This window comes from Myripristis murdjan, chromosome 19 (assembly GCF_902150065.1).
Source record: "Myripristis murdjan chromosome 19, fMyrMur1.1, whole genome shotgun sequence".
Taxonomy (NCBI): Eukaryota; Metazoa; Chordata; class Actinopteri; order Holocentriformes; family Holocentridae; genus Myripristis; species Myripristis murdjan.
In genome coordinates, this window is record NC_043998.1 from 11,817,586 (window position 1) to 12,050,902 (window position 233,317).

General features: G+C 41.7%; 12 protein-coding genes across 25 annotated transcripts; 6 read left to right on the forward strand and 6 right to left on the reverse strand.

Annotated features, from left to right (window-relative positions):
* Positions 1-337: 337 nt before the first annotated feature.
* On the reverse strand, positions 338-6,480 carry ccdc78 (coiled-coil domain containing 78). Its single transcript, XM_030078399.1, has 14 exons — positions 6,409-6,480; positions 5,496-5,627; positions 5,319-5,405; positions 4,677-5,033; positions 4,481-4,531; positions 4,276-4,364; positions 3,879-3,957; positions 2,644-2,769; positions 2,204-2,409; positions 1,272-1,446; positions 916-959; positions 755-836; positions 514-614; positions 338-428 (listed from the first exon to the last, which is right to left on the reverse strand). Exons 1-14 carry the CDS (start codon positions 6,478-6,480, stop codon positions 338-340), a joined length of 1,692 nt encoding a protein of 563 aa, XP_029934259.1.
* A 751-nt stretch (positions 6,481-7,231) lies between these two features.
* ift140 (intraflagellar transport 140 homolog (Chlamydomonas)) lies at positions 7,232-40,654 on the reverse strand. Of its 2 annotated transcripts, none has more exons than XM_030077764.1 (30): positions 40,403-40,654; positions 39,598-39,756; positions 39,075-39,296; positions 38,675-38,796; positions 38,314-38,444; positions 38,002-38,177; positions 37,603-37,694; positions 37,410-37,516; positions 36,843-36,985; positions 36,518-36,721; positions 36,276-36,348; positions 35,931-36,022; positions 35,691-35,818; positions 34,999-35,116; positions 34,371-34,492; positions 34,154-34,289; positions 33,745-33,876; positions 27,916-28,163; positions 13,110-13,281; positions 12,488-12,678; positions 12,269-12,364; positions 12,050-12,182; positions 11,730-11,873; positions 11,389-11,517; positions 10,915-11,097; positions 10,569-10,772; positions 10,120-10,332; positions 9,562-9,728; positions 9,174-9,315; positions 7,232-8,386 (listed from the first exon to the last, which is right to left on the reverse strand). In XM_030077764.1, exons 2-30 carry the CDS (start codon positions 39,742-39,744, stop codon positions 8,192-8,194), a joined length of 4,362 nt encoding a protein of 1,453 aa, XP_029933624.1. In that variant the 5' UTR covers positions 39,745-39,756; positions 40,403-40,654; the 3' UTR covers positions 7,232-8,191. The 2 variants fall into 2 exon arrangements, with proteins under 2 accessions (XP_029933624.1, XP_029933623.1); XM_030077763.1 differs by having other exon boundaries at positions 39,598-39,759.
* Positions 14,555-23,134, forward strand: tmem204 (transmembrane protein 204). The gene is made up of 3 exons (XM_030077766.1): positions 14,555-15,748; positions 16,865-17,020; positions 21,571-23,134. The coding sequence occupies exons 1-3, from the start codon at positions 15,481-15,483 to the stop codon at positions 21,813-21,815; spliced, it is 669 nt and encodes a 222-aa protein (XP_029933626.1). The 5' UTR covers positions 14,555-15,480; the 3' UTR covers positions 21,816-23,134.
* A 149-nt stretch (positions 40,655-40,803) lies between the features above and the next one.
* On the reverse strand, positions 40,804-50,375 carry telo2 (TEL2, telomere maintenance 2, homolog (S. cerevisiae)). The gene is made up of 20 exons (XM_030078221.1): positions 49,694-50,375; positions 49,311-49,588; positions 48,647-48,715; positions 48,194-48,341; positions 47,966-48,068; positions 47,820-47,888; positions 47,594-47,735; positions 46,896-47,032; positions 46,577-46,662; positions 45,778-45,891; positions 45,554-45,642; positions 45,356-45,447; positions 44,849-44,965; positions 44,679-44,750; positions 44,391-44,561; positions 44,181-44,272; positions 43,970-44,069; positions 43,800-43,864; positions 43,427-43,542; positions 40,804-41,912 (listed from the first exon to the last, which is right to left on the reverse strand). Exons 1-20 carry the CDS (start codon positions 50,032-50,034, stop codon positions 41,794-41,796), a joined length of 2,520 nt encoding a protein of 839 aa, XP_029934081.1. The 5' UTR covers positions 50,035-50,375; the 3' UTR covers positions 40,804-41,793.
* A 1,425-nt stretch (positions 50,376-51,800) lies between these two features.
* Positions 51,801-91,291, reverse strand: rab11fip3 (RAB11 family interacting protein 3 (class II)). Of its 2 annotated transcripts, XM_030078220.1 has the most exons (14): positions 88,349-91,291; positions 79,910-80,003; positions 73,020-73,096; positions 68,946-69,118; positions 62,798-63,001; positions 60,160-60,297; positions 59,083-59,118; positions 58,801-58,894; positions 58,163-58,407; positions 57,519-57,600; positions 57,240-57,377; positions 56,879-57,034; positions 56,574-56,714; positions 51,801-56,466 (listed from the first exon to the last, which is right to left on the reverse strand). In XM_030078220.1, the coding sequence occupies exons 1-14, from the start codon at positions 90,011-90,013 to the stop codon at positions 56,353-56,355; spliced, it is 3,357 nt and encodes a 1,118-aa protein (XP_029934080.1). In that variant the 5' UTR covers positions 90,014-91,291; the 3' UTR covers positions 51,801-56,352. The 2 variants fall into 2 exon arrangements, with proteins under 2 accessions (XP_029934080.1, XP_029934079.1); XM_030078219.1 differs by lacking the exon at positions 60,160-60,297.
* A 1,118-nt stretch (positions 91,292-92,409) lies between these two features.
* decr2 (2,4-dienoyl CoA reductase 2, peroxisomal) lies at positions 92,410-97,992 on the reverse strand. Of its 6 annotated transcripts, none has more exons than XR_003930045.1 (10): positions 97,933-97,992; positions 96,736-96,834; positions 96,465-96,533; positions 95,599-95,650; positions 95,358-95,493; positions 94,853-94,977; positions 94,318-94,411; positions 93,889-93,993; positions 93,008-93,286; positions 92,410-92,777 (listed from the first exon to the last, which is right to left on the reverse strand). XR_003930045.1 is itself a non-coding variant. In XM_030077107.1 (10 exons), the coding sequence occupies exons 1-10, from the start codon at positions 97,953-97,955 to the stop codon at positions 92,743-92,745; spliced, it is 927 nt and encodes a 308-aa protein (XP_029932967.1). In that variant the 5' UTR covers positions 97,956-97,992; the 3' UTR covers positions 92,410-92,742. The 6 variants fall into 6 exon arrangements, 5 of the variants coding, with proteins under 5 accessions (XP_029932967.1, XP_029932969.1, XP_029932970.1 ...); XM_030077107.1 differs by having other exon boundaries at positions 93,098-93,286; XM_030077109.1 differs by having other exon boundaries at positions 93,034-93,286.
* A 1,284-nt stretch (positions 97,993-99,276) lies between these two features.
* LOC115377745 (retinol dehydrogenase 13) lies at positions 99,277-102,432 on the reverse strand. 2 transcript variants are annotated; one of them, XM_030077727.1, is made up of 7 exons: positions 102,247-102,432; positions 101,717-101,835; positions 101,460-101,615; positions 101,217-101,321; positions 100,688-100,900; positions 100,457-100,558; positions 99,277-99,783 (listed from the first exon to the last, which is right to left on the reverse strand). In XM_030077727.1, the coding sequence occupies exons 1-7, from the start codon at positions 102,309-102,311 to the stop codon at positions 99,467-99,469; spliced, it is 1,077 nt and encodes a 358-aa protein (XP_029933587.1). In that variant the 5' UTR covers positions 102,312-102,432; the 3' UTR covers positions 99,277-99,466. The 2 variants fall into 2 exon arrangements, with proteins under 2 accessions (XP_029933587.1, XP_029933588.1); XM_030077728.1 differs by having other exon boundaries at positions 102,369-102,396.
* Positions 102,433-106,570: 4,138 nt separating this feature from the next.
* sbk1 (SH3 domain binding kinase 1) lies at positions 106,571-123,498 on the forward strand. Its single transcript, XM_030077726.1, has 4 exons — positions 106,571-107,605; positions 117,663-117,904; positions 118,894-119,096; positions 119,620-123,498. Exons 1-4 carry the CDS (start codon positions 107,568-107,570, stop codon positions 120,445-120,447), a joined length of 1,311 nt encoding a protein of 436 aa, XP_029933586.1. The 5' UTR covers positions 106,571-107,567; the 3' UTR covers positions 120,448-123,498.
* A 33,874-nt stretch (positions 123,499-157,372) lies between these two features.
* Positions 157,373-184,764, forward strand: LOC115377850 (uncharacterized). Of its 2 annotated transcripts, XM_030077903.1 has the most exons (13): positions 157,373-157,575; positions 158,451-159,338; positions 159,651-159,831; positions 160,016-160,155; positions 161,070-161,635; positions 162,119-162,392; positions 162,535-162,730; positions 163,567-163,751; positions 164,426-164,521; positions 166,811-166,975; positions 167,773-167,866; positions 170,875-170,984; positions 184,749-184,764. In XM_030077903.1, the coding sequence occupies exons 2-12, from the start codon at positions 158,501-158,503 to the stop codon at positions 170,936-170,938; spliced, it is 2,799 nt and encodes a 932-aa protein (XP_029933763.1). In that variant the 5' UTR covers positions 157,373-157,575; positions 158,451-158,500; the 3' UTR covers positions 170,939-170,984; positions 184,749-184,764. The 2 variants fall into 2 exon arrangements, with proteins under 2 accessions (XP_029933763.1, XP_029933762.1); XM_030077902.1 differs by lacking the exon at positions 184,749-184,764 and having other exon boundaries at positions 170,875-173,392.
* On the forward strand, positions 174,091-188,389 carry nlrc3 (NLR family, CARD domain containing 3). Of its 3 annotated transcripts, XM_030077900.1 has the most exons (20): positions 174,091-174,310; positions 176,070-176,234; positions 176,499-176,762; positions 176,927-178,673; positions 178,790-178,876; positions 179,143-179,226; positions 179,766-179,849; positions 179,971-180,054; positions 180,208-180,291; positions 180,697-180,780; positions 181,052-181,135; positions 182,074-182,157; positions 182,489-182,572; positions 183,171-183,254; positions 183,586-183,669; positions 183,870-183,953; positions 184,308-184,391; positions 184,595-184,678; positions 184,843-184,959; positions 188,379-188,389. In XM_030077900.1, the coding sequence occupies exons 2-19, from the start codon at positions 176,114-176,116 to the stop codon at positions 184,931-184,933; spliced, it is 3,402 nt and encodes a 1,133-aa protein (XP_029933760.1). In that variant the 5' UTR covers positions 174,091-174,310; positions 176,070-176,113; the 3' UTR covers positions 184,934-184,959; positions 188,379-188,389. The 3 variants fall into 3 exon arrangements, with proteins under 3 accessions (XP_029933760.1, XP_029933759.1, XP_029933761.1); XM_030077899.1 differs by lacking the exon at positions 188,379-188,389 and having other exon boundaries at positions 184,843-185,157; XM_030077901.1 differs by lacking the exons at positions 174,091-174,310; positions 188,379-188,389 and having other exon boundaries at positions 176,187-176,251; positions 184,843-185,157.
* Positions 188,390-193,631: 5,242 nt separating this feature from the next.
* LOC115377957 (glucagon receptor-like) lies at positions 193,632-204,116 on the forward strand. Of its 3 annotated transcripts, none has more exons than XM_030078041.1 (14): positions 193,632-193,724; positions 196,444-196,535; positions 196,783-196,885; positions 197,089-197,196; positions 197,437-197,558; positions 198,629-198,735; positions 199,507-199,663; positions 199,924-200,083; positions 200,198-200,258; positions 200,379-200,448; positions 200,605-200,696; positions 200,930-201,068; positions 201,231-201,272; positions 203,132-204,116. In XM_030078041.1, the coding sequence occupies exons 2-14, from the start codon at positions 196,476-196,478 to the stop codon at positions 203,201-203,203; spliced, it is 1,293 nt and encodes a 430-aa protein (XP_029933901.1). In that variant the 5' UTR covers positions 193,632-193,724; positions 196,444-196,475; the 3' UTR covers positions 203,204-204,116. The 3 variants fall into 3 exon arrangements, with proteins under 3 accessions (XP_029933901.1, XP_029933903.1, XP_029933902.1); XM_030078042.1 differs by lacking the exon at positions 193,632-193,724 and adding an exon at positions 195,081-195,101; XM_030078043.1 differs by lacking the exon at positions 201,231-201,272.
* Positions 204,117-204,574: 458 nt separating this feature from the next.
* On the forward strand, positions 204,575-233,074 carry wdr90 (WD repeat domain 90). Its single transcript, XM_030078655.1, has 43 exons — positions 204,575-204,891; positions 205,009-205,100; positions 205,517-205,693; positions 206,855-206,993; positions 207,151-207,321; positions 207,998-208,124; positions 208,764-208,831; positions 209,401-209,501; positions 209,690-209,944; positions 210,175-210,231; positions 210,345-210,413; positions 210,577-210,687; positions 210,941-211,086; positions 211,244-211,301; positions 211,641-211,759; positions 211,980-212,141; positions 212,282-212,412; positions 212,619-212,735; positions 214,081-214,316; positions 215,007-215,143; positions 215,752-215,882; positions 216,695-216,825; positions 217,043-217,204; positions 217,283-217,411; positions 217,864-217,997; positions 218,090-218,130; positions 218,233-218,367; positions 219,028-219,192; positions 220,372-220,451; positions 220,554-220,656; positions 221,478-221,599; positions 222,932-223,088; positions 223,641-223,831; positions 225,773-225,941; positions 226,222-226,345; positions 226,781-226,952; positions 228,016-228,138; positions 229,005-229,179; positions 230,685-230,815; positions 231,398-231,541; positions 232,044-232,163; positions 232,308-232,389; positions 232,570-233,074. The coding sequence occupies exons 1-43, from the start codon at positions 204,879-204,881 to the stop codon at positions 232,725-232,727; spliced, it is 5,565 nt and encodes a 1,854-aa protein (XP_029934515.1). The 5' UTR covers positions 204,575-204,878; the 3' UTR covers positions 232,728-233,074.
* The last annotated feature ends 243 nt before the right edge of the window (positions 233,075-233,317 follow it).

A 233,317-nucleotide genomic window follows, 5' to 3' on the forward strand; every position in this document is an offset into this window, starting at 1 on the left:
ATCTCTTGTTTCAGGAATTTTCCTGGGAATGAGTATAGATATGTTGAAAGAAAGCAGAATACGGCAGATCAGCTTCCTAGCATCAAGAGAACAACATTTAATACAAGAAAATTCTGGTATGAGGAAACAAGTGGGATTATCTCGCCCCACTGGCAGATTTTTCCACTTGTTTGAGGAAAAACAAGATTTTAATACTGAATATGAGGCTAAATGACTTATTCTGATGGATTTTTTTTTTTTGCAGCAATGTGAGTTTTTTGTAATAAAAGTAAAATTTACATCATATTATGAAACATGTTCAGATTTCCTGGCTGTATGTCTTAATTAAGTGATGGTGTTACAAGGGAACAGAGGCTTCAGCGCTTTGGGAGCGGCCCGGCTCCTCCAGCCCCTGCAGTCTGCGCAGACGTGTGATCTCCACTTTATACCTGCAGGGAAGTGTGTGACGCTCAGTTTAACACTCCTCTGAAAGTGAGGGCTGAACAGCCTAGAGGCACCAAGCAGTCTCCTGACCTGCTCAGGTGGTTGTCGACGTAGTCCTGCAGCTCAGACACCTGGGCCTCCGCCACTGCTGCCCTGCTGAGGAGCACGGCTCGCTCCTTCTCAGAGCCTTCCTGTTGGGGCAGCGGGTGACCAGTCAAATCACCTTCAGGCCACAAAATTCAGTTTTTCCTTCAAACAATTGACTCACATGAGGAGAGCTGACATGAGGAGTGTAAATGGATTAATTCAGCGTAGAAGTTTAAGTTTTTACCAGAGCAGAGGTTGTGATCTCCCTCAGCTGTTTCCTTATGTCCAGCCACGATTCCTCAGATATCTGCCCTGATTTTGCAGGCCTAATAAAGTGACAGAATTAATCATGATTCATAATCCCATATTCACAGTTTATGACTGCTAAAGTCACTTTATACTCACTCCTGATTGGTGCGAGTTTGAATGGGCATTTTGTGAAGAGCCACCTGAAAAACACAAATTCAGTCGTAACAGAAGCTATTTTTTGTTTAGTTCAAGGTAAACAGGCATGACTAGGATTTATATTTAATATCAGTGATTGCTGTTAAATGATATACAGTCCATTTCTGCACCAGTGATCCTTTTGTTGTGGCAGGGCATAAACTCTGAAGTCATTTTTCTCAGTTCCACACGCAGTTACTGCTCTTTGGTTATTATAGACACAAAGAAGAAGTCCCACAGACCAAACACAAGCAAGCGCCAGACGAAACAAAAAGAGATCAATCAACTTCAAAGCAGCCATTGCTCTTTTGTTCTACCTGCTCCCGGGCTGCTGTCAGCTCGCCCTCCAGCCTCGCCTTGTCCTGGCGAAGGCGCTGCAGCTCCCTGTCTGCCTCACCCCTCTGCTCAATGGGGTCCAGGCTGAAGTGGCCTTCTGGGAGTCCAGGATCCAGACCGCTGTCCGGTTTGGACAAGATCTGCTCCCTCTGAACCCTGACATGATCAGGTACACACAGAGCCTTCAAAGCATTAGGGGTTAATCGGTAATTTGCTCTTGATGACAGCACATTCATTCATTTCATTAAAATTAGACCAGTTGTGTGGCTCTTATGGCCTTTTAAAGTCTGGAATTTGGGCCTTTAACTACAGTGTCCCCTTCAGGTCAACTAGAGTATTTTTTTTAAGAAACAGTTCACCCAAAAAGAAGAAAATAACACCCTGCTTTACTCTAATGCAATCAAGTTTTTGTGTGATTTGTCAAGGTTTTCAGTTGGTCACAGTCTTCTCTTTCTCCCAGTGTGCCAGCACCATAGGGCTGGGTGAATATTCATTTGTGGAGCTCATTGTCAAAAATGTACATGAAAAAAACTCAACAGCAACAGCTCTTTCCAAAATCAGTGACACAGACAGCTGGCACCATCCACAGCCCTCGGGGGCGAAGAGTTTCACTGGGAAGTATTCGACCTGTAACTTCTAGAATACAGTTTGTTCTTCAGCAGGAAATAACATCTGAATGGATAAACTGCACTAGAATTAAGAATTAATTAATTGTTTGTATTTCAGTTGAACTCTCTTAATAAATTGTATGTAAATTGTAATAAATTGTAATAATTGTAATTAAATGGCATAAAATCACCAGTGGGAGTGACGGCGCATCTAGATGTTTGCCAGATTCTAGATTCAGCATTTTTTGGATTTGCTCATGCTCATGTCTAATCAGCAGCAGGAAGCTTCATGGCGAGTGTGCCACCTGTATGCAATGAGGAGGGCGTGATGAGTTCTGGTGGTTCTCTGGAGTCTCTTCTTGTAGGAGCGAGTGGCGGAGGCGAGCTGCTCCTCTCGGGCCCTGTAGGACGAGCGCACATCCTGGAGCATGCTGTCCACAAACGCCCTCATCCCCCCTGCCGCCAAAGGGCCCTTTTCCTTCCCACTTCGTCCACGTCCATCAATGCACTCCTACAAGGAAGAAATGCATATGGATGTGATAGTATGTGTGGGCGTGCAAATATGTGGTGTGCATACCAAAAAAAAAGATGAATATGACTGTCTTTTGGGGTATAGAGGCTTGTTTTTTTAAGACCAAAAACCAGCCATGTCTAGCTTTTTATGCATTTGTGTGTGTGTGTGTGTGTGTGTGTGTGTGTGTGTGTGTGTCTTTGGTTATGTATGTAGATGCTTCTGTAAACTCACAGCTAAGTCCTGTAAGTAGCACACCAGCCTTGCCCGGTATTCCTCACTCAGCTCTTTGACTTGCAGCTGCAGCTTGGAGTTTTCCTCCTCCAGCTCCTTCACTTGGCTCTGCGAGCACAGCAGGGCCTTCAAAGGAAACCGCACATGCACATTCAACCAGCTGATCCAGGAGGTCTGAACCGAAACAGGCCACATTTCCACCTGGGGATGCCACGATACCAGGATTTTGGTCATTGATACCAATACCAGTGTAATTCTACAGTTTGCAATATCAATACCGCAGCAAAAAAAAAGAAATCCCATTCAGCACGTCTTCAGTGAAAAACTTTTTCATAAACATTAGCATGTAAACAGAAACTTTATGTGCCTCTAGTGTTTAAACATGTAATCTGCATAAGAATAAAAAGTGCATCAGAATACAAGTGTGAAACTGACCTGAAACCTTCAAAAGAGAACAGCGCAGCTCCACAAAATGCTCATTGCAAATCAGAGGAGCTATATGACATGTTCTGCTGAAACAACACATGCAGTGGCATGAATTATCACTGCATGTGCTGTCATTTTGATTTGCAGTCCTGTAAGCACGACTGATGCTTCAGGTGTTTCCGGATGAGACTACATTAGAGTAAGAGCACCTAGAGTGAGGGATTAATGTGTTTGAAATTTGTTTTGTTGAGTTTTTAAAGCAGGTTTCCTAGTTTTAGTTTTTATTTTTTGAAACTGCTTAGTTTTAGCTTAGTTTTTATTAGTTCCAGTGTTAGGATAATCTTTTTTTGCAATATGGGGTGTTGGGTGAGACTCAAAAAGGTGTGTAATAAAATACCATTTAAAAAATGTATTTACTTAGAACAGACAAACAACCCAATAAACTGACAAAGATGACAACTAAAGACATTTTCCATATAATTTAGGTTTATTTTTGTTAGTTTTGTAAGCACAGTTAGTTATCTTTTTTGTAAAGCCTCATTTTTATTATTTATTTCAGCTAACAAAAATGTTTTGTCACACCTAGTTTTCATATTTCATTAGTTTTCCTTAATGATAATAACTTTGGTTGATACCCAGGGACACTAAAAACTCTACAATTGTTTTCAAATGTTTGATATTGACGATTCTTGTTAAATCTCTGTTTCATAGTTTCTGTAACCTGGCAGGTAAATATTGTTACATTCACATGCACAGTCAGTTGAGGAGTGTAAATCAGTAGCTGTGTAGAAGTGTGTGTTCATGCGTACCGCGCTCTGCTCAGAGAGCTTCTGCTGGCTCTGATGGATCGCTCTGTTGTTCTCCTGCTGCTCCTTCCCCATAGCCACCCTGCTGACCAAACACACACCCAGCCACAACAGAGCAACGAGCACAGCCCAACAACAACCACATCACAGGAAGAAGCAGAGAGACCACATCTCACACACACACACACACACACACACACACATACACACACACACATACACATACACACACAAAGCACAAATGAAGCCACAGCTGAACAGGAGAAAATCAGAGAGGAAACCACACAGCAGATGCGTGTGGGATGATCACTGGAGATGGCTTTGACTGACTGATCACGATGCCTCATCTTCATTATGCTTTTGGTTTACATGTAAACGTCAAACATTCATTTGCCCTCACACTCGCTCCTCCAGTCTCTTCTGCTGCTCCTCGTAGCTGTTCTTCATCTTCTCCAGCATGTCCCTGATCTCATCTTGGTTTCCAAGCAGCTGCACATGAATAAATTCATAAGGAGGCATACAGGGCCTGTTTAGCTCGAAGCCTCGGTTATCGATTCCAATAAAATGCACTTAAAACATAACATTCTCCCAAAGAGTGTACTCACACTTCTCTCCATAGTTTTCTGCTCTTTGTCCAACACTGCCAGATCCTCAGGCTTTTAAGACATTGACATGTTTGAGACTTATATTGCAAAAAATAAGAGGAATGACATCTCAACCTCAAACTATTGAAATTAACAAGACTTTGTATTCCACAATACTGTAGTATTACATTTTAGATATCATGCAAGCCCGCCTCACCTTGACTCTGCTGTGGGACATGCGGCTGATGAGGGCCCTCACTCGGTCCAGCTCCCCATGTAGGCCCTGCGTGGAGGCTGCCACACTCTGCTGCTGCTCGTCCAGCTGCCTGCGCAGGACGTCCTGGGCCTGGGCCAGGCTCAGCAGCTCAGCGCCCAGCTGCTCACTCTGGGCCACCTCTCTCTCGTGAGCCTCGGCCAGAGCCAGGTAGTTCCTCTTCAGGGTGACATGCTCCTCTGTCATGTCCACGCCAGTCTTCTCACCCACATGGAGACGAGCCACAGCTGACTCCAGCTCCCTGCGCAGTTTGTCCCGCTCCATCTCAAGCTCTGTTATCACACCATCTTGGTTCAGGATCTGAGCAGGACAGGGAGCAGCACAGGTAGCCAGGTGTAGGATAAATTGGTGTTTACCCATCTTTTTACTTGGACCCACGTTTGGTATGTTGATAGAGTGAACATTCCTAGCTACCTCATGCTAAGACAGATCAAACTGATTTGAGCTGTAGGAAGACACTGTCTTTTCATACAAAAGCAGAAAGTAATGCATTTGTGAAAACGTAATTGATGATGATGATGTTTGTGTTTTGATAATCATTTACTTCCTTGACTCCTCCATAATTGACACAAAGTAAATGCTCACCTTGTTTTTCAGCTCAAAGGTCTCCTCCTCAAACTGCTCTCTCATCTTGTTCGACTCAATTTTTACCTCCACCAGTTCCTTTGAAATCTAAAGGTTTAGACAGGAAAGAGAAATCTCTTTGGGTGGAAACTGAGCCAAGTATACACTTGAGTCAGAGTTTGACAAAATTGAATCTACCTTCAGTTTCTGCTCTTCACTCTGGACCAGTCTGGAGGACAGGTCAGTCTTGGATCTAGCCAGGTGGCCCAGTCTGCTCTCCAGGTAGCCCACTTTGGTGAAAAGGCGCTCATTTGTGTCACGCAGCTGCAGCTAAATTCAGGGGAACAGAAGCAGTTTCTGAACGGGGTGACACGTTCACCCAAATTACTAAATGTGTCTCCTTTGACAAGGGTTGTAACTTTGAGAGACAACAACCCTCTGCCTGTGTGCTTCAGTGATCATTTTCAGCGAAGCACCTAAAAGAACTGAAAGCTGTAATTCCAAGTGAAATTTTAACAGAAGAAACCCTGTCCGCCAATGTTTTTCCCCCTTTTTGAGAAAACTGTCAAACTCATATATTCTCATAGGTGGAAAGTGACTCAGTACATTTACTGAAGTGCTGTACTGTTGTATAGTTTTGAGGTGCTGGCACTTTACTGGAATATTTTCATTGTGTAAGACTATACTTTTACCACACTACATTGCAAAGGCAACTAATGTATTTTTAACTGCACTACATTTATCTGACAGCTGTGGTTACTTGTTACTTTGCAGAATAAGCTTTTCCAAGCAAAACATCAAATCAGATGCACTGCTAGAGTCTAAAAAGCCAACAGGATATATGCTGTTCCAGCTATGTGGAAATACTTCTTACAGGTTAATGCATCAGCAATTTAACACCGAGGAACCTACTACTTTTACTTTTCATAATTAAATAGCCTACATTTTACATACATTTACACAGGTAACACTTTGAATGTATGACTTTTACTTTTACTATTTTTTCTTTTATTTGGGTACTGTTACTTTTATTTGAGTGAAGGATTTATGGACTTTTTTTCACCATGTTTTTATCATCAGTTATTATAACAATAGTACAGAGTTCACTTACATTTTCCTCTGTCAAAGATCGAAGTTGTTCCTCAAGTTCAATAAGAGATGTTTTATGATCTTGTGACTCCATGTTAGTTCGATTTTTTTCCCCCAACATTGCTTTGCTACAACAGCTGTTTCTGAGTTTCAGGCTGCAGTGTATCCATCAACAGTGTTGCCATGGCTCCTTGATAACACTGATAACAACAACAACAAAAAAAAAAGCGTAATAGCCAACTCGTTCATACATACTTTCTACTCCAGCTGTAAGAACAAGAGATCTTGTGTCTTCTGAATGGCATCAACAATATCAGGGTGTTAAAATGTTTGCCCTGTATGGCACCCAGTTAACAGTGAGTAGGCCTATATGACGTCCTTATAGTGCTTTGTGATTGGCAACATTTTCCTACCTCAGTGGTATGTCTATAGTAGTCTGACACTTCCGTGTATGTGGTACTCAGCAGTGAAGTATTATTTGGGCTTTTTGAGGTATTTTGTCTGCTAAAGGTTGGAATCACTGCAGCGAGCCACATTAACATCTCATTGACAATAGCGCACTCTTGTGGTGGCAGTTGGAACAACACCTACCAACTTCTTTGATCATTAGGTCAGGTCATTCCAAGTTGTTGCACTAGATAACGTGTTATTATGCTACTTTATGAAGCCTACAGAACACGATGACAGCGTGGACGAGCCTATGTGGATATGGCTGCCAGTGCAAACTGTTAAAAAAAAAAAAATGTCTAGCAAATACAAGACTGGTGTCATCTAATAAAATCTCCTTAACTTGGTATTTCAGTTGGTCTTTCTGGTCATTTTAGTAGTTTTAATTACTCAAAGCATTGCAAGACAATGTCAACAATACCTTTATTTTGAAAGGCTCAGGCGAAAGTTGTATGTTTCATTCTTGCTGACATCCCACCAGACAACTTTTGGCACAATCTATGCCCTGTCATTTGAGTAACAATAACTCTACATTATTTGATAATGAAATAACTCAGTCATCATTTAACCTGTCAGGTAAGGTAATAGTTGTATCAGAGAGAGAGAGAGAGAGAGAGAGAGAGAGAGAGAGAGAGAGAGAGAGAGAGAGAGAGAGAGAGAGAGAGAGAGAGAGAGAGAGAGAGTTTCAGAGTGCTATAAGTACCACCGTCAGATGAAAATCATACTATAAAGGAAAATGTATAAACCCCTTTAAGTGACAAAAAAATGCAATACTTTTTACAAACCCTTCATTCGTATGAACTTTCAGAAAGTGTACAAAATCGGACTGCTAAAACATGAATTCACAATCTCTGACACTAAATACAAAATGTTTCACAGGTTATCAAAAACTGCAAAATATTTTATAGACATGAGTGTTTTGACACTTAAAGGAGATTCAATTTATCGCCACTTCAATAAAACTGCATAACAAATTGTTCAGAATTCAGTAATTTACTTCAGTAAAAAAGAAGAGTATAATAATCATGTAACCATAACTTGAGGATCTATATTACAACACGTTCAGAGCAAAAGTTCAAAAATAAATTTCAGCGCAAAAGAAGGCATTTGCCCACCTCTCATCCACCCGTTTGCATAAGGCAAGCATCCCAGTAGCATCAGTGATACGAATTCATTCAGAAAATGAAATGACACTGAATAGCTGCATGAAATAACTCAATATAGTGTTCCCTTTTCCCAGACGTTAAAATCGTAAGATCATTTGTTTGAACATTTTGAAACACAAGTCTAAGGTTTTGTAGAAATCCATCAAATACAGATCTGGTGTATATTTGAAAGGAGCCATCTTTTATTAAGGGTCAGTTGCCTTGGTGAGACCCCAGACTTAAGTCCTCCTCCACCTCGTCTTCCTCTCTCTCACTGTCTCTGCGGTCACCCTGGCCCATGTGCACGCCCAGCGCTTTCTGCAGTGCCTCCAGGCTCTCCTGACTGATGTAGTACCGTATGTTTTGGGAGGGCAAAAGCTTCTGGAGCGCCTCAAGCCTCCGATAGGCCTGGAGGAGAGAGATGAAAGACAGGGAATTAAGTCTGTTAATGTTGCAATCAGCTGTCATTATGATGAGACATGAATCAAAACTGTATCCATTATATCCAACTATATCCATTTCTCTACATTAAAAACTACGAGGCAAAAAGTAATCTGCCTCTATGCTTTCCTCCTTCCTCCATTCACTTTATGCACTCTACATATTCCCTCTTGGCACTGTCTTGTAGCACTGCCAAGTAGCACCCATGTCTTTGGACTAGAACCAGAGCTTTCTGGCACTTGATGTCGTTCTTCTTTCCTGAATTGATCCTTGCTTGTTGGTGTATAAAGATCTCACTGTTTTGGATAAAAGCGTCTGCCAAATGTGAATTGAAATTGTAATCGTAAAGATAATTTCACAACATCATCAGTAGCTGTGTGTTTATGGTTTTACTTTCTGGGGTAATGGGCTGCATTTGAGTTTCCTTGGCATTTTTCCTTCATTTTGATGTAGTAAGTGCAACACTGCTCTCTAGTGCACACACAGGCCGCAAGCAGCACATGCCCAAGTGTGTTGGCAGAGAATTATGCACACGAGGCCTTCACATGTTTGCAGACATGAGGACTTGACTTTGACTTTAAATCAGCCTTAAATAACACCTTGACTTTAAATCAGCCTTAAATAACACTTAACATGAGTCCCCTGAGCATTATGCACTACAAACAGCTTCATCTAATGAACAAACACACAGAGTCTGTCTCATAAATGCTCCAGAACACCTGATAAATAACAACAGAAAAAAACTGATAAGCACCACTTGGAAGCTGCCTTGCTGACAGTGGTGTTCCACCAGGAAACCATATGCATCTCCGATTCTGACAGCAGAGTCCAACTCTGGCTCCTCCAGCAGGGCTTCACATAACCGCACCGCCTCCCCTGGCTCCTCTGCATACAACCTGCAAACAAAGGACACAAAATACAAGATTACAGCTATCTGAACAGGACGTCCTCACAAAATAGACAAGGTACAGGTTGAGCCAAACTGACTACTGTATGACTGATCATTTTGTTTGGCATCAGAGAGGACAAAAGACAGTGACTTGTTAGATCCTGGTGAGACGATTAATTAAGATGTAGAACTTGCACATGAGCACAAAATGAAATGAGTGAGGAAGAAAGAAAGAGATTGAATATATTCTTACCTGCGTGCCTGGAGGAACCTCTTGATCAGAGTGGTTTTATGTTGCAAGTCAGCCAGTCTTACTTCCTGTTGTCCGGAGGAACGGTCCTTGGCTTTTGAAAGACACTTGTAGGCCTCAGTGAGAGCATTCAGAGCCTTTTCATAGTTCTGGTACTCATCAATCTCCACCTTAACAAAAGTAAATAAGAAAAAAAAACACTTAAATTCAGTATTTCAACTAAATGCGTTCAATCCCAGATCATCATTTTGCCAGTTTTCCACCAGATGGAGAATTATTATGAGAAGAAACTATATTTCCTCAACTGATTTTATTATTAGTTGATTTTTCCCATATAGAACAACTATAAAAGTTAAAAAACAAACAAACAAACAAACAAAAAAAAACCTGTATGGACTGTTTCCAATCTGCTGATTCATAGTCATACAAGTATCAGTAATGAACTTCATGACATGGACTCACTCCTTATGATTTCAACTGATTTGAATAAAAGAGAGGCAGACAGCAGGCAGAAGCGCCAGAGAATGAAATAATGTATTTCATAGGCATTTCATGCACTACCTGAGCACAGGCTTCATAGAAGCCACCAAGCAAGTCCAGTGCCCTGCCTTTGGTGTAGAAACCAATAATATTCTTCAGGATCTCTGGATTTTGTCGCCAGTCCAGAGACTGCAGGTAGTTGGCTGCCATGATGAAAAGCTCTTTCTGACGGCAAACACTGGCAAAGAATATTATCTTCTCAGTATCACCTGACTTCAGCAGTGCTCTCATGGCCTGTTGCAGAAAAGGACAGAAAAATTATTCTTTAGTGTATTAAATTGCTGTATCTTTTCCTTGCATGTGTGGGTGTTGGTGTATGTGAGTCAATGTTATTTATGTTGCTAACGGCACGTATACCTTATAAGACACATTAAAAACACTTTATCCCTTGTTGTAGCTCCAAACTAACTGTAATGTGTCCTGTGCATGCACATGTTTCATGTAGCATTTACTAAAGACCACTGTCCTACCTTGAGCTTGTTGCCCGCCTGTGTGTATTTCTTGGTGGCCAGGTGGTAATTGCCCTGACGCATGCAGCAGTCGGCAATCCTCTCCAGCAGATCCTTGCGGGCATCTTCAGACAAGTCTTTAGAGTCAGTAATGGCCATACTGTCTGCCAGCTCCTCTGTGATGGTCAAATTCTGTTCCAGACACAGCTGCAGGGCTTGGGAATACTGTGGAGGTACAAATACAACACACACACACATACACACACATACACACACAAAGGTATAGAAATCACACATGGACTCATACAGTCAATTGCATGAATGCACATAGACACAGATCATGGTAAGTGCTCACAAATACACATACCTTCTTGGCTGCTACTAATAGCTCCACAGCCTTCTCATATTGGGTATGTTTGATAAAGAAGTCAGAGCAGCGTGCCAGAAGGGAGGGGTCAGAGTTCTCATTTAGATCCTCAGCAATCAGCTGAAGTGCAGAGAATTGCTGGGTGGCAAAGGCCAACTCAAGAGCCTTGGAGACATGACCAGCCTGCAACACAGAAATGAAGAACGGACCTAGTTGTGACATTCTGGCTCATACTGTGGCACTTCATGTTAAAAAGTACAGACACACAAACACATGACAATTACATTATCTGCTCAAGAGGCCACTTAGTTTGTGTGCATTCTACAATTTCACCTAGCTTTTCAGCCTCATCTACATTGTCCTGTTCATACATGGGGATGTGGTGTCATACTGCCCCCTTGTGGTCTTATCTGGAATGCATGAATTCCTGACATGCTCTGAGCCATTCACAAAAATCAGGACGCTGTGGCAGACCTTATGATAGAGCACCACCGCTCGATCCATATGGGTTCCTTTCTCCTCGTAGTAACATGCAGCCTCCATCATGTCCTCCGGATTACTGAGCAGAGCCAGGTTCATCAGCTGATCATCCAGCCCATTCTCCTGCTCACACACAACCAGCATCAGTCCACAAGCCCACACAGAAAAAGCCTTAACCACGTCAGAGAACAGGAACTGAGCTTTCAGTGAAATCTCAATTAAATATATGTTCTTGAATAACATGATCCATACGAACCATTCTAGAATCGTTAATATGTTAAATATTGAAAGAAATGTCTGAATGGACAGAGGAATAGGAAGGAGATGTATTTTACCTTACAAAGTCGTATGGCATTGTTGTAGGCCTGAGCTCGGGTGTAGAAGTGGACTGCCTGTTTGATATTGTCATGACCCTCATACTGTCTGGCCAGGTGGTATGATGCTGCTCTGTCGCCTGTGTTGTTGGCTATCTCAGACGCCTGGTAAATAAAAATAATAATAATAATAATTAAAAACTGTATTCATTCATTTATTAATACACACCATATCAAATTAATTAGTGCAGTGCAAATGACAAGGCAGGATCCTCCAACTGCGGCAAATGCATGCAAGGTTATAAATGTTCCATTACACCTCCTAGTACACAGTGATTTACCTTCTGAATGTTTCCATTGTAGCAGTGGACTCGAACCAGGGAGAGGTAATCCTGGGCGTACTCATAGAAACGCAGAGCTGTCTCCATGTCTGATTGGCTCTCCAGGTACTGGGCCCACCACTTGTAGATGTTCCTGGGTTTATAAAAGACAGGATTTTACTTAAAGAGCATGCAAAATGACATGCAAAATGCGACTTTCAGCAGTATTCCGAGACTTACTTGTCTTTCATTTTGTTAACGTAGATTTCTAAAGATAATGCATCATCCTGCAGCATTCTGGGCACTTCAAACCTGTGGGTGTCCGAATTCTCATAGCTGAAACACACAGACCAACAATTACAATTTTGTCTCTGGGGCAATTTTGCCCATACGCTGAATAACAACCCCCCTCCCCTAATTGTTGTATCACTAACACAGTATCATGTTAGTGTGCCTTACTATGTTAGAGCCAGGCTCTTGTCACCCATGGCCTCCAGGTATCTGGCATAATTGTAGTAGGTGGTGCGCAGGTGGATGCGGTCATGGTTCTCAGCTGTCTCCAGCGCTTTCTGCCATTGGCCAGACGACTGGTAGAACTTGTTCAGGAGGTCGTAGCGCCGACAGCCCTTGTACAGCTTTTCGGCATCTTCCTGTTGGAAGGCAGGAAAAGATGATGAAAAAATAAATGCCTTCAGACAGGAATGATCCATGGCTTTTTGTGATCAAATGTGCAGAGCTAAAACAAGGTCTGTAGCCATTCTATGTGGCTTTGTGATAGACTCTGCACTTAAGGGTTGTGTAAAACGATATGAAGTCTTATGGGTGGATTCTAGGAACTAGGCTGAGAGAATGCAGCTTTTTGTTTTACTTTCTGTGTTGCAATCTGTTTTCCTGCTGCCTTGTCCTTTCTGGTTTTGAATGGATTTTTTTTTCTCTGAACAAAAATAATAATGGCAAGAATGGCTGAATGAAAGAACAGGCATTGGGTCACTGTAGTGGACCTTTAACAGAGAAGTCATGAGAGCTGCTATTAGGGTAACTGTATGTGAGGTATGTGAGTGACTAACTCTCACTGTCTTACCAGCATGCCAAGCTGAATGGCCAACATTGCCACCTGGGCTTCTGGTTCAGGCCCAGCCTCCTTCAGTGCCCGAGCTGCCCTGGCATTTCCCATATTCCCCAGGCAGACTTGTGCCACATCCAGTCGCCGGGTTTTCACACACATTCGTGCCATATTTTCCCATACTGCCTTACTAGAGAGAAGAGGAAAAAAAATGTTTGTTTGCCAGAGTAATATGTTTCGCTCACTGCATTGGTATTTTATTACTCATCGATGCAGACAATTGTAACGTAAATCCGGTAGAAACTTTCCTGTATTAAAAAAAAGAAGAAAAAGAAAATCATATAAAAAATAGTATTCTTCTATTCTGGTGTTTCTTTATTTTTGTTCTAAGATAGTATTTAAGATATTAAAGTCATGGCTGTCTGAAGCGTTTTGTTGTGCAGGAGAATAATTTAATCTCTGGAGGCACAATAAATTCTGTTCTGATCAAAATGTGATGAAATCTCTGCTGCGCACAGTCAGCGTGCTGCCTCTGTTTTTTTCTTATAGGCCAAGCTACTGAACCACTTGCTTAATGTTGCAGATAACCTTTGGGGGGTACTCAGGCTACAATGCCAAACCTCTCATTCCAACATCAAACACAATTACATAAAATTTCCACCAAAGCCCTCCCACGCACACACTAATTTAACCACAGCCACGCATGCTTCTCTCTGTCTGTGTTTCCTCTCTGTCCTCTTTCCTTTTCTCTTGCTGACGTAAATCAGCCCCTCAACCCCCTTTTCTTTTGCCACTATTTCAAATTTAAGATTCCACACCCATCTGTTCTCTATTTGTGTCCCCTCCCTCATCCTCCCTTCAGCTCCTTTAGCTGATACAGATGTGGGCTGTTTATTAAAGTTAGGCAACAGGAAATTCCCCAAATCTTTAGGGGCCCTAGTATAAGGGAGGGAAAGAAGACTATGTGGAGAAAAGAGAGCAAGAGGGAGAGACAGACAAAAAGAAATACTTCTGGTATTGTGCTCTGTAGTCACAGAACACCAACCCTGAAAAGTTCCCATTTCACTCTCTAAGATATTATTAAGTTTTCTCAAGCAAGGCTAAAACTGAACAAGAAGTAACAGGGATACCATTCGAAGATTGAAGAAAAAGTGTGGGAAAAAGGGGGTGATACTCTGCAATGCCGGGGAAAACACAGGCTACTGCACACAGAGCGGCAAGATCTAGAGAGACAGAAAAGGAAAGACAGGAGAAGGAATAGGTCTACATTTGCCCCCTCTTCCCATCATCTTTTCCTTTCAGGAAACACATCCTGTTGCTGGCCGACCACGGTGGCCAATGTGTTTGTTGCACATGAGAAAGAGAGGACCTTTTGCAAACGCCCCTTGGGCTCCAGAAAAAAAAAAAAAAAAAAAAAAAAGCAGTGACGTCTCAGAGGGGGTCTTGTGGATGTTTTCACACACATGCACTTACACAGAACACGAAGGAGGGAGCAGTCTGTTTAATGCTCGCTACAGCCACAAACAGATGTCTCGTACTATAAGGAACGGCAACTCTGGAACACTTTGACCTCAAGGAATGAGCCACACTGGAAGGAGCACTGCTGATTCCCAGAGAGAGACATACAGAGAGAGTGAAAAGCAGAGGCAGAGGGAGCAGGGTTAAAAGTCTAGTTGTTGCAGTGGGAGCGCTTCCAGATGACAGACAGTCTTGGTAAGCCTCAGCAAAGCCACCAATGAGCCGGCGCCTAGCAACACTATCCAGAGGATCTGCGCTTCTTTGCTTCTCTACTCCCCCACTAGTCCTGTGGAGCGGCTGAAAAAAAAAAGACAAGAAGAAAGAAACAAAAAAAATCTACCACCTACACAGAGATCCTCAAGCCAACTGCAGACACCGAATCCAGAGGAGTGCAACAAGTAGAGCACTGAAGGAAAAGAAAGTAGAAGGGAAGCAAAGAGCAAGAAAATCAACTAAAGAGTAAGGTCCGAGAGTCAAGCTGCAGCCAGCCAGAGCCAGTGGAATGGACCTAGGTGTCTGCCGGATTAACCCCCGCGTGCCCACAGTGCTGTCTGAGGAGGAGGGCTGAGGACCTGCTGCAACAACAACCCACTACTGAATGAGGATGAACGGAGATGTTCTTTAGCTGAGCCTCAACACAACAAGCTTGCCATTCCTTCTCCACGTTAGCCGGGTCTGCATTAGCCGGTGGCCAGAGGGGGAGGTGGTGGTGGTGGAGGAGGAGGAGGTGGACAGGAGCCAGGGGGCCCTGAGCACTGCTGGTGCTTCTGCCCAAGAGGAGAGGCCAGCGGGCGGGCAGGGCACTGAGGAGCAACAGGGGTTGGGAGAAGGAGACGAGGGAGGGGGAGACGTGGCGGGCGTCAGGCGTCGCATGGCCGTGCGGAGGCTGGTGGCGGCGGCGGTGGCGGTTGCCCTGCTGTCCCTGATCCTTAACAATGTGGCAGCCTTCACCCCCAGCTGGGTGCTGCAAGCCCTAGAGGATGGACGCAAGCGCACTGTGGGGCTCTGGAGGATGTGCCCCACTGGTGGGGGCCGTGATGAGTCTGTGAAGAGGGGGCAGGGAACACAGAAACAGTGCGAGAGCCTGGGATGGGGCTCTGAGTATGCAGGCTATCAGGAGTCCCGCAGCACTGTCAAATGTAAGTTGTTATGTGGGTTTTTATTCATGAGTAAATTGAACTCAATGGAAAATGTGATACTGCAATCTGGTCACTACAAATTGCAATGATTCAGATACTAATCAGGGATATTTCAAATTGCCTGGTCTTTTCTCATCAGATTAACTAGATTCATGTGATAATGCATTTGACTTAATTGTCAATAAAACTGTACAGGGTAGGGTTGCCCCAGTCGCTCACCTGGTAGGGCACATACCACATAAGTCCATACCACAGCAGCCTAGGTTCGATTTCAACCTGAACCCTTTGTCATACCCTTTTCTCCTCTGCCTTTCTTGCCTCCCTCTATGGTCACTACTGAAATAAAGCAAAAAATGCTTAGAAAAAAAAAAAAAAAACGGTATAGGGCTTGTTATTGTAGCACAAAATCTGTGGCAGCTTGATGCAAAAATACTGCTGACAGAGATGTTTTATTTTGAATGCCTCTAGCCTTATACTCTCTATTAGTTTAATTTATTGTTTGAACTACTTCGATAGGACATAGGAGGTCCCACTATTTCTTGGGGAGGCTGACAAGATGAATTATGTCAACCATAACAAAAGTCACTATAAATTAGAGCATTTTCATCAACAGACCTAATACATAGGTACCTGAAGTTCATAAAATGCATTAAAGTTAATCACAGTTTGTGTTTCAAATTATGTGTTGTTAGTCTAAACATTAGCCCCATGACAGCCTGGCAAGAGTGCATGAACTGTATTTGAAAGCCAAATGCCAGCGTAAAGTCAAATGTTGCTGATATTCAGGCTTAGTTTGACTAGAAACCTTATTTGGACAAGTTTGTAGACAGAGTGAGCTTCATCACTGACAACGAATCTGCATCGAAAAAGTGTTAAATTCCAGAACATCAGTGAATTTAGTGCTCTGTCTGAGACGGGCTATAGGTTGCAATCTACTGGCCAACTTTATTATTTAGCATTCCTGAGTGCAGACTGGTGTAACCCAGTGTGCAACAACCTTCTAACACATGAGGGCATACAATTTAGACTTGATCTATAGGTCATCATGCATCACCAATGCATGCATTCAAAAGGGCTGGAAATATCACACAACTCTTTTTTTTTTGGCCCCTCAAGTGCAGTTTGACATGATGCGGGCCTGCAACCTGATGGCAACCGTGGCCCTGACTGCCGGTCAGCTGATCTTCCTGTTAGGCCTGATGGAGCTGCCCTACATCAACCAAGACTCACAGTGGTGGGAGGAAGCCATCGCTGCACTCTTCCAGCTAGCCAGTGAGTACAACTGTTGCTGCAATAGATCTCTTTACTTGACATGCTATGAACCAGCAGAAAGAGGAGAGCATCTTACAGATAAAAAATGTATCTATGCATAGTATATCATCCATTCATCAGTGGAAATACTACAAACCACACACATCATATCACTCTGACATACAAAGACAGACATCCAGATGCTCAACAGCAAAGTTCACAGGGATTAAAAAAAAAAAAAAAAAAAAAAAAAAAAACATTCACAGGGGGAGATAAATAGGCTTACTATCAAACACCAGAGAGCTGCAGTATATAAATTGACTACACTCCTCAGCCTTGCTATAAAATGTCATCATCAAACATGATGAAAAACATAAAGGCAAAATGAGACAGTAAGTAGACAGTAGCTGAAATAGTGACTACCAGTGCCTTCCAAATCATTTTATTTAGACTTTTATTTAGACTTTATTTAGACTTATTTAGAATTAGGGCTCAGCACACAATTTTCAAGGAAAAGACATTTTAAGCAATACAACAACCAGGAACAGAAGTGGGAAAAGGAAGAAAAGGGGTGGTGACTTGCTAACCACCCCCCTCTTCTACTACTAGCACCCTTCCAGCCATCCCAATGGACTGCATTGTGATTGTCAGTGGGCATGGTCTGTCCCAGTGCCCCTACAGAGGAAGTGTGTGATGTTGTGTGGTGTGTTGGTTGGATTCAGAGAGTCGTGTAGAGATCTCAGCCACTGGGTATCATTGTGGCAGTGTGAAGGGGGTCTGCTCCTGGTCTAAATTTAGTCCCAGTCCCAAGCCTGTGGGCCGGAGCTGCAGCGAGCCAGGGAGCGACTGTCGGGCGCCAGGATATCCCTGCTCAGGACGAGGAAATGCCTGTGACTACCTGTTATGCAAACCCCCGAACTGGAGAAGGAAAAAGAGGGGAGGGGGGAGTGGACGGGAAAGACAGTTCGACAGGGACTGTGTTTGTGTGAGCGCTGGTAGGAGGGATTATGTGCTTGTGTGTGTTTGTGTCTGTGAGTGCGTGCGTTGCAACTGTGTGTTTATAGGGTGTTTCGGTAGAAAAACGTCCTGTGGTACACATGGCGGTAGGGTGGGAACCGCCTCTGTCTAGATAAGCTGGCCTAGCTTTTATGCTTGTGTTTACAAAATACACAGGAACAGGGGCAAATAAAGAGTCTCCTCTCGACATGAGATAAAACATTAGCGTCTTCGGCACGCATCGCAGCAGGGATAAGGGCTTTTATCTGAAGACCTTGGTGGGGGACTGGGGTCCACCCAAATAAACAGTGATTCACAATATAAAGAATTCATCCAGCTAAACCTCAGTTGACCTGCAACTTGTCTCACTGAAGCCTGATGTGCAAACACAATGGCCAAATAATTAGGCTGCATATCCCATTAGTCATTTACTGTATCTCCAATGTTGATGGTGGACATGATCAACTATTTTTGGAATGTGGCTAATTATGATCTCTGACACAAGTCCAAACATGTGGACACTGGTAACAATAGTGACAATCGTTAATGAGAACAGTGCACACCTATTTCCCTGAAATCTAAAAATAGTGATACTCTCTGGAAAAATGGCATCAATTTTACTCTCTCTGACCATATTTAGTCAACCAAACCGCTGAGTAATATGGCAACATGGTTCATGGGTGATGGGATGTACTCAATCAAAATAATTATGCCCAAAGGAATATTACTAAAAATAAACATCTAGTGAAACAGAGAGATATGTTTGACAATGGGCACTGAGAGGACATTAAATTTCAGTTGCAAACGGGAAACACATCTTCCCCGTGGCTCTAATTGTGGATAAGGTTTCTTTATAGGCCAGTGGTTTCAAAGTGGGGTCCAGGAACCCCAAGGGGATTCTGAAGGGCTCCCAGGGGGTCCTCAGCAAACTGAGGAATAGTTTGACTTCACTTGAATTTGCTATGATACAAATAACAAGCATGATGATTATTTTAACATTAGGCATGTTTTCTCACCAGCTTGTTTTAATCTCACCTCATAACATTTGTCACTGTTCGAGAGTGACCATAATCCAAAATATCTTTCATATCAGGATCCTTAGGGCAAAATTACTTCAAATGGGAGGCCACATGAAATTAATGAAAATGAGCATGGGAGTCTGGAACATGAAAAAGTTTGACAACACCTGGCCTATTTTCTCCTCATTTGTGAATCTGACATAAAAGACATAAAGAACTACAAATAATCCAAATATAAAGGCTGTGAGAATAGAGTGACAGTCAAGGAAATACTCCCTATCTAAGTAAAAGGGCCTCATTTCTCAAGAACAGATCATTCCATTCAGTAATCTATTCTTCATCCCTCCCTCAGTCCTCCCCCACTGAGTCACTGAATGGGCCTCGGCATTGAATGAATGGAGATATTTTTACCCATCACCGTCCTTCTCAGGAATGTTTTCGTTTTTAAATGTGCCAGAAACCTCGGCTATCGCATGCAGACTGTGGAATAACAATATCCAATTCCATTCATGATATCTCAGCACTATCGGCAGGTCCAGGTCGCAGGCTCGATACTCGCCATTTCGTCCCTAGAGACAGCTCTGGAATGTGTTTCCGAATGGAGAGAGTTACAGCGAGTCAAAGGTCAAGAGTGCAGATCACATGGCTCCGAGATGCACTTAATCATTTCTTTTGATTGGTGGTGCAGGAGAAATGTGATGGGCACAGTCAGCAGCACTTCCACAAACATACTGTGGCATTGCCCTGTCTCACACAAACAGGGCAATTGCACTTAGACAAAAGAACAATGCAGGGATATGTGGAATTATGTGCTTCTTTATGGAGGAAGGGAATAGCCAGTCAATCATTAAAGTTGAGGAATTCACACTGCCAGACTCCAGTTGGGTTTGTTAAATTTGGCCACGTTGGGTGAATATTGGTTGGGTGAAGCAGGCGGGTGCCCAAGAGGTTCTTGGTAATAAGAGCATGAGGTTTGAGGTTTAGTCAGGTCATTCAGGCAAGGTGACTGCTGTGCTTTGCTCTTTAAGAATGAACTGAGATACAGTTGACTGAATGGAAAGCAGAGCGGCTCAATGAATTTCCAGGACCTGGCCTTAAGATAAGACGTGTTTAGATTTTCTGCCTGACAGATCATGTCAAATGTCCAGCAAATATGTTAACCTCAAGCTTGGGGTGTGGATAGGAGGGAAGGAAGGAAGGATGGAAAGAGGAAAAAGGGGAAGGAAGCCTGAGAGATAAGACCGTGCCAAAAAAAAGGGTTCACACAGCCCACCCCGGCTGGAACCTGGACAAATTATTCATTTTCTTGGAAAAGGAGCCAGGCAGGTTAAACATGAACAGACTGACAGAGCAAACAGTTGCACGCTAATGCACACACACACTCACACACACAGCTTGACGCACAATGACACACACAGACACAATTATCCACATCCTCACTTAAAACAAAGATAGCCGCCTTTCAGTAGAAGGAGACAGAGAAATACACTCCCTCTTTGGTGCTGCTCTGTACGACTGCTTCAGGAAATTGAGTGATTCATATCCTAAAGGGCCAACATCCCCTTTTCCAGTGATTATTTTTGGTCGCTTTATTTAAACCATTGATGGGACAAAATTTCAGACGTGAATTATTGTTGAAGTACTAAGTGGCTCCAGAAAACACTTGAGTGCTGTGCATGAGGGATGGAACCACTAGGGAATACCTGAATGGCACTGATCTATGATTTATTATGGGCCTTTATACCCGCTTCTATTACTGAAGAATGAGGAGAGGCAAGGGCTCAGAAAAATAATAAAATATAAATAATAAAATAAAATAATTTTCCACAGCAGACATAAAGTCTTTACCAACGTAATGTAGGAAGACATCTAAAGAAACAGCATGAGGTACGAGGCATGGTGGCTTTGTGTTTTTGCATGCAAACATGATTTCCTCATTGCGTGAGTTCCAACTACTGAACTGCTGTAATCAAATAAATCAAGGGTTGAAACATTTCAAAGGCATTTCTAAGCTCATATTCTTTGATATCTTTACACTATTGAGAACTTTGATCCCGAGATCTCAGAAGCTCTCCCTAGGAGGAAACAGATTTCCAAATTCTAAGACCCCACACAGCGCTCCTGCTGAACTGTGAAATACCAGGGGTCAGGGATGTACTGTAGGTCTTCATGTGGGAAAGTGAGTTCTCAAAACTCGAAAGCCTTTTTGGCAGGACTATAATGTTACAGAGGCACACATTAGATGAATTCGTCATATACTCAGGTAGATTACCACTAGATTACCAAATGCAAAACGTGGTTCACTTTGGGTTTCACGTTAGTATTCCTCATTAAAACATGCACTGTGACCAACTAGAGAACACTGTGGTTGTACTGGGCAGTTCCCACATATGAATATATGAATTGTCTGTATGTGAAGCATAATGGTGAAACCAAAATCTATCCACTGATAAGTTTCAAAAAATAGATTTAATTGAAATCTTTCTTAAATTTGAGATGTTGTAAGGACAGAGTATTTTGTTGACCGAGGCCACTCCTGTGTGTGTTTCTGCCCAGGTTTCGTGCTGGTGATAGGACTTGTGACCTTCTACAGGATCGGGCCCTACACACATCTGTCTTACTCCTGCTACATGGACATAGCGGCTTGCCTCCTGGTCACACTGGCCGCAGCCATGCTCATCTGGAATATTTTACACCGCCGTGACGACTGCCTTGCACCCCGGGTCATCATCATCAGTCGCTCGCTTGCTTCGCCCTTCCACCCACGTCTAGACAATGACTACGTGGAATCGCCTTGCTGAACCACGTGACCTCTGACCTCATTAACCAATAAGGAGCGACAGAAATGAAAAGACAGTGTTGCCACTCTTCCTCATGTTTGATTTCAACTAGGTGCCTCCCATGTGACTCTCTGGAGAAGAGGACAGTAGTGCCTGTTGCTCCGTGACTGCTGGACTAACATGTTCAATCCTACTCCCATCAAGAAAAAACAAAAAAACATGGGAATAATATTGCTGCTTGGTGCACAGAATTTTGGATTTAACAAAGCAAAATGTATAAAGCAACTTATATACAACTTCTGGTCAACTACAAATATGACAGTTACATAAAACGCTAGGGTGCGATAAATTTACAGTTTCATTTTTTTATATGTTTAAGTGAGCTGAATGGTAACTAAATATGAAATTTGGAATGGGATTTCCCTTAGTGAAACATCCTGCTTATGAAAAGATCAAGCTGGAACTTGACATATTTTGCTATACATGCACTTATGTAATGACATATACTTTCTGCATGATATCATCCACAATATTAAAAGTAACGTGGATTACGACTGTAGAATTAGCATCAACTTGAAAATGAGTGAACCCAGTTTTAGAGTATTGAAACAAAATGGACTGCATTTTTTTTTTTTTTTTTTGGATTATAAATTGGAAACTATTAGAGCTATTGAAAATACAATACCACAATACCTCACCACTTTCTTCATACCGTCTTCAATCATAAAACATTTAGTACACCTTCATATTAGTGATAAATATTACAAGTAAGTAGATAAACTAACAAAGCAAAAGCAGACGAGTGACAAGACCTCAGTAAAATCTTGATTGAGCTTACCCAAATTAATAACACTGTTTAATTGGAAAAGCAGCCATTGAGAGACTTATCTTGAAGCTTAAAAATGCACACTTACAATTGTTGGCTGCTTACCAGTTTTGTGAAGGGAATCATGTGTTTATTAAAGAATTAACCATTTTTATAATAGATAAATCATTTTGTAATTAAATATTCATTTTAACATTGAAGCTCATTTCTTGTGATGCTTTTTATATGAAAATCTGCTCGCTTGTGGTACATATACTTAAATTAATATAATACTATGGTAAAAAGAATAGTGCTATTAGTAGTAGTAGTAATAGTAAGTTTTGTGTCCATATCATACTTTTGCAAGGATCTCTTGGCTGTTTGTGGATCTGTCACATTGCCAGACATAGAGGTGCACAAAAATAATAATATATCATGCAAACTCAATAAATCTGTTGATGGATATGCACATACATTAATTGCTGTTCTGTCTGTTGATGTTTCAAGATGTGGTTTGACAAATAAAAACATTCACAACGGGGGGAAAAAACTGTCAGCTGAAAAGGTACACTAATATTTATGTAGACAAAAATACAAAGGCATTAATCTGAGAGAGAGAGGGAGAGAGAGAGGGAGAGAGGGAGAGAGAGAGAGAAAGAGAGATCTGATAGTCTGTGAGAACTAGCACGTTGATAAAAGAGTGCAGGAAGGTTTTGGAAGTTTTCCTTGCTGGGTGGCATGAGGTTAAGTAAAGCCTTTAGATATTAACTAAAGGCAATATCTCTGTGATGCAACATAAGCAGAGTCTGAGGGGGAAAGAAAGAGAAAAAGAAAGAAAAAGAAAGGGGTAGACATTTGAATTCTGTTGTCTTTGGTTTTATGTGCTACAGCTATCAAATGCAAAGACGACACACATTATGACAATACTGAACTTTCCATTTTTTGACAAATGAAACATCCCTGAATTTACACTTAAAATATTTGGCCAATTTTCTTATGCTGAGAAACAAACTAACTAGTAGTATAAGCTTTAATAGCCATCACTGCAAGTAACCAACAGTTTGGATTGCAATGTTTTACAAAGCACAATTTAAATTGTAGTGCTTGCTACCTAATGTGAGCTGGTGGAGTTTCTTTCAGAGAATGGTGGAGCTGGCCCTGTGGGGAATGACTGCCTACAATGACTGCCCCTTCAATGTCGAAGTAAATTCTACTTCTTGTCTTTGCCTAAACTCATTCAGTGTAGAGAAGAATTTGATAGATTTTGTATTACACCTTTTGAAAAATATAATTACTGGAAGTGAAAAAAAAAAAAAAAACACAATTACACACAATATTTAGAAATGACAGTTACTAGGTTTAATGCACAACAGCAGATCCAGATTTCTTCAAGCCTTATTGTCAAGGGCAGTGTGTTGACCATTTGCTTCATGCCATGAAAAACGCAGAGGTCTGGCTGGATTAACACACACTTCTCCTTTGGGTACCATTGAAAAAAATCATTTATTTGTCCTTGTGGCCAAACTTAACAAAAACTGGTTACAATATGAACTGGTGAAGAAGAACGTGGTCAAAATATATTTTTTTTTTTTTACCCAAACCACTCATTTTCCATGTGTTCCTCCCCATTCAACCGCACCATACATCATATTGCCTTTGCCCTCTCATGTGACCTCAAATGTGGCAACAAACACTACATTAGGCACATAAATAATTCAAAACCAGTAATCATAATCGCCCAAAGCCATACCACAAAACCTAAATCTTACTTTAGTATGCTGATCAAAAACTGGCTACAAAAGGCAGCTTTTGAGTACACAGACATGCTGATTTAAAAATCCAAATAACATCAACATGCACAAGTTCAAATGACCTCCATTTCCAAGGGTTTCAGATGGAGGAGAATCTACTAAACAAATACATATTTAGGTTATAAGAGTGAATTAGGCTAACCTTTGATTTCATGAATAATAAAAAAAAAAAAAAGAGGACACAGGGTTTATTGGAATGGTTTCACGCTGTGTATTATTTCCCAGTAACAAATGTCATAAAAACTGACAGCATGGGGTCACATGAACCGCAGCCAATTCTGATGACCACCACATCATACATCAGTCTGAGTGTCACCGCTGGACACGTCCCTCAGTGTTTTTGTTCCAGCTGGAAATGGCAAGCTATGCTTTTAAATAGCTGTGCCATGGATAATAAAAAGACATTTGTAATTGAAAGCTTGCGTTCATATGCACCGATAACCCCGCAGCATGTCACCTGAAGTCAAGGACAACATGAATGAGAGGAAATAACACAGTGGTCTGGACTGAATAACGGCATTCCAACCTGTATCTGACATACTGCTTCAGGAGGGGGGCTTTCATGCGGTGAACATAGCCGCTTTAGACAGGTCACTGTGAACTGACACTTGAAACAGATCCTGCAGGAACAGGGCTGATTAAAGCTCAGCTGATACACACAGAATGAGCTCTAAGATGTCTCAAATTGAGTCAAGCTTTCTGACACTTCACACTGAAGTTCTCATGGGAAGGCAGCTGATCCAGGCAGTGAGAACCTTTGTCAGTTCAAAGATCTTTACCACAGAGACAAGTCACTGGTCCAACAGAGAACAGGAAATGCATCACCCTGTTGGTGGAGATATGCGGGAATCAAACACAATACCTATCTTTTGAGAAAAGAAGCTGTGGTAAAAATAACTATCAATGAGGAACTCAGTAAAGCTGTCATCGGACCTATTAAACTCTGGAATATCCGGCCAATAGGATATGCTATTCTCCTATTTGTTTGTTTTATGCTATTTTCTCATGTGCCTCATGTTTATATGTGCAAAAGTGGCACCAGTGTGAAGTTCAGAGTGCAAGTGCCCTGAATCACGTACTCTTCCAAAGAACTCTGTGCTAAAATCACATTAAGTTTCCCCAAGACACATTTTCTCAAAGGGCTCTCTCTTACACCCACACACACCACTACACACACACACACACACACACACACACACACACACACACACACACACACACACAGGAATAGACACGTACATCCTTTTATTGACCATGTTCTGTTTGCCAGAATGGAAAAGGGCACTCCTTTTGGGCCAAACAGCAGAGGGACTTTCTGAATGTGTATGTCACAGTGTGTTTAGAAAAGTACATCCCCTCGACACAGCACTCCTGCACAGTCATTCAAACACTCACACACACACACACGCGCACACACACACACACACACACACACACACACACACACACTGATGAGTTCCTCCTTTTAGCACACAGTAAAAGTCCTTAATCATGTCCTGTGTTTAAGCAAATAAAAATAAATGATTTTGCTTTGGAGGATGTGATTTGATCATAGTATCCTTGTTTGATAGAGCCATGGATGAACTTTGTAGTTACACTCAAATGTCATTAAATGCCCCTTATATTTGAAACTGACTGAACTGATTTCTCAAAGACAAATGCACTAATGCAGCATTTTGTTCCACTGAACTGCCAAGTGCCTGTTTTTTTTTTTTTTTTTTATAATGTTCTTATTGCTTACAGATGAAGAAAAACTTCAGGGAAACCTGTTTAGGCAGTGTCCTGTGGATCAGAGTCCTGCACCGGACTGGTAACCTGCAAAAAACTTGTGTGACAAGTAAACAGATATTTCTATAAATTCATGGGTATAGGCAAGAGTGAAAATGCACTAAAAGCGGGAGGGTCGCTGGTGAGAACAAAAAAAATTATAATCATAAAGACATTATTATGCGTTGCTAAGTGTGTGTGTGTAAGAGAGAGAGACAGAGGTATCTGCCTATCTTGCAGAGACACAGTCCTGGGTGTGAGTGAGAACCAATTGAGCTCATTTTAATTCTCGCTCTGGTTCACTGGGTGGATTGTTTCTGCCAAATACGTTTTTATATGACTTGTGGTTATGATTGGGATAATTATGGGTAACAGGGCGGGTTCGGTACTGAGCTTTGTGGGTGTGGGAGGGAGCAGGTTTGCAAAAATTGAACCCATGCAGGACTCTGTACTGGATCACTGTGCTGACTTGAACGCTGCATATCAAGTTTAAGGTCAGAGATACTGCGACCGTCTCCTCCGTGTGGACCTCAACAATCAGAGGTGCTGAGTGAAGTGAGGGGTGATCAAAAGAGAACAGCAACAATGCGCCATTCTCCATGTCAGTCAAAGGCAGTTTGTTACGGCTCTCCCACTGCAAACCCTTATAGCAAATCCAGAGGAGTCAAGGTCATAGTAACAATACCATCCCTATGGCTTTTCCTCAGCTTTTGAACTAGAACACCACCATGAGTGCAATCACTGACTTTAAATAGGGTTCTGGTGGAAAGGACTGGCGGGGAAGGTGATGACAGCAATCAAGTAAGAAGACGTGCCCGTTGCAGCCATGCCATCCTGCACGTCTCCCCTCTTTGCTCACACCACTGAGCAAGCGGTGACACAAACGGTTACGCATGTAAGGAAGATTACGGAAATCCCTCAATGGTGATGGACGGTGGTCACATATTCACATACTGACGCAGCTGAGCATTCTTTGTTGAATGGATACACACACCTCATGCTTTCACACACCAACCCAGACTTAAACGCATTCAAGCGCAGACAGAAAAGCACGTAGCAAAGTTCTCAATGGGTCTAAAAATATCCTTCAAATCCCACTCAAGATCAACCAAAGAAAAGCCCAGCCCAGGTGATTATTGTTTAAAATAAGGGTACTCATCTTAAAGACTGATGTTTTCTTATGCCAGGATAGGCATACATAGTGAATAAGGCTGTCTCTATGCCTCTGATGTATTTGGTTCATTTGGCTGTCAATCAGTTGTGCCTATCTTGCAAGTGTGACAAACGAAAAGAGTGAGGTGCACGCAAGCAGACATTTTATAAAACAGTCATCCAGTACCATAAGCACCACTGACCAGTCACAGCACCACAGCTCCACAAACCTCTACTGTGCACAGTCACACACGCACAGGGGTCGGCTGAGGCAATGTTGAGATTTATGTTTTTTTGTTTGTTTGTTTGTTTTTTTTAAATGAACCTGCTCAAGCCCCACCCTGCAGCAAAATGATAAAAAATACCACCCAATCAAACCTGACAGGTTATGCTGGGTTTCAGCAGGTACAGGTTCATTTTGGGAACACTTGCAAATAGAGCCTGTTTTTATTTGGTTTTAACATCCATTTTGAGTGATCCCATTACAAGTCGGCAGCACTAAATACAGGTGTGAACAGACCTGATGCTCCCCAATGACTCAGACATGCACCCAGCTCATGAGCAGAGCAGTCACACACAGCCTTACCTCTTGATGAGCTTGATGGACTTGAAGGCCTCATCCATGTCACCAATGGTCAAGTAGAAGCTGAAGTTGAGCATGGCATCCCGGGTGGCCTTTTCACAGTTCTCAAGTCCCACAAAGTCCCTGAGGGCTCGTCTGGACACCATATGGGGCAAATGAGGAACCGGGGCTGAGGATCGTCTTGATGCCTGTGTTTGAGGTGGAGAGGCTGAAGCTGGGGCTGAAACCTCCGCTGGATCTCTCTCACCAGGCTGAGGGGGCAGAGTGAGAAGAATGTAGTGTTAAAATAGGCAACCATATAGGTCATAGACAGTAATTAAATTAAGCATAAAGTGCAGAGGAAATACAATACAAGGGAAATGAGAAATGTGGAAAACCAGGGCTTGGAGGAATGGGCAAAGGGAGACAAAACCACACAACAAGGAAACATTTGTGAACATCTATTTGTCAGTACAGGGTGCACGACAACAGGGCACAATCTATCGACTTCATTCCACCTCTTGTGCTGCTGATCACAATGAACCAAACAGGGTTTTTTAGGGCCCGAGCGCTGGAACAGCGCGAAGCCCTATTGTATTTGTAAGGTTTCTTTCTTTAGGGCCCGAGCACTGGAACAGTGCGAAGCCCTATTGTTATTGTAATGTTTTTTTTTTAGGGCCCGAGCGCTGGAACAGCGCGAAGCCCTATTGTATTTGTAAGGTTTCTTTCTTCTTATTATTTATACGTCTCTTTGAGGCTTAATTTGACCCCCTAAACATGCTCAAAAACTCACCAAATTCGGCACGCAGGCCAGGTCTGGCGAAAAATTTGATAAAATGGACAAACAGACCCCCAAGGTGCAAAAATGGGCTCGGTAGCGCCACCTAGGGACACGGAGGCAGCCGCTGCGGCCCACAGGAATGTGATAGAAAGACCAAACCAATGCCGAAATGTAGAACTCATCAAGCCCGACAACTTTCGTGCTCTGGCCCCCCACCTAAAACCAACAGGAAGTCCGCAATTTGCGTTGGAATGTTCACGTTCTCGCCAAAATTCCGCTTTGCACAAAATCTATCTCCTCCCAGGGCGTAAATGGCAGCGGCTTGAAAATTGGATAGAAGACAGAGGACACAGTGCTCAACAAAAGTTGCTAAAAACTCCGTCATTACTCAATTCGTTTGGATTTTATAAGCCCTCAAAGTCGGAGTGGCCAAAACCACAACCTCATTTTTTCCTATGGACTCTGGTGTGAAGAGGCAGAAACTTGGCAGGCACCTGGCACTAATTAAGCCTCTGGAGTCTAAACTAAAAGTCTGCCTGCTTCCAAACCTGCGCAGATGGAAAGAGGACGAAAATTCCTACAAAAGTATGTCATTTTGGTGTTACTGTGACCAAGTTTCTGGCCGCTGCGCAGACTTGTTTAACACCTTGGGGCTTTGGTGTGCTCTGCTCTGCTCTCTGTCTGGACATGTGACACGCTCTAGCTGCCTGCAGGAATGCCAATACACACCCATGGGAAAGCCTCAGAGCGAGCAGAAAACACTCTCAAACTTACACTGCCGTCGCTCCGAAACAGCACAAGATGGTAAAAACTTGTAAATACGAGATTTGTAGATCGAGGTCTTGTGACACATTTAAAGTTAAAATGAAGGCTGTCGCTCAAACGGTGACCGAGCTGTGCCACCTCAAACAGGGGTGGGTTTTCTCCATTTCTCCATTGGATTGAATGAGGCTTTGTCTGTCTGCCTACATTGTGGTCACACCATGACTCAGCTGCCAGTTCTCATGTCACACGCACATAGCCCTTTACAATAACCAAAAGGTACCCAAAGTGCTTTACAACTAAGTCATAAAAACAGTTCATAAAAGCAATACATGAAAAACAATACATAATACATAGAAACAATACGTAAGAAAAACAGTATAAAAACAATCAAGGGGAAAGTGCTATAGTGCTGCAGGATAACTTGAGCCTGCCAGAAGTGCACAAAAAGGAGCAGAAAAGGAACAATGAGTGAATCTAAAAAAAAGCTATGCTACTTATAATTAAAATGCCAATTTAAAAAGATAGGTCTTCAGCTTTGATTTAAAAAGGCCGAGTTCAGTAGTGGTTTTAAAAAACATGCACAGTAAAAAAAAATTGTGTGATGTCTTTGGGCATCAAGGTGACTATCAGGATGATATTTAAGCGCTTGTTTTGTAATGTAGGTCTACTGTTGAAGGAACAGAGGTGACATGAATCCAAAAGTATGACAAGGTTCTGCAGGGTTACTTTGAGCAGATCTGCAGTGTTTAAATGATTTGTAATTCATTTTAAACAGTCTTTTTTCTGAGTGATTGCTGGTGGGGCTTTCAAGAACCTTCTTTTGTTTTCTTAAACTAACCCAGCTGTATAGGTGTGCTAATGAGCATTGTGGGGGTTGGTTGTGCTAATGTGTTTTGGTGAATTGCCAGTCAGGCATGCACACATGTGCAAATGAGCATACAGGCTGAAACTTGATCGGCCATCAGCTGGATTGTGGAGTACAATAAAACACATTTTTTTGTCACTACTGTATACCAGCATCATTCAATCCATCCTCCTGTACTGTTCACCCTGCTCATGCTGTCCAACACTAACATGAACAGCTGGTAAAAATCACACACACAGTAGCCAAGATCACCAGCCATCGCACACCTAACCCCACTGAGCTCCACCACAGAGCAGTAATACACCATGCAACAACCCCGATTCCTCTCCACCCACACTTCACACTGCGGCCATCTATCTATCTATCTATCTATCTATCTATCTATCTATCTATCTATCTATCTGATCAAGTGTACCTCAAAGGATGACTGAGCAGTGTAAGGTCAAACAGGTGTGGGTTTGATCGATTTTTCCATTGGATTGAATTTGGAGTTGAATTGAGATTTTAATAATGATAGAACAAGGTCTGACATTTAGGGATATTTTGTGGTGCGGTCTGCCAGTGGGTTACACTGATTTTACAATGGCATGGAACGCGGCGCAGCTAGACACATTTGACGATGGGAAGCACCCGTTTTATAAACAACGAATGAAACGCACACACAGCATAAAATGGTCCAAGTTATTTTGGTTATAGCTTACCAGAGCTGTCAACTTAAAAAAAAAAACAAAAAAAAAACCTTGGAGTGAGATTTCATGGAGCGCGCTGAATTATTTTTTATTATTATTCTTACGTGTCATTCGGCCTTAATTTGACCCCCTAAACATGCTCCAAAACTCACCAAATTCGGCATGCAGGCCAGGTCTGGCGAAAAATTTGATAAAATGGACAAACGGACCCCCTAAGTGCAGAAATGGACTCCGTAGCGCCACCTAGGCACACAAAGACAGCCGCTGTGGCCCACAGGAATGCGCTAGAAAGACCAAACCACGGCCGAAATGTAGGTCTCATCAAGCCCTACAATTCACGCGCTGACACCCCCCACCTAAAATCAACAGGAAGTCCGCAATTTGCGTTTGAACATCACGTTCTCGCCCAAAATTCCGCTTTGAACAAAATCTATCTCCTCCCAGGCCGTAAGTGTCAGCGGCTTGAAAATTTAACAGATGACAGAGGACACAGTGCTGAACAAAAGTTGCTAAAAACTCCGTCATTACTCGATTCGTTTGGATTTTATAAGCCCTCAAAGTCGGAGTGGCCAAAACCAACACTTCGGTTTTTTCCATGGACTTTGGTGGGAAGAGACTGACTTTTGGCACTAATTAAGCCCCTGGAGTCTAAAGTAAAAGTCTGACGGCTTTGAAAACTATGCAGATGGAAAGAGGACAAAAATTCCTACAAAAATATGTAGTTTTGATGTGGATTGGACCAAGTTTGTGGGAGCTGTGAAGAGTTTTCAAACATTTTTGACTCTGGTGTGCTCTGCTCTGCACTCTGCCTGGACATGTGACTCACTCTAGCTGCCTCAGGAATGCGCAATACACACCCATTGTAAGAGCTCAGAGGGAGCAGAAAACACTCTCAAACTAAAACTGCCATAACTCAAAAACGGTAAAAGATAGCAAAATCATGTAAATGGGAGATTTATAGATCTGAGTCTCGTGACTCGTTTAAACTTTGAAACAAGTCTGTAACTCAAACGGTGACCGAGCTGTGACACCTCAAACAGGGGTGGGTTTTCTGGATTTCTCCACTGGATTGAATGAGGATTTCTCTCTGCCTGCATTTTGGTGTGATCATGCAGCAGCTGCCAGTACTCAAGTCAGTCACACACTAGGACATGCTAAGGGCGCCATCTGCTGGTGTTGGTTTTGTTTTTGCTGGAATTACGTGTCTTTGACGCTTAATTTGACCCCCTAAACATGTTCAAAAACTCACCAAATTCGGCACGCACGTCCGGTCTGGTGAAAAATTCAATAAAATGGAAAAACGCACCCCCAAAGTGCAAAAATGGGCTCGCTAGCGCCACCTAGGCACACTAAATTGGGCGCTGCGGCCCACAGGAAAGTGATAGAAAGACCAAACCAGCGCCGAAACGTAGGTCTCATCAAGGCCGAGATTTCACGCACTTGCCCCCCCCCACCTAAAACCAACAGGAAGTCCGCAATTTGCCCTTCAAAGTAAGAGTCACGCCCGAAATTTCGTGTCGTTCAAAAATTATCTCCTCCGAGGCCGTAAATCGTGGCGGCTCAAAAAGCTAATACACGACAGAGGATACAGTGCTGAACAAAAGTTGTTCGGGATTTCGTCATTCCGGCCTTAGTTTTTAAATTAAAAGCCCTCAAAGTCGGCGTTGCTGCAACAAAAACGCCATTTTTTCCATGGAGTTTGGCGTGAAGAGGCGCACACTTGGCGCTAATGAGGCCCCTGGCGTCTACAGTAAACGTCGCACGGCTTTGAAAATTATGCCACACGAAAGAGGACGAAAATTCCTACAAAAATATGAAATTAATTTTTAAATTGGAACAAGTTTGTGGCCGCTGTGAAGACTTTTCCAACATTTTGGACCCTGGTGTCCTCTCCTCTGCACTCTGCCCGCTCATGTGACTCACTCTAGGCAACGGACAGTTCCGCAATACACACCCATTATAAACCGTCAGCGGGAGCAGAGAAAACAGTCAAACTAAAACTGCCATAATTCAAAAACGGTAAAAGATAGCAAAATCGTGTAAATACAAGAATTATAGAGCCGAGTCTTGTGTCTCGTTTAAACTTCGAATGGCGTCTGTAACTCAAAGGATGTCCGAGCAGCATTACCTCAAACGGGTGTGGGTTTTTATCGATTACTCCATTGGATTGAATGTGGATTTCTCTGTCTGCCTGCATTTTGGTGTGATCATGACACAGCTACCAGTACTCATGTATTAGCGCAGTACTCATGTCACTCACACACTAGGACATCCTAGGCTTTTCAAAATAAAAGCCCAAAACTCTTTCCAACTGAAAGCACAGAAAAATACCCTTACAAATGGGAAAAATGGATGAATTGTCTGCGCTTCAATGACACAAACATCGTGGCACACCGGCACCGGTGCGAGGGCCCCCCAACGCTGCTTGCAGCTTTAATTTTTTTTTTTTTTTGCTGTTGTTGTTTTGCTCAAATGCAGCACAATGCACAAAGTCTTGGAGACTAAGGACGTGACTGCAGGCGACACTTACTTCTGGTAGAAAGACACCACCCCTCCGAAATAATAGCTGGGGTGTGTTAATGAGAACCAAACACACAGAGAGACATGCACATGAAATATGACAGCTTTAGAGAGGACTACAAACAAGAATGATAATGGGAAAAAAACAGGAATAAATTTAAATGAATTCCCAAACCCCATGTAATGCAAAAAAACCCTAATGAACAAAAAAAGAAAGTATCCTCTGACTTTACCTTGCAACTGAAATAATAGAAGGGCACATCCAGAGCCAGGAGGGCCTGTAGGCCTGCAGGTTTGGGGTAGCAGTCTTGTAGGAGGAGTCCATGCTCTTGAGTGCAGAAGAGCGTCACCACTGAAATGTCCACCTAACAGGAAGAAGGAAGAACAAGGAATAAGTAATTTAACTGGAAATCACTTAAATCTTATTATAATCGCTCAACATCCACCAGCTGTTGAGATTAATACAGCTACTGTACTCTGATAATGCACTGATTATTATTATGGGTCAAGAACACATGTTGTTTACTGCATTAATTGCATTTTCTTTACCAAAGAGCCATACAGTTTCATGAACATGAACGTTTAGTGTTAGCGCCATGCTTTATTTATTTAATTTACTGAATGTTATGCAATGGTTTTTACCGTATCCGAGTGACTCGCTGATAAGGATTCAGAGCTGATCGGCTCTGTCTCACAAACAAAAAGACGAGGTTCGCTCTCATCCCAGAAGTGAGATATAGGGCAGCGACCGCTGAGCTCTGTCACCTGGAACTGTTGCCTGAAACACAGAACAATACATGTTTATAACAAAACTCCCAGCAGACAGAGCAGAAATGCAGACAAAGACATCTGAAGTTACCTTTCACTGTCTTCCCGCTGTGACAAACCACTGGACGGCCTGCCGGTGAAAAAGTCAAAGTGTGTCACAGTGTCCATCTCGAGGTCATAGAAGTACACTTTGTGATCAGGCCGTCCATTCACCTGAGAGGAAAAAGATATTGTCTCAAGAATGACGTCAAGGTTTGATTATACTGGCAATCAAGCTTTACCTTTCCTTTTCAGTAGAGTTCACAGTAGAGTTACATCAACAGATTGCATAGCAGACATATTGGGCCTATACTGGCCCTCCATTATGAATGGAGATTCTCTATTGATCACACCAACATGAAACCTGCAAAATCTGCAATGAATATTTATTTTATTTTATTTTAAGCTGCCATACACCTAAAAGAATTTCATTTTCTATGAATTTTTGGTGGTCTAAACGTTGTATTCACAGTGACAGGAATAATATTTTCGGAATACAGCGGATCCTTGTAATTTTGTGGGATGAAAATGGCCAAATTTAAAGGTGTTAAGATCAGCAGAAATCTGCTGCAATCAGCAACTTTAATACAAAAATAACGATGTTGGTCTTCAAAAAGGCAAATTGGTCACACCATACTTTTCAGAATGGGGACTGGGAGAGTTGTATGTTGTCCACTCACCTGAGAGATTAGGATGCTGACTTGGTTGCCACTGGCGTTACATTTAACGGATCTCAGGGCTCCCAAATTGGCAATCTGGTCTGCCAGGTTCTTCGCATTACAATGAGCTTTGGCATCTCTGTGAAGACACACAGTTACCCTGGCACTGTCGCACAAAAAAGTACCTTCAACAAAGACATGTCATCAAACACACTGTTTAGAAGCTTGGAAATTAGCTGACATTCTTTTCAATTTTTTTTTTTTTTTTTTTTTTTACTAAGGCCATATTCACAAACGGCATTTCTTCTCAGCTGCCACGGTTTCTTTCTGAGAGAAACTGCACTGCCAAGCATATTTTGAGCTGTAGAAGAAAAATGGCTGCTGAAGATGTTGACACATTGTAAGCATAAGGGAGCTTTATATCAGATATTCCAGTGTTCTTGTTGTGATGAAATAAATGGAAAAATAAAATAACAAGAAGAAGTTGACGTCATATGCTGTTTTTCTTGTACTGAAAAAAAAAATCACACAGGTGGCAGTGCTTTTTGGCTGTTCTTTTAAGAACAGCTGCTTTCTGAGTGTTTAATACCCACTTCCCATAGGATTCCATATAAAAATAGATTGTAGCAGCTGGGGGAAAAGAGGGGAAAAAAACACTGTGTGTGAGCACAGCCTTAAGGAAGCGGCAGCAACATCCTATATCAACAATATACCTTCTGGTGAGGTCAAAGACTTTGATGTGTGCTGTGTCCGTGCCGACAACCAGGTAGGCCTGACACACACTGAGCAGCACAGGGTTGCCTTCAGTCTTGGAGAACGTCAGTAATTGCTTCACTGTGCCCTGGAGAGCAGAGAGGGGAAAACATGTTTTGGTGACTCAGGTGATCTGTTCAACAGGCGTAGGAAGCGGTGAGTGAAAACTGGCTAGCAGGTTCTTGGATGGGAAAACAGACCTGTGGCGTTCGGACCTGGACCCTGTTTGGTTCCACAGTGTAGAGGTTCTCATCATGCACAGCTACCACATGGGAATCACATGGGAAAGATCCTAGGATATCAGCGAGAGGGAGAAGGAGATAAAAGATGTGCAGAAATGAAAAGGAAGATAAGAGTTATACAGCAGAGCAAGGAAAACATGGAGAGGAGAGGAGAGGAGAGGAGAGGAGAGGAGAGGAGAGGAGAGGAGAGGACAGGAGAGGACAGGAAAAGGAAGGATGGGGGGCTCAGTGCAGCTTCAGAGGTGTCATGTATGTGCATGTCACTGTTAAAACTGTTCAATGAGCTTTTAATAGATGAGTTACCTGTGTTGCGAAGAGCTGTTCCTGCAAGCTCATACACAGTGACCTGCTTGCCACTCCACACTGTCACTGAGTCCTATGAGGATGATAAGACACATCTCGTGAACATGGCACACATTTATATTATTACTTGTCTCTATGCGGGTAAGGCCTTGGATACAGACCTTTAATATTTTCAGCTAAAGGACAACTGTCTTGTATGAGTGATACAGAGTAACACCAATTCTAGATTTGCTCCAGGTTACCTTGGTAACACAGACTCCTTTGATGTGTATGTCAGATTGGAGAGTAAGGTGCATTCCTGTGTTGTACTGAGCGATGCTGAGCTGGGAGGGGGTGACCTGCACCGCCGCCACCTGCTGGCTGAAGTGGGCCGACATCACATGCTCACACAGGATCAGCACGGTGCTTGAACTGTTGGCTGCCAGCAGATTCAAGCTGGAGCCCCACTGGAAATATAAAGGTTCATTGAAGTTCCTCAGCAGACAACAATAATAAATAAATCAATATGTTATACTATGTAATGATTTGGTTAGTATTAGCTTTTGTAGATGCAGCTCCAAACAGTACCCTTAGCTGAATGACATTTCCCTCTATCTCAGTGGGCGTCTGTAATTTCCACTGGCCCTTGGTGTCATTTCTGTTGCTACCGGGCTGCACCACCATCCTCCACATGGCTATCCGCCCGTGGCTGGTGCCAGCTGCCAGGATTTCTGGGGAGAACACATTTGTCAGTCAAAGCTAAAAAGATCTCTTGAAGTTTGAAACAAGATTTCAAAAGCACACCAAGATCAGCACTTTGGTAATTATAGTCAGAGACCTAGATTCTACAGGGGGTTTTGAGAATATAGTAAAAGAACATCTTGGAACCTGCTAATCCACAAGAATGTGCTTTAAAAATTCATTTTCTAAGATTATGTTAACTTAATGAAATGGCAACTTAAAACTGGATATGAAAAAAGACAGCTCTAGTGAACTCATGGTGAATCTTACATGACAATTTAACGTCACAGAAAGAGAGGTTACATTTAATTTGCAAAAATGAAAGAAATGGTGATGATAGTGGCATAAATAGCAAACTACTGAATTCATAGTGATGTGTAATTTTGCAGCAACAGATAATTCCTTCTTACTTACCTTTTCCAGCACAGTATGAAACACAGTTGATGATCTCTCCTCTCTCAAACCCCAGAGTCTCGTCAAGAGACAAAACATAGTTGTCATCTCTTTCCAAGTCCCAAAGCCTACAGAGTGATGGTGACAGAATGTAAGCTCTAGTTCCAAATGTGTGTGTGCTGGTCTGCATGTGTACCTGTGTGTGTACACTGACCTGATGACCTGCTCCCCTGTCGCTGTGATGAGGAGGCCATTCTCTGTCCAGACAATATCTGTATTCTGCCCACTCTTGCTGCTCAACTTGACCTGTTATGAGAAAAAATTAAATTAAAATAAATTAGCAGAATCAAAACAAAACTGAGAACTAAAACATATATCAAACATTGTCAATAAAACACTCATTAGGTTGTGCCGCATCTTTGGTTTTGTAAGCAGTTCACTGGTCATCACCCCTGTCAGGCTCCTAATGTCTTTTTTAAAAAAGACTTTTTCTATAGGCTTGCTTTCTAAAGAGCCTTTATATTAGTACACGATTAGAAATAAAACATCCACACAAAAAACAGGGTATACAGTAAATTACTCCCGCACTGGATCTTTCAGGGTTTTGGTATACCTTCATGAGTTCCTGGGCTCCTCCCTCTGGTCCCAGCGTGTACTGCGACAGCATCAAGGTCTCTGTGATCACAGCAAGTGCCTCTCTCTTCTCATGGTAGAAGAGTTTCAGGATGGAGCCCTCCACACTGAGAAGTGCACTGGTCTTACCACGCTCATCCACACTGTAGACCTTACCTACAAAGACACAACATGGGATTAAAGATGCAATCAAAAAAACTTTGGCTGCCCCAAGATATCTGATAAGTCTGTCAATGAGCACCAATCACAGTTACATAGCAGATGTAATAATAAATCATACAAAAACTCTTACCATCTGTGGTGCTGACGTAGAACATAAGTCCCTCCTGGGGGCCCATCTTTAGAGGTGCTCCCTTCCAGCTGAACTTGTCTAGAGCACTCTCATCTCCACTCACTGATGCTCGGGCCAGCTTTGCCACATCACTGTAACAGTTAGTATGCACAGTCAGCGACAACATAGACTGGCATTTAAACACAGATGACACAGCATTATCTTAATGTTTGAAAAATAACTAAATGCAACTGAAAAAATACTATACAAGTTGTAAAATTGATGAGTAAATGCATGAACACTGTGAAATGAACACAATCTCATTGCCAAGGGTTTACACAGAAATATAGCTAACTTTGAGCATTGCATCATGGTTACTTACTCGCCAGGTGGGGCAGGCCTGAAGATGCAGCATGTTAAGGGTTTGTTGTATTCATGCTTCACTAGATGGTTTCCCTGGAGTCTCCCTCTGGCATCTAGCTTCCATACTGCTAGCACACCCATCTGCACCATTAAATAATCACAGTACATTCACACAGTCAAGCAGACAAGCAGGTCAAGCCAATGAAAAGTTTGTATGAGGAACAATTCTCAAATTTCAGATTTCCTGGATTAGCCTCACAGGAGCCCCAGGGCTTGTGTCCTGTCAGTTATACAGACATGGTCCAGGTATTATGAGACTGTATGCACATTCGTCATGCATATTAATGAGGCTCACCAACATATCCACAAGTTATGAATGTCTGGAGTTGCTGTGTATGCAGTTCGTGCTGCTCTCTCACCTGATCCCCGGTGACCAAGCGGCTGCCAGAGCTGCTCCACTCCAGCAGTGTGATGGAGGCGTTATGTGTGTTGGGTAGGACTGTCTGATCTCCAGAGGGATGTGTCAGCAGCAGCACCTCTCCATTCTCCCAGCCTAGCGCCAGCACTGGCTTGATGGGGTGCCAGCGCAGTACTGTGGGCTGGTTAGGACGGTTCACATGGCAGCTCTCCACAAACTCTCCCTACAAGACAACAGGAATGATTTCATTTAAAGCAAGCTCTGTTAGGCTAGTGGTCAGTAGTTTTCACACACAGTTGACTGCACAAGCAAGAACAGGTGAGTGTAACAGTATGCATGATAACACACTGATTATGACAACAAAAGGGCAGGATTACACATGGATGTCGGTTGGTATTGATTTTTCCATCATGTATCCATAGCGGCCAAGTTTACACAAGAACACTGCCAAACCAGTACACTTTCTTACTGCAACAATACACTTCCACAGAGTGTGAACAGTTGGTTCTTGAGGAGCTTTGTACCTGCTGCAGGTAGAGGTCCACGTTGCCTCCAGAGGTGGAGCTGCTTGATGCCACAGCCAGGACAGGCAGAGTGGAGTGCCATGCCACCTGAGAGGGCACCTCACTACACTCAGGGGCCTCAATGCGGTGGTCAAAATACACCGCCATATCCCTAGTGTTCTGCTGGAGAGTGACACCCAGGAAGGAACATGAGCTTGGCAGAAACTTACACATTTTTTTCTTTTCATTTTTCATGGCATTTATTGCTTTGACACTTAACGTTACCTTCCTACCACATATTATGAATGTATGTTTAGTGCCTAAGACATTTCAATCTCTGTAAAACGCAGCTTTGAATAATTTGTTGCTTTAAAAGAACTGCGCAAAACACTGCTGTATTTGTTGCGCAGGTTCATGTCCCTGCCCAGCTATTTATACCTGCTATTAGCTATGTGGCTAGCAATTTAGGCAAGTTAGCCAATTAACTCTAACATGCTAACTGAGAGGCTAACCTTGGCTATCTATCGCCATATGGCAACATTTCACATTTTATTATATAACTTATCGTTATTGTTTCACTTGTCTCACGGGTGCATACTGATAACGTTAGCTATTAGTTAGTTCTTGTTTCACTATGTTAGTTACCAGCAACTTTAATCGGCTAACTAGCCAACGCTCTCTAATCCACTGATGTTACGGAGGGCATTTTCCAACTGGCTAGCTAGCTACGCTAGCATTGACTGCTAGCCTGCTGCACTGGCATGGAGCGGAGACCAACCATTCTGCACACTGAATACAAAGTATGATCACATATCTGAAGACCCACCCAACAGACGCCGTCTTACAGCTGCTTAAACTTGTACCAGAAATCATCGATCATAAAATCCTGTGTTGTGTTGCGTTCCACTCCCGAGAGGAAAAAGCGTCTCTTCCAGTTGCCCCTGACAACAAACGGGAGGGCTGGCCTGGAGGCGGAGTCACGGAAAACACCGAACAGAAGCCGAGCACGTTCAACAGCAGACGAGCGCATCATGCTGTGATAACGGGGTGGGGAATCATCTACATCCATGCATGGAGAGCAGAGTCATTTCACCTGGTGTAGATTTTGGCGGGGATGAAAACCTGCAGGATCCTGGCCCTCTCCGCACATGATGTAATGTAAAAGAGACACAGCAGATACAAAGCCACATCGCTGACAGATTTAATCCACCTGAACAATGTTATATTTATCATGAAATGACTGACACATTTAATAGTTATGCTATCAAAATGGCATTTTATTTACATCTTTAAAAAGCTTCTAATAAGTGCACATTATAGTATCATAAGTATGCTGCAATAATTTCTGACCATATGATACAATGACTATGATGAAGACATTCCTTTTCTGTTCGATTAAGTGTTCACTGATGTGGTAGGGCTCCCTGTTGCTGTCCTAGTAAAGAATAACAACACATCCGCCTCTCCTCTGTATTATAGCCTATTTTAACCTAGTCTCAGCCCTGAAGCTCATCTCTCAATAGGGAAGAAAACACTCAGGGGAGTGAGGAGTAATGTGTGGCCTTAAACTAAGGAAAAGTACAAACACACAGCATGTATCTTCCAAAATATTCAACTGTTTGGGAACAGACATACAATAACACACCTATGCTCCTTTTACACCACTGTGAGGAAGGATGACTAGGATTTTTATTGTGTATGCATGTGACCATTCACAGGATGTCCTTTGTAAACAAACATCCCCAGTACAGAGAGATGTTCCCATACAGGAAAAAGGTTCAAAAGGACATCCTCATAACATACATATTATTTTTGGACAATAATGGCATAATCATCTTGTCTTTGAATACTCCACGCAGTATACTGTATGATGGGCATATACAGATATACTTGAATGTATATGTGTGAACATAATACACAATATGCACGTGTATGTGCATAGACATGTACACTTCTTTCCTTTGGTTCCAGGATATGTAGTAAGTCGGGCAGCACCTGCAGCAGGCACTTAGGCTGGAAGGACATCCTTCAGTGTCCAGGATCATCCACATCCGCCAGTCCCTCTGCCAGCAAGCATCCGGTGGGGTGGCACACATCATTTCCATCCCCTAAAAACTCCGGTCCCCAGGCTCGGCAAGGACTGGTGCAAATGGAGTGATGTGCATTAAAGCCCCATCGACTGAAGCTCTTTTTAATTTGTGATTATTGATGCTGTGATCATGACTTCAGGTCCAGGGCTTGTGGATCTAGTTGTTTCCTCAGGCTCTTATCCAACAGGACCAGACTCTGGACAGCCAGGCTCCTGCAATCTGCATCAGCGTCACTTTCAGCCACGTCTGATACAACAAAATACAACAGAGAATATTATTAGCAACCTTATGTAGTGGTAAACAATGCCTGTACAAGAGTATAAGCCACAATTAAAAAGTGAAAATAAATACAAAATGCTGAACAGACATATCCCTGCCTTTTTCTGTACACATTTTGCACTCCTAGCTGGAGAGCAGCACAGAAGTATGTGTTTGAGACTCAATGGACAAAATGCAGTAACATTCTATTTTTTAACATTCTGATTTTCTCTTATTTTTCACACATTCTTAACTATCAAAATCTGCTCTTACCGTGCTGTGCTGAATGATGAATCCCACCCGTTTGTAAACTGGTGGCATATTGGTGGTATTTAACAGCATAAGGTAATTTCCCCTAAACACTATAAAAGTGCAGCTGTTGTACTGGGTACAAAAAAATACCCCAATTGGCTGACTGGTGCTCAAATGAACTTAAAAAAAAAAAAAAAAAAAATGATTTTCCAGAGTGTCACTAGTCGTGTTACAGGAAAATGAAAAAGCCAAAATACACAAAAAAATAAAACAAAACTGCAATGCAGTATTATAATGCAGACCAAAAAAACCCATTAAAATTCATTTATGCAGATGCTGTTTTAATGCCTGCTGTATTCTATAGGCTTTATTGCTGTTATTTCAACAAACTCTCAAATGTCCGCATTAAAGTATTCTTATTTCAATAATCTAACCCTTATAATTACTCTAAAACAAAAAATAATCGAAATATTATTACACATTGATATTCATTTAACTCATTTTTATGTTCAGTTTTAAAATGTATTTGTCCATGTGCTGGACAAATGATTTGTGGACTGTAACAATGAGAATGCTTTTTTCTTATCTTGGTAAGAGTGCTTCTGACCACACCTAAAATTTTCTCTTTCGAAGAGAAAACCAAAAAAGAAGAAAACACTGGTGAATCCCAAAAATTAATGGGTACCAACAAAATAAGAACAAATCTTGGACACAAACAAAAATAACTTTTTTCATATATCACTTTCTACATCTGGCCCAGTCATTCAACTCCCATGCCATTGCAATGTGAATGTGTGATTTCAATCCTTAAGTGATGATGAGTCAGTCACGTCATGGTTAGTCTGTGCAGGACAGGACATCCTGGATCCTCATCGGTCTCCCATAAATGTTCAGTCCAGCTGTTTGTGTGTGTACGCATGTGGGTCACTGATGCAACATCCTTGATGGACTCACACTATGCACGTGAAGCCTCCGGCCTGAGCACACTTACAAGATACATATTTTGGAATAATCTTTAATTACCTATTTAAACTACGTTTATCACTTTAAACTCCTGCATAAGCACTTAATTCAACAGTATTGTAAGCAACTGGTGCAGTAATAGCTTAACTGAAACAAATACACAGCATAATTTTCAGCTCATAAAAAAATACAACCAGGGTTTTTCAATTACACTGAAAATCTGAATAACTAAAATGACTGAAAAAGCTTTGTGACGTCATCTTTTTTGAGCAGCACTGTTTAGTTACCTGCCAGCCACACTCTGGCTTCAAGCAGCTGATCACTGAGCTCCACCAGCAGGCTGTGACTGGGCATGCTCAGAAACACAGCACACACAGCGAACAGGACCCCTCGTCTCACCATCCTTAAACAGACAGATTTCAGGTTACATTTTAGACTGAGCTGAAACGGAAAATCAGCGAGTAAAGGCTCTATAGTCTGTTGCCGGGTTGACTAACATAAGAACATACTGTTACCTGTTTAATTTTACTGATAAAAAATATTTTATGTACAAACAACTGCAGCTATTTCTGTCTGCTTGCTAAGAACATTTCAGTACAGCATCTCTGAAGACCACAAAGACACATTTTAATGCAGTTTGTTGATATGTGCTCTACTTACTGATCAGTGTGGTAGCGCACCACCCAAACAAAGTCCAGCAGAGCACGACCCATCTGAGTGGCCACCTGTAAGAAAACACAGATCAGATTTATGCACAATGTAAGTGTCACAAAGTGACACTGAAGTGGATTTTTGAGGCCGCAGTAGCATTGATAAGTAGGTGGCGGTACCGGTGCGTTGACAGCTAGATGCATGAGGAGGCCCAAGGTGTGGATCAGCCTGCCCAGTACCAGATAATCACTGCCCAACAGGTCAAAGGTCGCCTGAGGCCTAGAAAGCAAAAAGCTAATTTCAGTGATGGAGCAATAGCGTTGCAAACTAAAACATAAAAACTATGTTGCATAAGTTTTAAATTGACACATCTGCATTAAAAGAACAAACCTGTCATAGTTCTTGAGCAAAGGGAAAAAGAAGTGCCCAGCAACAGGAGCATAACGGTTTGGGGTGACCTTGGCTGGAGGCTGTGTGGCGCCCTATAGCAACAACGGAAATGACTGAGGAGCCCCGCAACACACCTTCACAATAAAAACAGCAAACTAACTAATAATTAGACAAAAGCTCACTTGCGCTGCTAAAGACTACTCAAAGTACCTTCCTGAGGCGCTTGGTCTTGCTTTGAATCCGTCTCTCTACCACTTGTCGCCAGTGCACAGGGTTGTTGCCGGGGTATGGGGTCAAATCAGATGTGAGAGCAGAGCCTTTTGATGGATCGCCCTTGTCAGTGATTGGCTGGGAGAGCTCCTGGGCAGACAGCGCAAGGACCTGATAGACCAAAACAATAACAGGTTTCATCGTTACACTGCCTGTAGCAATTAATAATCAGCAAAACCGCTGTAGACTGCAAACAGCTGTTGTAAAAAAAATAGCTGCTGTTCTCACATCCAAGATATCCATCCGCTGACGAAGACTGTAGTTCAAGGAGTAAAACTCTGTGGTCAAATACTGGGTCACCTGTCAGAGAAAGCAAAGAGAATGTTTTAAAAATATGAACACTACAATAAAGCTGGCTGGTGATCAATAGGAGAAGGAAAACAGCTGGAGGATCTTACAGGGACACAGTCAGTAACAGTGAGGGCCACCATCGTAGCCTGTCTGAGAGCCAGGAAGCCAGCTATGCTGTATTTATCCTCCATGTGGAGAAGCACCTTAGTGAGCTGGACACTGATCTGAAAATGGTAAACATAGCATAGCAGCGTTACTGCAACATGAAACAGTATTGTGAAAAAAAGACAAGAAATTCCATAGTAAACATTAAAACTGCTGTTCTAGTGTTATCAAGGCACAAAACCACTTAAAGCCACATTGATTTCATGATATTGACAGGAACTGTTTCTACTGGGGAAACCAAACCAGTCAGGTCTGATTTTATTTTATTTTTTAAAGTGATAAGAGCTGGTGTTACAGATAAAATAACTTACCAGAGTGTCTTATAAAATGTAGTTTAATTCAATAAAGTATCATTTTACAATTGGTATAAAGTTAAAAGATTGGAATATAAAAAATAAAATGCACAGCCAAAGACTGACCGCAGAAATGGCTCTGAGTTGTTGTCATACCTCCTTGGTTGTAAAGACGTTCTTCCTCACCAAACCCTCAGCAGCTCTCAGACTGAGCTCCACACGCACCGCATCATCAGAGGAAATGAAGGCTGGATTGGTCGATAGATAATAAGTTTGATCAAATGGCCGAGTCTTTTAATAGAACTGCATCAGATGATCAAGGAAATCGATTAAATTAAATATGTAGAGCCCTACCTTCAAGACAGTCCCGGAGGTAGCGAGGTGGGGATGCTTTGCTCATCTTCTGATCGCCAGACATATCGTACGGAGCGAGCTCATCATCACTAGGCCAGGAAGACACTTGGAGTTAAAGCTACACCTATAGAGGTGTTTTACGTCATACACAAAACTAACCCCCCTGACACATTATATTCAAAAGGGATTAGCGCTGCTCATTTCGTGACAGAGCTCATCCTTACCTATCCAGGTCAGAGTCTGGGTCGGGTTTTGATGGCTGGGGTGTCGAGTTATTTTGGGATGATGTATCCCGAGAGGATGGAGTAACGTCTTTGGATTCTTCAGGGGAATTAATTCTGCAGGTGAGAAAAAAAAAGAAATATCATTAAGTAAAACCAGACAAAATCAGAGCATCAGTTAAAGAAGTACAACAGTTTCTTGGGGAGACTGGCCTGTCAGCTAACTTACCCATTAAGTGATGAGAACATCAAAATTAAAAATGAAATATGATCAACAAAATATAGCTTTTTTGCCAGGTTTGTTTTCGGAACTAAATCAAGTGAGTAACCAAGTATTCATTCGTTATGATTTTTAGCTGTACACAATCTCTTATCTGCCACCGTGTTCATGTCTTGTCAAAGCAGGAATCAAAGTCCTTGGTAGTGCAAACCAATATATTACTTTGTTATTATATTCTAAGTTGACATTACCAATCTCCAACACATAACAATCAGACTTTCCTGTATATTATTTAAGATCATTTACCGTTCTGCTTTAGAGATGCATCAAGTTGTTTTCTCACTTTTGGGATAATGCTAAAAGACATTTATCACTCAACATAGTGTAACATAGTGCTGAAATGTTGGTATCAGAACAGATGATCTACTGAGGATAAATGGGTGATTTTGGCGTCTATGTTCTCATCATTTAACAAGTTGACCAACAGGCTAAAAACTTCCTATTATCTTTAAAGTTGGGGCAGAAAAGAGCCAGGTATTGTGTGGGTTTTATCAAAGTGACACCAAATCAATGTTCACTGACTCATTTACAGATGCAGGCTCTGGCTGATCCTCAGTGAGGGGAGTCATCAGAGAGAGCAGCTCCTGTGTTTCTTCATCCTGCTGATACTATGAAATAGCAAAATACAATACTCAGATACAACCTTCATAATCTGGCATGTACATGCCTCGTAATTTTACATTTTCTTTGGAAATGTTTTGGCATTTCAAAAATGGCATCTCAATCCAATAATGAATTAAACAGAAACCACATAGGGAATGATCTCTCACTACACAACTGTCAGACACCAAAACAGTGGCTCATTCCACAGTAATGTATCTTCCAAACTGATTATGTGTACCTCAAATTTGAGCTTGATCCCGTTAATGTCCATGCGGGAGCTCAGACACTCTCCCACCACCATGCCCATATGCCTGATCCGCACCACATTGCTGTCGAGGTGGCTCTGCATGCCCCCCAACAAACACTGGAGCAGCTCTGAGAGAGAGGCACAATAGTGACTAATTATTTGTCACAATCAGACAAATAAGACACAGAGACACTTTGAACAAAGTTTCAGAGTTGAGGGGGTGAAGTGGGCAGAGCTACATGCCAGGCTGGAATTTAACAGCGAGAACAGGAGGAAAACAGCAAAATGGCTGGGTGCAGTGACTTGGTGTTGGTTTATATAATTAGCAGGACAAAAGTCTCCATAAAGCACAGGTTAGTTTCAGTATTATTAATAGGCTCTGAAATTGCTTAGTCCAGGTTAAAGATAAAAGATCCTGTATTTTTTATATGCTGAGTAATTTCCATAAACTTAGGGGCATTAAAATCCACTGAGTAAATTTTTTAAAAAATCACACGGTTGTCAACCTGAAATAGATTTTTGTCTTTTGGATATATGAAGCTTTCACGAGCTATGATACACCACATAAGATTTCTTGGCAAAAACATGGCTAGAGTGTGCTTTATCATGGTTGTTGACTCTTGATCATTTATACTGTGACTTCTGTGTTGATTTTGAGTGAGTCGAGGTAAAAGTGATAGGAATTGTACCTGGGCGCAGCTCCTGTAGCTCAGAATCATTGAGCAGTCCAACACACAGCAGTAACGCCTTGCTGACATATAGCTGCTGCTCTAAAGGTGTGTGTTTCACTGCACTGGGGTTGGCCCAAGCCTGGCACAGTGACCGCAAGACCTGAGAACAGACACAAATGCATGTGAAAACCAGTTGCTCATACTGGGATATCAGTAAAGTGGTAAACAAACACTGAGTGCTCACCTGGATGATCAGCAGTCTTCGCTCTCTGTCTGCTGCAAGATAGCCCATGAGGACTCTCAAAACTCGAGTCTGGTGACAAAATGTTACACAAATTAAAAAATGCTTCACCACATGATACACTGACAGGCTATGAGTCAAGTTCTCACCTCATACTTGTATTGCAGTAACAGCAGTTTGTGAGTCACAACAAACTGGGCCTTTTTATTCTTCAACACTAGATTTCCCATGATCCTGCCCAGAGCATCAGGCCTGAAAAACACAGAGGAGAGACGCTGGCATCACCCAGGCAACCTGACAGATGTGTTAAATGTGTTCCACTGCCCATACAGTCTGACAGGGGATGCTACGTATTCTTATCAATATCGACATCTTACCCGCTGACAACCTGCACCAATCCAGTGAGCACACTCTCCAACCATCGCTCCGGAACGTTCTCCAGCAGCTTCCAGCAAACCCTCTGCCACACCATGTCTGAGCATGTGCAGACAGAGAGCCGAGGAGCCATCACTGCCAGCACCAACCCTGTAAGGACAGACAACAGACGCAGGAGCAGGTGGAGAAGTCTGAGTGAACACTGACAATCAATAACATCAAGTAATATGTGTGTGCATGTTATTTACTGCTTTTGCTGCATTCAAAATTGCATTGTATTCTGTAAAAAAAATACAGTCAACAAGCTTGTCAGCCAAATTTGTGGCCATGCCTTAAATTTAGAGTTTCTGGCTTTTTGTTTGCATGTGTTGTTGGGATCAGTGGCAGTGTGGACATGGGTAATTGTAGTTAGGTCATATCTGAGGTACAGCTGCTCCAAATGTTATTCAACTCACCACTGTGCCCCTGGATACACACTTTTCCGAGTGTCTGTGCCACAAATGTCAAGGAGCAGTCTTTCCCATCTGTTGAAAAATACAAGTGACAAATTGCACAGGGTCAGAAAGGGCAATTTTGATAGTGTAACTGATGTATTAATCTAACAGGTTTATATTTCACCAGTAATCCACCCCCCAGTCCTGCTCAGGTTTTGCAGTTTTTCCATGGATATAACTGTTTTTATTTATATTTATTTTGGGGAGCTTTTATTTCGATGACTGTATTTTTTGTTGTGCGACCTCTGACATTTTGGTGATGCCACTTCCTGTGGATTTGCACGATTCTCCTCAGTCACGGTGGGCCGTGCTGATGAGAGGTAAGACTACAAGGCTGCTCCTGTCAATAGTGTCTTAAAATGTGCTAAAACCGCTAAGCTGAAGTTGCTGTAATGATAATATTGTATTTAACACAGCCTTTAAAAGAATAAATCCTGCCTGGCTGGCAAGACAGAGGTTGTCCTCATCTTATTCATCATCATCATCATCATCATCATCATCATCCACAAACACAACCCAGAGATAGTAGCAGAATAGAGTGTCAGGCCAGACCAGCTACAACAGCACAGCAACACATTTTGATATGAGGAATACACCACTTGAAACTCAGCAGCTGTTTGCACACCTCTGAGTGCTTGGCAGGTTCGCTCCAGCGCGGTGAGCATCTCTGCAGCCAGCAGCGGGTAGTACTGCTGAGGAAGAAAAAGAGGCTTGTTGTTGAGATGCAACTTGTTGGCAGTGAGGTCCGGCAGGGCCACCAAACGCCCCAACAGGGTCTCTCGGAGCTGGGGGGAATCGGAGGGACCTGCCCCCTGACAGTAGGACCACATTAGGTCAGCCAGACGCCCGCTCTGAAGGAATGTCTCAGTGACGCTGACCACATGGTCCAGACTTGTACTAGGTCTGCATTGGAGACACACAGACAGAGGGATAAGTGAACAGGCAGAAAGGCAGGGAGAACCACCTGCGGCTGATGTCTCATTTCTTTCTCTTCCATCACCACCTTACCTCAGTGATCCTACTCCCTCCATCAGCACCAGCAGAGCCTGCTCCGGAGGACCTCGGAGGAACAGGCCGTCCCATAACTGTGTGCGCTGGGCTGCTGTGAGGAGCCTCGGCCAGTCACTGTTGATGCTGCTGATGAGGAACTGCAGGGTGCGGGTATAGTGGGCTCTCCTGAACTCTGCCCCCTGAGCTGACCCGGCTGCAGCCCCTGCTCCTTCGTCCAGGAAGGAGTGCAGCGTTTGGAGAGCGCTGACGATGTCTGTGCCGTCCCTGGAGGCGGAGAGGGTCCGGACACACTGCGCCACCGCTACACGCACCTCAGTGTTTGTGCTGAGGGACTCCATGGCCGACACGGTACCGTTAACCACCACGGTGCCAGCTACATGCTTTTATCTCTTGTTTTTGAAATAATGCGGTTTCAAGAAAAAAAGCCCAGTCGACATTTAAGGTAACGAGCGCACACCTGTGTTATTGTGGCAGATTCTGAAACCTAGCTTAAGGTTTCTGTTAGCTCATGCGGCCAAACTAAACTAGCCTCTCGTACATTTCAGGCATTTACACTGTCAGTATGGATATAAGTTACGGTCGTTATAACTTTCTGTGTTTATTTTCCCAGTGAAAGTTGCAGGTTTGTGTGTCCGCTGAAAATAGTGCCAAACATCCCTCTTTGCGCTCGCATGTTCCTTTGTGCGTCCCATCAAAATATGACCGTGCTAAGCGAGGAAACATAAGAAGAGTTCCGGGGTAGTTTTTTTGTCCGGTAGGCTACATGGTGCATTCAAGAAGCCAACGTTTTATGAACACCGGGAAATCTTTTCGTTGTAATGTTCAGCTATTCTGTACACATGCAAAGTGAGCTGGATTGCATTTGGACAAAATCTTTATCACTCTGTCACTGTTGTCCTTGTAAACACCTCTAAACACATTAGATAGTCTAATAGGGCTTTGCTGAGGGTTGCTGTAGTACATGTTCACAGCCTGCAGGGGGGGCAGATGCTCTGGGGCTGGACAGGGTTGCGGAGGAAGACACAGGAACTCGTTTGGGTGCTGTACAAGTACAAATCACATACAAGACAGTTTTGTAACCAAAACATTAAAAAAGTATGATCTGCACTTTGTTGCATGCTCATCATGTAACACATCAGGGTGCAGCAATACTGTAGAGCAGTGGTTTTAAAAGTGAGGTCCCGGGACCACAAAGAGGCACTGAGGTGTTTCCACCCCACAGACACTTAACATCTTGAGTGCATACAAATTCAGTCTTAAACTCTTTAGTAGGGACACTTTAAGTCACATACAAAGTCATATCTAACAACAAAAATATTATGAGTTGGAGGGCTTATTAGAGGCGGTCAATGGGTCTAATGCACATCTATTTTGGTGTCTTTTACATGAAAAGGTTTGGGCAGCCCTGGTGTAGAAAACAATCCAATAACCAGTAACCACGTAGCAACATGTAGTTATTTTAGTAAATATGGTATTGGTTAAATTTGCATAAAATTTCAAGCCTCCAAAAATGTTTGCCTAATCAGTGGAGGTAGAAACTGCGCTGTGTAACATGTTGTTGCAAACCTAAATGAAGAATTAAAGTGGTTTGTGGAAGGAGAACCAGTTGAGGCACTAATTATACTACTCCAAAGTCTTCATAAATGTGCAAATTAGTTTGGATATACATTTTTGGAGTTTGGAATATATGTTACCATAAATAAGATTCAGTTTGGATTACACTTATCAAATAGAATTGATCAGATGCTAGATCAAAATGGGGAAAATGCAACTTGAGCCCTTTGGAGTTACTTACCAGATGAGCTGTTATTTCTCCTTGTGTTGACACCAGGAGATTGCTCTGGTAAAATCAAACACATGTTTATGTAAAAATAAGTGCAAGCCTGAAAAAAAAAAAAAAAAAAAAATTTGTTGAATATGGAGAAGAATTAGTTAAAGTAGCTGATTCTGAGGACATTACATTGTTTTGTTTTGTTTTTTTTCCCGTGGCTACCAAATGTTTTTCTCTCTGGATCCAAGACATATAAATATATGCATACATGTGGTGCAGAGGATAATATGAAAAATAAAGAAAAGAAAAAGAAAAAAGAGGAAACCAAACATGGTCATTTTATTCAATTTATTTCCCTAATCTTACTTCCACTGTTTTCCTTTAAATGTTTTCTCTTTTTACAATGACTTGAAATTATAATTCCCCAGTAACAATTAGGATTACATCTTTTGGGGATCTTCAAAAATAATATACAGCTGTAACCAATACTGTTATAATTTATACATTTATTTTTGAAAATAAGAATAAACTCAAGTTTTACAATTTCTGTTTTCTACAATATTCTCTTTTTATCTTCCCATGTCACAATAATGGCAAGCCATGCACTACTCCAGTAGTGATGTTTGTGCCTTGAGCAAACTTTCTTTGGACACTGGAAGTGACTGTGAGAGAAAGAAAAAAATCACAAATATGACAATTCATATTTACACAATTTAGATTTCATAATTATAATTTAACAAACTGACAGTCACATGGTCAGTGCTTTTCCCAGGGCTCATCAGGTTATTTTAGAGGCAAAGTTTGAGACACAGAGGCACAGTGTTCAGACTAGCGGGCCAGTTTTTCAGGGCAATCTGAAAGCTGAGTCCGGTGCTTTCTTTTTCATTACGTGAGGAAAGCTTTTGGGATTACTTGGTGGATAGAATTGTCAGTTAAAGGTCAAACATCTGTCTTTGGTTACTTTGAAAGCAGGGGTTAAAAAAAAATGAAGAAATTGGAACTGGTTAAAGTGCATTAGAGAATTCCACTGAATCAAGTTTAGCCCTGCTGAAAGGGAATGTTTTGACAGGTCTGTGGTCTCACTGACTGTCTAGTCATCCAGGTAGCAGTCCTGTTACTTCTCAAGCTATCTGTCAGAGCCAGACACACTGAAATATGACAGGGGAGAAATACGATATCTGTAGTATTGCCTACTCTGGCCATGTTTGAATGGTGTGTCATACTGTTTCCTCTTATAGTCACTGGGCTGTACTGCAGATAGTTCACCAATATGCATTACCTCCATTGGGAAAAACCTCCAATCACACTAAAAGGCAGAAAGTTATACTCAGCACGCCTGAATATGAGGTTTTAGTCATTATGAGGTCTCACAAGTTAACAGGTACAACTCCACTGATGTATATAGCATATGGATTTGTCAGTCAAAAAGATTTGTCAAACTACTGAATCAGTGATATACAGTAAAAATGAGTGGTTCCATGCAGTACCTGACTCCAGCTGGGAAGACAACAGTGGGAACTGCAGACTCTGCCATATCTAAAAATCACAATGCCCTTTTACAGGTCATGGTAACATCAGCGCTATGGAAGAGTGCAATGACCTCACTGGACAATCAGCCATTTTGAGCTTGTCAGACTCAAGCGTTTGCACACAACCAGAGACAATATAATAACTTTGCTATAAACATTTCTCTTAATTCCATAAATTCTCCCTCAAGAGCATGATGCTGTGAATTACAATCTCCCCTTGTGAATCCCCCAAAAAATAAAATACCAGAAACAATGTACAAACTTATTTTCAGCAGAAGTGAACAGAGCATTACTCAAAGGTGTGTTGCCGTCGTCGTGTCCAATAATTAATATCTGCATGTGATTGAAACGAGAGAAACCAACAGATACTGTACACGCTACATGCTAGAGAAGAATACAGGCAATTGTTTCTCAGCATAAGACAAGAAAAAGAACACTTTTCTTCCTTTTTTCTGACTATAAAAATACCTAGAATCTAGAAGGAGGGTAGAAAAAACTTTACATATACAAGTCATTTACATCCAAGGCCATTTTCCATGGAGTGGCAGGTGAAGAAGAGCAGTGAGCTAGACTTTGAGGTGAACAGGGTGAAAAATACCATTAGTTCTTAGCATACCAGTGCTGTGTTGGTGCAGATCGCCATGCTGTGTTCATCCTCCTTTCAAGAGGACAACTACCCCTCAACAAGAAAGATCGACTATAAATCCAACAGGATGTGTAGAATCTAAGTCAGACTTGTATGTCCAGTTTCTATGTGGGGGAGAAATGTCCAAAATGTCCCCAAAGAGAATTGAGAAATGGCCAGGCAGCAATGATGAGTCGAGTATCAGTCTAACATCAGTCCCTCTGTCCTTTTGCTGTTCTCCAGAAACAGCGAAAATGTAGATGTTGCTCCAACAGGGGGAGATCAGGTTTGTTTTATCTGCCCTCCACCAAAATCTGCTGTCCTTTCTGTACGCTATTGCTACCAAGCTTTACAGTCTCTTCAATATTGTGTCTGCCTTCATATCAGCTCTGGAATTTGTGGGAAAAAAGATGCAACTGGCCAGCTAAAACTCTCTAAAGTCAGCTAAAGAGCTCAGTTCAACTTCAGATGGCTGAGAAAAAAAAGTGGTGAAAATATATGTTGAAATTTAGTAAAATACTCTGTCATATGGCTGCAGCTTATGAGCATGTATCTCAGATGCTATATGGTATTCTTCTTAATGCAATGCTTTTTTTCTTATGTTTAAATATGAGTAGGATGTCTGCAGCTACAGCCCACACTGTGTATCCGTGTGCCTGTGGCAGCAGCTCCCGTGCTCAATCATTTTCATCTTCATATACGATTATCATTATTTTAGGATTTCATCCCTTCACAAGTAACCTTTTTTTTCCTTCTATTGACAAATACATTTTTGAAATCAAAACAAAACATAGTGCAAAGTACAACCATTTGTTACTTCATGTACAACTTATCAAATGTCAGCATTTTTCAGTCTCTGTAACATTTTCGCTGACAGTAATTCACTTGTGCAGCAAAAATGGTTGGTAACCTGGATCAGCTTGCTCCCTATCACTTTCACTCAGCAAGAGAACACCGGGATCAGGTGGGCTGTGCTTAAAAAAAACAAACACTACATTTCCCAAAACACTCAAGAGATTCCCTTTTAGGCTTAAGTCTTATGTTTGTAGTGTACAAGTGTAATAGTCAGTATCAAGACATTAATGCCAGAGGTGTTAAAACTACTAATCGCCAGAGGGAGTGATGGGAAATACAGTGTTTTTCCACTGTAAGTTTCCAGCCCACCTGAACTCTGGGACCCTGTTTCATTGTAAAAATAAATGGAGATGCAGCAAATTATAAACCACCCAGTTCCTTCTGTCTGGACCCCGAGGCATACAAGAATTAAAAGAACAATGCACCCAAAATACAAAAGACAAAAAAAAAAGGATATTTCCACAAGTGCGCCTAGACATCCAAATAGTTTGTGCGTTTTGGTGAGGTTTCCAGTCCGTTGTGGTCTCCCCTGCCTCTCAGTGCCACGGTACTAGCAAACCGTATCTATCAACCCCCAAAAACTACAAACTGGGGGCAGATAAATAGGTGTTTGTCAGTGTCCTTCAGCAGGAAATACTTCCCAATGCAACTCTTCACCCTTGAGGGCTGTGGATTATGTCGAGTCACTGTGTTAATGTTTCAAAAGAGATGTTTCATTCACATGTACATTACTGACGGTTTGAAATCAAAAAATGAATATCCATCCAGCTCTACGGGGTGAAGGGAGACAGAATGGAAACCTCGTCAAGTCACACAGAAACTAGATAATTCCCACTATGGATAAGTGGGAAGACATCTTTTTTTTTGGTTTGGGTGCACTGTTCCTTTAAGGTGTCATTCTTGCTACTCCTCCTTGAGGCACCAAGCTTTTTCAAAACCTTGAAGCAACACAGAGCATAAAGGGAATGTTAAACGCTTCACACATTTGGACAAACACACACACACACACACACACACACACACCACACAAACCCTCCGGGCATTTCTTATCCTTGACCCTTGGAAATGTCCCTCACTTGGGTTGACTGGAAAGAGAAGTCCAATTATTTTTTAAGGACAGGACACGCTGTAAATATGAGCAGCACAGCAAGCTTTAAACACCTTTAAGAGAGCCACAGACAAATTCAACAGAGCAGTGGCTACTACTTCTTCAACCGGTGCTTCATACGGCTTAAACACGTCATGTGGTTAAAACACGATTCAGCCCGATTCAAGAGAACACACCCGACACAAAATCCCTCCCAGCAACAGCTCACTGAATGAACTGAGGCATGGCTGATATGTATAATCAATTAATACTTAGATCACCTTTGCTTTAAGGCTTTCAGGTATCATTGTCTGAATTTCATCTCTCAAACACTGACACTGTTTTTGGAAAGGGGATTTCTTCTCCTCATGATATTGACCTCATGTACACATTTACACATTCATACACTTAACAGGGGAATCTCAGGTCCCTCTAGCCAAATACATGGAAGTCACCAGAACCCAAGCGTATTCAGGAGGGCACATACATACATACACACACACACACACACACACACATGCACACACACTAATTAGCTCAGATTCAAGGGACATCTACCTAAAAATAGCTTATTTTTCATTGACAGCCATAGACTTATTAATCTGCAATTCTTCTTTCAGGGGAGTTGGATGACTACTTTCTTTTCCCCCCTCACCAAAATGTTGCAAAAAATAGTTTTTTCCCATCTTAGTAGTTTATGTTTTGTTTTAGCCAAGTCTCCAGAATTTTTTTAACAGCTCCTTCAGTCCCTCTGAGTGGCCCATCTGGCTGCCTTGGTCAGGATGGCGTCTATTTGACCTCTAGGATAGAGGGGTTGGACTCCATGATGGCCACGATGATTTTGTCAATGTAGTCCTGGAGTCTGTAGTTGATTTCCTCCTGTTTGTGGATAGCCTCCATCAACTGGAAACAGACAAACAGATGTAAGTGGGGATAACAGTAAAATCTCAGAATAACACATCAATGAGCCTAAACTAAAGGTGGACTGATAATGGCGTCTCTCAGCTGACCTCTCCGCGGGACACAGAGTTGATCTCAGCTGCCAGGGAGTCAGAGAAGGAGGCAGACATCAGATTCTTGGCTCCCTGGATGCTCAGGTTGATGATCTGGCCATTCAACTCATCATTCTGCTCCTTCAGGCTGCGGTTGTCCTAGACAGGCAAAATCAGATCTCATATGTCAAATACACTTCAGGCCTGCATTGTCTTTTCTCACACGTGATCCAAGAACAGTCTATCTGTCCAAAGCAATATCATTTGAGTGATGGTTTACGACAATGCCACAAATAAAACGAGACTCAGGATGGATGTGCTACCTGTTTGAGTCGTTTGATCTCCTGCTCCAGCTCAGCTTCACGGGTGCGTGTCTGGTACTCCTGCAGCCCTGCACTGGGAGAGCGCCCCCTCTTGGCCTCAGCCTCCAGCTTGTACAGCTGTAGATGCTCCAGTTGCTTACGCAGGTCTTCGATAAGCTGTGGTATTAACAGCATAAGTCCGTTAAATTACAACCTCATAAAACAATGAGCAAAAAGCAGCCAGCACATTTCGGAGATAAATACTTGATTCTTCTGATTAGCAAGACCATTTTTTTTAAGCTTTAGCAGTGGCCAGTGCACTGTTTTGTAACACTTTCTACACAGAGTGCATGTAATTTTTTTACACAGAGACCAGTCCCACCTCTTGTGTGCACTCCTTGTCTTTCTGGCTGAGGTGGCGCTCATGGCTCAACTTGTCAGACATCTTCCTGCGGGATTCCAACTCCTCGTTCAGTCTGTCCGTCATGTTCTCTGTATCATCCTGCAGCTTCCTCCTCTCCTGGAAGATAGAAATCAAACGAGGAGTATGAAGAAGTGTGTTAGACAGTTGAGGGATGGAACTGAGGAGAAAGGAGAGACATTAAGCATGATAACAGGTACAGAAGGAAGGAGCAAAGCAATTACATTGTGTTGACCTTACCTCTTCCAGCCTCTCGATGTTGGCTCGTAGACAGGGAACACAAGACCTCAGCTCACTATTCTCTTCATCAAGCTGCTGCAGTCTGAGAAACAGACAAACACACATCCATCACAGTCAAAAACATTAAACATCTGCAACCAAAAACCTGACACACCTGCACTGTGTGTATCGATAATAAGCTATGCTAATATACTCTGCAGAAAACAGCTGGTGGCTGGTCAGTACCAGAGGGTGGCAGTATAGAGCTACAATGACTCTGACAAACAGGATGTCAATCACACTTCTGCATAATTACTAATCCACCCCTTCTTTCACTCTGCATATGTAGGTAATTCCTGTCATCATTATCCATTTTAAGATATCAGAAGATGCCAAGTGTCAAAATGGCTGGTTCATACAATTAAGAATCCCTTATTTCCTGGTTTACAGAAAAAAAAATCTGCGCACTGCAAAATAGAAGACCAGGACAAATATGTCATTAAATTAAATTTTATATCATACAATTAGAGATCATTTTCCCTGGTTTATGGGGATTCCTACTGAAGAAATCAGCTAAGCATGGAACTAATATGATCATTCATACTGGCATCAAAAAATCTCCAAAGATTCCCCATCCCTCCCCATCTGATCATTGGTCTCCTGACCTGGCCTGCAGGTTTTCCAGCTCCAGCCCTCTCTCCCTCTCCAGCTTGCTGAGCGCTTCCTTGTGGCGGCGGACCTCCTGCTGTAGGTGCTCATCAGCTCGGAGCTCCTGCTCCTTCAGCTGTTCCTCCAGGGCGTTGGCTCGGTGTACCAGTTGCAGGTTCTCCTGGCGCAGCCGTGCATGCTGCTCCCCTGATGCCTCTGACTCCTTCTCCAGCTCTGCTACTCGGCGCTCAAGGAGGAGCACCTGCACAAGAGTGAGTGTTAAGTTAAAGGAAATTAAATTCAAATGTAGATTAAGGGCCACCTATGCTGATATGTTAAGAACAGTGCTATTGTTTCTGCGAAACAGTGTTATGAAACTGATTTACATAGATTATACAGTTATGCTGTTGAAGTGCCCTTGGGCAAGGCACTAAATGGTCTGATGGAACTTCCTGAGGAGGAGCTGAGTGACAAACAGCAGAAAACTGTGGCGCCATGCAGCCCTCAAATGTGAATGTGTGTAACTGAGGGAAAAGTAAAGCAGGGTGTTGCTGGAAAGAATGAGTCTGCTTAGTCAACTTTCCCTGGATAAATAAAGAAGCAAAGGTTTACGAAAAAGCTCGTATGAAGTGGGCGACTGTTTGTGTGCTCTGACCTTGTCAGTGATGTCGTTGTCAGCAAGCTCCAGAATGTCCCGGGTTAAGTCGCTCATGGTGTCCAGAGTCATTGAGCTGTTCTGCAGAAGATGTCTGCAACAGGAGAGGAGAGGGAAAACTCAAAGACCCTGGAAGAGCTGTCTCATGTTTGGTAAACCAGATGTCAAAATTTCCCATTGCTAACATGCCAACTAAAACTGAAGTTTCAGTGAACATCAAAAATACCAATACCAAAAATATGAAACATTACCTACAGAAATGAGAGAAAGTTGCTGACTTACCTCGCTACTTTCTTGCTGGACAGCCTCTTGCCTGCGCTGCATGGGGACAGAACAACAGGAAAGTGGTCAGGAAGAGAGAAGGGATAGAGGAAAGAGACATTATCTCCTGGTGTTCCTCCTATCCACCCCCTCACCCCTCTCTCTACGAGGAGAAGAGCCTCATCAAGCAAAAGAGAGAGGGGTGAGATGAAGTGGGCCTTAACTATTAACTCACCAGATCTGTCTACCATAGCTACGACATATTCACACACCACAGCAATCTAACACAAAACACAGCAGCCCAAATTTATCAACTGTGCAATAACGAATGCTGATCAAGTATCATTTTGCTTTTCAGACTATACTCTACAACATGGTCAAAGTGACCTGGCCAGTAATCCAAGATCAGCAATTCAGACAATTTTGATAAATGCAGGCTCATCTAATATGCATTGTTTCGTTACCAGCAGTCATTCTCTGGTGACTGAAATGAAACATGAATGAAATGACATGACCAATAAAGCAGCAAAATAAACATTACTCACCTGTGATTACAAAAAGGTTATTTTTTTATGTCAAAGCAACTATTCTATTATGTTCCTTAGGGGATTCTTTTAAAGTACAAATAATAAGTATACAATGTCCTTTAGCTCATTTCACAACTGTGTAAAAAAATGTGTTATGTATGCAGAATTTGTGTGGATATTAACAGTGGGAACTCTGAAAAAATCTGTTAGTAGCTGCAGCAGGGAACAGCAGTCTATGAAGTCACTTCAGTGAAGGCCACTGAATTGTAGCGATGGCACATACACTTCAGCCAGGCTGAGTTTGAATTTTCCCACCAACAAACCAAATGCTAACACACTGCAACTCACACAAAAACGTGCAGAGAGGAGTGGAGATGGAGAGCAATTGGGATGAGTGTCCACACATACACCACAATGCTTGCAGTCCCTTACATAAAACACACACCCACACCATGTTGCTATCAATCCAGCACAACATGCAGGCATTATGGGAATGTGTGTGATATCCAACACAGCAGTGCATACACACACACACAATTACAACTGGAGGGGGTGGGGAATTATGTGTTACCTAGTCATCTCTAGGAAATTGAGGCGAGTGGAGAGGTCCTCGAGACGACTTATTTGTTTGTGACACTGGCTACAGAAAAAGTCCAGCGCCTCCTCCCTGAGGAAGCTCTGAAAGCAGTCAGGGAGAGGAGCAGGTGCACTGGAAAGAGGAGAGGAAAGACGGGGAGCAGGAATGAGAGAAGGAGTGGTGAGTGACGGGCAAGAAGGGGGTGCACTGAGGCGGGGCAGGACACCTTCGGGGGTGCAGGGATACCAGTGAAATTCACAGCAAACGTTTGAAAGAGTAAAGTGTGAGGGCTGTATTGGAAAGGAGGAGTGAGACAAATTATGCAGTGTGGCTGTGATTTGTTTTCAGGAAGTTTGAGGAAAACTGCCAACAAAACAGTCTGAGTCTATCTACAAGTGTGCAGTGACCTGTGCTGGCGAGCCATTTTTGCCTGCTCTAAACGCTCCTGCTTATTCAAGCTTTGCCGCAAGCTCAGAGGACCTGCAGAGTGGCTAACACTTAACAGACGACATAAAAACAACATAAGCTCTCAAGGCAGTGAAAAAGGAAGGTGGTTTATTTCAGGGGTAGGAGTCTGCAGCAGCAGCAGCAGAAGCAGCAGCAGCAGCAGCCGTCTTCTCTGCCCTCTCCTCACATCACCTTTATCGACTGATTGTTCATTCAGAGAGCAAGTCGCGTCTGCATTATGCAACAAATTGGCACAGGATCCTGTTTATGTAGGCAGAAAGGCCATGGCGCATGGCTGAGTTTGACTCTGTCACTTGATGGTCAATCTGCAATCAAGAATCACTGCAGCATGACCCCTCTTCTCTCCTTGAACAGAATGAGGAATGACATTGTATGTATGTATGTGTGTGTAGAACATAAGCAAAGCAAAACAGCATGTTCTGTATCTGTGCAGTGTGAGAGCTGTAATGCAAGATTTATATGTGGGAGTTGTGTGTAGGAGGCAGTGATACACGCTCCAATAATAAGCATGATTGGTTCAAAACAATGACGTGTTCGTTCTGTGTAGGTGATGTTTGTGGGATGCAGAGGGGTTTTTTCTGTGCATGAATTTTTCATAACAACCAAGCATATACCCTGTACATGTGCTGTAATATTTCACATATTAGCTTTTCTGTTACTGTCTTTTTTAAAAATCAGAATCAAAAATACTTTATTGATCTCCAAGGGGAAATTAGTAAAACTGCTACATTTAATATTCAGAATTTTAAATAATCCTTCGTCTTTTCCCGATGCACATATTGATATTGTCTTATGTCTCAGTTACGCTAAATGGATACCGAACACTCTTAATGATGGAATCCATCCAGTTTTGCTCATCGTACTTGATGCTTTTTCAACATAATATGTGCAAGTGTTGGATCTGTCAGCTGAGTGCATTTATAAAACCTCAATTTGTTATATTCATATGTATGTCCTGTTCTTTCTTGATGTATGCTATGCTATGCTTGGTATTACAAAGTTACAATTTCCCCACAGGGATCATTAAAGTTTCATCTAGTCTAAGCACAACTCATAACCAAGCAGCATTATTCTTGTAAGTAAGGCTGAAATACAATGAAGAGAAGTATTTAGTAGTGGTAGCTATAAAGTACTATTTGTGGCAATCCAGTTAGAGAAGCTTATTTCCATATTGTGACTGGGCTACAAAAACTAGGCAGTTAGCTGTTAAGAGCTTCCTGCCAATGCAGATCAGCGAAATATCACCCAAGCGGGAATTATGCATTATCCAGCTTAAGGTCTCTGATGAAAACGGAGAGGAGAAGGAGGGAGGAAAAAATGAGCACAAAAAAACAGAGCACAGTAGGGGTTTTAACAGAAATGAGTAGCACCAGAAGAGAGAAGGGGGAGTGTTTGTGCGTGTGTTCCGAGTGTATTTTGGTGTTTGACAGACACCTCGGGCTGCCACAGTCAACCCGTGGTACAGACGGGTAAAGCTTATTAGATACCCCTCATGACGGCTGAACTCCATGCCAGCAACATCCACCTTCTGTCTGTCCCAGAGGACTTGGCAACAGAAAACACCAAGGATTTAAACTGCAAGAGTGCAAAGCAGCCGCTCCAGACCACTCAGCCAACAAGGGCACAGGAAAGGAAGCATAGTCTTAAAACAGCTCAATATCCTCACTCCCAATAACTCTGAATAACAGTGGGGGTAAAATTTATGGAATGAACTCTGCATTCCCTCCGTTTATCTTGCCCTTCAGGAGAAAAAGAAGCAGTAACAGTTTGGAAGGACGTCTCCAAATACCTCTTATCATGGTTTGACCTCCATGTCTTTCCCAGCAAACAGCTACTCTAAGCAAAACAAATACTGTTATTTACGCCAAGATACCGTAGCAGAGAATTTAATTGGCAGTGTGGCACCATTATCAGGAAAGGCCAGATAAGAAAAAGCTGTGATTTGGCAACCTAAAACAAATGACAGAAATATTCAAGGGCCTTAAATAACCTTGGCGCTATCTACATTTCTAAATTACTCATCCTTTCTTTTTAAATTTGTCTCGTTTGTAAGTATAAACTTTCAGCTTGAAACATAAAAGCACCGACTCATCTTCTTCAGAATCAGTTAAAACTCAACTTTAGTGTTGGACTGGGTTTAACTGCCATAGGGAGGAGCTTATACCTGGGAGAGAGGAGTAGCGAGGAGCCATTGACTTGCTCAGGGGGCTGTAGGAGGGAGGAGTCCCCCTGCCCCGCCGTCCCCTCCACAGTGCTCTCTAGCAGCAGCTCCGAGGTGTTGCTCTCCCCAAAGTCTTCAAACTGCTCCTCCTCTCCACCGATGACCGTTACCAGGGAGTGATTATGGAGTTCAGAGTTCAGGGAGAACCTGTGGGAGATAGGGAGAGAGGGATGACTTGCTTATCTACTTGTGCGAGCTCATTTGTACATATAAGTTCATGTTCAAGTCTATTCAGTCTTTAATCACAGTTTCTGTCTCAAAGGGCTTTACAGGCCTACAGTATATACAAAACAAAACAAACAAAACAAAACACCCCCTGACCTGCATGCTCATAGGGAACTTCCCAAAAACCCCAGACTCCAGAATCCAAGTAAGGGAAAAATGGACGAAATCTTGGGAAGGATCACAGAAAGAGGGAAACCCCTTCCATAGTGGTGTAATGGAGTGTAATGTATGCCACGTGTGCAATTATTAGCTCAAATCAAATCCAATCATTTAAATCAAATGAAATCAGCTAACATCATGCAACAATGGCACACTCAACTTCTACCAAAGATAAAGGAAAAAGTGTTAGGTTTAGACACTATAAATACAGATGTCTGTTTATCATACTGTGTAAAAACAGCCATGGAAACATCCATTTTAAGACACCACAGACACGGCCATGCCTAACAAGGCCCATCTATTCTGACTACTTCGTTCAGCAAAAATAGAAGTGCCGCAGTATCTGAGCCAGCGTGTTTGTGTGACAAACTCTTCAAGTTTGGCTGGGTGTTGGTGTGTTGGACCCAGAAGCCTGGAAAAGGCTGGGGCCTAAATCCCAAACAAGCAAAATTAATCTTACCCCAAGAAGAGCAGCAATCTGGACAAGTTCTACAAACACTTGTCTTCAAAGGTAATCTGTTAATTCACATTAATCCCAGAGTCTGCCTTGGACACAACAACACCTCTTGTGCTTCATTGGTAATACAAAACCACTTGCTGCATGTAAGCAGGGCTTTCATGTTCAATTTGGGGTAAGCTTGAGATACAGTATGTTCTCAACTGAGCTGAGGTTAACAGCTACATCTGTGACATTTATAATTGGCTAGACATCTGACACAATTTCACAGAAATCCATGTATTGACACAGATTGCTGTATCAAGTATAGCAATCTGGAGATGTGTGATGATTAAACTAACCGGGTCACTAGAGTTCAGTAAATAAACTCCTTGATCTTCACTTGAGAGGATAACTAGATAGCTTGCCTTTCCTGTTGCCCTACAGGATACTTTGTGTCTGAAGCTGACACAGGATGAGGATGTCCAAATCAGCAAAAAAAGACATCTATCTCAGCACAAAACAATGACAGTCTGTTTTTGTTGTTTAAAAGAATATGTCCATTAACCTGGGCAAATCAAATCAAATGTGAATCATCGCCTCAAATCACAGCCTCAAACTTAAACATATGTGGTTTTACACATACTCAACAAAGCAGCCAGGCTCTGCAGATGACACTTGACATTTTAGAAACAACAATGAAGATAAAAGCCAACTGCTGTAATGAACAGATTTAACATGAGGCTGAAAGAGTAACTCAACCATACTGGAAGCCACTTACCTTGTGTTCAGCCCTGCACTCAGCCCCGCACTCAGGTCCCTCACATGGAGGGCTGGTGAGGAGAGAGAACGCATCTTTAAACGCCCTCCGCTGCCCTGGCGTGAAAGCCTTGGAGCAACTGGAGACAAAACCCCAGACAACCAGAGTGGAATCCTGAAGTTTCACTGGCTACACCAATTTGAAACTAATATAATATTCTCCAGTGTGGAGAAAACATAGAGTATTTGGCTTTTGAAAATGGCTGAACTTGTAGCTCTAATAAGCTGCAAATTGACAGTCCCGTATGAGTGATGGTGCATCGCCTGTGCTACACGGTCAAGCTGGAGCTGCACCGGGAAGGACCGGCTGTGAGTGGCTGAGGGTTAATCAGATTTGAGGCTAAGCAGCGGCTAACAGGAAGGCTCGCTGACTGTCCAAGGGCCAGACGCGCGTGGGGACGTCGGGTTAGGACAGAACGGGCTATGCAGACGAGGGTGGGGGTGGCTAATCCTGTTAGATTCCTAATCCCTAGTCCATTGCATGTACTCTTGGATGTAATATGTCTTTGGCTGTAGGCTCTAGCAAGGGTTAGCTGGGTTAACCACACTGTATGGCAACCAAATAACTTGAAAGGCCCTTTTGTTTCATTTACTGGCAGACAATGCTGAGTCATTGCGTGCAGCAAATTGAAGTGGGGGTATTACAGGAAACAGGTTTTTCCTAGTTTTGGCATGGATGTGCAATCTGGGATGTTATCTAATTGATGTTAAAAGATGGTGGTGGTATTCCTTTACTACTCACTAGTGGGAAATGATATCATCACACAAACAAATGAATCAGAATTGGCTCCTATAGTTTTGTCACAACTGGCCTTCATTGAAAATCAACTAATCATATAAAACCTTAAACTTGTATCAGCCTGTGCATGTTTTAGCAGCTCTGTGGGGTGGCAGCCATTGTTAATGCCCGAGAGGAGGGCAGAGCCACCAATACTAGCAGCCAATCACCAGCCAGTAGCTCATTAGTCATGAATAACTGTCTCTGACATGGCCTATTAGATTGTAGATGCAAGGGGTCATGATTTTCCTTGATTTAAATGTCACAATTGCATTTTTAGACAACAGCTCATCATATAAAATTGCCAAAATAATGAAAATACACTCCATTATAGTATTTTATATAGTATTTCTAAGACACAGCCACTTGGGTGTTGTTCTGTCCCTCTTACAGGATACAGAATGAGAACGGATCTCTTAAAGCCTTAGGACAGTCTTCTACACACATGTGACTTAGCTGTGAGAAAGTCTCCCATATTTTACAAATGAACAAATCTCTATTCAGAGCTTGTCAAGAGGCACATTGCCATGATGGAGCTCATGACACGTCAAGAAAGAGAATGTTTTGGAATTTGCCACTTTTGGGAAACATTGCTGAAAGAGAATATAGAGGTCAGAAAGTCAGCCGAGTACTGGGTTCCAGTCAGCCTGAGTGTTAGCAGGAAGCCGGTGAGAGTGAGTGGGGGAGAGAAACAGATGAGCCTTTGCCAAAGGGGGTGAAGAGGGGGAGGTGGAGGGTGGGTACCAAAAACAGCTAACTCAACACTTCCTGGAATTCAAGGCTCAATCATGGAATGGGAAGTCCAAACACATCCCTGTCAGGCAGAACCCTCCACTCCGTCATCAAGCCAGAGAGACAGGTCACACAGTCAGCAGATAAGGCCTCAGTCCTCTACACTTCCTCCCTTGTGCTTGGCCTAAACACTGTCCCAAAAAACACTCACACTCACACATACAGACCCCAATCTGTGGCAGCTACTCCACTTACAGCAAGGGAAAATGGATTAAATCCACCTAAAGCAGCCAGGGTCTTCAACCCATCAAGATGCTTGGATTTGCATGTATGATCACGCTTTGATCTAAGCTGTACAACTGTGTCAGTGTCCCCCTAAAATATGAAATGTCCTACTAAAATTTGGCCAGTGTTCCAAAATTTGCCTGCCTCAAAATCATGGGCAACAGATGCATAGCCACAGACGGTGTGTTATTTTTTTCCTCTGGTCCAAAGGCAGTACGCTGAGTAAAACGACTCCCTGTTGTGCTCTGGAATGATAAATCTTGCAACTATATTTCCCTGTAGTGCTACTTTGTCTTCTATGGTTTATCCAGTGCCCCTGGCAAATTCCAATCTCTGCAACTTTGATTCACTCTTCTCCCCAATAAACAACAAGAAAGCAATATTTTCTCTTTACTAAATGCCATGAGAGAATGTAGACCTCCTCTGACTTTGGCAAATGCATTGGCAAATGACTAAGCTCTCATTTCCACTCTTTTGGTAATCAATTCGTAATCAAGTCTTGATGAATGTGATTCACAGAGATCAACACATGCAAGCTAGTATTCGATTTAGTGAGTGGTAAAACCATAATTATCTACCAAATTAACCAATTATTGCACCCTATACAGAGAATCACTGATTGAGTAAAACATTGAGTCAGATACTTTATACGTTATCCCATCTGAAAGGGATTTTCAGAACAATATGTGAACCCAAGTGCTGCCTCGAAGGAGAGCTGTCGGAAATCCTACATCAGTCACATCTGAAAAATGGTCGATCAAAGCAGATATTTATTATTTTGACTGTTGAGGATTGTAAGCTATTATCCAATTTTTACAAATCCAGTGAGGAAAAGTTAAAAAGATTAACTTACTGTCATCATCATCAGCTTATTCAACAACTAGAGAGTTCAAAACAGATCAACAGGTCCCAAAAATCTTTTCCGCCAACAGAAAAGACGATCCACTTAGACACTGACTGGGGAAAAGAATGGCAGAAGAGATCTTTTTGTTCAAGGTCTCTGTCGCTCTTACAGTACACTGTGCACATTTCAAGTTATCTCTAATGGAGCTTTCCTGTCTGGCTGCACAAATAACTACAAACAGTCAAAGACCCTGCTACTGTGTAGCCGAGTCTGAGCAGTGAAGCCTCAAACTCCCTGTGACAGTACGGGGTGTATGAGTCCATGTGGACCTGCATTAAGAACAAGTCGAAGAAAACAAAGAAGCATCTTAACATATTGTTCACTAGTATTTTCTCTCTCTAATCCTCCCCACCTGGTGACTACAGCTGCACGACAGTGGAAAAACTGCCATTGCAACTATCTTTTTTTCTGCGATATATACTGTGATATAAAAAGAAAAATACAGGAAATTTCACTAGATATATACAGTTTGTTATTCATGTAGAGATATACAACAACCAAGGCTAATTTTACTTTATTACATACTTTAAAAGTCTATCCTCTTCTAACAAAACATGACCCTCTTCCAGCTTCAGTTTTATATATGCGACTCCCACATGGACAAGTGAGATGGTATTTAGGAAAAGCAACATATGTTTTTTAATAAACTTTACAAATGGATTTATTTGTGTCTGTTGTGTAATTTACATGTAATCTACCATTTCTAACAACGTTCAAAGGTATTCTTAATCTGTACGGTGGAACAAAACACATTTTGTGCACACCAAAGACCGGCAGGCGTCCTGGCGTGGCTGAGGATGATAAAACAAACACAAGAAACAGATTTATCTACTGTATTTATCTACTCTACAAATTTATGTATATATAGATCTGGATACTGCATGTTTTGTGTGTGTTTTACGCGTTTCCTTCTATTAGAGCATGGATGTACTGGGACCAGCTGCTGCTGTGGAAATACACACACTGAAAAGCCGCCTGGCATCATTGAAGGCCTGCCTGTAGCATCCAGGTGTCATAATCTCTGACAGTAGCCGTAGCAAAGACAAAAGACAGTAGCAAAGTGATCAAGTGCACCCCTTCACCAGGGCAGAATGAACTAATCAATGTGTATACAGAGCCCGCATGTCACTATCAACAAACTGTATCCAGAACACCTTAAAATGGACAAAATTATGTTGTATCAGACAGACTTTTCTTCTAGATTAGTCATGGAAAATGAGAAACTTGCAAGTTTTCCTTTTGTATCAAGCAGCAAAAAAGCTGTAGCATGACGTTTGAGGTAATTTGCCTGACATTGCATGTCCTTTAATGTGACTACTGCATGTGCACACATTGCAATGCTGATGCTGAAACAATATATCATGCAGCCCTACTGGTGACCCAGATAGAGACCAAGTAGTCCCTGATCCAGAGCTGGGCGTTCGAAACCTATAAGCCACATGATTTCTAGACATGTGAGGGGTCAGTGCAGAGCCACTCCACTTTGCTGCAGATTTGAAAAACTTTTACAGTAAATATTATGGCCAGTAGTTATTATGACTGGCACTACAACAGCTCATCTGATTCACATGACAAGTGGCTTACAAGTGAGGTTGTAAGATATAAAGTATTAAGAGTGGCCTGGTACTAAACCTACCTTTTCAGTGTCACACTCACCTCCCCACAGTGCAGGATGCACCATGTCCAGGTTATGTACGTGAACTCAAGTCAAGTCAAACTGGTTTATTAGGTGTGACTTAAATTTTATACTGACCTATTACTGCCCTCCTCAGGGTCATGTAGAGTGGCCTCGATGCCGCTGTCCGTTTCCACATCTTCATGCATCTCAGGGGGTACAAGGGCTCCCGTGTCTTCATCAGTGAAGGTCTCACACTCACTGTAGGTGCTCTCTGAGCCCAGGTACGCACTGTCTGTCACCTCATTTTGCTACAGTGCCAAAAACAAGATCAAGTTAACAATTAGCATACTGCATTGTGTCTGTCAAGCAGAAAACACGATTATGTCATTAAGTTAATGATTCATAGAACCTGTCGAAAACTGATGATTGTGCTCATGGCTAATTTATGGATGGAATGGTTATACTATGTATCCACACTACATCCTGAATTTAGAGCATATTTGTTTTCCATCACTTATTTGTGCTACCACAAATAGAACATGGCTCTATAAAATCTGTGTTCCCCTGTAAGCACTGCTCCACTATGTAGTCATAATGCTAAACAAGCTGTTACATCATTATAAATTGATAAGCAGTATGAATCATGATGTGAGCTTGAATCAGTTCAAGTCTCACCTACAAGGATTTTTAAAAATGTGTATTATCATGAGTATTTTGCAAATGTGATACCACAAGCACATAACAAACTATAGAATCAGAGAATGCCGCCATTTCAAACAGACTATTTTCAGCGTTCAAGTATAGCAAGTAGGTACCAACGCCAATTACGCCAACGACCACACAAATCATACAGCACAAACAGGCTTCAGAGGCAGACTGCTGGGTTTCAGATGGCTGTGCCAAGCTAAACCTACTGCATCGACACCTCCAGTCAACAAGTAAAAACAGAGTGAGCGAGTGTACATACCGTAAACTGAAAACTTACTACATTAAAAACTTACAGACTAATAGAAACCAAAAAAAGAATTAATGCAGGTATTAGCCACTACGATCATGTATCAGGCATTAAGGCCTTCAAGTACTAGCACAAAGAAGGCAAGACCAGTGAGTCATGTTGGAGAGCATAACCTACCCGTCTATGCAGAGCTTGAGGGGGAGCTGGGCCCAGAGGACTATCCACCATGCCCAAAACCATGCTCTCTGCCCGGCCTCACTAACAGGAAGGTAAGCCTGTCATGAGACCCTCGAAAAACTTCTAGTTTTCCCTCGCTTTCACTCTCTGAGAGAGTGAGAGAAAAATCACAAATATCCAAACACCTCGTTCTGCTCCACTGGGTGGTCAAAGGGGTGGAGACACAGAGACAGAGTCCAAAGAGCAGAGGAAGGTAGCCACACTGCTCCATCTACTACTGCCACCCTCCTACCCCTCAGCACAGAGTTAAAACACCACAAGATCAGCGCAGTGACAGATTAATCTTTCCTGCCTCCTGCAGTTCAGTTTCTGGCCAAATGTGACAGTATAAATCATTTAGCCGTGTCCTATGTGTCTCGGGCCCTTACAGACTGCATGGAATATGGAGATTATACATCACAACAACCTGCCATAACTGTCACACTCTGTGCCTAAATAAGGAAACTGACATGTCGTTAAGTTATAACACTCCGAGAGGAAGGGAAGAGACTATTGACCTCCATGAACCATGAACTCCTCTTAAAACTACAAGACTGAGTCGAGTGCAGATCACTGTCAGACGTATCTCCCCTTCTCTGGTGCTCGCACTTAGGCAACAAACCACCCCTTTTTTCGCCTACTGGAAGAAGGGAAAATACACAGGCACTGCTTGCGTATCTCCCCAAGTGCTCGGACTTGGGCAAAAATACAGCTGAGGAGCTAGCACCCAATTGCAGTGTAAAACAAGTTTTTCCAAAGGTTTTGAATCACCTCAACCACAAGATCATAAAGTCATAACTGTATACAAAAAATATTAGGCTGGTAGACCCAGTAGTATATGAGATTAGCTACAAACAGATCAATGCACACACAGACAGAAAAAAACTGTGTTTGTCGTTAGATAGATAAAAATATAAAAATACAGAAATTGGGAAAGTTTTGGCAGCTCAACAACAAAACAAGTTAACAAGTGCCTTCATTGTTGTCATTTTTCATTCCTATCCAACACATAAAGCAGGAGATGGAGAGGTGGAAGTGGACGTAGAGGTTGGGCCAAGGGAAGAGAAATTTTTGAGAAGGAGGGAGTGTAGGGCGTTGCATTTTTCTTATGCCAGGCCTCAGCTGAACAGCCTCACCTTGCCTGTTTTGAAAGCAAACAGGGCTAGAACAGCACAGCCATTGAGTGAAGAACCTTTTTCTGCCAGGAGCCCAAGGGAAAAACAAGGCCGTGGACACAGGTGTGGTGTCTACTTCAAACATGCACAAACTCCACACAAACTCTGGGTTACAGTTAACAGTAGCAACCTAACCAGAATATTTCATGAAATACATATATATTATAAATCACTAGTCTTGACCAATCACACAATTACTTCAAATTTAAATGAATTCTGCTGGTTTAATTTCTACTGCATGTTTTTGAGCTCCACTGTACTCAAGAAAATTAAGTGTTTCACCAAATACACTTTGAATCAGACTGAAAAATTCATACCTGAATGAGACACCAAATGCATTAAAAAATACTTGTGGAGGAGAAACGAAACACAAAAGTTTCAGCCCATGGCTTTCATCAGTGTACTGACTACGTGTCTGTACAGACACAGCCTTATAAACAATTAGGCCTGGCTTAGGTGCAAAATTTTTAACTGACAGACACATATCTGACAAACCAGTCACAAAAAATTAAAAGTAAGGTATTCTTCACATAGGAAACACTTAAAAATATGAGGAAACTTTTTTTTTTTTTTTTTTTTTTTTTTTTTTTTTTTTACATTAAATACCTATTGTAAAAGGTTTATGTATGTCTGACTTTTTAGGCATTCATAAATTGAACATTTGGGCACATACAGTTTAATCTACATACATTATTTATTCATGGACATTTTTAACAACAGCAGTTTTGGCACAAAATATCAAGGGAAAGATAGGCGTTATTAATGACATTAATTAAGGTTCTGTTCCATTTGTGTGTACTGGTGAAACAGTGTGCACAACACCAGGACCCTGGCTCTGTTAGACCTAAATGGAACCTAACCTTCATTAATGTCTTTAGTATGACCTGTGTTTCCTGCTATTTCATGTCAAAATGGCTACTGTGAAAAAGGTCTATTTACCCTTCAGCTTCAGTTACATAGTCATCCCCTCTTCGACAGGGCAACAGTCAATCAATAGTAATGCGTATGAGATCTTTCTACATCAAGCAACTTCTTGCAGGGTGTCCAGTGTTTTGGAGCTTCTGCCAAGACCTCAAAAATGCATCAGGCATTTTATCAGTGTTGTTATTGTGGATTAACTAGCCTTACCAAAAAATTCATTCTAATCCATACTGTTGGTAAGTTAATTCTCACACAATATTTGAGCTGGAACATCATTCATCCTTACAATCATCAACATATGCTGCAAGTGAGATGGAGAGTTGAAGGCAGAAGCACTGCTTATATATCTGGGGAAAAATATTTTTCTCAACTGACCTCTGACTGTATTTGGGCTCGCAAACCCCTAGAATGCACTTATCAATCATACCAAGTGAGGGCGCTGATACTGCGCAATCTGCAGCCACTGAAACAGTCTGTAATCACAGCCCTATAATGCTCCAAGTGCACACAATAGCCGAAACATTTCAATCTTGCCGAGGCCAGCATAAATACTGGTTAAATATACAAGTTCTGTGCTCAAGAAGAGGAGACAGGAATTCCAGATATGCTAACCGCAACTGAAAAAACATAATTCCACACACATGTAAAAACCCCGGCGGATTCCAACTCATTCAATATTTGTCAAAGGAAAAATAAGACTTAAAATAGTCAGCCAGATGCCATCTAGTTGTGTGCCAAACCAGGGTGTTCAGCATGTGGAATATTCACAGAGTGGTAATGATAGCTCTGCTCGCCACTCAGTGAATTACAGCGGGAAGAGAGTGAGTGCACAGGGAGTTCAGCCTGTGACCTTAACACTGAGCTGCTGTGTGTTCCAGTGAGAAATCGAGGCAGGACACACAAGACTGAAATGAAGTTTAACGTTCTTGGGTCATGACCCACCTCGTCATATTCCTCTGGGCAGCCCACAGCGCCGTCCCCTGGGCTGTAGTGCACATCGTAAAGCTGCGGCTCTGGACCTGTAGATGACAGAGGAGGACAGGGTTAATGTGTGCAGGGTAAACACACAATGTCAACAAGGTGAAGGAGACTAAAACAAACATAGAAGACCTATGTATATACAACCGATGTACGTAGTAAACACAATGCCATAATGTGGAAAGAACAGAGGGGAGGGGTCATAGCGTGTGGTTCAAACAGCAGCAGTGAAAAATAAAGTGATGTCAATGCTCACACACTTCTTTTGGAAGATTCCTAAAATATTGATACAGGTTGGAAAATGCTGATGCAATATAACTGTAACATTTTGTTTTTCCAGGGATGTATGCAGCATTCAAGTGCTTATTGTAATTAAAATTCACAAATGCAATATGTTTTTGAATTGTCCTGTATGCAACATGCATTTGGATTTTTATGCATGAGTATTCATATGTGCTAAACAGTGGAAATTGGAATTAACCATTTCAGATCAGTTTTAAAGACGTGGCCCACATCATGGTTAACAATATTAAATGTAAAATTTGAACAGAGAAATACACTGTAGAAATTTGCAATTACTTTTCTATGTTCTCCTTCCATTTCTCTTCTAATGGGACTGAGGCTGCGTTTATACACCAGTTGAACTCTTTTGACCCTATCAAAAACACTGACAATGGTAACTGCTAGAGAAGTGAGAGTAATTCCTGGACTGGCTGAATAGGCACATAATAATCTAATTTCACCATAAGACAATCATGGTATCTGTTCCCAAGCAGAGGATTATCCTGCTGTTGACACTGTTATCAGTGAGGCTGTGTCAGCAAACTTCCAGTGTGTCATAAAGCTTGCCTGTGTGATAGCTGATGTCCTACCTTGACACATGATGAAATATAAAATGTTTTGTTTCCACTGCTACAGAAAAAGGTCTCACAGAGAGTGCATGGATACTGAAGAGCAAATAGCATTATTGAACGTTGCATACATATACAGAAAAAATAGATTGCAACTGCTTTTATAGTATTTCAATTTTCAAATTTGAATTAACATTTATTTCCTCTTAACCACAGAGCTGGACAAGAGAAGCTACAATCTGGTTTGGTATGAAAATTCAAATGCAAATTGGATTATTAAGCACACATAATCAGAAGAGAACATTGCATTTTCATTTTTCAATTCATATTACTAGCTGAATCAAGTTAACTATAAAATTTCATTTCTCAGGGATAAATCTATTCTTTTTTTATTTTGGAAAGGAACAAAGGCAACCTCACTGTGAAGCCAGAGCACTGATGTTAAATCTGAATGTTTGGCAAACATATTTATCACCTTAAATGTTCAGGCGTGTTTGGTCAAGTTAACAACAGAGCACATTTAAGACTTTGTGTCCTTGCTGCCCTGCTTCGATGTGTGTACAGTACAGAAGTCTATGCGTGGTGTGATAATATTATGTAACTTTTACAATCACATCTCAAGGGCTATAGAGTGTCATGTAATAAGTGCAAAGGCAAAAAAAAAAAAAAAATACAAAGAACAAGAGGTAACCCATATCCAGTGCAGATTCATCAATAGAGGCCTCTATTGAAAGTACATGCAGACAAATGGTGAAACCTGAGACCTGAACTCAATAAGAGGGACTCCCATCAGCCACTGCGGCTCCTGTATCTAGTAAACAGAGCTGTGAATAGCACCCAACTGAGAGAATAGAACACAAACAGTGTTCTCAGCAGCCGGTGGACCCTGGCAGCTTGTTGCCCCCTGGTTTTACGTAACCCACTGCTCTCCAAGACTCATGCACATTACAGCCCATTTAAGTGAAATGAGTCTGCAACGAATCGGGCAATGAATGGAGAAGCTGGCTTCTGTTTAGGCTGCAGTCCTGCAGTCTCTTGGCACGGTTTCAAAATGTCACAGCGGATGGAGATACTTGATTTTCCAGTGGCTCAACGAGTCCTATTCAATTCATCTGGCGGTTTCTAAACCAACTTTTGTTGTTCCAGACATGCCACAGCCACCACAGGGGACCAGGCATTTCCACTGCCTACGGGCTTGTCTTTATTAATGTTACCCTTACCAATAACAAGTGTTACAGAAACAAAACAAAGGAGGCAGAGGTGGAGTGCAATGAATTTCATTTTGAAACTGGATAGCAGGTTAGGAGCTGGAATTGCAGGTTTTCTCCTGCATGTCCAGGGTAAGTGATGGCGGTGGGGCTTGGAACATGAACTGAACCTGACAGGTCTAAATAAAATAAAAGTTAAGTTAAAAAGGGTCTTAAGAAAACTTCATGCCACTTTTACAGGCTTACTGGAATTCTGTCAGTAGTGTGTGAAAGGCTCAGGAAGTTATGACGGAGCCCTGATTTTCACACACTAATGGCAAACTACCTTCATAAAAATATGTGGAAAAGAAATATGTGGATGATTTTCAACACTGCTCAGTGGACAGAGTACAGTGGAGAGAGACAAAGTTAGGAAAAAGAGACAGATAGCATGCAATAAAGGTCCCAGGCCAGCTGTAAACCCAGGACATGTCTTTAACATTGTGTGCATCTTAGCAACTAAGCTCGACACCCCACATCAATATTGTTAAAAAGACAAAACTTGACAGTTAGTACATTGGGCTACATTCTATTATGCCATGGCTTTCAAATAGCCTATACATAATAACATTTAGGAATATATCAATGACAACTGGTAATTTTTCTGTACAAACAAGCTTGTATATCCAACATTAATCCTAAAAAGAATTATTTTCTTTTCAAATTATGCATGACTTAAAAAGAAAGCCAATAAATAGAAAAAATATCAATGCAGAGCCCAAATGTCTGGAAAAGAGTTTCCCTGCAAACTGAAAAGATTAGATTTAAATTCTTTCTCTCCTATTTCTAGAAAACTGTCCATTCAGTCAAATAGAGGAATTTTAGTCCATCTATTTAGGGCTGTTTATGTAATTCTCTGTTGGAATATTAATTCAAACACAATGATAACACTTCAAATGTGCATTGTAATAGATCAACGCTAATGGGAATGTGACAAGCCACACTGTTAATGAGGTGATTTCATCATACTGTAGCCAAGTTTCTATTGACCTAAGGCATTCCTGTGTTTTCTGAGGCTGACTTTGCAGCAGAGCTATGCAACGAGCGACTACAAAGAGAGATATAAGAAAGAGGGAGAGGGAAGGACAGAGCAGAGAGAGAAGACAGTGAATAATTCAGGCGAATAGGACTCTCTGCCCAAACCCCATCTCTCTCCAGCTCCCTCTCTGAAACCCAGCCTATCAGCCTGCGTATCTCATGCTTTCCAGTACATTACTTATTAATGGCCCGAGTAACCGGAGCTGTGTAACCCAGAAAGCCCTGGGAAAGAGCGCCACAAATCAATAGGATGGGCAGAGTGAGACAAGCAGCAGAGTGTTACGGTGACGTCAACACAACCTGTACGGTATGTCAACACAGCCAGCATGTGCTGTCAACAGAAGTCTTTGTAATGATGTCAGTGTAGCCCCAGGGGTTTCAGTCATGATACTGCTGTCAGTGGCAAAAACACTTTACTGTACAGCACATAAATCTATCATATATAACTGGTAGGAAAACGAAATATTTTAAACTCAAAGTCACACCAACTTTTACATGAGAGGGCAGGGGGAAAGCCTTGACAATGAAAATAAATAGTGGGGCAACATTCTCTCCTTTTCAGGGAACTGTTCACCATCCTCCATGAAATGGCCAAGGTGAAGCCCTACAAACCCGATGACTCGGCTGTCGAGAAACGCTGATGAATTGTGCCCATTCTTTTAACTGGGACGTATACGACACCTTACAGCTGTTTTTAAAAGCTCGTAAAATGGGTGAGGGAGGCAGAAAAACGGTTGAAGAAAGAATAACAGCTTTTTGAGTCCAGTTATAAAGAATGTGGGTCAGTCGTCTTTTCTTTTCAATATCCCCTCACTTCGGCTGAAAAATGGCTGTGAGCAAACTGTGCGTACAGCAGTATTTGGCACTGTGGGGAATGTACTGTAGGGGAAAGATAGAGCCAGATGCCATAGACTCAAGCTAGGCCCCTGAAGGAGCTGTTGAGGTTTTCGTTACAGCATTTTTACAGTTACGCATTACTTCAGGCAAGCCAATATAAAAACAGAAGGCTGGGGGCCCCAGTGTTGTCAGGGGTGCTTATAAACAAAGGTAAGCATGTATTACTTTCAACACGGACTTTAAAACTGATGAAAAACAAACACAGAATTAGAATTAATAGTGCTGTGATGCATACAATATTACAAATTGATAAAGTACAATAATAAAAATTAGATTAGAAGACACAACGGGGAATCTAAAAAAGAGGTGGCATCATGCGCCAATATTCTTTTATTAATAATACCAACATTAAAGCATAAAAACTATTAATTAATTAATTCTGAACATATTCGGACTTACGATTGTCTACTTCACAACCAAAATACACTTTATTGACAAAGTATTGGGCCACCTGCACATCACACCTACAGGAGCTTTTATGACATCCCATTCTAAATCCATAGGCATTAATATGGAGTTGGTCCCCCCTTTGCAGCTGTAACAACTTGCACTCTTCTGGGAAGGCTTTCTACAAGATTCTGTGGGAATTTTTGCCCGTTCATCAAGAAGAGCATGTGTGAGGCCAGACACTGATGTTGCACGAGAGTCTGGCTTGCAATCTCCACTCTAGTTCATCCCATGGTGTTGGATGAAGTTGAGGTCAGGGCTCTGTGCAGGCCAGTCAAGTTCTTCCACAACAAACTCAGTCAGCCATGCCTTTATGGAGCTTCTTTGTGCACTGGAGTGCACTCATGCTGGAACAGAGAAGGGCCTTCCCCAAACTGTTCCCACAAAGTTGGAAGCAGAGAATGGTCCAAAATGTCTTGGTGAGCTGAAGCATTAAGATTTCCCTTCACTGGAACTAAGGGGCCGAGGCCGAGCCCAGAAAAACCAGCCCATAGCATTATCCCTCCTCTACCAAACTTTACAGTCGGCACAATGCAGTCAGGCAGGGAACGTTCTCCTGGCATTCACCAGACCCAGACTCCAGATAGAGAGGCATGATTTGTCACTCCACAGAACACGTTTCCACCGCTCCAGAGTCCAGTAGTGGCATGCTTTACACCGCTCCAACCGACGCTTGGCTTTGTGCTTGGTGATGTAAGGCTTACATGCAGCTGATCGGCCATGAAAACCCATGCCATGAAGCTTCCAGCGCACAGTTTTTGTGTGCCAGGAGCCAGAGGAAGGTTGGAGCTCTGCAGTTATTAAGTCAGTAGAACGTCTGCCACTTTTATGTACTATAACTTTACGTGGTCTGCTACTTGGTGGCTGAGTTGCTGTGGTTCCTAAATGCTTCCACTTTGCAATAATACCAGTTAATTGTGGAATATCTAGGAGGGAAGAATTTTCACCAACTGACTTTTTGCAATGATGGAATCCTATGACATTACTATTACAGCACCATGCTTGAATTCAGTAAGCCACATACAAATGTGGCAATGGGACTGAATGAAACACCTGAATCCAATGATTAATAGGTGTGTCCCAATATTTTTGTCTATATAGTGTATGTTGGCTGTTGCAGGGCTCTGCTATTTTCTGAATGAGAGGGAAAAAAGACTTCAATAAGAAATTAAATGCAAAGCAGGGGAAGGTGGTGTATTTACAGACTATTTATTCAAGTGTGCATAATTTAATTTGAATTTACAATGGGTGACACAGTATTGTTCAGATACCAGCAGGTGAAAGTAATTTTGAGCTTATTGGTGAGCTTGCTGTGAGCTTGTCAAAAAAGCAGCACATTAATCTAAACTGATTTTTAGTTATTACTCCCTGAAAGCAGTAATTTGTCATAGCTTCAAAACACAAGCTATATTTATGCGCCCATACAGTGCAAGGCACAAGGTGCACTTGTATTTTTGGTGGAAAACAAACAAAAAAAACTTCAGTTATTTGGTTTTAAAACTTCACATACAACAACACACGTATCAGATTATCAGATAAACAACTTTCTCAAAGAAATGTCCTCTAAAGTCAGGAGTGAAGTCAGGGAAATTGTGATTATAGATGATATATGAATCAAACGAGCTGTGATGTAGCTCAGTCAAAATGGCAACAAAACTACTTGCCTGGATAAGTTGGACTTACGTTGTATATGAATGCAACCCACATGCATGCACCGCAAGTTCAATTTGGGAATCTTCAGCCATGAGTTTGCCATTTAGATGAGGTTTAAGCAGATGCTTCAAGAGATTTTGACATTTTTTTGCATTGAAAATATTTTGTGTGCCTGTGTGTAACTCACAACTCCTCCTGAAGAAACTGATTGTTTTGCCCACTTTGCATTCTGGCTAATTCAGTGTAAGCCTGCATCAGCTGAAACAATGCCAACTAATTGTTACAAAAAACTTTTTGGATAGTTTTTGGATATTAATACTTCAATCTGAAACTTGGCAGGGGTAATAATGGTATAAACAACTTACTGCAATATTTCTGAGGGAGAAGATGACATTTGTTACACTATATTGTTTACGGGGAAAGATTCTAAATTATCATATTGTAACGCTACACCACACTGGCACAAGCAGGATTTTTGTGTCAGAATATTTTTAGTAAGCAGGTTTTCTGAATCATTAAATGTGGGATCTCCAGAGTTTTAGACAAGAGGCCCACTGAGTCCACAAAAACAGGACACTGAGTCAAGAGTTTAAATGGAAAACAATAAAACTGAAAGTCACTGGCTGCTTGAGACTTTTCGGTCCTAGGAAATTCTAAGATCAAACATCATTGCTGACACAAACATACACACAGCTTTAGAAAAGTGCATCCAATGACTCACCTCCGTTGCTAATGGCAGAAATACCACGGTGGAAGTCTTCAAAGCTGATCACTCCCAAACCGCTGGGATCCAAAAACTTGGTCAGATCCTTTACCTGAAAGATGCAGGTCACAGACATTCAAAATGCATTTCATCACAGCAACAAACAAACAGGTCCCTCCCATAATCAAATCAGATGGACTGCTTAGATCAAATCCGGTCCTCAGGGGTGTGAGTGCTGCTGGTCTTCCAATCTGCCAGGTGGGTCTTCATTCTATCTTTATGATCAGAGACTCATTCAAACCTGGGATAAACTGGCCAAAAAGAAAACCAGCTGTGCTCTGGACCCTAAGAACTGCATCTAAGGACCAACAGCCTGGATGCTTCAATAATTAATTTTGTCATAATAAATAGGCTACAAACTAAGGGGAAGGTCTCTGTACATGAGATCAGCACAACTGTCTGCAATCTGTGCAAACTGACTAAAAGGGGCAGTATAATGCATCTGCAAGAGCAGGGCCTGAACCCTCTATCCAAAAATGAGCTACCATAAATACTGAAACTCAGACTGTCAGGGTCGTTTCACACACACACAACAGCTTCACTGCAGAATTCTGTTAACTACCGGGATATATATTTTTTTATTGCAAGAATAAAAAGGTACTTGTAAAAAGAGCTCTGACCTCAAGAGAAATATCATCTTTTGCGAACATTGCATATTTCAGTTTTTATTGGGTACTGGTCCATATTGAGTTTACAAGCATTTTACAAGGTTATGAGGGTAGTGTCTTCAGAATGGGTCAATTGAGCTCAACCAGACTATTGGCCATAATGTGTGTTAAGATGACAACGGTTACTGAATTTAATAATTTACAGCTGTGAAGAGAATGTTTTCATCACACAGAAACATGCGTATAGTTTGTCAATTAATTTAAGAGGGATTATAGCACACATATGCTCACTCCATACTTGACGATGAAAATAGTGCAAAGATATTTCTTTTCCACTAAAAAGTGGTATAATCAAGACAGAAATATTCAAATGAGGGATTGAGATTCCATTTTATCATGAACTGGGATATTTCAAAACTGTCTGAAAATAAATTTGGGTAAGGTGAAATGCATTCTTACTGGACACATGCAGGCTTTGCTTACGATAGAGTGATATAGGCCTAAATGCCCAGAGATTTTCTCAAGCTGCAGTCAAGTGAGAAACAGTTACGTAAGTGTACCTGTATATATTCTCTCAGCAGTAACCTGGCAACAAGTGGTGCTGTCCGACAACGACAGTATGCCCATCATAAAAAGCTTTTTAGACTGAAAATTGACCCCAAGGTTATGAAAAATGGATTCTCATGTAATCAGAAAGCGTTATCCTGACCCAACTGCTCAGCACATCTTACAGTTTAATGCTGTCTGGTGATCTTGCACCCAAAGACCTAGGTCAAGGCCTAGAGTTAAAGCTGTATCTGCAGAATTAACAGTGGCGCCAAGCAATCAAAATCTATTTGCACAAATGACAGAGTGAGCCAAATGCGGTACATCGCAATTTTTCACTAACTCGTTGTTACACTGTCATTTCAGGCGTGTATCATTGACAAAATTAGCTGGGAGGGAGCCTGACAGTATGTGGGGTGAGGTTTCTGTGGTTTAGGTTCGCTTAAGCCTTGGAAAAGTAATCACACAATGTGAACATGGTCATTTTACAAAGCTTTTCTTCTGTATGGGACTTCTCTGTTCTGCACTTTTTATACCGATTACACACAAAACTAAGCTGATCTGCTTAGCAACGTTGAGTGCAAACTCATGAGCCTGAGAAGGCTCAAACTCCTAATAAACTCTGGCTTGACTCTCACAGCCCCAGTGACTTGTGATCTGGGCTTGGTGAATTAAACCCAGCTGCATTGAGAAAAAAGAGGGGAGTATCCCAATCTCACTGAATGGCGGTTAACGCTGCAATGTTGAGTTTAGGATGTTGCATCAAGGCTCTTCCAACTCCCACCTCTGTTATATAAATCCTCACCACAAACTAGTTGCACTACACAGGCTACAGTGAGGACTGGTGAAAAATTATGGTGATATAAAGTTGGAATTTGTGAAAACAAATCCAACTAGAAGAGGGTACTCAGTAGACTGCAGATCTCTGTCAGGCACATCTCCCCTTCTCTGGTGCTCGTACTTAGGAGAAAAAAAACACTCAGGAATTAGCAGTCAACTGTGGTATAAAACAGGTTTTTCAAAGGTTTTGAATCACAACAACCACAAGATCATACGCAAGTCATAACTGTGTGCCATTATCAAACTTCTGCACAGCACCCAATTGGACTGAAAGAGAAATATTGGAAAGAAGATTTTAAAATGCAGCTCTCAAGCTAAAAAAAAAAAAAAAAAAAAAATCTACCTTACAAAAAACATTTTGCCTGTCAGTCTGTCGATCCTAGGAAGACTCTGGCATGAATGTGACTACGTCAAATATGAATTTGCACAAAAGAAAAGATCTGCTATGTGACCATTTTGGTCACAGTCAAGTAGCTTTGTCTTCGCCAATGTTCTGGACAACCACAGTCAGAGACACACACACACACACACACACACACACACACACACACACACACACACACACACACAATCAAACACAAGATACCCTCCAGGCTGCTGCCTGCCTGGCAGAGATAATAAGGAGCTGTTTAAGGGCTGAGGTCTGTGGTGGGTGTTTGCAAACCAGCTCTGTTTTCCACCACTGAAAGCCTCATCACGGTGCAAAGGAAATCATATTGTTCCATGCATGCTTTTCACACACATCTGTGAGGAGCGATCAGGGCATTACCTAATTTTGTCTTTGTTCATAAAGGCAAAGGCAAAAGTTTAACGGGATTTAAGATGTTTTATCACTGCTAATATAAACCAACTGCAAAATAACTGCAAGCCTATTTATTTTTTAGTACTATTATAACATACAATGTATGTGTATTACTGCTCCTGCTACAAGTTACTATGGAATTGTTAGGTGTCCCACGTGTCATAACCCACTTCTATAGAGGCCAGAAAAAATACCACAGTAGCCAAAGTAAATGGTACATTTATTTAAATTAAAGAACCAGCCCATGCAGCTTGGGCAACCAAAATCTATCTCAGTATTTGAAACCACTTATAAAAACCCATTTTTTATAAATTTAATTTCTTTAACTCTAACAATTCTAAAACCCTCAGGTCTTTGATTTTATTTACAACAATGTTAATTTATTCTCCCTAAAGCACACTCTAACCTTTGTTCTTGAAAAGCCACAGCACAAATAAATGTGTTATTGGTAATAGTAGTATGATGCCATATTATGTGTTATTATGCCCTCCTGGCAGAGCCCCGAAGGACAGTCATAAAGAAGCTCCATAACAGTGCTGTCGTTTCCACTGCTCAGCGGAGCAGAGAAGGCATGGTGGTTTTTCTGTTTCCTCTATTTGTGTCTAATCAGTGCAAGGGTACGCCTGACCGCCTCCACACAGACCACTGTTGTGCATAACCCCATGGAGATGAATACCCCTTGGTGCAAGTCTTTCCAACAGGGGGATTGCGCAATACATCTTGAACAAAATACTGATAACAGTTTCATGAGGTCGCAATTGTTTTTCATCAGCTGAAGACAGGCAGAAAGGCCTAATGGCAATATCTTTCGATATAGAACATAACATATGTGTGCACGTACACAAAAGCAGACTGGAGAGGGGGGACATTTCAGGCCGTGGGACATTCCACTGAGGATTAGAGAGGCAAGTACATAAAAGCAGCGGGCCAGTGGAGGGAGGCTGGCTAAAGAGGGGTTGGGAGTGTGAACTGACAAGAGAACGGCCACAACAATACAGTTCTCTAGGCTTTGTGCAGATTCGGGGTCGAAAACCAAAGAGCAGCAGTCTGAAAGATCTTTTTCAATCAGTGAATTCAGAGACATGGCCTTGCCCTCACTCCAGTGTGAGCTTTCACCTCTGAGAATCTGCTATTTCTGCCATTTAGGTCCCACAGTGCACAAGCTGCAAAATTAAACCCATCATGCTGTTCAAAACACTTGCAAGAGGTGTCAACTAAGATGTTTGTCTAACTGTAGGAAACTAGCTGTTATCATGGCACACTGTTCTGAGTTCAAAGTGGCGTTGATGCAAGTGGTTCACACTTTCACCTCACTTCATGCCAAGTAACCATACAGAGAAAATCATATCAGGAACCTGGTGGCAGGAATGGGTGTGAAACCATTTCAGTGTAGAGAAAAAATGAACTGGAAAGCCAGATCTGAATTCCTTCATCAATCTTATGTTCTCTCGTGGAAACTTTTTTTTCTAATTATTTAAAAAGGTGACAATCCTAGCACACACCATAGTCTTGTTTTTCCTTTTCTGCTTTAAGATTCTTCCTCTATAGTTAGCCTTCATTTTAGATGACACATCCAACCCACACACAATAGAGCGTGTGTTGTTTCAGTGTCACATCCCAATCACTGACGTTCTTCCTGGAATCGTTCTGGAGAAGATATTTGCATTCTAAGCGTAGAGGCACCAGATGAAAATTCAGGACATACATGCAAATATCTGATAAACACTTCCCTGCAGTCTCTCGCTGGCAGCTTACTGGAATGTTGGTACAGCACAGGCGACGGCAGGGTGCAGGGATGACGCCTCTGCTGTACCATGACTAGAGGAAGCTGTATAAAAACTCTGCTTATGCACAGAGAGCCTGTTGCACATGGGCTTGGCAACAAGAATTAACCACAAAGAAAGTTGAATGATTTGTGAAACCTACAGACACAATAAAAATACAGCACAGTTACCACATTCACATATAACCGAGTCTTGCTGATAAACTGTGAAATGCTGACTTCCCCCTCACCCAAATCTCATCTTGGATAACATCCCTGTTGGATTCAAACTTTATTTTGCTTATAATGTCATCACTGTTGTGTTTTGTTTTTTTCAATAAGAATTATGGTCCCTATGGTTTTCTCAAACACCCTGCTGAAATACTTGTGTTACCACTAGAGTTTGCAATAGCATCTCGCTAACCAGGGCCTCTCAGGAGTGGAGGTCATTCAAACCAGTGATATGTTCATGACTGATAAGCAATTTTATACTGAATAAAAGCTTGTTCATGTATGAAACATGCATGCATATATACACCAAAGATGCTTTGTGTAAACTGCACACACTCAACACAAAATACATACAATATAAAATACCTTCCTCTAAAGCTTTTTGTCTACTCATTACACCATATTTATAAGGTTCTGAGCATTAGTCCTTGTATTAGTAATGATGCCATACATCTGATATTCCAAGTATGAACCATCTGCAAATTACAGCTGAGAAAAAAACACCCTAGGACTTCAGAAACAGGGTGGAGGCCTTGCTACATCAGACGCAACCTTCCCCATGTTCCTTGAGTTAACCTAACTAACACCAAATCCACTCAGATTTTACAGGCATTACATAACATTCCAGAGAATGCTGAAGATAACTCTGTCTGCAATTTACTCACTAATTGTAAGCAAAGCAAATAACCTAAGTCTAATAAGTCTAAGTCTGCATCACTCTCCCTGGTCACAAAAGGACAGAAATTTGAGAAGCTACCAAGTTAGTTGTGAGGGTGCAAAATTTGCCCACAGCTCTTAGAAACCAGATATCCAACACCCAAGCTCAAAGAAACGAGAAGCAGTAATCAATCCTGCACAATCTGGTTAGTGGTCCAAGGCAAATCTTTCAGAAGCAGAGATCCCAAGGAAACTGACTGAGGTCTGTCAGAAACCAAACACCATGAAATAACCACAGTAGGCAACGCCTATGAACTGAGAATAATTCACAATATCATGTGAATTTTCCTGCTTTTGTGCTCCATACCAAAACAAGAGGCGAATTTGCAAAGATATACCTTTGACTCAGAAATGGTCAAAATCTCTTGTCCCTTTTTCTATCCCTGAAAACAGGGTCATGGGCAGGTGGCAGACGGTATCTAACACATGAAGTCCCTCTGACTCAGGGAAAATACATTCTGTTCTTAATCCTTCAAAATTCTCTGCCTGGGGCGCCACAGATACCTACGGTCAGGCACAGGAAAGAACAGGGCCGACAGAGGTGCTTTGAACTGGGAGAGAGGGGATTAAAAAGCATTAGCATCACAGTCTGCGGATCTATGTGGCTGAGTGCTAACATGTACCCATCCTCTCCAAGAGACCAGTGGTAACCTGAGGCACATAAGTAACATTATACATTACGAATAAAACCAAATATCATGATGCCATTTACCCAATAACTCCATATCAATACTGTGATGATATAAAATGATACTGTGCTTTAATCCCTATATATAATCAGTTCTAATAAAATAACAATGTCTGCAGTGTCCCCATTTCAACCCAAAATTACAAAATTAATGTAAACATAGGCTCTGTTCACACATGGCATTAACATGTGTCTTGGGTGATCCGATCGCAAGCGAACAGCTACCTCAGCTCACACTTGGCATTTGAATGTGTCTCAAGTGACCACTTGTTATCAGATCTCACTTCCCTGCTCTATAAACAAATAAACGGATATATCACGTAAATAAACAAGTAAATAAATCCGTACAGAAACAGGGGGAGAAAGGAATCAAGGAAACAGGCATTTAACAAAATGTGACATCCTTGCTCCCCCGAGCCTCATTTATGTACTGTCAATTATTTATGACATGTTTCACATCTGTAAGTTATTACTTAAACTAAAAATTAACTGAGTGAAATAGGAGACTCCGATTGTTTGCATTATTCACTTTGTGCTCAGAATACACAGCAAAGTTGAAATTCATCCATTCTTGAAGCTGTCCACTTGTGACCGGATTACTAAAGACGCGTTTTAATGCCAGATGTGAACACAGCCATATTCTAAAATGGACCACAAGTGATTAAGTTATCTTTGTGGTTTCATTAACAAACAGACGGCACATTAGAGGGCGATAGTGGAGTCTAACAGAAATTCAATGTACTGCATGCTCACAAGGGCACAATCTTGCTAGTGTTATCAGTCTCGCTACATCAGCATTTGCATCTTTCTTTTAACTGTTATTTGCAAATGGTGGGTTGACTTGCCAGGGCTCTTTCTTGTAAACACTGAAGATTAAACATTTGAAGAAGAGGCACAACCAGTCAGGCATGTTAGGATAAGAAGAGACTGAAATCATTTTTATTTTACTCACTCTCCACTCACTTTATTTTTCTCACTCTAACAGAATCTTAACAAAACAGTGTAGTTCATGAAGTAAAGCAGATTAGATTTGAATAGATTAGGCAACTTTATTGTCCACCAAAGTGGAAAGTTATCTTTGGCTCAAAACAATCTAATGGACAGAGCAGAAAACAAAATCGATTTTTGTGACCTTCCAAAGCTTCCACATAAAAATACTGACTAACCAAGAAGCCATTACATGACACCTTCCAGTGTTCAATACGCTTCCTTTTATCTTAACTTGCTTCAACTGGGAAACTTTACATTTTTGAACATGTGGAAAGCTTAAATGCATGTGGCCAGATGCAATAAGCGGGCTAGGGTCAAGGGTGGAGTGGGATGCATCAGCCATTTCGCAAGAGATAATCCCTAAACCACATGATATGCAAATGCAAAAATGAGTGTTTGTCATCTGACATATGGAGGAGTGCCAGGCCTGACAGAATTCATTACAGGCAATATGCTTTTGACAGACTTATCTGGATGATGACCTAAATCCTAATTCTTGAATACTCACCAAATATAGATTACATACTAATCCAGGCATGGTTTCAATAATATGCGGCAGTATTAGCCAAATCCATTAAGCAAAATGTTCAGAGCTGCTTTGTAGGAAACACAGGAACAGAATAGTTATGATGAGAAGAGTTGCAAGTAAATTTACTAAGCTGGTTTGGCCTTAAAGAAATGGGCCTATAGCCTACAGCTGTCTTCTCCTGCTTATATAGCAAATGATTTGAATTCTAAGTGAACACCAGAGCCTGAGTGGGGTTCAAATTCCCTCTGCTCTATTATGTATCAGGGTAACATTAACCTAATGCAGCTCACAAAAATGTGAGTCCCAGCTCGAGAGAGAACAAATTATTATGTTGTACCAGATGCTTTTAGGTCTTGAAAAATTATAAGAACAAATTTTATGAAAAATTTTAAAAATGACTGGCCCTTGAGTAAACTGAACTGCTGATCTCAAGGTGTGATGTCAAACGGATTTCAAATGACGGTATTAACTACACATTTACAGGAAGCTCCCTGAGGTACAATGTAAAATCAATAATAAATCATTTACATGGAGGGACCTGTTCTGGTCTTATGTGCAACTTCACTCAGCATGCATTATCAATAAACTGCCTGCTCAAAAAATAATAACGATTAATGAAATAAAATTAAATAAAAAAGGAATAAAAAAAAGGAATTCAACACAACACAGTGACAGAAATCTCACCTGATCAGCTCCATAGGCTGCAGCGAACTCCATAAACTCCTCAATACGAACGAAGCCATCTCCATCTTGGTCTAAAGCATCAAATACAGCTTTTAGCGGGGAGACATCTTCTTCCCTCGTATTCACGGTGGAAACCATGGGCATGGAGTCAGCTACCACCATTTTAGACAGTGAGACTGTCTCCACCGTTTGCTCACTAGTCCATCCAGGCTCAGGAGAACTGCTCAACTCCTGAACTGGAAAATCTAAACTAGCCACTTTGTCACAATCCGATTCTGGGAGCTGGGCAGAGCTTGTCACCCTCTCCCCGTGGACCTCTTCAGTTTGCAAATTAGGAACGCTTTCATTCTGTACACCCTCGAGCGGTTTCACGTCCCAAGTTTCCTCATTGTGGAGTTCATCTGTGATCAGGCACGGATGCAAAGCCATTGCCTCATCTCCCTGGTTTTTGGCCTCAGAGCAAATTTTGCCATCCATCAAATCCTCAGAGCCATTCTGTGCCGAGTTACTGCTACAGGGAAAGTCATCCTGGACAAAGGCATCTCCATCTTGAGTCACTGCCAGTGATGAGGGCTCAGTTGACAAACTGAGAACAAATGAGTCATCCTCACTTTGGTGCTCTGAAGTCTGATTTTCAATTGCAGTAGCCAATATGTGTTCCTCCTGTGACTCCTGTGTTGGGGAATCTAATGGCACACCTATAGAGATAAGAGAGGCAGGACTGGTAGGGCACAGGCTGAGGTTACTATCACAATCAGGAACCTCTAAATCCAACAAAGGCACAGATCCTTCCAAAAACTCTGGTGGCGTGCTTATGTGGTTATGTGGGAGGCAACTGTCAGGTAAACCTTGTGGGGTAGTGTTACTGGCTATGGGCAGATTAGCCACCGGTTCCAAGAAGAAACCTTTGTCCCCGGTTTCAGGTGACAATGTCTCCCCGCCCTGTGCGGGAGGAAGACCTCCATCCTCCCCTAGTGACAGGAGTACCTGCTCCTCACCGACACCCTGTAGGCTGACCTCACCTGAGGACTCTGGGACCAGACAAGAGGGCAATTGTTCACTTGAGATGAGATCTACCAACAAAAAGGAAGCCTCTGTGCTGGTTTCAGAAGTTCTCTCAGAAATCTTCAAAGGAGAAGAAGGCTCACTGAGGGTTATCAGTTCCCCATGACCGCCCACGACACTTGTATCCTCAACAGGGGCATCCTGTGTGAGATTTACTTCCTCACAGGCAGAGTTTTCCCCAATCAAGCCAGTGAGGCTGGGCGAAAACAGCCATGACAGAGCACAGTCACTAATATCATCAAGTCCCTCTATTTTGTCTGTAGAGGACAATTCCTCTAAATGTGTACTTTTGAGAGCACCTTCAGAATTAGTGGATCGATCTCCCTGTAATTGCAAAGCCGAGTCTCCATAGGAATAACTGGAGGTCTTAAAGAGGTCATCCAAATTTAAGATATTGTCCTGGAAAACCTCCTCCTCTTTACTATGTTGACACATGTCATCCTGTTCAACATTTGTGAAATCCAAACCTGTCTGACCACTCTTGTTTGGATGAAACATGCCTCCTTTGTTTGAATCCAGGGTGTGAAATCCATGAGGAAATGGCTGGTCTGACTCCCACTCCGAATGCCCCAGAGGGCCAGACAGAACTGTCGGTTCCATTTATATGGTGTCTTTTCTTCCTTCCTTCACTAACTTGAGAATGCTGGTAGCTTCTTATCTCCAAGTCAATATCCAGTTCCTCAATTTTAATGTCATGATTTCACATGGCACTGCACATCTTCATTGGAATCGCTTAGTTATGAGCATGTGAAATTCTTGACATTGCCTAACTCTGAAATCAGAAAACTGACCCAACCCTTGATGTAGATATGGTGGAATAATAGTTTTAAGACATAAGTAAAATCAGGAGAAATGTCAGTAAGGAAACAGGTTAACAAGAAATTCTGTGCAACATAAGCTTTTACTGCTTTCACTTCATTGGTCGCCAACCACATCTCGATAACAATGTTACCTAAATTCAAAATTCATAGTGATTAACCTATACAACCGTTTCACTGATGTATGAATCTGTTTTGACTCACTATGGCTCTCTCTGTCATGACAGGTCCGCTCCTGTTTATCTCCAAATGCTGCTGCTTTCTCACATCCAACGTCAACATAGTTCACTTTGGCCTCAAAGCTGGCGAAACACCGTGTCAGATCTGCACCGACAAACACACAGCATCTCTCACACCTAAGCCAATTTGACTCCAAACAAAATCACAGATTAACGAACCACTGTTTGTCAACATTAGCCTTCTTAGCCAATTATCTAACGGTATCCATCGCGAGCTAATTCGGCTGACCGGCGTTACTAAATCCAGAAACACGACACGAAACCTCTCATTCAGAAGCGACTGACCAAATGTAAGACCAAATGCCTAACTAGAGATGAGTGGGTGCTAGCAGCTAACTTAGCTAACTCCTCCTTCCAGCATCCCACTGCTTTCGTGCCATTGGGCTGGGAAGCTGCTAAAGGGCTAGCTAGCGAGATTAGCTTATTAGCTAGCTAGCAACGCCAAACACACCATCTTCTTTCTCTCTCTAGAATGAGACACAGACGCTCACTATATCCCGCTGTTTTAAGGGCTAATTACGGAATTGTTGGTCCTCAAGGCAGTCCAAAGTTTATATCCGCATTTTGATGCCGTTTTTCAACAACCATCCACCTGTGTCTGTCACAAGGCAGGCCAGACGAGTGTCGGGACGAAAACGTCTCCCTCCGCGATTTTCTCCAGTTGCTGTCGTGTCAAAAACACCTCTGTTACAACTTTTCACGTCGAAAGCCGAGATAATGTCGACAGCAGTGTCAGATAAAGCCACAGAGGTCCATCCTATGCCAATTACTCTCCGCCGATAACAGACACCGAAAGCTCTCGCATCAGCATCAGCAGTGTCCCAGCCTCCTCCTCCTCCTCCTCCAGCCGCATACAAACCACTGACGTTTCACGCAAGCGTACAAAATAACCCGCAGTATCACTGTGTGTTTACAGCGAGCCATGAACACTTTATGATCCCCGGTCATGCACCGGGACTCGCGGATCTGATACACATTAACCCGCACTTGCATGATTTTTATGTGTAAAGTCATATGATCATAATGTGGCAGCCCTCTTTATTGATTAAAAAAAAAAAAAAAAAAAAAAACACTTAAAATCCTCAGAGGTGTCAAAGGTCAGGGTCTGTTACATAACATGGCCCCTCGTGGGAGTCAGTGCCTTGCTCAAGGACACTTAAGCAGGGTGGATGTTTGTCGGCACAGACCCCTGGTCATCCAACAATTGAAGTACGGTCTCTTTAACTATTAAACGACCCTACTGCTTTTACATCAAACCTAACTTTAAATTAAACCGATGTTATTGGGGAACTCATGGAAGTAGAATATCTATTATTTTGATATATATCTATATCTATATCTATATAGATATAGATATAGATATCTATATAGAAATATCTATATATGTCTATATAGAGATAGATATATCTATCTAGATAGATATATCTATCTATATAGACATATATAGATATATCTATATAGATATCTATATCTATCTCTATATAGATATATATTTATATATCTCTATCTATCTATCTATCTCTATATAGAGATAGATAGATCGATAGATAGATAGATAGATAGATATGGATAGAGATATGTATAGATATAAATATAAATCGCCAAATACACTCACATAAGACGTTGAAGGGGAGCATTTGTAACATAGCAGTACTTTGGCGCCACCATCTGACGCGACATGACCATAGCATCTAATTTTAAATGTTAAATTGGATTTTTTTTTTTTTTTTTTTTTTTTTAGACTTGGGGCCTTTACCTAGTCCTGTGCAGAGTCTACAAAGGAAGCAAGATTTACTCCACCTGATTTTGTATTGAACCCACCCTGCTACATCTTGTAATATCATTTTCAAGGATGTGAGATCTTTGTGCCAGGCAAAACACATATAAGACAAGCATCTGCAATTTGTGGTGCTGGAATCAAACCGGAGTCACAATTAACTGTAATTATAAAAGGTTTTATTGATACAGAGGTTGAGGAAAAATATAACATAAAAATAGCAGGTGATTAACATGGCTGTAGCTGAAATCCAACATGACAAATGAAAGTGTTTTTCAAGGATGACTTTATCCATGACTCCATGCATAATTTGGTCCATCACCAGGTCTCTGAACACCTTTAATATTCAGATATTTTCGGCAAGGTAGTAAGTGCATTAGTGTTCAACTTGTCCAGACCCTTGTTCTTAAACCTGTAAGGCAGCAGGTTTAAGATCTAAGAAACAGCATATCTGTGTTACAGATGGCTCCTAATTTTCATTTTGATTTTCAAGGTTTACTTGTCCCTTTTCTTTTCAGATGACCAATAGCCTGAAAGAAAATAAGAGAGACCAGAGGATTAGTATGGATTATACTGCATTCATGCAAATTAATTAGTTTTGTAAACAGTCTCCTAAAGCAGCTTAAACAGTTTATTTATGCAAAACTAGTTAGGTCTAACACATGACTTGATGAACGTCACATTAACTCTAGTTTCCACAACACACACATTGTGAAGGTTATAAAGTTCACTGTCAAACACAGCATCCTGCCATACGGACCTCATGCTGCTCCTCCTCCTACACACCTGGGCCTGGAGGAGGACAGCAGGGGCCTCGCTCAGAGTTTAGCAGATTGAGAGAAGGCTATACCCAACATCTTAGAGACGTCATTGGCCGAGGTCAGCCATGCCCCGCCGTCCGCCACCAGGATGGCTCCAGTCACGTAGGAGGAGGCCCGGCTGGCTAAGAACAGAACAGCGTGGGCCATCTCAGTCTTGTTGCCCGCTCGCTGTAAAGGGATGGACTGGAACGCACCGGCAGCCTCGCCTCTCGGTCCACCTGAGGGGTTCAAAAGAGAGAAGTTGACCCTCTGATACATGGTTATATTTAATCAATCTGTGATTTTCAGTGCATTCCAGGAGTTATTTTGGAGTTATTCAGTGTCGGTCAGCCTGGCATTTACTGTTGTTGTTGTTTTACATAGTTGAAAATGTACTTTTGTCATCAAACTCCATTCTGGTAATGCTGTGCATATCTTAAAATGACATCATGTCCTTTATATTTAGCCAGTTATCATGGGATTAAGGAAAACATAGCAGAACAACAAAATTACAAACAGCCAATTTAAGAAGTGTTAAAAGTGTTTTGCAGTGGATTTTTCCTCAGTAAAACAGCAAATTCTAGAGTCAAATGTTTGATGTCAATATTTCTGATTCAAATAATTGCATTCATTCAACATCCTAAAAGGCAAACTGAGAATGCAGCAAAATATGTACAAAGTCAGCTATTTCAATGTCTCACAATGACTGAAATTCACTCATTGGTGCATTCAGTCCAGCATCTTAAAAGGTGCCTTTTAGATGCTCAGACTGTTCTTGAAAGAGGTGTACAAATGTGAAATTAGTCATTCCAGTCATTTATACCCAGTGTGAAGTCCTTACCCAGTCTGCGGAAGCCCTCTGTGCCAGAGATGGGGCCAGGAGCCAAAGTGTTGACCCTCACCCCGCTGGGCCCCCACTCCACTGCCAGGTGCCTGGTCATAGCATCTAGAGACAGGGAAGGGAACATGAGGTTATGAAGCATGATTCTCATTCTGACATTATTATACGAGAGGCACTTGGGCCACCTCGTGTCCTGCCAGTTTCCCTCATCAATATGAAAATTTATGCAGCAAGGTGTTCCAAAATCTAACCAGAGCTAATCTATTCAATTAGGAAACTATGTTGTCAGCATGAAGTTTCCATCATTATTATTCTTGAATTATTGTGTCCACAAGCCAATGTTAAAGTCAGTTTTACTCACTACTAAACTACGGTAAGTTATTGGCAATAGGACATAAAAAATACAAAAATACTGATATTATTTCTCACCATTTGCAGCCTTGGCAGAGCCAGCGTGCACCTGCAGGCCCTGCCCCCTGTAGCCAAGCGTTGCAGAGATGTTCACAATGTTGCCACCATGATCCTGCACACAAATATCATGGGACGCATCTAATGAAAAGCTTATATTTAATTTTGCACAACACCAAAATAGAAATATTTGGTTTGAGAACAAGATTTGCTGAAATGTCTTGCAACGCCAGTAATTCACTAATAGCGCCTCTGTTGCTGAGCGCTTGAAAATACAAGCTGGTAAGGGAGAGGAGATTGAGTGTGTCTTGAAATTCTAACAAATGAGCAGTTTTTGATCCAAATGGGATGACAAATGAGTTTTGAAAGCCAGAAATCTCAGCAGCCAGTCAAAGTAATCATAAAGCCATCAAAATTGATCCATATCGCCATCAACCCTCCTGATGATATATTACCATCATTTTTATGCCATGGGGTACTAAAAAAATGTGTATTGCCTGTTAACTTGGACATGAGGACTAATTTTTCAAGCAGACTGACAGGAAATGCACTGTACCTTGAACCATTTTTCATAAACCACCTTGCTGGTGTTGAATGTGCCCATGGTGTCGATCTCCATGACAGTCTTGAAGGCGTTAAAGGAGAGGGCCGTAGCGGGACAGAGGAAGTTCCCAGCAGCGTCTATGAGAAACAGCACCAAAGCCAGAGTTGTCACATGCTGCTCAACAAATATATTATGCAAGGAGTTGAACATTTTTGCTTCAAAGTGGATTTTGAAATTTAACATGACATGATAAAAGTGACTATGCCTTACTGACACACCAGCAAAACAAATGGACTTTAGGATGTAAAGATAACAGATAAAGATATATATGAATATCTTGGAGAAAAGTTAATGATTCAACCAAAAACTTCTATACATTGCCTTTGCTCCAGTAACATTTACACACATTCACCAGTATGTGCCTACAGTGATAGGATATATAAAATGGCAAATGGCAAACACACCAATCAGTGAGCACAAAAACACTTTTCAGGTTTGTGCCACAGAGGTTACCTACTGTTGACGAGGATGTCTATGCGGCACAGCTCTCTCAGTGTCTCCTCCACAGCCGCAGTGATGGTTTCAGGCTGCCTCACGTCCATACACAAAGGGAGGCAGCGGCGTCCTGTCGCAGCCGACAGCTTTGTAGCTGCCTAGGGAGACACAAAATGATATAATGTGAGACTGATATTTGTAAGTCATTTGAGGTATTTTGTAGAATTGGTAAACATTATATAACATTATATCAGAGAAGTGACCTCTCTGAGCTTGTCTATGTTCCTGCTTGCAATCGCTGTGTCACAGCCATGCCTGGAAGAAAAATAAGACAAAACAGGTTGAAGATAAAAAGCCTGCGATATATCAAGTGGATGAGATCATGATTAAAAAAAATATTGACAATATAAATGGGATGATAACAGTAATTTAAAGAGTAGGACACAGGGTGAAGGCCAGGAGGTAAGACATGAGTGGTCAGAGACGCTATTATGAATAAAATTACAATGAGTGCAAGGTAATTATGGAGAAACATAAGATGCCCTCTTAAATGGTAAAAGGTCACAGGCACCAAATAAAATGACAATATGAGGCAAATGTCATGACAGACAGTCATGAAACTAAATGAGCTCATTAAAATCTATGCTTCTGAATTTGATAAGACAGTATTTTCAACACCTGGGTAAACTGAGTCAACGCTTTTACCTCTATTCTATTCCACAAGGACAAGCAAAAAAACACAGAAGAAAATCCGACTGTTAGATAACACAACTACAAGGTGCAAAGTGCACTTACTAACTCACTCATTGTTAAAGAAAAATAGCAACAACAAAATACTGATGGAGCATGACTCTACAGCCACACCAGCGCTGACAGTATCTGTGGATAGAAGATGATAGGGCCAATTTTCGCCTGCTGCATGTATACACTGCAGTTTTTCAGTGCTTTTTTCGGGTGGTGCACTACATATAGCTAGAATAAATAACATTATTTTGCATTCAAGGAGCTTCTCGATTGCATATTTTCTGTGTTTCGCTGACAGTTTTCTTTTGATCAAGGATATCTGCGTCTTGATAGTTCTGCTCCACATGGCCTAATCAGGGAGAGACACATAGGCAATCTGTTTTACCTCATGAGGACTTCAGCTATACGGAGCCCGATCCCTGATCCACCACCTGTGATAAAAGCAACCTGATCCCTGAAAAACAAAACAAAGTCTCACATTTTAAATCCTACAGTTGTTAGAGTCAGAGGCATTGCAGCATTTGGTCTCCTGAAATAAGTAACCATATCTATTAGCCAGATAGGCTGCAGAAGAATTTGTGGAGTGCAATGGTGTAAAACACTATGATCACACATGATAATACATAATAAGGAGATTTATGCTGATGCATGCTTACTTTAGTAAATCTGGACTGTAGACGTATGTGTACGATGTCATGCACTCGTCCATGTCTACATCTTCAGGCAGCTCTCCTGCTCTCTGTGGCTCTGCCATCCTGAGAAATGTGAGAATAAACTAGAACGGAGCAATTCCTGAGGAGAATGTGTGTGTCAGCCTAATCAGCCTGATTAGTCTGGTTGTGCACTTATGTGTTTATAATTATAAGAGTGTGCATGTTTGATCAGCATCTGAAGTGGAGATTCTACTGTATATAGTTTCTGACTTGCAGTATAAATACAATGGGAGGGGATGGAGCATTGGCTTCCACGGATTTTATAACGCATAAACGATACATATCATCAGTATGAGAGTCTGGAGGTTTGATCAGCATGCATTGCATTGTGTTTATGGGCTGGGCTTCATGACGCTCAGTAAAGCCCATACCGCTCATGGACCATGGACTGGGCCTCACTGACTGTCATATATTTCATAACTCATAAACCATGCATGACATCAATATGAAAGTGTGTACATTTCATTAGCATTTACAAATTTGAGTGGAGTTCCTACTGTACACTGTGGCTGACTTCTAAATACAATGGAAGTCTACATGACTATTATAATAAAGGCTTTTTTTGTATTGATCGATTGATTGATTTTTTTTATTTTTATTTTAATGTATTGATATTAAACTATTGAGTTATTAAAGTTTAAATAGGTATATAGAGTCTAAAAAATTACAAACTTTAAGTCGGCCATAACTCATCAATTATGCAAATGTATGCCGATTTGATGAATTTGCATAAATTCACACAACTCTGCACGGTATGTGTCGTTTGCTCGGTTTTAGAATTACAAACGAGCAAAAAAAGAAAAAAAAAAAGAAGAAGAAAATGTATGCCAGACAACATGAGTAAATACAGGCACTGACGTTTCCTGTAACATACTTCAACTGAAATAAACAACTTTGTCCTTCTGAGAAACCATACTGGCAGCAGTGAGGCAGCAACAGCTAGTGTTCCTGTGCAGAAGTTCTGTGTGTGTGTCTGCTCTGCTGTGTCCTCCTACCTGTCAGAAGAAAACACACACACACCTGTCACACTCTCCTTGGTAGCAAACACAACTTATGGACGAACAACTGGTCAAAAGCCGACGTAGAACTCTGAGGCAGACTCAACCAGAAAAGGCTGGTTTTAGTGAAAACAGCTTGTACCTTGAACCATCTCGTTTCGCCATCCGCTAGAAATGCATTATGGGCAATGTAGTCCGTAGGGCTGGCCGCGTTCAAGAGCACAAGCACGGCGTGGAAAAGCCGCTTGACTTCGCGAGCAGCTCGTTTTCGGCATAATTGTCATCACTAAATAAATAAACAATAATTTAACATAAAGTTTTCCCTACGGCATTCAACAGATCGTACTCTAAGCGTTAATTAGTCGTAATCAACTGTATTACTAGTGCAAAAATGGATGAGAGATGAATTAATGACCTTAACATTTGAGGTACACCCTGCATCAGACAACACCAGAGCCTATTTTGAGAATCCTGACTGTAAACACACATCAAGTTTGTACTGTATGTCCTGCTGCAATATTGGCTCGTTTTCTCTGCTTGGCAGTCAGGGATAGACCGATGATCCCACTGCTCATCTCCAATGAACATCAGAATGAATGATGGCACCGGCAAGGATCTCTATCGGTAAACCAACACCAGGTTAAATGATCCACAGCCATAGGGTTTCAGGGATCGATGTGCATTAGTGATGAGAAGGGCCCCTGCTGAACTGTACTTGGGGATTTAGTGATGGGAAAAGGCCCGTGAAATGGATCCCTGCCTCTGGGATGAGTCTCCCCCACAGCACTCAGGGCATGTCTGCAGGCTGGAGCTGCACAGGGCTTTTCCATTTCGAGGATCATCGATGATCAAAAAAGAGCACTTTTCAATATGAAACTTGAAACGTTTTTCCAAAGCTAAAACATGGAGATTGAATCTGCAATATTTTAAAGCAAAAAAAACGGAAGCTGCCCATGTGTGTGACTCATTATAGGACATACACACGGTTTTATTGGTTTCACTTCAATTAGCTTTACAAGGCTTTATGCTGCTGTTTATTCTTCGTCACCAGATGGCGCTCTATGATTTATTAGTGTAAGTATGTGCACAAAGCAATAAAAAGGCATTAAAGTAAATAGCTTTTATAGTTAATTTACTGATGACAGCACCAGAAGTTAGAATGGGATCCTTCCCTTAACCACTGATTAAATAAACATCATAAATGTGTTTAGTCTTGTCAATGAGCTTAGTGTTTCATCAATAAATAAATAACAAAGTTGCATCTCCATCTGCACTAGATCATAAGGGATATCATTTAAGGGATATTCAATTTTCCAATCAAGTTAAGGGCGGTTGAAGAGGGTAAGAAATTAGTGAGTCAGTGAAAACAGATGTAACTTTATTTCATTAATTACATATCTTTGGTCATGTAGATTGTTGTTATGAAATCTCTCACAACCAATGCTTTTTTCCAAAGTTCAGGAAAAAGACACTGTCAGGAACATGAAAAGCTTGTGAAACAGTTTATTTAAACATGATATCCTGATGCAGGAATGTAAGCATATGTGCAAAAGGTTGCCATTACACACTGTCAGACAACCAGAATTACACTCTCAGACAATTAACTCTTCCCGTAAGGCTCTCATCCACATCACAGCTCAAGTCCTAAAGGTCCATCGTTCACTGCTGGCCCGGGCCTAGGCCACCACGCCTCTTACAGCCGGTGCTGGACTTGTCTGTGCTGGGTTTGCCTGTGCAGCTTTGCTCTGGCCTTCTGCTGGTGTATTCATCTTGCCGGTCTGTCCTCGCTCCTCCTCCAGACCCACCAGCCTGCTGCTAACCTCCCACAGCATGCGAGCCGCCTCCTCATCCAGGGCCTGGGGTGCCGGCTCCTTTTCTGTCATCACATCATAGTAGCGGCCCGTCACGCCCTCCAGCTCCTCAGCAACAGCCAGGTAGACGCTGGGCTGGGACCCCAGCTCCGGGCCCTTCACCAGGAGGGAGAAAAAGGGACCTGCAGGGAGGATGGTGGAGGCCAGAGAGCGGTTTAATGGTGAAATGCTGAACAGAACAGGTGGGATAGCAATGTTTAAACCAAGCTTGGGCCAACATCCAATAATATTCATGAATACTGCAATATTTGCAGCCATAGAAATATCCTCTGAAAGAAGACTTACATAAAACAGAAAAGGGTATATTTTTAAATGTGGGGTTCATGTCAGACAGGTTAGGTAAATCACAATATTGCACTGATATGTCAAAATATCATGATATGTTGACAAGACTGTACCATGATATTAAATTAAGGATATCACCAAAGCCTACAGTTTAAACCCTAAAACATTAGGCTTTCAAGGCTGGTTAGGGCAATGTAGCATATTGTGAAAGTATCCATGAAAACAACTGCAAAAACAACCTTATAACTCCAATTTTGGTGACTGGACTTTGATGCTTCTCTATTGGTTTCTGAAACCTTTTCAAACCCAAGTAAATAAACTCAAATGACATGGCCGTTAAGCTAAAAACAGGTCTGTTTTCCTTGGTTTGGGAAAACTTGACATTTTGGAGATACAAAGGTTCCACAACTGCAGCATGGTCAGTTAATTACTGCATACCCAGGAGGCTAAACAAAGTGAGTTTATTGATTTCTCTGAGCTCGGTATCTAATGAAGGAGCAGGAGACTCACTGAGGACTGAGCTTGAGAACTGGGACTGGTGCAGGCCGGTGTGCCTCCCGAGCTCTGTGGCCACGACCCCAGGGTGCACTGCATTCACCGTGACTCCTGTACCTGTTACACACACACACACACACAAGCTGCCTCACTTAAAAGAGGTATTTTCATTTCCCGATCACAAATAAGAACATAGGGCTAACTCCCTCCCACACACTCCCACATGTGTGAAGCCACTAGACTTGCCTTCTAAACGCTTGGCGAGTTCTCTGGTGAACAGAACATTGGCCAGCTTGCTTTGGCAGTACGCCTGCTTGGTATCAAACTTCTTCTTCTCCCAGTTCAGGTCGTCGAAGTCGATCTTTCCAACAATGTGGGCGAGTGAGGCCAGGTTGATCACTCTGCTGGGGGCGGAGTCTTTTAACTTATCCAGCAGGAGATTTGTCAACAGGAAGTGGCCTGGGAGAAGAGAGAAAACTTCACCAGTCAGGTAGCGATGGTGTAAGGGGGCAGATCCCTGCAGTGCAAACATGATTTAGAGAACATTTTCTTTCGGAAAGCCTAGAAAAATAGTCAGCACTCTCTCTCTCTCGCAAAAAAAGAATGAACTGTGTATTTATTCAGTGGTCAAATGAACAGATCTCACCAGTGCAGCCTTTGTTAAAGTAGCCAAAACAACACATTTACTGACACAGACAAAGAGGTGAGTATTTTAACAATTTTATGAATTTTCTGCCCTTTTCTTAGCTCACTCTGATCGCTTCAGAAAACATACCTAAGTGGTTTACTCCAAACTGCATGTCGAAGCCGTCCTCTGTCTTCCATGCTGGACATCTCATCACTCCTGCATTGTTTATCAGTATATCCACACGCTGCTCGTCTACAATACAACGGAGAAATCAAACACAGGCCTTTAAGTCGCTGTTTCTGGGTGTGTTTATTGCCACTATAAACCTGATAAATGCACAGGCAGCACTGATCACAGCAGGCGACGTGTGTTTTGTGCAGCGGCCCTCACCTTGTTTGACTCTCTCTGCAAACTGATGGATGGATTTCATCGAGGCGAGGTCAAGGTGGCACGCATAAACATGGGGATTCAGGGTCTTCCCTCGGATTTCCTTCGCAGCCGCCTCGCACTTCTCCATGTCCCGGCAGCCCATGATGATCCGACCCCCTGGTGAACCGGAAACGGCAAAAGAAGTGTGTCAGTGGCTATCAAAACCATGTCATCTTGCACTCAGTCACAGGTTGGTGACTGAATTTTTCTCCATGCACCTCTCTTGGCCAGCTCCCGGGCTGTTTCCTTCCCGATGCCCGTGTTCGCCCCTGTTATAACCACAGTCTTCCCTTTAATGGTAGCCTTACTGGGACAGGGGCCTCCAGTGACCTTGCTCCTGCAAGAATTAAAACCAAGGTCAAGGTTATTGTCTCAAAACCACCCTCAACATCTGGATCATTCACTTCAAGCTTTACTGTCCATGTACATTTGTTCCTCTGCACCTACAGAGGTTTTGTTTTTTTCCTTAGAAACAATGTAAGGGATTACACCTGTGTATGCCCCTTCCATGTCCATTTAATAACACATGACAGAAAAAATATAATTTAACAAGCTCAGTAATGTGAATTAACGTGAATTAACAAACATACATGCCTACATAATAAAAAAAAAATCCTAAATGGCTAAATATGCATCAGAAGCAAATTTATGATAAACACTGCTGTTAAAAATACAATCTGCTGAATGTAGTGCATATTACACCAGCCTGAAGTGCCAGCTTGGCTATGAAGGGAGTCTGCTTACTCACTTCAGTAAAACAGCGCAGCCGAACACGGTTCCAAAAACGGAGGCCGGTAAAATATATTTGCTCATGTTTCCCGATTTAACAAGACAACAAAGTGTGTCATTACGGGTTTTTAGACCCACTACCTGCTGATTTGATAACGCTCCTCAAACACAAGGTTACATGCGCATGTTTTTCGCGTCACGACCCCAACAGAGACAAGCCTGTTGCATTTTGGGAAGTGTAGTTACATTTTGAAACAGCGTCAAAAAAAACACAGTTAACAAAGCCATTTATTATTTTAGAAAGGTTGTTCGAGCTTGATTATTTATTTATTTAGTTAGTTAGTTAGTTAGTTAGTTAGTTAGTTAGTGTAGTTTTAGGTTTATGATGTAAAGCTTGTCCTTAATCTGAATCTTATGTTCCAGACACAGAGCTTCATTTGTCTCCGCTGAGTCTGTCAGACTTCCTCTATCAAAAACAAAACATCACAGACTCACCAGACGCTTCCTGAACAGAGTACACGTTATTCTTATGATAATGGGCAGCTTTGTGCTTTGATATGTGAACATGGTCAGCTTTCTTTTGAAGCTTGATAAGAGAGCCAAGTCTCTCTTGATGCCATCTGTGAGAAAACTTGGAGCAGTTCCACTGAAAGAGCAGACTTTGTGGACAGACAGTCCAGGTTCACATGAAAAACCAAACTGTCATTGCCGTATAGCTGTATGAAGTAGAGAAGGGAAGAACAAATTGAGCCGCTCCATCTTTATTAGTGCTTTATTAGTAAAAATTGGTGCAATTTGTGAATTTTGTTCTGTGATTTAAATGGCACAGGGCGGCAGCTGCCTAATTATCCTTCAAATGATCTGCCACATTCTTTAATCATTATTTCTAACAAGTACTTTCATTATGAGAATAATATAGTCTGGAGAGTCTATATTCAATACTGAACACAAGCTGATGTGAATTTTTTAAATCTTTACTTTATTTATTTGTAACAAAGGCACTGAAACAGGTTGCGGGATGACCAAAAATGGTAATAATGCCCACCAAAACTGATCTCCTGTTACATTACATTTGCATTTTTAGCATTTGGCTGATGCTGTTATGCAGGCTGAAAACATGTAACAATAGAAATATGGTTAAATAAGAAATTAGTTTGAGTTGAGGTGGAGCAAAGAATTATGGGCCCTATGCACTACCTTCATAGCATTAATTAACTATTAGGAACAAAATTTCACCAGTAGTCCCCTGTCCAAAATCTGTCCAGCGAGTGCAATTCTTCATCGTGCACAAGAAAACCCGAGCCAGATTTTATTCCTGTTCGTTCCAGTTTGCCTCAGATAACACATATCACTACACAACTGCTGCTCTGCTGTACATGCAGTACACGAAAAGCATTTCAGCCCAGAAATGTTACGGGCCCTGTTACAGTTTGGGGCCTCGTGTAAAAAAATAAAAAAATACAACTTTTCCCCGACTATAGCCCCACTCAAAAGTGGAAAAAGCTGTGAGTCAGTGGGAGAGGGTGATGCAACCATGAGGTTTTTTGGCCTGCAACAACAGAGAGGGAATGATTTTACTTCTCTCTCTGGAGGAGGAAAGTCTTTCCTCCATTTAAAACAAATTGAGGCTGGAGCACTGAGTGTGCCGGCACAGTTCAGAAAAAGCTGCAGTAAGGCAGAAAGCAGAGCAAGGTGGGGTGCAGGGTCGGACCGAGGCCTGGAGGTATGGAGAGTGCCGGTCCTTTCACGGCCTTGTACACCAGCACAGGAGTTTTGACTTCAACCCTAACCTCATTTTCTCTGGGACAGTGTTAGCCCACATGCGGTCCAAAGTGGAACAAACTCTCTCATCCTGTCCTATAGAGGTTAAAGTAACTGGCATTTGAGGCACACTTCCATATACAGCTCCATTCTCTGAAGTCTCCCTCTCATTTTGGATTCATAATCTGTAATTTTACATGTTTTCCAGCTCTCTGCACATTTGATCCTCCTGCACAAAGACTCAGGAAGAGAGGGTTAAAATTAGTAGAGGAGACCTTGAAGGACATGGGATGGGGGAAGTTTTTTTTTTTTTTTTTTTTAAGTCAGTAATGATAAATAGCCTAAACAAGATTCATATTCATTTATAGGGCACAAAAGTATCACTTTACTCTGAATGAAGACAAATTTGAGCAGTGAGAAAAAACAAGGCCAGCCCTTGCAACAGGAGGTGGAAAACTTGAGGTGACACATTAAAAAGTGAAAACTAGGACATGAGTCTGGTGTCTGAGAGAGGAGGGGTGAGAGAGAGGGAGAGGAGGGCAGCAGAGAAGTGGCCCTGCTCTATTTGTTCACAGCTCAGGGTGTGTCCCCCTGGAGTGTTTGACCCTCGGTGCCCTCTGCTGTCAGCCCGCGCTGCTTGACCTGCAATATGATTTATGACAGCTCTGTTCCCACGATAACCCCCAGGAAACTCTCTGCCTCGCCACCTCCCAGCCTATATCTCAAGCGTGTCAGAGACCTGGATGGCTGGAAAAGGTGAGGGTACTACACTGAGGATGTGTTTTCAGCTGCTACTCTATTCAATATTCATCCACCTCAACAACAAGAATAAAAACACCCACAGGTCAAACGATCTTGTTTTGGGAGGCTGGAAGATCAGATTCCTCTGCAGTCACTGTTTTTTTCTGGGTTTTGCTTTTCTTTCTCCTCTGCAAGCTGACCCCGTGTGTAAACAGCTTATCTTTCACACTCACCACTATATAGGCTAATCTTACTCCAGGACATGGACTTGGCCTGGGTCTCTTGGATGCAAATCTGCACTGGGAGAAAATGACAAGGTGATATTAAAATAAACAGAACATGCATTATCTAAAAAGGCATTTTTCCAATTGCAGAAAAAAAGTAATCAAGAGAAATAGAGACATAGAGTCCTTAAAGTTAAGCTTTTGATCCTTGGTGGATTTGTTATGTCATTTAAGGCGAGGGGGCTGAAGAAGGACCGAGGGGCCAGAATTTAAGGAAGGCCCGTGGCACAAAAACCGTCTGGCAAAATAAATGACAATACATTCTTAAAATATTATAAAAACACATGTTGAAGCAGCTCTTTTGCTCATGTCTAGCCACGTTTAGCCTCTTTAATACTGCATTTCTTCATGTAAAGCAGGTCACATGTTATGAAAGCACCTATATATGTTGGAGCTTGCTACAATGTTAGATTATTTTACAGTTTTTTACTTTTGGTTGCAAGTATTTCTCAACACTGAGTTCATTTTTTCAGACCGTGTGTGTGGTCCCTGTGCACCAGACTGTGAGTGATTTTTCATAGGGTGTGCACAAAATGTATTCAATGACCACAGTTTTCAATACCAGCAAAACATAGTGTATCTCCAGGAAATTTTGCAAATGTGTTGGCTATGTTGCACACTCTGCTCAAAACTGTTACATTCAAGTTCCAAAGCCGATTCACAAAATTCAAGTTGACAGCAATGTAAATCACAAATACATATATTCAAAATACTACACAACAGAGCAAAGAATCAATTAATTCAACGATTGACATCAGCTGAAAAGCTGTAAAAGAGTGTTGCTGGTGTTTTTAGGTCATTGTGTTGAGACTGAGAAAATGTTCCTTTTGGGAGAAACCCAGTGCTTACATTTTGGTGGAATAATCTCATCTTCTGGGGCATGGATGCAGTGTTTTGGTAGTTTTAGTGTATTTTAGTGCATTCTGGGCATGAAATTGTTTTGCCCAAGCGGCATGCAGCTGCAGACTGTTGTATGAAGAGTCTTGAAAAATTGCACTCACTGGGAAGTGCTTGTAACCAACTGTTTAAAAAAGTAGGTTGTGACTGCAGGCTTATGTCATGCTTTATTTACTCATGTGACCATCTCTACATAAAGAAGTGCAAATATAAGGAACATTACCGGCTGAAGTTCGTGAAGACACGATTTGGGAAAAGGTGCTTCTTCCAGGAGTATTTTTATACCATCTTAAGAGGTGATAAAAATCTGCGTTGATATTTATTTTGCAAAATGATTTTTGCAGTATTGGTTTTCATTGAAATGTTACATAATAAGTAATACAATAAATCTACCAGGGTCCAGCGGCTTCGATGAAAGATTGTAAGAACTGTGTATCTATTTATACCTCTCTAGAAAATGTCACACTTCCAACTTTTCATTCAGCTCTCACTCATGTCTTTCAATCTGTGATCCCTGATGATGCGCCGAGGTTATCCCTGTTATTTCAAAGGCATTCTCCCTATCTAATTTGTTGTGGCTGGCAAACATGTCTGGCAGGCAGCCTGTCATCAAACATGTATAGTAAATATGACCTGCCAGGGCATAGAATTAATTGAAAGTCTTGGCTCACTGTTACCTAATAAGGACAGTTGGCAAAGTCACAGTGTTAAGTACTTGAAGCCATAAGCTGCTGAATTATGCAAGAGTTGTGGAGCAGCTTGCTCCTTCAAAGAATGGGAAATAAAAGCTCGCAGAGGCACAGAGAGGCGATGTTGATGATGAGGATGATGATGATGATGGGAGAGGTCCGGCGCTAGGACCCTGTACACGTGAGTGTATTAGTTTGCCAGAGGGTGGAGACGGTGAACAATGAAGGAGCTGACTGGTAGGCGCAGGAGAGGAGCAACATCTGAGGGCAACGCAGACCCCAAACGCTTCCAGAGTCCCGCTGGAGTGACGGACCAAGCAGACTGACCGCGACAGGCAGGGACATGGAGATGCTGAGCTGAAAGCCTGCGAGTTGGAAAGGGCTGGGAAACATGTAGATTTGTTCACGCAGGCAGAGAGCAGCCTACTGTGTGATTGGGGTTGCCTCTCACTGTGCGGTGCTGAGTTCGGGTCATGCGGACCACAAGAGGAGCGGAAGATAAACACGCACCCTGCTCCCGCTGCTTGGCACGCTGAGATGGTTTGCGCTTTGAACGGGGATCCCAGTCTGTGTCATCCTCACCACTGAGGGATCACAACATCAGATGGCTGAGCATTCAAGGTGCTATGATTCAGATGATTACAGCCGCCTTCAAAGAAGTCACACACTGAAGAGAGTCTTCTAAGCCAGAATCATCTTAGGAGGAGAGCAAGCCAAACAACACAACGACGGACCTCACCTGAGCTTTGTCAGCTTTACAATAATATTAATAATAAAAAACACTTTGCAGCGAGCTTGGTGTTGAGTTTTTAGGAACTGCTCAGTTTTATACAAACCAGAATTTGTCACTGAAAACAAAGAGGTTCCGCTATTTTTGTAAACCAGGAGCCGACATCCATCCCCCGCCTGCAGACTCCAGTGGATCGGTTGTTCCCAGGCGGAGCGCAGGAGCTCTGTTCGCCGTGCGGATGCAGGACCATGGAGGAGAGAGACAGGTCGCCAGCAGGTGAGCAACAGCCACAGAAACACCCTGAGGTGCCTCAAACTGGGTCATTCCAGCAAGATACGCCATGCTGGAAGCTGAAAAAAAAAACGAGCTACTGAGCAGAGGTAACAGGAGGGCAAGAGGATAAACAGACCCTTGAGCTTGAGCTTCTGCTATTTTCTTATGAGTGGGGGGAAAAAATGAATCAGCATCTTCTCTTTGAATCAGTAACCACCAAACAAGAATTTAGCTGGGATAATATGACAAATATTTTAATATGAAAAACAAAACACACAAATGCATTGTTTTATCTATTATTAAAGCCCTGACAAACTGATTTCTTTTGACTGTTGAGCACAGAATGTAAAGGTATGCTGATGCCTGTCCATTGAAAACTCACTTGAAATGAGTGACTTTGCATTATGTGAACTTTCACCCGTACACTCTCAATGGAGAGTATTGGCGTATGCAGTAGTTCATGAATAATCAATTTATCTTTGATCTGTTGGATCCAGCAGCCTCAAAGACTACAAAAACACACACACTCACACACACAAAAACAACAAAAAAAACAGGCGCATTGCACTCAGTGTCAACATTCACTAACATCATTATTCCTGCTCATTTTAATCATTATCTAGGCTAAATAAAGGAACTGCTATGTCATTCTTCTTTTTGCCCCCACATTATCCATAATTCCTGCAACGAGCCTATTTGTCATTTGTGATACCACACTCAGTGTGTACGAGATTGACGCAGGGCACACAGGGCACTCCACTTTAAATGGCTCTTTTATGCTTTGTCCAGGACAGACAGGTAATATCTCATCGTTAATGCCCTCTAATGCATTCAAATGAGTGGCTGACTTGATTGAGCAAACCCTATAAAAGCAGTCAGCAAAAGCTTGGGAGCTGGTAATGGACTCTAAATGAAACACAACGATAAACAGGACAGATGGATTTGCTTTTGTCACAAACATTTTATTGCCTTACAAGAACCAGCAGTAATGGCTGTGACCTTTGCAGTGGCAGCAGTATGTATGTTTCCTTTACTTCTTCCGAAATCCAAGTTAAATTTAGAGGCAAAGTTGTTCTGCCTGTGCTGTGTCATGTATCTGAGCACATATGCTGGTGCTATTACATTATCTGAACATGTATGAATTGGCATCCATCGTCACCTAAATGCCAAAAAGCAGTCAGTGTTCATCATAAAAAAAAAAAAAAAAAAAAAAAAAAAAAAAAAAATTGCGCACAGTAGAGAAAGTCCTGGTAATGCTGAAACAGTGTAATCGGTAAATACACATTTTTTCAAAAAGTAGGCACATACATACACACACATACAGTGATGCAAGGGTGCAGCCACAGGGGAGAGCTGGAGGCTGTTGTTCAGGATGAAACACTCTGGTAGGTAAAGTTATGCTTAATTGGCTGCATGGCCAAGCGGGTTGATGAAAGAGAGAGTGTGACAGAGAGATTGAGGTGAAGGTTGGGATTGGACGGGAGAGGATTTGATTGCAGCTCTGGTTCAGCAGTCTCAGCAATCACCATCAGGTCACTGAGCTGTAACTCAATGCTCTGGACGGAGGATCTCACAGTCACGGCCCCATGTCACAGTCTGGTTACAGTTTCCCCTTTTGCTGGAAGGCAACAGAGCCCCAAATAAAGCCGATTTCCTCCTATAGTGGTGCTGTGACATCACTCATCTTAGCCACACCCACTATTAAACCCTCATTTTATCCAGCTCCTATGTGTATCCATGGAGTCACGCTTCCCCATGTATTCGACATCAAAGGATGCAGTGTCTTGTATCTGCTACCTTAGGGGGGGATGCTTCGGTTCAGTCTCATTGGATCCCCCCTCTCTCTTTTCTCTCTCTCTCTCTCTCATCACATGAAGCCTCTCTATTGGAACCTGAGGCTACTGGATTGTAATAGGGTGGGGGGAAGGTACAGTATGTTCCCTGGGTAGCTTATTGCAGTGATATTTCACCATTGAGCGCTTTAGAGGACATGATTGCAATGAGGTTGATGATGATGACAGTGATTATGATTGGCATTTACACTCTGTTGCGCTTCAACATTGAGCTGTAATCCCAAAATACAATAATGCATAGGATTCTGCAATGGGATTCTTTTGCTATTGTCTCTTTTTTTTGTTTGTTTTTTTGTTTGGCGTATTTTTGGGCTCATTCTAATGGATAGAATTTTCATTGTGCTCTTAGGCCGGGCTTTATTTCCTCTCACATGGTCAGTTGTGGTCAGCATACTGCAGCTCAAAGTCTTGGTGTCACTATCCGCCACTAAGCTCCAATCTCAGTGATTGTGTATGGATCCTTTTTGGGCTTTTAACCTTGGGTTATCTCTTTGTGGGTCCTGGGTCAGCCAAGCAGGGGGCCGATGGCTGCCAGGACCTTTCAGCAGGCAGTCGCTCCACGGGGAGCGTGACAGAGAGAGAGAGGGATGATGGAGAGTAGAAGCAAGGCGAGTCGGGAGTTGTTACCAAGCACTCAGCCCCAGCAGGGATCCTCCTATAAGGGGAGCTAGGCACTTGCTGAGAGAGTGTGATTTATCAAAATGAGTGTCCGTGGCCTGGGCCACCGGTCCACCTATCACAGCACAGTGGGAGGTTTCCTCAGCTGTGTATTGACAGGGGCTCTGAGCCTGCTAACTCCCTGGCTCTGATACTTCGTGCCGTTAAGGCAGATGATTCAGTTATTTACGCCTGATAGGGGAACTGAATGCCCTGAGTGCAACTGGCCACAGTGAGGAGGCCCCAGTAGGCTCTTTATTGAGTTTTAGGGGGGTTGAGGGTAAAATGATTTGCTTTTACACCGCTTTTACAATACTGTGAGAACTGGGAGAGAGAGGCAGACAGGCAGACACGGCATAACAAGAGACAAAAACTAGCTCAGAAAGGAGCAAAATGAAACTGGAGCTAGATATGGTTCTAGTTACAGTTTTTGTGTCAACCAGCTTCAGAGGAAACAGTTGTAGTGATGACAGAAAAAGGCGACTGACAGCAGATTTAACAAAGCAACTAAATCATATTCCAAAGCCATTATCTTTTTTATTGTAACACTTACATATTTATTTTAGTATGCATGCAGGTTTATTTTTACTTGATATTGCCCACTTCCCTCAAACGCAGTGAAATCTCCTCGTTCCTTTTCATTTCCTGGAGCTCCAGCTGAATCTCATCCCCTGAACAAATGACGATAAGAGATTGGACCTCATTTCTCAGTTTGACTTGTTCATATGCTCAACAGTTAACAACAGCTAAGAAAATGGTTCAATTTGGTAAACAGTGCAGTAGTCCTGCCTCCAGGGTGCTGTTGGTCCCTGTTAGTCCCATGTGTTGAGCAGGGACCAAAAAACCAACTGGAACTGGAACTGGACCCTCGGCGGATGGAAAATTCAGAGTTCCTGTTTTTTTTTATAGTGCCAAAAGGTTTGGTACCACTGCCATGGAAAAGGGCCCATGGCCCCCTACTATCTGCATGGTTATGTGTGCATGCATGTGTTGTCTTTTTGAGATACCGAATGAGAGAAACCGCTTCAGTCACAATGTATTTCACACATTGTTTTTAATTTGACCAAGAGGTGAGGCACGGTGGGCATTTTGACAGCAAACCGGACGCAGGAGATCAGTCTTCACTGATAATGACTCTTGTGCCGAGGGCAGAGCAACCAGTCCATTAGTGGTGGAGGGAGGTAGATACATGAGGTAGACACTGCAATCTATTTATTTCACTTTCATTAGTCCCTTGTTTACATTTCTCGAGGACAGAGGAGAGGGAAGGAGGAGCGGCAGAAGGAAGGTTAGCCCTCCTCGGCATTAAAGGGGACAAACATTTTGTGTAAAGCTGCTGAACCTGATTCTCTCTCACCGTAAACATACTTAAAATGTACCGTAACATTAAAATACTGCCATTTCATTTTAAGATTATGAAGATTCAGCATCCAATTCTAACACCAGAGAGCTTCATCTTTCCCACACACAGTATCATGCAAAATCCTTCCCTCTATGTCTGTATTCATGTTCACATGTCAAAGTCTCAACATGATGATGATGATGATTATGTCACAGTTCTGCAGTTGCATTATTCATACAGTTTGACTTAAGAAGACTGATAGCTCAGTGAATATACATAATTATCATCCCGGATGAGATTCATATCACAATGCAACAGATAAGATTTGTCCAGTTGAGGGCTGCATTCAGTTGATACTGAAGATTGTTCCCATGGTGACGCAATGCTAATTTCACTCCTGTTAACCTTGTGAGATCAAATAGCCCAGTTATTGACACATCCTTGTGTCAGACTGAGTAGGCACTCAAACATTCAAATGGAGATATAAAAATGCAGCACGTTGCTCTGAATACAACAGAAGGATAAAGTGATAACCCTTGTTTGTGGGGAAAACAACAGTGAAAGGCCAAAACAACAACAAGGCGCCTTAAGCCCACAATATGAGATATACACAAAAGTGCAACCCTCAAACTTGAGAAGCTTGGGACACACCGAGTGAGGCACATGGAGAGAGCGCACCCCGAGGCTGTACAGAGACAGGCATGAGACAAGAGGGACGGTTGCCAGTGGTATCACAGGGTTCCTCTCTGTTCTCATCTCCAGCCAAGACTTTATTGAGGAAAGGTCAGCTGGCCCCTCCAGCTTAATCCTGTGTCGGGACACGTGGAGTCAAGTACAACAGGTTCCCATGCAGAATTTGGAAGCAGAAGGTTGTGTTTCGGGGGTTATTAGGATGTGAAAGCTGATGTTTTGCCTTTCTGGAGTTATTCAAGAGTTGAAATGTCAATGCACGACGGGTGTGAGCATAACAGACATCTAGTTTGATACACGGTTCACTAGTAGGCCATTCAATTAAAGATGAATTTGTCTTGTTTTGAACCGTTTCAATTTGATGTGAGTTCCTGAACCACAATTTGAGTTAACGATTTGATCCGGGACTATTAGCCAAAACTTCATACCCATTAAATTTACACATGCAATATTTTATGACTACCTTTCTCTTCTAAAATATGAGAAAAAATCCAGCAGACTTGTTTAAACATACTGAAAAATATAGCTGAAATTCATGTTATCCTGTTAGGTCAACATAAAGTTTGGCCTCTTTATTTTGATTTTTACTCAGTTCAAAGCATTTCACATGAGTTCGGGCCAAAGAGTGATTCAGGCGTATTTATTTCTTTTAGCAGATCAGTTCAGTTGAACTGTCAGAATTTAAAATCAATGCATCAGTGCAAATGTATGGATCCTTATAGCCCTAGAACACACTCATCTCTGAGTTGCTGCTGATTGGAACAATATCCTTCAATCTGTGTTTGAGATGAAACTAGTTGTTGAAGTACATATTGTTGCTGCTGGGTGAAAATCTTGTATTTCCCAAATGTCCAAATGAGAAACTTTAGAAAAAACAGCCTTGTGCTCAGATAGACCACCATGCATTATTAAGTTTATCCATGGATTTGCAAAGATTTGAAAAGGCTTGAAAGGGTATCAGAAGTCCAAATGGCACACAGAATTTTCCCAACCCAGAGAAGACCACATAATCCTTCAATTAGAGTTAAAAAATCACAATTGGAGTTGCGAGGGTTCCCAGCGAGCGGTCCAGGGATCCCTTTTTTAAAACACTTACAGATGATTTAGAAAGCGTGGGCCTGGCTGAAAAACCCAGAGACATTACCGTGCATTACAAGCCAAATCCTCATTTTTATGTAGGCTGTGTTCGTGCTACCTTGTCTTTGGGCGGCTCAGAGGCCAGGAGGGGAGCAGAGGGCGGTATGGGAGCTCAGAGGGGCATGTGGCTATGGTCAAACATGAAGCCTGAGTCGTGCCGAGGCTCACAGCTGCTCCCTCCAAGAGATAGGAACACAAAGGGCCTTTGATAGAGTGTCGCTGTGGGACTGATACACCAGCCAGCCACCCCCCGTCCCCCACTACTGCAACTACACACACACAAACACACAAATTCTAGCACAACCTCTCCCAGAACCCGCATAACTTCATCCACACACCCACAAGGCACTGCGCTAAAGTTTCTGATTCACATTTCCAGCGTCATCGCAGCTGCAGAGAGCACCATCTCCCTACCTCTCATCACATTTTGAGACTCTTAATCCAGTTCTGCAAAGGAAATGAGTCCTAGGTTTGGGGAAGGGGGAATCGGGAGGGGGGGTTGCTTTTGTTCTTCCTGGGAGCTGAGTAATGTGATTAAGCTCCATGCATTCTGCCCATGGAGACGAGTGCGCGCACAGCCTGCCAAAGCTGAAGGAGTGCCAGTAAACAAGCGCTCCCTCGTCCTGCTTCATTCTGACTGATGGAGGCTATGGGGGCAGGCAGGGTGGGTGGTCATAGGAAATCTGCTGTTAGTCTGCCTGTCATGTTTAAATGTTTAATCACCAAACGGGGACAACAAACTAGTCTGGATAATGATCAACATTTGTGTTGACTTGCTTCAGGCTATACAGTGGGTACACTCAGCGTGAGTAGGCTACAATATTCATAGTCTCTTATATAACCATCTCCAGCCTTATGATAAAATCAAGAAGGGAGTGGGATCTCCAAAGATACATATGGTACACAGGGTGCACTCTTCGATCTGCAGTGTTGTTTTTGTTTTTTTGTTGTTGTTTTTATTTTTTTCCACCAAGGATGATGAGCCAAGAAAATGAGGCTGCAAAGTGGTTGCATCCTATTTTAGCTTCTTCTGTCTAATTCTTCCTGCTATATTTATCAGGCGCTTACTGCAAGATAGCTGAGGAATCTCTAACACCTTGCACCCAGTTAACACATTCACAATGCCTGAACAAAAACTTAATGTGCCATGTAAGTCTGCATAAGGTGTTTATGCAATGCTTTAATCATTTATGAGATGGAACAGTGGTTGGTTTGATTTAACAAAACAGTCAGAGGAAAAACGACAGCGAATTTTACAAAGTAAAAGTGCCAAGAATCTGATGTGGAGCCGGTGTGAAGGTCCAGTTCAGGTATTTGAACGTGTTATGAACCAGAGTTAGTGACTAATATTATAGTGTGAGCATAAGTGAGCAAAAGTGTCTTTGCAGGAGTGAAGAGGGAGAAAGGACCATCAGTGAGGCTGGATGTGCTGGTTTTGTGTTTTTTATGTTTGTGAATGTGTGTGCATTATTGCATTTGTTTTATATGTGTTATCTGACTGTGTGTGTGTGTGTGTGTGTGTGTGTGTTGGTGGTGGTGTTTGGGAGAGAGACGATGATTACATCATCAGTGGGTGAGATCAGCTTCATCTTATCAAAAGGTCCAGTTGTATGTACAGTACTGTATGTACAGACAGTCACGATAACAAAACCTCACTCCCCACACACACACACACACACACACACACACACACATTTCTGATTCAAATTAGTCTTCAGGAAATACATCTAGTATGACCGACTCCATCATGAGCTTGCAACTACAAGATTTTTTTTCCTCTTAGGGTCAGTTTGACCTATTTCAAACTTGGCACTTCAAAATATCAGCAATAACTTTCCTGCCACAACTTTTTCAGCTTCAGCAATTTGATTGAAGTACTCAGAGCAAGCAGTGTACTGGCCAAATGTGTTTACCAGGCGAAACTAAGTAATCCTCTTTTTAGCCGTCACACTATTGACTGTATGGAAATGCATATGTATGGCAATTTCACTAAGGGTCCTCATAGATTGACATTCCTTACCAGTACATATACTCCTTGAACCTGTAAGCTTGTTCCATTTCTCCAAACATCCTACCTGGTCATATTGATTTTCCTGTAGCTGTCTGCCAGTAAGTGCTGTCTGAAGCCAGACATTCCAGCAGCCATGTCTGAAAAGCTGGCTAAAGTGATCCAGAGGGACAGGAAGTCCAATAGATTTACTGCAAACACATCTCCTGTTGATGCCTTCCCAGCAGAAATGAATGTCTCTCAAAGCCTGTCAGATTTAATCATCTGGTGGGGGATACTTTATGGATGAAGAGATATAGAACACAAAATGATACCTAGCTACTAAGTCGGTGGAAACCACACACATAATAATACTGTGTTCAGTACCGGTAGTATTGACATGACTTGATAACTCACTCTGTAACTCAGAGTTGTTATTCTAGTTTAGCCTTGGCTTTTTAAACACTTAAAGTGTCAGTCATGCTTACGGGACTGTAAATTCCACAATGAGAGCACATAATCATACCCCTCTATTTGTTGTTGAAACAGGACAATACAGTTCCTCTAATTTGAAATAGGCATTTTGTTGGGATGCTTTGTTTTCAATTTGAAGGCTGCAGGCTAGTGTTGTGCTTGTAACTTTGTGTTCCTATTCTAATGTAGCCCATATACATTTATATAAAAACACTTGTAACACAAAGTGTCTGTTTACTTGTATTGTTCACACAAAGTTTTTAATAAAGGAGTGTTTGCTGAACAGACTTGGGAGGAGGCTTTTAATAAGTATTTCATTACAGATTTGTGAATGCACACTCCAAAATGTAATCTGTATTCCATTACATTGTTGAAAGTCAGTAACTTAATCTAAATACTATGGATTACTTATAAAATACAGAGTTTTTCATACAGCAAATGTTAGGGTGGCATGTTTCACCGAGTGGCGGAACAAAGTAGAACAATTTTCTAAATCTGTGTTTTTGAAATTGTTTTACATTACCTTCCAGATCACCTGCAGTTGCTACTCGCTGTCATTAGATGTCATTAAAATTTCATGACAGCAGATAAGCCTCAACTAGTTCCATCAATGCAAAACTGTTGCTGATGAGAGAGAGAGAGAGGGAGAGAGAGAGAGAGAGAGACAGAGGGAGCGAAAGGGAGCGAGAGGGAGAGAGAGAAGGAAGGTGGCACAGTCAGGAACCATATCAATGTAAATGTAGCCAAACAGTGCCAGTGTTCCCGTTTCCTCTCTTTCTTTCCTTACCACCTCTTTTGTCATGTATGGAGGGCCACAAACATATAGACATATAGACCAACGACTTCAACTTTGATTCTATTTAAATCTATTTAAATGTTCATTTCAACCTGCACTAAGTGATTTCAGAACCTATAAATCCTAACCTGTGGTTTATGGAGACTTCTGTACCCCTAGATATATAAACTAATATCAAGTCACTAGGCCCATCCCAGTTTCCTACCTCTTTTCTCTGTTGTTGTTAAGTTCCAGCCCAGAATGTAGCTCCACCCACTTCACCCCCTCGCCAACCATCTCTGAAACCAAGCATTCTGCAGATAAACATCTGAATTTCAAATCAGTCGTGCCAGTGCCTCTGTTGCCGCAGTCAGCACTGCAGCGACAGACAGAGTTCATTCAAAGCAGCTTATCTTGTTGCTGAAAGTCTGCAGCTTCACAGATTTTCAAATTGGAGGTCAGAGACAAAATAATCCAAGTTATCCAACCAGAGCGCTGTGAGAGTGAAGTGTATCCTTCATTTCCGTCCAAAAAACACATTTTTTCAAATTAACTTTTTTTTTTTTTTTTTTTTTTTTTTTTCATTTTTACCTGGTAACATTGCAGGATGGCTGGTGTTAGTATTTACATCTGATTTCCCCTCTTCTGTCTTCACTGACTTGCCAGTGAATCTATCTCAACATAGTGAGAATTAGACCAATAAAAATATGACTAACTTCAAAATATGTCTTGAGGTTGTAGGTCAGTTGATGCTGAGGGAAGTTTCATTGCTGGCTCACATAATTTGCATTACACTGTTATATTTCAGCTATTTTCTTACTTGAACATAAAATGCTTTCGGTATTTCCAGGCTCCAAGGCCTCTTGAGGGGACCGGGGCCCGATGTTAAACAAGGTGTCTGGTTTTTGGTGGCGGGTGATGTCACTACCTGTTGTTCTCTATGGCAGTGACATCACCCGCCACCAAAGACCAGACACCCTACTTTTCACTATTTAAGGTCAGTCTTCATACAGATTTGACTGTGGGGTTAAGTTACTCTTTAAATAATCATGATCTCAGCATTGACCAAAATAATTGTGATTATGATTTTTGCCATAATCAAGCAGCCCTAATACTTACCTCCTGTTTTGCCTTTTTCTGCTCAGTCTGCCCCACAGCGTCAAGGCGAGCCTGTCTCTTTCTCCATCGGGGCCGGGCCGGGTGGGCAGCGGCGGGGGCTCCCCCACCTCCAAGATGGGCTACTGCGGAGGCGTTCCCGTGGAGGACATGCAGGCCCTGGCCATCACCTCCCTGTCAGCAGCAGACGTAGCCAAACACTATGAACACATCCGTGAGCTGGGCAAGGGCACCTACGGCAAAGTGGACTTGGTGCAACACCGAACCCAAGGTGAGTCGGGGCACATTGTGAATCTGGGACGTCCTGGTGGCTCAGCTGGCTAAAACATATATGATACAAGTGATGTCCCGGGTCCAAATGTCATTCAGGACTTGGTTGTCGCTAGTTATCCCCTTATCTCCTCACCTCCTGATCACCTGTACTTCTGTACCGTCAATGATCCGGTAGAGCAGAAATACCACAAATAAAGTCATTTTGGGAGTCAGATGACTCATAGCTGTTTGGAGATTAAATTGCACAATGCTGCTGTGCGTTTCTCAGGTCAGGATAACCAGTTAAGGCAGATCATCGTATTATATCACTGGGTCTCAAGGCATTGCAGCAAGAAATTAATTTCATCGCAGTGAAAAGGCTTTGTTATGTTTTTTTTTTTTTTTTTTAAGGAGTCGGGGGTAATCCTGGGTTATAGGGAAGTAAGTGTTGAAATGCCCTAAGAAAGCACTATAACTTAAAGGCGTGCAGACTGAGAGGCTGAGATGTCAATAGAGATCAAAAGTGCCATGTGAGCACTTTGAAGAGGCTCTGTATTTCTGCAGCTGTGATAGTGAACAGCTGGTTTCATGTATGCTTGAGTGTGCGTGTGTGTGTTCGTGAGTGTGCGCGTGTGTGTGTTCGTGTGTGTGTGTGTGTGAGAGAGAGAGAGACAAGGCGTGGGGGGAGATTCAGTCATTCATACATGCATGTTTGTATGAATGAACATAGCAGCTGCTACAAAAACAGGGCTGAGTAGTGGGAAATCTCCCTACTCCCTTACAGCAGCAGATAACACTTCGCTTCCAAATTTAAATGCTCTCAGCTATTTTTAAATAGTACCAGGAGTGATTTGGATAATATAATAGTCACTACTGTTGCTCTCAATAGTGCCAGAAATATTGAACTGACATGCAGGCTCGGTGATACAGTTATTCACCAGATAAAGATTACGTTTTTGCAGACTATATTGGTGTATGTGCTTTATGTAAATATCTGTTTCTTTGTAGGCACCAAAATGGCACTGAAGTTTGTTACCAAGAACAAGACGAAGCTCAAGAGTTTCCTCCGGGAATACAGTCTAACAGGTTCACTTAGCTGCAGCCCCTTCATCATCAAAGTTCTGGACGTGCTTTTTGAGACGGAGGACAGCTACGTGTTTGGACAAGAATATGCTCCCGCCGGGGACCTTTTCGACATCATCCCCCCTCAGGTAATGCTATCATTCGCTCTTCCACCAATCACCGTCCTCACTCAGCCAGCGGCTCTCCAATCAGCTGCCATGTTCAGGCACTGCGGTTTTAACAAGCTCTCTTGGGATTGGAGCCTTGTCTTAGCCCTGGTCTCCTTACACTACAGAGCTCTTACTTTGTTTTAGCGAATTCTGGTTGATGTGCCGGGATTGCTTGACTTCAAGGTTCCTCTAAAGGCTCATTAAAATTGGGCACAATGAAACTTAAAATTGAGCCTCTTTTGTCTCACTTCCCCCTTTTTGTGTGTCCCACTTTTCCCTCTGCACCTCCCCTCCCTTACTTAATGCATCTATCAGCTACTCTTTTTGCCTGCTCCTCACTGCAACTCACTTCCCGACGAATCGTTCTCCTACATATATGACCTCCTGTAGTTCCCCCTCCCTTCTCCACAGTGTATCTGCCTTATGTTGCATTAATCAAAGCATTCTCTGTCTCTCTGTTGCTTTCTCCTGCTTTCTTCCCCTCCCCTTTTCTTCTCTCCAGGTGGGCCTGCCAGAGGAGATGGTCAAACGTTGTATGCAGCAGCTAGGCTTGGCCCTGGACTTTATGCACAGTAAAAACCTCGTGCATCGGGATGTGAAGCCTGAGAACGTCCTCCTCTTTGACCGCGAATGCCGCCGCGTCAAGCTCGCCGACTTTGGCATGACCCGACGTGTGGGCTGCCGGGTGAAACGGGTGAGTGGCACCATCCCGTACACAGCACCCGAGGTGTGCCGCGCCAGCCGAGCCGAGGGTTTCCTGGTGACCACCAGTCTGGACGTGTGGGCGTTCGGCGTGCTGGTCTTCTGTATGCTGACGGGCAATTTTCCCTGGGAGGCGGCGCTGCCAGCTGATGCCTTTTACGAGGAGTTCCGGCGCTGGCAGAAAGCAGGATGTCCCGTGGGCACATACCCCTCTCAGTGGCGCCGCTTCACTGATGATGCTTTGCGCATGTTTCAGAGGCTGCTGGCTGCCGAGCCGGAGAAACGCTGCGGAGTCAAGGATGTCTTCTGCTTTGTCAAGTATGACCTGGTCAGTGAGCTCCGGCGGCGAGCATCCTGCCGGGCCAAGAGAGGTGAGAGGTCAAGCTCAGGAGTGTGTACTGGCACTTGCACATCCTCCTCCTCCTCCTCTTCGTCACGCTCATCCCATAGACACCCAGAGCCCTCCACCCCTCCGGGAACATCCTGCCTGCGCCCGGCACCACTCAAGCGTAGCGTCCTGTCCGATCCGCTGTCTCCCAGGGAGGAGTCGACGCAGCACCACTCTCCAGGCCGAGACAAGAACAAAAGTCAGATGATGATGGCCACCGCCATCGAGATCTGTGTTTGAGCACACCGGTGTGAGCCATGCAGTCTAGAAGGCTTTTCACAGTAATAACTAGCTGTGAAGGCTTTTTTCACTGTAATAGCTAGCTGAGAAGAGGTGTTAATGACTAGCACAGAGACTCATTTGAGAGAAAGGTGAGGTATTTTAAACACAAAAGAGAAGCTCAGGATTGCATTCCCCGGCTCTAGAAAAAGGCATCATCAATCAGCGGCTCACACATCTGGACAGCTTATCCCTAGCACATGCCTTTTAGGTTTTGATTTGTGACCAAAGACTGCTTCCCAAGCTGAATCCTGGAGTCCACTGACGTTGCTTCTCCTGGCAACTTTATCCGCTGTTCAGCCTATTGTGTTATTTTGCCCATACACTGTAGTGGTGCTAATGATTCTAAATTTAGATACTCTGAAGAACTAACACCCTCGTTTCTCACTCATCTCTCCAGCTCTCTTTACTGAAGCTTTTCTTTCTCAAAGTATAAGCCCTGGGGAGGCCCGGACTCCAGGTCAGGCAGTGCTCTGCAGGAAGCCTGTCAGTCAGAGGCCTGTGATCTTAGGGTGAACTGACACACCTGCATTTGACTGCCGTTTCTCAGATTCCCTGTCTGCTTCCAATACATAAAATTGGTTATAGACTGTTTCAAGAGAAAATGGAGCAAATGTAAAAAAAAAAAAAAAAAAAAGTGAAGGAAAATGTGAAACACTTATGTAGCAGTTTGTGTAAGGTTCATTTCGGTGTCTAGACTGAGACGGCTTCTCGGTGATAGGCATCATCTCAGGACATTTCAGCTGGTCACTTCCTGTCTCATGCTGACTTTTATTGGAGGGTCAAAGCTGATTTCCTGGCTCACCACTTTGATGGAAACTGATTGACTGGCTGGAAAACACACCTGCCAGTGTGGAACTGGTCTCAGACCAGACACTGGGTTCCTTGGGATAAAATGTTACATAATAGAAAACAGGGATTGTACATTTTCTGACTGAAAAGGTGGCAAACAAGGAGGAGGCGGAGGAAGAGGAATGTCTTTTTATCGTTTATTTTCTACCTGCAGTGTGTGTATGGGTGTTTACGTGTGTGTTTGAATTGCTAAAGCACAAGATTTTTGTATAGGAAGAGAAATCTTAGTGGAAACATCTACTTTATACTGTAAATAATTTGATATGTCCTGGAGGGCAGTGTAACATCAGGTAGTTCAACCATGTAGCTGTACTAATTTTCTACAACAGGTAAAATGGGTTATAGGGTTTTACAGTTTTTGTTGGGGCAGTGCACTATATGTAGCAAAAAAATATGACAAAATGTACAGTATATCAACAAAACAAAGGTATATGGAAATGTGTTATAGAGTCAAAATGTATAATGCGGTAGCAGCTGCTGTTCTTTTTTTTTTTTTTTTTTTTTTTTTTTTTTCTCATTTAATGAGTTTGGTCTGGACTTGACCAATGCTTTCTGACCCAGGTATGACACTCAGATTGATGAATAGGTGTCACATATTCCTCCCTTCTCCTATCACCGAAACATCCACTTGCATCCAATCAGTGGTGCTTTCTGTTCGTCATCCCACTCTTGTCTCGTTGTCAATATTGTTCAGTCATTTCAAGCTGAAAAGATGTAGAGAGCCAAGTGCTGATCTATAGACTGCAACAGTTCACTCTCCAATATTACGCAAGCGTTTCCAATATTTGATTTTCAGGAGACAAAATATAGTCAGAGCCCCATGTGTTTGCGCTCTTTGTCACACCTTTGCTCACCTTTAATTTAGTCTGCCCAACTCACTGTCAATTTGTCCATATTTTCCACTTCAATAGCAGAGACCAGGTGTGCATTGTCTGGAGAAGTGACCTCTGTGTCAGCCTTTGTCATTCAGGGAGGGAGATGATTGATCCCGAGCAGCACCCTGCTACGGATTTGGCTTCTGAAAAGCTACGGCTAATTACGTAAGAGTCTAAAAAGCAGTGGGTTCAGTCTCAATGTTTCACCGGGTCCTCATTATTGTCCTTCTCTGAGCTTAAATCGTGTTACTGATATGTCAGCCAGGTGTGTGTCTGAGTGTATGTGTCTGTGTGCTCGTTCTCCTTTTGTTTATTTCCCCACTCCTCCCATGACAGCCCATCAGCTCTGTCGCCATAGTGACAGCGCCAGTGCTCGTCTGGTTCTGCCGTCAGCTCCTGTCCTCTCCTCGAACATCAGGGTCTAATTGATGAATTCTTTAGGTGCACAGTCCAAAAATAAATGAACCGGTCACCAACCTTGCCCCGTCAACCGGAGCTTCTCGTGCTTTGCGATACATCAGATCACGTTTCTGCAGATTTTACTCCGTTGCGTTTGCCGGTACGTAGTCCAGAGTGCTATTCTCAACAACCCTCATCAACCCTGATGATTACAGTCAGTGTCCTTGTCTGTTATGTCTGTTACTTTTGTGTGTTTCCACTTTCCAAGGGCAACATGATTAGGCAGTCTTATTAAAGGGATGTACTGTATGCTGGCATGCTGGTGGTTGGCTGCCTGATAGGATCTGTGAAGACTTAATCCCCCAGTAGGTCGTAATAGAATGTGAATTAGCCCAGCCTTACTTCCTACTTTTCTGTCTGTGCAATAATGTAGACTCTACATCATAGATAAAGACAGAGCTAGGTTAGATAGACCTGAAGTGATATTCATAAAGTGTGCATAACATTACTGCATGTGTAGCCCCCCGCCCTCCTTGACAAGTGACACGGTGCTTTGATGTGAGCTGCAGTGGCTTTGATCGACGTCATAGCCACGGGCATCATAGCGCCGTTATCCCTTGTCATAAGTGCAATGTTGTGTGTCATGGACTGTTACGACAGGAACTGTCAAATTTGAAGACGAGGTGTCAAATTATAGAAATTTTTATTTAAGGTCTAGAGAGTAGCCTTCCCTTTACCCACCTTCTGTCAAGCTGTTTTTTGTTTTTTGCCCTCAAGTATTGTTGTAAACCCTGATGTAAATACTGTACGTAGTGTGTCTTTAACACAAAAGAATAAACAAAATGTTAATATATGTTGAAATAAATTTGTGTACCACAACATTGTGGCTCTTCTCCTGTGTGAAATATGTTTTCCTGGCTGTTGAAATGGTCTTTAATGTGCTCCACCTATGTAGGCAGCACTAATCTATCCCAGTGTTAGATGTGCCTTAATGCGGCACATTACTGTAGCTGAAGGTCATCTTGAATTACATGTGATTTCCTGAGGCTTTGGTCTGCTGTGCTAGCTAGCCCCCAGACTACTTAAATATGCCCACTTCCATCTGAAAGCCCAATTAACACTTCCATTGATAGGAGCTATCTGCTGCTCTCAAAGAGCAGATGAGTTCAAGGGCGGTTAGAAAATGGCACCGAAGTTGAGAACAGATATCAGCTGCCTCACAATTCACTGTACATCTCTGCTGCTGTATCAGAGTGCAGCAGTTTGGGCTCGTCGTAATCAGCCTGGCTTTGGACAGTGGGGGTGTGCTGCGGTGTGTATCTGCCCCCAAGCTAAGATAATCAGTTCAGACAGTGCAGGAGGAAGGAAAGGTCAACCATGACACGAGGCTTGTGTACTGTGTGGAAGCCTGTCCTTTGTGATAGCCTGGTCTCTCTGCTCTCAGAGGGCCGCTACAGCAGCCTAGCGGCAGTATCACAGTCCTAATTGTGTTAACAGCAGGTGCTCCGACCCTCAGATCGTTTGGCTGCAGAAAAATAGAGGATGTTTAATTCAGGCTGCGCCACAAAGGCAAGGTATTTCATGCAGGCTGAAGGTTTGGCAAGGGCGGTTTATACCTAAGCTGCAGCAGCTAAGCAAAATTGATTCACAGGGACCGGAGGACGCTGGATGGTAAATCTCTGATAGGTGGTCCAGCATTTAGGATGGGTGGGAAACTCAGGCAAAGTGAGCTCTCTGGATGCAGCTGTCTCCGAGAGATCAAGTGTTAAATCCTCTTCAGTTACGCTCTCTCAGCATGGGCTAATGTTGGTAACAGAAGTTGACTGTGTGACTGACAGGCTGGCCACTCTGTGTCCTGACTCATGTCAAAGTATTTCAACTCTCAATTAGCAGTTTTCACAGTCATCTTTGAGCCGTGGACACATAATGACAAAATGACACTTGTGAGGAGTTTATAGTAGACCCAACAAATCTCCCTCCTACTCTCAACCTGATATTATCTCAGCATGAAATGTTTGGAGGAGAAAAAAAAAAACAACCTCATTGCTCCACCAACGTACATGAATTAAAGTGAACCGGGGAGAAAGGGAAAGTCATTTTCTCTGCAGCACATTCTCGGAGAGTAATTGAATTATTTTAAAACCAGTTCATGAAATAATTTAATTCAATTTCATGAAGAACACTGTCTGAGTATGGCCATGAACAGAGATGTTTTACGATGAGTATACGGAAGGAATCTGGCTGCACATCTAACTTTGAATGTCTGCAGAACTTCATGTGATGACGCACAAGAAACGGATTCAAAGCCAGATTCTGCCAGATATAATTAGAAACACGCAGTATCTCACTTGAGGAGGCACATTTTTCCATGGTGGAAATAGAGGTCACAAGCATATAGCTGCTGAACATTTGTGCCCACAGTAAATGATGCAACTGCCGTGCTCTGACAGAGACCTCCTACCCTGGTTTGCTTCAATGGATATACAGCTGTCTAAATACACACACGTCATGTATGGGTAAAGCATTCCTCTGGAGGCTAAATGCATAGTAGACAAAAGTCTGGTTTGGGTAGAGCTGTTAAAGGAACAGTTCAGCCAAAAAAGAAAAAAATATGTATACATATATTTCCACTTACAGGGACTCTTTTCCAGGAATCGGTGTCATTGTTTTTTTGGATAGAGCTGTGGCTGTTCAGTTTTTCGCATGTGCATTTTGCGACAGATTGAGCTCCACAAAATAAATAAATAAGTGAATACCCATCCACCCCCATTGCAGTGAGCTGAAGGGAGGCAGGGAAGATGGCAGCAGACTGGAAACCTCACCAAATCACACAGAAACTATCTGGATGCATAGACCTCATCAGGAGTAAGTGTGGAATGTCTTTTTTGTGTTTTGGGAGAGCTCATCCTTTTATGTTTGGGTGAAGGACAAAATATTGTATTAGTGCTAATGGCTAAACTGAGGAGATACTGTGTATTTGGTAATTTCCTCAATGTTTTAGTGATAATATCACACAGACTGTGGACAATAACACCTTTTTTTCTGCTCAGTTTAACACAAACCTTGAGCTTCACCTCAACTTCCTGCCTCCGCACCTGCAAATGAATCACTCGAAAACTGCTGTATGCACCTAAATGAAGGATTATTCGAGCCCTAGATGCAAAACGGCTGCAGGCATCATGGTGGAGGAAATGCGGCTGCATAAATAATGTGTCATCACAGTAGTGGGACACTCGGTAGTGGATGGGGTCTTGATCACAGCAGGGGCTGACAGTGGAGGGATGTTCCCCGTTCCGTCAGATCTAGACCCGGGTGCCATGTAACAAGACGGTTTTGTTCCCTCAGATCACAGCTGGAGAGCCTGGCAGAGAGAGGAAGAGAGAAGGGGAGAGTGTGCATGAAAGTATGTCAGAGCAGAGAGAGGGGTAAGAAGAGGAACACTTGGTGTCAAGTGGGACAAATGCGTTTGTATGTATGCATGAGTTTGTGGATTTGCGTGTGCGCAAGAAACAGAGTAATACAAGGATGCCTTGTTGGCACATTTGCTCATGCATTTTGTATGGTGTTTCTGCATGTGCACATGTAGACTAAACACACAAGACAATACATATTCAGAGCACTGCATTCATTAGATAACAACCTAATGTGTCCTAAATCTGTGACAGCTGTTTTTCCAAGGGAGAAAAGGGACCTCCAACTGCAGACCAACAACAAAACCCATCTTCTGTAATTTTACTCTCACATGACTCTCAGCCACAGACAATACAGCATGAAGGAAAATCTGTAGCCATGAAAGTTTGTGTGTCTGCAAGAGCATGTTGCATTGTGCACGTGTGGGTGTGTGTTTTGCCTGAGGTGTGCCACTAAACTTTTGTCATTGCCACACACAAACTCAGGCAGTGTGCAGTCGTCTGCCACCATTGCTATGGCAACTGAAATGATCCCGATTTAGAAGAGTTCTGAAATTCACTTTGTGTTGCAGAAGCCAGCACCATATTTCTTGCTATGGAGCTATATGTGCACTTACTCATGTATTCGCTTATGCCTTTTTCTTTTTGGATTATCGTGCTGGAGTGTTTTGTTCTTTAAATGAGAGTTTATGTCCTGTCTGCGCCATTCAAGGCTCTCTAATGCTTCCTTGTACTGTATTTCACCATATGTCTTACCCTCCTTGCTTGCCTCTGCATGGATTACATTCAGTACAGTCCTTACAGCATGCTGCACAGTACATGTTGTACTATAATGGATTTAGTTGCTAGCAGTGGCTTTAAACTGGCCCCTGACAGTTTTATTTACCTATCTGCTTAGTATTAAAGAAAGAAATAATAGAAAATACAATAAAGCAAAATATGGCTGCAGCTGGAGAAAAACACTTCATGTGTTCTTAGGAAAGAAGATGAGTTGAGTTTCTCCATGACTGCCTTGGTGATGAGTGCCAAAAGAAGTAAATCAAAGACTTATCTACTGCTGCCTATAACTAGTTTCTTGGCTTCCAACACAAACCACGTCATTTATAAATAAATCTAAGATGCCAGTTTGCAAAATTTTGATGGTGAAAACTCATGCTGGGACCCTAAACACACAAATCCTTTGTTGATGTTTTACATTTTAAAATGTATGAAAAAATGTAGCAAGGCCCTTAAAAAATGCACAACTGAAAACTGGACAAACACCGCCTGCTAACCTTCCTGAGCAGCAGTTATGTAAGTTAACAGGCAAACATGATAAGGTGTCGACATAATTTTATGATACTGCTGCACTTTCTTCTCATTTCACACTGTGACATTTTATAGGCTCAGGCCCCAGGTGGCCGGTGTTAACATGAATTATCTTTGAATCCTGTTTAACTCTTTGAATCCAGAGGTGACATTTCACTGAATCAGGAAGGATGGTGTTTGATGCCATCACATCGTCTGTAGCGGATCAGAATGAAGGAGACACCGGGGAGCTTTTTCCTTCATCTGCCGTGGCAGATATTCTCCCGGCACTTTGAAGTCGGTGCGCTGTCATTGGCCTCGCAACCTGCCGCCACCACCCAGCAACATCTGTCATCATTCATGCCTCAACTCCCCCAACACAAAAAGGTCTTATTATAAAAGACACGCGAGAGCTCAACTCTGATGTTTACGCTCAACCTGACATGTTGTTACACACACTCCTGCTTTAGGGAAAAATCCACCGTAAGTTACTCCTAAACTGTCACATATCACCAATTTGTGATATCCGGTGTGTTCTGGGAAGTATTTTAAGATGACATGTTTTTGGTATAGCTAAATGGTGATCAAGTGAATAGACTGTAAATTATGGAAGAGGTAAACCACAAATTATCAGCACTCTAGAGTGATGCGTTTACTTACACCTTGGTTGCAGTCAACTAGTTGGAAAACATTGCAAAGTGAGGCAGAATTTAAATTGAACTGTCGTTTAAAGGAATACCCCAACATTTTGGGCACAACACTGTTTTTCTGACTTCCCCAGACTGAGACAAGCTGTTCGATACCACTTTCACCTCCACTGGTTTCATTACTATGGGTTGCATTTTGTGTTAGCTTAGCATAAAGACTTGAAGTCTATGGGAGTCGTTAGCCTGGCTCTGTCAAAGTCAGCCGAAACATCTTGATATGACACGGTCATTTATTTGTCCAGTTATCCACTGGCACAAAAGACATTTACTTAAGCACCAAACAAAATGGACCCAGGGATGAAGTATGCATTATCAATAGCTGTTTTTTCCCCCCTTTAAGTCATTCATTTTTTATTTTAATCCCCTTAAGTTACCTGTATGCAAGTGAGTGTTTATCAGCAGGGGAGAAACCAAACTCCCCAGCTTGGAGGTCTGCTGCTGAGGCAAACATGCAGGCACACACATCACATTAATTAATCACAAACCAAAACTAATGATAAAAAAATCTGTAAACAGCACAATTCCCTCTGGGGTTGCTGTAGACAATAGCGTCGTCAGCATGTCATTGCCAGCCTGTAAATGCCAAAGACCCATAGGATGCTGCTTGAAGCACTTCTCCTAATCAGTGTCGTTACTTTTAATTATGCACTAATGAGTTTCGCTAACAAGTGGGGAAGCAAGAGTGGTACAGCTGCGACACGAGATTCACTGCTACGGTGGCTCGACAGGCATGATTCATGTCCAGCGTAATTCTCTGATTACAAGAGTGCTTGACACAAGAGGCAATTTCCTACCTTGTCTTGACTACATGATTTCAGTGTTGTTTTTTTCCATTTGGCTGGGAAATAAAGAGATAAAACATCTTACCTTAATTACAAACACAGCTCCCTCCATGCCCATTGCCATACCTGTATGCCGCTGTGACATGAAATTCGGCTTTTATTATGTACTTTATAAAAGAGATATTGTGGTGCCCTATTTTATCTTCAGATTTAACTCTCACTCAAAACAATGCTGCTTATGAGAACAGGAGTCGGGGTTTCTGTGTTTTTTAACCAGGCTTCTGTCAAAACAGTAACATTTTCCCTCTCAAGGAACAACAAAGTGCCAAGAATCACATCTCAGCTTGATTTGAGCCTGATTTTTCATTTGCTTTAAGTAGCACTTGGAGTCTTTTTCGTAAAGTGCAAGATACCCCGATTACCAAATTGCAGACATCTTTGTCACGGTGTTTGCTTCGCTTCACGCTACACTGATCTAGATTGGCTCTGAGAATCTGGGACAGAGAACAATGTTAGATTATTTTCTCTGGTTCTCGTTGTCTGCATTGTGAATAAGGAAGCTAGTCTTCTCCATTTGCACAAATCTATCAGGCTGGCCTCTTTGGCTCACCCAGACGGTATCAAATGGCTGAGTGCTATATCCAGTGTCTGCTCTTATTGTTTTCCAATATCATTCCCCGGTCGATGAGGCTCGGCACGCTCATGCTCCGACGGCTAATGAAGAGCCAGCCTTGGAGTTGACGTCACACACTCCTGGCCTCCCTCACCTCGATGGCCTTGGCACCACCAGGACCATGATAGACACTGCACAGTAGAAAACACTGAATGCACTCCACAGCAGACACTGCAGCCGGTGGTGACCAGCACAGGGGCCCAGCGACTGGATGAATTAGTCTATTTCAGTTACTGTGTGACATACTTAAGGCTGTTGCCATGGGAGAAAAAAAAAACAAAAAACGCTGGATCTCCAAAATGTCCAACTTTTCAAGAACTACAAAAATAACAGCCTGGTTTTTAACTGACAACCAGGCATTTTTAATAATTTTTCAGTTTACCCCGTTGGTGGTGGAACAGTCTCAAAGACCCAAGTCTTATAGAGCGATTTTACCCCATAGAGGAGCATGTAATCCCTCGGTTTAAGTAAAACACATGCTCTGAGGTTTCCATCTGACAGCTACATCATGGAAAGTGACTGGTGTCAGCAGAGACTGTGTTTGAGTTTTATACACTTGCATGAATATATATAAATTTATCATACTGAACTGCTGAAAAAACAGAACCTGCTGAGTAGATGAATTCATAAACTGATTTTGTGAGGCACTTTTGAAATTTGAACAGGACAGCTTAAAATTGAATGCTTCCATTACTGAATTACCTTTAAGCCATAATTTCAAATTCGCTTTTTCCAATTCTAATGGAAAACAATAATAACACATCCATTCGTGCACAAGCTGTTGATTTAACAGCATCACCCACAACATTTTAAGTGTTGAGAAATGATGCCAGAAGGCAAACCTGAGTGAGCCATACAGCCGCTTTTGAATGAAATAAACACCAGTGCGTCAAATTCAGTGCTATCTAGTGTTGAACAATAAAATATCCCATTCAAAGCACAAGACAGGAGAAACAAAAGGCCCTCCTCATCAACCACATTAACACTAAAAATGTACAGCAGGCAGCATAGACAACCACATTAATTTTCTTGCAGTATATAATGGTAATTAATGCAGTTCTGCTCACTTTTCTATTTTTACACATCATTAAAGCGAGGTACAGGTCTGCTCACACACCATTGGATAATGCTGGCTGACTGATGAGGTCACCAAGCTGGGTAAACAACTGAAGGTGATCAGTAGATCAGCACAGGCTGGTATCACGCAGGAGATTTTTGCCGTGCATTTATCAAAACCCGAGATGTTTTTCGAGCTCGAAGACAAACCCAGTATGACACACCATAAGACTGATTGGGTATGTGAGCCTGCAAACTGCTCCTCTCCCCTGTCAGATCTATATTTATGATATTCTGACTGAGGGGGAAGGTAATTTCTCTTCCTTCCTTTTTTTTTTTTTCTCAACACATGTTTGACGTCAAGCCTGCTCTTAGTCATACCCTGCAAACTTTGCACTTGATTCAGAACAACATAAATAATTTCAATGGAGGTGAAATGAGGCCTGTTTTTCAAAGGAGCCCTATTGTAGTCAACACACAGTATAATAATGTACAGTAAGTAGTGAGTTTGTCGAGGCAAGTGCTTCCTTTCATTTACAGTGACATGTTTTGAGTCAGAGCAAGTGTCTGTAGCTTGTTTTGATGAAAGGGGAGCAGCAGGTCACAGAGGGAGAAATAAGTGTAAATTCAAAGACTTGAAGATCTTTTATGAAGCTCCAGTGTGACAATGCTCAGAAGTCAGAGTGTCTGTTTTTCAAAATGTGTTTTTAGGGGGAAAAAAACATGGATAACCTGCTGTATACAAGGCCAATCTAATCCTATAGATCAAGAATAAGTATTTCATTCACCTATTGCACAGCATTTTTTTTTACTTTCTAAGTTTCCTGCCAGTTACTTGAGGAAAGCATCTAGAAAAAGACTCTGGTCCACCTACAGCAATCAATGTTGTGCTGTTTTAAGACCTCAGGCAAACCAAACCCAAACTTTAAAATAATCTCCATCGATACCAGAAAAAAATGGAGAAAAACATGAACAGTATTTGAAATGATGCCTCCTGTAGCCGGATGACGTCGCCCAGACATAATTGCAATATGTTCTGGGGCCGATGTAAGCTTGTTACGCAACACACACAGGGGTTGATTAAATTTTGTGACATTATGTAAGCATTTCTTAAAAGCTGGATTGCTGACTGCCGTGCCGCACACAGCTATAGGTAATAGGGAGAGAGTTTAATATTTAATCTCTCCCAAAGTACTTTGGCTTGTCTGACTGAACGGGCTGAGACTCGGTGGGGTCGGCCCACGTCAAAACAGATATAGCAACAAAAAGGGAGGAGTTTCAAAGTCAAAAGCAGGCAAGACACTATGGCATTCCTCATTTAAAAACAGCTCAGAGATGCTGCACTTTTAAGGAAGCAACAAGCCGGTGCTTCAATTCCAAAAGTGGGCGACCACAGGTGGAGCTCAGGAGCGGGAAAAAGGGGACTGCTAAAAACACCGACACCAATCAACAGCTTTGATTTGAAGGTGCGGTTGCCTAGCAGCAGCCAAAAGGAAGCCTGCCAAGCCCCCTCACTGTACTTTTCAGTACACTGTACCCTCTGTGCCACGGCTGCTGTGGTTATTGCTGCTTTGGTTAAAGACACGTGATGAATGGTAGGAAATGTACTGTCTGCAGTGGGCATGTTCTTCTGTTGTCTTGTGCAAACCTATTTATTTTGTTGCAGCAATAGTGACCCAGAGAGCATCCTGTACTCTTTTGTTTCTATACTTAGAATCGAAGCACCTGGCAGTAAAGGAACAGTTCACACAGAATACAAAAAAGGATGTTTTCCTATTTAGCCCTAGTGCAGTCTCTCTGTCCAGATGATTTAGCAAGGTGACTAGTCTGTCCCTGTGTCCCTTCACTTCAGTACAGTGGTGCTGGTCCTTTCACAGGAAATAACTCCAAATGAAACTCTTCAACCCGGAGAAATCCATTAATGACAGCGTTTACATGCACAAAATATGCACAAAATATTCAGGGCAAATATGTTTTTTGCCCTTCCTCCGAAAAAGACAAAATTCCCACTAAGCTGTTTACATGGCTAATGAAGATGAATATTACATTAATATATCCATTTACATGCAGCTGTGCATACTCAGCCTCCGTTTTTCATTCGCTCAACCACCTTAATGAAAAAAAAAATCCAAAAAACAGCTGACATCCAAGTGCTTCATAATGCATTTATAACGCATAGTCCGGATGTGCTGTGTGCGTGACCAGAGAGTGCTCCTAAAACAGGAAAATAATGGAATATGCTATTTTCATGACCCATATCAAATTAGGAATAGTGTCATATTCAGAATAATAGTGGAAAATTAGAATCTGTCGCTATTGAGTTGTTCACCCTTAAACTGCATCAATCCATCCCCACTTTTCTCAAATTACAGATGTCTCGACAAAGTTGGCTGGTGTTGTTTGACCTCATCCAATTAGCCAGTGTGGATGTGGATGGATAGGTTGCACTATAGAGGTATGTGGCAAAATAGCGCATTTTTTATTTGTCTCTGACCAATCAGGCAGCTCGGTTGAAAAAAATGAATTATGTTTTCGCTTTGCTATTATTCACTTTCAGGCACTAAGATCACCCTCATTTTTAAAACTCTGCACTGTGCTTACCTAGTGATTTCAACTACCTTTTATTCATTAGTCAGTGTGAGGCACTGCATTGTTTTACTGTTGCATTAATTTTTCAAACCTGAAAATGAGTAAATGCTTGCCTTTCCTCCATGACCTTGAGTGTGCAAACTTCCTTTTCTTGCTGTTCTTGCTCTTGTTTGTCATTTCTTTTCTTTGTTTTCTCCTTGTGACCATACAACAAATCAAGCAGTGAATATGCAGGACAGCTGGACCTTCAGTGACTGAGCACACTCTATAAAGTAGGCTACAGAAAGTATGGCAAAACAGCAAGTTCAGAATTAGCAGCCTCCATTTTCCCCTCGTCCTTGTTTTTCCTGCTCTCTTTTCCCTCAGACATATGGGGGTCTTATTCCCTGCTCTCACTCTCCACTGCCATATTCCATTTAACGACTCTGATGTGAATAATGCTTGATGTGTGCTGTGCTTATTAAGCACCAGTGTCATTTTGCACTTGACTGATTAGCCCTGAGGAGAGTTGGAACACCACAGAAATATTATAATTGTGTTTTTACGCATTCCTGATGAGAGCCTGCCAGAGTCATGTCGAGGGGGAAGGAAAGCACTGTTGTACTTTTTACTACAGCCATCCTCAGATCAGCTCTGAGTTTTCAATCACTTAGTTATAATTATCAGCGGTCCTGTCGCACCACACATCCACGGTCAGGTTGTTGTCAACACGTTTACATGTAGCTTCATGTCCAGATTAAAAATAGCCCTGAATATAAGAATAGTCTATCAGTGTTTATGTGAGCAGATTGTTTTGACAATCAGCAAGAACATGGAGCTTACTCAGACAACAGAAAACAACAATAACAATAAAACAGACATGGCATGCTGCCTTTGTCAGGGCATTGCAGTTATTATTGCATATTGGGCTATTTTACATGAAATATGGTGTTTAAATGTGCCAACAGAATACTGATGATTTGGACTAGGCCTTAAATCCAACAACAGTGACCATGTCATCCCCCACAACTGGTGCTTTTGTTATTATGTGTGTCTGAGATATTAGTTTTGTAGATGTTGGATATCAAAGGTTCATCAAATTATATTAGATATAGCATGTGAAGCTCGGGGCCCTTGTGGCCTGGTGGTGGTGCTGTGTTTGCCAGTCAGGTTTACATTCAAAATGTTAGACCCCAGTGTCAAAATCTATCATTGCCACAGGCCAGCAGAGGCTCAGAAATAGTGCATGATGAATTGATGAAGCTCAATCCATAGTTCCTCTCCAAGCTACAATCCGGTGGAAAAATATCAATATTATTAGACAATAGAGAATAAACACTGAATGAAACAGTATGAAAGCAGGAACTGAATGCAGTAAACACAATAGCCTGACAGATAAGTTGTGTAGAAGTGGATGGCACTCATCAGGATTAGAGGGTACCCAGCAAAACTTCACCGACGCTAAACAACCACCAAAATCTTCTCAATTGTTTCTTGGCCCAAGGCTAATCTGTCAATCAAATTTCATGATAATCTGTTCATGATGAGGTTTTGAGAGATCCTGCTGACATAAAGACAGACAAACAAACAATGCAACAACAACAGCACCCTTAGTGGAAGTAGAAATAATAATAAATATAACACCGACCACCAGGTCTATCCTTTTAAGCACAACAACTATACAGTACTCTGTCTATCTATCCGTCTATGTGCTTATTCTTTGCTGCTGCTCTGTGTGTTGTAGAGCCTTGTTTTTCTTTCACTCAAGTTGAGCTTTAAGTAATGCTGTTTCCAATGAAGAAGGATTTAAAAGTGATTCGCAACAGATGGACATGATATTGGATCGATTTTACTGTTGACTTTCTTGGGCATTCTCTGCTCTCACAAACAAACTCAGCTGTAAATGTAATAATTGTGGCCTTTTTAAAGCTATTCCAGTCTAAATTCATACATGGCACATAACAAACACTCATTTTCAGTGCATATAAACAGCTTAAGAGTCATGAAATTAGGGGCTGAGGCTAACTGAGAGCACAAGCAGGTCCTTATATAGCTTCTAAAATATTTACATTTTCCTGTTACAGGTCTATCGAGGGCTTCGGGCAGCCTTGCTTGAACGAAGGAGTCTCCAAACCTCAAAAGCTTCCACTGAGCACACGATTGCTTAACTGTGCCCGTAAAAAGCTTGTAGGTATTATTTTTGAGTGCGCACACAACTTTTTGGGACTGTCCGACTTAATCACTCACAGGTAATGGTAAAATAATTTGTTTGTAATAGGTTCATACTGGCGTTTTTCAAGCCCCACTCGAGGGACTTGAAGATGAAAACAAGGGGGAGCTTTGAATCCGAGTGGATCCCCCCTCCAGCCCCTTTCTCAACATCACTTCAATTTGAAACACTTGCTTGGTGTAGCAAATTGGCATTTGCCTAACCATGGCATTCACAAACATTCATTCATCAATCTGTCCTCTCTCACATTCCCCCTCTCCATCTGTCTCCCTAAGTCGCCTCCTTTCCACTCCCATCTCCTTGTCTCTTTTCATTTCTCGCTCCTCTCCCTTCCCTCTCACTCAATCCCCTGTTTCCCTTCTCCACTTCCCCCTCTCTCTGTGTCTCTCTCTCGTGGGGAATACACCAACCAGGCTCATGAATACATGTGCGTCATCCTTCCCGTGCAAACTACATCGACCCTATTTAAAGAATCTGAAGGGAGAGTAGTTTTTGTGGTGCACCCTCATCCATAAAGAAGAGTGTTTAAAGTGTGGAGGCAGACAATGTGGGTGGACGAGGCTGAAGGCGTACAGGGAGTGGAGAGAGGAGATACAGAGAGGACGGTTAAATGAATGGGTGAGAGTAAGATAGAGGGAAAAGAGAGGAGAAAGATGTGCAAGTTGCAGGAGAAGGAGAAGAAGAGCAAAAGATGAGGGGCAAGGGGGGGTGGGGGGCTCAACTGTATGCACAAAGGATTGCATATCATACATTTGTAAAATAATGTAATTTATGTACATGTATGTTTTTTTTTTTTTTTATGAGTCCATACAAAATGTATTTGAATTTGACACACTGTCACATGTGGACATACTTTAACATACATACATGCATATATACATGTCTTCCCCCCAAGTAACTGGGTTACACATACTTTACCCCAAGGGTTTCCAACGAGTAGCTTGCCAACAGCCGATAGCTCATCGCCTGTTTCTGAGTAGATCATCAATAGGTTTTACAATTATGTAAAAAGAAAAAAAAATCAGTGAGTTGCATTTTGGAACCCGCTTCCCATTTCAGTCCAATCAAATGCACATCCCGCCCCACGTCCAACTACAAAACCCTAAGCACATCCACAAAGCAGCCCTGAAAGTATCTGCCTTGCTTGGCTCCACATGCCTTTGTGAAGCAGCTTTTTCTGATATGAATGCCATAAAATGGAAATTCAGAACAAGCCTAATAGATGAACATTTAAATGAGTGTGTAAGAGTGAACCTAAGTGGAAAAAGCTACTCCAGCGTTCACTGCTCTTGTGGACGTGCAGTGACAGTCATCTAACTAACTGTGGGATTTGAGGTGTTTCAGTATGTTATGTCATGCAAATTTGATACACTGAAAGTTAAACGTGGATTCAGAAAATACATACACTATATTACCAAAAGTATTCGCTCACCCATTCAAATGATCAGAATCAGGTGTCCTAATCACTTGGCCTGGCCACAGGTGTATAAAATCAAGCACTCAGGCATGCAGACTGTGAAACAAGATATTTGTGAAAGAATGGGCCGCTCTCAGGAGCTCAGTGAATTCCAGCGTGGAACTGTCATAGGATGCCACCTGTGCAACAAATCCAGTCGTGAAATTTCCTCGCTCCTAAATATTCCACAGTCAACTGTCAGCTCTATTATAACAAAATGGAAGCGTTTGGGAACAACAGCAACTCAGCCACGAAGTGGTAGGCCACGTAAAGTGACGGAGAGGGGTCAGCAGATGCTGAAGCGCATAGTGCAAAGAGGTCGCCGACTTTCTGCACAGTCAATTGCTACAGAGCTACAAACTTCATGTGACCTTCAGATTAGCCCAAGTACAGTACGCAGAGAGCTTCATGGAATGGGTTTCCATGGCCGAGCAGCTGCAGCCAAGCCACACATCACCAAGTGCAATGCAAAGCGTCGGATGCAATGGTGTAAAGCACGCCGCCACTGGCCTCTAGAGCAGTGGAGACGCGTTCTCTGGAGTGATGAATCACGCTTTTCCATCTGGCAATCTGATGGACGAGTCTGGGTTTGGAGTTTGCCAGGAGAACGGTACATTTCAGACTGCATTGTGCCGACTGTGAAATTTGGTGGAGGAGGAATTATGGTGTGGGGTTGTTTTTCAGGAGCTGGGCTTGGCCCCTTAGTTCCAGTGAAAGGAACTTTGAATGCTTCAGGATACCAAAACATTTTGGACAATTCCATGCTCCCAACCTTGTGGGAACAGTTTGGAGCGGGCCCCTTCCTCTTCCAACATGACTGTGCACCAGTGCACAAAGCAAGGTCCATAAAGACATGGATGACAGAGTCTGGTGTGGATGAACTTGACTGGCCTGCACAGAGTCCTGACCTGAACCCGATAGAACACCTTTGGGATGAATTAGAGTGGAGACTGAGAGCCAGGCCTTCTCGACCAACATCAGTGTGTGACCTCACCAATGCGCTTTTGGAAGAATGGTCAAAAATTCCTATAAACACTCTCCTCAACCTTGTGGACAGTCTTCCCAGAAGAGTTGCAGCTGTAATAGCTGCAAAAGGTGGACCGACATCATATTGAACTCTATGGGTTAGGAATGGGATGGCACTTCAGTTCATAGTATGAGTAAAGGCAGGTGAGCGAATACTTTTGGTAATATAGTGTATTAACTGCTTTTTAATGTGCATTGTTTCTTTTTATGCGAATTGTGGGTAACATTTGATACATGCAAAAATTTGCTGCATTTAGCTGGTATGGATTTAAAGGTCGCTGATGAGTTTTTTGATGATATGTGAATAAATGTAAGTAATACAATGCGTGAGTAGCTCTTGGAAAAAGCCTACTCCTGCAGTTCACAGTCCTAAAAATGTACTAGCTCACGATACCGTTCCCAAAGGCACCTTTTGCAGTCTGATACCGATGCGAAAGGGACCTGTTAGAAGCCAAAGACACCCTTTGGTGTCACTATGAGATGTGGAAGGTGGTGACGTAGTATAATTTGCTAGAAAGTCACGGTAGGGAGGGGCTCGGGAGTTCTGGAAACAGGGATTGAACTCGCTTCATAACACGGCATAAATCCTTGGCTTGGGTGCACTGCGGAAATGATACAGGTTTCCTAACTGTGTCATCTGCAATATTTGGAGATTAGATCTAAAAGCAGATGTATTTAGAAAGAGCAACCGGCTTTATGTTCTACTTGCAATGTGGTCTAAAGAAAATGCTAAAGATGCTCTTTGACACTGTATCTGCATGACAGCCCGCCGGATAATACAAATAACATTCCCTTATCCAAAATATAATGCCACCGTATTGCTCTCTGCACAACTTTAATGTTATTTCACCCAAATCCGCTTCATAGGCCCATAATGGACTTTGACTGAATATGCTGCCAAACATTTTTTTTAAAACCCTGGAAGTGGATGCCATTAGAAGGATATCTAATAAGCAGCGTTTCAAGCGATGGCGGAGGGGAAGCTCATCCCTGACACTGAAGGCTGGGCTGCTATTATTGCTCTGGGACTTATCTCTCATTAATCGCCTCTCTGTTATCTTCAAAGGACAACGAGCTTCCAAAAATGGATGCAATGAAGAAGGCAGGGAAGCTGTAGCCTCTGAATGCGGTGCTTTTTAGCGTGTTCATAGGCAAAATGTTGGTGTTCTTCATGCGTGGCTGGTACTGACACTCAGACCCAATATAATTTATATCTGGGATGTTTTCATTACTTGGAATGATTGTGAATGAAAAATTTCCTTCCGCTATGAAAACCACCAGAGACATTATACTTCAACCTTTTTTTTTTTTTTGGATGGGACTGGGTAGTTGCATTGCCATCTCTGGTTAAAATGCCAAAATTATGGTTTCATGCACTCTTGGCAGTCATAACCCACTGTAGCTCTTACATCATCACCAGCGTCAGAGATGCCCTAGTCAAAGATGCTAAAGTTGGATCACATCAAATTGGCAGATATTGAAAGAGGACCAAAATAATCTCCCTTCCACCTTTGCCAGGCAACCTAAATAGGGAATCGGAAATTCAGCTGACTGTGTTTAAAAAAGACTCGCTGAGGTGAATCTGTCAGTAAATGTCCCACTGTGCCTCAGATGTCTGACTCAGAACTCTAGGAAAACTATTTTTTTTCTGTTGCTCAACAATGTTTCAATTTATTGGGTCCCGTACAGAATACACCGTCTATCTTTTGCTCTTTTAGTCATTCAGCTTTTCATTCTCTCTAATTCTTTCCTCTTAGCATGCTCTTTATTAAAAAGCTGTGGCTTACAGAGAAAGTGCCATCTGTCCTTGGCAGACTCGGCCCTGGCACTGATTCTGACAAGCTACTATAAATATAATCAGGACATATGTGATGGAAACATACGCGTCTTTAGAGATTACATAGGGTGACGTGATAGAGATGGGTATCACTCGAAATGTGGCAGTGTCAATACTGGCTACAGTTTCCTGCATTCGAACGCGAATGCAGCCTGCGTGCGATTTGAGAATGAATGAATTTGATTGATTTTGTCCGCCTGTGTGACAAAAGAGTGTGATGATTAAGAGATAATCCAGACGCAGAGATAGCAAAAAGAGGCTGTTTCCCCTGCAAAGTATAAAGCCATGCACCAGCTGAATACAAGAGCCACCCATACATCCTGTCTCCCGGCAGTCCTCTCCTCCCCCAGGATTATCACTTCTTCATCTGCAGCTCAGTGATACTCTTCCAGACGATTGCACTGAGCAGCCCCCTCGCTCAGTGTGTGTGCGCGTGTATCTGCGTGTTGGAGCAGCGAGCCGAGGCCAGCCGTGTGTTTCCAGGTCTCCATCCCTCTCCCCTGTCCACCACCATCCCTGTCTGACCCACTTTGCACGGCCCGCTGAGGCCGCTTGGACAGCAGACAGGCCCGATGTGAGGAGGAGTGGAGATGGAGGGAGGTGATGATCCCTGGTGATGATGGAAGTGGAGCAAGGACATGGAGAGACATGTGCACGAACACCAGTAAACACTTCTAAAAATATTTATTTGGATTAGACTGATATATTGGTTTGCTGATATATTTGGGACGATGCTGGCCTTCGGTTAGTTATTAGATATCGGCCAGTCATCAGCCTCCATTGTTGATATGATGGAGGCTGCATCACCATCTCTGTCCCTCGCCCACAAAACATGTGAAAAATGTTTGATTGATGCTACATCTTGCTATATCTATTTTGTTCACCAAATTTTGCCGGTGCAAATTTTCCCTCTTGTTTCTCCTGCTAGCAGAACTGATAAGCTGAGCGAGACGGTGTGCAGTAACACACTGCTGTTATTCAATTAGCTAAAAAGTTCCTAGATATAGCATCAGTCTAATGGGAGGAATAAGCATTCAAATACATTAGTGTTGAGAATGGTTTAAACATTTTTAGTGGGTTTGCGGTGGCTTAAAATCTAAGCCATTACTGACCCTGCTGACTGCTATTCATTTGGTAAGCTGCTTGTGGGGACAATTAGGCCTCATTTATACCTCGTGTTAAAATGTGATCTCTGTATCCGGCTACATTATCTGGGTAGTGACATCTGATGTCGGGACTTGCATTTACACCTTGTACTAACATGTGTCTTTCCTTATCTGGATATAATGTCCAGGTGATGATGGTGATGGTGATACAGCTCACATTTTAATGAGAGGTGTAAATGGGTCACAGCTCTGACCACTGGGATCACCTCTATATAATGTTCATGCATCATATCAAGTCATACTACCTTGTGTTAATATAAACAAACTATCCCTTTAAAGAGCTGTTAATGCTACAAGCAATATCATTATTTTATGGTGTAATGGAGACTTTTAGTGTCCAAAAAATGTATCAGCAAGATATGTAGAGTCAAATTTCAACATGGAAGTCAGGATGCAGTTTGTGCACTGAGTCTTTTGACAACAGCAGCTTGATAAAAGAAAATAAAAACGATCCAAGCAGTTCATGAGAAGATGACAGGGAATTTAAAACTGACCAAAAAATATGGCTAAAAGATAAGTGTGACTAACTATGTGTCATAAGCGATTACCCCCCCTCGGGTGTGTAACCACATGATGGATAACAATTCACACAGCACTGAGCCCATGGAGAATACAGATGATAACAGCTTGTTTTGGCCATCAGTATCGGAGGTTATTGTTTTGGGTCACCTGCTAGATTATCTTCATTGGAAAAGACTCTGTGTGGCTGAAATTAGTCCGCCTCCCTCACACACTGGTGCCGCACCTCATGGCCTTTTACATGATTAAATTTGTACAACTCATTAGGCAGCAGTGATTGAATATGCAGGCATGTAAACGAGAGAGCTTAGAAGCTCGCGACCTGGCAGAATGGGAGTGTAGCCCTGGTTCTGTGCTGGAGCTGGGCAATATGGACAAAATCAAATATCACCGCATCACTGACCAATTACCTTGATATCGATCTTGTGTTGATACTGTATGGATGGCTACTGGTGCTTTCACAAAATATTCACACAATGAGATTTTTGATAAACAATCATTAGTAATGTGAGTATGATGACCACCATGCAGGTGAAGGCAAATACTAGAGCAACAGAACAGTCTAATAAGTTCAGAAAAATGCATCCTTTTATTGCAATGCAGCCTTTAATGCATGACATGTCCTGATATTATAATCTGCAAAATCCTAGATATTTAGGCTTACAGTATAACAATATTGATCCAGCATTCCCTGGTTGGTATTCCCTGGTTGGTGACGGATCAGGACACCTGTCATCCGATCACTAGGCTTGGGGTTATGGTCAATGCCTTTCTGCTCATTGATTGCAGCCAAAGGCAAGAGACATGCTGGAAAAAAAAGCACTGCAACCTTTAAAGTTTTCGTGTTTAAAAATACTGGGGTGATCCCGGGTGATTTTGGAGGCAGAATTAGAAATGCTCCTTTGCAATCAATATCTGCAGCGAATTGTACTTTCATCAGATGCCAAATCTAGCTTTTGCGAGGATATCAAGATAGTGCCGTCTTGTTCTCCCACAGCCAATCAATTAATTATTAGCTGATGACACTAATTAATCTCCTCAGCATTCAAAAGTGGAGTCGGTAAGAGATGCATACAAGATGTGCAGCAACATAAGTCCAGACCAAAACAAAGATTGGACACATGCAAGCAAATTATTTTCCGTCACAATAATTGGATGCCCACAGACTTTCCAAAATGTGTTTGCAAATGCTTTTGTAATGTTGTGATATTCCTGCAAACTTTAAGCCTCTGTCACTAAATTAGCATATGGTTGTCATGTACAGATAAGAGGGCAGCTTTTGCTGCATCAATTAGGAGAGGAAGTGAGACGTGACATGTAATTTTTATTAAAATTATTATTATTGTGGTTTTTTTTTATTGTTTAATGTTAGCCATAACCAACTTATGCCTAACCCTAATCCTAACAGTACCCCTAACCTTGAACAATGAAGCAAATTAACTACCCAAACTTAAAAAAAAAAAAAAAAAAAAAAGAAAGAGAAAAAGAAAAAATTCATTTGCTTTGATGGTTAATGTCATGGTTAATTTCTCTCAGGTGGAGTTGGAACTGAGAGAGGCAGGTGTGTTGGCAGAGCATTGATTAATATTTATTCTATGTGGACAGAGCAAGCTATAGAGATGATATTATGACATAGAGCATATGAATACTCAAACATGTAAAATGTGAAGCTAATCCTGTCATTGTTTTTGTCGATTTTCTGAGTTTTAAGTATTGAATTGCATTAAGCTCGGCCACTTTGGCCTTGTTCAGACTGTAGGCATGTCAATTCTGATTTCAGAAGCATGCGAAATGTTCAGCCATTTACACTGTTTATGCATGCAGTTTGTCAAATTTTGTCAAATTTTGAAAGTATATTAAATGTTTTAGCACATAAGTTACCCTGCAGTGTATGAGATTAGTGGAGCAGGGGTTCAGACATTGTTTTATTATACACCCACCAGAGAAGAGACCTGTGTTGTATGACTGAGGGTGTATTGACGTCTGCTGTCCCTGTCCCACTGTATTTCATGGCAGACGACCCAGCAATGCAGCCCGTAGAGAGCCGTGGTCAGTGTGTCTTCTATGGTGTCGTCCCAAACTCATTACACCTTAACGAGGAAGAATTGTGTTAAAGGTTTGCATGTGTGGAGGGAGAGAGAGATTTCAGCAGTGGGCTGTGAGGCAAGAGCTTCCTCTTCATGTTCATAAAGTAATTATTGCATGAAGCGCTTTGTTGTTATGGGTATCCAACAGAAATTTTCCTTCACAAATGATGTTGCAGGTAAAAAGTGAAAGGTAGATTGACTATATCCTTTGTCATTATTTCCTATGCATGAGTGTCTATATGTCAGTGTGAAAGTGTGTCTATGTATGAGTATGTGTGTGTGTGTGAGTACCCCACATTTGCATCTGTACTTCTTGACAAAGCTTTTATTTATGCATGCAGAATGCACTCCAAATCCAACGATACCTATTAATCACAATGTACTTTCAAGTGAGATAGCAGTCTGTCATTACATTTCAGGACAAAAACAAAGTCAACTGGAGGGGAAAACAATGTGACTAGGCACGGAGGAGAAGCTACTAAATGAAAGCAGACGTTCTGACTTGATTGATCCGGATGCCAAGTCAAGCAGCTTGCCTTCGGCTCCGAGTGAAAACACAAAAGGCTCTCTTTATGGCCGACAAAGGAAGTGTCTTCATTTGTTTGTTGCAATCTACCACTCACTAGTGAGGCAGTCAAAAATAGTTCGCTCATGCTGCAAATGGAGAGATGAAAGAGTGAAAAAAACGCACTTTGGGGAAGGAAGGCTTTCCAGGCTAATTGTGGTAGCTCCTCATGCATAGTGTATCAGCCGCTGCCTTGTGCCTGTAGACTCCGTGCCAGCAGAAACAGCCTCTCATGGGCAGCAGGGGGGGGAAATGAACTGTGCCTAAAATGAAAACATGAGTATTTTTCCCAGCAGTTCATTGAAAAATGACATGAAGTAGCTTCAGCAGCTTTTAATGCATTATTTCATTTGGGGGTATTCCTATTCAGAGTGGGTCTCTATGCAGTGGTAACACACTGTATGAAAACGGAAATTGACACAAGGCAGTCACTTTTGTTTTCAACCCACACTTGTGGACAGGAGTGGAATTCGTTTATAAAATGAGACCTAATATTGTTATTGCTGTGTGTCATGCAAAGTGTGATGCATTATCTTACATAATTTCCCCCATTACAATTCCCGGAAACCATTAAAAATTAACGAACCCGCAAAAATGGTTGCTCTCCAGTCTACAAATTCATTTTTTAATTATTCTAAAGCATTCAGGCGGAAAGATTTCCGGGACATCATGCAGCTGAAATGCACAAGGTATTAAAGCACTTCCTGGAAGAGGAGAACAGGAAAGGTGAGGATGGGCAATAATGGCTTGAAAGGACAGCAACTAACTAATTTATTGTTGCTCAGTCAGCGAACGGGCAGCAGGCTAAGGTAAGGACATAAAATTATAAGGATTTTTAGACATTAACATTTGAAATGCATTTCTGCTGTGCATATTTTGATATATAGGATTTGTTGCTGAAGTATAGCACAACTTGTTTCAAGACATGAATCATTTTCTTCAACTGAGGCTCATATAATGAGCAGCACAATCTACTCCAGGTAAAGCTGCACCATAGCCACATATGTTTTGATCTGGGTTTTTTGTGTGTTGGTTGCAAAATCTAAACCTTGATAAAACAAGTTTGGCCCGGACAAACAGCAGAATCTGCGTATGTATAGGGCCTCGAGAATAGAGGTGAACAACTTATTCACATGCAGCTGCTCTGCTTTGCAACCGACTGTTAGCAACCCGCTGTTGAAAATTAATGAGTGTTTCCACTGTTTTGGACAGTTGGTGCTTCACAGCATACTCCACTTCAACACAACTGAAACTGACAAGGCCATTACACTTTAGTGTCCCCTAAAGTGCACTTTCAGCTCCACTGTGCCTCTCTGATGTGATACTGTCACATGGCTCCGTACAACATGGTGTGTACAGTACTAGACAGTAGATTTGTTAAATGTGGAGATGTGTTCCATCAGCAGCACTAGTTTCCTCACACGCTTGTCGTAATGTGTGAGAAACTTTTCTACATTTCTGTCCTTGCAAGATTGCTTTCATTTTACTTGTGAAATCATCTGAGCATGCTCCAACCAAAGTGCCATTGACAGGCGTTGCTGTGGTGACGACAACAGTAAGAAGCCACAGTCCACCAAATTTTTTTTTTTTAAAAATTAGAATATGGTTGCTCACTTTAACCATCACAGTTGCTGCTTCTTGTTTAACATCGGCATGCTCACACTACGAATATGGTTCCTTGGTCTGATTGGACAAGTTAGCTAAAGATATAGACAGATGGCTGATCCATTCACATGCAATGAATTTATGTCCACGGCTGTCGCTGCCAGCGCTGCTCCAAATGGCTTGAACCCAACAGTGCACAAAATGTTTTGTGAGGTGAACAGTGGAAATGAAATGAGAGCATGGCTATGTCTGGCTAAGGGCGCCATTCTCGGGAATTACACACAAATAATGTTGGGACGGCATAACGTACAACAGAAAAAGAGGGGAAATAAATAAAGAAATAAGTTAAAAAAAAAAAAAAAAAAAAAACAGGCCACAGCTGTCACTAATGGTTTTTAACAGGCTTTAGTAATATTAAAGTAAGCTCTGTAGTGTGACAGGTCATTATATGACCTTTGCCCTCGTCCCAAATTATTTTATCTGTTAAAAGCTGCCAGTGTGCAGGTGCAAATGCAGGTCTGAGACTGTGTTTCCATGGTTTGCCTTCAGATATATATATATGTATAAATGTATATGTATATATGCAAATAAGTGGAGGCAGAAATTAAAATGTTAGAGGAGTTTTGTGGAAGAAAGTCCAAGGAACAGCAGAGATGAGTTTTCAAGATCTGCAGACCAGTAATTCAATATTACAGTGAAAGCGGTGGCATGGGCCAAATTCACCAGGAGGGACACTGACAATTTGGAAGTGTCCTTTAATGTTCATGAACACTTTGGGAGCCATTCCTCTGAGCTGATTGTTTGAGGCGAGGGTAAGGTTAGGTAATGTGCCACATTAAACTGAGCCTCTTCCTCAGCTTTGACATTTCTTTTATTTCTTTTGTCAGACTTGTGCAGCAAAAGTGTGTAAAACAGAGGAGCAGGCGAGAGACGTCATTAGCTGGTTTCACTCACGCTTTACTAGACAGGAAGTGAGTCACATGTGGCCTATTCTCCTCATCACCTGTCAGGTTAGGGACAGCTCTTTCCCCAATAATACTGCCCGGCACCGGCTGTCTATAATAGCACTCAGAAATTCTGAAGTCCTTCTTCATCAAGTTATGGAAGAGTCTTATGAAATGTGAATCCTTTTATTATATGACACATTTCTGTTCAAACAATGATGCTTCCAGTAACAGCTGATATAACTGTAATGCAGGTTTGTTATATATATATATATGATGAAATCATAAAACATAAAATCCACTGTTGCATAATAAATGAGATCAACCAAAGAGGTCATAATTTATAAACAACAACAACAACAACAACAACAACAACAACAACAATAATAATAATAATAATAATAATAATGATAATGATAATAATAATAAAAGAAAGAAAGAAAGAAAAAAGAAAAGTTTTAAAAATGTACAATCATAAACATTATAAAATTGGTGTCACAGGAAAATGATTCTAAAAAAAAAAGTAGCCAAACAGCACTGCAAGAACACAGTTCTGTCATAATCCTATTTTTGTAATCTGATAAACTTATATTGCATCAAAATCACTTTCCTGCCCTCTGCATTAAAGAGCTCCACTCTTGATGAAATAGAAAACTCCTCGGTCTTGCAGCCAAAGTTCATGAACATTTCATATGTACAAACATTAAAGTTATTATTGGCAGCAGAGTCCTAATTGGGATGAAATAATAGTTGGCTTTTGGCAAACACACATATTCAGGTGCACCTCTATGCCACTTTTTGGCCCACTTTCCTCCATTTTGTGGATATATTTGTCTGGGTGAAAAGTGGGCCAGAACTTTCCCGTGAGCCTCCACATGTAGACAGGAATTAGATTTATTACCCAGCATGCCCCACAGGGGACCACTGTCCCCTGCCCTGTCTAGGCAGAATCGATGAAACATGGAGGGGAGAGGAGGAGAGTGAAAAAGACCAAGAAGATATGGGAAGGTAACAGCTATTTTGGACTTTGTACCCAGGAGAGCGAGAGAGAGGGAGAGAGAGAGAGAGAGAGAGAGAGAGAGAGAGAGCGAGAGAGAGAGAGAGAGAGAGAGGGAGGGAGTGAGGGAGAGAGAGAACATCTTGAGAAGTAACAAAAATGGATAGAGAGGGGGCGAGTAAGAGGGCAGAAGTGTCCCAAGCTCTAGATGTACCGCTACATCTTGAATCATCAGCAATGTTTCTCCATCTATGCAGGATGTGCTGCACCACTGTTTACAACCTTTTTGGCTTGTGACCCCTTAAAATGAAGCGATGTTTACTTGCGACCCAAATGTCACGGGCAGCATGAGCAGAGAGGTGAACAGTTGAACCAAATAATGATTTTCTCTTTCAAAGTTGTTTCATTTGGTGATCAGAGGTGGCCAAGAGTATCAAAACTACTCAGTATTTTACAAAGAAAAGGGAAAAATCTGAGAAAAATAAGAAAAAAACAGAATTAAAATAAATTTGTCTAGTAGGAATATGTATTTTTCAGGATTCAGCATACTATTATTTTACATGATATACAACATTTTTACTTAATAATAATGTGATAATGCAGATGAGAGACACTGTGAGTATTTGCTATGATAGAAGCAATGTCTGCACTCCTAAATTACATGCTTTTAATAATGACTCTTTATGACTTCTAAATAAGAAGTGTCTGTTTCCTTCCCCTGTGCAGTCATTTAAAAAAAAGTCATCATAATCACTAAGCATGTAATTTGTAAGTATGGATATTCTTGTTATATAGTTTTGTGCCCGAGGTGGCACCTGTTTGAGTGAGTAGCCTACAGGTATGTAGTTGAGAATGCGTGATTTATCGCTTCACCACGCAGCATGTGACCACAGTATCATGACGCTTCATGCTCAGCTTCAAAATAATGCTTTCACATGACATATGTAAGTGAAAACATGAAAACATATGGATCCTCAATCATCATGGCAGCTGTACAATACAGTCCAATTTGGCAATAAATCCTGACACTTAAACTTGCGCTCGGCTTCAATTCTGCAGTGACACTCTCATTTATCAGCTATTGATAATCTATCAGCAGAGTCCACTCTGTTTTCTGAACCATAGTGAGTGTAAGTAATGGAGGCAATAAACCATGCTTGTACGAATATAAGGAGTTTATATTTAAGGAATTGATTTAATTCTATGCATGTATTGTGAATCACTTGAATCACTCATTTTTGAACATACATTCACAATTGTCACAGTTCATGCATGTTTAGCAGCAGCTTACTAGGACACCACTGAGCTGCTCAAGCTGCTGTATAAGGTACTTTTTGTTTATCTTTAATCTCTTTCTTTCATATCAAAACACATTGATAAGATGCAAAAGTGCTGTCATGTTGTCCCTAATTATATGCTGATCTGTTGTAAACTGCAAAATGCCAATGACAAAGCACACAAAATGCAATTAAGCAGGTTTTTCAGAAGCATTTGTTGCAGATACTGCCCATCTGTATTTACAGTGCACATGTGGGCTACTTGTCTCAAAATGGCTTGCAGTTTTTGTTGACACTGCTTCTTGGCAGTTTCTCACAAATGGTGAAGCCAGCTCCTCGCTCTCCTGTTTGCACTTGAAGCTACCATAGACTTTCATTAAATCGCCAGTGAAACTCCCAACGAGTCTGTGTGCAAACCGACAATAACAGATGGTTAGCACGTGTTTGTGTACATACAGCACATATGTAGGTCAGGTACACTACAGTCGCTGGTTGCCATGGGAACTGGGTATCAAACATGACTGCAATCTCTCTGAGAAATCGACTTGTGGCCATGCTCCCGTTCGCACCTTTCATCCCCTCTGAGCAGTTAACCCTTTCAGATTATTGCTGAGATTATGGGGGAAATTTTAATGGGAGAGGTCAACATCACCAACGCAAGCTCAGACTGAGCCTGTGAGGGTTCAGTCTTTGCTCTGCCTATGATGATGAGAAGGGAGATGATGCCACAGTGAAACACCATTTTAATCCAACACACATCTGGATGGTCAGAGCCATAGTCTTGATGCCTTTGCTACCATTAACCTAAATGCAACACAGCAATCCTAATCCCACCCACTGACCTAGAATATCATCTCTGCCTTGCACTTGATGCCTGTCTCAGATCTGCACACGAGTCCCTATATATGACCTTGGGGATTCACAGGAAACACAAACACAAAAGGGATTCTCCCAGCCTGTCTCTGCCTGTCTCTGTCAGTGTGTCTCTTTCTCTCACACACACACATACATAGATACACACACTGTATGGTAAGCTCACGTGACTGGATGCAGTGAGCTGGTGATGCATGGTGAATGCTGATGAGCTTCTTTGGGTGCGTTGGTGAATAAGGAGAAGCAGTAGAAAGCTTCCTCTGTGCCTGTGTGAGACAGAGAGGGAGGGAAGGAGGGAGAGGGAGAAAGAAACAGAGTGTGAGGGGGAGAGAGAGAGAGAGAGAGAGAGAGAGAGAGAGAGAGAGAGAGAGAGTGAGAGACCAAGAACACAGACCTTCCCTCATCATTTATCAATGTCAAAGCCTGGCATCAGCCCCTGGGTACACCTTACACGTGCAGGCACTCACATACACGCACTAATATCGACACACATATTTACATACCTCTGAGCACACGTATGCATGCGCGTATGTATGCGTGTATGCATACGCACACACACACACACACACACGTGACTCTGTATGATGCATTGCTGTCCTTTCTCCTCACATAATTCATTGTCATTATGCTTACGAGCACTACAGTGTACAAATTGGCGGCAGCCCTTGAACCAGTTCGCATGGCCTCCCACTGCACTGCTCCATACTTTCCTATGGTACATAATAAACCTGCTCTGTCCTCAAAATGGCCCAGTTCTCCTGTCCAGGCTAATGAAGTGAAAAATTAGCTCCAGGTACACCTGGGAAGGTATCAGGGTCAACAGCATGCGAAGCAATTTTTTAGTGCTAGGTAGCTGCATAAAGGATGTCTTGGATTTATGCTTTGTACTGCCAGAGGAACTTCCAGTCATACTGTACAGTATGACAGTCATACTGCATGTATGACTCTATGTAGAAGAGTGCTGGTCACTAATTTCAGGACCAGTTATAGAGACCTAAGTTGCCAAGACCATGGTTCCTAAGACCCAAGTTCCCAAGACGATGGTTCCTAAGACCCATGTTCCCAAGACCACGGTTCCTAAGACTGAAATTCCCAAGACTCAGTTTGCCAAGACCAAGGCTCACAAGTCCCAAGTCCCAAAGACCCAGGATCCCAAGAACCAGGTTCCTGAGACCTAGCATGCCAAGACTCAATTTGCCAAGACCCAGGTTCCCATGACCCAGGATCCCAAGAACCAGGTTCCTGAGAACCAGGATCCCAAGACTGAATTTGCCAAGACCCAGGTTCCCATGACCCAGGATCCCAAGAACCAGGTTCCCAAGACTCAATTTTCCAAGATCCAGATTCCCAAGACCCAAATTCCAAAGACCCTGGATCCCAAGATGTATGTTTCCCACTGGCAGGTTGGCTTAGCAATTAAAAAAATGAATTATGACAGAAAGGTTGCTGATTTAATTCTTGGTGCCTTCAGGAAATTCTGCTAGTTAATGGTGACAGGCTGCATTACATCTTTAGTGCCCTTGCTCAAAGTAGAACCTCAGACTGGTCCAAGTTTTTTGTACTGCAGGGGACTTTGTGCTCTGACCTTTTTGAGGAAGCTTATTGCTGTTGTCAGGTGAAAACCACATATATCCAAAATGTCAGCTTTTTTCGAAGCTGAGAAAAACACCCTTATTTTTAGCTTGACCACTGAACATGTTTTAGTTGAACTGATTAGCTACATAAATCAGTAGTGTAAAGGGTAGTGTACTTCAACCCAAAGTAATCCTTTAAACTTATTCTAATTTTCATTCAACTCTGACAAAAACATTAGAATTGGAGATATGATGTATGGTATTCACATGACAACCGCAATGCGTATTCTGCAGTGGGTATGTGTGGGAGGAGGTTTAAAAAAAGACAAATTTAAAACATTTAACAAAATTCTGTGATCATAATAAAGTAGGAATGAAGACATTTATACATTCTTTTAGACTCCAGGTGTTTTGCACATGAGTTGAGGGCAGGATGTGATGTGGTGTTATTTGACCCTGTCTGCTATTTGATCTGAATTGTTAGGCAGTTGGTCAAATGTTCCCAGTGGGTGCATATGTTCTCCTTGGTCTGCTGCTGCAGCTGAAATTCATCCGATGATTCAGGGATGACGTTCACCGTCTTCTCTTCCACCAAAATGAGTCAACACTCGCATCCAATCACACTGTCACGCTCTGAAATCAAACAAGTGACACGACAGCACATCCGGCTCAGAGCAAATGTGCGTCCTATTTTATTATGCTGAGTTGGTTGCATTTTTGCACTACTGACATTTAGATTTGAACGGCTTTTGTCTTTTCCTGACATATGATGCACTCAATCACAGAAACAGGAAGTCCGGGGGCCTCATGGAAAGCCACAAACAGCTGTGCAATTGAAAGGTTATATAGTTATTGGCTATGTAAATGCTTGACCTGGATGACCTAGTAGTGCTGTATAGCACAAGGTACTTCATGACAGAAAAAGCAGACTAAGTGAATCCATCTCCTAAAATTTACTTCACTTGATGTGTTCGGCTGCACTGAATTCAGAAACAAAGCATAGCAAAGCTGTGTCATTGTTCATCAATAGTCTTTCCTCTGGTTTGTGTTTCTAAAATGAAACTCCAATTTGTTAACTAATGATTCCAGTCAACAATAACCTGTTTAAAATATTACAGGTAATTAAACCGATCTCCCTAAGTTGCACAAGGCATGCAGTCTTGCTGTATTATCTATGGGGAATTTTCTGCTCCTAGCTGGGACAAATGATGCATCAAATGTACCACAGCAAAAGATTGAGTTTCCAGGGGAAAAAATGAGCCAAATGAACTACCCTGTCAATGAGCTCTTTAAAAGTGAGCAGCGTTTTGACAGGAGCTCAATTTAGGCGCTCAAAGACCTGCATGCCCTCCAGCGCCCAACTTTTTGCTCACCAAAAACAAATTTTCACACCATTAACATTTCAATTGACCTTTTTTCTGTGTCAAATCTGATGTTTTCAGCAAATGCTACTTTCTTTCATCAACTAACACTGCACATACACCAGCAAGCAGCAGAAATTGGCCTTCCTGTACAGGCCAGACTGGAATCAGAAACACCTATAAACAGTTTCACCCCAGGGAACCTCGGCTGCAGGGGGCATTTTTTTTTGCTAATTTTCCCAAGTTGACAGTTTAATTTAAGTTTTGGCAGCAACACAATGGAATCACAGTCAATGCATTTGACACCTCCAGTTTCACTTCCAGTCCTTCCTCAGTCTCTTTTTATTCTGCCTCCACTCCCCTTAACTGTCAGGTTAGTGTGGAAAATATGAAGTGCTAATTAGATGGCTCTGACCCAGAACATGTTATATACTGTAGAGCCATAATGCCACTTCCTGCTCCAACTCTTTCCTTGGCAGGCCAAAGCAGTAATAATGTCTTGCTTTCACGACAGATGCGGCGACATGTGCAGTAACTGCTCTGGAGGGTAAGATCCCTTATTTTTCTTGTCAAACCCCATAATACTGAACCCCATCAGTGATGCTTTTTGCTATAAGACAGAATAATTATGCATGGCCCATTGTATCTCAAGACACCAAGTCCAGTGCAAAAAGTAAAGGGGGCAATGCTTCCAGTCGTCTACAGTGAGGCCATTATCAAAAACATGACAGAAATTCCCTCATTAAACTATCCTTAAACACAGTGGTTTCTCCTTTGAATGCTAAAGCCGCCTGACAAGAGTCTCTGTTACTTATGTTACAAAAACAGAGAGAAGTAATAGAAAAGCTTAACCATTCATAATTCAGATACTTGCTTGAAAGACCAAAAAAAAGAGAGAGAGAAAAAAACTAGATCCTCACAAAGCTAAATTGTCCATAGGCCTTTGCATAAGGCTTTCTACTGTGCCTCTGCTCAAGCACACTTCCGTGCTTATAGAGCCATCTTGTGGTGAAAAGAGGCATTAAGTCAAAACCATTCGTTCTTCATTAATGAGAAGCACCTCTTTGTCATTATACCAATGTTTCAGATCCTCACTGAACTTCTCACCTACTTTCACTGTTTTAGGAATTTGATTGCTCATGGCATAATGACAGAATGAGTCAATTGCCTGATTTTAAAAGGTAAGTAGCTGGATCAAGATCAAATCTTCCAGTTGTGACCAATAGTTGACATACTGTAATACAACCTCACACTTTTCAGATTCTGATACACCACAGTTGCCTCTATGTTCATTTCCTATCACTGAGTGCATATTGTGACTTCATTTTAAGCCTTTTTGTAACTTATCAGACATCTCCTCACTTCCCTTATAGACTGTGCTGAGGCCCCTCTAACCTGGCTCTTTTTTTTAACCTCTGAAACATCCTTACATATAAGGATATAAAACGTAATAGACAGTGACTATCCTCAAGTTAAGAAACATTAAAAATGACAAATATCAGGGGTAAAACTTTTAGTGGCATTGTTTCTTTCTTGACTCCTGAAAATAAAAAATAAAAAGTCGATCAAAAGAACAAGATGAAGAATCATCAAATAGTGAAAGCACACAACAAAAGAAAAACTGAAAAAGTGGTAAATTAATAATTAATAAAAGATCAATTAATAGAGGACCATTAGTAGGTGTATAAAGTGTAGGTGTATATTAGGTGTATAAATGGGTATTTTACACAGTAATTTAAATGATGATATTAATATAGACCTAGGTAATGGAGCAGCTATGATCTGCATCACATAAGGTTAAACAGCTTGCTGCCAGACACTTCACTGCCTTAAAAATGATCAGTATGTTCAATTCCAAAAAATGCTCAGGGGTGACATGATTCTGTGTCTGAGCCGTGTTGTTAATATCTGTTGACACTTGAAATAAGCTCCTCCACTCACATTTCATTCAATGAGAGCATGAGTACAGCATTTTCTGTTCCTTTTCTGTGGTTATTCACACATATGAATTTGTTTCTTTCTTGTGTGCTCCTCAACCAGAGATTCAGGCAGGAGAAGCAACTGAAAATGTCCCACTTAAAACCGGCAGTTCAACACAGCTACCATTTTGTGGAAACACCTCTCATAACCGGCTTTCATCAGTTTAAAATCAAAATAGCCACATTACTCGTAAATATGGCTGAGTTACAGTATCAGAGTAGAGGAATCAAGTAGTTTTAATACTGAACACTGAAGGAAATTCACTTTAGTTCAGTGCAACTCAGTTCAATGCAACTAAACTTTGTTTTGTCTCAGGGGAAATTGTCTCTGCAGCCGGCACATAAGAACAAGCATAAAACATTTAAACATACATCAATACACAAAAGCACATGAGTACTACAAAAGAAGATTCAATAAGAACATCCTCATCCACCCGTAACCCAGCTTTAAGGTAAATGGTGCTAACACTGGTCTCCTGAATATTTTATCAAAAAAAAAAAAAAAAAAAAAAAAAAAACATTAAATTGCACCTCTAGGTGATTTGTTTTCTTTTCCTAGAATCCAGGTACACTATGAAATACTGCATTTCATAATTAAATACAGTTTTGACATGTAGATAAAGAGTGAAAAGGGGCTAGCTTTTTTGTTGGTCCAATCATTAGGGAGAGCCACATGTATTTACCTTACCTCATTCTTCATTTACCATGCATGTTAAGGTTTTCTCTCTGAAAGGCACCACTAGGACTAACCCACATTATCAGCTGAATATGTGCACTATTATTTTAAGGCACTTTTAAAAATAAATCTATGCTTTAGTCATAAATCTTATTTTAAAGTGAATGATTTCCGGATCCCAGCAGGATTGGAAGCCACCTTACTGGCTGTGTGCTGTAAAAGTTGTGACTAAAGGCAGCTATTATGTCTTTAATGTATCAATTATAGCACTGATTGTTCATTTCCTATGAATTCTTGTGTCTTCCCATTATTTCTGGGCATATGCACTATTAATGAATGCCTGCTGAGAATCCAGTAACTGAAAATTTGTGACTTTTCCCTTTTTAAATTAAACTCTATATTTTTGGAAAGTTAATGCTTCTTTAGTGTCAGGCCATCATTCTATTCTGAGCCGTTTTACTGCATTATGATTCTGGTGGAGCTCTGGAGAGGCCAAAAGGAAAAGGCTGCGATTGTGTTGGGCAGGTCCCTTGTGTGAATTTAAGTGCTTATTGAAATGCAAGCATGCTCGGTCACCTGGGTGAAAGGCTGAAAAGAGAATAGTGTTGAGCAGTGCAACTCCAAGTAGCCGAGATGGCAAAACAGACCCAGGTGAGACTCATACATCATCAGCACACAATTCATAGTGCCTATTTAGCAAATTAAACTGTCTATTTCACAAGGACTACAGGCAACAAGGAAAAGTGTTAATGCTGGCGTGATACCTTTGTTTCTCTACAAGTTTTATGACATACACGTTTTGAACTGACAAAACAATTTTCTGTTATAGCTGCTATAATAATGTAGATGGATGCAATAATAATAACACCAATAATAATAATGATGATTAATTTACATTCACTCCACTTAAAGATTTACTTCATATGCTCTTTCACTCAAATAAAATAAAATTCATGCTCTTTACAAACTCACTCAAACATAAATCACAATCTATTCTACCTCAAATAACTGTCAAATTCACAACTTTCAAAATATTGTAAATTCCCAGACATCATCAACATACTGGACTTTTTTTTTTTTCTGTGGCCAAGTCAGTCCAATGTTGCAAGACATAGCAGAAATGAAACTCTTAGATTAATATGTGATTCTGTGAGTCTGATTATGGGCTATCTGAACTTGTATTATTATTGTACATGCAGCCAGACTATAATAAGAACTGAATGCTCAAACTTTGGTGAGTGTTATACATTCAGTATAAATACTTTTAATGTAGTCTCAGTTGCAACATGTCAGTGAAAAATAGGTTTTCTTTTCCTTTGCCAAACAACTGGTGCTGATCACTTTGAACTACAAGATGCCATAGTAACCTTTAAGTGCAGGCTCACAGAGCACATACTGAAACTCTCAGGAGAGGCATAAATCAAGGACTTGAAGATAAAGACCTTCCAGGAAATGCAGCCTAAGCCATGACTTAAAAAAAAAAAAAAAAAAAAAAAAAAGACCTACATGAGCACAAAGATCTGATATTTATATTTAGGTAATATTCACACAGCTGAGATGAGCTTGAGCTGAACTTTCTCAAATCAAAAATAACAGAGAGGCTTCTGTTGAGCAATTCCCTGTTGCGTGTCTGCGGTAGGTTACTCATTAGTGTATTTATAATATAGTACCTCCTAAAATACTTAAAATACTAGTATTATTTTCACTACTGTAACATTTCCATAGGGATTGATAGTGTTACTTTGATAACTGGACTGTGTTTGACTTGAGTGGAGCCTGCTTTTTTTCCTTTGAAATGGCCCTTAGGGACTTTTTAGCTAAATTAGTTACTGTTTAGTTTCGTAGTTATTAATTTATCTCACTAAAGGACTATTATAAGATAGTATAGGAAGGAGTATTGATGTTACAGTTGTGAAATTCCCACAACAAACAGCGAGAAGGGGATCAAGTCCGGCTAAATTATGCTGCGTAGGACGGTAAAGCGGTTTCATTTGGCGGATTTTGACATTTAAAAGTTTGAGAGGAGCACCTTGGTGTTATTTTTTATGATACTGCCGGTTGTTTTCCGGCTGGTGTGTTATTCGGCAGTGAAGATATCCCAGCATCATCCCCCTCTGACCGCCCACACGGCTCCGGGGGGGAGAAAGTGCTGCTTTGTCAATGAAGGACCCAGCGCAGGGAGCGGCGGAGGGCAGAAAACAAACTTTCCACATTTTATTCCCGACGACCGTGGCGGAAAATCCACTCCACTGCCACATTTCGACATCACAGCAAGGGACACCTGGCCGACGGTGATCGAGGAAATCCAGTAAGTCACGTCGCTTTTTGCAACCTTGTGTGTGGCGCTGATACGAACCGGATTGACACCCGTTTTCGTCGGAAAGATGTACGCTAGCAGCCAAACCTTACCGTGACTGGAATAACTGTGGTGGGCACAACAGGTTTTTTTTTTAAGATGGGAGATCATTTTCAACACCAAATTTAAACTGCATACACTGTTTTTTTCTTATTTAAACGCATATTCTGCACCCCCTTCCCTGCCTAAAAGGGCTTTTTACATAAAGTGTTTTGTCGTGCAAAGTAACGTTGGCTACATCGTCTTGAAGACATGTCGTAAATTTTATAACGTTACATTGTGCAGACGGGATGACTCAGGAATAGTCCCGGCTAATTTCAAGTTAAGATTAAGAAAATTGTAGCCTGTTTGTTCCTCTGGAATGAGAAAATGAAATGAGTCTTTTTCGTGCCCGTGTCGTTTAGTCAAATGTGCACGATGCGTTTTAGTGTTATTCACAGCTGAAAATTGATGGCGCACAAGTCTTTTCCAACACATGTTAAAGTTTCCCTATGCTTTCCTTGCAAATCCATTTCGCAACATTACGTGACTCATGCAGAAGACGTGCATCCTCATCACCCCTATGCACAAAAAAAGTGTTTCAGTGAGAGAGGCTCATTCATTATACAACCAGCTTTTTTCTGTCAGGGAGTCTGTGATGCAGCAGCAAACATAAAACGAGGCTACATGTTGCTCTTGTTCAGCTGATCCATCAAAACCAGTTAAATGACACTAAAATGCTGTACACACTTTCCCCCAGTCACCTCCTTTTTTTGCTGAGCAGTGCAACTGGTGGTCTTGCTGGGGAAGTGCGTCTTTCATTTTCGTGATGTTTCCTTTATTTGCAGAAGTTGACCCACTTGTCCAGTCTTTTAGTCATTGGGAGAAGCCGTGAATCATGGCAGGCAGTCCGGCCCTCAGCATCGACGTGACCTTTGTGGTCTGTCTGTCTACACTGCTGGTTTTAGTCAGCGGTGACCCCTGCCTCATCATCAGCGAGGTCAACGCGGACAACCCGAAACTGGACACCACTGAGTTTGTAGAGTTGTATCACACCAGTGGACAACGGGCTTCACTAGACGGCTATACCCTTGTGTTTTATAATGGAAATGGAAACATAGCCTACAAGGTGCTGGACCTGAAGGGCTACAGCACCAACGACCAAGGCTTCTTTCTGGTGGGCTCCATGGATCTGTTGCCCAAACCGGCCATCCTCCTCCCACCCAACACCGTCCAGAACGGCCCGGACGCCATCGCCCTCTACCACACATCTGCTGCACGTTATGGGGAGAAGATGAACGCCACAGCCATCGGACTGGTGGACGCTGTTGTGTACATGACACGGCGGTCTGGGGGCGCTGAGGTCCTCGCTGAAACCCTGACTCCTGGGGAACCGGCCTTTGTCGAGGATGAGGGTGTCCACGAGGGGGACGAGTCCATTGAGAGGTGCCTGCTGTCAGATGATCGCTGGGGCTTTCAAGTGGCCTTGCCCTCCCCGGGCCAGCGGAACAACTGCACCCCTCCAGCCTCTCCGGCCACTGTCCCGCTGATCAGCGAGCTGAGGCTGGGAGGGGGGCAGGTGGATGGGTTTGTGGAGCTGACAGAGGCTCCTAGTGCGGGCCCTCTGGTGCTGGTGGTGGTGGATGGGAAAACAGACAGGGTCAGTGTGAGTGTGGATGTGGACACCTCCAGGACTGGTATGATCTCCATCACCATCGAGAAGAACTACATGAAAGGTTAGCTGGATGCAAGGTCTCATGATTTTGTTCTAATGCTTTAGGTACCACAATCATCATCAGTAATAAATGTGTTTTGTTTTGTTTTGTTTTGTTTTGTTTTTTTGGTTGTTGTTTTTTTGAGGCGGATACCAATATTAGATATTTTCTCACCCATAACGGCCTGCGTCAATATAATTTTTCTAACAATTATAATTCAAATTCTAGTGCAAAAACAGGTAAAACTTTTCAGACAAGCCTGTCTGTAGATAATAAAATGTTTTTCGGAGTTTCATCACAACTTGCATGTGTCCTGTGATGTTGTCTTGTCAGGAGACGAGTCTGGAGCTGTGGCAGTGTACAGCGGTAGAGCTGCAGACTTCCCAGTGGGCAGTCCCCTGAGTCAGACGCAGCCTCTAGATGCGTTTGTGTTTGCCGGGCCAGGGAATAAACCCAGTGCCAACCTCACAGAGACACTCATCCCAGGCAGACAGCCCTACCAGCTCAGCGCCAGGCAAGATACCTCCAATACTTATAATCTCAGCTGTTTAAAATCTATACCAGTGTTATTTTGGTATATATGTGTGACATGGATGTGCCTGAAGATATTTAAAACTTAACACTTAATATTTTAGCCACTCATTCCAGGAGTCAGCTTGGAGCAGGACAATTCTTAAATGGCCTCTTTATTTTTGCAGTTTGAAAGAGGGAGGCTTCTATCTCAGTCGCTGTGGTGTGGCCACCTGGGCCAGAGATCCTGGTGTCTTCTGGGAGGCACCACAAACTCCAGGGCAACCCAACCAGTGCCCTTGGCCCAAGATTTGCCCTTACAGTATTGGTGAGTGGTTCAATGCTCTTGATGATGCTTGTATTTACATTAATGGTGGATTATGTGTTTTCATTATATCACACAGCCAGTGAGATTGGGTCAACGCTGAAGACACTAGGAAAAAATTTAGGTTTTAAGACTTCATGATTAAAATTTGATGAATTACTTAATACAAAAGCATTTCTAGATTTTTACCATGGACAGAATGATTGAAATTTGAGCAGTCCTGTGAACACAGTCTTTTGCTTTTGAAAGATAATATCAGAGTTCTCTAGGTTGCAGCTCTCTTTAACATTGTTCCTGCTTGTGTTGGCACACAGCTGGAGAAGTGGGGATCTCAAGGCTCATTTTCTTACCTTTAGAAGAAGCATTTGCTGCTGTTCATTCTTGTACAATATTAAAGACAGCTTCCAAGACTGCAGTAAACACAAAGCCTTGTTTTGCTTTCAGTTTCATTTAAATCTCCTAGTGTCTGAGATTATATTAGTGCTGCATTTGCACTCATAGGAAGAGATGATAACCTCCCCTAGGAAATAATTGCTCATCAACATGCCTTAGTACAAATTTCACTATAATATTTGTGTCTTTTTATTTAGGATTATTTGTTAGCAGGGACAGTGGTTAACTTCAAGCTAGGCTTGACACTGGCAAGTTCCCATTTTCAAAATGACAAAAATTAATAAATGTAATGTAATGCTAAAAAATGTAATTACATTTGGCTTGCACTGAAAAATGATTTGGGGTAATGTAAACTTGACTTTGGCAGGAGTAAATATGCTAATGAAAAATGTCTAGTGTTCTACTGTATTCAACAGAAGTGACATTATTATACTTACATTATCCACCAGCAGCCTGATTATTTAATGATTGCAGTGATGTTTGGATTTATATCGCCTTCCAAACAATTTCCTCTTATGCTTTAGTGAATCCAGGAGGTACAGATGCGCCGCCTCACCTCCCGCCCTGGGGTCGCAGCGACTTCTTGATCAATGAGCTGAACACCGACACACCTGGCGCGGCTGAGGACGGTGAGTACATTGAGCTGTGGCACCCGTCAGGCCGCCGTGTCTCCTTGCAGGGTGTCTGGCTGCTGCTGTTCAGTGGCCACAACAACAAACCCTACCGTGAGATCAGCCTCAGTGGACACTTCACCACCTCTAAGGGCTACTTCCTGCTGGGCAGTGACAGGTTGGTTCCCGCCCCGTCACTCCGGCTGCCCCCCAACACCATCCAAAATGGACCAGATGCAGTGGCGCTCTACCGCAGCCCATTTGGGGCACCCACAGCTCTACAGACGGGGATCCCCACCCGTGGCCTGCTCGATGCCGTGGTGTACCGGCAGAGAGGCTCAGATAAAGAGGCTCAGGAGCTGAGTGACGCCCTGACGCCGGGACAGCTGCCCCTGCTGGAGGATCCAGACGCTCTGCCAGGCGACGAGGCCCTTAGCCGCTGTGGAGGCCTGTACCCTGCTGACCTGTCTGCTTTTGCTGTGAGTCCTCTTTACAGTGGTTGATAGGGTTTTCACTGGGCGAGCTGAAAGTTAAGTGATTTGAGTAAGAAAGTTAAGTGTAATGATTACAGAATTGCTCAGGTAGTGTGTGACCCAAAGCTGCGCTTTTATAAAATAGCAGAAAGACTCCACTGTAGTAAAAAATAACACAAGTAAGTAGTAAATGTTTTCCTTTTTAATCAGTAATACATATATAGCAACAATCAAATTTTCTTCATAGTATATTATAGTTCTTGTACAGCAGTCAAACAAAGCGTTGACATTGAGCAACTGCTTTAAAGTATACACAGTATAAGTGTTTTTCCTCAGTCAGTGCACTAATATTTATATTTGTTGGGTATTTATTTACAATGACTTTCAGTTCCCATCAGGACTGAGGACAACAAATGCCTGTTTTATGAACCTGATCATACACTCTCAAGGTCATGGATAACTAGTTAAAGCATGTGGTAATCAATACAGGTGGCTCCGCCCACACCGCTAAGGGAGAACACCTGCCCTCGTCCAGCTCCAGCTCCTGCGGGTGTTGTCATCAGTGAGGTGGCTAGTGGCCACTGGACCAATCACAGCCAGCAGTTGGCCTTTGTGGAGGTGGTAGGACCGCCCATGACAGCCCTGCGGGGCCTGGTGCTGACTGTGTTCGACCAGGAGCGCAGTGGGACCACCATTGCCCTCCCGCTGACTGGATCCACTGACCAGAACGGCTTCTACATCATTGGAAATGTTACTGGCGCAGGTGAGGACAAGAGAAAACCTGGTTGTGTAGGAAAGAACTAATAGAACCACCCCATATTCTTTCTATCCCCCATTATCTTCTCTTCTCTTGCTTCTCATCATCTTGTTCTTAACCTCCTTTCCGTCCTCTCTCTCTTGCACAGATCAGGCTTTCCCCGAGGGCTCCACAGTTCCAGTGCGGGGAGCAGTCGCCCTGTGCTATGACTTATTCAGTGTGTGCAGAGCTGGCACAAGCCTGACTAACTCGAGTCTCAGAGATACACTTGTATTCAGTGAGAACCAGCGGCTGCTCTCCTCTCTCTCCGCCACTAGGGGGACACAAGTGATTCCTGCTCTCAGGTAAACATAGAACAGTCTCAGGATTAGTCAGTGAGTGTGTTTACATGCAATCTCATGATTTGATCTTCTCCTGATTATGGCAGTTGAAACTGATTATTGAAATTGTCTCTAAAGATTGGCCACATCCATGAACAAACTTCACAGGAGCAAGACCAAAAATTCTAACAGTGGAAAAAGAAAGTAGAGTCTGCTCACTGTTTTATACAAAAATAGATCCTGCACAGGTTTGAGGAGCTATCAGAGGATCTGTTTGACAATTGACTCTATAAGGCTAATATATTTTTTTTCCCAGTGGAAACATAATACAGCGTGCAGACAACATTTTTTTAAAACATCAAGCATCTTAACCATTTCACATTAACATTAAACGATTATTTTGACCTAATGTAAGCATATTCTTGTTAACTCATTTTGGTAGCATACCAAAGAAAACTCCTAACATCTTGGCTGTAATTACATTAAAGTAAATCTATCTATCTGTTAACCATTTAGTCGGTCCCAAAATGTTGTTTTACAAAGCAGAGAACATGTGCAGTGCAGTGGAATGTCAACCAGTAGACCAGTTTTTAAATGAATCCATGAAAACCAGTTTATTAAATCATAAATTGTAAATATCATTACTCCTTAGAAACACTGAAATGCTGCTAACAAATATTGCCTCAGGCTGATTAACAGGAGTCTGAACACTAAACATACTCTGTTTTGCTTTTTTCTCATTTTTAAATTGATAAGCTACCAGAGTTTGATTTTATCATCCTTATTACCATGTGTGCATACTTTCATGCATGTGCGCGCTGCCATATAATGCATCCATGTGCTGGTGTGTGTACGTGCAGGTCAGTGGAGGACGGTCCTGTTTCCCTGAGCCGCTGTTCATGCTGTGAAGTGAGAAGCCCCTCTTCCTGGACGAGCTCCTCTCCCACGCCTCACAGCACCAACCTCTGCCCGAGCTCCGCCTTCTCAAGCCACATTGACCTGTGCCTGGGACCTCTGTCCAGTGATTGGCAGGAGCACTCAGGAAGTGAGGCTTTCTGATTCACCAAAACTCCAACCCATTGCAGCATTCAGCATGAAATACGGCCATGTTATGCAGACATTCTGAAATACTCAAATGTATTGCATGCACATTTTACGAAATGATAGCAATGAGGAGGAAACTCTGACGTTGCAGTTAATGGTAAACCATAACAATTGTGATATTTTTTTTTTTTTTTTTTTTTTTTTTTTTTTTTGGCTCCTTGTAAATATCGTCAAACGTGCAGCCGGTATATTTGTTTAAAAGAAGGGATGGACTGATACATCAGTCGGTATCACCTGATATTAGCTTTAAAAAGCAATAATGGTGTCAGTCTGAAAGTATTCTTTGCTGCTGATATTTGGCTGATTTTTTTTGGCATTTGTGTGACCTTTTATTGTAGAAGTGGTACTTACTCCAACTGTCAAATTAGCAACAGAGTAAAACTAACATGGTCTTTTGTTTACAGAGCACTTACGTATCTCAAACAGACCTTGCAGAAGAGCTGAACCCATTTTGCCCCTGCATTTGCATTATGATTCTTGGAAAAAATCTGTTGCAATTGCTTGTTATGGGTGGGATGATGTCATGTATCAGTAACAGCCTCAAACACTGTACTGCTCAATCCTTAGTTAAAATTTTATAGTATAAACCTGACAGTCTCTTGTCTTTTGTCCCAGATTGCAGCGGTCTGATCCAGGGCAGGAGGGTCATGGAGGTGGCAGACTACCTGGAACAGAGGTGTCACTGTGGCATCTCTGCCTTGTACCTGCAGGGTGAGAGACACAGGCTTGTGAGCGCATACACACCAAGTCAGACATTATCTGTAGAAAGCCACATGGCTACAGGAATTTCACTCTTGGTTTCTGACACTGGATGCCAGACGCCTCAGAGCCAGGAGGGATCATTCTCCGCTGAGGGAGTTATTGAAAATAAAGTTCAGTGTCCACCACACTTGCTTTTGCTCCAGTTTTCAGTCGTGTTGGAGCTGACTCAGAGCCATTGTACTTAGAGCTTTTGTCATTGAGTGGTGCTTTGTGGCATTTTGTGGCAGTCTGCTCTTTTTCATATCTGGTCTATTTCTGCCAGAAAATGAGTGTAAGCTGTGGAAATCTACTCTTTATCTACACAGAGGAAAGACGGACATTCAGGATGTTATGATTTCATATCTGTTGAGCCAAAAATTTCAGTGTCCTGATTGAAACACATGAATGAACGTTGACAGCAGTTTTTTTTTTGCCTCAGGTTGCTCTGTAGTCTAGCCTCATGCATCATCAGCTCTGTGCCTACAGTATTAATGATCAGAATCTTTGTCTTAGCATCAGTTGTTTGTTGAGTTAGATTAGATTAGAAGTGTAGAAAACAAATTTGTTTATATGCATATTATGTGTTAATAACACTCTCGACTTTTGGACGATTAAGATGAACAGGGAATTGGATACACACCTGTCTAGATTAATTTGGAATAATAAAAGACCTAGAGTGAGATGTCCATCATTATAGCTGCCAGGGGAGAGAGGGAGCATGTCTTCACCTTGCCTTAAAGTTATTATGTGTTGGCCCAGTTTCTGCCCCTTGTGTGTTGGTGTATTCCAGCTTATGAGGCTAAGTGGAAAGACATGAATGAACTATCTTTAATGGACATACCCATACAGTCAGCATTGGGCTGCCCTGGCAGAGTTAATGAAGTATTTCAGCTCCAGAATCAATGGGCTGCTTTCTCAATGAAAATCTGGTCAGAGGTGGTAAAGAGATTTCAGCTCATTAGAGAAATGAATCTGCGCAGCTGGCCAGTGTACGATCCACACTTCCTCCCTGCATCACAACACCACAGTTACCATAGGACAATGGGCCAAGCGAGGTATCGTCTCCTTTTACAGAATAGCAACAAATGGAAATCTTAATAACTTAATCCTGCCTAACTAAATCTTAATAAGGATATATATCAATCTCATGAGCTGGACAAGGGGGATTTCTGTTGGTACCCACTGGTTTGCTAGTCCTTCCTAAAAGAAATAAGGAGCCCTGATTTGGCTGCACCTCCCAAGAAAAATTCAGATATTTATTGACATAAACTGTTCAAAAAATCCCAACGGCATTATAAGCAAATTAAACCAGGGCCTCATGTTAAAGAACAAAAATTCAACCAGTTACATAAAGCAGTGTTGGGAAAAGGAAGCTACCATAGTAATACTAGAGGAAGTGTGGCTTCAAGCATGGAAAAGCCAGTCTACATGTACTAACTCCTCTATTTGGAGACACTTCTGCTGGAAAAATGTGATGTTTTTTTTATTATTCATAAATAGATAGGTGGTATTACCATGACCACCTGGACTGTCAACAAGCTTTTCCTTTTGCCTGAATCTTCCTCAGTGCACCACGAACTTCACCCTGTGCCCTCATGTCTTTCCTTTTCTTATTAGTAATTTAATTCATTTTTTTTTTCTTTTCACTGATTGTGTAACAGTGCCTCAGACCTCATTCTGTTTACACAAAAGCTAAGGAGAAAAAATGGAAAGTACTTTGAAAAAAAAAAAAAAAGAACTGTGAATGAATTGATTCATAGCATTTCACATTGATTCAGGCCAAAGTCACAGTGATTCATTCTGTTCGTTCAGCAGACTGATTCAGCTGCATCAGTAGAATTTTTTTTTTTTTTTATCAGTGCATCAATACAATGAATCAGACATTACACCCCGAGTATTAATGACTACAAAGCACTGCATTGTTGTGCCAGGAATTCAGGTTCCTGATTGAAACACTTACAAGCTGTGGAAGCCACTATTTCAAGTTACTCCAAATAAACATATGTTCTGGTGATGCATGGCTCTTACATACCTGAATTAAAAAGTAAACACTAAAGAAAACTGAAGAGAAGTTGAGCTGTTGTTGCTCAGCTGCACCCACACTATAGATGGGTTCAGGATGCTCTGCTATCCTCTCTCCGGTCAGACGTCACCCGTTTGCAGTGTAAAAAAAAAAAAAAAAAAAAAAAGTCATAAATTTGGTCTGCAGACACTCAGCAGCATGGACAACTGAACATCAGCTGTCTGTGTGTGTTTCAGGGGCCAACTTTTCCTGTGTGTCCGGGTGGCTGCGAGTGTGGGGGAACATCCAGGCGCTGTCTGACCATCAGAGGGCCCTCATCCTCCAGACATCCCACATGCATCCGTCCCCTGTCCAGGGAGACATCTGCTCTGCTGCCACCACCGACCGGCACATCAGCACAGGTCAGCTGCGTTTCACCACCCACAGCCTGGCCAACCATGACAAGGCTCACGTTTGACTGTCAGTCACTGAGAGGTGCAGACTGTTGACCAGATAAAAAAACAAAACTGATACTAAATTAGCTTCAGGATGCTGCACAGACGTCTGTACTGTGAAAAGGCTGCTTTTTAAACCATCTTATTACTGTCTAGTGGGCTTGGAGGCGCTCAGAATAAGGCTGAACATGTCCGCCTCCAACCATCAGTCATGTGGTATTTTCCAGATGATCCCATATTTAAGTGCAGTTTATGTTTGTATATCTGGACTGTCTTGAGGTAGGCAGTAAGAGAAGCCGCCGCTCTGCCTTTTACCAGAGAGAGTGAACTCCAGTTGTTCTGTGGTAAAGGAATACAAAGCTCCTTAACCTGACTCCTGGCACCTGCCATGTTTGTTTATGTTGATTGTCAATAACATGTGATTGGAGTGATGTAGACGTTTTAATACCTGAAGTCAGAGAGAGGCAGACAGAAATATACGAAGACACGGATATGATTTCAAAATACCAAGTACAGTCAGATCAGCACTATTGAGGGTGGAATGTGTGAATATTACTGTTGTCTTCAATTAACTGTTGTCATATTTTCATTTAGCAAAGTATTCAAGGACTCCTGAGTGTCATGTCTCCTGAAAATGATCATTAGTTGCAGCTCTAGTTTGCCACTTCAGGGGTTTCACCAAGGTCCTTGAATTCCCACCTTGCATTGAGATTTTTTTTTTTGTTCACCGTGTGTGACTGAATTCATCTGTGTGTTCCTCCTAGTGTCTGCCTTGGGTTTGCAGATCGGGCTGGTAGCAGGTGTGCTCCTGCTGCTGGGACTGGCAGCTGCTGCTTTTACATATTTTTATAAGAAAAGGTGAGGGCTCTCTCTCTCTCTCTCTCTCTCTCTCTCACTCACTCTCTCTCTCTCTCTGTTTCCTTCTCTCTCCTGTGATACAGCTGCACACACCAAGCACCACGGTTGTATTTCTAGATACCTGTCTACACCATGGCAACAGGATTTTATCGCATATTGCTTGTTATTTTGTTCAAAACGCACACAAAGCCGAATCAGTGAAATTTGTTATCTCCTCCTGACTCCTAATAATGGCCCCTCTGAATGTTAGATTGTCCTGAAAAGGGCTTTGATAACAAAAGTAGTCTGAAATGATGCTTGTAAAATACACCTCATTTAGCTTGTTGAAAGTGTCACACCAGAGATCTGCTTCTTTCACTCCTACAAACCCTTAAGATTTACATTTCTTCTTTCCTGATTTACTCTTAAGAAACCTGAGATTTTTTTTTAAGAGTTAAGATTGGCATTTTAAAAAGCACTTACATTCAGTTTGTGCTGAGCTGCACAAAAGACACAATTTAATCAGAATTCTTCAAGGAGATGATATGCTTGTCGACTGCGGCAGTGGATAATTGGTGGATAAAGCAGTATTTCAGCATATGGATTAATTTAGAGATGTTCAGAAGCTTCTTAGAACTGTGCATATAAATGTGCATGCATGAACATATAACAAAATATCCGAATATTACTACGAATACAATCTAAAATGGTGGAACGACAATGGCTATATAGCCAAATTAATTAATGGAGAATGTAACCAAGAGATTTGTCATGGTGTGTAGACTATCATTTGAAAAACAAACCATCTACACCTTATCAAACATATTTACAGAATACAGATGTACCAGTCAGATATGTGCCGGTGTATCTCCAGCCATGTAGTGCGCACTGACAACAAAATACAAATTTATAGCAAAGTGTAAAGGGATCAGAAGCACGACAACATTTTCTTTGTGGAGTCAAGTGATATCTAGGTGTTTTTTGAGATAGAGGGCAACAATACAAGGCATAACTACAGATGTTTTAGGAGCTAAAAATAGGAGGTAAAAAAAAAACAAAAACAAAAGTAGGTGAATGTCATGTTTCATCATCTTGTACTGTTCAGTCTGATGAGGCAGGATGCCTTATCAGATTGATTTGATCGCTGCTCCTTTTTGGTGGTGGTGGTGGTTTTTCTTATTCCCACAAGGATAACTGGTGAAACGTAGGCAGTGCAATGTCTTATCAAGATGAAGCCACAACGGAGTTTCACCACAGAAAAATATTTCAGCCATCTACAACATCAGCAGTAAATGTCAGGTTGGGGTGTCAGCTCCTCTGAATCAAAGAGCAAGAGTTTCTTTCTAGAGTCAGCCGACATTCAGTAATCACAGGGAGAAATCCACTGAGGCAGCAGAGATCATTTCTCCAACAAAGGTTGCCTCAACAGTCTGTAATACTGTGAAGCGCAATACATGTCGCATTTTGACAAAGTTATGTGACACATATTTTTCTGAAACTATGAGGAAGAGTGGTATGCTCATGTTACAGTTGTGAATGAAAACAGCAGCAAACACAACAGAGAGAGCAAGGGGAGTGAGTTTTTCCAGGTGACAAAAATATGATCATTAACAAGTAAGGAGATAAACTTCAGGCACTCTTGCGTCAAGCAGGAATATTTAAATATGCAAGAAGCTGTTATACAGACAGATACTTCATAGATTCAAAAAATGACTGGTTTTGACCTACTTAGGTCTTTTTTTTAATGCATGGGCTAACCATGTTTGAATAAAGGCGTCCTACATATTTAAATATTCCTGCTCGACACAGGAGTGCCTGAAGTTTATGTCCTTACTTGTTAATGATCATATTTTTGTCTCCTGGAAAAACTCACCCCCTTGCTCTCTCTGTTGTGTTTGCCGCTGTTTTCAGTCACAACTGTAACATGAACTGGATGATTTGCATATTTCATTTTACACAGCATAAGGTGGCCGTTATGCCTCTGTTGCCTGTGTAATCAGTCATCATCTGTGCTTCAAATAATCTGGAGGCAATATCATGCAGTGGTATATTTTTTGTTAAGATTTTCCAAAATGTACGTCAAAGCCTGTTAGGAGTGTGACGGCACTGTCACCGTTCAGTCCAGGGAGCTCCCGTGGTGGGACATGCCTCTTCACCGCCCTCATGTATTTAGAGCACAGTGCCAAGGCTGTTGTTGTAGTTGTCTTATACAGCTATCTGTACACTGTTGTGCCCTTCCAAAAATGATGTTTCATCTCACTCATAACTGGTGTACCTTAATGTCGTCTGATATAATAAGTTCATGTAAGTCTGACGTTTATAGGTTACTTATCAAAGCCCCCACCTCCAGTGATTTCATGGCCTTAGTCCTTTTCAAAATTGTCCCCTAAACAGTACAGTAATTTATGATTATTTCCACCAGTGACAGTTTCAATCAAAATGAGTCTCACCTGAGCAGCAAGTGTAACCCCACCAGTTACATCGGTGATTTTGACCTGGTAAATTACAGACTGTTGGCACAACCGATCCAGGCCCTGATTAACCTGCTGCACATGTGACTCACTGTGATTGGTGAGGTAATCATCAGTTTATGAGATTAACTGTTTCAGGGGGAGTTTGGAGGAAAAAGTCATGAAATCACTAGAGGGGGCCTTTTAAAAAATATCTCCCTGTAGGGAAATGGTCTTAATTTTCCCTTTGAAACACAACCAGCAGATGGCGCAAGTTAACACTTTCCCCCTCTGAATTTTCAATGTTGTCAAAAGGCATTTTGAATGTGAAAATGAGGAAAGTTACCATCTGAATAGAAGAGCAGGATTTGGGTGTGTTTTTTTTAAAAGTAAGTTACACCACTTAACAACAAAAATACCTCAGGGACACAGTGAATATCACAGACTGATGATGTAATATTGTAAGAGCACTTAAATGTCAAAACCATGGTTTAATTGTGATGTGGTGATTACTAAAGTGTCATGATGTATTTTTGTGTGTGTGTGCTTATGTGTTAATGCTTTTATTTTGATTCCCAGGCGTCCTCTGGATTATTACTCGATGGAACTAAGTGAACATGCAGAGGGACTCTCAGATCTATAATCCAGGCCTTGAGTCAGCGTGTTTGTGTCTGTAAGTGCTTGTGTGTGTGGGAGGACTTAAGTAGAGTGTGAGAGACAGGGATAATTATGGTTAATTTTAAAATGAGTGTGTGGTTGTTTTAAATTGAGAGTCCCTACCAGGACTTTGTCTCCGTGGGATAACACTGTTCGAAGTGAGCTGTCTGCACTATAAGACGTTTGATGCTTCATGGCACCTAGGACACCTCCAACATCTCAAACGCCGATTCAGGCAGCGCACATGGGGATTGCAGGGAAAAGCGAAAAGTGAGCCCAGGTCAGTGTATAACCTGTGCCCCTATGGTGTTGATTACTTCAAATGCTACTAAAAGCAGCAGGAATATGTAAGGGATGGTCTTTAATACTCCAGAAGTAAAGTCTTCATAGGACTTTTGTTTTGTTTGTTTGTTTTGAAGCAAAAATAGCATTTTATTGACATCATGTTTGTGTTACTGTGGTGAAAACTTTTAAAATCAAAATGGCGTTACTGTGCTTTCGATTCATGCAGGAATTTCCGTCCAATTAAGTGATATTACCTACATCAAGCTCTCCATTGGGATTGCACTGTCTTTTAACAATAGCCTATGTAACCAAGGTACTATATGTTTCAGCTTGTGTTTATTCTTAAGACTAGCTGGCTTCCTGCCTCTTTTTCCTGCTGTTCTGCTCTGTGTAATAGTGCAAGTCCACTTTAGACTATATTCACTGAAAGCGCTCGACTGTCTTTTTAAATGTGAATGTGTGTAGATAACCTGTGATGAGTGCTTGTAACCACTTTTGTATGCTTACTAAAGCAAACTGTTTACATTTTCGTGACTGAACATTAGAAAGGAATGTGAGAGACTGCTGTCCAGGACAAACCAGTTTTGTGATATGAAAGGCAGAGTGATTCTCTTCAGAAAAAAGAGATTGATCAGTTCAGTGCTAAGAGAAATCAATACTATTATATGTTGTTCCACTTGTGTTCTTAGTGGCTCGCAGACCTCTTCTGTGCCTTTACTCGTTTGTTGTTTTGGTCAGCCGATGCCTCGTGAATGCACAGCCATTTCTGATGCAGCCATAACTGTAAATAGAATGAGCGTGATGTTGGCTTTCTCAGGGGGGGACCTTTGATGCATTTACCACCAGTCTGTTGAAGTGGAGAGCTAATGGCAGACATACAGAAACTAGTGACGTTCAAAATCAGAGCGAAATGAGACTAATTTTCCATTCATTTATTTTGACTCCACATTTTAATAGTTTTAAAAAAACTGTGTTTGAGTTTATAAAACCTCAATTAAGCTGAAATGAAGTGCCATAAAAGAAGTTAATATGCAACGATATGCTTCACTTTTATTAATAGTGCTCCCTTATATTGTACTGTACGTCACATCGGCTAAGCTAGACAGAATTTCATTTGCTTCTGTTTTTTATTACTTAGGCAAGGTAAATTCCTAATGACAAATCTTAATGATATTTCTTGATGTAACAGTCTGTATATACCGTGCAAATTTCTCACATCTTAAATGAAAGATTCCTTTTTCCATTGATTTTTGCCACTTTCAAACAAATGCAATCAGTGTATCAAAATGTAAAACTATCAGAAAAGTCTTCAAAGGTTTGCCAGCCACTGGACATGAAGTAAAATTTTTGTGAAATGTTTTTATAAGGTTGTATTTTTAGCTTTCAAATTGAGCACATAAAATCATGTCTTACTTATGAAGTGTTTATAATTTTAATCAACTTTATTTTGTGGGACACTGGGATAATGGTAGAAAGACCGCACAAACCCACACACTTCCAGGCACCAGAGAAGCACCCTTTTCTTAAAGTCATAAAAACTAGGCCTATTTAGTCTTTAATTCGCCATCACAAATCTTCCATATATAAAGTGCACAGTGGAGAAGTGTTATACAAACTTGTGTCTAACATTAAAATTACATTTTCTCAGTGACACCATGTAACCAGCACATTTACCTCAATAAATAGGAAATGTCAATTGGCGTTACTAACATGGACCACCAACATCAGTCCTAGGATGTGCCAAATATGTTTTTTTGTTTGTTTGTTTGTTTGTTTTGTTTTGTTTTGTTGTTTTTTGTTTTGTTTGTTTTTTTTAGAGCTTGTCAGTTTTCGGGGATTAAGTCTGTGTATAAAGAGTTGATGGCCAACACAGAGCAGTTGCATGCATGTCAGAAACCCTTGGAACAAAAGTTCTTCATACCTTGGGGATATCGCAATATAGACAACAGTCCCAGTATCAATACTGTTTACTTCCCAGTATTGGCAATATATTGTAATGGTTAGAGTTTAATTTATCAGCAAAAAAACATGACATTCCCAGGGCATGAATATAGACTTTTCTTTCCATTGTTTTCTTTCCAAACTCTTTCAGTGTTTTCTTTCCAGTTTTTTTCCACATGTACCAAGTTTGAAATAAAGTACTTTTACAGATGTGCAATGGAGTTGCTTTTTCCCGCACCTTGCATATTGATCTCTCCTTCTCCCTGATCATCATCCTCCCTCGTTTTCATGTTTATCAACTAAAAAATAAACAGCTGGTTGCTCAGATATGGAGGAAGACTAGCCCTAGACTAACATGCTGTTTTTCACTCTGTTTTCACTCTGTTTTTAATGAAGGAGGAGCTTTATCCATCTCTAAGCAACAGAGTGCTAACTGCCTTCAAATATGGTAATTTGTAAGTGTAAATATATTACTCTGATCCATTATGTGATACAATCTTGTCTGCAGCAAGCACTGGTGTTCTTAAGTGTTGAACGTCTTTTTACTGTTGTACCCACAATGCAGTGTGAAGTATGTATGCATGTTTGGCAGTATCTTCATGCGGTCATTGTTTTACATTTTCCCTGTCTTTGCTCTTTGTCTTTTTTCATGACAAACATGTACTTCCTCATTGTACAGTACCACTTGAAGGTAGATTTACAACCTAAAGCATCTCATACTTCTTGCTACATCACCACCATGGGTGCAGAATATACAGCATAAGTGCTGCAAGGTTAGATGCAACTCAAGGTTGCAGTTGGATATGCAAAAGATGAAAGTGAGTCAAAGAATGACAAAACCTGTCAGCCGCCACACAACGTCAAGACCTGCTAGCCACAACACAGGAAGACAGAGAAGACAGGAAAGAGATACAGCAGTTACATCAGCCGCAGCACTGGCTGATGACTGCAGTATTTGTGTGAACATATTAGTTGCACGCTAATCTTCAACAGGATTTCAGTGCCAGTGTGATTCACACTTCAAATTGGCACACCCATGCTCATCGAAATATGGTCTTACTTGCTAAAACATTTGTATGGGTAATATTTACCATGACGTGACACCTAAAACCCACCTGCAACAAACTCATTGGTGAGTAACCTTTGAAACCACTAAACAGTTAGAGCATGGTTCTCTTTGTTGGGTGTTCTCTCCTCAAGGTTACTTCCATTTTTTGCTCTATTAAGGTTTTCTTGCCTTTTCTTTTTCTTGCCTTAAGGGTCTCAGGTTTGTAGGGCTGGGTAAAGTAGTCTCAAGTAGGGAGGCCTGTATCATCCTATTTTGTGTTTTGCACTTTGTTTTGTGTACATACTTTATTCCATATTTTAGTTTTGTGGTTAATTGCTAATTATTATGATCTGGGTAGGCTTGTTGTATACACTTTGTATACAATATGTATGGCCTCTCTCTGAAACATGTTTTGTGATAAAGAGCAAGATGAACAGACTTAACTTTACCACACACTAAATTTTAAATGATTGATCTTGGCATTTAGGCTTATAAAACTGGCAGGCTGGAGGCTATTCAAGGCTGCTTCAAGTTTTTTAAGCCATTGAAAGTGAATACACAGGTCTTAACTAAGTGTTCTCATTCTGCAGCAAGACATGATATGTTTTTTTTTTTGTTTGTTTGTTTTGTTTTGTTTTTTATTAATTGAAGATATTCATTTACAAAACATCTTGGCATGTAATAGAAACCACAACACCTCTAAACATACATTTTACATTGTATTCTCTAACAAATGTGCCTTGTATGTTGAGAGGTGTTGTGGTTTCTATTACATGCAAGACATGGTATGTAGTTAAGACTAAATTGCCACTCTTATCATGTTGCTTGAACTTACCCACCTTATAATGTCCATCTAAAGCTTTACTGCTGCCCCCAACCAACCCCACCCCCTCCCCATCTTTCTTTGTACAGCACACTCCCATGTCAGGCTGCATGCATCTTGCAAGCAACAGTGTTGTTTGTATTTTTGATATGTGATAGATGTTGTTAATGATTTTGATTTTTACTAGGTAGTTAGAATTGTGTCTCTGTAGCTGCTGGGTTTTAATCATTGAAAACTCAGAGTTGAATGCTCACACCAAACCTGTTCCTATGGTAACGTTAAGTTTGTTTTGAAGTGCTGGTGACTTTTGAGACTCTCTAAACTTAACAGCGGAAGCCGTGAGCTATCTCAAGCACGTTATGTACAAAACCTACTGAGGTTTGCTTTTAGGGCATTTTTTAAATGAGCTTCCTTTCTGAAAGCTTACGTGATCAGCAACAGACCATACAGGAAGGCAATTGACATCTGCTCTTTTTCTCTGTGAAAACCACAACCAAACTTTGTGTCAGTATGCTTGCAGGACCTTTACTGCAAGTTTGGTAATATGAGACGTGATGTTAGATCCTGAATGGAAACCCGTAATTCTCAATGTCTATGCATACAGCAGATAATTCAGCTTCTGTTTACCAAACCATTTCTTATTCAAACTCAAAATAGATCTGTGGAAGCTTTATCATTCTTTACTCTGCAGTCTCATTTGGATGACTGTTGCACTTAAATTGCCATTTTGTAGATATGCTATCCAAAACTGCCAGTCAAAGTCACGTCAGTAATGATAATATTTATGCACACAAACGATACATTTAATTTAATTTAATCAACTGAAATGACTGACAGCTCGGTCTGTTTCTGACTGTGTAACTTCCCAGAGCCAAGTCAATTATTGCAGTCACTCGTAACAATGCACCCATGTTTTTGAAGATGTTACTGCTTCAATCAGTTCCTTCATCTCCCGTCATCACAACCTGTCAATTACCATTTGCACCATTTGTAAATTATGCTGTTTCATATTATGTGTAGACAGAAACAGGAATACCTCGGGGCAGCAATTATCACCCCTCTTCATGGAGGGGAAGGCACATTATGATTCTATCTTGGATCGAAGCAAACGCATCACATGGCAGGATGACTGCTACATGGACCTCCAGTCTACATCCTGTCTACCAACAAAAGGCGAAAAGAATGGTAAAGCGATTTCTAAGGTATTCTTCATATCTGTTTTGTACTGGTGGCCTTGAACACATCATGCCTGAACCTTCTTTCTGTCCCTACTGTCTAAATAAAGAAAATGTACATTGAAGCTCACTTGAAATTCAGTAATGAAATTTCATCTTAAAATACATGCCACAGAACCTGTAGTTGTATTTGTCATATACCAGAAAGTAAATCATTACTCATTAATCATCAGATCAATCATGATTAGGGCTTTTCTTCCCATTTTTGTTACAGATATTGATTGGATCCAAAAGCATCAACACCAGCTGAAACGCTTCATTACCACTCCATTCCTGGAGGGGATGATATCTCACTTGAGAAATCTGGATCTGCTGACTATGGCTGAGGAAGCACAGATTAAGGCAGCGGGCCAGTTGCAAGACCAGGTTGATATGCTTACAAATGTCCTCACCAGCAAGGATCCCAAAGGCCCTGATGCCCTTCGAGGCTTCATAGAGAGCTCAGGGTCTCAAGTCTCCCAGTTCATAATAAAGTATGGTAAGGAACTTGTGATTGGATTTCTAATCCAGTTGACATTGTAAACAAGACAAATTATAAACAAGATCTGTACAAAGTTCAGACATCAAAACCTCTTATTGATTAAACAGTGAAAAACCTGATAATGTCCTTAAGTGTGACAAGTCAGTTTGTCTTATCTGCAGACCCCATGGTGAAGGAGCACAGAGAGGTGTTACTACAGCGATATGACCTACACAGAGGCACTGATTCATCCAGCTGCCCCCAACTGGACGTCTTGTCTAGAGCCTTGCTTCTGGTTGATGGACTTTCTGACCTCCAGCAAAGGGAGCATGACCTAATGCAGGTTGAAGCCACCCGAGGAGGAAGGAGAAATCATCTCAGACAGCTGGGCCTGGCCAAACTCTTTGAGCCCCTGACCCGGGTCAGTGTGCCTCCCAGGGTGTCCCTCACCGTAGGGGTGGCTGGTATTGGCAAGAGTACCTGGGTCCGGCACTTCATCAGACAGTGGAGCCAAGGGGCCATCTGCACCGACGTGAGCTTTGTCTTACCTTTCACCTTTTGGGAGCTGAACTCATTTGAGAAGCTTTCAGTTGAGAAGCTGGTGAAAATGGCTTTTCCTCATTTGACAGAGCCTAATCTGGTCCTGGGCAGCTCTTGTCGAACACTGCTAATATTTGACGGTTTGGATGAATTCCGCTGCACTTTAAATTTCTCTGATGCAGCGCCCTGCAGTGACCCCAAAAAAGAAATGCCCATTGATGACTTAGTCACCAACATCATCCGAGGGAATCTTCTCCCTGACATGGCAGTGTGGGTGACTTCCAGACCAAGAGTGGCCTCACTCATCCCTGGAGGATTGGTTGACAGGGTGACTGAGATCCCAGGCTTCTGTCCTAAGGACATTGAGATTTTCCTAAATCACCACTTCTCTGAGAACAATTTTGCAAGTAAAATATGGGCACACTTAGAGTCCCAAAAGATCTTAATGGTTATGTCCTATATACCAAGCATTTGCTGGATAGTGGCTGATACTCTGAGGTACCTCTTGCAGAATGGCATGCAGGAAAGCCTTCCAAGGACTTGCACTGAACTCTACGCCCACTTCTGTTGCATGAAAGCCGAAGTAGGAGAACCAAGAGGTAGGGAGCATGTTAAGATAGAGCAGCTTCAAGGGAGCAATCGAAAACTGCTGGGGAACCTTGGACGACTGGCATTCTATGGGCTCCTCAAGCATAAGTACACTTTTAGTGAACAAGACTTCAAGGCCTATGGAATAGATCTACCATCAACTCAGAGCAGTCTTGGTGCAGGAGTTCTTGTTCGTGAGGAGTCAGCCATGTACACAGCATACCGGTTCACTCATTTAACTATACAGGAGTTTGTGGCGGCTACATTCTACTATGTCGCCTCCAAGCGGGCCATCTTTGACTTGTTCTCAGAAAGCACAATGTCCTGGCCCAAGATTGGCTTCCACAACCACTTCAGAAGCGCCCTGCAGCACTCACAACAAGCAGAAGATGGTCACTTGGATGTGTTTGTGCGCTTTCTGTCAGGTTTGTTGTGTCCGGCGGCATTGAAACCTCTTGCTGGGCTGCTGGCCCTTGGAAAGGACGATGGTAATCAAAAGACATGGGCAGCAGGATTTTTACAAGGCCTTTTGGACAGCGGGAGCACCGTGGTGTCCCTGCGTGCAGTCAACATAGCCTACTGCTTACAGGAGCTTCAACATACAGAACTGCTGCGCAGTGTAGAGGATGACTTGCGCCTAGGTAGCCTTGCTGGGAAGTTGACACGTGCCCACTGTGTAGTGCTCGGCTATCTGCTTCATGTGTCTCCAGAAACCAGCGAAGAGACAAACCTAACAGCTTGTCTGAGCTACTCTACAGTTAAATGCTTGCTCCCACAGCTACTGTACTGCAGCTATCTAAGGTCAGCTCTCCAAATAATCAATTAAAGCTTTGTCTTCAAGTAAATAAAGACATAAACTGACAAGACCAAGTTGCTAAAATTAGATGGTAAAAAAGCATTTCTTATCTATTTTGAAGGCTAGAGAATAACAACTTCAAAGATGATGTCATGGAATTGCTGGGAAGCTTACTGAGTGCCAAAGACTGTCATATCCAGAAATTAAGGTGAGATTACAATTAAATTATAGATTGATTAATCTGGTTAAGCATCATATAGAGCATTCTGTAATAATATGCTACTTAACTGCTCTATCAAAAGCACTTCCTTGATTGCTCTCATAATTTGTAACACCCCCTAATTAAGATGATGAGTTACAGATATTATCACTTTTTGTTGATTACAAGGCTGATTATCATGTGGCTTCAAGAGTGGTGAAATGATGGTGAATGTGATAAGGAATATTTTTGAATGAAGTCTCTTTACCCCACAGTTTAGCAGAGAATGCCATCAGCAACAAAGGTGCCAAAGCCCTCAGCCGCGCTCTCTTGGTCAACAGGACCCTGACCACACTCGAGTGAGATATGTTTATTACTACATGGTCTAAGATTGATTACAACTGAATGAAATTAATCACCATAACAATTTATTTTTAAATATTTTTTATTTGCTTTGAGAACATATTAATGTCAGTCAGCACTAAATACAAGTTAATTGCTGGAATTTATGAATACATTTCAGAGATGGAACGCAGATGTCGATCATTTGAACACTCTTAGATCTAGGCTAGAGGGTCTCTATTAAGGAGGATTGTGCCCCTTTTTTCTCTGTTGTAGTCCTACTTTGTGAATTAGGCTGCACCAAGTGTACTCTAACAGAAAAATCTTGCCTAGTTTAGCTTTAATCAATGAACCTCACAATCTGTGATCTCGTTGAGGTTGCTTTACAAATCACATGCGTACATTCGGAATTAGTGTTTCAAGTATGAATTTTTGTGATCCCTTGTGGTTGCTTTGCAAATCACATTTCAAAAGAATATACATTCGTAATTAGTGTTTCAGGTATGATTGTATTGTATTGCACTGCATATAATTTAACCAGCTGTTTGTTGTTCAGCCTCCGCAACAACAACATTGGCTCTAAAGGGGCTAGGTTCCTGGCAGAAGCCCTCAAAATGAACCAAGTTCTGCTATCGATCAAGTAAGTACATCACATATTATGGGAGCAACATTAGAGACTGTGTTCACACGGTGTTCCTGTAGGTGCTAAAGCAGCACTTAAGCAAAGCAGTGTTTTTTCTTTTTCTCTCACTGTGCTACAGTTTCCAGAACAATGCCATAGAGGAGGAGGGCGCTCGGGCTCTTGCAGAGGTTTTGCAAGCCAACCGCAAACTCTTCTCTCTGAAGTGAGTGGCCACACAACAACAAACCATGTCCACCTTTAGCTTGTGTTTGTTGCATGTACCGAGTGAGTGTGTATGTGTGTTTGTGTGGCACATGATTACAGGCAGGAGTTAACCAGTGTGGTTCTTACCCATTGTGTGCATTTGATTGTTCAGTGTACAGAAGAATTCAATTGGAGCAGATGGAGCCAAAAGGATTGCCGATGCACTGAAAACAAACCGGACTCTCACAGAGCTGATGCAAGTTACCAGTTACACCCTTCTGATCTTAAACATGTCCTATACAGTATACAGTATATTAGATAATAAAATAATGCAAAACCTTTCATATTTATTTGTGTTGACAGTGTCAAATAACACATCAATTTGTTCTTACATGTAGTTTTTATGTTACTTTTTTCAGTTTTATTGTTTTCTGTTTTGTAAAAGCCAGGCAGTATAACTGTTTAGTTTAACAGTATACCTGTGTGCGGAGTTAATTCAAGGAATCTATAAAATTCTTTCAATTTCTTACTGTAATCTCTATACTCCAAAGGCTTCGTTACCAGTGTAACTAATGTCCTTGGTTACCATGGTGATTGTAATTGAGGATTATGGAATGTTCTTTACTAATTACATTTTTTTCTTCTTCTTTCTCATCTTCAGCCTTTGTAGTAACCAGCTTGGGGACAAAGGAACAGTAGCTCTAGCCGAGGCTCTGACAGACAACAACACTCTCCTCTCTCTGCAGTAAGTACTTTCTCATCAGGAGTTTGCTGTAACCCCCACACAGCACCAAGACATACATATATCGTATAGCTATCATTTTGTACTGAGAAGAGTACAGCGAATGTGCTTAAACATGCTGCTATCTAAAACCATGCATCTCATACTGCGTGGATACAGGCTATTTTGTCTCAGTGATTAGTCATATTTGCTATTTTAGTACCACAAGGGCACAACCAATTGCTGAAACATTTATTTAATAGTTTAATTTTCCAAAAAAAAAAATGTTTGGCAGCCTTCAGAGTAATTCAATCAGCAACCGGGGAATGACAGCCTTAACCAAAGCACTGAGGTGGAACCGCGGCCTTGTCTTCTTGAAGTGAGTATGACACCTAAATGCTTTCTGCTGTATTTTGTAACTTAAGGTGTAAGATGTTATTTCAAGGCATTCCAGGGCATTAATTTTGACTTTTATTTTTCATCAGTAAGAATTACAGATAGGTGACAAATTAAAGGAAAGCTCTGGGTAATTGAGCGAAGGTGAAAACAGGGTTGTCAGTGCTGTATAATGAATTCGTGTGAATTATTAGTCTTGGGCCAAGGTCACTCTGCCCCTTAGAGGGCCAGGTACACAAGCACTGAATATACAGTCATTTAAATTGATCTCTGGTTTCTATGCAAACAGCTGGTCTCCCCTGGGATTACAATTCTTCAGTCCACAGTGAATGAGTCTCTAAATGATTTCATGAGTATTATAATATTGTAGACTATATGCCGCAACCATTTCTGTCAGCAGATCTCAACCTAGATCAAATCAATTTGAAAGTTCAACAAGATGCCACTGCCTCACTGGCATCACTAAAATACCAGACTCATCAGGGTAGTGCTTGGTCATCAAACGCCCCAAAATAGCTTTAATTAATCTTACGTTCTAGAGGGGTCTTAAACATTACCAGAGGATGGATGTTAAGCCATTATTCCACAAGAAACTTGAAAAATGGGCTTTAGTTGACAGAGGTGGAAAATGCCATTCTGGATGGATTTCAAAATTACCTGTGGATGTAAAATTTTGTTGAAGCTCAGTGATGGACATTGTAAATGTAATAGAGACCATTTGCATTGAAACTGTACCGTAGAGATTAATTAAAAAGGTTTTTTTATTTTTGTGTACCTAGCCCTCAAAGGTGTTGAGTGTGGTCCATTAAAGAGCCCTGCTTTCAACTTGGCATGTATTCCTCCATGCTGTTGTAATTGTAATTGTAAAAGTTGCATTCCTGTTCTCTTTTTCTCCCTGTTTTCTCTTTTCTGTCTGGTCAGTCTCAGAGAGAACTCTATTGGAGTGGAAGGGGCAAAAGCCATGGCCCATGCCCTCCATGAGAACAGGTCTCTGCGGGAGCTCGAGTGAGTCACCTCATTACACCATCATGACTTTATACCACAGAGAAGTATGGAGACATCTTGCTGATATGTGTCACTCCCCCAGAGTATGTCATTCAGGGCTATTAAAGCATTGTGAAGCCTCGCAAACACTGTGAGATAAGAACTCCAAGCCTCTCTGAGGAAAAGTGATGACATTCAGAAATAATTGCATCTTGTATAGCTCTATTTGCTATGACTATTTCTCTTCACCTTTTCATTTGCATTTTTGGTTGCATTTAGTATCTACTAATTCTCTTTTTCTGTGTGTGTGTGTGTGTGTGTGTGTGTGTGTGTGTGTGTGTGTACATCCAAGTCTCACAGCCAACCTGCTGCATGATGAAGGAGTTCAAGCTATAGCCAGTGCAATCACAGTTAATCAAGGTCTCACCTCTTTACAGTAAGTCAGACTTGCAGTGAAAATGCAAACACAGAACCACACACAGAGCCTAGTATGCAGAGAATATAAATAGGTCAGTGTATGGCTGAAAATGAAACATCATAATGAATCTCCTCTGATGGTCTGTAACGGTGTACATTGTTTGTTGCAGCATGTGTTGGGTGAGCCAAGAGATAAAAGCCACTTCCAATGCTTGATATAGGGATTTTGATCATCTGTGTCCACCATTTTTGGAATAGCAAACAAACCCTGTTTTCACAAACGTGCTCACATCTGATACTAAGGATTCAATATGTCATGGGGGGAGAGTAGTCACTGTCGATTTTAAAAACAATACAGTTGTTTCCAATAGAGTTCCAGTTGCTTAAGTGACAATATAGCACTGGCAGCATACAGAATGTCATATAGTCCTCCTAGAGATTGATATATTCATCCCACAGTAAATATCAACCATACCATTATAGAGCAAGAGATTTTCCAGTCTTTGCCACTTTTCTAGTGTGTTCCTGCTTGTGACAATATCCTCACTGCGTACATATATGTAGATATAGATAGGTTTGCCCTTTAACTGATCTAACATACTCTCTCTCTTTACCAGTCTGCAGTGGAATTTCATCAAGTCTTCTGCCACTAAAGCTCTGGCCCAAGCGCTGCTCTCCAATTCCACCATGCAGCTCTTGGAGTAAGACCAACACCAAACACTGAGATCACTGTCTGTTCCCTTACACCATGCATTGGCCCCTTATCTATCCTCATTTGTCGCACACCTTTATAGTTTTGTTTCAGCCTCTGTCACACTTCCCTCTTTGTTAAATTGATCCTCCCAAGGCAGCAACAAATATTACGTGCGAGCAAATAGTACCTACAGTATTGTATTGATTCTTCATGGTTATATAAGCCTCTTAATCATTATGTGAAATTGCAATCACACCGCAATTTGTTTTGTTGCTTGGTTTGGTCACAGTGTGTTTGTGTGTGTGTGTGTGTCTGCCTGTCTCCACTCCTCTCTGCAGTCTACAGGAGAATACTATTGGAAATGAAGGTGTCATTGTTCTTGCTGAAGCCCTGAAAACCAATGCATCCCTGCATACATTATGGTTTGTATCCGGTTTGCATACAAATACCAGGGAGTTTGAGACCGACCAACATCTGTCTGTATAAATGAATAAAAAGATGTTTTCTGTGAATGTATAAGCAATATTAGCTAACATGTTGAAGTGGAACCCATAGCCATTATGCAGTTCTCTTCTCTTTTTTTTTCCATGAGCGGTCAGTGGTTTGTGTTCCCTCTCTTTAGTCTCCAGGGTGTCTCAGCAGGCAGCAGTGGAGCCATTGCAATGGCAGAGGCTCTAAAGGTCAACCAGACCCTGCAAACGTTAGAGTGAGTTCAAGCTCTCTCTCTCTCTCTCTCTCTCTGTTTTTTTCTCCATTATTCAAACCTCTCTTAATGTTAATTCCTGCTATTACTCTCGCTGTCTAAAAACACTCATCCCTCTCCTGTGTCTGTGTTAAAGGTGTTTGATGGCTTTTGCCTTGATTTCATGTCTCTTTTTTGTATATTTGGATGTTAATTTGCTTTTTTTTTCTTGAAAAAGACAAACAACATTTACCCAGTCAAAATAAATGGATTATGGCACTAAAATTAAGTGAAATGATGTGAGTTGAAAAATCTGTCTACACAATATTACGTTATATGCTGCTCATGCTCATACTTTCTCCTCTGTGTTTTTTTAAGCCTGCGTGGAAACATGGTAGGGATGGAGGGAGCCAAGGCTTTGGCCAATGCCCTGAAACATAACGGAAGCCTCAAGTCTTTGAAGTGAGTTCCCACAGAGATCTTTATCATGATCTGTGGCCTAAACTCTGAGCCACATCATCTCAGTATAGAAAATCAGTGTTAATAAATAATAGTATATGGGAGGTTTGGTTGTGGGGTGAAGACACATCCCTCTCCCATACATCTCTGCCTTACATTTGACTGGACAAGTGTGTGCTCTCATGTGTGTGTATTTGTGTGTGCAGTCTGCAGGAGAATTCCCTCGGTATGGATGGAGCCATATTCATTGCAACAGCCTTAAAAGGGAAGAATCAGCTAACATACATAAAGTGAGTCATCTGCCTTTCCTCCGGATTTTGTTGCTTCATTGTACGTTTGAGCTCACATGATGATGATAAGGTGTGTGTGTGTGTGTTTATTTGTGTGTTAAAGAGAACGGGATGGAGTGTCTTTATGTTCTGCATGTTTGCTGATCTTGCTGCTTTCTCTGTAGTTTGCAGGGAAATGGCGTCGGAGAATCGGGGGCAAAGGTCATATCCGACGCCATCAGGGCCAACTCTCCAGGCTGTGTGGTGGACATCTGACCTGGGACAGTGTAGCTAATGTTCTAGTCATAGCACTGGCATAATAGTATTTATCTGATGTATATGTTAACCATGTAATTTATTTTAACTACAGTGCTATCTGCAGGCAAACAATGGCACTGAAAATCTACTACCTGCAACATATATTATTGTAAAAGCTATAATTATTCTTACATATTTTTGCACATTTATTTTCATAATAAATAATTTCATGTGTCTCAAGGCATCAGTGGATGTGTGAGCTGAAAATGTATGCTGGTTTGCATGGAGATATGTAAATGTAAACGTAAAGGCAAATGTAAAAAGCATGCTGTCCCTCCTGCCATAGATTTTTCACAAATGATTTGTAGTTGTCAGGTGTCAGTTGTCTCATACAGTCATACAGCAGGTATGCTCACACTAGACAGTAATGAGGAAGGTGTGCCCGCATGGCGATGTGACATTACCCCACTGATTGCTGAAACGTCACTGCTGTCAGGATCTTTAATCATGTGGGAACTCTTAAAATCCAAGATGAGTCAATGTCTGATATGCAATATGCAACTATATTGTCATATTATTATCCCTGCATGTTCATCATTAATTCTAATCATCAACACTTTTCCACCGTACTTCACTATTAACTGGCCTCTCTTTGTACTACTGGTGGTCTCCCACTCTTGAAATGAATCTGTGAGCCCCACACAGCTCAGGATGCGTCCAGATGTCGGTCAAACATGTTTGATATGATCAGAAATCTCTTCAGACTCTGTTCAGAGTGCAAGTGAGTCATGGTGGTTAAAACAGGAATCTGTAAACTTGTCAAATTGACTGATTATCTGTTCAGACACACATCATTCCTAACCAAACCTCAGGTCAGGTATCCTCTCCTGATTATCATGATCTGCTAAAATTATATTCATCAGCTTTATAATCTGCTAGTAGTTCTGTAGTCCTAACTTTCCTCATCACTCTAGTCAACTCACTGTTCCTTATCCAGCTATGACCTAAACATAAGCACACTGTTGCTTAACTTAGCCAGAGTTATTTACCTCAACTAAATTTCCCCTGATCCATCAAATCTCCACTTTTAGATACTGAAACTGCTATATAATTAAAGTTTATTCTCTTTCATACTGTTAATAAAAACAACATCACCAAGACCAAGAGGGAGGCATATTCTCAATATTTTCATTACAAGCATATTGCAATCAGTTTGGGCCCTGTGGGAAATTTTGTGATGCCAAATACACATCTTCCAGTCAACATTTAGCCAAAGTCTTCAGTCTAATTCACCAATACACAATAGATGTACAATAGATGCTAAAGCAGCTTCGACCATCTGTAATGTTGAACTTTGTACATATGGAGCATTTAATGCTGGTAGGCAAAATTTCTGGGTTTTTTTATGTTTTGGTATATGAAACAAATTAATTTTAGGTCCACTTTTGCCTTGCTTGTTTACAAATCATACAAACTGTGGATTATTCATTATATTAAGCTGTGCACACATCTACTCACATGCACACACAAAATCGTCTCTTTCAAGGGACTCTGGACAATACACAGAAATTTTAAATTCATACCATGAGTAGCACGATTTGCCCCAAGCTGTCAGCGTGTATCACTCTGCAAACCTCATCCTTCAAAACAGAGAACCAGTTTGTGTTTTATTCGTTATTTTGCTTACTTCTTCATCTAGTTCATTTGCATCTCCATCACTGGAAGAACGATGCCCTCCAGAATGCACTTCTCTCTCTTGACATTTCATGGTTTCACAGTTTCCACATTTCATGAATTCAAAGTCGATTGATGTCTTTGGCCTATGTTTTTTTGTTGTTATCAAAGCAGTCAGGCGATGGCTGAGGAAATGTGATTGGCAAGTCCTTGTGGCTGTGCAGCAGAGCCTTATGCCACTTAGACAGAGGATTTGGACTCGAGAAAAAAAAAAGATAAAAGCAGGTATTGCAGTAGTTGTGAACATTACAACTTCTTTATTATCAACACTGAGTTCAAGCTAAAGCCCTTAAGTCAAAGTGGACTTTTTTATGTTCAGATTTTTACAGACCAATTAAAAATGAAAAGCTGATACATTTTCAGTCCTTTGGCACTCGACCCCTTCGCAGTGCCAGTCCAAACTGAGCTAAAGTGCATTTAAAGGCATTTGAATGTCCTTGAGATCTATCGACAATTTGACTGAAGTCCATCTGCAGCTAATTCAACTGTCAGGGCATGTTGAAGCAGACATTTTACTCAGATTGGAGGAAAGGCAGAATGCAATTTCTAGTGCTGGGAGTTTGTGAAAGGCTCTGTCATTAGACAGTGATAAATATATATATAAAAAAAAAAAAAAAATCTGAACTGTTTGTAATTGTTCAACCAAGCCAAGAACCAGTATGTTAATAACTACATAGCTCCCTAGTGGTTATGGTAGATCATTAAGAAATCCTGGGGTTGGGAGTGTCATAAGGGAGATGGAGATTTGTAAGGATAGAGGGAACAATATATAACCAAATAGAGGCAAATTCCCTTGCGGAACTTGCTTCAGAGTCCAAAAGACATTAGAGTGCAGATGTTCCAACAGGACAATGACCCTCAGTAAAACTGAGCACTGAAATAGCTTTGTAATAAAGTGAAAGACCTTGGGTGGCCCAGAAAATAAAGCCTAGGCTTAATTTAAAAAAAAAAAAAAAAAAAAAAAAAAAAAGGATGCTCTCATGCTCTCCATCTGTCTTTACCGAACTTGAACAAATCTGCCTAGGATAAAGGGAGAAAATTTGAAAATCCAGATGTGCCAAGATGATACAGTTGCATCTAGGACTTGAAGCTGTAATCACTGCCAAAGCTGCCTCTACAATGTGCTGAATTTAATTCTTAAAATTCTGCATTTGCAAAACTTTCTAAAACTTTTGCAAATGCCAGTATGGTGTGTTTAGTGTGAATTCCTGACCAAAAAAAATTACTGTTATCCATTCTGAAGTCATCTTAAAGCAGCCCCAATGGCTGAAAAGGCCATTAGTGCTTGCAGCATCTAACAAGGGTGAAAAATATCCAATATATATTTTAATCACCTGCTCTAGTCGGTTATTTCTGCAGCTGAATCTTAAGGTAGCCACCCCTTCGTTCATGTGGGTGTAGAGGTTACTGAATTATCATACAGTTTCTAAAGTGCCATCTTTTCATGCTCGACCATGAGTGCGTGTCTGATTGAAACAGATTGAAAGAGGAAGAAAGGGAAAGTGACATCTCCTTTTGTTGACCATTATCAGTTTCTTCTGTTTGTGGTTTTATCGGCAGCTGAGGAGATAAAATATGTGGTGGACTCTGAGAGCTGAATCTCCAGTCATTTGTGAGGTATCCCTGCCACGGCATCTAAAAACTTTTTGCAAGCAATTCAAAAACTGAGTGCCCGTGTTATTTCTCTCCAACTGCAAATTTATGTTCAAATATATATACTCCAAGAGAGGAAATCTTCATATTTCTGTGGACTGAAGGGCAAAACTAATACATTACCAAGTGGGGGCTGGGGACAACTGGCATGTTGAGAAAACACTGTTCATCTCAACAGTTAAGAAATCCATTTTAATTCACTTTACAACCAAACTTTGTGTCTTTACTGAATTTCTGCAAGTTTCTGTATTTTTGCAAAGTGCATGGGCATCAATATTAAGTTGTTATGGACTTCACTGGGGACTACAACTAAACTTATGAATGCAACAGTGTGTTGTACACTGGCTTGTATGTAGATATTGCCTTATAACCCAAATATGTAAATCCATGCTTTTCTGTACAAAACTGCTGTAGGATTTACAATAACATTCAAATGGATAAGTGGCAAAAGTTCCAAATAAAAATGTAGTGTCTCTGAGATTTGTTTTTGTTTTGATAGTGACGCTGGGTAAATTTGAATCACAAATTTTTAACTTTATGTAAAATGTCAGGCAGCAGCAGCAGCAGATGGAGCTGAACTTCAGACTCGTTTCTTTGTGTTGTTAAGAGTCAGGTGGCCCTGGTAACTGTTATGGTGGTTGCAAGGGCGTAGGTTTAATTTTGACATTGGTGGGGACATAAAAGTGCTCCAAGGCGGCGCCCCTGAAAGTTGATGTTTTTTGCATTTATAACTGCAATTTCACGTCATGTAGAGCTGATCAAATAAACAAGCAAAAGATCATAATTAGAAAAAAACTATTCAGGGATTGACATTAATGTTTGTACTGCATATCTGAATATCTATACTGACTACAAGTATTTAATAATTCTGTAATGTTGTAAGTTAAAGGCAACTAAAGAAAGACAAGCAGGCAATTTAAGTTCTCGTCTTTAGCGCAACTGTGCATCATACTGTACAACAACATCGTACATAAACATAAATAAAGTAAAATAAAATATAATAAATGTTTGACACTACATACCTAAAAACAAACTCCGCTGTGCACGTCCTCAGGCGTTTTTACAACCAGATGGAGTGACAGCTGGGACGGCCAATCACACATTAGCAAGAAACAGCATAGCCAATCGATGAGCGATATTAGGTTAGAGGCGGGACTTCTAGCAGAGACCGTCCCTGTGTTCCAAATCACATACTTCTACTTTTTACTTTTAGTATGTACTGAAGCTGCCCTTACAAAGTATGTAGTGTAGTATGCAATATGCAATGTGTATGAGTATGCATATTATTGGGACACACTACATACGTCATCCCTGAAGTCCGACCCTCTTGCTCAGTTCAGACAACAACATTTGAATGTTGTTGTCAAAAAGGCCGGTGCTGTTTCGTACTGCGCTGTCGTCTGTCATATTTATTATCTTCTGTGTTCCTGTCGCTGCTGCTGTACCTGAGCAAGTTTTGTGCCATATGTGTGCCTTGTTGTCTTCCGTATGTGGGCGTAGCCTGTACATGCAACTCAGTCAGTGTGACGTAACGTCCGCTGTGCAAAGGATTGTGGGTCAGAATGGCCAGAGTAGCATGCTGAAATGCATAAAGAAAAATCTGACCGGATGTAGTAGAACATCCTGGTACTCTTGGCATACTGCATCTGACATACTATGTAATGGGACATACTAATTCTTTTTTTTTTTTTTTTTTGCATACTAAATAGTATGGTAGTACTGGTATTGGAATGCAGGGTGACTGTTAACCCTTTGTGTACCATAAGCATTAACTAGACACTGATGGACAGTGTTTATATTGGTAGGGACTATACAGTAGTGGCCGGATATTGGTAGGGACTTGTCCCTGGCGTCTCTACCCAATTCTATGCCCCTGCACGGTGGTTGGATATTTTGTCAGGCACTTAACAAAATAATGATAGATCTGTTATTTCTGCTGTTGGATGCACCCACGTTTTTCTAGTGAGATATCATAGGAAAATTGGTCCCTTTCTGTTCTATCTTCCCATGAGCTGCCAACCACTGATCCAGGCTGTAGCCTAACATGACAATTTGCAGCGTCTGGAGATCCAATTCCTCTCCAGCTCCTGCTCATTCTTAGCCTGATTAACTTCATAACACTTCCACATCTACTTGGGCCAGAAATGAAAGCCATAATTATCATGCAGGATTGACAGCCAAACATCTTTTTCAGTGTCTCACTTCATTAAGCCAAAAAAAAAGTCAATAATGAGAAGTGAAACCATACAAACAAATTGCAGAAAGAAAAATCTAATTAAAGATGAGCATGGAGAAAAGCATGCCAAAACGTTCTCAGTGGCTATGCAGGGCAATTTCAGCCTCATTAGTCTCTTTGAAGTCTGGCAATGAATTAATTTATTGAGGAAGGTTAACCTACCACCAGCTTCATTATCACTTCTACATCTCTGTTCTGCTGAGTTATAAATGCCCAAATGGCCTTTGTTGAGCCTGACACTGAAAGTTAGACACAAGTTTTTTTCAACATGTTCTAAGTCAGATTAGCCCTGAGAAGGAAGCACAAAAAACACTATATTCAGCCTCAGATGTTATTAACACCAAGTCTCACTGGCCAGACTCCTATCTGTTATTAACCATGCAACCTCTACCATCAGAAGTCCTCTTTGCTATTCTATGCACAAACTTCACAAACAGCTGTCTATAATTCTCTCTATGCTCTATCTCCATATCCCCCTTTTAAAAATCCCTGGACGTTGGGATTCTCATTTCAGGACACTGTGATGAAGGTTGACACAGAGGCAAAGAATTTACAATGATGTGATTTTGGACATTACTATGCTAATGTCACATCTACATGGGCATCTTCCCTCCACTTCCAATTCTGTGCCTCCCACAGCAGTAGCCCTTGTCTCAATGTCTCTCTCTCTCTCTCTCTCTCTCTCTCTCTCTCTCTCTCTCTCTCTCTCTCTCTCTCTCTCTCTCTCTCTCTCTCTGTTTTTTTTTCTTTTTTCTCCATTATTTAAACCTCTCTTAATGCTAATTCCTGCTATTACTCTCGCTGTCTGTGTCTGTGTTATAGGTGTGTGATGGCTTTTGGCTTGATCTCATGTCTCATGCATGGCGCTGTAATGGCGACAGGTGGAGAGTGTCTCGCTGACTCTCTCTCTCTCTCTCTCTCTCTCTCTCTCTCTCTCTGTGTGTGTGTGTGTGTGTGTGTGTGATTGCCTGAGTGGAGACAGGTGTGTTGGAGTTGCCAGCTCCATCATATCCTGTAATCAAGGCGCCCTACTCAACCATTTCCGCACTGCCAGATTGTAGTTTCTGTTACAGTCAGTTTTCAACGCTTCAAGCCTATCCTGTTTGCATATTTGCATTCTGCTGTTGCCTACTCCCGAATCCTGAATCTTGTTTATTCTCTCCATTTGTTCTTCTGCCTGCTCTGACTCCTGACCCTATCTGCTACCCCTTGTCTTGTCTCATCTGCCGTGCTTCACCTGGACCCTGGTCAGAAAATACCCCGCTCCCTGGATCCTCTGCTCAGCCCTGTTTACCATCCTCCGGACTCTGCTCTGGCTCTGCACCGCTCTGCTTCACCTCTCTGAACCTCACCTGGCTCAACTAAACCATTCCCTTTGCATTGCAGTAAATGACCACTTTTTGCATCAGTTCTGTCTCTGGTCCGTCTGTGTTTGCACTTGGGTTCGCCTGCTGAGTAGCTCTGTCGATATATCCACCATCATTCTCTTGCACACTTTGAGCATGCCAGACATCATGGATTTATGCATGGATCTATTTTTCTGCTCATTTATTCCTTTTGATCCTTATTTGGATCACTGATTTACAAGATGGTCCTGTGGTATTTACAATGTTGGCCTTTAGCTGCTGCTCATCAGGCTAAGTATCACTTAAGTCGTTTTAAATTCAAGATCAGTTAGAGCCCTTAAAGACTGACAGTGTCAAATGGCAGTGCAAAGCCACAGTTTAGAGAAATTAAAACAGTGCCCCCCTGACTTGAAAGTCAAACAGAAAAAGGGAAGAAATCTTTGGCAGGACCACAGAGAGAGGGAAGCCCCTTTCCAGGCCAACAGATGCCTTGTGGGCTCCCGTTGCACCTCTAAGCTCTGATCAAATCAAAAGAATAAACCACAAACAAGCAGAGAAAGCATCAAACAGGAACAGGCAGCAGGAACAGCAGAAGGTCTGTCTGTATATTCAAACAGAGAGAAGCAGGGACCTGAGCTGCAACATAGATAACTGTGGATGTGGATATGCTTATCTCACAATACAATTTGTTCCACAGTTTGAGTTTCACAATTCAATACAACAATAATGTAGGCTACCTATGATAAAAAATAAGAAACAAGTGAGTGTGCAGAATAATGTTTATTTCTGAGCTACAAACTTCTCCAGTCATTGCACTGGCATTCTACAAGGTAAACAATTTAAAAATGTTTTCACTGGAAAATGCAAGTAATATAATTTCAATGTAAAGTTTATGAAATATTGAAAACTGAATTGAAGTCTTCCTCCTTGGTGTTTACCCGCTGCATATATTCTCGTGGGGGAAGTGTGCTTCATTCAAATACACTGATGTGCCAAATATTCATGTGGGCTACAATCAATGGACGACTGTGGTTTGAGATCACTAACAGATACAATGGGGCAGCATTCTTTATTAAATGTCTTAGAGAGAACTTTATGTGAAATCTACAGCCAGCAAGAGCAAAATAATCCATTAACTCAAAAAGCACACTGAGTTCAGTGCACATATCTGCAAGGCGCATCAAATTACAGTATGATTCAAATGTAATACAGTACAGAAAATATACTGTAAAAAGCCTCTCAAGTTTAGCTGTTTCTTATTCCCTCTGTATGCGTTTCAGTTTATAGTACACATTATACCAGCGGTCTGGAACCTGTGGCTCGCAAGCTGTTTCTGGCTAATAGGCCCAGTAGTTTGCAAAGAAAGAGAGAGGGAGAGAGCAGCGGTGCTCGAGTGAGCTCCATACTGAATGGAGAGAGGGAGCAGCCTGCCGCCTGGCGGAGATGATAATAATAAATCATTTTGTACGACAAACTCGCAACAGCAGAATCACACACAAAAAAAAAAAAAAAACAGTGGAGAACTTGGTCCATCCAAGCCCGCCTGGTGTTTTTGATAAGGGCAGCAGCGAGCGAGCGGCGGTGCGCGGAGCTCCGTGCACACATCCTGTTGCAAGTGAGTCCCGCTGCGGCTCAGGTCTGCCACACACACCGAGCACGGGACGGAGCACATCGCCACACACACCTTTTCAGCTCTGAGCAACAGTTGACATTGATGTGGCAGCTGATGCTTTTCTTGGAGATCGTTTTTTTATTAGAAGGCTTTTTGTCAGTTTAACACAAAAACGTCATTGAGTCATTTTTTGGAGAACTATTTGGCTGCGGACATCCTCAACATTTTGTAAGTAAACTGACAACTTAATTAATATTTATTGGTGAGTTCTGCTGTTTTCATTCCAGCATAAAATCGTTTGTAGTTGAGATTTGAAATAATTCACATTATTTGTCATTATTATCATCAACTTTAAAAAAAAAAAAAAAAAAAGATCAGCAGCAATTTCTTTCATCCAAAATCAATCCATTTTGTTTTACAGCTTATGAAGAATATCCCATAGTTGCTGTTAGAGCTGTAATAGTGACTGAAATTACAAACTGTAGGCACAGTCAGTTAATAACTAATGATGGTGCACTGAAAAACCGTCACGATGTTTAATTGAAGAGGATGTAGCCTATGTGTTGCTGTTGCCATAAACCCCTGTTCTACTGTGAAGGCGGTCTCCAGTGTAGAATAGAGATCCATATAGTAGCCTAATATCCTTTCATTTCCCCAATTTACTGAACAGTCACCAGTATTAGGAACCGCTTTTACTGGGGTCGTTGAGGAGAAACATATGTCAGCATAGTCAGGTACATTTATTTGTTTCAAGGTGTATTGTCGCATTTGTGTTGCTTAACTCCTCACAAAGGAGGGGTGGGGATGGAATTCGGATATCAATGATCCAAAAGTAATAGAAAACTGACATATGCTATATTTCTCTAGAGATCAAGAAAAAGTGATACTAAGCAACATTTATGTCCTTTGGGATAAGAGCTCCTGAAGGCAGGGTAACCCCTAGCAAAGAGCGATATTAGACAAGAAAGAGAGAAAAGAGGTGGAAACTGGGCTGAGCTTAGCAACTTGGTGTATTTAATTAGTGGTACAAAAGGAGTGTTAATAGGTTCAAAAAACACTTAGTGCAGGTTTAATAAAAGGGCTATTTTGTTTCACGTAACGTTAACGTGCATGGTGTGAATTTTCACAGTATGAATACAATCAATGTTGTTCATGCCAACTAATTATATAACTTCACTGGATTTTGACATTTCACAGTGATTTCAGCCTCTCTGTAAACCTCCATCCACAGGCATCATGTCTAACATGTGGGGGGGGAGCTCCACATGGGGCATTAGAGCCTCCATGGTTCAACATTTGGAGTTTCTTGCCACATCTGTCACTTACCGGGCCAAAGAGACTTTACCCCAGTGTGGTTTCACTCCTTCAGACGCCACAGGCAATGAGTGTCGATTGCTCCCTGACAGGATAAAGAGAACAAATCAGCATTTGGCAGTCTCTTGGTACACGGTGGCAGCCTGAAGGGGAACCAGAGGAGAGAGCTGGGCTTTGGGACCCTGCGATGACTGTCATGTGTGGCACGGCACCTCCACAGGCAAAACCCCACAGTTCCCAGTGTTTGTCATAACACAATTTACGAGGAAATATATCATCCAGTGCCTGTAGGTTAGTTGCACTGTTTCCTGGCCACACTATTTTGACTGACTGGCTGAGAGAAACCAGTTGTATCTTCTACATCTGTTGCCTGACATTTTTCATTTGCCTATTTCCAGTTTTGACCTGATGTTTTTAAGACTAGGTGAAGTCAGTCTTGCCCCATCCAGTTCTTCCCAGAGCTTTTCATCATTTTCTTATCTGCCTCATCCAGGCGGCCCCCATAGTAGGGATTAGGCCGCACGAGGACACACTATAATAGAATGAGGACTGCGGAGCTTCTGTCATTCTTACTGTCATTTTTCTGTCATTTCTTCAGACATTGGAATGCCATACTTTGGATTGTTATTCACAAAACTCTCCTGGTTACTGACTGTAGAATTTAACATTGCTTATTAAGAACATGGTAGCCAGGTTTTGGAAAGAGGCATCCCTGCCTGCATCTGCTCTTCTGTACAGATGGTGCTTAGCCTCAGCGAAATGAGGAGTAACAAAAACACAATCTGCGCTGCATAGATGTCAGACAGTGTGAGGGCTTATAAAGGAAATTAGCTAATTATCATGCTGCTGATTCATATTGGAATTCAAGTGGAACTTAATCATTAAAATAATAGGGAAGATGTGAGCAGCCTTAAGTGCTCTTCTTCACTGATCTGCTGACCAGTGGGTAAAAATAAGCTTTTTTAAAAATCAGTTCTGGTGGTTTGTGTGTGTGCGTGTGTGTGTGTGGGTCATGAGAGTGTGAGAGAAGGAATGAGAGAGATGGAGCCCAGCAAAGTTCAATTAAATAAGGATATCACATAAAAAGTATAAATAAGTAATCCGTTTTTTTTTGTTTGTTTTTTTGTTTTTGTCAAATCCCACATTATTATAGAAAAACACAAACCAGTAGGTTAATTTTGACTCAAATGACTCCCTTTAGAAAATCATAATTGATTTGGAAATTTGAGCATTGTAGGCCACTCAGTGAACCTTGGATTAATGTGTTTAGCACTTGGGTCTCCTCAGGGGTCTCCAACTAACACTATATTTAGAAATTGTGTGGGTATTGCAGTTTGTTTAATTGGCATGGATTTGAATGTCCACAATGAGGATTAACGTCCTCTGAAGAGGGTTAGAAGTTTAATTGGGAGGTGGAAATGGGCCGAAGATTCATCTCTTGTAAACATCATTGAATAGAGACATAAAAGCATGGTTTTCTCTTGAAAAAAAAAAAAATGAAATTCTTTGGATGGTCAGCATGTTTGCAGTTGTATAGACTGCACAGATCAGCTGAAGTGTGACCGCAAATGGTGCTTAAATATTTTGCTATTCTTTCATCAACTGATATCGCTCTTGCTCTCCTTCCTCTCAGCTGAACCTGTGCAGAGGAACAAGTCTTCAGTGATGTGCAGAGTGCGAGATGTAGCAGCACTGATCTGCCTGCTGCTTTTCAAACTGTCAAAGGTCAGTGTTGGCTAAATGCACAATCTATTTTGCCTTTATTTAACCTTTATCTAGAAAAGGACAAGCTTTTAACATCACCAGTGAGTTCTGGCAGCGAAGGCCGCCCTCATGTAATTCACCTCGACTGTGAAACGTTTTCATGCAGCGAGTTCTTTCCATGTAATAATTTGAAATATTGGGCTTAATGTTGAACCTAACGATGAAGATGCAGCAATATTTTAAAGTATTGTTTTAAACACTTTGACAGTTTGAGATGGCCAGTGGGAAAGTCCTAGAGGAGACCTATCGCAAGTGGGTGCAATATAAAGAAGACTGTATCAGAATGATTGAATATGAGCCCTTCCCTCAAGGTAGGGAGAAACCTCACGTGTTTTATGTTCATTCTTCGCCTTGAAATCCAGAAAATATGGCAAGAAGTGGCTGAAGGAGAGGAGCCAGAGTGAGGACAAAACTTAAGAATAATCATGTGCTTTTCTATATGAAGTGTTTCATTGACTACCATTTTTTTCCTCCTACTGCATAAACACATTTTCAGTGTTTACTTTTCTTGAAGGCTTATTCTGTAACAGGACATTTGATAGATACGCCTGCTGGCCCGACACACCCGCTGGCACCATTATCAACATTTCCTGCCCCTACTACCTGCCCTGGTTTGATAAAGGTGAAGCTCATGTTTATCTAATTCAACTATAAACTTTAATTTTGTTACTACTATTAATATCGCTGTGCTGCTGTCACTGTACCCTCCCTTGTCAATAATGTTTTTGTTTGGAAAATGTTTCTGAACAAATCGAACCAAATCGAATGGAATGTGATGTTGCGTGTCTGTTTTTGTGCACGTCGTGTTTGACCCTGAAATGGAATAATCAGTCAGGAAAATGAATGAATTTTTTTTTTCCAGTGTCTAAAGGTGTTGTGCGTCGGCGATGCGGTGCCGATGGCCTCTGGGCGAGGGAGGAGGACGGGCAGGTGTGGAGGGACATGACCCAGTGTGAGGAGGAGAAAGAGGTGGCATCTCAGGAGGTACGGCCAGCAGCATTTCTCAAGCCGGGGGTTAATTGACATGCAGGTCTGTGTTTCACATTTACTTGAAAACATAGGCAGACACATTGTCAGCTGAATGGATTAGATTCTTTAATATGGTATTTTGGAATCAATTTGCTGCTGTGCTGAAAGGAGTTGGCATTTTTGTCATTTCTGATGGCCAGAAATTGTAGACAATAACAGAAAAATATTTCAGAGTTGCCTGACTGCAGTTTTTCTAATTAAAGGGAAAAATAAGACCCTGGGACATTCTCACAGTGTTACACTTTATCCCAACAAACTGTCATCAGTGCTTATATCGTGGTAAAGTCTTGCTATTGCTTTTTTGGTGCACCCACTTTCTATCACTGTGCCTCGTCTCCTTCTACTTATTGATTTCCTACATTTCCCAGAATGAGAGCATGGCTTTTGGTTTTGTATGTTGGTGGAGAGAGCGAGAGGTTTTCCAATCGGTAATCATTTACACAAACCACTCCAGCATGCCTACTCAGACATACGCTCAATATGACTGTGGCTGCCCTGTCTGATGGTCTATTGCTGCTGTCAAATGGAGAAATTGGTCCTCTTTTACAAAGGATTTTACCCAATATGTCTCTGGTACATCTGTGTAAAATTGGTGAGTCTACAAACAAGTCTGTGCTCCTTGGTTCTAATAACACTCTGTACATCACCAACACATGGCTAATAGCTGCTAAAACATGTTTTAGGGTGGATTTTTCCTTTAACAACTCACTGAACACTTTCTGAATCATCCCAGTGTGGTAAACCCCACATGTGTGGTCTGGTCTTCCAGCCAGGTGAAAATGAATGAAAATATTTTGCAAACTCTATTTGACTAAAGTCTGGTTGCTCAAGTTTTTTCCTCTGTGCTCAGTGCCATCTTATTTATAAGATAAGAAATGCTTGCAATGGAGAGAATTTCATTTTTTGTTTGGGCAAGCCTGCTTGAGAGGTCTCACATTTGTCTTGATTTCCCTTGACATTTTTGGGGGAAGTAATCTATTAAATTTGTGTTGCCCAGGGTGACTGTTGTGGATTTGTCTTTGCAGCTGTGGTTCAAACAATTGATGGTGAGCTTCAGGATGTTATACACGGTTGGCTATTCCATGTCCCTCTTCACTCTCATAACGGCGCTTATTATTCTTCTGAGCATCAGGTAACTGCTCAATGTGACTTTATACCTTCATCACACTCACTGGCAAATAATAAAAACTTCTGCTTTCTCAAGTGTAACTGAGAGATGTTTTCAGATGGAAAGTGAATCAATAATATTTTGTGCAACACGAGTGCTGAGACAACAAATGGCCATTATAAATGAAACATTTTCAAAAGTTGGTCAGCATTTGGCAAAATTCTTACAGCATATTGCAATCAGGATCAGGATCATTGATAAGATATTCTTATGAGATCCCAAATACTGGAAATGGAGGAAACGACAGTAACTGCTGATTTATGTGCACAGTGGTAAAACATAAAAGTAGTAGTAGTAGTAGTATTTCATTTTATTTTTAATCTCTTTATTTTTCCTACAAACACTATGATATTTGTATTAGACAGCTGTTTTTACTTTCTCTATGTACATCGTATCAGTCTCTATGAAATAAATCATAAATAGATAAGTAAATAAACAAGATAAATTATTTTTTTTTTAAACTAACAACAAGAGGAAGTACAAAGTACTAATTTTGCAGGTGATATAAAAACAAGCCAACTTGGGGCTCACAAAAGATCCAAAGAGGAATCAAAACAAAAAATCAGCAAGTACTATAACAACAACACAGTCAAAATGACTTGCAAAAATGCACCTTTTCCTGATCTGGATGACAAAAAAGCAGAAGAACGCTCATAAAATGAGAAGAGGAATAAAAATACATTTTAAACACCCTAGTGCACAAAACCCCAAGAATTCTTTGTTGACTTCTGGCAGGAAACTACATTGCACAAGAAACTACATCCACGCCAACCTCTTCATGTCTTTCATCCTGCGAGCTGTATCCGTCATTGTCAAGGACACGTTGCTGGAGCGCCACTGGGGACGGGAAATCATGAAGCAGGCCGATCTGAGTGAGATGCTCAGTCACCAGGTGGGCCGCCGTCTTAAAGTGTGCTTTTGAAGTCATCTGGGGGGATGTTTCAGCCTTAAACCCTTTTCAAAGAAAATACCCAAAGGAGAATTTCACCACTTTTTTTAATTCTCTGGATATTCCACAAAGCAGATTAGATGGAGCGTCTTATCATAATTGCAAACAGACAAATTAAAGACGCAGAGAATATTTTGAACAGTTCAGAAGATGTATTTGATCATCAGCCTTTTGCAATAATTGCTTCTTCATGTCCCTCCAAGGCTGCCATTGGCTGCAGGATAGCCCAGGTGATGATGCAGTACTGTGTCCTGGCCAATCACTACTGGTTCTTTGGAGAGGCAGTTTACTTGTACTCTGTGCTTATTGCCTCAGTGTTCATTGAAAACAGCAAATACATACCTTATATCTGCCTCGGCTGGGGTAAGTTCTGTCACTGTATCTGCTTCTGAAGATACTTTTTTTTTTTTTTTAGATCTTCTTTTGAAAGCATCAGCAGCACTGAATTTTGCCATCTTTACTGTCGTTGCCTCTCAGGAACCCCGCTTCTATTTGTGATTCCTTGGGTTGTGATGAAGCTGTTGAAAGAAAACAAAGAGTAAGTGTGGGTGCCTGTGTGTATGTGGAGTCATAAGCCTGATCAATTATTATATGGATCATTGCCCTCACTAATCATGCCAGACAGGGATGGAATAATAACACCCCTTTGTGTTTGGAGGTGCTGGGCTGTCAACGAGAACATGAACTACTGGTGGATCATCCGCTTCCCAATTTTGTTTGCTTCACTGGTGAGGACGGCTACTGTCATCTGTGCAAATTGTCAGCTCAGTACTTGCATGCTTTGCTTCCTGTGTATCTTCATTCAGCCTACTGGTCAGCTGTGCATAATGCAGGCTCTCATGCATGTAACACGACAGGTCATATTTTGATTTTCTTACCAACAGATCAACTTGCTGATTTTCATGAAAATCCTCAAGGTCATTCTCTCCAAATTACGAGCCAGCAACCAGAATGGCTATCCTGATTACAAACTTCGGTAAGCCGCCTCGGCATAAAAATGGCAAGCATGTCAAATACGGTAAGCTAGATTTCCTCCGAGTTTTAAAGCCAAGGTAATGAGCTGGACTTAAACAGAAAAACATAATGGATTGTGGCAGGAAGGGGAAATCATTTGTAGCAAGAAAAATGAATGTGACAGGGAGAAAGACAAATGGAAAATGGGTTATAAGGGTGTGACAAATTGCTTTGCTGTTTCCTGTGTCCTGGTAGGCTCGCCAAGGCAACCCTTACCCTCATCCCTCTGTTTGGGATTCATGAGGTCATATTCATCTTTGCTACAGATGAGCAGACGACCGGCATTCTGCGCTATATCAAGGTCTTCTTCACACTCTTCCTCAATTCGTTTCAGGTAGGCTCAACTGGAGCAGCCCCATGACAGCCACGGCGTGCTGTTGCTGAAATATCAGCTATTATTGTGCAATCAGACCGTGGGTGATAGAATTTTATTTTCTCCATGCACAGCTAACACTGAGCAATGAACTCAAACTGTGTTGGATCTTCCTCCCTGCAGGGCTTTCTTGTGGGTGTCCTCTACTGCTACGCTAATAAAGAGGTTTGTCCTCATTTCGTATTCTCATTTCATAAGTTTGATCGAGCTTTCACCAGCCAGAGTTCATGTGAGAGGCAACACACATCACTTTGAACAAGAGATTAATATTTAATTGAAATGTTAACTGAAACTGCAGTATGGCTAAGTGCAATATCCGAAATGAGTGACAAAATATCATAACGGGGTATTGTGGTGCAGATGGCCTGGCCCACAAATTGTATTCCCCATCTTTGTCACAAGTCACACCACCATCATCACCTAAATATAATTTTTTTTCTCAGAGCTGACTTGCAGCACAAGATCAGCAGTCAGATCAGGGTCTTTGTCTGCTAGGATCCCTGGAGACGCCTCGAGCCTGGCACGTCTCTCAGGATTGTCACTTAGTAGATAACAACAGGCAGGTGTTTTGTTTTGTGTTCCTGATCCTAACCTTTAAAGTGTGTCGTGACTTTTGTCGGGTTCTTGTTGTTGGCTTGAACTTTGTTGTAGGTGAGGTTTCCTGGAGTTTGCCGTAGAGTTTGTGTAACAGGTCCTGGTCAGGTATGGTGCTTATTTGGGGTGAACAAGTCTTTGCTGCAGGTAATCATTGCTTAGAGTGTCACGTGGAGGTCTTTCACAAGAACACCCTATTCTAGTGATTTTTCTTGTCTTGGTTGTGGCCTTTTTTGCTAGTCTATGTGTTTGCAACCCTTGATGACTTCATTAGGGATCCTTCTGAAGAGTTGGTTGAGCATTTTACCAAAAATCAGCTGTTAAAATTTGTTCCTCATTATGGGGCTCTGTCACTGTTATTGTTGTCATTGCGACCACTGTGAGTAGTTTGCTTTGTTAGTGGACCTGCTGTAACATTTGGGGAGCAGTCTCCTCTGCTTTGTGTTTTTTGTAGAGGCCTATTTGTGGTGTTTGGGGCCGCATGGTTGATTCTCTTTGATTTTAAATGACAAGCTTACTGCAGGAAGGTCTGTTTCAGAGGTTTGTTTTGTTGCAAGAAACCTGGTCACCTCATCACAGATTGTTTGTTTCTCTGTAAGAAACTGAGTGTGAAGCCTGTGGCCTTGGTGAAGATGTTTGTGGAAGCTGCCTCTCTGTGTCGCTTTGCTACATGCAGACACAACATCCTGGCCTCTCTGGGCTCAGGCTGGAAAGGAGAATGTGATTGCAGATGCCCCTCCAAGGTCATAAGTTCCTCCTATGGTATGCTCTGCCTATTGAATAATCTCCCTCTGTTTGTTTACTGTACACTGAGATAATGGCAGAGGTTGCCCCAGAGCAACCATTTTAAGGAAGGGGGTGGTACGTCCACTGTTGTTCAGGTGTGGTGTCTTGCAGGTAACCTGGAACAACTCCAGTCATTACTTTATGATTTCAAGCTCCTACTGAGCAACTTTTAAAAACTTTTCTCTATTCAGACAAGTGACACTAAAACACACCGTTTCCATGTTTTTGTTCATTCTTTACAGTAAAACCTCATTATCTCCACATGTTAATACTGTATCTGATCTGTTATATTGCTTTCCTCTGAGTCCGGATCAAAACAAAAGGGCATTTGATACATCATACATCACAGATTTTCTTGTTTTAAACATTTTTTTTGTCCTGTCATCTGATTTACACAATCTAAACTGCTGTGATTATGTTTGCTGCCATGCTTGTGTAAAAAAGTGGCCTCATTGGGCATGCATTGCTGCTTCTTAACATTTACTGATTGATTCGATCACTTGAGTATGCGCCCGTGAGCATGACCTCACTGAACTTTTCTTTGTTTAATCTTCACACAGGTTGTTGGAGAAAGCCATATGTTGCAAAATGGTTATTTCGAGGCCAATTAATGCTGAAATGGTTAATTTCCATCCTGGCTGCAGGTGAGGACAGAGCTGAAAAGGAAGCTGCACAGCTGGAGGATAGAGGCGCAGATGGTATGCTGTGGACAGTGACTAACCGTGTCCGACTCCAGAGTGGACACTTTCTCCATCGCCACAGTGCAGGAGCGCAACAGGTCCTCTGTCACACCAACTCGGGTGCTGCCTGAGGGTTCTTCCACTCCGGAGAGTTCACTGACATTTAGGCGTCAAGTTCAGCTGACTCCCTCAACCCCAGAGGCTTCACTGCTGCACTGCCCCTCATTGATGGCTACAGATGGCATCTTGCAGCGTGTGGAGCGAGGTGGAGAGTCGTCTGTGGCCATGCAGGTCTCCTTCCTCATACATCTTCAAGACCCTGTGGATCTCCTCCCACATGTTGTAAATACAGATTCAGATTGAATATATTCTTGCATTGACTGTAAATTTTAAGACTGCATGGTGTATGTTGTGAATATGTAAAATTGTGAATAATTGTAAAACCTGAGCTTTTTGAGTAAATAGCACAAATTATTTATAAAAAATTAAAAGACCTATTTATTTATTTGTTTACTTTTGTTGCTGTTGTTGTTTTCATTGTGCTATGAAGTTTGATGGGTGCAGCAGGGCGATATGGACAAAATCAAATATTATGATGTCTTTGACCAAAAACCTTAATATCAATATTGTGATGATTTTATAAGAGTGACTACTGGTGTTTATGTAAGATATTTACACCCAAGAAATCTCTGATAAACAATCATTAGTAATGTGGATATGATGACTGAGCAGGTGGTGGCATACTTTTACTGAAATGAAGCTTTTAAACCAGGCAAAGACAACATTTATACCATTTCACAATACTTATGGTCTACAGGTGTCATGGGTCAGTAATTCATAGAAATGAATGTATTATTATTATCATTACTTTATTTTTTTTTATCACGATTACTGTCAACTTGTGCCTGTGTTATTTACTTATAATCTTATTATTATCTCTGTCAGTCTTTGTTGTTGGGGGGCATTTAGTATTGTCAGTTATTATCTGTCATTTATTTATTTACCTCCACCTGCCCCCACCAGCACTCGATTACCACCTCACAAACTGAAGCTAGAAATACAAAATACTAATTTATGTAAATGTCTATGTGTTAACTTGTTCTTTGTTTGTTATGTTGGTTTGTACTTCACTTAATTGTACAATAAAAAAAAAAGAGGGGAAAAAGAAACAAAAGCGTATGGGAAGATTATGTTATCGCTTAGATGACAGAGGACCATGTAGTAAACAGAAGAAAATATGAGCTTCTGTTATGAAATAAATGTGCCGTGCGCACATTTATTTCATAACAGAAACTGTAATTTTCCCTTTCCTTGTTGTGTGAACTACATTACCCAGAGGCCTCTTGGAAGCGTAGCCACGTCACGAGCGACGCGTTGTCGTTGGAAACGGCGGAGGCTGGAGCGGGAGTTGCGAGGACTCAAGCGAAACTCCAGTGATGGAAAAGCGAAGCTATTGTTTCCTCGGTGTCCCGCAGGACTGAAGAGACCGTGACATTTTATAATGACGTGAAACAAAATATGTTCATCATATCAGTCACTGAGGAGCAGAAGGAGCTTTCCCCTTTCCTCACTTAGCTGAAGGTTTAGCTGTACTTGGGCACTTGTCGTAACCCCGGACACTAGCCAGGTTAGCCGCTGGCTCGGTGCTGATCTTTGCTAACAGGATTGAGGCATCAACAGGTGGATTTCCTGTGTGTGACATTCGCCTCCAATGGCCTCCAGAGGTAACCTTATAAAGTTTCTAAGTGTACAGCAAAGAAACACTGTGTAGCTATGTTTGCCTACAAAGTTGTCATGCTGTTAGCTATCGCCATAAAGTCGACTGAACCATGTTTTCGCAGTTTGGCAGCACCCATACGTCAACATATTCAAACATGTGAGGATTGAAGAGTGGAAAAAGTCAGCAAAAGAAGGAGATGTGGCGACATACACGGTAACGTTAACTCATTTAACATGTCCATAGTTTTACTTGACATTTTCCTGAACACAGACCACATTCCCTAAGGAGACCTTACTTTAAAGATTGAACCCCTCAGTTCTGCTTTAAATGAAGTAGAAAATCGAGATGATGTACCTGGAAATGTCATAATCAAAATCCCTGTATTTTTTCATCTGTTGATTTCGTAAAAAGAATTTCAAAACTCTAATGAAAAATGTATTTTCAAGAGCAAAGTTTGTTTTAACTTCATAAATTTTGTGCTCTTTATTCCAATAAAATCAAGGGATTTTATTTCCGTGAAACACTGATATTGCAATGAGATTGAGGTATTAAAATATTTCATCCCATTGAATATTTAATGATATTGAATCCATTAAATGTTTAATCCCATTCTCCATGTGCTCTGCCAGGACAAGACACTGAAGTGTTCAGTGTTGCGGATTAAGGGGCCTGTTCCAGCCAGTAATTACATCCTTATACCTAAAAGCAGCAGTCAGTCGCTGGGGCTAACAGGGCACTATTTCTACCTGCTGTTCAGGCCCACACCTGCCAAGTACTTTGTTGTGCACCTGGATGTTGCTGCAGAGGTAATATTTTGGACCTGGTTTGATGTCCTAACCCTGGCACACTTTGTGCATGTGACAGAAAACCCATGTTTCTTTTTTAGCTCTGTTAATTAAGTTGCCATTAAACAGGCTGCTCCTCCTTCTGCTATTCAGTGCAGTCTCCATCATACCAAACATATATGAAATGCAATATAAAAAACAGGTTGAATTTTTTTATCTGGTGGCTGTCTCAGTGATACCGAAGTGGTCATCTTGGGATGCATCACAGTGGTATTTGCTCTGGCAGTCACATTCTGGTGGATATTAATCTGCCATCTCTAACAGTAACAAGAATTGTGGTTCACATGTCTAGGAAATGTTACTGAAAACCCCACAATTGACTGACCCAGCTAAGAAAATCTGAATACAGGTTGACAGAAACAGAAAAGACAGAATCATTTGCATTCTAGTGGGAATCACATCTGTGCCAACTGGGAGCTAATGTCTCACAGTGACAGCTGTTACTAATGGGCCCAGAATGACAGCTCTTTGGGATTGCTTGCTTATTAAGCATTGCTCCTTGATGAAACCTGCTCATACTGGCCTTTTATAAGATTCTGGTGCATTAATTTATAAGATTCTGGTGCATTAATTTGTGCACCAGGGAGAAAACATCATTATGTTTAATGGACATTCATCTAAGCCTCTTAATGCTCATTACATCATTATAGGTAGCCTGGAACAAGGAGTTGAGATATTGTTATGACCAAGTTTCTAACTTACTGCAAAGTGGACTTTTTTTAAGTCACCAGTAGTTTCCTGCAAAGCTCTGTCTCATTAGTTTTCCAAGTAAAACCTAGACATTTCAAAGTGTCTGTATTAGCTTAATTTTAATTAATTTTAGTCTAATAAAAATTCAGCACTGGAGGAAAGTAATTTACAAATACCCAGTTGAAATAGCACAACTGAAATGTTCATAAGTTTTGACTCTGTGCCTTGAGACTGAATTCCAATATGATATTCAAGCAGCATTTCAAAGCTCATTGATAAATGTTATTTTAGAGCTTTGGGGTGTTGACAACAATACAGTCTGTTATAATTACAAATGCCACATATTTTGAGCCCCAACTTCAGAAAAATATTTTTTCTACACTGTCACGTACATTTTATCTTTCTCTTTCTGTGTTTTGGTGTGCCGCGTAGGAGGGCCAGGTTGTCCGCGTGTCTTTTTCCAACATGTTCAAGGAGTTCAAGTCTACAGCTACGTGGCTGCAGTTTCCTTTCCTGTGCGGAGCTGCGAAGGACTCTGTCTATGAAAGCACAGCCAAGTCAGCCAGACGGGGTAAAACATACAGCCTGTTATATGCTCTTGACCCATACATTCTAAAATCAGTCAGCTAATACAAAGGTAATCAAGAGTTGTTGTTTTTTTTTGTAAATACACACAATCTGATATCTCTCCATACCGTGCTGATGTTGTTTATGTTTGTGTGCTCCAGATCTGGTGGGTCCTGCCCCCTCTATGGTGCGTTGGACCTGCCTAATGTTAGACCTGCAGTACATTCTCTCTGTCTACCTCAGCCGCTGCCACAGTCACCTGAAGAGCATCAAACTCTGTGCCAACATGTCGGTGAAGAACATGTTCACCACTGACCTGCTTTTAGATCCTGGTGAGACTCTCAAATCAAACTGTGACTGGCTTCCCAAAAGGATACTGTCTTCTTTTTCTCTACCTTTTGTGAAGTTGCCATGTGACTGGGGACACAGGGAGACATGGATTGTACATATGTATGTGGACATCATCAGTGTTTTTGTAGTAGTTTGAGGCAGCATTGCTAATGAGCCAAAAGTTAAAAATAAATAAATAAATAAATAAAAAGTTCAAGGGGTTTTCATTGTCTTAGAACTGAGTGAATAGCTTCTTTGTTAGAGAGCTAAGGAGCCTTGTTAAACACACTCCTGTTTATTCAAAACACTCATCAGGAGAATGTTGTGAAATACGTTTGGAATTCATGAATTAAAATGATTTGTTTCACCCAGTGTTTCGTTTCATTAGTTTGAAAAGGGTAGAACTTTTTCATGTCATAATGAAAGCACTGAGCATTTCTCAGGAGTAAAAAAATGCTCTGTTTATTTAACAAGCCATTCAGAATGTGAGTGTCATATTAGACAGATTGTTTTCATCCAGACTGTGACCTCATGATTTTTCAGTGAACTGTCCTCTTTATGCATGCTGAACTGGGGCAGCTGCTGCTCATAGACCAAGGTTGTTTCTTTGTTTTGTTTTGTTTTTCTCTTTGCCTCTCAAAAGTTCTTTTCTCCTCCTTCTGTCTCCTCTTCCAACAGGAGTGTCCTTCAGTGAAGCCAAGCTAATGGGCTTGGCCTCCTCTCAGGGTACAGGTCCCATGCCTAGGGACATGTCCTTCCCCGTGCCCAACGGAGACCACTGGCACGACCTGTATGATTACATCAGGTAGGATGACCAGACCTGGGAACAGATTTGGGCTTCACAGCTCAGTAGCAGAAGAGCTACTGGTGTCGGTTTCTTGCTGAAATTTCCCTCAGTACCTTAGTTATCACAATTGCTGTTGCTGTCTTTACCTACACATATAGCCCACAGCTCACTGCATTAAGTCAAAGCCCATTTTACAAGGTTTTCTTGGAAATGCTGCAAATCAGAGAGGTAGAGATAGATAGCACAGGTAAAAAGAAAGTGAGCACATCAAAAAAAGTTGATTGAAATGCCATAATACATATATGTACATACCTGTACAAATTGATGACATAACTGTAAGATAGAATACGTAAAGTACAGCAGAGTTTATCGATTTATCAGAACAAAAATAAACAACAAACAGCAGAAAACATGAAACATCATCGGTTAGCTTCCTCCCACAAGCGTTGGCATAGCAACCAGTGAAGCATGGGAAGTCATGCTGCATAGCAATTACCAGCACAGCTTGAAAATGTCTCTGATCAATAAGATAAATAGGCTACAAATACTAGTTGAAATATTTTATTTTTGGTATGTTATATATTCAGAGGACTTTCACATCAACAGCCAGTGCTGCTGTGCTGCTGTGGAATAATTCATGTTGTCCCTTTCCGACAGGTTTCCCTCGCAAGGAGCAAGGCTTCCCTTTGACTCCATTCAGAAAGATAATCTCAACTCTGTGTCTAGTAAGTGAAATAATGTAGTGCATTCACAGTCATACTTAATTTTAATCTTTGTAGTAACCATTGCCCTGGCCACCCCACTTCAGCTCTGACTCATATTTGAGGTATTTTTTGCTAAAACTAAATGGTAATCTGCACATTTTTGATGTTTTTTTCTAACAACAGTATAATTTGTCTGTTCAATAATATAGTATAATATGTTTTATTTAATGCAAATTGTTGTCCTTTACACTCAAATTACACATTTTTCAGGTGAGCTTGTTCCTCAGTGTTTTTATGATGTCATATTTCAAAGGCAAATTCTCCATAAAATAGATAATACATTTTATTGAAGTTATGCTAATGTCCTAACCCATTTACATGAGTTCTCTCTTACACTTGTACACATCACCACTTCTATTGCTTATACTTTTACAATTATTTGATTTGATTTATTTCAAAATAAAATACAGTGAGTTAAAAGGAGCTTAAAAATTTTTCTTAAGCAGTGACTTGCCAGTCACTGCTTAAGAACTGCTGAGCAGGTCTTGATAGGTATGTAGATCAATGGCTGTCATGTCTCTCTTTCCCAGCCCAAAAAAGCCCAATGAGAAAGGAGTCTCGCTGTGTCACCATCAGCAAACCAGTGCAGGACCGTGTGTCCCTGATCCAACAGATCACCTCACCAAGACCAGTGAGACAGACATTTACCTTAGAACTACTAATTTGTACATTTTCCACCTTATCAAGCCTCTGTGGTTTCAATTAACAGTTTCTTTTCTGGAACTAGTTTGAGTCTTTATTTTGTCTGGACAGGATTTTCTGTTGAAGACTGCTTCTCGTAGTTTTACCTGATGTGCTATTCTCCTCCTGTTGTCTCAGCTCCCAAGGAGTCAAGCCCCCCTGGTGACCAGTGTGCCTGAGCGGGGTGTTGTTTCCACCGTGCAGAATGGAAAGGCCTCCAAAGAGGACTGGTTTTGTTACGGTGATGACCAGCATCTGCAGGGGTCATCAGGCTCCATTTCACACCGACCAGCATCAAGGACATCTGGTGGTGCTGACAACAGAGGAGTACACGTGTATGTGCACCCTGAGGATGACTTTAGCACCCACAGGGAAGACAGCGAGGAGGAAAAGGTGAAGTTTCATACTGACTTGATGTTAAATGCAGTCATTCACTTGCTCAGCTGAACCTTTCTACACTCCTTTCCATTCTTTGCATAAAATCTGTACCATGTTCTGTACTTGAGGATGTACTTGACTACTAATGTAGCACTCCAGTATGTTCTTGACTTCATGCAGCTTTATATAAAGTACAGTCTTGTGAAGGCATTGGACACACTTTACTGATCTTGGAATATTTCCAGATTGTTCCAGTTTCACACCCTGTCCAGCTACCATCATCCAAGGAAACCAAACAGCAGGTAAGAGGAGATCAGAACAGCAGAGTGAGATAGGACAGCTGCTTAGACATTATTTATCTAAGAGATCAGGTTACAATATTTTAGCATTTGAGTTTTCTGTTTTCCCTTTTTAGAAGCTGCTCCCAGACCCAATTCTCAGGCTCAACCAGATCATCGGCTTTGGAGGAGCCAGCACCAAATGTGTAAGTTCTCACAGAGCTCAATTTGTTGCCCAGCCAAATGTACATACGTTTTGATTTTGGAATTTACAGCTGCTACCTAATAAATATCAAAGACATGAAAATACAGATATTCATTCAGCAAAAGACTGCTATGGGTCTAGTATTTTTATTTTTTTCACTGTAGGCTTTGTGGACCAAATCTGGTGATGCAGTGGTGTATCCCTGTCACGCCATCATCGTCTCTATGAAGATATCCTCTAGCCAGCAGAGGTTCTTCATCGGCCACACTGATAAGGTAAATGTGATGTGTTTTGCTTACCTGTAGCTAAATGCCATTCATAGGCTGGGACAAATAATCATAAAATATGTAAATTATTATATTGACTAGTGCAGTCACAAAATTGCAGCTGGGTGCATTGTAATTGGACAGAGAGCTGATTCTGGCAGCATCCTGAACAGAGTGTTGTGGTGATGCACGTTGTTGTGTTTGGTTATTCAGCTAATTTAATATCAAGCCACACTGCGTTTTATATGTGTTTCCAATAAAGGTATCAGCGCTAGCATTCAATGGCAACACCACAGTGCTGGCCTCATCCCAAACTGGCAACCATAGTGTAGTGCGAGTGTGGAACTACAACGAAGGAAACTGCCTGGCCATGTTCAGGACTCACACTCATTCATTGTCCTCTCTAAGGTGACCACACACATGCACATACACACATTTTATTTTACACGTGGATTCTGAGAAATAAGCTGACCTTGACCATCGCTCTCTCAGCAGTCACACAGGAGCACACACTCCTCACTCAAATGTTGTCCTCTTTTTTTGTTCTTCTCTCTACATCTCAAAGCTTCTCATACAGCGGTGGTGTTCTCTGTGGGGTAGGCAAAGACAGCCAAAATAAAACAGTAAGCATCACAAGCATTAATTTGCAATTATGGAAATTCAAGGGCCTCTTCTACTATTTACTGGGTGGAAAAAATGTTCAGACTAGATGTTTTCAGAACGTGTAGAGGAAACAGAGAGCCCTGTGTATTAATGAACCCAGATGAAAAATTTAATAGCAATGCAACCTGCTATCATCTTCTTCTGTTCTAATTATCATTTAGATGCACAGTGCTACTTATTGCATAGTTGACTAAATCTAAATCTCAGGTTCACAAGTTGTGCTGCCACTTGGTAGTCTATGATTCAGTGAAACTGTGAGCTGACTCTTTCTTTGGCATCCCTAACTGAACCTTTCACAGATGGTGGTGGCATGGAACACTTCAAATGTCAGTAAAGGCGGAGAGGTGTCCATATTAGCCAAAGCACACACAGATGTGGACATCCACACACTGAAGGTTGCCTTATTTGATGATACAAGGTAATGTCCCATGCTTTTTATTTCTTTTTTTCTGTAGATTTGATTTGATAGTTAAGAGTGCAGGTTTGCATATCTGTTCATGTGTTGTACCTACTATAGAGCTGATCATGTAAACAGCATTAGTTGTTTACATGATCAGCTCAATAGAATGTACACGATAATGTGTGTGTGTGTGTGTGTGTGTGTGTGTGTGTGTGTGTGTATTGATATTTGCTTTCAGGATGGTGTCATGCGGTCGTGACAATGTTCGTCTGTGGCGAATGCGTAATGGGTCTCTGCGCTCTTGTCCAGTCAACCTGGCCGAGTACCACTCACTGGACTTCACTGATGTGGCCTTTGAAGAAGAAAACTCTGCTGACCATCAGCTTGATGATCGCACACTGTGAGACCTGATTACATTGTCCCTGCGCCCTTCAATCACTTAAACCATTAGGGTTTACTTACTGTTATACTCTGAGTCTTACCCTGAACACTTAATTCTTAAATGGCCATTTTTTTCTCTCTACTTGTGTTCCCCTACAGATTTGTCAGCAGTCGAAGTGGCCACATTCTAGAGATTGACTACAGCAGAGTGGTCATAAAAAATGTCAGGAGGCTGCAGCCTGCACAGCAGCGACACACACACCGTAGGGAGAAATTGACTCTTAACACAGGTCGGTCTCAAATGAGGTGGGGAGAGAAAATCCTTGTCGGTTAATGATGGGTGGAGAAGACTGCAGTTAAACCTAAGAAAAATAGCAAGAGGGAAATTTTAAAAAAGCAGTTACAAAGAACACACATACATAAACAATGGTGTAGACTTTGTAAAGACCCTGCACTAAGAGTTTTAGGCATTTTTGTACATTTCTAATTGTCTCAGGTCCAGGCATTGCCATCAACAGCATCAGCGTGTCATCGTCATTCTGCGCCACAGGCTCTGAGGATGGCTTCCTGCGGCTCTGGCCTCTTGATTTCTCCACCGTCTTCTTGGAAGCTGGTAGGGACTCTGGGCCTTGCATAATAATTAGCAGCAGCAAACACTACATGTTACTTTTTCACCATAGGCTGGAATAAAATCAAGACATTGTGTATGGATACATGGGTGACATTACTGTGGTTTTTCTGGTGTTCAGTTCTAACTTTGGAATCCCATTCCTCTGTCTGTTTTTTTTTTTTTTGTTACTGATCACATTGCTATTTGGGATATTTAAACAAAATCTTTCTGTTAAGATTATACAAAACGTTAGAGACCATCTTACTTTAGAGGTAGTACTGCTGACAGTGATTGTGATATGATTTCTTGGCTGAGAATTTCTGAACAGTAGGAATCCTTAAATGAAATGTTTTTTTTACCCTTATGAATGTCATGTGGATATATGGGCTCATTGGCTCCATAGATACATAAAAACATGTTTACAAAAATGTTAGATTGGTTGTGTCTGCTTTGATGTAACAGCAAAAGGTTCTGTTTAAAAAGATAAGGTTGCACAAACATGAAGCCACATCCAACATATGTGGAGATGTCCATCTGTTGTCCTGATCTGATAATGGTGACATATCATCAATGAGCTCATTTGATGTACATGTTTAGTCTGGGGACACAGAAATTGTTTGAATAGACCCACAATCAAGTGTTGTGTGCAGGCATGAAAGAGCTCAAAGCTCATTGATTTATCCATTGATTGGCATTGTGTGCCAGAATCACGCTCCACCTGTAATGAAGTTTCCTGTGCAGACCTCTTTGTAAGTGTGTCATGGCTCAAAGGTATCGAGAAGAAGCTGATTGGTGGTTATTGATTGTAGGATTAGAACAATTTTTTGCTGCAACTTTGATTTAGTGACTAAATGCTTTCATCAGGAAAGCTTCAGAGACCCATTTAAAATGGGGCAAAACATTTGTTTTTTCCCATGCCTAATCAGTGCATAAAGAGAGTAAATCCAATGTAATGCATCTGTAATGGAATAATGTAGCAGCAGATTGTCTCATTGGAAATGAATGAGCTTCCTTTCAATGCATGCAAACTAGTAAGTCTGATTCTGGCCTCATGTTGCTGTGATAATGCTCTGCTTTTGGGCATCAAAGGTTTGGCAGCAATTATTCCATGGAGTCTTCATCCAGCTTTTTTGAAGCAAGTGTCCACCACAGTGGATCTGTTCACATCAAGAGAAAATGCACAGTGTCTATTATGTAAAAACAGAAAGTATTTAGATATTGAGCGAAGCTTCGAGACATTCAGGTCAGCCTGTTAGCACATGCTGTGTCAAGACATTGTGAGCACTTGTTCACACCCTCACACAGACTTATTTGGAGAATTACTCAGAAACACATCACTCTTTTCCAGAACATGAAGGACCTGTGAGCCTGGTGTCAGTCTCAGCTGACAGCTTGCAGGTTCTGGCGGCCACCTCCACTGGTAACCTGGGTTACCTGGATGTGAGCAGCCGTGGCTACAGCACGCTGATGAGATCACATACCGACAGTGTGCTCGGCTTCAGTGTCGACGGCATTCGCAGGCATCTCACCACAGCCTCTCGCGATGGCACTGTTCGCATCTGGAATATGGATTCCCTGCATCAGGTCAACCAACAACATATAATACAGGCAGCAGTTATAAAACCCTGCCATTATGTTTCAGTCATACTGTTTGTATTTGTTTGGCATTTACTTTTCATCCAGCAAGATAAATTTTATTTCAGTTAATGTGCTAGTTTTTATCCATTTGTAAGTAAAGTTGTGTTATTCTGACAATTAACATCATAGCTTCATATTCAAGTTATATTTTTCACACTCCCACTGTCTTCATCTTGTATGCAAATGAATTTAGATTGTTATTCTTACTACCACTGAAGACATTAAGGCAGCCGATCAAAAGGGGAACTAGATGACTGTGGTTCCATTCAGATGAAGTGCTCATTAAATACTGTCTGTCATGCTCTTGTACATAAGCTGTACTTGTCCTCTCTTCAATTCTGGAAGCTCTTAGACCTTGGCTTTCTGTCCTCTAAATTTTACTTTGTCTTTTTTCTATTGATTGTATTGCAGGGTTCTCAGTTTGGCTCTCCCATTACATACGTATACTCTGCAAAGTTTGAGTGACAAAGCTATTATGAAACAGCTCAGAATCAACTTGGCAGCCTGTAATTGTTGTCCCTGTAACTGCAGTGAATTCTCTGCCATTGAAGAAAGTGCCATTACCTCTGCTCACTTAAAATTTGCCTATACACAGCATAACGGGTGGTCTGTCTTCCTGTTGTCTCCTGTGCACAGTTGTATGACTTTGTATCAGAGGACAACCCCTGTTCAGTGGCCTTCCATCCCAGCCTGCAGGTCTTCTCCTGTGGCTTTAGCTCCGGTGTCGTCAGGGTCTTTGACATCTCCACTGCCAAATTGCTGGCTGAACACAAGTACGTCCAACAAAATCACAAAGCTGGGGTCTGATGTACTCTGTATTCATTGTAGTAGATGGGGGCACTTAATTGAACACAGGAATCAAAATGATTTCATTTTCCTGACTAAAACAGGAACTTTGATCCCTGCAGTTTGTTTTTAGACAATTGTGCAAGAGAAAAAATCATGTACACCAGAACTCAAAATACCACCAGTAACTGTAGATTCCTTTTTTAATGAGCACACTGATCCTACGTGGGCAAGATCTCAGTGTTCACCATGATGTATGGCAGGTTGTGTCCAATTTTAAAAAATAGCTGGATGCCAATTTGTAAGGACAATCCCACATTACAAGTTCAGCAAGGCATAGCTGATTGCCTGATGGAGCACAGTGTTTTTGTGCTGCCTGTTAGCACTGGACAAGATGACTTGACATGACGTGTTACTGCACCTGTTCAGAAAATTCATTTGAAATGTGGAGGTGGGAGGTAGTTTAAAATACATTTGAGCTTTCACAGCTTTCAAACCTTCAAGTACAGCTGCAACATCCAGAAGATAGTAGTGACTGTTGTGTGTTTGTGTGTGTGTGTGTGTGTGTGTGTGTGTTTATTTATACATCTTATAGGCAACACAGAGGTGAAGTGGTGGGCCTTGCCTTCTCTCCAGATGGGGATTTCATGTACAGCGCCGGCTCCCTGGGCTCTCTTGCACTCTACAACTCCTCTGAGGAGGACCACAATGTGATCAGAGTACTGTGTATGTACACACACACACAACATTACTCTCTAGACTCTCTGTAGAGTCCTGTTGTGTACCTTTATAAGTTATGATTTAGATTAAGTTAATAGTGAGGTAATTATGAGAGATATACATGACTAAATTATGTAGATATGACTAAATTATGTAGGTATTAATTATACATTGACATTTAGCTGAAAAATATTATTGTTGTCATTTAAATTGCCAGCACTATCAAGCAATACATACACTTATTTCAATTAAATGATAACATTTTTATTTTGGAAATTATTGTAATAATGAAGTTAAATTGAAATCATTGTAATACAGACGTTCATTGATAATTGTTATGCACTTGCTGGCTAAGCTGTTCAGTACAGCCTGTGCTGGTATTGCAAAGCAACTTGAATAAGGGCTGGGTGCTATGCACAAACTCAAATATCATGATATATTTGACTAAGTACCTCTATTGAAACTCCATGACCATATTGTAGGGATGACTGTTAGAGCTTTTGGAAGATATTTATATGCAAGAGGTAATGTGGATATGATGTACAAGCTTGTACAGACAAGTCATACAGAGGCTAGAGCAGTCTAATCAGTTCAATAAATTGCATCTATTTAGTGTAAATCAGCCTTTAAAACCAGGAAAAGACAATAAATTCCATGTCATGATTTTAAGAAATTCAAAATTTCAGACAATATCAGTATTGATATATCACTGATATATCACCTAGCCCTCATTTGAATCACAAATAAAAATTGGCATATTACACAGAGCCCGCTGAGCTGCACTGCTGGTTTGATTCACTCAGTCTCTCATTGGGTAGGTAACGTGGTGGCCCGAGGCACTGAGCGCGCTCCAGACGCTCTCACAGTGAGCAGTGACAGCCGCTGTCTGGCATTTGTCGGTCCCTCGGAGTACATTGTCACCATCGCTGACGCACGGTCTCTGGATGAGGTATCATACACACCATAACCTTTCAGCATGATGCCCTTTGGTGTAGCTCAGGCTCAGCAAGTTTAGAACAGGATAATTTCACTCAGACTTAAGACCAAGTGGTGAATCAGCTACATGGCTTTTTCTTTGCGGGTTTTCACAGAGAAACCCTGAACTTTGGAGGCCATGTTTTTTTTGTTGTTGTTGATGTGTCCACATTGCTTTGTGGTGTCCCTAGCTGCTCCGTGTGGATGTGAGTATTTTGGACCTGGACACCACCAGTCTGGACTCTGCCTTGAAGGTCTGCTTCTCTCCAGCGTCAACTGCACACTTGCTTGTTGCCACCTCTGCTAATAAGATCCTCTGGGTCAGCACCAAGACAGGCCGTCTGCTCCGACAGGTACTGATGCTTAACTTTGATAGAACAAGCTCTGTTTGTCAATGTGTGTTGCTGATTGGATATTTGGTGTCCTAACAGGTGTCTAAGGTGCACAAACACCAGTGTTCATCTCTGGCAGTGAGTGAGGACAGTCACTTCCTGCTGACAGCCGGACACAACGCGGTGAAAGTCTGGGACTACAACATGGAGCTTGATGTCAACTCACAGGTCTTAAACAAGGAATGCATGTCTGTCATTGAAATGAGAACTGACTTGAGTGTTTACTATAAATCTTCACTGATTACATTCCATAAAATCAACACCACTAGCTTGCTTCTTTATCTGTTGTATAGAAGTAGATATGAGCTAAGTACAGTAGGTATCCAGGCAGTATTGTGATTGAACCCACTGCAAGGTTTACTGACACAGATATAATTTTGCTTACTGAAACATATAGCTGTCATGTAATGTCATTGCAATTGCAGTAATTGAATGTTGAGCACAGTTAACATGCTGTAATTATACAATTTAAAAAAAAAAAAAAGAGGTTTGAGTTTTTCACAGAAAACGAGGTAACAGAGATTCTTTACCAGTTTTAGTATTGGAATTCATATTTAGCTGCACTGTTTTTGTATTTTCTGATAACATGTGAACTTAAATGTGCACTATTTCTGCATCAGATGTTCATAGGCCACAGTGAGCCCATTCGTCAGGTGAGCTTCACCCCTGACCAGCTGGGTGTGGTCTCAGTGGGGGATGCCATATTTCTCTGGGACTTCCTTGCACATCCTACAGAGTCTTTTACTGATAGCCGGTATGTATCCATGCTACGAGGCTGATTCTTGTGACTGAAGTGTGTTTTCAGTGGTAAATATGTAATTTACTCTGTTATGTCTTAACTCACAGCTCACCACTCAAACTAAGCCACGTCTCCCCTCCCAAATCAGGTGAAGATTTTATGCAGTCATGTCTGAACGATTAATTTTTACCTGATGCAAATGTTCTGAATGCCAGCAAATGCTTTGTTGTTGTTCTATGTTTTCTTATAGGACTAAAACATCAACCAGAGGCTGAAGCAAATGGGATACTGCTGTCCAGTGGGATTCCTCGACAGTCAGCGCCTCTTCCCTCCTCACCACCGCCACATCTGGACATCAGCGACATAGACCATGTTGACCAGGATGGTGAGGATATCTTTTGAACCTGTATTATATCCATCAGCACGCGCTGTCTGTTATCTGTATGTGACAAAATTGTATAGCTGCTTGTACATAACTGTGTGCCCCCTTCATGATGGGTTGCTCTATTCTGACTGAATATGGACGGCATGAGAGGCTGAGATTGTTTAGCCTCTGTATTGGTCTTGTGAGTTAATTCAACAGATTGGGCAGCATTAATCAAAATATACAGAAAAATTATACAAACGTGCTAAACACTGTATTAGAAACGTTTATTCTTGTAGTTTTTAAAACACACAAAACTTGTAGAAAACTGCAAAGTTTTGAATGGCTGTAATCAGCCTCTCATTCATCTTGCACTTATAAGGTAGAGTTGTTGGAACAAATTCACATTGGTCGTGAAACTAGGAAGTGAACACAGAAATCTGATTGGTTGTTGACAACAATGACCACTAATGACGCTTTTCCACTAGTACCTACTCAGGTACTAGTGGTACGGTTCAGGTTTTCAGTAGTTGCTAAGCAACCTCAAGAGGCACTAACAGCTTTTTCATCAACAGTGTGCTTCGGGTTCCTAGTCCTTGTCTCTAGCCAGTAGACACAAGGGCTCACTGATTAGGTTTGTTTTCTAACTCAATCATTTTTTCCTTTCCTTTCCTCCTGTAGCTTTGGGCTTCCTTTCTCATCACGATGATGCCCAGATCTCTCCACCCATCCCGGTCCCAGCCACTGGGCCAGCTCCTTCCTCTGACTGCAAACCTGCTGTCTCCTTCCTCAAAGTCACAGAGCTGGCCAACTCCTCTCCACTGAATACTAGTCAAGTGAACAATGGTAAATAAACCCACTGCATTGTTACTCAGAATTAAAAATAAATGAACTCTCAAGTATTTTCTTAACAGAATAGTTGACCCAAAATATCTGTAAAACTAGAAGAGTGCACTTCTTTTCTGGACTAAAGGCTACCCTATGTGCTGAGCAAAATTTAGGAGCACCAAGTTTATCATACAGTGTTGTTCAAATTACAAAATAAATTACTGTATGATTCAAATATAATTCAGTCCTGTATTGAAAATATTAACTTTATATATATATATATATATATGTGTGTGTGTGTGTGTGTGTGTGTGTGTGTGTGTGTGTGTGTGTGTGTGTGTGTGTGTGTGTGTGTGTATATGTATATATATATATATATATATAGTTATTAAGATTGTATAAGATTTTCTTTTTTTTTTTGGCATTTCTGCTGTTTTTGATAGTTGTAGTAGAGAGAGTCAGAAAAGACAGGGGGGAGAGAGGGGATTATATGCAGCAAAGGGCTTGGGCTTGCGTTTGACCCCATGCCGTCACAGTAGGGGCTCAGCCTTGATAAGTGGTACGCACTCTACCAGGTGAGTCTCCGGGGTTCCCCCCACCTTAATAAAATGGTGCACCCCTGGTCGTGAGCCATTGTTGGCTCTGTGCTAGAAGTCACATGACTTTCAGCAGAAACCATGTTTCAAAAAGAGCATGATTTAAAATAGCAAAATTCACAATTACTTCTAAAGGAGTAAAGAAGTGAACATAGCTACAATGAGATATTAAAAAAAAATACACAGACAGACATAGACACACACCACCAAACACATGAACTCCTCTGGGCTGCTGCCTGGCGGACATAGATAGATATTATCCCACTTAGCATTAGTGCAGTGTATCCAGATCTATCCAGATACTCCTTGGGGCAGATAAAAGATAAATACAGTTTGTTGGTGTTGGGCAGGAAATAGTTCCCGCACCAAAGCTCTTTACTCCCAAAGGCTGTTACTGTAATGTTGGGTATCTGTCATTTTTTTTCTACATAAAGGGCACAGGAACTCACACAAAAAAAAATCTTTGTGTGTGTGTGTGTGTGTGTGTGCGTTTGTGTATTTTGGGTGGAATTTCTCTTTAAGGTCTTTGTGAACCAGGTAAATCTGTATTTGTAGAGTTTACTTGAACTTTCTTTGAATGTCATTTTCATGGTTCATTTAGAGTTGAAAAAGAGGACACCAATACGTCCAGACTGTTACAGACACTTCAATCCACGTTTCAAGGCCTCTGCTCTTGATCAGGTAAAAAATACGAGATGATATATAAGTATAGATTATAGCTAGTAAATTCAGTTTTGTGTCTGTGTTGTGAAATAACACTCTTAATATTTCTCTCTGGTCCAGGCTGCTGTGGCTCCCCAGCCAGGCGAGGAAGGCATGAGGCTGAAAGCAGTGATTGGTTACAATGGCAATGGGCGTGGAAATATGGTGTGGAGCCCAGACCAAGGTTAATATTTTAAGGTTCCATTAGGTGATTGGTTCATGCCTGGCACACTTTTCATAGTTAACCAGTCATTATCTCACTCCCTAAATTCAAAGCCTTTTATATGTCATCTCAGCTCACCTTGACAGGTTGCTTGTCTAGCTGCCATGCCACTGCCTCTCAAGTGTTACGGCACAGCTTTAACCCACCTCCTCCTCAGCTCTAGCTGCTTAGATCTTACTGTTTTTATGTTCGACGAGGGATTGTATTCATCCCTACAAAATATGTATATGCAGCACCGATTTATGAAACCAAATATGTGCAACAGCTTTCTATTCCACCAAAGTCAAATCCATTGTCATGTCTGATCATTTCCTGTACATGAGTTGTCTTGACTGAAATAACCTAAAGCTGTATTGCCTGGGAATATAGGGAACAGCAATATCTGTCATCATGGCAAATTATCCTCTTCTTCTGCAGTCAACAGCTATGCTATAGCCATGAGATGGTGATTATCACTGACCCCTGCTGTCCTGGGCTCATTTACCCATCATGACTGCTGTGCAAAATCTTGTTGGGAAATACTTTGAGCATTACTTGTCTGAGAAATCCAGGTGCCTGGTAGCTGCAGGTACTGTAATATGTGGCACGCTAATCAAAGCAAAATTCTTTTAAGTGCATTTTCAAAGAGCCTAAGGAGGTCCAGAAAGCTTTCAAGCCAGAAGAGGAGATAGAATTTGCATAGCTTGAACATCCTAACTGATAGGAATATGCAAAGTGTAAATGTAAAAAACATATATAAAAATGAGGTGCTTTACCAGACATCATATTCGTTTTTGTTGCAGGATTGTTTATGTACTCTTGTGGCAGTGTGGTTGTGGTGGAATATCTTCCCACGGGATGTCAGAGACACTTGTTGGGCCACACTGAGGAGATCTCCTGTCTGGCAGTCACAAACGACGCACAGGTACCCCTCTCAGTTCCCGGTTTCATAGTTTGGTGAGTAAAATGATGAGTGTTGGGCCCAGCTGGTGATTTTTCAGACCACAGTGGGTAAGGATGCTTTCACTTTGTGAGAGGCTATTGAATATATACTGTGTTAATTACATCCTTAATTCGTAAAATACTTGGAAATACTTGAAAATCAAGCCAAAGCTTTTTTTCATTTTTTTTAAACAATAAAAAAAACCTGATAGTAAGTTGTAAAGTGCTTTGAGTGGTGGGCAAACTAGTGCTACAGAAATGCATCGCATGTACCATTTTACCATACTGCAGATTCTACATTGCACAACAGTCTTAGGGCCCACTCACATTGGCAAGTTTGGGCCCGTATCGTGCTAAAGCCAAAATCCCCCCCCCCCCCAGTCCCCGGCTGGCCTGCACTCACATTACCTAAAGCCCAAACGCGCCCAAGCACGATTGCCCCCGGTATGCACGTCATCACGTTGAAATACGACACAGGCATGGCCCGATTATAAATCAGTAGTTCAAATACATTCATCATGTCTTCCATTTAACTAAAAAACATTTTTGTTCATTTTAATCAGACATGGGATGTTTATTTACCTTGACAGTTTCGGAGGTAACTTCCTCCTTCTTCAGAAAGGTCCAACTGACAGCCAGAGCGGCACCTGTCAGATCCGGCAGACTTGACCTGACCGGGTGGCCGCGCACTGCGCAGTGCTGTGGCCAGTGCCAGCCGGCGCCAGGTCTGCCGGATCGCCGCGCACAGACTGCTGTACTTTCATTATAAACCGACTTACGCGGTTGCAGCAGCACAACGGACAGCGACACAGACAACATGGTTGATTATTGATTGCGCAACCTGGCCATTCACCGGTAATCGTGCTGCACACATTTAACAATTTTGCAGAGGCAGGAGGAAAGTTGCATGATTTTACGTCCGCGCAGTGCGTGCGTGACCGTGCATGTGCTCGTGTGTGCGCCCGTACCGCGCTGAAGCACACCCCTTCCAACCGTGCCAGAGCGGGGGAAGTGTACTGTATTCAAGCACGATACGGAGCGATCACACTGGTCAAAGAATCCGGATTTTAGGGGCAAACGTGCTTGGGCGCGGATCAAACTTGCCAATGTGAGTGGGCTCTTACTGTTGAGTTTTATGAGTACAGGCCCATGAGCCTATATTACTGAGCAGGTCCAATTTGATAATTCAGTCATTGCTCCCATCAGATGATATCACCTGATAAATTGTTGGTTGTATTTGTGTTTTTATTGGCTGTATTGATCAGTGCTGTCCATTGTGATTATAAATGCACTCAGTGTCGCTGTTCTCCTCCAGACATTGGCATCAGCAGCAGGTGGCAGTAGTGGTAAAAGGACCCTCATTTGCATATGGGACATCCAGAATGGAGTCTGCCGTAATACCATCTCCTACCACAGAGGGACGGTGCAGAGCCTTGCCTTTTCCAGGGATGACCAGCTATTCCTCTCTGTTGGTCAGTAAAGTTTGAATTACTTCTTTGGACTCACTGCATAATAGTTGCAACAGTTTGATTGCTTTTGGTTTATTCTCAGAACAGCTCTCCTCACATACGCACTGCCACGCATTACACACTTGAGTATTCATTTGAATTACTCAAGACTCTTGTAACAAACCCTACATCACGGAAAGTAGAAAACAGCCATCACATCGCTGTCTATGGACTGAAACTTTCAAGTATATTGTACTTCTGGCCCATTCAAAGAACCCACCTGCTTTGACATCTTTTATCAGGGTGCAACTTCAGGTGCGAAATGCTGGAAAATTAAAACTCATAGAGAGCCGTAAAACAACAAATTTCGGCCTTTTGCCATGTAGTGTTAATGTACTCTTGAAGGAGTCAAGTGTGCTCTCAATGTTCCCAACTTTATGGGGAACACAGGTGATTTCTTGTTGATATGCTTTTGAAGCCAGTTTGACATGATTGCATAAAGTACAGCAAATGTCTCTTTATCCCACTGCAAGCCTCTGCCAGCTTTGACTGTTGATGTCATCCAACACCCTGCAGGAGACTTCTCTGAGCCTGAGGTGGCCCTGTGGAGCAGCAGGACCTTCCAGCTGCTGTCCAGTGTGAGAATGTCAGGGCCAATCCATGATGCCGCCTTCAGCCCCTCAGCAGCCAGCCAGCTGGCCTGTGTAGGCAGCTTGGGAGCTTTCTTCGGCCTCATTCACACCGTGGGCCTGGAGGTGGACCTCAAGGTACACAGCTGCTTAAAAAAAACACAAACACTTGCTGAATCTGAGAAGACATGGATATATGAGTAGTTTTAGATCTCTCTCTGAATTGAATGGTATTTGGTGGTCACAGTGTGAATTCAGTAGTTGTTCATGCCATACTTAATTTCAAGAAACAGGGCTGTTTTGTATTATACTGATTACTACAAAGAGTAAACACCCATATAAGACACATAAACATTGGTGTATATTTTATCATATAATACTACATTTTATTCTTTTAGCTGTGCTGTTTTGTTTCAAGAACATCAATGTTGTTTAATAGCAAACTACTGTCTGTACTGCAGGGAAATGGTTTCAGGGTGTCTCAAATATCCTCTTTGAATGTACAAACATTTGCATTTTGATGAAATGCAATAATAAGAAGAGCAGTTACTGAATTTTTAAGTGTTAGTAAATGTTTCTAGGATATTTCTTGAGTCGTTTTTCTTTTATGATTTTTTGCTCTGATACTATTTTAAAATCAAAACCACATTTCCATGTTGTTCTTTAGTGCCAAAGTGAAAATTTTTGTATTGTGACTCTCACCACACTGGTCTGCTTATGTTTTTGAATAGACTTCATTTAGCACCTTGGTTTACAAGAGAGGGTGACATACACTATATTACCAAAAGTATTCGCTCACCCATTCAAATGATCAGAATCAGGTGTCCTAATCACTTGGCCTGGCCACAGGTGTATAAAATCAAGCACTCAGGCATGCAGACTGTGAAACAAGACATTTGTGAAAGAATGGGCCGCTCTCAGGAGCTCAGTGAATTCCAGCGTGGAACTGTCATAGGATGCCACCTGTGCAACAAATCCAGTCGTGAAATTTCCTCGCTCCTAAATATTCCACAGTCAACTGTCAGCTCTATTATAACAAAATGGAAGCGTTTGGGAACAACAGCAACTCAGCCACGAAGTGGTAGGCCACGTAAAGTGACGGAGAGGGGTCAGCGGATGCTGAAGCGCATAGTGCAAAGAGGTCGCCGACTTTCTGCAGAGTCAGTTGCTACAGAGCTACAAACTTCATGTGACCTTCAGATTAGCCCAAGTACAGTACGCAGAGAGCTTCATGGAATGGGTTTCCATGGCCGAGCAGCTGCAGCCAAGCCACACATCACCAAGTGCAATGCAAAGCGTCGGATGCAATGGTGTAAAGCACGCCGCCACTGGACTCTAGAGCAGTGGAGACGCGTTCTCTGGAGTGATGAATCACGCTTTTCCATCTGGCAATCTGATGGACGAGTCTGGGTTTGGAGGTTGCCAGGAGAACGGTACATTTCAGACTGCATTGTGCCGACTGTGAAATTTGGTGGAGGAGGAATTATGGTGTGGGGTTGTTTTTCAGGAGCTGGGCTTGGCCCCTTAGTTCCAGTGAAAGGAACTTTGAATGCTTCAGGATACCAAAACATTTTGGACAATTCCATGCTCCCAACCTTGTGGGAACAGTTTGGAGCGGGCCCCTTCCTCTTCCAACATGACTGTGCACCAGTGCACAAAGCAAGGTCCATAAAGACATGGATGACAGAGTCTGGTGTGGATGAACTTGACTGGCCTGCACAGAGTCCTGACCTGAACCCGATAGAACACCTTTGGGATGAATTAGAGCGGAGACTGAGAGCCAGGCCTTCTCGACCAACATCAGTGTGTGACCTCACCAATGCGCTTTTGGAAGAATGGTCAAAAATTCCTATAAACACTCTCCTCAACCTTGTGGACAGTCTTCCCAGAAGAGTTGAAGCTGTAATAGCTGCAAAAGGTGGACCGACATCATATTGAACTCTATGGGTTAGGAATGGGATGGCACTTCAGTTCATAGTATGAGCAAAGGCAGGTGAGCGAATACTTTTGGTAATATAGTGTATTTGAGGGTAGCATTTAAACCAGTACATAAGCCTTGACCAGGTTGTCACCCTTTAGGTCCAGAGGGTGAATCCCCCAGCGGAGTTGGGTGATGTGGAGCTGACATCTCTGTGCTACCACACTGACTCCATGCTATTCACTGCCACCAATCGAGGACATGTTTGTGTCTGGGACGTGAACACACAGTGCTGCCTCATGACTTGGGAAGCTGACCAGGGAGAGATTGGTATACATGGGTCATTTTCTGGCTATCTGTATTTATAATCTGGGTTTGGACAACAAATATGTCTAGTCAGAGTGTTACTAGTCCCCACAGCAACGGCTAAATTACAAAGTATGATTTTCTGGCACTTTTCTGGTCAGTCGGTGTGTGTTGGTTTAAGGGGGTGCTTTTTGTTCAGTTGGTAAAACAGCAAAATATGTTTTCATTTTTTGTCTTTGTGTGGCTCCTTTTTGTCCAATGTCTCTGAAAGTAGAGAATGGCCTAATGTGGTTTCTTGATACAGGCGTGCTCCTGTGCCGGGGGAACTGTCTGTTGACTGGCAGCAACACCCGCTGGTTGCGACTATGGGAGGTCAAAGCTGTGCAGGGCATAAAACCTGGGGTAGCGGTTTCCAACATAGAGGACAGGTCTGTAGCTCATACTCTGTAAACATCCCTCCTGTTTCTCATTTATGCTTGAGCCTCTTCTTCTCTGTTTTTTTTTTTTTTTTTTTTTTACCTTTTGTGTGTGTATGCTCACTAATGTTGGTAACAGTTATATATTTGAATGTATTACATGCAAACTGCTTATGAAATGGAGAACATGAACATGCCACCTTCTCATCAAGTTTAAAAATTACATCCCTTTGCTGTAATGTAGCCTTTAAAACCAGAAAAGGCAGTGCTTATTCCATCTCCCAGTATTACAGTATCCAACATCCTAGATGATATTAAGTCATATTACAGTATCTATATAATACCAACAAATCGCTCAGTCTTATTACCACAGGATATATATTAAATAGATCTTTCAGCACTTATTGTATCTCAGTTTCACTTTGGTCTCTTGTGTCTGTCCATTAGTGGGGCTCTGGTGGTGCTGGAGCAAGAGATTATGCTGGACGGGACGATAGTCAGTGCAGCTTTTGGTCATGCAATGGATATGGGCATCGTTGGCACCACAGCAGGCACCCTGTGGTACATCAACTGGATGGATAACAGTAGCATCCGCCTTGTCAGTGGACATAAGACCAAGGTACTGACATGAGCTTTACCACATGGTGAAGCACCCAACCACTGTGGACCAAAGTGCTGCACAAAAGAAAAAAGCTGATTTTAAAAGAAACCGATGGGTGTAAATAAGTTGCACAAACACACACACTGAAAGATTATACGGAGTCAAAGAATAGAAATGGATTTTTGAGATGAGTTTTGAATTAACTGAATTGATAAAGGGGCAGACCTAATGTTTCTCCACAGTTTAAAGGCAGCAACAGTGAAAGTGTGATCCCTCCTTAGTAGTAGTAGTAGTAGTAGTAGTAGTAGTAGTAGTCGTAATTTTAGTAGTAATAGAAGAATATTTTTATATTTGTGGGGAAATGGAGGTTGCAGTGTAACCATGTTAGACATGTTACAATAAGAGAACATATTACACTCACACTCAAATAAAGAAAGCATACAATTGCTACCAGATTACAGTAGGCTAAGACAGTGTACAATCTTGCCCTATAGCTTAGAACCAGTTGGATTAAGTGATATAGTTCTTGCTTTTTATGGTTATAACTTGAGGGATGAAGGACTGTTTGGCTCTGTTTTTCTTATAGGCTGATGTCACAAACCTTCAGCCTGAGGGAAGGGAAACAGTTTCTTCAAACAAGTGGTGATAAGGTCACAGAGAGTTTTCTTGGCTTTGTCTAGTGTCCTCGGCTTGAAAATTCATTCTTTGACCTACAGTAGATGGCCTAACTAGTTTCTCAGGACTTATTAAGCTGCAGTGATTTTTTTCTTCAGGGTATTTTTCTGCATGACAGTATCACTGCTGGAGTCTTGGCTGCCGAAAATGTATCTTTATGATTATATGTAAAGATTGATTTTTAGACGAAAAACAATTATTTCAAACAGTAACCGTAATCCTTTGGCTGTGTGTTTGAAAAGTGTAATGGTAACAACACACTGTTGGCTTATCCCTTTGCAGGAGATAAAACTGGGTATCACCTGCCTACGATGAAAAACTGCATAAAATTGCAATTAAAGTTCTCCTCAGGTGCTGTGCTGTCTATGCTGAACATCTTTGCTATTTGTGCATGACTGTTCTCCAGGTGAATGACATGGTGTTCAGCCCAGACGAGAGCCACTTTGCTACCTGCGGGGAGGACGGCAGTGTGAGGGTGTGGTCGGCCCCCAACAATGAGCTGGTGGTGCAGTTCCAGGTGCTCAACCAGGTGAGCAAATTCAGTCAGGTAAAGACTACACATTATATCAGTTCTGTATAGCAAGATTTGAGATGACTAGTGGAGTTAAGGCTAGGAAAGGCAAAAAGTACATTTTAAACACCACGGTCATACAAATTGCTTTAGATATGAAAGAAAACAAAAATACATTTAAAAACAAAACGATTTCATCTCTTCTAGTAAAATCATACTCATAAAATTGTAATTTTAAATGACAAAAGAAGATTGTTAAGTCCATTTCAAACCAATGGAATAGATAAAGTCTGTTCCTAATTTCTACTTAGCAGTAATGTTGGTGATTGATGAATTTCATTTTCATGTTCATTTCATGTTTGATCATGTTTTCAAACTGTTCTCCTACTTGTTACCCACAGTTTGATGCAACTAATGGGGCTAAAATACATAGTTCCTGTTCATTTCAGAAAACACTACATGGTTCAGCCAAAACCAACAAAATTCTATGACAGTCAGTTGGGACAAATTCAGGGGGTGAATTTTTTAAAGTGTAACTTTACAGGAATATAATTTACACAGTGTGCTGTACAACTTGTTTCAAACAGTAGATGTCATTTTTTTTTTCTCCAGAGCAAGCCCAATTATAGTGGAACTCACACTGTTTACCCCCTGAGAACCTTTCTCAGCTGAATAACATCAACAAACCCAGAGGGAGTAACTTTTTATATCAAGAAAGTGCCTAGTTAGAAATTTACCTCAGGGCCACAGTGGGAACTCTGTTTCCTCCTCAAATTGTCAGCTGGCAGTGAGTGGGAGGATGACATAAATGGGTTCAATCACACCATGACTTAATAGTACAGCCTTTTTAATTATTTGCCTTTCTTTGTTCCTCTGTTGGCCAGGGCTGTGGCTGTGTATGCTGGAGCCCCGTCCTGAGCTCTTCTGAAGGGAGTGCCTGTGTGGTAGCAGGTTACAGCGACGGGACCCTGAGGATCTTCCAGCTTGCCTCTGCAGAGATGGAGATGAAGCTGCACCCCCACCACGTGGCTGTCACTGCCGTCCAGTACTCTGCTAATGGTGAGAGAGGACAGCGTCGTCTCCTCCAACATCCAGAAAAACTTGTAGCATCATTGGTGCATTCTTAAGAGCAAATTTGTTCTTAAAACCCACTTGTGCAGTTTTCAAGAAGATTCTGACATTCACTCTCATTTGTGGCTTGTTGTTAGGTAAGAACAGAATCTACACACATTCAAGAACACTTTTAAGCACATTTTAGTGCTGCCATGTTTGTGTAAAATAAGTGGTTATTGTATTTCCTTCAGCTGTACAGTTGTATAATACTATAGGATTTAAATTACAGATATGTTTATATGACATATAATATATTTAACAATTATTTATATGGTGGTTAATGTAACTATAAATTAATCAGCAACTCAAGCAAAAGACACATGCAAGCGTAGTTGAGTGGAGGTGAGGGGAGTGGCAGCACACGCGCACACACACACACACACACACACACACACACACACACACACACACACACACACACACACACACACTTTTTGTCTTTCTCCACCTCTTAACAGCTCCAGGTTGATTTCAGCCCACACCTCCACAGCTTACCCTTCATCTAATCTTACTAAGATGGAATGAATCTCTGTCTGTCTGTGTCTGTCTGTCCTTTGATTTTCTCAACCGTTTATCTGATTGACTTCACACTTGACAGGTTTATAGCTGAGGACCCAAGGAAGTGCAGTGTTGAGTGTACATGCGCACGCACACTCACACTTTCTGTCAGTCCTTCAGTTTTCTCAACAACCTTTCATCCAGTTGATTTCACTTTTGGCAGGTATATTGCTGAGGACCCAAGAAAGTGCACTGTTGTGTGTTAAGTTGTTTGGGTTAGTGGTTCTCCAGAAAACTGCAAACAGCAATACTTGAGGCTAAGCAACTGGCCCGTTCCAAAACAGGCATGCTTTGAATGGGAACCGTACTAGTGAAGCCAAATGCAATATGATAACTACAACTGATTCCAAATTTTTTACAAATAACTAGATTATTACTATCATTGCCAAGCCTAATATTTATAATGAAGACCTTCTTATCTTCCTAACCGCTGTCAGCTTATTTTCACAAAAACACAGTAAAAAATATATATATATAATTTTGAGAGCCTCAGATATTTTCGTAGGTGGAATACCTCACAATACAGAAAGGCTTAAACTCTACATTTCCCATAATCTCTTTTGACAGTCTTCAGAAAAGTGGAATTAACGTGTGGGTTTCAATCACAAGTGATTGTACGGGCATATAATTATAGCTGTCTAGACAAATACGTTATGAACATGTTTTATAATCACCACTGTACTCTTTACTCAAAACATGCCTTCTGGCTGCACTGCATTGTGGTCTGTGAGGGCTACTCTCAGTGGAGTTTGGTATCTCTGTGTCATGTAAGGGATTTCTTGCTTTGTAAGGCTAAAGGGGACAAGTGGAAAGAGAATTCTCCCCTTTTGAATCATTAAAGTGTCACATTGCAGTAAAAGCTGGGAAGTTTCATCAACTTTTGGCTCCCACAGGTCATGTGATCCTCTCAGCGGGGAAGAATGGCCTGGTTGCGGTCAGTAGCCCAGTGAATGGAGCGACTGTTCGTGTTATCAGGGACCACAAAGGTGCACCGATCACTGCCATCCAGTGTGTAAACAAACAGGTCAGCTCCTGAATCAGGCCAGACAGCTTCCTCCTACACATAAATATTGTTTTGGAAAATCTTCAAATGGAGCACCCCGGTAGCTCAACCGGTACATAAGCACATAATATTAAGGAACTGGAACCACTGATGTTCAGGTTCCAAGACCCAAACCCTTTTCTACCCTGTCTCCTGTGTTTCTACTGTGACTATCAAATAATGCAAAAATGCCAAATCTTTTTTTTTTTTTTATGAACTTTTCAAATGCACTCTCAGTTTCCTCTGCAAGTAATTTTCATGAGAAAATTAAATGCCATAAAATGCATCCAGTCCTCTTCAGTTCAGGTGCTACTGACAAGATTTCTTCCAGCCTTTAAAAAAAAAAAAAACTTTCACTGACATTTTGCATCAGCTCCCCACAGCTCCTCAGTATGCATGCAGAATGATAGAATATGGAAATTATTTGTTATAGCTTAAAAAGGGCACAAATATGATTTAAGAAGAAAAAGTGAACTTGTAAAGTGCTTGCTCACATTCTGCCACTACTTGTTGTGACATTTTTGTCAGTGTGTGTCTAAAGCTGTTCTATATGCTTCTCTCTAGTACAAAGAATTTGGACTGGAAGGAAATGACATGTGGTTGGCTGCCGGTGCAGACAGGCGGGTCAGTGTGTGGGCTGCTGATTGGTTGAAGGACAAGTGCGACCTGCTGGACTGGCTGACATTTCCTGCTCCTGCCTATTTTGGGGTTTGTTTTAATTGCTAATTCTTCGTAGTTGACTACTAATGTCAGTGCAAGTATCAAGTGCTATATGTCTTTTTATGATTTTCTATAGGATGCAGATAATGTAATTATATATAACAATTTATATAGATGTTTTTTTCCTCCTGAATTGCATGGTGAATGTTCCTCTCTCCAAATAAAGGCACATGCACAGTCTTGAAATTAGGACTTTTGAGCCAGTACTTTCCTTTTATAAATCATGGCCGTTGCCATAATAGACTCTGCTGAATGATTCTAGTAATTTGGCCTTGTTATATGTGACTCATTGATGTCAAGCACTAGAGATGTTTGATCTTTGCAGAATGAAGCTGAGGTTGTTTCCACTGGGCTCGGACATGTCTGTTGACTAATTTTGGTATTTCTTGATCCCTCAATCCTGTGTAAACATTTAGGAGTTTACTTTGTGTTATGAAGTGTTTGAGCGTCTTACCCTTGCACTATCCATGTGTTTGTGTCGCCACATTAGGAGGATGACAGCCCTCCTCCGAGCCTGGCTGCCTTCTGTCCTGCAGACCCCAGCCTGGTGGTGTACACAGGTTATGGAGTAGAGAAAGAGCTGTCCTACTACAGCCTGGTGAAGAAACAGGTACCACAGCTGACTGCCCCCTTGCCTGCCTATTCTCTCTTTGTGTCATGATGTCTCTCATGCCTGTACAGAGCTGTTGTTGTTGACAAAGTGTCCATAAACACTGCACATGCATAATACACAGTATGTCCTTTACTGCCACAGATAATAAAAAAGATTGCTCTGCCACACTGGGCCACATGCTTTAGTCTCTCCAAGATTCACCTCATAGCCATGGGATCAAAAGGTACATTGTCTTTTTTTTTTTACCATTAACCTTTTATAAAGTGTATGCTCACTGGCAGTATTGCCAGTTAATGAGTAACTTTAATGAAATGTCAATATTTTGAGCTTGGGATGTCTTTGAAATTAATTTTTCCGGATAGTGCTTCGTGAAATGTTAATAATATGTCTGCTCTCCTGTCAGGGCGAGTGTTGAAGTTGATCGAGTCAAACAGTGGCAGATTCCAGGACTTCCTCCACCACAGTGACTCCCTGCAGACGTGCCACTTCTCTCCCTCTGGCAGGCTCCTTTTCACCGTGGCTTACAACGAGATCCTGCTGTGGGAGGTGCAGGGCCTCTAGACAGCCTCGCCTCTGTTTCTGAACTTGAGATGATGGTTTGTGTTTGAAAAATGTTAGATTTTAGATATAGACTGATAACAGAACAGGGGTGGAGATAATGGAAGTGGTGTACATTTCAAGTTGTTCCTTGTAATGAATGAACTTTTTTTTATGAAGGCTTCATTTTTTTATTTCTTTTTTTTTAAATGATGTAATTTTGTTGGTTCTTAGAGAATTTTTTTTACAGCTTTTTAGAAAAAAAAAAAATTTATGAAGATTCCTATAACATTTTAAACTGGTTGAAAGTCTTCCATTCATGCATATGGTTTCACAAGCTTTGAAATACATCTTGAAATACACTTTTTTTGATTTAATGATTGTCTTGTGTGTGTCATTTCATTTGTAATTATTTATAATTTACCTCAGGTTTTCTTCGCTGTGAGTCATCCAACTTTGAATGAGCAGTAGCTAATGAATGGGCATTTCTAAGCGGCCCAATTTTTGTCCAAGGACGCTGAAAGCAGGATGGATGCTTTCTGTCAGGGCAATTAAATATGGATTTCAAGGGAGAGACGGTCTACTTTCAGCAAATATAAACTTTGTATACATTG

Coding starts and splice junctions, on each gene's coding strand:
- ccdc78 (XM_030078399.1), bottom strand. CDS start 6,480: ATGGAGTCACAAGATCATAAAACATCTCTTATTGAACTTGAGGAACAA. Junction 4,365..4,480: donor AGAAAACTATGGAGAGAAGT/GTGAGTACACTC, acceptor ATTCATGTGCAG/CTGCTTGGAAACCAAGATGA. Junction 837..915: donor CAAACTCGCACCAATCAGGA/GTGAGTATAAAG, acceptor TCACTTTATTAG/GCCTGCAAAATCAGGGCAGA.
- tmem204 (XM_030077766.1), top strand. CDS start 15,481: ATGGCCGTGCGGAGGCTGGTGGCGGCGGCGGTGGCGGTTGCCCTGCTG. Junction 15,749..16,864: donor GTCCCGCAGCACTGTCAAAT/GTAAGTTGTTAT, acceptor TGGCCCCTCAAG/TGCAGTTTGACATGATGCGG. Junction 17,021..21,570: donor TGCACTCTTCCAGCTAGCCA/GTGAGTACAACT, acceptor GTTTCTGCCCAG/GTTTCGTGCTGGTGATAGGA.
- ift140 (XM_030077764.1), bottom strand. CDS start 39,744: ATGGCGGTGTATTTTGACCACCGCATTGAGGCCCCTGAGTGTAGTGAG. Junction 35,819..35,930: donor TCCAGGTCCGAACGCCACAG/GTCTGTTTTCCC, acceptor TCTGCTCTCCAG/GGCACAGTGAAGCAATTACT. Junction 33,877..34,153: donor CAGCGAGTCACTCGGATACG/GTAAAAACCATT, acceptor TCTTCCTGTTAG/GTGGACATTTCAGTGGTGAC.
- telo2 (XM_030078221.1), bottom strand. CDS start 50,034: ATGGAGTCCCTCAGCACAAACACTGAGGTGCGTGTAGCGGTGGCGCAG. Junction 49,589..49,693: donor GAGGGAGTAGGATCACTGAG/GTAAGGTGGTGA, acceptor TCTCCAATGCAG/ACCTAGTACAAGTCTGGACC. Junction 47,736..47,819: donor GAAGACTGCTGATCATCCAG/GTGAGCACTCAG, acceptor GTCTGTTCTCAG/GTCTTGCGGTCACTGTGCCA.
- rab11fip3 (XM_030078220.1), bottom strand. CDS start 90,013: ATGGAACCGACAGTTCTGTCTGGCCCTCTGGGGCATTCGGAGTGGGAG. Junction 63,002..68,945: donor CCTGAGGAGGGCAGTAATAG/GTCAGTATAAAA, acceptor TATCTCCCACAG/GTTCTCCCTGAACTCTGAAC. Junction 57,601..58,162: donor CTGGAAAACCTGCAGGCCAG/GTCAGGAGACCA, acceptor TCTGTTTCTCAG/ACTGCAGCAGCTTGATGAAG.
- decr2 (XM_030077107.1), bottom strand. CDS start 97,955: ATGGCGAAACGAGATGGTTCAAG. Junction 95,494..95,598: donor ACATAGACAAGCTCAGAGAG/GTCACTTCTCTG, acceptor GTGTCTCCCTAG/GCAGCTACAAAGCTGTCGGC. Junction 92,778..93,097: donor TGACGTCTCTAAGATGTTGG/GTATAGCCTTCT, acceptor ATTTTCTTTCAG/GCTATTGGTCATCTGAAAAG.
- LOC115377745 (XM_030077727.1), bottom strand. CDS start 102,311: ATGAGCAAATATATTTTACCGGCCTCCGTTTTTGGAACCGTGTTCGGC. Junction 101,836..102,246: donor GGCTGCGCTGTTTTACTGAA/GTGAGTAAGCAG, acceptor TAATTCTTGCAG/GAGCAAGGTCACTGGAGGCC. Junction 100,559..100,687: donor ACTCGCCAAGCGTTTAGAAG/GCAAGTCTAGTG, acceptor TGTGTGTAACAG/GTACAGGAGTCACGGTGAAT.
- sbk1 (XM_030077726.1), top strand. CDS start 107,568: ATGCAGGACCATGGAGGAGAGAGACAGGTCGCCAGCAG. Junction 117,905..118,893: donor GGTGCAACACCGAACCCAAG/GTGAGTCGGGGC, acceptor GTTTCTTTGTAG/GCACCAAAATGGCACTGAAG. Junction 119,097..119,619: donor TCGACATCATCCCCCCTCAG/GTAATGCTATCA, acceptor TCTTCTCTCCAG/GTGGGCCTGCCAGAGGAGAT.
- LOC115377850 (XM_030077903.1), top strand. CDS start 158,501: ATGGCAGGCAGTCCGGCCCTCAGCATCGACGTGACCTTTGTGGTCTGT. Junction 161,636..162,118: donor CTGACCTGTCTGCTTTTGCT/GTGAGTCCTCTT, acceptor TAATCAATACAG/GTGGCTCCGCCCACACCGCT. Junction 163,752..164,425: donor TTGGCAGGAGCACTCAGGAA/GTGAGGCTTTCT, acceptor CTTTTGTCCCAG/ATTGCAGCGGTCTGATCCAG.
- nlrc3 (XM_030077900.1), top strand. CDS start 176,114: ATGGAGGGGAAGGCACATTATGATTCTATCTTGGATCGAAGCAAACGC. Junction 179,850..179,970: donor CAAGTTCTGCTATCGATCAA/GTAAGTACATCA, acceptor ACTGTGCTACAG/TTTCCAGAACAATGCCATAG. Junction 183,954..184,307: donor CAGACCCTGCAAACGTTAGA/GTGAGTTCAAGC, acceptor TGTTTTTTTAAG/CCTGCGTGGAAACATGGTAG.
- LOC115377957 (XM_030078041.1), top strand. CDS start 196,476: ATGTGCAGAGTGCGAGATGTAGCAGCACTGATCTGCCTGCTGCTTTTC. Junction 197,197..197,436: donor CCTGCCCTGGTTTGATAAAG/GTGAAGCTCATG, acceptor TTTTTTTTCCAG/TGTCTAAAGGTGTTGTGCGT. Junction 201,069..201,230: donor TCTTCCTCAATTCGTTTCAG/GTAGGCTCAACT, acceptor TCCTCCCTGCAG/GGCTTTCTTGTGGGTGTCCT.
- wdr90 (XM_030078655.1), top strand. Junction 214,317..215,006: donor ATATGGATTCCCTGCATCAG/GTCAACCAACAA, acceptor TCCTGTGCACAG/TTGTATGACTTTGTATCAGA. Junction 231,542..232,043: donor CTGCTCCTGCCTATTTTGGG/GTTTGTTTTAAT, acceptor TCGCCACATTAG/GAGGATGACAGCCCTCCTCC.